Source organism: Carassius gibelio, chromosome B9 (assembly GCF_023724105.1).
Source record: "Carassius gibelio isolate Cgi1373 ecotype wild population from Czech Republic chromosome B9, carGib1.2-hapl.c, whole genome shotgun sequence".
Lineage (NCBI taxonomy): Eukaryota > Metazoa > Chordata > Actinopteri > Cypriniformes > Cyprinidae > Carassius > Carassius gibelio.
This window is the reverse complement of record NC_068404.1, coordinates 5,968,798-6,242,579: the sequence shown is the minus strand read 5'-3', so window position 1 is coordinate 6,242,579 and position 273,782 is coordinate 5,968,798. Positions and strand designations below refer to the sequence as shown.

General features: G+C 38.6%; 9 protein-coding genes and 1 long non-coding RNA gene across 16 annotated transcripts; 4 read left to right on the top strand and 6 right to left on the bottom strand.

Annotated features, from left to right (window-relative positions):
- The first annotated feature begins 30,412 nt into the window (after positions 1 to 30,412).
- On the top strand, positions 30,413 to 31,237 carry LOC127964532 (uncharacterized). The gene is made up of 2 exons (XR_008155062.1): positions 30,413 to 30,606; positions 30,750 to 31,237. It is a non-coding gene; the product is annotated as an uncharacterized LOC127964532 (long non-coding RNA).
- A 5,763-nt stretch (positions 31,238 to 37,000) lies between these two features.
- Positions 37,001 to 40,017, bottom strand: cb9h3orf38 (chromosome B9 C3orf38 homolog). The gene is made up of 3 exons (XM_052564720.1): positions 39,799 to 40,017; positions 39,470 to 39,645; positions 37,001 to 38,303 (listed from the first exon to the last, which is right to left on the bottom strand). Exons 1-3 carry the CDS (start codon positions 39,923 to 39,925, stop codon positions 37,749 to 37,751), a joined length of 858 nt encoding a protein of 285 aa, XP_052420680.1. The 5' UTR covers positions 39,926 to 40,017; the 3' UTR covers positions 37,001 to 37,748.
- Positions 40,018 to 44,489: 4,472 nt separating this feature from the next.
- On the top strand, positions 44,490 to 114,517 carry myo1b (myosin IB). Of its 6 annotated transcripts, XM_052565086.1 has the most exons (32): positions 44,490 to 44,758; positions 57,481 to 57,621; positions 62,153 to 62,268; positions 76,025 to 76,119; positions 77,819 to 77,923; positions 81,186 to 81,232; positions 83,619 to 83,682; positions 89,069 to 89,167; positions 89,814 to 89,917; positions 92,624 to 92,771; positions 93,726 to 93,844; positions 94,289 to 94,375; positions 94,756 to 94,821; positions 96,970 to 97,074; positions 98,916 to 98,978; positions 99,189 to 99,389; positions 99,896 to 100,122; positions 100,595 to 100,795; positions 101,790 to 101,883; positions 103,589 to 103,738; positions 103,841 to 103,909; positions 103,988 to 104,074; positions 104,308 to 104,394; positions 105,356 to 105,442; positions 109,330 to 109,416; positions 110,483 to 110,557; positions 111,036 to 111,170; positions 111,286 to 111,392; positions 111,486 to 111,618; positions 112,038 to 112,190; positions 112,267 to 112,397; positions 112,468 to 114,517. In XM_052565086.1, the coding sequence occupies exons 2-32, from the start codon at positions 57,496 to 57,498 to the stop codon at positions 112,595 to 112,597; spliced, it is 3,498 nt and encodes a 1,165-aa protein (XP_052421046.1). In that variant the 5' UTR covers positions 44,490 to 44,758; positions 57,481 to 57,495; the 3' UTR covers positions 112,598 to 114,517. The 6 variants fall into 6 exon arrangements, with proteins under 6 accessions (XP_052421046.1, XP_052421048.1, XP_052421047.1 ...); XM_052565088.1 differs by lacking the exon at positions 104,308 to 104,394; XM_052565087.1 differs by lacking the exon at positions 105,356 to 105,442.
- Positions 114,518 to 119,107: 4,590 nt separating this feature from the next.
- Positions 119,108 to 153,447, bottom strand: LOC127964547 (NXPE family member 3-like). 2 transcript variants are annotated; one of them, XM_052564766.1, is made up of 8 exons: positions 153,304 to 153,445; positions 129,675 to 129,745; positions 122,237 to 122,641; positions 121,712 to 122,127; positions 121,541 to 121,617; positions 121,170 to 121,373; positions 120,392 to 120,729; positions 119,108 to 120,298 (listed from the first exon to the last, which is right to left on the bottom strand). In XM_052564766.1, the coding sequence occupies exons 1-8, from the start codon at positions 153,347 to 153,349 to the stop codon at positions 120,098 to 120,100; spliced, it is 1,758 nt and encodes a 585-aa protein (XP_052420726.1). In that variant the 5' UTR covers positions 153,350 to 153,445; the 3' UTR covers positions 119,108 to 120,097. The 2 variants fall into 2 exon arrangements, with proteins under 2 accessions (XP_052420726.1, XP_052420727.1); XM_052564767.1 differs by lacking the exon at positions 129,675 to 129,745 and having other exon boundaries at positions 153,304 to 153,447.
- Positions 153,448 to 180,375: 26,928 nt separating this feature from the next.
- LOC127964313 (uncharacterized) lies at positions 180,376 to 183,789 on the top strand. Its single transcript, XM_052564447.1, has 2 exons — positions 180,376 to 182,061; positions 183,596 to 183,789. The coding sequence occupies exons 1-2, from the start codon at positions 180,378 to 180,380 to the stop codon at positions 183,787 to 183,789; spliced, it is 1,878 nt and encodes a 625-aa protein (XP_052420407.1). The 5' UTR covers positions 180,376 to 180,377.
- Positions 183,790 to 230,379: 46,590 nt separating this feature from the next.
- LOC127964308 (serine/arginine repetitive matrix protein 5-like) lies at positions 230,380 to 232,743 on the bottom strand. Its single transcript, XM_052564440.1, has 4 exons — positions 232,376 to 232,743; positions 232,164 to 232,280; positions 232,018 to 232,053; positions 230,380 to 231,038 (listed from the first exon to the last, which is right to left on the bottom strand). Exons 1-4 carry the CDS (start codon positions 232,563 to 232,565, stop codon positions 230,380 to 230,382), a joined length of 1,002 nt encoding a protein of 333 aa, XP_052420400.1. The 5' UTR covers positions 232,566 to 232,743.
- A 13,915-nt stretch (positions 232,744 to 246,658) lies between these two features.
- Positions 246,659 to 249,983, top strand: LOC127964341 (eIF5-mimic protein 2-B). Its single transcript, XM_052564515.1, has 11 exons — positions 246,659 to 246,819; positions 247,295 to 247,368; positions 247,676 to 247,852; positions 247,936 to 248,030; positions 248,152 to 248,353; positions 248,431 to 248,540; positions 248,646 to 248,816; positions 248,913 to 249,059; positions 249,244 to 249,382; positions 249,474 to 249,596; positions 249,669 to 249,983. The coding sequence occupies exons 2-11, from the start codon at positions 247,305 to 247,307 to the stop codon at positions 249,695 to 249,697; spliced, it is 1,257 nt and encodes a 418-aa protein (XP_052420475.1). The 5' UTR covers positions 246,659 to 246,819; positions 247,295 to 247,304; the 3' UTR covers positions 249,698 to 249,983.
- Positions 249,984 to 254,122: 4,139 nt separating this feature from the next.
- On the bottom strand, positions 254,123 to 266,507 carry LOC127964720 (immunoglobulin superfamily member 2-like). The gene is made up of 9 exons (XM_052565031.1): positions 266,251 to 266,507; positions 262,259 to 262,627; positions 261,622 to 262,038; positions 259,980 to 260,381; positions 259,251 to 259,631; positions 258,739 to 259,113; positions 257,745 to 258,128; positions 255,869 to 256,252; positions 254,123 to 255,508 (listed from the first exon to the last, which is right to left on the bottom strand). The coding sequence occupies exons 1-9, from the start codon at positions 266,354 to 266,356 to the stop codon at positions 255,294 to 255,296; spliced, it is 3,033 nt and encodes a 1,010-aa protein (XP_052420991.1). The 5' UTR covers positions 266,357 to 266,507; the 3' UTR covers positions 254,123 to 255,293.
- A 163-nt stretch (positions 266,508 to 266,670) lies between these two features.
- Positions 266,671 to 271,097, bottom strand: LOC127964724 (uncharacterized protein DDB_G0290685-like). Its single transcript, XM_052565036.1, has 4 exons — positions 270,819 to 271,097; positions 268,900 to 269,601; positions 268,347 to 268,485; positions 266,671 to 268,106 (listed from the first exon to the last, which is right to left on the bottom strand). The coding sequence occupies exons 1-3, from the start codon at positions 271,093 to 271,095 to the stop codon at positions 268,385 to 268,387; spliced, it is 1,080 nt and encodes a 359-aa protein (XP_052420996.1). The 5' UTR covers positions 271,096 to 271,097; the 3' UTR covers positions 266,671 to 268,106; positions 268,347 to 268,384.
- A 103-nt stretch (positions 271,098 to 271,200) lies between these two features.
- LOC127964305 (coxsackievirus and adenovirus receptor homolog) lies at positions 271,201 to 273,592 on the bottom strand. Its single transcript, XM_052564438.1, has 5 exons — positions 273,219 to 273,592; positions 272,174 to 272,464; positions 271,467 to 271,712; positions 271,346 to 271,381; positions 271,201 to 271,208 (listed from the first exon to the last, which is right to left on the bottom strand). Exons 1-5 carry the CDS (start codon positions 273,268 to 273,270, stop codon positions 271,201 to 271,203), a joined length of 633 nt encoding a protein of 210 aa, XP_052420398.1. The 5' UTR covers positions 273,271 to 273,592.
- Positions 273,593 to 273,782: the final 190 nt, after the last annotated feature.

Sequence of the window (273,782 nt, the reverse complement as noted above, 5' to 3'; positions counted from 1 at the left end):
GCTGAAGTCAGTTTCACATCCTGCGGTTCACCACAAATTCAGTTCAGAATCACACTCAGGAATTTGATCGTATCCGAGACTTCAAATCAGGACTTTATGTGCTACTCTGAAACACGCTGTGACCGTCCACTCGAAATAAATGCAATAACAGGATTCTGAAGCATGAGAAGGAGAGAGAGGAAGAGAGACGAGAAAAAAGAAATCCAGAAAGAAAAGTTGCATTTTATCTTAACATTGCAATTAAACTGGCATCTGTGTTTCAAGCCGAGCCAAGCCACGGATGGCTGGGTGCAGGCGGGCGCCCAGTGGCCCTGCAGACAGGGCTAATCTAGTTTCTCTTTCCTCCTCTTCTTTGCTTGGCACTGCCCACATTGTGTGCTGGTGGCAGCCATTCAGAGAGGACTGCAGGAGGGAGAACCGACCGCCCCCAGAGCCACAGTTCTCCGTCCGGCGAGGAGGGTCTGGAATAACAAACAGGAGTGTCTTTCAGCGGCTCTGTCACTCACTCGATACAGGGGTCCTGGCACGGGCTGTCTGCTTCCAGACACTGGAGGAATCATTAGAGGAATGTCTTCACATATCCCTACTTGACATCTCAGGATGAACAAGGATTCAGAGGACATGAACGTCAAACGTAAGCTCAACAAGATAGCTTTTCTCCCGCACTGTTAACCCCATCACCAGCCAAAGAAGAAACTAAACACTCAGGTCTGGAAATATCTTATAGTCTGACCTAACGGAGGACAGAAAGTCTTTGAGCTGAGGAACAAGGACACGACTCCTCAAACAAAAACTGATTTTCTTTTCTTTTCTTTTCTTTTCTTTTCTTTTCTTTTCTTTTCTTTTTTTTAAACATATTATTAGAAATGGAAGTTAAACAATCCATTCATTGTATTTATTAATCTTATTGAAAAAAAGAAGACATATTATTAAAAATATTATTATCTAAAAGGAGTTTTTGGACTCTAATTATATATATATATATGTGTGTGTGTGTGTGTGTGTGTGTGTGTGTGTGTGTGTTTTCTCTGTAAAGTATAAGGCTGTATTTTTCTAAGCACACAAAAGTTTTTCAAGTAACTAATATATAAATATTAAATATTATAAATACACACACACACACACACATATTTATCTCAACACTTATGGACATGACCTTTAGAATTAAATCAACATCAAAAAAAAAGAAGAAGAAGAAGAAGAAGAAAAGTTAGCTAATAATATTTGTTAATATCAAACTTTATTAATGATATCAAATGTATAATTTGATTTATGATCATAATGATGGTGAATAAATGAAAGAACTAAAATAATCTGAATTAGTTATAATTATTTCTAAGTTTAAAATATATAATTTAAACAATCTTGTTGTCAAATGTTTTTCTTATAAATATATATATTTTTATAAATCATGATGATGTTGTTGGACAACTCCATCAACCAATAAATTTGGTTTTGCTTATTATATTTTTCATCAAGGGTTTTTGTTAATTTTGTTTTGACATTTTTTTCAATTATGCAAAAATGTGTGACAATACTTTTTTTATATATTAGATTCGATTTACAAAACTGTACCCATAAAAATAGCCTTAAAAACAAACCAGTTGGCCATTTGAAACAGTTAAAATGTAGTTTCCACCACAATACTTCATGTGCTCAAATGACACTGTGTTTGAAATGTTCACAATTTTAGAAGAAAAAAAAGAAAGAAAAAAGTGAATTCTCCAGTGACGTATGTGTATTCAATGGTGAACACACACAAAAAATGTCCTGTTCTCACTATTAACTAACAATTACTATACTTATTATTAGTGAGTAAGGTGGTTGTTAAGTTTAGGTATTTGGTAGGATGTATAGTATGGTCATGCAGAATAAATGTTTTATAAGTATTAATAAACAGCCAATATGTTAATAATATGCATGCTAAGAAGCAGCCAGTACATAGTGAGAAATGGTCCCTAAACTAAAGTTTTACCACATGTAATTAAAAAATATTAATAGGGCCAGAATAATAATAATAAAAAAAAGGCTTTCGCCTATAATTGTTTATTTTTAATTCTAATTATTATTTTAACAAACAAACACAAAATGCTTGCAGGTTGTCTTTTGCAGAGTTGTGTTCTGGTTTCGGGCCGGTGTCTGCTGCATGAGCGCACTGATCAGGTTTGACTGCTGGGGTCAGAGGTCAACCTGAAGTCCAGTCTTGTTGTGCAATAAAAACAGCATGACCCCTTAGCAGTGCTTTAATTCCCTGAAAACAAGCACTTATGAACGATTACACACAGTGACAACTGAAACTTTCAGTCTGGCGAACAACAATTCTACAAATAATAAGCTCAGTATATGTTTCCTTAAAAAACATATTCATATTGTGTCCCGTATAATGTTTGATGTATGTGTGCACAAGAACACTTTACAATAAGTTCTTGTTAGTTATTACAATAACTAAAACTGCAACAACAATGAGCATTTGTTACAGTATTTATTCATGCAGAATAAGGCTTACCAATAATAACTGCTCATAAACAGTTAATATGCTAGTAATATGCATGCTAATAAGCAACTAGTCAACATTGAATAGTGTCTCCTAATTTAAAGTGTTACCAATGTTATAGGTAATAAAAATACAACTGCTCATTGTTAGTTCGCATTAGCTCAGATCCGTTAAATAATATCAACAGATACATCTTTTAATTATAATAATGTATTAGTACATTTTGTAATTAATGTTAACTTGTTAGATAATGTAGTTCACACATGTTATAAAAAGGAATCTTATTTAAAAGTGATTAATAACTCACTTAGTGTCATCAAATGAGGAGTAAATCAAAAATACACTAGTATTTAGGTACTGTACACATTTTGAAATGGCTTACATGGAAATAAAGAGATTTGAAAATGTGGGAACCCCTGTCAGAATGAATCAGTGTTACCGTAAAGATTTAGACACAATTCAGATCAAATCAGACTTAAACCGTTTATTTGAAGCAGCTGTTGTGGCCTAATGAAAGTCTAATGTTAAGAGCACAGTGTTGTGTATTTACGTGTTCATATGAGGGTGGGACAGAGATTACCGGGGGTCTGATGACTTTTTATGCCCCTCTGAACTCACTCTGACCCTATTAACACAAACCCCAGTGCTTCTGAATGCACTTACAAATCTCCAAGTCTATTTACATAATAATTGTAAATCACAGACTCAACCGTGAATCAGTGTCGAAATGTCAGAGGTGAAATTAAAGAAATTAAAAAACATTATTCACGTGGTAAAATTATACCTGTCTCCCGTAACACTGAAATACTTCAGACATCTTCAACCGAATGCACCAACAATGCACATTTGCTGTTTAGAGATTTATAATGAGCTCTAAATGGGATTTATTGAGAGACCCAGGTGCATTTTCAAGATTATCCTTTCCTCGTGTGTATTCTGTGATTGCGTTTCATGCTTTGCACACTTATACGATTATTCTAGACAATAAAGAGAGCCATAATGACCATGGGCTCTGAGCAGACCGGCCAGTGCTTGTTGTTGTGATGAAGGGCCACTGAGGTGACCCGGACCCCCCCCAGGCTCACAGGCCCGCCGTGATTAAGATGTGATTGGGTGTGATCAGTTAAAAAGCGGCGTGATGAGGTCAGCGGCTCGATCCGATCGACAGCCGCTCAGATGACCGCCTGGAAGAGATGCAGCTTCAGGTCTGCCACATCAGCTCTCATCTCAGCCACTGACATGACACTAATATCCCTCAAGTAGCTGGAGACCCCCTCTCGCTCCCATTTACTGCGGCTGGAAACGGGAATTAGTGTTTCTGAGTCTTTGAGTGAGATTCAAGGGCCAAAAGCAGCAGAAGCAAACCACAGTATGGGTCAACGGAGTGACCTCCAGTTCACTTCACAAACGACTGAATCACAAAGAAATCTGCACTTCAAACTGAAAATACTTATAATACATATATGCAGTATATAGTTGTTGTTTTTTTTTCATTTCTTTTCTTTCTAGTTATGGTACTAAGTAAGTGACACTAGTTAGGAACCAATAAATGTAAATGAGTATTATGATTTTTTTTCTTTTTTTTTCTGTATTACACTACTGGTCAAAAGTTTGAAATAATTAAGATTGTGCTTACATGCAAGGCTGCATTAAATATTTTCTATTTGAATATATTTTAAAATGTAATGTATGCTATTCCTATGACAGCAAAACTGAATTTCAGAAATCTAACTCTAATACGCTAAAATATTTCACATTATTTATTATTTCAAATATTATCATAAGATCTTTCTTTATTCTATCTTTCTTTCTTTATCCAAGAATTAAAGCATTTTAGAGAAATGTATTTGATTTTTTTTTTTCAGTTTAAAATGTTAAAAAGTGTTTCTGTTACAAACACTTTCCCCTAAAAAATATTAGTATCGATTTAATGTCACCAAGTAAAAATGTTATATTTCCTTATATATAAAAACACATTACATCATTAAAATATATCACTTTCAGGGTGATATTCAGTTTTTATTTTACATATTAAATGTAAAATATATACAAAAAGCATTTTACAAATATCATGAAATATTAAATCACAAACATCACAAATTTATACAATTTAAAATTTTAAAACTTTGCCAGTTTATTACTATTATTGTTATTGTTATGATCTATTACATCTTATTGTATTGTATAACACCTGACCTTGACACTGTGATATAATTCAAATTCCAGTTCTATGGTTTTCTTGCCACGTGACAATTTTATATTTCACTTATTATTATAATTTCAGATATTTGTATAAGATTTAATATTTTACTATAAGACTTTTAGCCTGTTAGAATTGTATTTATTTTATACATATTAATTATTTATTTTTAACAAAAAGTATTTATTCCAAAATCACAGTTAATTCATAAATTGAAAGCATTAGAAAGCATTAGACATCATGTGATGTCTGTATGAATTTAAGTACTGTATATTTTCTAGATATAGACAATTTAAACTCAGATTCATTTTCTTGCTATCCAAAATGTCAAATGTAAAGGCATAAGCAATATATTTTGTAAATTTAAGGGTTTTTCGTTCCTTGAAGTAATTTCTCTCAGAACTCAAAGAGCTTGAAGTAGAGATGAATTTATCAGCAAGGTCCTCTCAAAAAGCCCTCGCTGAAATACATCTCCAGATCTGTCAGTTAGGCAGCAAGATTAGCTCGGAAATATCGGATCTGTTATTAAAATATAAACCCTTCTGTACACTGCAAAAGGTGGAAGTATAAACTGTATGTCAGGTAATAATTTTAGATTCATTTAGACGTTACACTTTTGAAGTTAGCATTCTTTCAGTGTAAGTCTCACTAAACGACCGTTAGCTCAACACAACTAGAGCCAGCACTACTGTATTTCTGGGAAATATCGACCAGCACATTGTTTCCACCGTAGTCTAATAGTTCACCTCACTTAACAGGTCTGATTGGAAAATCCCAGCGTGACACATCTCACTCATTGATCTTAGATGTCACTCGTGTGACTGTAAATCTTATTAATGGGAGCTGCTGAGTCTTGACAGCTCCAGACGCTGAAAAGCTCAAGTCGTCCCTCTGCTTCCTACATTGTCTTCCCCTCAATCTGTCTCAGAAACGGGGACTGCGCATCTACATGTAGTCTGATGGAGCTGTAGTGAAGCCGTACGGCCTGTCTGCTGGAGTGCTTGAGAGAGGAAGCGGGAGCTGCATGTGTGTGAGACAGAGCTCTGGAAACGGCTTGTTTTTATGCTAGCGCTCGATGAAACGGTGTGAAGCGCTAGTTTAACCGCTGTTGCTGTGTGTGTGTGTGTGTGTGTGTGTGTGAGAGTGGGTGAGGGGACTGCAGGCTGACCTAAATTCACATGTTGGAGGGAATTTAGATGACAGCGCTGAGGGTGGAAATCAGCATCGGGTGGCTAGCAAGAGACAAGCTAAACAGCAAGAAGAGAGAGGAGAGACGTCTGGCTAGTCTCTGAGATAAAGCAGCGGATTTCTAAATTACACTGAACACTTAGATTTCTTTAGCGTTAATACGATCAGGTGTGTTGGTCTTCTGGTAAGTAGACTGCTACATTAGAAATATGTGTATTTTCAAAAATCTGTCTGCCTTCACAAGACCTGTCGCACATGTACATCACGTCACAAAGACAGCATCGTTTGGTTTCAGTATTTCCACAGAGGGGAAAAGAGGATGATGTTGTCTTTTCTGTCAATGGAAAGTTAGTATAGAGTTTTAGATTGTTTTAACAGCTTGAAAGGACATCGTCTGTTATTCAATAATAATATCAAAAATAATTAATAATAATAAAGTAATTGAATGAATAATTCTGTTATAATAGTTAACATATCAAATTTAATTAAAAATGCAATTCTTGTGCATATTTAGCTTAGACATTTTATACTTCTATAAAGTTTAATGTTTGTAAACACTTGGCTGAATGTTTTTTTTTTTCTTAATCTAATATTTAAAAACATTTAATCCAAAAGAGTGTTTATATCTTACAATGAATATTTTGCATAGAATTATAGATTTTATAAACTGTAAATTGTAAGTTTGTTTTGGATATTTTAAGAAATGCAAGTAAAATTGGTTCAAATACATATGAACTTCTTAATTTGAAATAATAATAATAATAATAATAATTAATCACATGACTTCACACAGATGACTAAATCAATTGGTCACTATACAATATTTATAGTTTTGATTACTTTTTATTCTAAAATGGGAGTAATAATAATAATAATAATAATAATAATAAGAGGATTAAAAAATGTATGTTGTAAACTTTAAGTAAATTTTATTTTTTTATTATTTATTTTAGATTATTTATTCACATTTGTTGACCACAGACATTTGTTTATATCACAAAATGTGTTTGACCTTCTATAAAGTGTCATTTTAAGAAAGAAAGAAAGAAAGAAAGAAAGAAAGAAAGAAAGAAAGAAAGAAAATAAATGCAGGTTATGCGAAAGCAAACAAACAAAACATAGAAATCCAGAACAAGAAAGAGTAATTATAGCTAGTAATTGTGGTTTATTAAAGGATGATTATTTGTTAATTTAGGATTTGTGTCATTCCGTTTGAGGATTTTAACATTGTTATTAAAATTCTAACATTATTTCTCACAATTCAGTGCACCTTACATTTTCATGGTCCAGTCATAAAACTGCTAAAAATGATATTTCTGTGTAGCACATTCTCCACATAGAAATGACTGTATAAACTATAATTAATCAGAAGTGTTATGCCATCATTTTTTTTAATTTGAATTATTTATATGTAATTTAAAGCTTTATTGCTCATCACTTTGGATGCAGTGAGTTTTCAAAACAAAGAAAGAGATTCTAAACTCTTTTTTTCTCCCTTCTAAAGTAAATCCCAAAAGTTCAATAATGAGAAAGTAAGGGATCTTCATGATCATCAGCATGATTGAAGAATAAAAGTCAGTGTGATTCCCCATTTAGCTAACAGTCGAGCGCTGGTGTGTGTGTGCAGATGTGTGTGTGACAGTAGAGCAGCACCTCGCGTGATCAGAACAAAGCAGGAGAGCATGACAGAAAATCCCTCTATACCCGCCCTTTAAAAAATGCAGGAGCAGCGAGCTACAGAAGCAACTTACGGAGTTAGGTGTATAAATTATACACCAAAAAAACTCTACACCGTAAAGAAACACCCCACATGAGGTAATAAACTTTTTTGCATGCAAAAGAGAAGTAGATCGGATGTTGAAAAGAAATATATTCTACTCCAAGATCAAAATAACAAATTAAGACGTTACATTTTGCTTTAAGAAAACCACGCCTCTTTTAGGATGGTTTATATTGTAAAATTTTCATTTTACTATGACAATTTTCTCCAAAATTTTCATAATAACATGTAGTGTATTAAACTATATGTTAAATAATAACCAATATTAATAAACTATTTAAACCAAGATTAATAAAATAAAACTTATTTATAACTTAATGGCACATCTTTTTGATAGAATTTTAAACAGCAGATATTTTAATTTATTATTATTATTATTATTATTATTATTATTGTTGTTGTTGTTGTTGTTATTGTTATTATTAATTAATTAATTAATTAATCCTCTCCTATCAAGCAGTTACAATGATATAAAACATTGTAACTAACTCTATACAATATCCAGTTTTCTTTTTTCCTTATTAATTCATGATACCTAATGGGATAACTGATATTAATACATAAAACTGTAAAGTTTTCGAAGTAATTATATAGGCTAAAATATGCTCTAGAATAAATCAGAATTGAATAATACCATTATATCAATATAAATAATAATATTTATTTAACAATTAAAACAACACCACAATAAATTTTAATAAAAAGTACAAAATCTGTCATTGAAGTGGTACCCCTCCAAACAGTACTAACCTACAGTATAAAACTTTTTTTATTAATATTTACATGTTATGTGATAATATGTACATTTTAGATACTAGTATGCACCCTTTATGGGTTAAGTAAGGTACTGAAAAGGTACTGACATAGTGACAGCTTTATAACTCTTGTTTTTTTTTTTTCTTTTTCTGAGAGTATTATATTATTTCATCAAATTAAATAAATCTAAATGATCAAAAACAATTAGTTTGAATACATTTAGAAATGAACTTGAGTTCTTTAGAAAGTAAATGGACTTAAGATTTGACACAATCCTCATAAAAGATTTGAGGAGGATCTAAAACAGTGAAACAGCGCCGTGATTCTTGTGCAGTGAGCTGAAGAAAGTGCAACCACTATATCATCTTCCTCAAGAGCTCCTTAAGCCGAGCAGGGAGCCATGACTAACATCACTGTGCAAGTCATGGTCCAGTATGAGGACTGCTTCATCAGCCGTGACTTCACTCCTCATGATCTATAGATATGCTCGCAGTAATGTCATCTTAGTAGGGTGTGCAGTCTAGTGTAAGCTGTATGAGACATGTTCAGCATGACGAAAGTGTCCTTCCGTCTCAGAGGGATACAAAGACTGTACAAACTTGGTCTGCTGTCCCGAGCAGAGGGCTATTAGCCGCCGTCTTCTATCCTGCAGCTCCTCTACAGGTCGGTGTGTACCCCTCCCATTCGATGGTGCATGTTGCAAAATATTTGTTTGATATGAAAGGCTGTAAATAATGCATGGGATCATTCAATAATGCAGTGAAGCTGAGGTAGTTCGGAGTCAAATGCATGCTGTTTTAAAACTGAGGTGCCTGCCTCAGCCAAGCCTGACCTTCAGCATTTCAAAATGGTCATTTCGTGCCGTTTGAAATGAATACCTCGGAGGCTCAAGCGCTGCAGGACTTCAGAGGAAATATAGAGCCCTGTTCCACAGTCCTGTGCAAAACCACATTTCTTTTCTTTTAATTTGAGTTATTTTTATTTTAATAAAAATATTATCTGATTGTTACTTTTGAATGTTCTGTACAATTTTATAAAAATGCTCGACTAACGTTCAGTTACAACATTTAAAAAATAATCATTCTTTAATCGCCATTTTATACTAATATCAATTAAAAAGCACCTATTATCCCAACTAAGAAAATTATATATTTCTAATTTTTACTGAACATTCTAGTCTTTATGCTTGCTTATTTATTTATTTATTTATTTAGGTCATGCAAGCGTAAAGAAAACATTCGTTTTCAATTTTTGCAAACATGGCATTCATTTTGAATGTTCCCCAAATGTTCTGAAACAAGGTGTAACATTTTAAAAACATTAGATGAATGTCCAACTAAAATATTCATTTTTAATACAGTTAAATGTTCTATGAACAATGTATTAATACCATTTGTTTGCTTACATTTTGAGAAAATTACATTGTAAGAAAAAAAAATACAAATAAAAATTATATTAATGAAAGTTGGTTCCCACTTTATATTAGGTGGTCTTAACTACTATTTAACTATTTAAATTAATAATTTTTTACAATGCACTTATTCTGTACATTTTTTTTTTTTTAAATACCTACATGTGATTATATCTGTAATTACATTTATAATTACACTGTTGACCCATCCCTTACACCTTACATCTCAGTTTGCATACTTATGAACTATTCTAAGACAGATGAGTACACAGTGTGTACGATAAGCATAGTGTGTAGTGTGGGATGCAACTTATTAAAGACCAGATAATTCCATACGAAAGTTACCTGAAGAACGTCTGTTCATAACTTTGAGATAACCTTGCCAGAATGTCAATTAGCTGGGTTACCACTGGCTTTTTTGAGACCGAAAAACCCCAAATCAAGTTAACAATGCAAAGAGTGAAGTGTCAAATGTGTTACGCAGTCATAAGAAGCTTAAACCCCCGCCTGAGGTTCTCAAAGAAACTGTATTTCATAACCAGGCACCACCAAGCAACAAAGCCAGTGTATTTATAACAAGCAAGGCGGATCACGTTGATGCATTTGTGACACTCGGAAATATCATCAGGGCACAGCCCGGATTGTCACATGAAGAGAGAGCTATGATGATATAACCCGGCCTGAAGAGTGACTCATCCACTGGTAAAGCAGCTGTAGGTGGATTTGGCTCTCACTCCAAAGCAAAAGCTCCTAAATCTCCGGAACGTATGGCATTGCGGATTCTAAACCGTTGCACTGGAATGATAAAAAATGTCTCACATCCATCATGGAGGAGGATGGGGTCAAAAAGAGGCCAGCGAACTATAGATATCGGGGCTTTCGAGCAGCAACAAATGTTTCGGGTGATAAGATGTCATCGTCCGGTGTCCATTACCCATGATTCTGAGCCAATCAGTCACATGGGTCAATACTAGCAACTTTCTTTCACCCAATCCTGATGCAGGGCATGATAAAACCGTGGTATTTTGAAACCCCGTCTTAATTGGTTGGAGATTTTAATTGGGTTTAAGGAGCACTGACCTTGTGTTTGGCCGGCTGACTGCAGATGCTGACTGCCAGCGCTGCGTTTCCTCCACACTGCAGATTTGATCCATCAGCCTCGGGCTACTCTACTTTGCAGGTAGACATTTCTTCGTGCTTGTATGAATTCAGTTCAGCTATTAATAACAGTCAAGCTATTAAAATCTGCTTTCTTTGAAGCAAAGAAAGGTTCACCCAAAAACATGAGGAATCTGTCATCTTCTCTGCCTTTCTTTCTTCTGTGGGACGCGAAAGGGTTATTTATAACAGGACGTTCACGCTGATCTTTTCCATGATCTGAAGGTGAAAGGTGCGCTGTCAAGCAAGATTTGAAACTTCTGTATGTTCAACATTCAGAGCTATCAAGTGGCTTCAGAAGACTTTGAATCAATTGTCACTGGATTATGTTTTTGATATTTGAATGGTGTTTTTGTCTTTTTTTTAAGCATGACAGCACCAGTTCCCATTCACTTTCATTTTATGAAAACAATAACTCAGACAATCTCCTTTGGCATTTCATGGGAGAACATAAGTCATACATGATAAGAATAGCATCAGGATGAGATGGTAATGATAGACTATTCATTTTTGAGTAATTATGCCTTAAGATAACAGACTGACTATTATGCTGAAACTATTGTTCAGAATAACTAACAGTATAAGTGTACAATGTAGGAACCAGGTGTTGCTCAGAGCTATTTCAGTATAATTGACTTTAGTATCATTGGAGGCAGTCATGGTCTTTTGAGTCTCATGTCCGGCAGGAATTGTCGGTTGGGGGAGTGAATAACCACCTTCAGTACCACGACTGAGATGAGACCCTTGAGCAAGGAAAGAACCGCTGATATATATATATATATATATATATATATATATATATATATATATATATATATATATATATATATATATATATATTGTATTTTTAATTGAATTGCTATTTTTATATGTATTTATAGCTCTGAGTTTATTTGGTTTTATTTATTTAAAAATTGCTTTAGCGACTACCTGAAATATAATTTTTGGTAACACTTTAGAATAGGTGACACTTGTTAACTATTAACTATGACATTTCTCTCAATAAATTATTATTTGGAGGCTTATTAATAGTGAATAAAGTAGTTGCTAGGTTTAGGTATTGGGCAAGATTAGGGATATAGAATAAGGTCAAGTAGAATAAGGCATTAATATTTTCCTAATTCGCACTAATACATGGCTAATAATCTAGTAATATGCATGCTAATAAGCAACTAATAGGTGTTACCTATTATAAAGTGTGTATATATTTTTTAATATATATATTTTGTAATAATTAATAAATAAATTTTTATTAAAATAAGTTTTATCAAATTTTATTTCAGCTAATGTTATTTTTATTTAAAGTTTTTTTTTTGGGGGGGGGTTAAACTTTTACTTACTGATAATAACCCTGCTTTTCACTGTGTGTGTAGCAACTCTGCAGACCATGCACTCTGAAAGATCCCACTGTTAGACACGAGAAGGACTTAATAACTTCACAAAAAAAAAAAAAAAAAAAGATTTACTTATATTTAATTTATGCTTTGCAAATAGCTGTTACTGAACTTTGGAAACTTCAGTAGCAAAGTACATATCAGGGTTTCACAAATTAAATAACAAAATCAATCATGTATGATAGAACATGACACAAAAAGATGAAATATTGCTGCAATAAAATGGGTTGAGAATCCATATAACTGCTAACTGACTAGTATTCTGCCAAATTCTTGTTTTTAGTTTTTTGCAAAAGATTTAAGAACAAAAAAATTGATCCGGTTTCAAATTTTTCTACCTTCATTATTAAAAAAAATAAATAAATAAAAAAAAATCACATGACCAAAAGATACACTGACCCTTAAGCAGCAAATCAACATATTAGAATGATTTCTGCAGGGTCATGTGACACTGAAGACTGAAGTAATGATGCTGAAAAGGAATAAATTACATTTTAAAATATATTACCAGTTGTTTTAAACTGTAATAATATTTCACTATATCACTGTTTTTGTTGTATTTTTGATTAAATATATGCAGCCTTGGTGAGAGTAAGAATATTTTTTGTGATGTCTGGATTGGTTAATGTTGTACCATGTACACAGTATTAGCCAGGCACAGACTCCCTAAGGACCCGATCATAACGTGAAAAGAGGAAGACACAGAACAGACAGCAGTTAAGCTTCAAGACTGAAAACAGCAGCCTCATCACTGGTGCTTTCCCTGACAGCTTCTGATTAAGAAATTAGGTCAAGTCTGTTTGCTTGTATTTGGCAGCACACTGCAAATATCTTCATTCAGAACACCGCAATGCAGTATGCTAAAAGAGCAATCGTACATCGTATTAATGTATGTTTACTGCAGGTGTCGTGTAGCTTGAGTGGCTGTGTGATGCTCAGACAGCAAGTGCCATATGGTCACCTGATCCTGTGCTGCTGCTATCGCACACGTTCCCTCCAGTGCATGCTGGGACATCACAACAGAGTCTGTCTGGCTGCTCCACTTCATGCACCTCTGCCTCACCAGGAGAAAGTCTGGCAGTGGGAGCTTCCATTTCCTCCAGCTAAGAGTGTGTGTGGGGGGGTTAACATGCAGTGCCGCCAAGCATGGCTAATGCAAAAGGACAGTTCCTGCTTATTATAGAACCATTGCGGATAATAAAATCTGAATCAAACTGCCAGCTGAAAGCCACTGGAGAGTTTCCTCCTATTTAATTTTTAAAGTTATGGAAGCACTTGACACTGAGGTGGATCAAATATCACTAGTTTGCGTGCAAATACTTACTTAGCAAGCCAGTGTAGCCAAATTTCCAAAAAATAAAAAAAAAAATAAAAAAACTTAAATCAGGTGAGTGGTCTTGCAGTAACCGAGAACTCAGTTCTTTTCTGGAATGTCACAATTAGCCCTTAGTGGCTGCGGATGACATCTCATCTCATGATAGTTTTCACAGTGGCAAGTGTTAGGGCAAATTTATGTTTTGGCTGCATGAAACTGGTACCATACACAAAACCATTTCAACATTAAAACAGATACCGGAGCTTCTGGGACAGCTGCAGTCTGTCCATCACTTGCCTATATACAGAGCCCTATGGATCTCATGGGAAGGAAGCCATTGTGGGGAATCTACCCATCAGTAAATATTACAATATTTAAACAACATTCAAGCTTCCCATTTAAAAACAGTAGGTAGATACCGCTAACGCTACACTGGTCACACAGTTCGGTTCAATACTATTATCATGTAACCAATCCGGTTAAATTGAATATCATGATGCATTGATGATGCACTGCATGCTCAATTTTCTAAACTTCACATGTATACAATTTTGTCAATAGATACAAGCAGTCAGATATATGAAAGCATAAGAATCCGTCTGCTCTCTTATCACTCTCGTGGTACTTGATATCATACATTGATCATTCTGCATTGCAGCGCTTCAAGCCAAACGCGCCTTATGTGTGCTACTGCGACAAAGCACATATGCAACAAATTACGTCAGAAAAGTGTCCTCCTAGTCTGCACTGTGATGCATCATAGAAACTATTATTTTTGACACCCTATACTTAGTATCTTACTACAATTTAAGAAGACAATATATTTATAAATGTGTAACTATCCAACCAAGCCTCAATGGAAAAATGTGTTTATGGTAATATTAAAGGGGTCATATTATGCTTTTTCATGTGTTAATATTAAGAGCTAAGCAAATGAAACTTGCGGTTATGGTAAGGGGGGTGTCATTTCAGGAACATGCTCTAAGTGGTTCGTCAATCACAACACACTGGGCCAGCTAACCAATCAAAGCACATTTCATCTTTAGGATGGAGGGGTTTCACCCAAACAGGAACTAAACAGGCGTTTGAAACAGACTGGGAAGAAAGGAGCTGTAATAATGTAAAAAAATAAGAATAATAATGCTTCTCTGGAGCAACCAAGCATGAAAACCTATTCTAGTACACTGAAAAACTAAAAATTAAGATTTCCTAAAATGGCATAATAGGACCTCTTTAAACATCCATTGAGTGGGGCTATAAGGTTAATGCTCCATAACATTTAAGATTGAAAATAATGTAGAACCTACACTACTCCTAAGTGATAGTGTTAACAAAAGTAAACATGAAACAAAAATTCTGAAGGCAACTATGCCAATTTTGCTTATTCAAGTCTTTGAGCTCTTTTATCATCACTCGCTTTTAACTGGACATGTACCTTCACATCGCAAGATTAATGCTGCACCAGCATCATTTTTCCTGCCTCTTGTTTTTATTTCAGCTGGAAACTGTAGTGAATTGTATGTATAGGTACATTTTTGGAGTTTTGCAAAAATGTAAGTAGAGGTAAGTTTTCCAGTAAGCATATGTTGGTCACACTACTGAAACAGGTAGTATGTACTAGCGCCAACACTCTTGTAAGCTATTCCTCAACACTAGAAGGAAGAGAGAATATTTTGCTCATGATTGCTTCCTCTGCTCTCTGAATGCACACACATGACTTCCTCACAGCTGTTCTTCTCCTCCTGCTTTGACATCTCTTCTCTCAAACGTGATCAGAAACCCTAATTCCATTGTCTATGCACATTTTCACAAGCATTCACAAAGAATATACCATTCCAATGATTTATTTTTTCAAGCTGCCTATTATGGTACAATCTATTACAGATAACCATGCCTCTAAATAGCATATATATATAGTATTTGTCTTTTATGCGACAATTAGAAAATCTCTTCCTGTTTAAATATATGGCCAAAATAAGTTGCAATGTGTACCTGTCCTTATCCTACAGTATTATCTGCAAACTGCATCCATGCTATTTCTTTTGCCTAGTATAATGTAACAGTCAAATAAAATGAAATTGGATCATGTTGCATTTACAGCATTAGAATCAAACCTCGAACAGCAGATACAGTTCACCTGAAATGTTCTCATGCAACACAGCATTCCTGTGAACTGCTCCAAGACCTCTGAAAGTAACTGAATATCGGCTGTCAGAAACTCTAAGCATGTGGGACATGTCTGTTTTTCACCAATCTTGACAACACAGGCAGAAAGAATGAAGATCGTGGAGCCTCAGCTCTCCAGCTGGCCGTCAGACTGCTGATGCAGCGCGGCATGTCATTTACATGAGATAAACACTGACTCGCTGACTAGTCAACTACTTTTCTAAACAACTTTTCATCTAGAGTAGTCACACAAGCCTTGCCACACACATCGTAACAGTACAAACTGAATGAATATTTAAACTTAAGACAAGTAGTCTCACGATCACTCACTGGCAGGCAGCTAAGGTCTGTTCATAACATAGAGAAATATTATTTGCTGGAGGTCTGCTTTTCTGTGTTGTTAGTTGCAGTGGGTGTTCCTTGGGCTGGATGAGCATTACTTGCGAGGTTCACAATTGGCCTTAGCTTTTGAAAATCTGGAACATCACAGATAGGATGTATTGCTTGTAAAAATAAAAAGGAAAAAAGTGTCATTCGGTCATTCTGAGAAACAGTTATCTAAGGTCATACTCACTAAAAATCTTCATAAGAAAGAAGTTACAAAATGCATCTTTTATTTCTCCTTAAAAAGGAAATGACAGCCTTTGGGACTGTCTGATTGTATGGTCTGCAGATTACCATAATACTCAAAATAAATTAACTATTTGTAGTTATGGATGATAGAAAAGAGTTCTCCATGTTGAAATGCACCATATATATGTATATAAAAGAGGGGCCTGCAAAATGCATTCAGTTGCTGAATGTTGCCAAAATTTGTATTGTCATTTTCACAAAAATCTGAAGAAATGTTTTTGGAACTACAAAATATTCTTAACTTTATTCCGAAACGTTAAGAATCATATTAGTCTGAATGTTTTGTGAATCACACCCATGGAGAGGAATGTGTTTATAACATTTATACAGTTCAGGGAGGGGTAAAAGAGGCAGACTTGAAGCTGGACATTGTCAGATTGAATGCTTCTAATTAACACTGCATATAAAGAATTAAATGCAAAGTATTATGTATATGAATAGTGGAACTGAAGGTGTTGTGAAGCTGTCATCATTAGAGATCATGCAGCCACTGTGCAAAATTGGACAGACAACCAATTAAATGACATATGTCGTAGTGACGTGGTTTTAGCACCGTCAACATTTCTAACTGGCATGCACTACTTCATGCTAGTCAGATGCTAATTGGTCTATTAAGCACAGCATGAAGTCACACCCTAATATCTCACAGATCATCAAATGAGCTCCAGTGTCCATCCTCCTATTGGTGGTCTCCCATTGCATAAAGCTAAATTTTTTTCTCAATTCTGTTGGATCTAGATACATCCACACTGCATTTCCAGCAGTCACACATGACCATGCTACAGCAACAATTAGCTTTAGTCTGGTCTCGGAGCTTTCTGCTCATACGCATCTGACTCATTCTCTCTCATATGCTCATTCCCTCCGCTCTGAGTTATGGGAAAAGTTATAAAGCAAAAATATGATGGTTAAGTGTGAATCATTGAGAGTCTTGCCAATGTGCATGCCATTGAAAGCATATAATAAATATGAACCAAAACTGGGCTTGTACTCAAGTTGAACTCCAGTACAACCCTCCAGAACAACAAACAAGGTTGTCAACCATGTTTTGTGGAAACAGTAAGTCACACAAGTCAAATTTTGAAAATGAAAGGCAACTATTTCATACACAATAGTGTTCTTTAGTAAATGTACCCAGATGTTTTTCTCTCAAATGCCACACCATAACCACATCATGGGGGAAATAAAATAAATAAATGTGCAAAAGTTGAAATGAAATAGGATACAGCAAGTTAAGTAAATGTTTTTTTTTTTTCAATCAACCATATGATGAATGAAAATTATATATATTAGTGCTGTCAAATGATTAATTATGATTAATCACATACAAAAAATAATAATTTTACATAATGTGTGTATACTGTGTATATTTATTATACAATAATATAATGACATGCATATAAATATATATATATATATATATATATATATATATATATATATATATATATATATATATATATATATATATATATATATATACATGAGAAAAATATGTTATGTTATACATTAAATATATTTATATTTAATATAAAAAATAAAGAGATAAATATATAAATGTATATACATGCAAATATATATGTGTGTGTATTTATATATACATAATAAATATACACAGTACACAACCATATATTGTGCAAACAAAAACTTTTATTGGGATGTGATTAATCATTTGACAGCACTAATATACACACACATATTTTCTTTTTTTTAAGAAATACATATATAGATTTCAGTATTCACTGGTGACTCAGTTACTCATTTGACTCAATGTCAAGTATAGATACACATCATATGCTGACTTAGAATTACTCAAATAAATCTTCATTTTAAATTAATGCAAACATGCAAATGATGGTACTGCCAGAATACAGTAAGACACACCTGTCAGCAACAGCAAACAAAGGGTTTTGACAGGGAACAGAGAATCCGGCAGATTCTCACACCCCGCCGTAGCGATAATGAGTTTTGTTGGGTGGTGCGAGGAGCCATTTTCAGCAGACACTTGAAAGCATTTCTCCCATGTGCCTCCGTCACCCCTACACAACAAGCAAGAGTCCGGGGTCACCTGCAGAAGTTCTGCACATGCTCCCAAGGCTGTAATTTAGGAAGGTATGAATGAAGCTCGATTGCGCAGCATGACAGCTTAATTAATGACTTGACATGCATGAGTGGCAGAAGAGTTTGGCTTGGGAATGCAAGCGATGTGTTTGCCATGGCGAGATGAGAAAGGTACTTGTTAATTATAATAATATGGGATTTTGGCTCGCTCGATAAATTGTCCCACAGGTGGGAGAGACAATAGCAGATGATACAGCTGCAGGCCCTGATGGGCAAATGATGGCAGTGCGGGAAAAAGGGAAGACAAGCAACTCATCACACTAAAACACCCAACTGGAAGGTAATTGCACATCAAAGATAAAAACACGGTGCTGCGAGTGAGCTGAGGGATATGCGTTTTCAGACAGCTGCGCGACAGTCAACAGAATATTCAGCTCTGATCGGATGAGACGAGACTCTCTTTTCCAAAGAAACCTCAGTGCTGTCATGTTGAATTATTGTTTATTTTGTTTGAATAGCAAAATACAGTCGAAGTTTCCATCCCTCACAGGGTTGAGAGAAAAATAAGAATTTATTTTTGATTTAGCTTTCTATTAATTCATGAGATAGAATCTGAATACCGTTGCCCTAATTTTCTGAACAGCGATTCAAAGAAACAGTCAGACAACAGAGGAATTTCATTAGTCCAACACAGATTTTGCAGTAAAACATAATTAGATGATTAAATGACTAATTAATTATTAGACATGTTCTTCTAGACCAAGTACAGTACTGTTAATATAATTAACAGATCAAAAAAATTTTTTTGCTATAGATCAACAAAAAACAAAACCACCACAAAGTTTCTGCATAAATGCCAAGTTCTGTCATGAAATCCTAGATGACACAGGCTGGTGGGTCATTAATACGAACAGATGTATTGGCAGTGTTAAACTATTTGGTGCAATCTGATTGGTTTATGTTGCATTTGCAGCCAATTTGCATTGCTTGTTAGCCTCCCACCTCCCCAGCTCCACCTGTATGCATCTGCTATGGGTTATTATACATGCTAAATTATTATTTGTATGCTCTAGAACATCACCAATAATCAAAAGCAGACGAAATTCAGCAGATATCGCCAGTCCAAGTATTCATGTGGGTCTCAAATTAAAAATTATGCGTTATAGATTTTAGACCTCATGAGGAATTGAAAGCTTTATTGATGAATAAATCAGTACTTCTCCACATTGCTCACTAGGCGGCTTGCAACCAGAGTTCACCCGTCATATGGCGAGAGGCGAACAGGGACCTAAAATCCTTTCAACCCCGGTCTGTTTACTGAAATCTACCTCCACGGCTTCAGCCCGAGCGAGATCAGAGCGCTGCTTTGATGTGTGTCATGAGCTGTGTACAGTCCCTCATCACAGGCAATCTGATAAGTGAATTATCTTCCCTCAGATCCAGACTCTGATAACTGTGCAGTTACCGCACTCCAGGATATCATTTAACAGAGCTGAACCACACGGACAGGCAACATTAACAATCTGACCCAGCCATCTCTTCTGCTAACCTCTAATAAGAGTGTTTAAACAGAACAAAACAGACCACTCATTGAGTGATTATATGGCAGATTGGCCGTTAGAAGGAACCCACACTCCAGGAGAGGAAGTCAATGTGGCAAAGCCCTGGAGCAGAGAGAAACACTGGTCTCAAAAGGCCACTGTGTAAAGGGACAGTCACGCAGAGATGAAAGTGAAATGGGTTTCTGTGAAGAAACTCGCAAGGTTTAAAATGACCCTGCTAAAAGCAGCCCTGCCTTCGTGAAGAAACCGGCCTGTAACAGCGGGAAGCCACACGGCTCAACCTCACCTAAAGCTGAAGAAAGGGGTCACCGCTGGCTTTGTACCAAAACCCAGTGAGCAGCCATGCTGTATACTTGTCTAATGGCTACACAGGCAGCTGCCTTCCAAAGGAGCATCGTAACTCAAAATGAAACCTCAAAATTTGAAGCTCTTTCATTTCTATAATTATTCGTTATGTAGTGTGTAGCGTTCACATCACGTGAAGAACAAGAGATATTTGGCTTCTAGTTGATACAGTTTGGCTCAAGTATGTTGCGAATATAAGAATGTGATACATTAATGAACAAAGAAACACAGCACTCACAAATATTCTGTCAAATATTTTTAATGGTTTAAAATTTGGACAAAAAATGCAGTTTACCCCATTACCCCAGAAACACACTTAAGAAGTGCACTTAATTGTTCTGACTATGTGCTTGTACTTGCAGATCAAATAAAATACTTTGCATGACTTTGTTAAAAATTAAATTTAATTGAAAGCGCATTATTTAAAATGTGTAATTACAAATATATTTAAATACATAAACTAGTTTAAATAGAAATTACAGTATATATTTATATATAAGGTGTATCATAAATGCTTGTCAGTAAATTCAGTTCAATTTAAAGCTGCAGTAGGTAACTTTTGTAAAAATATATTTTTTACATATTTGTTAAACCTGTCATTATGTCCTGACAGTAGAATATGAGACAGATAATCTGTGAAAAAATCAAGCTCATCTGGCTCCTCCCAGTGTCCTATTGCCATTTGCAGGAATACATCGCTCCCGTTAAGAAACAACCAATCAGAGCTGCGGTCCGTAACTTTGTTTGTGTTCAAAATGTAGAAAAATGTATATAATAATAAGCGAGTACACCATGAATCCATTTTCCAAACCGTGTTTTTAGCTTGTCCTGAATCACAAGGGTGCACCTATAATAAGTGTTTATATTCGGACTATTTTCGATTGCTTCGGGGATACCGAGGCGGAGTAACCCAGTACCTTTGTGATTCTTCATAGACACAAACAGATAGAAGTAGATCCGGCTACGATGTTCTTCCACAAGACGCAAGCAGTTCTGTTTATTAACCGCTAGAGCGTCAAAAGTTACCGACTGCAGCTTTAACTGTAATTATGAAATTGCCTGTACAGATGTACTACAATAGTTCATTAGGTTTAAAATAAGACCTAAATTTTCACTATAATGCATATTCACTTAATTTAACGTCCAAAAAAAAAACATAAAGGGGATTTTTTTCGCCCTTTCATTTTCATCCAGAATAGTTCCTTGATCTCTGAACATGACATGCAGGCTGGCTGCTATGAGCATGTGTGCAAATAACTGTCGGATATACATGACACATTACTGTTGGGTACAAATAACACAGGGATAAACAGACAGAGCAAGAGAACACAATAACAGGCAATTTCATCATAAATGTACAGAATTACCCACCCAAGCACACCGGGAATGAACAGCAGTTACTGATGATAATAATAAAAGAGAGAAGCCTCAATCCAAAGTTAAAGATGAACAACTAAAGCAAATTCACAGTAGTTTATTAGCACTAAAATCTAAACATGGGGTTTTACAAGAAGAATTACCTTGAGAATGACTGCAGCCAATATCTGCTCTGATAAATGATAGCACTAGTGAACCCACCTGTTACAGATATAACTGTATAACCATCTGTTCGACTGAAGAGAGATAAATCTGAACAAAATCAGCATATGAACAGGCATAACACAAACAAAAATCTTCTCTCTCTCTCTCTCTCTCTCTTTCTCTCCCCAATGCAAACAAATGGAGATGTTTAAAAAAAAAAGTCTAAGCTGATTTCCAAATGAAATAAAATACACAAGTCAGTCAGTCTAAATACATACACTTTGTGAACTTGACGATAGCTTTGTGTGAAAAATACAAAATCAGCTCTTGTTAAGGATTGTTCTTCCTCCAGGGGGCGCTTAATCCAGTTTTGACCCATGACTGGATTGGACCGTCCTGACCAATAGGAAACAATTAGTCATGTTATCTCTGAACTGCTTCAGCAATGCTCTTAACAGTAATTATACTGCAAAACCTTAATAACAAGTGAACTAAAAATTCTTGTAAGCTCAGCCAAAATTTGGTAAAAGAAAAATGCTGTTCTTGGCTCTTGTGCCCAAATGTCTATATGTTTATCCATTCCTGTTTGTAACATTTTTGGACTGGCTTCGCTGTAAATGATACCAAAACGTAGTCGGCTCCTGAGGTAACGGGGAACAATCTCAGAACGTTGGAGAATGTTCTGTCAAGGTTGTATCAACGTTATGAAGAAATGCTAATTGAATATTCACTGGAAGTTAACAGGCGACACATTGGATATATTGAACGTTTATAGACCATTCAGAAATAGCGATTCAATTACTCAATGTGAACATTAGCAAAACATTCTATATTTGTTAAATGAGTCACATTTGTTTTACAACCAAAGGCACCAAATGCATCACAGATTCAAACAAATGTTGCTGAACCCACTAACAGGTTACATCCATCTTGATTGCAATCAGAAAAAACCTCAGCTGAGACCTTGTGGAAAACAACCTTTTTATTTATTCCAGCCGGTTCATTTTCAGAACGAAGGCGGGAAAAGCGAGCGAGAAGAGCGTACACCCGGAGGGTGAACTTGAAAGAGATTAGACTAATTTCAAGCAAACAGAGCGATGAGGGAGCGCGGGTGTTATCTGGCTCTGAAGAGAGAACTTAAAACAGTCTGCGATACGGGGCAGAATTAAAGCATTATTAATTGCATAGGCGTATTAAACAGACCCCAGCAAGTGACCTCTTCTAATATGAGGGAAGCATGAGAACAAAATACGTCTTAATCTGCTCAGCAGTGCTTAGATAAATGTCAAGAGTATCTATCACCTCAATTAACCAAGCAGAGAAAGTTGTCAGAGTCTAATTCTCCTTGTGACAAGAGTGGCGTTAAGAGGCTCCCATGCACTTCACTGAGCTTCACAGTTCCTGCTGTAGATTAATGCCCCTTCAGACAGCACAGCCAATAGCGTTCAGCCTCGCTCACTCCCAAACACATATTCCACCTCCACCGTCCAATACCTGCCTCTCTCCAGGCGTCTCTTTCTCTTCATTTCCCACTGCAGAGGCAATACGCTTGTAATGATCGTTGGTTTTAACCAGTTACAGCATCTGAAGAAAGCTGTGTGTTAGCATCACATCTGGCACATTTAACCCTGGAAGTGTGTCAAATGTCCACTCCCCAAAATGACGCTAAGGGGTGACGCAGGGTAGGCGAACTGAGTAATAATAAAGTCATTATTTTAATAATAAAGTCATTATTTTAGTTTTCTTTGCGCACAAAAGTATTCTCGTATTCTTGTAAACGTATGGTTGAACCCCTGATGTCACATGAACTATTTTAACAATCTCCTTTCTTACTTTCTGAGCCTTGATCGTGTAAGGATCCTTGCTGTCTGTGGAGGGTCTCTTTGCTCATTTATTGATTAAAAAAGGTTATGTTTTTATGCACAGATGCACTAAATTGTATCACAGTTTCCACAAAAACAGAAAATAAGCAACTGTTTTTAATACTACTACTAATAATAATGAATATTATAATGATTTCTGACCCTGAAGCCTGGAGTAATGATGCTTAAGTAGTAGACTAAAGAAAGTAATTAGAATTAGATAGTCATTAGCTTTGCATCACAGGAATAAATGACATTTTAAAATATATTCAAATATAAAACATTTATTGTAATAATATTTCACAATATTACTATTTATGGTGTATTTTTAATTAAATAAATGCAACCTTTTGAGCATAAAAAATGTATTTAAAAAATTATACAAACTTTCAAATTATAGTTCAAATATTATATTTAAATATTTTTGCAACGCAACAAGGATTTTTTTATTTATGCATTTATTTTTCGCGATATATTCCATGCTCTGTAGATGATTATGTTAAGCACAGCCTCTATGCAAGGTCTCAAAGGAATTCCTTCACCCATGGAGGCTTTCTCTCAGCTCTCTGCGGCCAGCATGTGCACCATATGCATTTCTATTCCCCAATTTAAGTACACGCAAACAGATGGCAACCTTCTTTTACTGGAACCAGCGTCGCCATGTGTGGCCAACAGTCTAGAGTTTGATAATGCCAATCGCACGGTTGCCCTCAGCCAGAAAAAATAAATAAAAAAAATGGCATAGTCAGGTGCAGATTTACTGTGAACACAGCTGCCAGTCTCAGGCCAGTGGAGCCGGACACTGTCACCAAGCCATTATTTTCTAGAATAGCACATGCAAAACCCAAAAGAAGGTCAAAGCTGTTAAAAAAAAAAAAAAAAAACACTGTACTCGCCGCCTCACAAGAGCGGTCTCAAGGGTAAAAAAAAAGGAAGTACTAATTCATTTCTCAAAATTGCAATTAAAACTCAATTTGGTCACTTTGTAATGAGCAAAAAGTGGGGGAAGGAAATAGGAAGTGCAGTCAATACAATTTAGCTGCATATAAAGAGGCCATACAAGTGGCCTAGTTTTTAAGAGAGAGGATAGATTAATAAATCATGCTTTGTAATGGATTTGACTCCCACAGCAATGACATGACAACACTGTTTTGCATCCGAGGGTCTGCCTATCAGCGCCCTCGACCGCTGACCCACCTGCGAGCGATTCCTGCCCCGCGGCTGACCGAAAAAACTCAAGCGGCTGCGACATGACACTGCAAACAATGACTGACACCAAGGCCGGCCTGATTTATCAGACTCTTGTAACAATACCAGATACAACCTTCGTTTCTCCGCCCGATGGCATATGAAGATTTATAACCAAGGGAGAGAAACGTGGAAAAGTGGAGCTGAGAAGAAAAAGTCAATATGATTCTTTGGGGGATGAATAACGATTTGTACAACACTGATCTGGCTGCAATGGATCAGCGTCTGGATATCATTCTCCACCTTCAAGGAAGCATCACCTGAGGCGTACTGGAAAATTTCCCCCACCGTTTTGAACGGCTCACTTCATTGGTATTCAGATTACGAGCTCCTGGAGTGGAAACGGAGAGCGAGGCGCTTACAGAAAAACTCTTGTATCACTTGCGTTCTTTAAAAGCACTTAGGAGACGTCAGGCAGCTGTCACATCTTTAGTTTGTTGTCAAATTAAAACGTCTTTTTGCAGTGTCTTCACTAAATGCTATCTCATGCCCTGAAGGCTTGATTCAAGCATAAAGCCGATATTGTATTTACTCTCACTTCGTTAATGTCCTAGATTTATAGTCCTACTAACAGTCGACTTTATATCACCGTGATTTAAAGCAGTTACAAATAACATTGTCAAGCAAGGCAGTAAATTTAAACGCTACATCCGTAATTTTGAAAGGTAGGTTATCTATTTTAGTAGCATCACCTGGATGAGTCCCAGATTCATCCGGTGTCCACCTTGAAGCTCCTTGAAAGACCGGCCCACCGTTTGACAGCTCACTTCCACTTGTTAGTATTTCCAGAAATAAAATCAATGTTATTTTTCCCTAAACGGAGCTGACAGAACTCGGTCTGGAATTGACAGTAATGGTGTTTGAACACCCGGGAACCTCAGAGATGATTGAGCGCGTGATTGATAGACAACAATTCTAGAATCGCGAAGTTAACAAAATACTCCGAGCCATTTGAAATGGAGTTACGGAAAAATGAAGATAAATTACCGTCATCTCAGGAAAGAAGTTCCATAACAAAAAGGATCATTTAAATGACATAATCCACAACCCTCACAGATGAATGCAGTGCTTTCAGTCTGCAGATTCACTCGTACAGTAGCTAACATCCAAAGTCAGCGTTAATCGCGAGCATCTGATTTGCTTAATGTAAACCATTTTGCCTGTGATTTATCATTCAGTTCCAATCATGCAGTCTGCATGACATTAAACCGACCTAAAAGCATTCTGAACTATCTGAAATCACTCTTGAGCCAGTCACTGAGAAAACCTTGAAAAAATTTTCTTAATTATGATAAAGTAATATCTAATTTCCTTAAACGCCTTGCTCTTTAATCATCGTCTCTACAAAGCTTAATTTACTAGTTTCTCCATTAAAAGTGCATTGCCACACATTAAGTCTGGCAACATGTGTTTCTTCATCTGGGTTGCCTCTTAAGCGCACAATGTAATTCAGGAGTTTAGTAGCTAAGCTGCAATTTCCTGTAATTTAAGAGAAATTGACATTTCATTTTATCAGATCTTTATTTCCTGAGCAGGCAGGTCTTTTCTTTAAAACCAAGTAAGACGTTTGGTGGCATGGGTATAAGAAAAAAAAAGAGCTAAACTGAAAACAGCCTGTAGCAGCTCACCTTACTTAGCAATGAAGATGTTTTACTTCTGCAGTCTGTTTAGTATTATCATTGCTACAGAAAAAACCCACCTTTGACATTAAAGAACAAGTCATATGGGTTTTCGTAAAATATCTATTTTGCAGTTAGTGAGGTAGCTATCCTTCAACATAAACAGTCTGCAAAGTTGTTAATTAAAAATAAAGATATTGTCTCTCAAAAGAAAGAGTAGACGAGTCGTTATATTTCCGAATCTTCTGCCTGTTACTGGTACACGTCACTGGGTAACACATTAGCATACTCCCACCTGCCCGCGAAATACAAACACTCTCTGTGTCGAGAAGATGCTGTGGTCCACGATAACACAATTCGAACCATTTATTCAGTTCGTTATTTTACAGAGGACTGCTTCTCTGATCTTGTCTTTTATCTTCGCTGGGTTCTAATCTTCTTTATTTGGACCAACATGCTCCCTGAACCACAACCTGTAAGTACTATTGATACGTTATGTGTGCATTTTCAAATGAGTGCTCTAATTTGTGCTAATAATATCCAACCCATTGTCACTCCCTCTAGCATCACTATCATGATGCCAAATAGGTTGTGTGTGTGTGTGTGTGCTAATATGTGATGTAGCCTATATCTAGTTTTACTGAAATAGTTCTGGGAGTGAATTTCCTAAGATTGTGTTGATTATTGTAGACTGATGTTGTTCTAATTACTTTGTTTAATAATAAAGAATGTAGTGTAGCACAGACTTTATAATCACTCGGATAATATATCCACCATTATTGCTTTGTTAACTGTTCAGTGTAGCAGCTAAACTTTAGCTGTGGGGACAATTCGCTTGAATAAGTGTTAAACAACATGTTTTAATGTCATTATTTTAAGAACTAATTGGAGCACTATATTATTGTTTTATGAAAAGGTGAATGCTAGGGTTGCCAGACTGTCACAACCCAGGGTGGTGCCTCTTTAAAAATCCTATTCTGGGTTGTAAAATACACACTTTCAGTCGGAGTACCCCGGGTAAATTTGCATTCCAGTGCTTAAATATGACGTTACTGGGGTCACTACACCCAGCGACATCAAAAACAACGGTGGACTTGGCAACACAGATGGTAGCGCTTGCTAACTTGCTCAAGCGTTCTTCTTTGTGCCAATCATAACAGGCTTGGCCAGCTGACCAATTATTCAGGGAAAATTACAAAGTCTTCTGACCTTAGATGCATTTAAACCTGTTGTAGGAGACTCCAACAAAATATTAGGACACTTAAATTTTTTTTTAAAAACATGACCTTCTCTTTAAATCTGATTTGTTTTATTTTAATATAATTTATACATTTTTATGGGGTTTTTTTTTTCTTTTTTCTTTCTTTTTTAAATAAGCTAAAATAAGATTACTTTTTTTTTCTTTTTTTTCTAATTTTAGTAGTTGAGTTTCTTTGTGTGTTTGCATGTGTTTATTAATTTTGTGTTTTGGTCATTTTCAAATATCAAATATATGCTTAGTTTTTTATTTATTTAAGTTTTTCCCTCTAATATTTATAGTTTATACTAGTTCAGGTTTATTTCAATTAACAACAACAACAAAAAAAATCTTTAATTATTCAATTAACAATTACTTTTAATAGTTTTACTCAATGCAGAACTGATTCTGATATCAGACTGAGCCGTGTATACCTGGATTTTATTAAATTCTGTACGCTGCATTGTCATTTTATGTTTAAATGAAGCAATATCACATTGAATATCAGATTGAATATCAAATATTCAGACCAAAAGCATGATTGCAATACAGTGTTTATAAAAGAGTTTGAATAGGAGGTTCATTTTGAGTAAATCACTTACAGAAACACTTTTGCTCTAGCGTCACTCATCTACTTTGTTTCATTATTTTTGCTGATTTCTGACCCAAAGTATAATATTTTTTATTATTATTATTTATTTTATTGTTTTGGTGGAGACAAAACAAAAAAAAAAACTTTTTTTTATTATTATTATTTACAAGCATCTAAAAAATGTTGTAACTTTGTCTTGTTTATGGAAACATTTTTATGTTTTTGCTTAATTACGATATTATTTTCTTTTTCTTTCTTTTTTTTAATTAACAGTTTGCATTTTACATTTATAGGTGAATTCTAATCCAATCCACTTGGTGCTTTGTTTTCTTTTTGTTGTTGTTGTTGTTCTACACAAAATAATAATGCTCTAGCAGTTTCATCTAAGTCTTTTCAGGTAGTAAAACTGCTGTGTCAACAAAACTAAACAGGGATAATAACTCAATACCACAAAATAAAAGTTTACCCTTGAGTTATTTCTGTTTGTTCGGCACGTGGCATACCAGTATATGAATGCTTTGGGGTGAAGCGTAGACTGAATCAGGAGGAAAACCCAAACCTGCTGACACTCACTTGCTGATCTGTGCTGTGTGTGCTGCCAACTGACTCTCATGATGATGTATTGACAGATGCAGTTCTCTCCAGTGCTTCTCTGGGCCTGAGAATTTGGTTTACAGCAGCACCATGGGAAATAAAAAAGGGGGATGCCCAGGGGCCTGGCTAGATGAGGATGAATGGAGACATTCCTGAATGTCAGCAACGAAACTATCGGGCCAAGCTGAGACACGCACCTTACAGCTGGAGCTAAACAAACTGAGCTTGGTTTCCAGAACTTTCCTCTGCATTCCTCTCAAATGATCAAAGGCAGCAGAGCTGGTTTTACTAACTAACCTAAGCATCAGGAAATCTGTGTAAACTATACCAATATAGATAATAATATAAAGTAATATAAAAGAAAATGACCTCCATCAGAAACACAAAGCAACCTGCAGCACAAAAAGATAAATGAAGCAATACAAAACAAGTTAATGATAGCATTGCCAGTTTCAGTTTCTGTGAAGCCCTCTTGGGTTTATCAAAGGGGCCAAGATTGGTTTGGTTAGCAATACACATATTTTATCATTTTACAGGAAGGGGTTGGGCTTTTAGATCACTTTATAGTATTATTTATATTAGTATAGTTTACACTTTTTATTTATATTAAGATTTATATTTTTAAGAAATTCATTCATTATATTAATATATTAATAATGGTACTTTTATTCAGCAAGTATGAATTAAATTGATCTAAAGTGAATAATTATTTTTCTAGTTTGTCTTCTGTTCTTTTAAACTTTCTTCACATCAAAAAAATAATAAAAAAATAAGTTATTTTCACAAACATTGTTACAAAAATAAATCTATTTTACATGATGTTGTGCATCATTTGAAGGGTTAATAATTTATTATTATTATTATTATTATTATTATTTAATTAATACTTTTATTCAGTATAGAATACTGAAATAGATCAAAAGGGACAGTACCGATTTTTACATTATTAAAAACATATTTCTATTTGAAGTTCTATTACTGTTGTTTTGAACTTACTACTCGTTAAATAATTCAGCTTTGCATCACAGGAATAAATTACACTTTAAAATATATTAAAATAGAAAACAGTTCTTTTAAATTGTAATAGTACTTCACAATATATTTTTTTTTTTTTTTTTTGATCAAAGAATTGCAGCATAAGATATTCTTTCTTCTATTTTCAATAACCAAATGAACACACAAACAAACAATTAATTTAATAAATCTTACTGACCTAGTTTAGAATGGTATTACATATATGTTTCTGTGTCTGCTGCAGTTTTGGGACTGTGTTGTCATTGCCATCAGCCAATCAGAGTTTTCATGATGTCATTTCCTGCGACCTCAGAGTGATTAGTCACATTGAATTTACGGCTCAGGTGGATGTCTAAAGAAATGTGCTTCTGGCAGCATGTGCTACCTGAGAAACTGCCGTGGAGATGAATGGAAACGCCATCGGATACTTTCTCCAGGAATTACAGACCTCCTCGGGTAAATAAACTACTGCAGGACATCATAGCAAAACTTCCTTCTCTGTGAAAAAAGGGGCACTGCAGTAAAGCGGACCTCAGTTGACAAATTAACTTTTGCCATTTTCATTCCTCCGTGAAAATCCTGTTCTCTAATTGGATTAGGTCTTTGACCGGAAGTGGCGCTTCAGCGGGTGGGAGTGTTTTTCTCTGCCAAGAGCCAGAAAGCACTGACCCCTGAAGTGTCACCCTCATGAGGCCGGTAACAGTACTGCTGTAACATGAATCATTCCTCCACACTCGCTTTCCCAGAATGGCCATGGACTGATGTGACAAACACCGAGCAGGAGACCGGCACAGCTGGGCCGTGTAAAGCCTGCAAGAAAAACAACGAGCGAGAAATAAAACCTGGACTTAAACTATGTTTTATGAGCTTTGACTTAATGATGACCACCTCAGAGTGAGTTATATAAGAAGAGCTCCACAAACACAGACGCAGGATTAAGCCACTGAAATCACCACAGTCAAATGCTGGATGAATGTGAAATATCACAGATTAAATAATAAAATACAAAAATTAACCCTGGAGGTGAATGTGTCGAAACAGTATTAAAAGCGATATTAAATTAGTAACACTTTACAATAATGGTGCATTCAAACCCTCCAGGTCTGTGCTTACTTTGTACATAAATAATTGCCGGATTCAAAATAGCAATTAAAAGGCTTAATGGTTTTTATACTGTACACACTATCGCTATTGTAGTACCAATATCTTTATACACATTTGTGTATTCATAAACCATATATACCAGTACACACACACACACACCACATATTCGCTACTCAAACTCAGACATCGCAGTCTGTTCATTATCAAAATAAAATACAGTCAACCAAAAATATAAAAAGTTACATTGGTCAATTTAAATAGTCTGTGGTATAACTGGTCCATTTTGTATGCCAAGCATATTTTTGCTCGTGTGAAGAGGATATTTCAGCCGATATACAAACCCCCATGAAGTACAAAGCCTCTACATGATATATAATAGCTTAATTTAAATAAATTGTGAAAATGGAAACATCAGGATTTGTGAGGAATGAGAGGTGAGTCCAAATTAACGCCTTGTAAGGTTACCTTCAGTTTCCCTTTGTTTTGGTTTCTCTAGGTTTATATACGTTTATTTCATTCATGTTCTGTTCTGAATACTGTTACATTTATATGATTTGTTTTGGAGTGAGCTATACTAACGTATAACTGCGTTTATAGTCTTTATAATGTTTAAACATTATAATATTTCACTTTATTGGTATTATTTCTGGTATTATTACACTATCTTCAAACATTCTGTTGCTCATAAAACAATGAGCAGTGAGAACCAATCAATGAGAACCTCCACGTGCTTCTTTCTCTTGCCCACTTCACTCTGAAACCTCTGTTCTGTGACTCTGCAAGTTGTGTAAGCGTGTACAAAATTCTGCGAAAAGGACGGATATTTCTTTATAGCAACAACAAATCAGCAATCCACTGTAATTATGACAGTGTGTTCCACTCACTTACCAGTAGGGGGCTCCAAAGTCGCAAAAATAGCTACGCAAAACTACATTCAGTTGCTTTAACTCGAATCAACAACTGGAATGTGGAAGAATGTTCACGTTAACACATTTAAAAACATTAGAGTAAAGTGTTACTACTAAATCCTTTGCCTTTGTATAATGAAAACAGGAATTTTTAGACACATAGTGGACACACAGTGCACTAACTGCGTCCAAATATCTGTGTGCTGACGTCATGGAGAGAGGGAGAGTGTGTGTGTGTGTGTGTGTGTGTGTGTGTGTATGGGGGGGTTCATGGGGAATTGAAATTAATGAGAGTAATCAGACGCACACAGCGAAGGAGGCAAGGGCAATTAATATAAACAGGCTACCAGCAGGCCGGAGATCAGTATTGAGAGTGCGCAGCAGATGTCCTGGAAGAGCCAGAGGACAGCAGCACAGACAGCCAGCTAAAGCCAACCTGACAGTCTGCTGGCACTCCCAGATAACATGATCATTTCCCCATCAGCAGCCACGCTCTCAAGCCTCTTTAACACCCGCTGCCTGCTCCCCGTCCACATCTTCCAGAGCCGCCAGGAGCTTGTCCACAAACTCTCTTCCAGAAGGACGTTCTGACAGAGCACCTTCAGCTGTGAGAGGACCGATTCGCTGTGCTGTAAACGTTTAAGAGTAACGTAAAGCTCATGGATTCTTCTTATTCATGTTCAACTAAACTTGTGCGTCAACATTTTTACTTGAACAGTTCTGTGCACTGCACTGCACACATTCATTGTTGACGTGGAATACACAAAGTGCTTACAGCAGAAAGTTAATGCTGCAGAGCTGCCTCGTCTGTAGAGAGCTCGCTCCGTTAATAGACCACACAGTGTTTAGTGCTTTAAAGAAAAAGTGAGGCGCAAATCCAATGTGCCTGGATTTTTTTTTTTTTTTTTAGTAATGTATACTTGTATTTGTTAGGAAATTATATGTTAGGAAACTATTATGTTACAAAATTTAAAACAACATAAAATGATAATATACTTTATTTAAAGATAATATATATAAAAATATATAATATATAAAAATAGTATAAAATAGTTTTACAAATATTTTTATAACCACCTTCCAACAACTATAAAACAATATCATTATAATGTTGAATTTATATTATGTTAATTGTATTATTAAAGTACAGTAAGATCCATTAGTTAACATTAATTAATGCATAAACTAATATTAACAATGAGCAATACATTTATTACAGTATTTATTCATCTTTCATAACATTAATAACAGTACTGTTTATTTTTAGTTAATGTTAGCACAGGTCCATTAAATAATATTAACAGACACAACTTTGGATTTTAAAGTTGAAATTAAAATTAATAAAATGCTTTACAAGAATCTATCATTGCTATGTATTAATGTTAACAGATTGAATCTTAGTGTAGTGTTACACAAGTCTGAATTATTACTGACGATTTTTCTGTCCAAAATTAAGTTTAGATTTTTAGAATTATGGTTCTACATTTTTTTACACAACCCTGCCATTTCATAATTCTCCTCTACCAGAGAAAATGTTAAATTTAAACATTCACAACCACGACATCTAAGAAATATTAATGGGAACCTGTTATAGCATGACAAGAAAATGTATTCTCATTCTATTTTCTACATTTTCGATGAACACTATAAACTTAACCGTTCTATATTGTTTTCCAAATGTGAAGATTTATGTTTTTTCACATAAAAAAAAAAAAAAAAAAAAACTATTTTGCTCAATTTATGGGGAAATTAAATGCAGTTTAAAATAAATTGTAAATCTAGTTTATCAATAAAACTACTTATTATCTTATTGCTAGAGAATTTAACCCCACAAATTGTAATGTTGTTAATGTTTTATTCTAAACAACTGTTAAAAAACAACATAAGACATTTAATTTAATCTCCTCAAATGAACCACAGACTGAAATGGTTGAGGTCCTATATTTTACCCAGTTTAAAGCATCCTATACACTGAGAAAATGTAATAATTTTGGAAAACAACGAAAATAAATATTTGAAACTGGAAAAGGGATTCTTAACTTGTCGGTGATGGCAGAAGCCAAACAGACTCATTCACATGTAGATCAGTCAGCCTGTGTTGTAGAGGGCTACATCCCACAGACTCATGTACGAGCGCGATCACATGTTACAGGGTAACCGAGGTCAGATCAGAAATGGTGATCACGTCTTTAGGTTCTGTCCTTCCCACATGTATAAACACGGTAGTGATGCACTCCAGCGTACTGTCTGTTTGCTTTACAGCTCTAATTCTTATGGATGAGAGTCTGTCAGACTTCAGACAATAACTCCTTTAATTAAGCAATTGATTGGTCTGGGGGTTGTCAAAGGTTTAACTTATGGATTACTTGGTTCAAGGAGTTTTTTCCCTTTCTTTTTGTTTTACTAAGGACATTGTCACATCACATCAGATCAATAAATAACGTTCACTTTTAATATACATCATCATGGTTTCCAAAAGCAATAATTTAGGTGCAATACACTCAGGGAGAGATTGATTTAAAGCCAAGAAATCAGCAATAAAACTTAAAAATGTACACTTTGGTACAGCTCTATAAAACATTGGGGTTGCATAAAACAAACTGATTTTCTAAAACAATTGCATTACCTTTCGATTTTGACACAAATGATGGGCCAATGGTGCCCCCATGAGGACATTTCATTGATTCGTTTTGTTTTTGGCCAGAAAGTTGTTAGAGATTACGTAAAATGTCACATCAATTTATTTTTTATTTATTTATTTAAGCTAATAGTTCAAGATTAAATTGGTTTCTATGCAGCAAAACTCAGATTAATGTTGAAATAGAATCATATGTAGATGAAAAGCGTTTCAAGTTTGGCCATAAACAAGCGAACACATGAAACACCCATGTGCTATTTTCTAACCGTTAAAGCAATAATTCAAAAGTAACGACCAAAAAAAAATAAAAAAAATAAAAAATAGACTAGCCAATTATAAAAAGTTCATTGTTCACCCCTCCAAAACATATCTGAGAGATTAAGCATCAAAACGTTAGCGTGGTCTTTATGAGAAACACACGTCGCGTTACAGACGCTCTGAAGGCGCAGTGATCCGCAGACGCCAGTCACTGTATTTCTGAACCTGCACGTCATATCCGTCAGCGCGGCCAAACCACTTATTAAACAGAAAGAGGCCACGGCTATAAAGACAGAAGGCGAGGAGCTTGTTATTTTTCTTTCGGGGAGGTGAACAGGGAAAAGATCAATGGTTGTGGTGGCGTCTTTTGCCACAACTATGGCATTAAAAAACTGCTCGAGAAAAGATATTATCGAAGCGTCAGCCTTTGAAGCGAGCGCCAAGAATAATTTCCCACATATAACATTCCCCAGTGAAACCACACACTGCTGTGGTACTAAACACCCCTCCCTGACTCCTGCACACCCCTCCAGAGAGAAGTGCTGCTTCATCTAAAGCCCAATTAGAGACTGATGAGTCAAAGAACTCGCTTCTGGCCTCTCGACAACCACAAAAGGTACTTTATTCCCGTTAGGCGTGAATACTGTAAAACACTCCTTCCGCAATAAAGCTGCAGAGCTGATGATCATGAACCATAATGACGGGAATGAGGGAATGTGACGAGGAAAAAAAGCTTAGAGGTTCTTCCCAAGATCCCTAAAAATGTCGGTGGACTTTACAGTAAAGCTCCATTAGTTAACACTGGTTAATGCACAAACAATGAGAATTACATCTAGTCTTTATTAAGGTTTGTTAATATTAGTTCATAAAAATCATTAGTTCAGGTTAAGTCGGGTTCATTAAATTATATTAAACAAAAACATTTGATTTTAATAAATGTATAGTAAATTACCATTGACTGGGATTAATAAATGCTTTTAGAAGTATTTTTCATCGTTAGATCATGTTAACTTATGTATTTAGGCTACTTCTTGTTACCAACTGGAATCTTATTGTAAAGTGATATCAAGATGTCACTGTATTTGAACAAAATAAGACTACATAAAACAATAAAGTAAAATAAGAATAAAAATAAATAAATGCATAAAGTCATGAGGCACAGATGTTAACAGATATTTTACTGTGAAATGATCCAAGTATTGATAAAAGTGCTTATAAATAACCAGAAGGAATAAACAGATTTGAAGTTTTTTAAGTAAAATTGTAAAATATTATGGAGATAAAGATTACTTTAAATTTTCCAGAGTTTGAATTCTAGCCAACCCAAAGTCACAAGAGTAAAATCATCATCATCATCATCATCATCATCATATTTTATATATGACTATCATGAATTTTTTTTTTGAGAATTTATTATTTTGATGTTATTAAATTCGTAGAGAATATATATATATATATATATATATATATATATATATATATATATATATATATATATATATATATATATATATATATATATATATATATATATTATCATGTTATGGATATTTAGGTTACAACTGCCACCTTAAAGTGGTAATGTGGTTTCACACATTTCACATATGAACTAAATGCCTAAATTTGTATTCATATTTTTTGTTTTTGTTTTGAAGTAACCAGAAGGACGAATTTAAAATCTTTTTAGGCCAATTTTCAGAAAACTAATTAATTAATATAAGTTGTTCAATCCATATAAATAAACATTAATTTAAAGTTTCTATTTAAAACAGGAATAATAATAATAATTATTATTATTATCATTATTATAGTTATAAATAATAAATAAATAAAATACATATTTTGCTTGGTTTCAAACTGATTGGAAGCTCCCAAGTAAAAAAAAAAAAAAAAAAAAAGTAAACAAAAATACAAACTAAGATCCTTTTACAGATGAATATTTATCCCACAATAAAGTTGTTTACACACAATAGTACATGATCATCCGATGCGTGCATCTCTTTAGTGAAACTCCAGGCTTCCCCTCAACTGTCGGTAAAAGCTTCATTACTCGACGCGTTTCGAGACGCTGCACACAAGCGACATCTTCTGGTTAAAAGGTGGAAAAAACTGCCTTTGTTTCCCAGAAGACCCCACTAGTCCAGCCATGTTTGGACTGTTTCAGATAATAAAGTAGTTTGTGCTATGAAAAACCTGTATAAAGCAAAGAAAATATGAAGTCTATATAAACAAGTCTTCATGTCAGGCATTATATTACACAATATTAACACATTAATACAGTCTGTAAAAAAATAGGCAAGACTGCATATATAGGCTATGATCAAAATAACCGAAGATTATCATAGAATGGTCAGTTAAAGCTTTTGTGTACCAGGAATTAATACAAAACGAACATGCACAAAACTACACATGCAAATATGTATTTGTATTATGATTTATTCTTTTCAAAGCAGTGAGTTAAACTTGAAACTGCAAAAGTGGTTCACGTTATTTGAATCAGAATACAAAGAAAACGAAGCTTCGGACATCACAGATCACATGGTTTTGGCAAAACGAGTCGAGCTCTGGTACAGTGCTTCACTGCGAGACTTTAGTTTTTTTGACAAGCTTCAAAGTCTCTGTGTCAAACATCGCATCACTGCATCGCTTCACTGCCGAGTCAAAACATGTCCAAACAGACCTCGTGTGGATCAGTCACAAAGACTCAGCAACTCTTTTGAGTCGTAGGTAATGACTGGTAACTGTCTGTCTGTTATGGCACTTTGTGCTTCCACTTTCATATTCACAAACTTTATTTTCCAGCGATTATTGTCCATTGGTGAGCGAATGAGGCCAAACACCTTCTCAAAAATCCCAAGGCAGGCATTATCACGGTGGACGGTCCCGGCTACGGCCACTAACACCAGTCCATGAGCTGAAGATACACACTTTAACCCTTGACCCTCCAAGTTCGGGCAGAACAACAGACCCTCTTGTCCTGCGAAAGCATGAAGCCGCTGACTGACCAGCTCTGCCCCGTTGAACTCATCTACACACCGCTCTCCAGAAGACGAGAGGAGCCGAAGTCTCACATCCGGCCAGAAGTGCTGAGGACACCAGTCTTGAGCCGGCTGCCCTTGAGTGGGGTTTTGGGAGTTCAGAAGGGTGAAGAACCACTGGCAAAACTGTTTTCCCAAAGCTGGAAGGTCTGCCAGACCATCTCCAACATCTTCTGAAACCACGGTGTTCTTCTCACGCTCTGAGATCTGTCAGAAATATCCACCAGGTCAAAATACAACCATAAAACCTTAACTGTTTTTAAAAGAATTACATTGAAGCACTTTTTTTTTTGTATTATTATTATTATTATGTTTAAACAGTCAGTGCTTCACATAATTGTGAAAGCTTTTTTTTTTATAAAGTGAAATTCACTACAGTTCAGAGGTTTGGAGTTGGTAAGATTTATTTATTTTTTCTTCTTTAATAAATTGTTAATTTTATTCAGCAAGGTAAAAAAGAAATAGAATATCAGATATGGGCATGATCGAATGATTTCTTTAGGATCATGTGACACTGAATAAATGTAATTATTTTCATCTGTAATAATATTTCACATTATTATGGTTTATAAAGGCTTTTAATTTAAGTAAATGCAGCCTTGGTGAGCATAAGACTTATTTTATAAACTTTTTGAAGGCTAGTGTACTTTTAATACCTCTGTACCTCTTTCCAAGCACTTAAAACACACCTTGTACAGCAAACTTTACAAATGGCAAGTTCTGTCAATCATATATATTGTGGTCTCATTTTATTGGCCATTCGTTGAAAAGTGCTGCCTATTTAACAGCTCCTGTGATCCACAAACAGATAAGGTGGGCATCCAGGCGGGGTAAAATACAGTGCATTACATCAATGTTTAATATATTATCAGATCCAAGATCTACGCAAATGTGATACGGTGAATCACAGCTTCTGGACAGAAGCAAAAATGACTTGTTTAAAGATCTTTCACCCATTGAATTATCCCTCAACTCCCACAAACCTCGACTGAAGCCCAGCTATAGTGGTGCTCTATAGGCCATGACATTATTTAACCTTCAATGATAAACACTTTTAATTAAATATTCAAATACAGAAAGAGTGATACATTATTCTTGCAAACTTTATAACATATTAGTAAAAAAAATACATTAAATAATAATATAACGTGTTCAATGTAAAAACAATTAAATAGTGTAATACAATTAAACTTATTTTAATTGCTACTGTGATGTATAAATTCTTTAAACTACATTGCACATGAAGTATATTTATAATTTGTATTAATTTAAAATGTTGTACATTAACAATGTGAAACGGGAGAAATATGCTTAACTGGCACAGACATAATATGACCCAAACATGTTTTTGACACTGACATTTCGACCCCTACCTCCCCAGATGACCAGTACTCCGTGGTCCTCCTGATCAGCTGTTGTTTATCACTGTTAGGGGGCATGGCAACTCCTTCACTGGCGAGATACTTAAAAATGACATCTCTGTGCACCTTCTTTCTCTTGAGGAGCTCTTCGGCGTCTTGTGAGTAAGTTATGATGGCCTCAATGGCCTCTGTTGATCAGGAAACACGACTCTGACAGACTGACAACATGCATAGCTCATAAAAAGATACAAGATAATACAAGAGAGTAACAATTGCTCAGTGTCGTTGTCATCAGACACGGGGACGTCTGGAAAACGGTTAGCTTTACAGTGAAGTCTTACCTTGCGTGCTCTCTACAGCGATCAGGCGATTCGTTACTGTCTCTTTAAGGGCGAACAAGTCGTCCAGGGGTAATAATCTTAACAGTTTTCGACAGCCACTTTGCTCTTTCATTGACAACTTTGCCATACTTACACAAGTTATGTCAAGATACACATCTTCCTTCGCTGTGTGAAAGTAGAGCAAGCAGTTGCTTCCACTGTTGTGACGCACCACAGCGCCCCCAGAGTTCAGAGAGAGGAGGTGCACCAACCGTCCGTCAAAATAAAAGTTCAGGGCGGCGTTATCTATGGTCATTATTCACAAATGCAACCAAAAACGTCGGGACTCAGGACAAGATCACAGTCCAGTTACAGGACCATTGACTCTTATTTGCTGGCATTTTATTTAATAATAATAATAATAATAATAATAATAATACTACTACTACTACTACTACTACTAATAATAATAATAATAATAATAATAATTATTATTATTATTATTATTATTATTATTATTATTATTATTATTATTATTATATTTATATTTATATATAAATATGTATGTATGTATGTATACCCTATCCAAATAAATAACTTACATTTTTACTACACTATACACTATATTTTTTGTTATAAAAATAGTTATCACTGCTTTGTGGCACTGGTGGTAAAATTGTCATCTTTCTTATAGAAACATGGATTTTATTTATTTATTTATTTATTTATTTATTTATTTATTTATTTATTTATGTTGGAGCAAATGGTAACACAAATATGTTTGTAAAGTGTGTGTGTGTGTGTGTGTGTGTGTGTGTGTGTACATTGTGGTGGAGAGGTGTTCAAATAAAAAAAAGGTATCCCTTTAATAATAGTCTGTTCTGATTGGCCAGCTGACCCAGTGCATTGTGATTGGCTGAACACCGCAAGCTCTCGTCCGAAATGTAACAACCCTTTCCATAGAGTGTCAAAGGGTAGGGGAGAAAATATTCCCCTAAGGATTGGGACACCACTACCATGACGTCACACACCATCATTCGTCATCTAGCTCTTACAATGCACACATATACTGGTGTGCTGGTGTGCATTAGAGCCTTTAATTATCGTTCTGTATTAATGAGCTGCTTACTGACACACACACACACACACACACACACACACACACACACACATATCGGAAATCGCGCAGCTCAGTCATCCAGGAGAAAATACAATTTTCAACACTACCCCACGACTTTTATTAAATACAGTCTAAATACTTTAACCACTACATTATATTTTCCAGCGACAAGAGGATACAATCGCTGTTTTTAAGTAAACTCACTCTAAAAAGATAAACGCACAGATGCGAATAGATGCAACCTCCATTTCTCTTTCTCTCTCTCTCTTTATTTCTCGAATGGGCAATATTTGAGAAAATGGTTTAGCGATTTATAATTATTGGGGGGATTAGCCCCAAAATTTCTTTGAGTAACATGACCATTAATATGAACTCAATTGAATGTAACATAAAACAAATTACTACTTTTCGTTAAATTCTTTATTTATGCCCAAAAAGCTTACATTTATGTGTCTTTTTGTTTGCTGTAGCAGCCATGTTGCCCAGATAATTCATACCCCTTCGTTTGAAGTGTGGTCTCGAAAAATCTTCGTTTGAAGGGCTATCTGGCCCTTCCCCTCCAACCAAAAGAGAATCAAGACATCCCGACACCCAGAGGAAGGGCTAATGGGTAGAATTGGGATTGGGCCGCAAAACTCTGCATTTGAACATTCAATAGCAAATACTTTATCTAATAACAAAGCATATTTACAGTAGCTGATTAAGAAGCACCGGATTGTCATAGCAAAGTCAGAATTACCTCCTCTTCTATGTTCACCAAACGGTCATCCATAAAATGTGTTGCTGTTCTGTTGTAAGTAATTTTAAAGGTTCCTAAATGCATCTACTTTCGGAAAGGCCAAATAAGCTGCTTTTGGTTTCTCCTATAAACACATAGCATCTCCCTGACATGGCTACTTCGACACTTACTGCGATTACTGAAACCACACCTTCTTTCTTTGCAAGAACATTTGAGCAGCATTATGCAAATTTTCCACATAGTGAAGTAGACATGTGGGGGCATGTTTGATTGAGCCATTTTAGGGGGCCATGCCAGAGTCTTAACTTTGATAATGAATTTCTCTTTGGATTTGAGACTTTATAGTCTTTGCATCTTTACAAATCTTCTTCATGCACCAAGAGCTTGTAACACTTTAAAGAGAAAGGAAAAATTTAAATCACATCATATGACCCCTTTAAATGCATCTGAATAATTTCCAGCCGAATGCATCTGATGGAGATTTACTGGTACTACTAATCAGAGAATCGGCTTTACTAACAAGATGCGCATGACAATCACATGCGATTTATTGTGCAGCCCTTGTTTGTTTATCACAAAGTACAAAGTAAATGAGGAAAACTAAGATGACTGGTATATACAACGTGCCGCCATAACTGTCTAGAGTGTGTGGAATGATTGCAATGTGATTGGTTGAGCAGATATATTGCATTTGTCAGAAAAGGGTGACTTGCTTTTGCCGCGGTTTGGAAAAATTTGAGACAACATAACCTAATAAATCTGCGCATGTAAAATAATAAATAAAAATCTTTTCAATAACGACCAGCTACAATACAGATTTTGGCATAAACTCATTTTTTTTTTTTTTTTTTTTGCATTTTGGAACCAAACTCTTCGTATGTATATGTATATGTATATGTATATGTTTATTAGGCATTTCATCTATTGCATGCCCTTTAAATTTGTTTATTGAAAGAACAACAACAGCAGCAGTTTGGTGAAACATTTATTTAAATCACATGCATTTGGTACTTGCTACACTATATCTTTTGTCGTTCCTTTCATTCTTTTCATGACTTTGGAAAACTTTTCAACGACACCAAGCTTGATTGCAAATTATGGCTTTTCATACCACTGCTATGCTGATGACACTCAACTCTACCTCTCATTCCACCCTGATGATCCGACGGTAGCTGCTTGCATCTCAGCATGTCTAACATTTCTAGCTGGATGAAGGACCATCACCTTCAACTTAACCCTGCCAAGACAAAACTGTTTGTGCTTTTGACAAACCCATCACTTCATCACAATTTCACCATCCAGTTAGGCACATCAACCATAACACCTTCAAAAACAGCCACAAACCTTAGAGTTATGATTGATGATCAGCTGATTTTCTCAGACCACATTACTAAAATTGTCCAGGCCTGCAGATTTGCTTTTTTCAGCATCAAGAAGATGAGGCCCTTTCTTTCTGAACATGCTTGACAACTCCTTGTTCAAGCTCTTGTTCTGTCCAGGCTGGACTATTGCAATGCTCTCTTGGCAAGTCTTCCAACCAGTTCTATCAAACCTTTACAATTAATACAGACTGCGGCAGCTGCTCGCATAAAATTCAAGGCATTGATGTTTGCTTACAAAACCACCACTGCACCCCTTTACCTAAATTCAATACTTCAGGCTTATATGCCCTCTAGAAACTTGCATTCTGCAAGTGAACGTCACTTTATCGTGCCATCCCAAAGAGGCACAAAATCACTTTCATATACTTTTACATCAACTTTTCCCTTCTGATGGAATGACCTGCACAACTTAATTCGAGCAGCTGAGTTTTAAGCCATGTTTTATAAACAGCTAAACACACATCTCTTCCATCTTTATTTTACCCTTTAACTCTAGCACTCTTTATTCCAATTCAGTTTTATCTTTTTTTTTTTTTTTACTTTAACCTTCAAACTAAACCTTTAGAACTTGTACTCTATTTGTTTTCAAACTGCTTGTTTTCTTAAAATAGCTTTCTCTCTTTTTCTATTCCATCTATTAGTTTTCAATTATTTGTTATAAAAAAAATATATATATAAAAAATAAACTTGCTACACTTAACTGCGTTAGGCTAACTGAGACTTGTCATAGCACTTGCATATTATTGCTCTTTGGTTGATTTTGATTGCTTCCATTGTCCTTATTTGTAAGTCGCTTTGGATAAAAGCTTCTGCTAAATGTAATGTAATTGTAAAACACATTTGAACAGATATGACTTGGCAACTTCCCTTGAAATATTTGTATTTTTAAATCATCCTCTTCTTATTTTATTATTATTATTATTTTTACCTTATTCCAGTTGTGGAAAATGATCTGGTCCTTGGGCACAATTTATTTCCAAATAAAAACTTTTGGGGGCTCGAAGTGGCATTGGGTTCCTGTTATGGACATTGCAGAGCCATTGCCTCATGCATTTGCCCTGCAACTTTAATTAATAAAATAGCTTTGATACTGAATCATTGCATTATATTTCTCAGAAACAAGGAGGTTATTATTACATTTTGATTTATTTAATTAAAACATGAATGTAAACAGCATTTGGTCATTCTCAGACTGACATTATGCAAAAGCATCCTAAGCTACATTCTGCTCATAAGGTTACACATATAGGAACACTAAAGTGCCCTTTCAGTCCAGCCTCTCGTTCTACTGAGGATGTCCCCACAATGACTGAACTTATGGCCACAATGCACTATAATTAGCTTAATTCCATTTGTTTTATTACCGTAAATAAAACTCCTGAATCAATGTTGATGCAATTTGATCAAGACGACGCATGATGGCAGTATATAGCAATTCGTTTCATCCTTCTGTTACTGGGGCAGTTCAGTTCAATGGGTTGGAGAAGATGGGCGTTTTTTGGGATAAGCTGATTATCACAGGGACTCCAGTCACCACTCCCCGTGTTCATTGAGCAGTAGTCTCAGTCAGTCTCTCTGCGTCCCTAACTTACACAGCTCGCGGGACAAACACACACGCGCGCGCGCACAGAGACAAAAGCGCTGGGAAGGGGACACGCCAACCACCTCTTCCAGTTTATCTAGAGCGGGATATTTTCCTTCAAGAGTGGATTAAAAGGGACATTTTACTCAAGAACTGAGGCAAGTTTTGTTTTCATTCATTTAAAAGTTGTTGTTGTTTTCTTTCTGGCTGAAATTATTTTAGGTTGCCAAATAAGCGGTGAACTTCTTTTCGCTGCACATTCATTCATTTTGTGAAATAATCCGAAAGAGACGCCCAGTGTCATTATTTTCATTTGAATCTAAATGGGACCTTCTGAACATGTTTGTTTTGCAGTTAGGCTCTGGTTCCAAAATGATGCGTGGCTCTAAAGTTAAACAAACATGCTGAAACTCACTGACTCTCAGTCGCATTAATGCACAAGAAGACAGGATTGAAGTTTTATTTAGAGTGCAGACCGACTAAATGAGCTAAAGAAGTAGCTAGCTCATCCGAAGAAGTTAATGAAGGAAAAATGGACGTGAGCCTTGATTAATAAAAGTTTCATGTTTGGTTCAGTCGCTAAGAAACGTGCGCGTTAACAGGAGACTTTAATGATAAGAAGTATAAAGAGCACATTTGCATGAATGGTGAAGATGGCAATACACACACACACACACACACACACAAGGGATGAACGTCTTAATGGTTTTAAAGTTAAGTGGCAGAGACAAAGAAGCCTGAAGTCTGCTGAGTTTGAGCTGAATCTAATAAACCCAGTGTCCTTGCGCCTATTTTTCGCTCATTGTCCCACATGTTAGCGGAAAGTGTTGGTAAGTTTCTCGTCTGATGTTGGGCTTAAGCATTGTTCAACTCCTAAACCTGTTAAACTTGGACACGTAACTCGTTCCTCTCAGTTTGGGCTACAGACATGAGTGATACATGATGCCTCAAATCATTGTTGGGGAAGGTGTCCCGTTACCTTTCTAAGTGATCAGATTGTATTGTTAATTTTTCTTAGTGAATGCTAAAGTTGGCAATAAAATCCCATAGATTCGCATTTGTGGGTTTGGCTGATCGATCAGTAGGCAAGCAACCACTTTGAACACTTTAGAATTTAGAACTGCATTGCTTAGTTACTTTTTTCGGAAAGTAATCCATTGCGTTACTTTTTGGTTTTACATTACTGTTACTTTTGCTTCACAACTGTAAAGGCCCTCTAACACCTAAAGTAAAATGAACCTCAGTCTGAAGAAAGTGCCATGCCTCTGCACCTCACTCACTAACATTTCTCTCAACACAAGGACAGAAGAGCTGTCCGTATAAATGGGAAAACTTGTGTTACTTGTTTTATGAAATAGATAGAAGATATTTTACTGCAATTTTAAAAGTGATGTATTATTTTATTAAGTTACTTGTGTTAAGTTTCAAGTATAGCTTGTAAGTCCTTGATTAGCTTGTGCAGGTGTGTTTGATTAGGGTTAAAGCTAAACTCTGCAGTTTGGTAACCCCTGCCCTAGCGACTGCATAGAAACATGAAAAAATGATGCTAAATGTTTTCAGAAACTGCTCTGAACACTCAGAACATCATTGTGGCAGTGTGCAACAGGCAGTTGCATTTTCTTAAGAAAAGATCACTACCCTGCTTTCTTTATTTTCTCCTCTTGCTGAACATTGAAAATATGTTTCTTGAAATGTTAAAAACCCATGGACTTAAAATGTGTAATGGTTGTGATCATGTTTCCTTTCATCTAACAGGATGATACATTTATTGGTTTGATTGATTAATAAGCAGCCTAGTACTGTGGACTCTTCCTTATCGGAGCAATTGTTAGTGCTATTTTAAGGATTGATGGGATAGATAATCAATTGGAGGGAGCCATATATTTTTCTTCATGTAAAGCACACAAAAAGTAAAAAGAAAACATATTTGTTAGTGTAAAATTAAATTGTTTCCTGTCATGTTAGAACCTCATTGCTAGCTGTGGTGTGAACACTCTCAGTGAACTGATGGACACGGACAACAGTCAATGCCAAGAACTGCTAATATTGGGTTTGGTGTAATCAGGGCTGTTGTGGGACAAAAAAATAAAATAAAATCAGTCCTGGCATTTTTTTAGTTCAGGCGAACCACCACTTCACCACCTCTCTATCTCTCTCTCTCTCTCTCTCTCTCTCTCTCTCTCTCTCTCTCTCTCTCGCTCTCATTAGGGGTGTCCCCCGTTAAGGATTTTCATAGTCGAATCGGAATTTTAGAAATCTAGCCGATATTCGACTGATAGTAGAATCATATGTTTGGGGGCGGGGCAAAATACATTAAAAAGAGTCAAGTGAGACATTCAACTAACATAATTACTGATGTTAACACACAGGGAAAATGTGTAACCAACACCTTGAAGATATAAACAGGGGAAATATTATTTTATATTTTGATGAACAGATAGCTAACACTTAATGTCGGGAAACCATAACAATTTTTTTTTTTTACAATAGTACTCTCATTATAACGCTAGCCTGAAACTTTAACAGTTAATGTTATGTATTTCTATTTTGAGCTGCGCACCGAATATGACCAGTAGAGTAACGCATTTGATAGCAAGTTTTTAATCAATGGGATTCAACTAGTGCTGTCAAAATTAGCGCGTTAACGCATTCGATTAATTTGAAATATTTAACGCGTTAAAAAAAAATAATGCAATTAACACTGTTGCAGTTTTTTTTTTATTTCCAGTTGTGGCCTATGTGTGTTCAACGTGCAAAGAAATATGGATAAGACCAAGGAAGGACTTTTAGACGGAAAGTTTCAGTATAAAACTCTGCCGGATTACTCTTCAGTCTGCCGCAAGAAACATTACTCTTCATTTAGTCTGCCACAAGAAACATTACTCTTCATTCAGTCTGCCACAAGAAACAGCAACATTAAAATCATGAACTCAAATGTCATTGTTTAAAAAACAAAAAAAAACAATGACTGTAACAGTGCGTAAATCAGACCTTTCTGTAACGCTAACGTTAATAAGCTTAAAAGAAAATAACGAAATAATTGTGTAGCGGAGTATTTTTTGTACATAGTGCCGCGAACTGTCAGTCACTCCTGTACGCGTGCATCACTGTCCTCCTCGCAGCTGCAGCAACTTGCGCTCTCTCTCTTCATCAAGCTTTAAAACAAAAAGGGGACAAAAAGATCATATTGTCTTTGTGCATAGGCTATAGATTAATTAGATAAATGAATATCTAAATTTGTGCCTTGCCGTCTACGGTATTTGTTTAGAACTTAGAAAAAAGATGCTGCAGCCAATGAACAGCCAGCGGGGGCTGCAGGACGACACAACCTCCGCAGACAGTTTTTAATGTTTATCAGACAATAAATACTCAAGATTTTGCTTTATGGTGCACACACATTAGGATAGGTTAGATGGCTGCCTCCGTTGCAAGCCCCTATCACGCACTTTACCGATTCAGCTACTCTCTTCTTCTCCTCCTTCGCCTGGCTCTTTGGCCTGCATCACTCACCACAGAGCAAGCCTGTTCCTGATAAAGCGTCTGTAAAAATGGGAAAAGCCGATGAGGAAGAAGCTTGGATGAAGTCATCTTTATATAGGTGGAGCAAAATACTTCTTAGTACCGTCTATAGTGCAATGTGATTGGATTTTTACACTGTCAATACAGGAGATAAACCAATGGGCCACTGGCTGCTTACTGTCCCTGTGTGATGGTCCTGCAAAAAAAAAAAACCCACCGGGAAAATGCCTGGTATGGCCCGATTACTAATCCAGCCCTGGGTGTAATGCATTTAATCAGTGTAACGGGAAACCATTGGCTTTATCTGCTGGCTAACTGTAGTCTATAACTTTCTGTATAATTCCCTTAACATTGAGTAGTGAATGTGCAGCAAGTATTTCTCAAAATCCGATTTATCTGTTGTCATAAAACAAGGAGTTCACAAAGTCTCTGTTTTTGTTTTTCCTAGCAGTACACTTTGCAGAAATGACAAGTACTGTATGTAACGCTCTTTCTTTGCACCTTGCTCACCTCACTTGGAGCATATGTATTGGTCCACCCACTGAACGCCTACAAGTACAGCGCTCTTCTCTGGAAAGGTGCTTTGCAAACCACAATCAGCAGATGTGAGAGGCTGAAGAGAATTGTTGACTTTTTGAGGGGGTTGGGTCTCACAGGCTTCATACACTAGAGTCACTTTCTCTAAAGCAATGCCTCGTTTTATCAAGGTCTCTGTGATTAGTTTTACAGAGATGATGAATGTTTGGTTGTTGAGAACTCTTCACAGATAAGGGTAAAGTCCTTATGCCTACTATTACTCGCCTCAGTGTAAATAAAATAACGACAGCACAATTTCCAAATCTAATAACTATTACGCACTCTCCAAATTTTACAGTCTAATATGCTTTTGTGTAATTGTAATGAAGGATTTTTAAATTAATATAGCCTATAGGCTCGTAGGCTACCTTTGTTTTAGATTCAATATCTGCGTTTCTACTGTCGGGCTAAAAGCAGGCGTGCGTTTCCACTGTCACTTCGGGGGTTGATCGTGCTTTGTCGGGGCCAACTGGCAGGGTTTTTTGACCCTGAATATCTGAACCTGTGATTTTACTTAAATTTACTGATTTATCTTAAGGCTTTGAGAGTCCCGTTCTATGGTCCAGATGAATAAAAAAAAAATATATATATATATATTAGGGCCGGGACTTTAACGCGTTAATTGAGATTAATTAATTACACAAAATAGCGCGTTAAGATTAATTAATTACAGAAAAATTTTTTACCGCATCTTTAATAACTTATTTTTGCACCGCGGAACGTTTCTCACAGGATCAGTTTCGGCGGACCGATTATACTGGAGCACCAACTAGCGTTCGCATATCACCGCCAAGGGGCAAGGAACTCGACCGGAAGTTGAAGTCGGGTGGGGGCTGCCATCTTTTAGCAGAACTTCACTTGCGTTAGCATTCCCATTGACTCCCATTTATTTTGGCGTCACTTTGACCGCGAATAACTTTACATCTGAGGCGTTTAAAGGAAAAATTGATTAAAAGGAGCACAGGAAACCAAAACTTCAAAATGATATACGACCCGCAAAATCACAGAGATGCTGAATCGCACTGGACTAATATTATCACAGGACCTCGGTGTTCAGCGAAATATTGTAGGTCTTTTGTGTGGGAATTTTGACTTTACAAATTACAGACAACCTTCGCAATTATTACAAATGACTGGAGGTCACCAGGTAATACTAATCCCAAGCGATTAGGGCTTTAGAGCATTGATTTGTAACTTTTTTTTGGGGGGGGGGTCTACTGCTCTGGACATTTTGTATGTGATTCCTCTTCTAAAGACATTATGATCTGAATCAGGTTTATTCAGTAAGAAGGACAAAGAAAATGTGCAGAACAATGGGACTAGAGTTGAGGAACACTCTTATTGGATGCTGGAAAGCAGTGAACAGTAGAGAAAACTTTGCCTTGCATGCACAAATATCATCTTGTTATTTTAATATGATTATTATTATTTTACCTGGGTTTGTGTCATTGGCACTTGAAAAGTAAAGTTCAACCATAACACCGTAATAGTGTCCCGCAGCTTCTCATGAATAATATAAGTTGGGATAAGAGCAAGCAACAGACTTGAGATGACTTCACTGTCCCAGACATGTCTCATAGGAGAATATTGGAAGGTGTGTGTGTATGTATTTGTGAATTCAAGAGCGTTTAATGTATAGCCATCATACTGAGCTCCACAGTCCGTCTCTTTCTATCCTGACACGTCTTTGAAAGCTCTTTATCTTCAGGCTTATTTTGGACATATATGATCTTTTATGCTGGCTTAGCAGAAATTCATAGTATGTTAGTCGTTGAGGCGAGACACTTGGAGTTGGGAACCAGCAATGATCCTGTCACACACATTTTAGTTTTATTGCTGTTATAATTATTTTAAATGATAAAGATCCCAGCGATGGGATTCAGAGATGCGTTCTAGTCTGCCAAGCCTGGCTCCATTGGGATTGTGGAAAGTCAATCCCAGGGTTTACCCTGGAAACAGTGCAGACTCCCATAGCAGTGCTTCGGGTCAGTGAGCAATGAGCGTGCTTGCATGTACTCACAAATAACCACAATGGCTTTGCCCTATTGCTTCATTTGGAGCTTGTCTGTAGTTGCCATCACCAGCCATGTGTCTGGCTCTTTATTCAGCGGTCTGTACTCGATTAAACCCTATTATGTAGTTAACTTGTTCCACTGGCATCACTAACTGTGAGGTTGACGTTTTAGTTCTGCATTTGCAGAGTTTTTTTTTTTTTTTTTAAGCTTGAGTAAGGGCATGGGGTTTGAAACTGAGCTGAATTGTCCTTAAATATGTGATATAAAATGTAAATAGAGGGTCTGTTTGATCTGAGTTGTTTAAGTGCATGTCTCTCTGGGTGTTTCGGGAGGGACTTTCTGCTCTACCTTGTCTGTGAGTGGAAAATCACACGTGGCTCACATCCAGGATTTTTAAATGATATATTATAGGCATTGCACTTAGAAATGTAGGGCAGATGCAGAGTTTTGGGTGCGGGCCAGTTTTGAAAGGTGACAGCCAGTCAGTCCAGAGAAATATTAATGCTGCTGCTGCACATGGTGGCTTCATTTTTAGGGCAGTGTTGTCACTAAAAATACTACACGGCTTAATCTGATGGATTTGTGGAGAGTTTTGGAGCTCTGTGCGGTGAATCTGAAATCTGGCTTCAACAATGATGCCTTTATTTGCTAATGCACATCAACTGCATTCAATTATGAGCAGGAAAGCATGTCTGACCTGATGCACTGAATATGGAAACATTGCGTGACCCGCTTGTTTAAAGCAGCGATTCCTTTGCAATAGTGAAAAAGGGAAGTATTTTGTAGCAGGGTGGAGCAGTATAGCTAAAAATATTTTTTTCATAGTCTTGATGTTCAATACATAGCAAATACATTAAAAAAAGTTAGTACAATCATTTAAACAAATAGCCATTTGTCTAGATCTAGATCTTTCTTTTATTCTTTCTTTCTTTTCTTTTAATGTAATTTAAAATAATAAAGACTTGACCTGTTTGGATGCTTACAGTACCTACATTTTTATTCATAAGCACTTAATACTTAGACTTTCGACATTTTTGAAATGTAACGTTGAAAAATCATTGAATCAGTTTTGAATTGACTCATTAAAACAGCTAGTTTGAACTGATTCACAGAAATTAATCAAACGTAACATTTACAGTTTTTTGCTAATGAAATTTAAATCAGTCAATCAAGATCACGAGACAAGAAATAGACTAACAATTAGTCATATGATGCTGCTAAAAATAAAATTATTTGGTGAAATGAAATGTTTATGCAGTTTAAGGTTTAAAAAACACATTATTTTCCACACTGTGTACATTAATTGTTTCTCCTCTATGCCCTGCCTTTCTGAAACACGTTGATTTTTACAAAGGTTATCATTCTGAAAAGCGAGGTGTGCTCTGATTGGCCAGCTATCCAGTGCATTGTCATTGGCTGAATACCTCAAGCATGTGACAATGTTACGCCCCTTAACATATTGTGATGCACTGTCCAGCTGGAGCGACCAGACATAAACATAGAACCATTATAAACATGATTTGTAGTCGTGTCCTCTTTTGGAAGGACAATCAAAGTATGTTCGCTTTCACAGTGAAACACACAGTGTCTATACGACATGTCTGTGGCGGCAACAACAATACTACAACCAGAATAAAAGGTACGCCTTATTTCTTTGTGTGAACATTTGGGTGGAGTTATGCAAATCTTCCCACATAGTGATGTAGAGATGTGGGGGCGTGTTAGAACGAGCCGTTTTAGGAGGGCGTGGACGAGTCTTAACTTTTATTAAGAGTATCTCTTTGGGTTTGAGACTTTAGTCTTTGCAACTTTACAGATCTTCTTTATGCACCAGGAGCTTGTAACACTCCAAAGAGAAAGGAAAAATTTAATCATCAAATTACCCCTTTAATAGTGTCGTAATCAGGAGTATATGCTCATAGCACAAATATCCTGGCAAATAAAGTTATATTTAGTAATTTTTCATAGATATTTAGATGCTGAAATCTGAGCACTTTATGTTGTTTGTTTTTTTGGTTCTATCTGGAATCCAGTCTGTGAATTGTCGTTTTATTTTATTTTTTTACCAGTTGGGCATATTCAGAATGATCATAAACATGGTCAAATATCCGTTTGAACCAAAATCCTTGCTTTTTGGATTAAATGCCATTCTTCATCTCAAACTATGAAAATATTGCTTCAATAGTTTTTCAAAATGTTGTGATTTAAAAAAAAAAAAAAAAGAAAGAAAATCCACATGATGTTCTGTCCTTGTCCGGAAAAATAATCCTTCCACTCTTGATCTGTAGATTGATATGGATTTAATATATGGTCCAGTGCTGGTTCAGATGTAGTCATGTCAGTGGGGGAATCTGGGCTACTAGGCTACAGCACACATTCACATGCAGTTATAGTTGATGAGCATCACACGGAGCTTTTGGAAATTCTAATAGAACACCAGTTTCCAAGTTTCCACTTTTGCTGGGATTCACATTCTGGTGTGTTTTTTTTTTCTCTCTCCTGACTGTAGTTTTTCCTGCTAGAAAATGTGTTATTGAAATGTTATGTTCAAAGGTATACAACCCCATCACTTGCTGATTTATTTACCATGTATTTGGTGGTGCCTGTTTATCACCTGGTTTCCTCCTGCATGGCCTGTATTCTGGTCTTCCTGTATTAAGTCCAAAGTATAAATGGTCCATTTGTGCCATGTGGTAAGCGTGCAACATAAAACATCTAGATCTCCCATAACAACAGCAAACATCACATGCAGAACACCATGCAAAACAAACAAAAAAAGGGTCTATGTGAAACCAAATCTAAGTCTGGTAATCATTAATTAAAGAAAACACACACCTGATCAGATTAAAACACTGGAGAATGTTTATTGGCTAATATTTTGTCCTTCCAGAGCAGCTGCTATTCAGTTAGACTAGTAGATTTTGTCAGGAGTTGTTTTGTAGCGGGGAATGTGAGGCCTGGAGTTATTCTCTTTACTTTGGAGCCACTGGATGCATCCAGGCTTTCTTCATGTTTTGTCTGACCTTTAGTGCGTGGTCTTCTCCTCCTGTCCGTTTCACAAGTCACTGATCATATCCCCGGCTGTCAGGTTACAGCTGTTGCCATGACACGTATTGAGCTAGACAGAGAGAGAGAGAGAAGTGGTTTTTCCCCACGATTACTCAAAAGCAAAGATAATGCGAAACAGAAAAAAGGAGGTTTATAAAGAACTTCATTGTTCAGTTCTTAGCAACTGGCTTGGGATAACTGTGATTTATTAGCAGGCAGGATCACAGAGGTAAATGTATCATAGGCAAAATGAAATAATAAGCGAATGTGCCTCTTTAATGTATGTAAGTGTTTAGAGTGCAGAAATGAATCATAAATGTGGTAGCAATGATCTGTAGTATACAAACCTCATTAGTTTTCATTGGTTAAATTTAAAAAGTAAAAAGTTACCCACATGTACTAATAAAAGGAATTGTTCATTTAGCATTTGATCATTTGATTGCATTTATTAAATCAACTGTTAGCATTTAATTCCTTCAGTTGATTACCATCATTTTTGTTAGTAAATTTGTATTACGTCATGAAGAAAAAATAAAGTGGATAGAATACAATAATATAAAAATGATATTTGATGACATTACACAAAGAATAGACTTTTAGAAAAATAATTTAGGTTTATGTAGTTTACAGATATGTCAGATAATTCTGTCTCTGAGATGTTTTTAATTTGTGTGTGTGTGTGTGTATGTATGGGTAATGTAAATGTGTTGGTTTAAAAAAAAAGAAAAACACTTTACCATGAATAAAACACTCCAAGAAAGACATGCATTATTTACAGTTACCTTTTGGATATTTGTAATTAATGCATTTATTGGTTTAGATTCTGAATATTTCATTTATTCATTATTTTTGGACACCGCACCGTTTTATACTTGGGTTTTATACACCGTTACTGACTTTATTATAATACTGCCCCTTAAAGGAAGTATAGGTTCCATGTATCAAAGTGCTTAGCCCTTTTTAAATGGTTAGTAGTTCACCTGTGAGCTATATTTTGATACTTTATATTGGTAGTTGCTGGCAACTTGTAAAAGGGGAGGGACATTCTCAATCTGGAGAGGATATTTAACCCTTTAATGCATTAATGTTTCACCAATCATTCTTACATATTCGGGTCTTTAACGACCCGGACCTAAATATCCAGCACGGATAGATCTCCAATAGCAAAAAAAAAATAAAAAAATCTCTTGATATTTTGAGGTCAATTAGAGAAGAATAAAATAAAGTTTTTTGTTTCCTTTTGAAACTTAAAAGGGTTCAATAAGAGCAGATGATTTTACCATTGCTATCATCGTCAGAGCGCACTTCTACAGGACATTCAGCGTCTGCCTCATATTGACCATCTCAAACATATTCACAAAACTATCGTTTTCTAGGACTTCATATTCAATATTTTGATCACTGGCAATTTATTCACCAAACTCAGCATCAAATGGCAGTGACATTTATATTTCATTGTGTATAGTAATTGCTCTGCGGTAAAGCCATTCAAACCAGTTCAGTTTTTGTTTATGATATTTGTTAGTTTTATGCCTGCTTTTAATAATCAGTGAAACGTCATGTCATCATTGTCTATCAAACTTGAGAAAAAAAAAAAAACTTACACGTTTACAATCTGGTCTCTAGCGACCTTATACACTTTTTATAAAAAATAAATCAGAAAACAGGCATTCTTTTATATTTTGCTATTTTTTTCTTCTTATATTGTTTATAATAGATTGAAGAATACGAAGAAAGTTGATGTTTAACTTTAAAAAATGAAAGAGGGAGAGGGTAGGTTCTGTTGTACATTTTAAATATGTATATCTGCTAAATAAATGTTTTCAGTGTTTAGGAGTACACAAGTGGATAAAAAGCCACACAATTTAAATTTGTGTTCTTTAATTTCTGACATCAAGGCTGCAAAGTCTTCAAGTTGATGACAAGCCCTGAAAAGATTAGGATTATCAGACTGCACAGCAGCAATCTGAGGCACTTACAGGAGACTTGAGGCAGACACGCAGCCTGACCACCTTATCAGTCCAATCTGCCATTAGCTTTCACCTCTTAATCCTTCATTTACATTCAACTTTTATTTTTTTATATATATATATTTTTTAAGTTATGCCTTGCATGGTGCACACAAATGACACTTTAGCTGTCAACAAAGCACATTGTGTTATACTGTCTGCCCCTTTTTTACGACTTGTATCTTTGCCCATGTTTGTATTTTGACTACAACTGGCAATGCTGGGTGCTTTGTTTCTTTACTCCGAGTGAGCTGGGAGTGAAAACATGGGCTGGTATTGGAGAAGCTTTTTGCTGAGCACTACACTTTGCCAGTGCCTGTTTGTTTGAACAGTGCATAGGGGGTTTATGGGCTCAGAAGAGCCTCTTATGAAGGCCCTGAATGCAATTGGCACCTGGAGAGAAAAACCGCTGCCCGTAGCAGTTGAACTGTTTAGCTGTTAACTATGAAATCACAATTCAGGTTGTGAAATTGGTTTGCTTGAAGTAAATATTTACATATTATTATTATTATTATTATTATTATTATTATTATTATTATTATTATTATTATTATTTATTTTTTTATTTTTTTCTGTCCACTTTTATTTAAAAAAAAAGTAGCTACATTTTGATGCCTCCACTCCATAAACATCTTGGGAGTATCTATGGGTCATCAGCTGGGACAAGGGTCTTTCGTTACATAATTCCCAGTGGGATATCTTGTGTCCGTAGTGTCCTGGACAGAACTGAACATGTCAGTCCAGTCATGTGCTGCTTTGCAAGTACTTTAGAATGTATTTGCATTGTTTTAGGTTACAAGTAGTAAGAAGCTGATGAAAAGGTTTCAGACATCAGCATTAATGCACTGTAGAAGGACCGTGCACAGAATTCTGGGATAGATGGGTCACTGACCAAGAAGGGAGTACAAAAATAGTGGAGAGAGTCTTTAAAAACTCGTTTGAAAAAGCATGTGCCAAATTCTTAGAAATGTCATGCTTTAATGTTTGTTTTGTGTGTGTGTGTTTTAATGTGGTGCAACCAAGAATAAGCTTGTGACATGAGTAAATGAGGCTCGCAATTGATGACATTTTTTGTAATGTTTTTAAATCATTTTTAAGTTTAAGTTATTTTAGGGTTCATTAAACTTTAAAGCGTTAGTTCACCCAAAAATGAAAATTAGCTCATAAATTACTTATGCTCAAGTCCTCTTAGGTGTATGTGACTTTCTTCTTTCAGATGAATCCAGACGACTCTTTGATCTTTCAAGATGTTTTATGGCACTCAATGGGTGTGCAGTGCATTAGTCCAAAAGAAGTGAAATAAAAAGCGCCCATCCTTAATAAAAAAAAAGTGTCTCATACAGCTAATTTACATTTTTGAGTGACCTAACCCTTTAAAAAAAAAAAAAAAAAAAGAAATATTTCTAAGTTCAAATGTTTATTTATATATTACTTTATTTCATGGCATGATTTTATTAATTGTTTTAGTTAATGTCAATAATCCTGCTCCACAGAAATATCAAAATTAATTGAAACTAAGAAATTGAAAGCATGTTAATCATCGAAGAGTTGTATTCAAACCATTATCAGTATGAATTAACAACATTTCTTATTGATTTTGTATGAATGAATAAACAAACACACACACATTAACTCCACAGACCTAGATACATGTCTTAGTCAAGGCCTACAGAACTCTTGATCTGATGTGTAATTGTCTTGATTTCTCCATAGGGGGTGTTGTCCAAAATGGAGGTGAAGACGTCACTTCTCGACAATATGATAGGGGTGGGCGATATGGTCCTCATTGAGCCCCTGTCAGAAGACACCTTCATTGAGAATCTACGGAAGCGATTCGATCACAATGAGATCTATGTAAGTAAAGCTTAAACTAATGCTGAGAACGTCATGTCACTTTTCTTGGTCGCCTTCTCATTTTAGGCTTTCACTGCTCCAGACAGTCACATCAAGAATGTCTTAGTTTAAGTTTAGTCTGAGTGTGTTCCCACTTCACAGATAAATAAGAGTGTAGAGATGAACACAGTGTAAATCACAGCCCTCTCATTGTTTTGTCCCTGTCCCTAGTGTCTTTCTCTTTCATTTGGGCTCAGTTTAGAAAGCTGTTGCATACCAATCACCAGACCAACATACAAAATGGGTTCATCTGAAGTGTAAATAGTTGTTTAATGAATCATAATATGCAAGAGTGAACAGATATCAAGGAGATTTGAGGATTTTCTACTTCAGGGGGAAAAAAATGCACTGAGGCTCTGTTGTGCTATTCAATTATTGCCTGTATGTTGTTCGACCAATAGCAGACAGGAAGAGTGTTCAGGAAACCTGTGTGAAAACTTATATTTGCAAACAGTTTAGAGACATTACCACTTCAGAAATTACATGACACTTAAGACTTAAGCTCATATACAGCGGTACATTAAAGAAATGCAAGAAAATCCAGTCATTTAGAATTACTAGTGATTAGTGAAAGCTTTCACCACTGTGCTTCCTCCATTGCTACACTATTGAAAATATTACTTTTTTGTTAGTGAAATTTAGCTAATAGATGGACAGCACATTTAGTACTTTAAAATGCTAAATTTTCATCAATCAGTTTTTTTTTTTCTGCTGAAATTGGAAGAAAGCTCTACCATGTTCAGATTTACTTACTGTGTGTGTGCATTAGCTGCAATGCTTAATGAGAATTTGCATTGAGTATCAGGAAACCGTAAGGTTAATGACCCCTTCAAATGGCTGATTTACATTTTGTGTGGCACCATAAAAATGGACCCTTACAGATGTTTATTTATATTCTGCAGAGCTGTAATCTTATCAGTTAAAAGACTAAAATCATGTAGTTGGTCACAAACAGGTTCTGTGTTTACTCTGTAATTTAGAGAGTAACTACCCACTGCCCTCAATGTCCAGTAGCTGCAATTTTGTAATGCAACCTCTAGCCTTGTATTTAATGCAAATCCCCAAATTACACAGGAGAGTGCTGACAAGAGCAAAATTATGTAGACCACAGTATATTTATGTTCTTTGCACTTTGTGCAAACTGGTCACTTAATTTTCTTGTTCGTAGTCACCGCAACCTTAAATTAAAAGTCTGTAATTATTTACACACTCGTACGTTTTCTGGCAGGTAGACCCCTCCTTTTGTGTTCAGTTGAACAAAATACGTTTTTTGAATGATATGAAGGTGGGAAAATACTTCTGAATTGTTCAAACGTACATTTTAAAAAGGCTTAATGGAGAATATTCTAGGAACTTCTCCACCCTCAGTATCATCTATTTAAATGCCAAGAAGCTTACATCACAATCTCACACATTTCACCAACTTTACAATGAATATCACAGAGAATGATCTGCCTTATCTAATCAATGCCCTGTCAAAAGCAGTTATAATGGGTTCTATTTTCATATACAGCAGGCGATAAGAGCTGTAGAATTATGAAACAAATGTCCTTGTAATTATATTTAAACTTTGCTCAGTATTATTGGCTGCAAGAAAGAACAGATGTGTGTGTGTGTGTGTGTGAGCACATTTAGTTAGTAAGGAGCAGATGTGATTGTGTAGATCACTCTTTTAGTGATGCGCTTTATTGATCCACAGTTGCGCGTTCTTCCAAAATGTATGTTCACCAGGTCTCATTTAGATGCATTTAAGGGCCAATTGATTTTTTTTACACAGGCCTAGACCTGCTCTAATGCACCCATAGCTGTCATATCTCTCTAGTGCCCCAGATGTCGTCATTGTGAACCGTATTTAAATCCATCTGGGATTGGGACAACCCTAATATTCTTAATTGAATAAAGAAATGCCAATTCTGTTCTGTTTGTGTGAAATGAGAATTGAGCTACTGGTTCAAAAAGCATAGGATAAAAGATATTAATTAATTTGTTGCAAATGTGTCCAAACTCCACACATTTGACTGGTAGCATATGTCTTGGGTGACATCTGTGCTTTTATTGATATAGGCCTATACTTCCATTATTTCTGTAAATTTTACTTCATCTGTTCATTTACATTTGTTCTCTACATCTAAGGGGATTTATTACGCCTCCTGTGAACACTTGACAATAGATTGTGGGCTGTGCTGCCATGGGAGAGGCCTGATCCTCTGGCTGCAAGCTTTATGCAACCCTCGCTGTAATGAGAGGTAGAAGACGGCTGCAAGAAATAATCATTGTTCTGAGGTCCCAGAGACATTGAAAGAGATTTGCTTTTAATGTCATATGTTGAAAATAGGTGGCAGAAAGTATGAAATAAAGATTTGAAAAGCAAGAGAAGCTGGAATAAATTAGTCAGGATGTTTGTTTGTATCATGAATTAGACTACTTTAGACACCGTTGCCCTTTCTGGCCACGTTTGACCACAATATGGTGTCGATGCTTTCTGAGATTCCAAAGATTTTTGTTTGTGTTCTCTTGTTCGGTTGCTTGCGGGCCCCCCGCCTGTCTGAACAATACCCTGGATGATCCCATCTAGATCATGCAGACGGATGCATATTGTAGCTCTACTCCCCTACACTGCTGCCGCCACTGTTTCTACCAGAACGAGGCAGAGAATGTGCTTGATGTCTGTGCCTCACAGCAGGGGAGTATGAAAACAGTGCAGTGTCCTTTAGGGATGTCACGATACCAGTACAAGTGAAATTTCACATGTACCAAAATTTTCATGATGGGAACACACCATTATTTTTATCATGACTGGCTTGATGATGCATATAAAGTCTGCGGTGACGACAACTGGGTACCAAAATAAGTTTGTATGCTCTGTATCACCAATACTGCAGACTAAATGTTCCCAATCCTGGTCCTGGAGGACCCCCAACACAGCTTGTTTTGAAGTTTCTCTTATCTGACACCCACATCTGAGATCTGGAGGCTTTATTAATAAGCTGATGTTGAATCTGGTGTGTGGGTTTAGGAATGCATCTAAAATGTGCAGGTTTGGTTTCATAAGCACCAGGATTGGGAACCAATGCTGTAGACTGAATATACATTGGAGATCAAAATTAGAGAACTACCTACAATTTCTTAAATTGCAAAGTCTTTGGTTAGTCCTGTTTGAATTTGTCCTAAAGTAGAAGAGCAATTCTACAAACGTAAGACAATTGCATGAGAAGACCGGATAATGAGGAAACTCTTAATGGGGAATTGGTTCAACAGGAAGTACCATGGTTTGGGGGGTGTTTTCCACGGCAGAATTTGGGGCACTTATACAGCTAAATGGCAGATACGTGACTGCAGATGATCATCATATCCCTGTTTAGCAACATGCAGTTCCTTCCCTGCAAACATTTCCAATAAGACGATGCCCTTGTCACACTAAAAAAAACATGTAAAGTAGTTCATTGAGGTTTTAAACAGAATTAAATTGAAATAATTAAATCCGTTAGCTCCTCACTATCTGCGCTGAAGCTGAGAACGTTTGCCAGTTTAAATGAAAGTTAACGTGCCTAGCTTTTTCAACTCGTACATTACACGTTACATCCTGATGTCACGTGTCATTACAGGACCATTACGTGACCTTTACGGGTTGTGTGTGAATGCACGCACAGATTCTGGAAAATCACTGGCAGTGTGAATGAACCAAAATCGAACAATCCGGGAACAATTGCTGGGACACATTACCCGTGTATTATCCAGAATCTCAGTGTGAAAGGGTCTTGAGAAAACGAGTGGAGTGGACCAAGATCAAACCAGACTGAGAGATCAGTGATGATCTGTGGGTGCTGATGTGTGAAGTCATTAAAAGCTAGGGCCTCTACACTTCCTACTAATTTTTAGGCAGCTGTAACCCCTCCAAATTTTTTATTGTAATCTGTTCTGTGGAAAACACAGTGATCAAAATTAGAGAACAGTAATCACTGTAGCACGACAAAGTTTTTTTGTTGAAATGCTTTAATTTGTCGAACATGTTAGTAGAACAGCGGTATACCAACAGCTAATATTCCTTCAAAATTTTGCACGATGAGCATTACCGTATTTTTCGGACTATAAGTTGCACCTGAGTATAAGTCGCATCAGTCCAAAAATACATCATGATGAGGAAAAAAACATACAAGTTGCCCTCTCGCGGCTGTAGACGGTAATGTTTTCTCTTGGTTCATTTATATTGGTTCATGTCAAATTAATTTTGATAAATAAGTCGCACCTGACTATAAGTTGCAGGACCAGCCAAACTATGAAAAAAAAAGTGTGACTTATAGTCCGGAAAATACGGTAATAATATTTCAGAAAAAAACTATTTCTAGATTGTTGTATTTTATTTCCTTCATATGACGGTTATGTTGTCTCTTCTTATGTCATTTTTTCACAAATATTTTCTTATGTTTTATTTTTATGTATTTAGTTGTTTGTTTGATCATTGGTTTATTGCGTCTTTCCCTATCCTCAACAGACATACATTGGCAGTGTGGTGATCTCCATGAACCCCTACAAGTCCCTGCCCATCTACACAGCAGAAAAGGTGGAGGAGTATCGCAACAGGAACTTCTATGAGCTCAGTCCACACATGTGAGTTTAAAAAGTCATGGTCACGGACTCGTTTATTCCTAGGCTCCCTGGTCCGCAGAGCACAGACTTCTAAAGAAATTGTTGCACACATGCATGCAAATGGTTGGAAAAGCCTTGCAGCTTTTTTTAATCAATAATAATGTGAAGGTCACCCATTGGTGTCATATATGCAGAGTAGGTGTGCATAAACCTTGTCCAGCCCTTTCGGGGGGAGGGGCGGCTCACTGTCCTGTCCTGCTCCAGCTAATGACCATCTGTCTCCTTAGAGGGCTGCCAGCCGCCTGACCAGACTGCCAAATCAAAACAAAGCAGTCTGCTTTATTTGATCGGCAGACACACACTTAGCATCTGAAAAAAAAAAAAGGAAAAGAAAAAAATTGAGTTGAGAATGGTATGGCTGTTCCAATAACATTTCCCATTCATTCGACACACACTCCCCTGGAAAAGAAGTTTAAATGACCAACTATGTACAGCTGTGTCCCCCCTCCCCCAAAGGATCCTTGTTATACTTTCGCCTGTGGGTTCATAGTTTGTTCTCATGTTTCTAAATTGATCTCTTCTTTGCTTCTGGTCCTATCCTGTTCATTTGATCTGCTTTAAGTGAACGTTTGCTCTGGTATGCAGATCGCCTTCAGTCTTGAACCCTTCCACATTCATATGATTTAGTCTAGGCACTGTTACGCTGATGTCGGGGTCTGTGCTCCTCTGAACTGAAGCCAGGCTCTGAGCTCATTCCAGGGCAGCTGCTTTTCTTGTCATGCCTGGGAAGCAGACCTCTTAGATGGCTCTGGGTGTACTGGCCTCTGGGGCTTGTACATTTCAGCATCCTGGGCCGTAACTGGTCCTGTTAACAGCACAAACTGTTGAATAGTATTTATGATCATCACCTCATCACCTCAGTAAACATAGCAGTCAGCAGCAAAATGGCCCAGAGCATCTGTGCTCAAACTGCTGTCAAGCTTTTGGGTAAGTTTTAGTCAAGTCTGTGCTTGTTTGATCATTTTCAGAAATATTGTAAGAGCCTAGTCCCATATAACCTCATAGGCTTAAAGGTGTATAAAGGTAATACTTTAAGATACTGTAGCTATGTATTAGCATTCTCATAGATCTCCATTACAGCCACTCACCTGTTGCAGGACATCCAGTGCAATTTGAAATCAGCCATCTTTCATCACGAGTGCTCAATTTTGCATTTAGATGCAAAACTGATTATTACCCTTTTGCAACAATGCTAAGAATGAATTGTTTTCTTGGTTGCATCATAAATTTCATGCAAACGTATTTTGGAACACAACCGTGTTCAAAAATGAATGAATTTCCACATCTAGCTAGTGGTCTTTCGCTGGCACTTCTGGTGGACTGAAGGTGTGAATTTGCTCACTGGTTTTTATTTGGTTCACAATATTAGTAGAGTGATGTTGGGAATAGTACATGATGGTAAAGGGGCCATTTGAGATGCAGCTCTAGAAACTTACAGGCAAGTATGTTGGCGAGTTGGAGCTTAATTGAAAAGGACATTGGCCCTCCTAAAGCAGGACTATACACCCTTGCATATTGTAGGTTTACGTAGGCATAAGACTTTTTTTCTCATCTTTAATGAGAGTCTTGGATTAAGGTCTCTTTTAATTAGGTCCTCCTTAAAGATTGTGAGGTTATTTTTTTAAGTGAGGTCTTTGTAAAAGACTCCGTAATTTTATCTTAATCTCCAAGTCAGGCCATCTGCTTAGGCTTTTGTGTGGTAGATCTTTTGTAAGATGAGACTATGACAGGATTTCCTAATCATCTTTTCTTATCCATGGCGCTCCATCCCTTATCGATTTTAACAGATGCTTGTCAATTTTGGGGTTTATAATGACAGTTTTGAGTGTGCCTGCTCTACATTGAGACCATGTGTGATATGATTACATGACTGATATCACGTCAGTCTGGTTGGCATTTGTATGGTGTGTGGCGTTAAGGATCTTTAAGTAAAGCAGTAGTTAAAGTAGCCAAAGTCTGCTTATTCTGCTAAAAAGTAATCTACGTTTTTGATTAAAGATTATCAAGCTATCCCTAAATTATACTGTACACCACTTCGATGGAGCCATGCAATGAGCCCCTTCATTAAAACTACATTATTATTGCTGTTTTTGACTCCTGTTATAGTACAGTGTGTTTTTGGTTTCCATTAAAGACCAGAAGAGTCTAGAGTGTGTAGATGTGCTTGAGGCATTGAGAGCTGATATGCCCACCTGCTTTTGAGAGGCCTCTTAAATTAAACAATTGTTTAAGTTTTCTTAACATTAAGAGTTCGTTGCAACTGGCAGCTGAGCTTTAGAGGTGGTCAAAGCCATGGAGACAATAAAGTGGCTGAGACCACCCTGATCACTAATCACTGCAAATGGTGGTGTTTTTAAAGACACTCACCGGAGGTCACAAACAACTGCTGGTTGCAACTATATCCTAAAAATAGCTATGTGCCCTCACAAGAGGTCTGTTATCAGGACAGTCTGACATCTCAGAGAGAAAAAGGAGCAGACCTCGGAATGGTAATATATTATTTTAATTCACTTCAGATTTTGGTTGGGTTATGATTTTTCTGTGTTGTGAATTTTTAATTTGAGTATTTTGTTGAATACAAAATTTAAGCAACCATTGTGAATATATCATTAATATAATAATCGCTTCAACTAGTTTTGACTAGACTAGGCCTACTTTGTTCAAAATATGATTCATCTGTCGTCATTCAGAAATGTTCTGAGAAGTGTCATCAAATAAATAAATGGTGCATGTCATCAGAAGGCTGAACTTGTATTAGATAGGATGTTTGGAAATGCTCTGGACTGGATCTTCTCTGACCGCTGGAATGTGAGCTTGAACTTTGTTGTTGAGGTTGTTTTAGTTAATGACCCAGGATGAGTGTGAAATGCCTCATTCTGGCAGCCGCACGTGGTTCAAGAGCCCCGGTGTTACCTCTCCCTTCCAAACAGACGGAGTTTCACACTGCTCTGCTGTCTTTGGCTTGGTGGCCATCTGTGTGTGGTAAGAGTGCTTCACTGGAGTCAGACTGTGAATGCGGTTGTCTGTGTGTGCATGCTTTTTTTTTCTTTTTTGAGGGTGAACAGTCTCTTTAATGGACCTTATGACATCTCTGTCTGATGTTAATGCAAGAACATGATCCCATGTGTTCAACACATTGTGCTTTTAGCTTTTCTGAACACAACTTTTCATAGTTCAGGCCTGAAAGTGTTCTCAGAAACCCATACTTTACTGTATGGTTTACAGCAATGCCAAGAAAAACAAGATCCGTCCGTCCGTCCATCCATCCATCCATCGTAAGCAAATTTGGGGTCTATAAGTTTCCAATTCTGTTAAGAAACTGTGAGCCAACAAGAATCATTAGAAGAACATGAGCCTTCTGTAACCAACAAATTATTTTCACAAATCAGTATAATCTGTTTGTATACATGCTTCATTTCAGTAATGATAATTTTTTTTATAGTCAGAATCTTTAATGGAAAAGTTCACCTGATAATTAAAATGTTTTCTCTGCCCAGTGAGATTCCAAACCAGGTTTTTGATATACTGTCACAAAGCTCTTTTTTATACTTAGTTCATAGTATTTTTATTATTATTATTATTATTTATCTAAAGAGTTTTTTAAAGGCAACAGATCTTCTGAGGCGGAAAGAAAAATCATCAGTGAATGTCAACTAAAAAAAAAAAAAAGCTATTGTATGACTTCAGACTTGGAATATACTGGGTATACGACTACTACTATGAATTGTATTAATTTTTTAAATTTTGAAGATTGACAGTTTTGGTCTTTAATGGTTTTCATATGAAAGAGCTGCATCATAAAGGTTCATTCAATTTCTCCTTTTGATAAGAACAAACAGCATTTGGATTTGGAACAACATGAAGGTCAGTAAACATTTTTGTTTATGGATGAACTACTCCTTTAATAAGCAGATGATTAGACACGAAAAATCCCGCAGCAGGCTTGATGATTCATTACCTGAGCATTAATTAAATGGATGACCTTTGCCAAATGCTTTAGACAACCATTGTCTCACCAGACATCTATAAAACACTCTCATTTCACATATGTAGTGACTAGGCGGCCCCTTTCTTTCCTCTGGGGTCTTCTGTGTGCTGTGGGCCTTCTTGCACCTGCTACCCAACACTGTTCATCCCAAAGAAGCTGTAGTGAGAGTTTGCAGCTGTGTTCCAGGCTATTAGCGTTAATTGTGTTTGATTAGAGAGGAACACAATGAGTAGTAGCCATTATGCAGTGATATTTATGTGCTCTGTTCCAAATCTACAGTAGTATTTAGGGTATTGAGTAACTACTTCAACTAATATCTGTGTATTTTTATGCTGTACCAATGCAGTTAGCTTAGCATATGCTAACAGTAGACTCTATTATGAATAATTGTGATGTGCTTTATATGAGGAGCACTGTTTGTGTAGTCGTCTTTTGTAGTGCGTTCCAGACCGCTTACATACGAGTTGAATCTGCACCGGCAGAACACATTTGAAAATGTTTAAATCCATTCTGTTGAAATCCAGTTACAGTTTTCCCTCAAAATCTTCATGGAAAAATGGGGGTAAGGGGGTTCACTTCAATTAGGCTGGATTTCGGACAGAGCCATAATGTCACCCTGCCTTGGACAGTAGCCAGCATTCATCACATTAAATACTGACATTAAACATCATATAAGCCAATTAATGTCCACGCGTGGCTTTGAAGGTCTTTTTAGTAATCTGCATGACAAAGTTGGTGGCAGGTGCTTATCCTCATGACCGTTCTGGAAGATGGGGGTCTTGGAGGGTGTTGCAGATGGGGACTATGGTCAGTGTGTCATTCCCAGATTGAGCTGCTGAGTCTCAGGGGGTGGATTGTGTTACATTGTGTGTAGTGATGTAATGGGACCTCTCAGCACTCTGCTACTGAGCAGCACCAGGGCATTGTTTGCAGAGAGAATGTACCCGGCACACAAATAGCAGCTCATAGGGAATAATTTTTCTTTTCTTTTTTTCTTTTTCTTTGATTTCTTTCCTTTTTTTTTTTGTACTTTACAATAAGATGCCACGCAGTGGACTATTAATGCATCTAGGGTGTTTCCCTATGTTTATGACCCCAATATGCTGCACTGTCAGAAAAACAAACCAAAAAAGTAACAAAGCTGACGCTGGGGTGGTACCATAAGGTACAAAAGATATAATAGGTACATCTTCGTACTTTATATGCCACTAATTGATACATGTTATTACCTTAAAGGTACTTATTAATATTGTATTACTACTTTAAATGTGCCTATTAGTACCTTTTGGAAAGAGTAGCAGTCACAGTTTTGTACATGTACCTTGTTGTGTGAGTTTTTCTTATCGCTTCAGACATTTGTTCTATTCAAACGATGGAACAGTGGATTATGGATTCACTCACAACACAGGACCTGAGTGAAAGCATTGAGTCCTGCTGAAGGTTGCTGAGCAGACACAAAAGGCCAGGAGGTCAGGCAACAACGTGCTCCCAAAAATATCACTTAAACGTTGTGCCTAAAATGTTGTGCCTGAAGTACAGGGTTGGAACAACATGGGGGTGAATAAATGAAGCACTATTCATCTTTGGGTGAACTGTCCAACCTTCAAATGTTTTGAGGTCCATTTTACTTTTCTGTTTTCTTGAAAATGAGTAATTTCTGGGTTGTACCATGTGTGGCACCTTATGGTTAAGGCGGTTTGGCCTTGGTTAAGATTGAAAACTGGCATTCAAGCTGATATTATCCAGGCTCTTTAGCTCCTACACCGGCCAGTCCGGGTGTATATGTTATTTGTGTGTTTTTATGTTGTGTTGATCATCTGTGCACTATAACATTAGCCTTTACTACTGTAGAGTAGGGTGTGTCTCTTTGCGTGGCTATCTTTATAGGCAGAGAAAGAGATGTAAAGAGCAGATAGGCATCACAACACCCCTTTGCAGAATAGTAAATTTCAGTGTTGTGTGGGAGACTTTTCTTTATTTGACTTGGTCTCTCACTGCCACATCTCACACACATTTGGGAAGCAGGAGACCGGTTTCATCCAGGGTATGGGCCAGATGACTGCTGCTCTCATCACACCTATGCCTAAACTCCAGCCTGGCACAAACTTGCTGAAACTGCCGGTTAAAGGGGTCAAATAAAGAGAAATTGGGTAGATCTAATAAGAGTTGCAAGTTTAGAAAGTTCACGTACTGTAGCCTTGTGCTGATTTTGGCTTTGTGTAGCACCTACAACTCTACAGATTCTTTTGAAGTGTCCCAATGTTCGATGAGCAACTGAAGTTTATTTTCAACAAGATATGATTATTTCAGTCTGATTTTAACAGTTTAAGCCACACATTACATTTTAGATTATTTTTTATTTTTCAAATGCAGCTTTGCAAAGATAATTATTGGGGCGCTTAAAACATGTTAATCAAAAATACTACTTTTTTCTTTTTTTTTTTCTTAAGTTAGGCCTAAGGGTCCACTTAATAAGAAAAATATTAATAAAATAAAATATTAAAGCTAAACCTGACCCAATCCCCCTGTGAAAAGACAAAACCTAAAGTTATTTTTCATTTACAAACCTTATGTGGGAAAACAAGATGTATCAGATAACGTTAATTGCTGGTAAAAGGGATGTGGTATCTTGTTTGTAGGCCATATAATAGACATTAGTTGCATTATGTGCATTATAACTCTCAATGTTTAAATTGCATTAGGTTCAACAGCATAAATAAAAAATCATGATATGTGTTTATATTTATTTATTTATTTATTTGTTTATTTGTTTATTTATTTATATATATATATATAAACCTACAGTACCACATTTTGTCTCTTCAGCTGCTGTAGGATGTAGGCAATACGGAAATGTTGAGCTACCTTTGCTGTTTACAGAGCCACTACATTTGTTTGCTTTCCCAGAATCCCTTTGCGATCCAGGGTTTTACTGAAAAAAAACAAAAAAAAAACATTGTCCCTACACTGTGAAATGAAAAATGGCAGTTGTGCAGTACCATTTCAGTTTGTTGTGTCAGTGAGAATGTCAGAAAATGACATTATTAATCACCCAATCAATCAATCACACAAAAAAGTCTTAAGACATTTATAAAGGACATAAAAGTCTGTTTTTGTATTTATTTTAGATAATTTTCTTTACAATCAATTCAGCACTGTTTTGTAAGCTGCAAGTGACTCAAGTTCATGTTGTTCATCCCACACATGCTTGCAGGTAATATTGTATAACAAGTGTCTGCAAACAGCTTTTAACATTCACATGGACTTTTGAGTGTGTCATCCTGGTTATTTGTTATCAGCAGTGGCTTTTAGCACAAAGAGAGATGAACTCTGGACTTTGCGTTGGTAGGCATGCTCTTTGGTAGAGAGTGAAGCTTCTCTTCTCGTGTAATTATGGCCACCCACCCTCATCCTTTGCCAGGGAAACACAAAGCAAACTGCCTCTGTCCCTACAGTATTTACTGCCTACAATTCATAGCTGTGTAAGTCAAAAAAAAAAAGAAAAGAAAAAGGAAGCCATTAGGATATAGTGGGAGAAAATGCTCACTTCCCAACTGGAAAGTCCCTTCTATGGGATTGCATGAGAGTTGCATGAGGGCTTTAATATGTTCACACTGTTTGTTCTGGCTCAGGTTGTGTAATATCTAAATCACCTCTTCTCCATCATCAATAGCTCTGGCTCTGAATGCTCATAACAATGTTTGCACGTCCTATGTTGCACGTCCTATGTTTGTCACTTAGGTCAGTTAATATAGTTAAACATCAGTCCACATTATATTTGCTATTGCCAATTTTAATGTGGAAAACTGTTAACCTAAATATAATTTGGAAATGCATAAAATTGGAAAATTTTAACTGTGTGTAGTTTCCTTCGCAACAAAGATCTACTCTGTCAATATATAAAAAAAAATAATTAATAAAAATCCCTGCAGAATTCAGTGATTGACTAATCAGACTGAAATATTCCAGAATCCAGAAAGCCGGGTAGTTATTACAGTATGTCTGTTCACCACAACATATCCATGAAATCTGAATATGATTGCTTAACTGCTTTCCAGATATTAAAGTAGCATAGATCTGTGTTGATTTATGATCTGTAATGGTCACATGTTGAAAACTGTGTTATGTCATGAACTTGACCTCAGCCAGGGTTTGCTTTTCTCATTGTTTCCATTCCTCCTTTGACTTTCCTTGTGTTCTCAGAGCTTCAGCAGTGACTACACAACTTAAACACTTGACCTTGATTGTTCACTCACGGAATCAAACTAAAAATGAATCTATCCGGCCATGTGTTTAATTGCTGGCTGTTGTAATTAACCTTTCTCTAAAACATTACTGTTCAGTTTTACATTGTAATAATGTAACCGTTTCTTCAAATAAACCTAGGCTTTCTTCATAAGAATGTCAACTTGGAGAACATTTCATTAAATCACACTGTTTACAGAAATGTCTAATTTATTCCTATGAGATGTTCTATAAAGTTTGCAGAAGCAAGCGACCTTTGAGGTAGTCAGCCATACTATACTGTTGAGTTCTGACCATTATATAACCATATTGCACCCCATAATTGTATTTATTTTGGCTCTCAGAATGTGAAGGTGACCCCTCTCCCAGCATGTTCACAATCCCTCTCCCTCATTTCCTGCCACGAGGTTGGATAAACAAGCTTTGGCTCGTGTAGAACGGCCTCCCCATGGCCACAGCTAAATTGTGCCATGATGGCATGGTTTGTCGTCTCGTGGAGACTGCTTGCCTCCCCGACAGCTCTTCATTCATTGAGGGTCACACTTGGGTCAAGTCCCCCTATTGAGACATGTCAAGCGATGTGTTTTTATGTGGCGTGTTCATCTATTCTTTCTTTGTACCACCAGTCTGTGGTTGTGGTTAACTTTGAGTATTGAAAAGCCATAAGCTCTCCCTGAGGAGTGAGAGTGAATGAATTAAAGAGGATGTGCTCTCTGTGGGGCATCAGGATACCAGAACACATGAAGGTTTGTGCTAGACCTCGAAAACCTCTAAAACTGTTTTGAATGGAATACATTTGAGTTCATCCGTTTTCCTGTGTATCAACAAAAGCTTTCTTATAACAGCCTAGACAGCATATTAAGGTATCATAATAGGCTATTCCAAAATATATCTAAAATAAATTGCATTGGCTAAAATCCAAGGCTGAATCATGTACATTTGAGAACGCAATCCCAGGACACATTGTGAGCTCTAAAGAAAATTCACAGAAGTCTGCAGACAGATAAAAAAAATATATAAATTATACTATTGTTTTTTGGGGAAAAAATAATCTAGTAAATCTAGTAAAATATATTATACTAGAAATGCACAAATAACTAAATATGCATTTGATTTCAAAACCTTTTGCTATTAGCATGTTGCTAAGCTAAATTTCACAGAGTTGGTATAAAATAAAAATCCACCCCTTCCGGGTACTTTTCACCTACTGTTTTATGAATACTTGATAAATATTTCAGACATGCTGCTCTTTTTACATCGTTTTTTTTTCTCTTCCTGCCATACAGTAGGAAAGTCCAATCCAATTTTTATTTTCCTCTCAGCTAGTCACAATTCATTCAGGATTTTCCATCTACCCAAAGGATACATGCAAAACTGGTTGCACTTTCCAAAAAGAAGCTATACATGTTCCCTAAAAATGCTTTCCACAAACAGCTTGCTAGGTTTTGGAGTGGGGCCTGAATGGAAGTCTCCATAGGTCTCCTCAAAGGACAGATGTGGGACACGTGAGAGAACATACAGAGCGCAGACGTCAGGAAAGCTGAGTCAGTGCAGACAGAGGGAAGCAGTAAAGTCATCCGGTTTTGGGTGACTAAAAACAGACCGACTCACTCCCTTGTTCTTCCTTTCTGTGGGTGTGAAGGGGCCAATGGAAGGGGGATCCCAACTATAGGTCTCTAGCGCTCTGTTGTTTAAACATTTGTAAGAAACACCATGTGCAAGTACTTTTGTGTTAAAACACCCACTTCCAAAAAAGCTGTCCATTTCATAGTTAATTGTATAGTAAAAGTAAAGTTTTTTTAATTGATAGTGCATGTCCTCTAATCATACTCCTAATATTTTCGAATTCAGATTTGGTTGGAAAAGGTTTGTGCGCAAACATGCTTGTATTGAACATTTAAGAATCACATTGTCTTATTTCACATCTTCCATATGGAAAAGCATGGCATCCGGTGTCTGTTTACTCCTGCAGTCTGTGCAATAGCTTTGTTCAAGAAGCAGCTGAGGTGTTTGTGGCCACCTGGTTGAATGCACTTGCATTTTTCTGCCTTCCTTCTCCGGAGCTTCCGTGGTCCATTGTTTGTTCCAGCGGAGTCCATGATCACTCCACCACAAGCAGGAAAACATTACTTCCACTGTGGCTCATTCAGAAACACATACGGATATCCTATCCTGGTGTAGCGAGCTGTCCAGCCTGCTGAGGCGTGATTCATTATTTGGCTCCGGAGTAGTTTGTCCTGCCTCCAGCTCTGTACATTAACAGCATTGATGTCGGTTATACTTTGGGTGTTCCTGTCCTTGTGATTAGTTTTGTCTTTTAAGCAGGGCTATCTGTGGTAGCAACATTCTATTTTCTGCCATGCGCCTTATGTTGCGGCTTTGGCCCTTACCGCAGCCTCAGAAAGCTGAAATTATGGTTCAGTCTCATGTAGGCCATGTGCTAAAGGACATCCCTCCTCCATTCATCAAGAAGCTCCTGGTCAGATGTGGCTCTTCGGGCCAACAGCCCATGGACTCCTTACTGTAATGTTCCGAGTGGTCCTTTGTCACTACATCTCACCAAGTCTTAAATCAGCCAGAGTGAAGTTTGCATATTGTAGAAATCACTCCCTGTTGTAGAGAAGACTACTCAAACTGACCCCTCTCTCCTAACCTTGTGACGATTGCACAGAGCAGATGTTCTCACTTTACTCTTGATTTCTTCTTTCTCTGCACATGGTGTGGCTCCAGGCGGGGCATGAGGATGAACATCTAATGATTCCCTGGCCTTTTAGTGCAAAGCAAAGCTCAGTTAAAGCTCAAAGTTGGATCGGGACGGATACCACACACGCGTCTCCTCCCTTTTGTTATTGGGAGAGTTCTTTTGTCTTTTTTTTGTTGCTCTGCTTGAAGACGCCTAAGATTCCATTCATATTCAGATTTTAAACGATTAATTTTCACATGGACCCTTCGCCAGTGTAAAAAAAAAAAAAAAGGTTTTGCAATGCATGCTGTGACTCCCTGAAGAATTACAACAATTGTCTAGATTTGTCACTTTGGCAAATTTCCTACAATGGGACCCCTTTCATGGCCCTCTGTCAGGGTTAGGATGACTGTATTATGCCTCTCTTTTGTTCAAGTTGTGTTGATTTTGCCACCTCACAAAGCTCAAACATCTGCTATCTAGGCCCTGCACGTTTCTGTGTTGATGTAATGCCACATACCCACTCTGGCTCTCCTACTCTCCTCTTTTACTCGCAAGTCTCTTGCAGGCCTCCGCCCAGAGCCCAAACCTCCATCAGATGGACTCTATACTGTTCACGATTTAGTTTGGAGTGTTAATAGTAATACTTGTGTAAGTATAAAAAAATGTTCCCAATCGAGTGAGCTGCTTTGACAGCAATTTGCAAAAATACTGTTGACTGAAGTTATTATTATTATTTTTTTTTTTTTTATGAGAGTATAATATTTATTTGGAGTGAAAGAAGCTATTAAGAGTCCTGTACACATTTTTTGCAAATTCTAAGCGATGTGTGGCAGCTTCATGGCAATAGGAGTTTGTCTGATACAGCTGGCTGTTGCAGTTGAGTAAAAACCTTTTTACTTTATATGTTACTGATTTGAAGCACTCTACAAAGGCAGCTTTATGTGCCATACAAATATCCCTATTTATACAAACCTCAGAGGAAACTCACATGAGTTTAGCATAAACATTTTGCATTTGGCTTTCAATGCAGTTTTCAAAGCATAAAAAACTTGTGTATAATAATTGATAGAACTTTTTAACCTGTACTGTTATTTAACTGTTTTTCCACCTTATTAAATGCATGTTTTTATAAACGTGACGTCACTTTTAAGCTTGTACACCAAATTTCCACAGGTGAAGGCAGTCATCTCAAGATGAACTTTAAAAATCTCAACTTTAAAAATGTGTTGCATTGACCAATGTAAAGCTACTATGTTTGAAAGTGGTATTAAAGTAACCGATACTTCATACATAGCTGTATTGGACAATGGACAATGGACTTTTCTTGCCATTTTTGGCAATGTGACCACACCTTTAGGGTTTAAGCAAAAGGTGGCATTTTAGAATGTAACATAATTATCTACACACTTTTGGAACAGCCTACGATGCCTTAAAATGCTGTTTCTGTGTAGGCAGCTTGCAAGATTTTGGAGCCATAGTGTCGGAATATGGTCTTTCATTTGAGCCATTTACCCAATTCAGTAAATTTCAGTCTTTGACCCATTTTAGAGCTTAAGGATCCAAATGTATGCATGTCACATCAGAGATGGCTTCTGTCATGGTCATTAAGAACATGCATATCAAAGCAAGAAATTCCATTCAACCTTGGATCTGCTTATCATTGTTCCGGAGCTTTTGTTTTGTCGTACACATGTATACCACTAGCTCTCCATGAAGCTGATCAGTCCAGAATTGTATTCGTCTTAGAGGAGGGGAACTACATGCAACATTTCCCTCACAATCAGACCTATTATTAGTGGTGGTTTTGGAAAATTCCTCAGTAATGATTGCAGAAAAGTACAGACTGTGAGGAAACTGGGAGGTGGAATAAAATGGGTTGAAATTAGCACTGTTTTAGGCGGTGTGTAGTCCAGTTTATTTAGAGCTGATCACTCACCCTGGAAGAGTGTCAGTCAGTATAGCAACATTTACTGACCTACAATCTGCCCTACAAACATGAACTGAGACTACTGCTTTTTTCTTCTTCTTCCTCCTCAAATGAATCATTTACAATTACATCATTGTTAAAGTGCCCACTGGGTTATAGAATCATATGACCTACTTTTCTTTTGTTTACTGTCCTGGAATTTCTGGAGAATGATTCTAATTACTGACTCTTTTCATTCAGAAGCTATATCCTGTTCGTTTCCAATCAAAGAATAAAAACATAAATGCAATGGTCCCCAGTATAGACTGTTAACACTGAGGAATTTCTTTTGTCCCCAACTGATGCCTCCATCAATAAAAAATGAATTTGCTGCAAAGAAGAATGATTCAACTGACTATGTGCTGGAGGGTTGTGACCGAAATATGGAATCTAGGTTTCAGCACAGCAGGGGAAAACAATGGTACATCCAAATAATAAAATACAACTAACTATATACTCATGCATAGTTAAACCTAGCCTTTTCAAAAGTCTATTCTAATGTGTATGTGAAATAGTAGTGCTATACACCTCAAAGTTTAAATGAAAGAACAATATTTAGTTATGTTTTAATGATGTATATCTCCTAGTTTTGCCAAGAATTTACTGATACACTGGTGTGACCGTCATTGACGACTCCCAAATCTAAACCATGCATTGCCTATCCTCTTATCAAAGCATATAACAAAGTGCTCTGAATTTACCATCAGTTTTTTTTATATATATATAAAGTTCAGATGGTGAAAGTAAATTGCTTATACAAGGTGCCTAATTGCAAATAAAAGTTTTGCTTTGTCAAACCTTTAAAACCTGCATATTATCTCTCTCTTCTCAGTTATGCTCTGGCAGATGAGGCCTACCGGTCCCTGCGGGATCAAGATAAAGACCAGTGCATTCTCATCACTGGAGAGAGCGGGGCAGGAAAAACGGGTAAGACCACTTAAAAACATTTCAACACGAGTCAAGCTAATCAGTAACTAATTAACATTAGTGATGCTTCCACTTTGATATATTTAAGTTGGATTAATCTACAATCTTAAGTAATGATTTTGATTAAATTAGTTTTTGCGGACTAACATACCTCTTTGAAGTGTGCAGTCCATCTGTGTTGGAGCTTTTTCAAAAATGCATTTAGATTCTTCATGTCAAACCGTTCATCTGCTGTTGGGACTCAGATCAAAATCTACAAATGGGGAGCAGGTGCAGTGTTTCTGATAATTTATGAGCCAGTCATTACTGTATTCAGTGTTTTCATTCGGCTCCCATCCAGAGTTTACATACGGATGCAGTTTCATATTCTCCCTTTTGAGACCTTTTGCTTTGTGTTTTAATAGCAAGTTGCTAATTGTTTAGAGTAATTAAGTTGTGCCTGCCTATCAGTCTTTACAGAAGAAACATTTGCTTTAGACCAAATAGAGATGATCAAACAATGGATGACCTACAGATTGAAAAATGAGGTAATATAAACACAATCTTTTTATTTTCGTTTCGAATTGCAAGCGTTCATCTAACAAGCAAGTATAATATTGTGACTTTCTGACTGAAAACGTGTTCGAGTTTGTTCATGTCAGCTCAGCTCTATAATGTTCTTTTGGAAGAAGCTGTTTTATTACTTTACAAATGCTGATGTTAAACCACAGCCATTTAGCAGTACAAATCTGGAGTCCTCTTGGTTTAAAATGGGCATCTTTCTGTGCCAACCATTGAAAACCAGGACATCCAACAGTCAAGGCAATGAGATGAATGGGGATTGTGGTAATCCACATCGACATACTGCAGACTACAGAGCAAGAGATATGAAAATCATTTACGGTTAGTCAAGGTCACTGTGTTAATTTCAAAATGCTCTTCTGCAATGATGAAAATCAACCCTTGCTCAGAAATAAACAAAATTGTGCTCACTTATTCAGTGTTCATGCTATGTGAAATGAGGGGTTATAGCATTATTTTCTATCTGCTTGATTATCGCTCTGCCATCCCTCCATGTATTCGGCTTGATCAAAATGTTTCATACTTTTAAGTCCTGTGAATTGAGCAGAATCCAAAAATAGCCATAAATCTCAAAAAACATAAGTGGGCGTCTTTCCCTTCAGAAAACATTTCATATCTGCACTTCTGTGCACAAGTCACTGCTCTCAGGTCCAGACATGGGAAAGTCATTAAGCGTCGAACAAGATAAATCTTACACAGCCGTTAGTGCCAAGTAGATTAAAATCATTCCATGTAAAAACTAGAACAGAGTTTGAACGGTAAGAAAAATAATAATGATAATCACTAGTTTAACATAATTATTTACTAAATTAACTAAAAGAAGAAATTTAGAAAATATATTTATTACATTTTTTTTTTTTCACTTCAAGTTATATTTGCCAAACTTGAAATTGACACACAGGCTTTCCGTTATATTAAAGTTGTTCTGTCATCTCTTCATAATTAATAGTATCAGCTCTTTAAACGGCTGATCTCATAGTTGGCTTTGAAAGAATGAGGGAGTCTGGGTTCTCATGTGAGGTGGGAAAGGCGTTTGCTCCCTGGAGGATGGGTAGAGTTGATGTAAAGGGGATTTTTGGGGTGAGGTCTCGTCTAGAAGATGACCCCTGACCTCATTCTTCTGTGGTCTGTTTTTCAGAGGCCAGTAAGTTTGTGATGTCATATGTGGCAGCAGTGTGTGGGAAGGGCCAGGAGGTGAACAAAGTGAAGGAGCAGCTGCTTCAGTCCAATCCTGTGCTTGAGGGTGAGTCTTCCACATCTTCTGTTTTTGCACCAATTACCTTGTCTATATGTCGTTTCACACCTTTAAGAGATCCAGGTTCCTTGTCTTGCCTTAAAACTGAGACATTGGGGTGTGCTTGAAAGTATCAGGTTCACCTTCTTGTAGGCAAGTTTGGGAGCAGATGATTCGAGTCCTACATCATATGAGTGTTCCCATAATCTTGTCCCACTTTCAACTAAAGGGCAAAAACAGCATCTTGGTCCCTGTTGGCAATCAGACAGCTGTGTTTTTATGTGGGGCCATGAACAGGAAATGCCCATAAGCAATGAGATGGAGATGAAGTAGGAATGTCCAGTGCTTCTTGGCAGCAGGACTCAGAGCAGAGTGAAGGCCCACATCTGTGAGAGTTTAGCTGCTGGAAGTAATGAGCCCCACTCTGGGGGTCCTGCACATTTCCTGCTGCATGTTTCTCTACCATAGACTCTCTGTATATATGTAGTTTATATATAGGGAGATCATGTTTTAAGAAGGAAAATTTAAAAAAAATGTGTTACATTTAATGTCGTAATAATGAATAATAAAGATCTTTTGTCATTTTTGGTTCCATTAAGTACCTTTAAAAAACGTTAAATTGCACCAAAGGTTATTTTATAATAGAAAAAAAGGTTCTTTAGACTTAAAAAAAATAAATAAATAAAAATAATCTTCACTCTAAGATCATAAAACCTTTATTTGTAAGTATGATTAATGGTAATTTCACTGGAGGAAGAAATGGAATCTGAAAAAAAAATAGCTGTGAAACTAAATTAAATATGGATTTTTTATTTATTTTTATTTTTTTGTGCGCAGGTTTCCAATACATGATCTTTGAAATCTTCCCTGAAGAAAATCATGAAAATTCCCTGAAAAATATTGTGACGATTAACAAATCCTAAAAAGACTATAGACTGTACTGTAGAGTTTCTATAACAAGGATAATATATAGTGCATCTCAGAAAAATAGAATAATAGAATTCAAAAAGTAAAACATTTTCTTAACTTTCATATATTCTAGATTCATTACATGCAAAACAAGCAAAGCAGATTCAAACACATAAGCCCCTTTCACACTGCCATTCCGGCAAATACAGGGGTAAAGTGTTCCTGTAATTGTTTCCTGGTTGCTAGATTTGGCACTTTCACACTGCCAGTGATGACCCGGTATATGTGCGTGCTTTCACACACAACCCTTGAAGATCCCGTAACGACACGTGACATCAGCGCGTGACGTATAATGTACGAGTCGACAAAGCTTGGCACGTTATACTTTAACTGAAGCAAGCAAACGATCTCTGCGTCAGCGCGGAAAGTGAGGAACTAACTGATCTCTGCTTCATTACAGTTTGCACATATGTTTTCGTCGCGAATGTTGATCTTCCTTCAAAACAGCCGGTAAAAAAGTCGCGCGATAACGCGCGTCATCACTTCGATACCGAATTAGATCTGGCTTTTGTTCACACAGCGCTCGTTCCGGATCGATTACCGCAATGTTACTAGGTCCCCGACCCGGGTTCGATTCGGTAATCAATTCCGGGACGTGGTTGCTTTCACACAGAAGGCGACCAGGCAATGTTACGGGAATATTGCGGGTCCGACGTGCAGTGTGAAAGGGGCTTTGGTAGAGCTTCACAAGAAGTGGACTGAAGCTGGAGTCAGTGCATCAAGAGTCACCACACTCAGACGTCTTCAGGAACAGGGCTACTAAGCCACTTCTGAAACAGAAACAACGTCAGAAGCTGTTACTCCGTTACCCAAAGTCCTTTTTTCAGATGAAAGTAAATTAAGCATTTCATTTGGAAATCAAGGTCTGGAGTCTGGAGGAAGACTGGAGAGGAACAGCATCCAAACAGTTTGAAGTCCAGTGTGAAGCTTCTGAAGTCAGTGATGATTTGGGTGCTGTGACGTCTGCTGGTTTTGGTCCATTGTGTTTTATCAAGTCCAAAGTCAATGCAGCCGTCTACCAGGAGATTTTGGAACACTTAATGCTTCCATCTGCTGACAAGCTTAATGGAGATGCAAATTTCCTTTTCCAGCAGGACTTTAACAGTTGCCAACAGTGCCAAAACCACTTCCAAGTAGTTTGCAGACCATGATATGGGGAGTTTGTGCTAACGTAGCCCCAACCAAGTAATGAGTGCATAAATTAACATACTTTAAATAAATTGAACATTTATGTTTTGCAAATCCTTGCATGGTTATTCTAATATTTTGAGATACTGGATTTTTGACTTTCATGTAAACTCTAATCATCAAATTTTAAAACAAGCCAAAAAAAACGTTAAAATGTTTTACATTACATGCAATGAATCTAGAATACATGACAGTTTCCGTTTTTGAAATAATTTACAAAACAAATGAACTTTTTCAACGCTATTCTAATTTTGAGATGCACCCGTGTGTGTGTGTGTGTGTATATATATATATATATATATATATATATATATATATATATATATATATATACATATACATATATATACATACATACATACATACATACATACATACATACATACATACATACTTACATACACACATACACATAAAGGAATCTAAGATATGATCATGCAGAATAAGGCACTGATATGTGCTTCACTAATAAATAGACATATGCTGGTGGTTATAAGCAGCTACTTCCTAAAGTGGAAGGTTGCATTATGGGATACATTATTCTGTGCATTGTGCTGTTTTGTATACTGCAAATGTATTAGGTCATCTGGATATTTCATGCATGCAGAACATTATTACTGAACATGTATCATGTACTAGAGTATTTTTTTTTTTTTTTTTTTTTTTTGGAACTTAGCCTTTGTTTGAAAACAAACAAATGTTCTGAAAGCACATTCAAATATGAATTTGTTTAGATGTGTATCAAACTGTAAAGCATGACTCTGGCGATGCCAAGGTCATGGGTTCAGCTGATAAAATGTAAAGCTTGAACGCAAATTCTGAACACAATAAACTACTTAGAATAAATGTATCTGCCAAATCTGGACACGTACATTCCATTCAGTGTCCATTAGAGTTAACGAAGATAGTCATTCATGTTTAAAATGGACACTTTATTGAAGGACATGTGGAATTGTTTTTATTCATAATTTTAGGCCATCTTATGCTCCGAGAATATGATGAAATGCACCTGAGAGGACTCAGGATAATTTTTCCACAAGATTGCATCCGTCAAAGTAGAAATGTAGTACTAAATGAATCTGGCTTGACTAACTTTCATGTTATTCCATTGCAGCCTTTGGGAACGCCAAAACTGTGAGGAATGACAACTCATCTCGATTTGTGAGTGTCTCTCTTTTTTTTTTGACAGAATACTTTACGAGTGTTTTGATGCTGCTCCTCCCTCTAGAGTGTGTTTGTTTTAGATCAGATCAACATGGACTTTTGATCCGTAATGTGAACACAGGCAAATGATTCTATTACTTTGTCAACCCACCCCTAAAGTGATGCAATGCTTTTCTTGGGAGTTTGATTTTGCAAAAATTATACTGCAACCTTTCTGGTTTGCTTTGTGTTCTGCTGCACATCTGGCCCTATTCTGACACAGCAACACTAGAGTGATTGCTCTTCGTGCGTATAGCAAGATTCAAACAGAACTCTGTGTAACCTTTCTGGCAACCACCTCCAGATGCCTTTGAGTCGGTTCTTTTTTTCCCTGTTGTCCATGAGGACAGACTCCCACAATGCCATTTGCACAGAGATTAGCACAGTTAAATATATGTGTTTATGTGTTTAATGCCGCCGCTCTTTGACAGTCTGGCCCTTTTCCAGATGTCCATCCCAGCCTGACCACACAAAGTAAAGATACTGAGCTATAGAGTGTGTACTTACAGAGGTCAGACCACACAGCATTGTCCAGCGTGTGCTTTCAGAGGTTCAACAGAGGTGCTGTTCAGTTTACATAACAGGGAACATTGAACAGTGCTGAGTCAATGTTGTTGTTGTTGACGTTTATCCTCAGGAAAACTTACCAGAGCTAAATTTTACTAACTCGTGGGTCAAAATTGAGTTTGTTGAGCACTCTTACTAGCTCTTGCAATCACCAACATGAGACAATCAGTGTGTTACATAACAAGCTTTAGCCAGGAACCATTTATTTCTGTGACTGTTTTAAAACCTAGCCTATATCTATATCGATAGATAGATAGATTTTTCCAAAATAGGTCAAGCGGTAAAAAAAAATAGCAAAGACAACATAATTTCATGGAAATAACAGCTGCAACATACTTTGCATGTGTGCATAAGAATGCATGCTTCTAGGTGTAATAATGAAGACAATGAGCCATTATTTGCAACCTCAGTGAAACAGATTTAAAAATATGTATGTAACTGCAAGCACTTTACAAGTGAGAGAAAACATGCATTATGGATAAAGACAAACTCATGAAGACAGGCATTGAAAAATACTGTGCTATCATCCTTTATTACTAAGAGCAACAGACAAAATCTAAATCCAGAAAAAAGGAGTAGCCTATATTTTATATATATGTGTGTGTGTGTGTGTGTGTGTGTGTGTGTGTGTGTGTGTGTGTGTGTGAAATACTCATTTTGTGAATGAAACACTTCTTCAGATTATATGTTAAATGATCAATATAAGCCTGTTGCCGTTTTACCCACTTCAGACATTAGGCCTAATGTGCAGGGTTTTTTTTCTTCAAATTATAGCTAAAGGGTTTGCAATGATTAATTTTAAATCTAGATTAAATGAAGGTTTATCTAATAATTCTGTTGCACCAAACTTGAAACATGCAAAAATTAAGTAGGTTTACATTTTTTACCCATGGATTTAAATTATATTTAAGATTAACCTTAATCCTGTTGCACCATAACTTTAAACTCCGATTTAAATCTCGATTATGAATTCACTTTAAACTTAAAGGAGGTTTAAATAAAATGCACATGCAATTAAAATGTAACCGATCCAACAAAAAAAGTAGATATCTGACAAAAACAGGTCTCAGAGAAGTGTTTATTACAAATTAAAATGTCAATGAAAGCACACTTCAACTGCTATACTGTTACAACTTTTCAGAGTTACAAGTAATTTTCAGCTGTTACTTCCTGTGCTGTAGGAGTTCTAGGAGTTTATTCAGCAGCCTCTGAGGCGGTTTCCTTTTTGAAGAGCTGTTGGATATAAATAAAGAGGGAAAAATGTAACTGGCTCCAGAGACACTGGGCATACTGTTCCTTTCCCAAATAGTGTGCAGGGACAGAAAGACCCAAAAAGTTTATCTTACAATTACAGCAGTAAAAAAAAAAAAGCCTATGCTCCCACAGAAGTCCATTACTCCATTGCAAATCTATGTATGATTGGCAGCGTGTGTTGGAGAATTGAGGGATTTTATTTTTTTTCTTCTCCTATTTGCCTCACAGAAGGCTCAGATTTCATCCCTATTTGCAGTGATGGCTGCCCTCGTTGTCATGCGTCTTTTCCTACCACCAAGAACCACAAAAGAGCCACGTGGTTCTCCGCAGCAAGCCTGCCATTAGTACCAAAGGCCTTGATGCAATGTCACCATTGCTTCTTAGACCTTAGCTTCTTAGTAATATCTTATTTTGACTTCACAGGAAGGCCATTTTTAAACGATAATAAAAAGATACATGTCATCAACTAACCTACCCATGCACTTTTTATGGGATGTGCTAACAATTTCTTCTCTTTCTACAGGGGAAGTACATGGATATCGAGTTTGACTTCAAAGGAGACCCCCTTGGTGGAGTCATCAGTAATTGTGAGTATAATTACAAGGTGGAAAGCAAGGAGTATCCCTGTAATACTTCCCAAGTAGAAATAAAGAAATAGTCCACCCCAAATCTGTCATTATTTATTCACTCTCATGTCGTTCCAAGCCCATATGCGGTTTAATTATGTCTAAAATGCAAAAGTCGGAAAAATGTTCATGCAGCTTTTGTTCCATACAGTAACATTGTGATTTTGACTGTCAACCTCCCAAATGTACAAAACAACCGTTATAAAATAGTCAAAAATGACTTTCTTTAGAAATTCTCCTTTTGGGTTTTCTGAAGAAAAGTCATGTGAGTGCACAGGCAACATGCAAGGGAGAATAAAAGATGATAGAACAATTTAATTTTAACTTCTTTTTCCTCTCTAAGAATTTAATTCAAGTGGCTGTGTCTTTACTTTAGCTCCCAGCCGTGTGCTCTCAGAGAGGTTTTTGGGAAACTGCTGCATTTATACACACACAAACCATCCAGAATGTGTCCTTATTTTGTAGCACCATAGCAATGGTTCCTGTAATATCCCTGAGCCTATCTCAATAAATTCAAAGCCAGACCAGCAGTGTAGTTGGCTTGGCACACATGCTCTTGACTGTTGAAGCCAGTGGACCATTTAGCTAAATGTTTCGCATGCATTTGGTTCATGTACAGTGGGTAGTTAAAATTATTAGGAATCTCTAGGAGTCTCTAATACATTACTACATATTTTAACATTGAATAATGATAATGTTGACAACATTGAGAGTGCATTTTATTTACGTGTCAGCTAACCTGTTAAATAGTTACTAAAATAGCAGGCAATTTCTAAACTGTAGAGACATTTATCTGGTCAAAAATGTGATTTATGCCACTATGACAGGTGACCTTAAAATCTTTAAATGGAAACGAAAGTGCTACCATTTGGCATGGAGAGATAATTGAGAGATCATTAATCCCACAGCAACTTCCTCTAGCAGTTGACACAGTTTGTCCATTTGCTCATTGATTTGATGAGAGTTTGTAACCTATATAGTACAGCAGTTTGAGTAACCAGTCGATCAGATAGTGTGCCACAATCCACATGAGAACAGATTGGTCTCCCACTCTTAATGATGCTGATGTGATTTATCTACAGCACTCCATCACATGCAGGGAAGTCACTACATCTAATTGACAACATAATTACTTTTTTTTTTTTGTGCTGATATTTTGATCAGCATAGAATTACTTCACTTGACAGTTACCCCTTCAGCTCCGATATAGAAACGCCTCTGCTCGGGTTTATGAACACAGTGACTTTACTTGAGAACAGCAAGACCTTCACCTGTTTTTCAGTTATCTCTTATTTTGACTCCACAAACATATACAGCGAAAGACACAGGAAGTGGGAGCAAAATGTTACTATGATTAGAAAAGCTTTTAGAAGTCTGGGTAGAGTTGCACCAGCCGTTCATAAGTTCAGGAACACAAAGTAGTTGTAACTCTCTGCACTTAATTTGTTCTTAAAACAGAACGTAGCTATGTGTAGTTCAGTATTACGGCATTTACCCTTAATGATCCAATAGCATACTAACTTATTTTGCCTCAAATAACTAATGGCACAAATATTCATTTGAATTAATAAACTACATAATAACCAAATATTTACAGAAACCTCAGATCGGGATAACAGTTTGAATAAAACAGCAGATTGACTGAATTGCAACAATAAGCGATTGTTTTAGATGACAGACTTCAATCCTTTAGACGCTAATAAAGAGTAAAATAATAAATATATTTATAAGTAATGGACCGATCAGTAATTAATGACAGCAAAAAATTATGTTTGACATGCACAAGTCTGAACGATGTACATAGAGGTAAATTAAGTAAAATTTGTGTTAAAAAAAAGCTGCTAACAATGTCATTTATTCACATAATGTCCTCAGCAATTTCATGTGTGTCTAAAGTACTGAAGTCTGTCAGGTGAAAAAGGAGCTATTTGGGGTGCAATTCAGTTGTTACTTAATGTAAATAGAATCTATAGCTATTTGCACGTAGTGTAAATACCATTGTGATGAGTGGAGCTGGACCGAGAGCCGTGGGAACGGTGGAGTAATTGGAAATGAGCGACACCTGTGCCACTCACCGGTCTCGAGTCCCACGGAGGAGCTCCAGAAGGATAAAAAGTAGAGCTACGACAGCGAAGGATGAGAGAGGACCTGGCCTGGGTTTTATTTTTGTTTTGATTTTTGTTTTTTGCGAAGCAGTTGTCCACGAGGGGCTGACGTGCTGTTTTGGGTTTATTTAATTATGAAAGTTTTATTTAAAATGTCCGCCGGTTCCTGCCGCCTCCTTCCCGTACTACAAACATTTTTATTGTTACAACCATATCACTAAAAAATGCTTCTATTTGCACTTGTAAATCTTTGTATTTTCTATATGGCCCCCTTATTATAGAATCGTACTATAATAACCCCTATAGATACAACAAATGATATACACCATTAACACTTTAAAAGATACAGAAATGTAGATGTTTGTGAAAGATGTTTTCTCTGTTTTTAGGGCTGTTAATTTTTAAATTATACCCTATTATTTATACATACTTTACTATATTTATGGGGTGGATAATTTTATCAGTTGTTTATTATTCATGCAACCATACATATTGCTGTTGTAGTTTTTATTTATAACCATTATTTAGCTGATAACATTGTCTAGTGCTCTTGTGAATGTTTATAGCTTGATTTTGTGAAAGTTTAATTACTATACTGAATGACTTGGCATAGATTTCTTAATGTCCACTGTTTGCGTATTTCATTTTATTCTGTACCCTACTTGCTCTACAGATCTCTGCACTAGTGTTAAATGCGACCGGTTTTGACAGCATTTATAATGTTTCTGACAGGTTATATATTTATATACATTATTGCTATTAAAATACCTATAAATAAATAAAATAAACAGAAATGTTCAAATAAATATATCGCTGACCCTAAACTGCAACTTCCTAATTTATTAACTTTCTAAAGTGTCAAATTAAGTGGAAAAGACAAGCCAAAAAAAAACGCTTATAATAGCTGGATCTGTCCGTGCTCTCTCTCACAACACTCCAAAGACTCATTCACTTCGGCAGCATCTCGTAGCGATCATTTTCATACCACGGACCCTAAACATTCTGAATTATAAATGCAGACATTCAATATGAGGAGTTTAACAGCAAATTCGTCATTCAGAGAACACATTTTATTTTTGAACATGACACCTCTGTCACCTCATAGCTGGCTATGGGCCTGCTCATGCACAGCTGGTGCAGTTGGTCTCTGCGGTCTAAAATCAGTCTAGTTTAAACCGTTAGTTTCATGTAGTCTGCACAATAGAATCTATTGTGATTTGCTTCAAAACAACTAAGTTTCATGTCCACATACAGGCTATAACAGGATGCTACAGACTGCTGTGAAGCCTGGGGGCTTTCCTCCAAAATAAGAAGCAGTCTTAGAGTCATCTGATACAGCATCATTTTCTTTACTTGAAACTGTTAAGATGATTTGAGCAAACAGACTCTGTTCTTAAACCTACTGAGCAGCCTAAACTGAAACTATCAATAAGATGACAAAATACTAGTGGATTATGAACAGCAGGTTTTTAGCAAATTTGGAAATCCGATATGATCAAATATAATAGGGTCCAAAACAGTTTTGCCACAAAGTGAGGTTGGATTGAAAGCAGTGGACTAAACAATAGACCAAATGGAGAATACTTGTTTTAATATCATTATACCCCTATAATGGCACATTCTGTTCAGCTATCTTGCTCTAAGTTTATATGCAAGAATTTGTCCTGTGTGAATGGCCATTTAATTAGCAGCTCACAGTAAGGCAGCTTGCTAGGTCTTTGAGTAAGTCAATTCAAATCAATGCAGAGAAGAAGAACTTCTACTTTTTGATTGGAGGACAGGAGTTACTGGCTATTACTGGAGTTGTGTTAAAGCAATAACAAAGGTCTGCGAGTGTACAGAAGGTGGAAGGTCAGAGTGGAGTCCCCTCAGGGATGAAGTTTTCCTGCATTCCTCAGACTCATCCTGCCTCAGACGCTACTCTTACACCAGACAGCATGAGTTATCTCTGGAAGTTAAAGAAGAGGATTGGGGAGAAGAGAGACCAGGGATATTTGATTATTGTTGAGGTAGATTCCACAACAGGGGATCTTTTAATAGGGCTATAAACTATTACTGAGATTGTGGACCACAGCCAATAAGCCACTGCTGTGACAGCCATCAGATAAAACAGGAAGTGACAGCTGCTAATTGCCATCTTGCTTTTAATTTTAGTTTAGTGTGTGTATATGTGACCCTGGACCACAAAACAAAGTCTTATGTGTCAGTTTTTCGAAATTAAGATGTATGCACCAGGTATAAATAGCAGAATAAATAAGCTTTCCATTGATGTATGGTTTGTTAGGATCTGACAATATTTGGCCGAGATGCAACTATTTGAAAGTCTGGAATCTGAGGGTGCAAAAAAACAAATAACAAAAAGAAAACCGAGAAAATAACCTTTACAGTTTTCCAAATAAAATTCTTATCAATGCATATTACTAATCAAAAAGAAAAATAATCAGTTTTGATATATTTACAGTAGGACATTTACGAAATATCTTCATGCAACATGATCTTGTTGGCATAAAAGAAAAATTAATAATTTTGACCCATACAATGTTTTTCTTTTGGCTATTGCTACAAATAAACCCCAGCGATTAAAGACTGGTTTTGTGGCCCAGTTTAAACTGTCAAAAAAGGTTTTATTGGTGCTTTAATTCATAGATGATACTGCTGCACGAGTTGCTTTATAAACAATGCTTCATATCTTATCTCATATCAAGCTAATAAATGTTATTGATGATAAGCTAATCAAGACTTTGTGCTGATGTTGCTGTTTTCTAATGAGCACACATCTGGATGGAGCGTGGGTGGTGTGACATGTTTCTCTCCCCATAGATGAATATCTCCTGTGAGACTTCCTGTCTCAATCTGAATACAATGAACAATGCAAACTTGACCATGGATACCTAAATATTCAATCTGATATAAACAGGAAAACACCATTGTTTTTCTCTGAAATGGCTGTTCAGAGTAGGAGAGCATTGTCTACAGCCAGTTTCATCTGTGTGGATTTCTTCACTGGGAATTCCGTCATTAACATTTATTTATTTATGAAGTTGAAAACAAATGATGTGCATGACAGTCTTGTAGCTTATGTTAGGCCTGTCTTTTAAGTTGAAACATTATCTTAACGTTATCTCTGTGGATAAAATGAGTGGAATTTTAACCTCAGAAACCCTTCTGTTGCTCCCCGTTTAAGCGGAGTATGCTCATGAAATGTTTTGTGCTTTTCACATTTTCATATTTCCCTTTCGCAGATCTTTTGGAGAAATCCCGTGTGGTAAAGCAGCCCAGGGGCGAGAGGAATTTCCACATCTTCTACCAGCTGCTTTCTGGAGCATCAGATGACACTCTCCGTAAGAGACCACTTGCAGAGTTGATATGATTACATGTGCATTTCCAAAGCACAATTCATTCAGTGGCTTTCAGAAAATAGTGTGGAAAAGATTGCTGGATTGCACTGTAACATACCTGAGCTAAAGACTCTGGGAACAGAATTTATGGTTCATTTGTTATTTGCATAGTGTTAGTTAGAGCATCATCATTATTTGACATTTTTAATAAAAGAGAACACCAAAAAAAGGCTTGGATTTCAGGCATCAAAGGGGTAAGTGGAGCAGAATACCACATAGATGTAACATAATCTGATAGCGACTGGGTCATAATGAATGGCTGATACATCGAAACTAAGAAGAATATAACTCAGGTTTGTCCCATCCTGCTCCTGGACGGCCATTGTCCTGCAAAGTTCAGTTCCAACCCTTTTTAAACACCTGAACCAGTTAATCAAGGTCTTCAGACTCAGTAGAAACTTCTAGAGCCCCTTTCACACTGCACATCATACCCGGCAAATTGCCGGAACATTGCCGGTTCGCCTTCTGTGTGAAAGCAAACACATCCCGGGTTTGGTTCTGGCATGGAACCGAGTGAATTGCCAAGTGAATTGCCAAGTGAATTGACAAGTGAATTGCCTTTAATGCTCAAATTGTTTTTTTCTTTCAGAAAAACTGAAGCTGGACCGAGACTTCAGCAAATACAACTACCTTAGCCTGGATTCGGCGACAGTCAATGGACTGGACGATGCTGCCAGCTTCAGAACAGTTAGAGTAAGTTTTCTTTCAGGCCTGCCACACACTACATACAGTAGCTTGTTCTAGACACATTATAAGCAGGTGTCATTGGTTCAAACTGTCTTGGGATTAGCTCAGATCCCTGTATGATGAGAAGTTAGCAAGGCACCTTATCTCCCTGGCTTAACTGGATAAGATCACCCTTTACCCACTGAGGAGGAGTTTGATCGGAACAAAGCGATTTGCCTTGTGTCATTATGTAATTTCAGCTTCATTCAAGCCTCTACTTGAAGACAGGGAAGTTGATTAAAGGGGGAATTCCACCTGCTCACAGCTGACTGTGTAAATAGAATCAGTGCTTCTGTTTTTCTCATGCACACTTATTGTCACTGTGAAAACTTGTTGTGCGGAGACCTTGTTGAGCCAGTAGTTTTGCTTCCTTTGGACTCTTGCCTCACTGGCCTGGAGACAAAAAATATTATTATTATTTTAAACATATTTAGCTTCTGACTTATGCAAAAATGTTTTACTATCTATTTTTATTTATTTGTTTTTAACCAGTCAAATTGAAAAAAATGACACACAGTTTTGAAAGTTAGCTTTCATAAGTGTTTATAGTTTCCAATAATAGCTGTAAATTATGTAAAATAAACAAGGCGACTGCCATTCAGAAGCATCTGCAATGTATTGAAGGCCAAACTACTTAAAATTAAATGATGATAATGATAAAAAAAGCATATAGCTATAAAGAGTAAAAAGTCATTAAGGGTTGGCAAGATTCTTAAATATTTTTGAAAGATGTCTTGTATACTCAACTAAAGCTGCATTTATTTGATCAAACATACATTAAAACAGAAAACCGTGATATTGTGAAAAATTATTAAAATGTAAAATGTCATTTATTCATGTGATGTAGAGCTGAATTTTTAACATCATTATTCCACAATCCACATACTACAGAAATAATTCTAATATGCTGATTTCAGCTCAAAAACATTTATTACTATTATTACCAATTTTGACAACAGTTGTGCTTTCGTAAAATAAAAAATTTAACATCACTTTTGATCAATTTAATGCATCTTCACCGACCCCAAACTTGAAAAGTAGTGAATTTACACTGATAAAACACAGGAACCAATGCATAATGTGCTTAAATATTAAATTTTATTTTCTGGCCCGTTAAGACAAGTGACTTTTCCATCAACTAGCCCAAACCTTTTTTTGTTTTGACCCAGACCTTTGGCTCATCTTTATTGTGGAGCCCTGTTCTTTACTTGTCTTCTGGAAATGAGTGCAGAATGTCTGTGTCCAAGCAAACAATGCAGCCCACATTAAACTGACCAGAATTCAGCAGCGTATCGTACAATACAATACAGTGCAGTTCTGATGAACAATAGGCCTAAGCCAAGCTCTGTGCTGACATCAGAACACCCTTACTCAGCATGTGCTGGGCCTCTGGCTCCTTCTTTTAACCCCTTGCCTGGGGAGTCAAATCTAATTAAATAGAAACATGCCAGAAATAAGGCTCTGTGTGTAGGAGACAGTAAACACTTCCATGAGGGAGGATGGTTGCTATTTATGCTAGGCTGTTAATTTATATACAAAACTCAGCAAAACGTTCATTCTTAGACACAACATGCTTGTCTTGTCAACATGAAAAAAATATATAGAAGTGTGTGTGTGTGTGTTTTTTTATATATATATATATATATATATATATATATATATATATATATATATATATATAGTGGAATAATTCAATTGTTACCATTTATTCTGATAAAGAAAGTTATTGGTTTGTCATTCACTTTTAGCTGTCACATTTCAGCCCTGTACAGCTCACTCACTGTTATCTCTGGCCTTTAGACCATTGACTTTGCCAGTGAACTGCTTGCACGTTTATTATCAGCGATTCCATGACATTTCAAACATAATTTATGGCTTCACGAGAACAAATATTAACACAAGCTATTGTGGAAGCACATGGAACATGATACATCATTTGCTGCTGATGATACTATTGGCTAAATCTAATTGAAAAATGTTACTTATTTCACAGTACACCTATAAATTAACAATATTATATAGTTCACACAAAAATGGAAATTGTCATCATTTGCTTACCCTAAAGCTGTTCCAAACTTGTACAGCTGTTGAGCACAAAATAAGTTATTTTGAAAAAGGAGGTTGGTAACCAAGCAGTCGCTGGTAGCCACTAACTAATAGTACAGGGTAAAAAAAGTACTATGTTACTCAGTGGATTCCAGCAACTGATTGGTTACAAACATTCTTCAAAATATTTTTGTGTTCAACAGAACAAAGAAATTCATGTGGGTTTTCAAACAACAACATTACTCCAAAATATGTAAATAAAGAAATAAAAGTTGTGTTTTGAGTTAAGAACATTTCCCGTATATATGGTTGAATTGAGATCATGAGACAATATCCACAAAAGTTGTATAAAATAAAAAATATTTTATTCCAGATTTATTTCCTAGATTTTTAAAAGTTGTCAAATACAAGTTATTCTTAAGAGCAGCTGTAATTCTTGATGTTGTCTCTTTGACAGACTGTGTGTGGTGTGACGGAAAGTTGTGTTCAACACCCTCAGGCTGTCCATTAGTGGAGTGGTTACGGGCCAGTCGATCTCTTTACAGACGTCACCATGTGTACTGCCACGTTAAATGTCCATCGGCAGACCACTATTGACTAAATTTATTTTCTCTTCTGTTTTCCCAGAATGCCATGCAAATTGTGGGCTTCATGGAGGATGAGGTTCAGTCAGTACTGGAGCTGGTGGCTGCTGTTCTCAAACTGGGGAACCTCGAGTTCAAACCAGAGTCTCGTTGCAACGGCTTCGATGAGAGTCGAATCAAGGACAAGAACGGTGAGTGCTAGGCTCCTCCAAAAGCATTGCCCATGCAAACCTTAAAATAATTTGTTTTTTAAACGTTTGGTTTGTAAAGGAAAGTACACTGCCCAAGAAACTTTCAAGTGTGAATAATCAGAAATCATAATCCGTATTAATGATACAATGACATAAACATTTGCAAGCACTGAAAAACAAATTAATATGAATGGAGAAATAGTAGGTACTGTGGTGTTGTATGTAGGTTGGTCACTACTGCCATCTATTGATATGTCAAGAGTCATTTACAGGATTAGCTTGCAGTCAATCAACACCACACTGTTACTTACCAAGATAACCCTTGCATCATGTACCATGCATGCATAAGATAACTATATTTTTTTATGTATTTGCAAAATGTCAACTACCCAGATATATGTGCTGCAAATGAGTGTTACTCATCACTGCTTGTTCTTGTAGTTTCCCATTGCCAGGCCAGACCCAGACTAAACACCACAAGTCAACACCTCCATTTATATATACTACAGCGTCTGGTTTGTCTGCTGTGCTTTAACCCATTAGCAGTAATGTGATTTCCTCTGCCCTTTCGACCTGATTGCTATGGGCTGAAACGAGACGGATTGAGCTGCTGTGGGATGAGGGGGATGTATACCTGATGTCCAGATCCTCTTAAAACCACTGGAGAGAAGCACTTTTAAAATAGTCTTCAGCTTAAACTCCTTGAAAGGGGCTTAACATGTATCAGTCTTATCCTTGACCTGTAGATTCTGAGAGACGGGCCTTTGATCAGAATGATTGGTGGTTTTAATTTTAAAGACACTAATAGAGGTTTTTTTTTTTTTCTTCCGGATGAGTTTGTTTATCTTTGGCAATTGTCAAATTTGTTTAAATTACATAACGCACTGTCTAGTCTATCCATAAATAATTCTTTAATCTGATCTGCCTGGGTTTGTTTTGCATTTCCTGTCCCAGACCTGAAGGAGATGTGTGAGCTGCTGGGCATCGAGCAGTCCGTGCTGGAGAGAGCATTCAGCTACCGGACCGTGGAGGCCAAGATGGAGAAGGTGTCTACCACACTCAACGTTGCTCAGGTCAGCACACACACCCTCCTTGTTCACAGGATAAACTCCATTTAACCATTTATTGCTACTTTGTACAATACAAGTATGTTTTAAAGCTAACAAAATAATTAGTAATAGAAATATACTGCAGGCCAAATCTCACTAAAGGCAACTGGAAAGGATATGAACCTGAGGGCTTGATCACTGCAATACTATCATCTGGGGTCCAGTTAGCGAATAGTAAAATGTGTCCTTGCCATCACATCATGTTGTTAAGAGTTTAACTACTAACTTTTGATAGATTAACTTTTGCATCCAGGCCACATGATGAGTTTGAAAAACTATTTTGTTACAGCCATGGGTCATGGAGGAAACTGGAATTAGAAATTAATCTATATATTTTTTCTTGTATAGATAATGTGTAATTCAGATGTTCAGGACATTGATTGTAATTTGAGACTTCTTCTATTTTAGGCCTATTACGCTCGTGATGCTCTTGCCAAAAACCTCTACAGCCGACTGTTCAGCTGGCTGGTGAACCGAATCAATGAAAGCATCAAGGTATGTCTCTCTGGATTTTCACTGAATCTTTGTTGATTGCTGTAAAGTCACAGTAACACAAATTTAGCACTTTTATGAGGACAAAAAAATGACTATTGCCAATAGTGTTGCAAAGTATGAAATACAACTCACACAAGTCATTTTGAAACTCATTAAATTGTGATGTGTAATATCTATGGTGAAATCTTTCACAGTCACTAAATTCCAGATTGCATGAATTTGATGCTGGACTTTAAATGAAGTAAATAAAGCTTGAATCATACGCTGTGAAAGTACTCAAGACATGCTTATAACCATGCTAGCACCATTTTACATATTTGTTTAGAGTGAGTTGGTTTCTGCCTTGTAACTCACATTCTTTTTTTTTTTTTTTCGATCAGGCTCAAACCAAATCACGCAAGAAAGTAATGGGAGTGCTGGATATTTATGGTTTCGAAATCTTTGAGGTGAGTGATTTGGCCTGGAATTTTGAAAACGATTTCTCATAAAATCCACGTCATCTCCACCTGTTGATCTACATCAGATGCGTGCAAAGGCAGGTTTCCAGGCTTAACACACCCATTCTGTTTACACAATTTTTGGATGTTGGTGAAAAGTATCCTGCATTTCTGGATTGACACATTTACATTGCACCTCCAGACGCTTAATACCTATGCACAACTTTTGGAGAAGTCTGTACATTTAAATTCAGAATTGCACTTGCATGCATTTTTGTTCTTAAACGTTATTTATATTGCTGACTTTATCGTTGTTGTCATACTAAATCTCAAAAGTGTTTAACGTAATGCAGAGAACTACTGCTCAGGCCTACTAATTCACCTTTCATCCATTTTGGTTTACATTTGTTCATTGCATGTGTTCTGCTGTCTGACTTGTATCACTCTCTCCTGAATGTTGTTTATGTTGTTGTGGCCATGACGACAGAATGGAGTAAGTAGACCTGGGGAGGAAATCCCAAGGCAGTGTGCATGTTGCAATTTTAGCACTTAATCCTAGTCTTAATTCTGCTCGTTTTATCTCTGCAGCATAAGCCACTGCTAGAGCGAAACCCTGCAGTGTTTCCTAGTAGTATTAGCATGACCTGTAAGCTTGATGTTACAGCATTAGCTCCATTCATCCTAAACTTGGAAGACCTTAAAGGAACAGTTCACCCAGAAAAGGCAACTCTGTCATTATGCATCACCCTCAAGTTGTTCCAAACTCATATCATATGGCTTCAAAATAAGACTATTTGTATGGTTCTTTTTTTTTTTTTTTTTTAATCTTGAGGGTGATTTAGCATGGCTAAATTTTCATTTTTGGGTGAAGTATTTCTTTAAGCTTCACTGAAACCAGCCAGAGATCTGCAGTGAATTTTGATCTTTTGGGGCTTCAAAAAAAGTAAGAGATGTTGAGGTTATTCTTTGAACAGGGTTAGCTCTCATTACTTCTAGAACACTGCAGTTTTAGGCTAACATGCCAATGTGGCCTCTCAGCAAAGGGTGCCAGAATAAAACTGTCAGCGCCAAGTAAAACAGTGATCTGGTGCTTTTCAGCATGCCATATGCTGGCTTTTGGAAGTGATTTTGGGCTTTTCCTCAAGCCAGGCCAATTGGAACTGAAGATTGCGGTGGCTTTAGTTGCAGAGACTATCATGCAATAGGATTGCTATAAAGATAAAAAAAAAAAAAAAAAAGAAAAGAAAAGGATTGAATAATTCCTGAACCCCAGTGTCATGGCTCAATAGTACAATCCTAACTGTTATCATAAGCCAATGAGCATAACATTTTTACTCTTGCTTTAATTCAACAATAGAATTGGTTCACTGATTGGGGTTTAGCATGAGAAAGGGGAAATGGTTAGTTTTTCTAACCCTGCATTTGTAAACCTGAAAACATTTACTGTGGGTGAAGAGGTTAAAGACTTTACCTCCATTATGAGATTCAGATAAGATTATGCAGCCTTGATGTATATTGTACCATGTTACGCCTTCATTTAATCTTCGCTATAAAGACCTGTTTTGTAAGAGCAGACTTTGTTCAGGGCTATTTTACATGTGTAGTACATGTGTGGTACAAAGTGATTTGTTCTGAATTCTTTAAGGCGGTGCCCCATAAGACTATTTTAAACAATTCTGTTTTGGTTGTGGGTGTCACACCAACCGTTTTCACCAGAAACATACATTCATCTGTCAGAGTTCCATCAAAAGCAGCTAAAAATGAAGGATTGATGGCATGTGAATTTTCTCCAATTTCCCTATTACAAATTGCAGAGTGCCATTTTGGCAGCAAACTAATGTGAAGCTTGCTGAAGTAAGAGCAAACATTGTTGCAGAGCTTAGTTTAGACTACTTAGTTTAGAGATGGTAGTATTTTATGGAATACATCAAATATTTACAGATTTTTTTTGACATTGCTCCCCAAAGTCACCAGAATTTCCAATATATCCAGCTTGTAGAGTTACCTAGAGAGAAAGGTGTTTAGTGAATAACGTTGAGTGATGGTTGCCATATTAGTGCGCCTGTTTGCAGTGCTGTTTTAGTTTGCAGTGTGCGTTTTAATTATCTCGGTTATCATTTGGTCTATGGAGTCTCATTTATCTTTTTGTTCCTGCAGGACAACAGTTTTGAACAGTTTATCATCAACTACTGCAATGAGAAGCTCCAGCAAATCTTCATCGAGCTTACTCTCCGCGAAGAGCAGGAGGAGTATATCCGTGAGGTAAGCAAAAGTCAGGACATGAAGACGGAAGCCCCTTTCACACAGCGATTCCGGCAAATACACGGGTAAAGTGTTCTGGCAATTGTTCCCGGGTCGCTAGATTTTGCACTTTCACACTGCCAGTGATGACCCGGGATATGTGTGTGCTTTCACACACAACCCGTAAAGGTCCCGTAACGGCACGTGACATCAGGGCGTGATGTGTAATGTACGAGTCGAAAACATTAGGCACGTTATACTTTCACTGAAGCTGGTGAACGATCTTTGATACTGATCTCTGCTTCATTACAGTTTGCACATATTTTTTGTTGCGAACGTTGATCTTCCTTCAAAACGGCTGGTAAAAGAGTCGCACGATAATGTGCATCATCACTACGACACGCCATTAGATCTGGCTTTTGTTCACACAGTGCTCTACCCGGGACTGAACCGGGCAAGATTACTAGGTTGCCGACCTGGGTTCAATGCCGGAATCAATCCCGGGACGTGTTTGCTTTCACACAGAAGGCGACCCGGCAATGTTCCGGCAATTTGTTTTTATTAAGTTACCTTGGAAGGAAAGTGCTTTCGGACAGGTACCATAACAACATGTACAACATACTGCTGTAGAAAGTTTTTATACATAATAAAGGGATGTCTATCTAAAAATGGAACTTAAAAAATAATGGTCATTTATGAATTATTTGACTTCTGTCAACCACAATCCTGCACATATAGGATTGTGGGATATATCGTGAACAATCACCATTGCAAAGGCAACGCACTAGTAAGCTAATATTTTCCTCCAAACTGCCTTTGTGTACTATTTGCTTCCTTCTATCAATCCCTTTCCCTCTTGCGCTGTGATTGTGAGGACGGAAACGATCCCTCACTCCAGTCAGTGTAAACACAATTGTCCCTGAAGAGCTCGGAGCTCTGTTTGCTTTCAGAGCTCTGAGTATGTGCCCTGACGCTGCCGTGACCCCTGCACTGTGATATTCCACTCTCTGGCTTCACTCCAGTAGAGTGCATGGGAAAATACCACTGCTCTGAAGACCGAAGAGGGACGCGGGGGTCTAGGGACCAGTCTGCCCCAAACAACATTCCACATTTCCCATTTTTTACCCTCCTCCCGCATACATCCACCTCGTAGTTTGAGGAGCTTTCACACAGTCCAATTAGCCCACAGCTATTTTACAGCTTGTTACATTCATTGACTTGATTGGCTCTGATTTGAATCCAGTGGGTTTCATCTTTCTCTAATGGGCCATAAATGGGTCTGCACTCCAGACCCTAAATATCACAGAAATGGTCATGACATGGAGCAACATGGACATCCAGCCATCTGCCGTGTGTTCACTGTATAAGTTTATAGAAATGATTGTTGTGTGTGGCAGTTTGGTTGGTAATTGTCATAAAATTAACTGAATTTTAAATGTTCCCCTTTTTCTTTGTTGCAAGTCATTCATTCGCATTAACCTAGCTAAAATGTATAATGATAATAATAATAATCTTATTGTTTTTGTCAGTTGATGTTGTTATTGGAATGTATCACTTTAATAACTTTGGGTTCACTTGCATTTTGGGATCTTTAGTGATTGCAATTAGATCAAATCATTCGACTGAGCCAGTTATGTAATAATTGTGACAGGACGACTACTATTCGTTATTGGATATCTGTTGTGTACCTGTTCAAGTATAGTAAAGCTTGTCTGCGTCTTTCCTAAACCACTCAGGTTTGTCTGTTGAATCTACAAGATTAGTCTTAAGACAGTGTTCTAGGAATGTCCTTCTTTAGAAAGAGAAAACCGATGGAAAGTAAACAAAACAAATCTGTGATGTGCCTCTGATTTTGTCTCCAGGGTATTGAGTGGACCAACATTGAGTATTTCAACAACGCCATCATATGTGACCTCATTGAAAATGTGAGTGTGTTTCTGACAATTGTTTCAAACGTATTGCCATTAATATTTCTATAATAATTAAATTGGGATATCTGCCAGAAGTTCAGCTTAAAGGAGGATATAAGCATATAGCGATCACCTAAAAGCTCACAGATATGGTTTAATACCCACAAATCTACAATTTCAGGTTTTTAATGTTGTTGATCTGATTACCGTGATTCTTGTTTTCAGAACAAGAATGGGATTTTGGCCATGTTGGATGAGGAGTGTTTGAGGCCAGGCACAGTGACCGATGAGACTTTCCTGGACAAGTTGAACACAGTTTGTGCTGAACATCAGCATTTTGAGAGCAGACAGAGCAAAAACTCCAAGTTTCTCACAGACCACAGCCTACCACACAACTGCTTCCGCATCCAGCACTACGCTGGCAAGGTGAGAACATAAAGCGTTTCAACATCCCATCATCATTTTTAGTTTTACATACACTGCCATGTAAACTGTGCATCACATGGTCACAATACATATAGATACAATGTTGTATATGAATTACATTGTGTTTTTCTACTTAATTGTGGAGATGATCTTTAAAGTTCTTTTAAAGAATAACCCACATGCAACTTTTTTTTGACATTTACATTTCATTGAGATCTCATTTGCTGCAAAAATTGCAACAAGATAATTGGCTGCATGCCCTTTTATAAATGAAAAACTTGCTCAGTTTTCTTAGTCTGTAAATGGAGTTACAGCTGTTCAAATTTACAAAAAAAATTCTAATAATGATGATGGGAGAAGCCAGAGGGATCCAGCTTACTCTTATTGGAGAGATCTACTTGTATAAAAGCTTTCCAACCCAATTGTGTGTTTTGATATACAAGCACATTATGAAGATCTGAGTAGTGTAAAGAAGAGTTATTGAACGTAATATTCTGTATACACAGGTGCTGTATCGGGTGGAGGGATTTGTGGACAAAAACAATGACCTCCTCTACAGAGATTTATCCCAGGCCATGTACAAAGCCAATCAAAGCCTGATAAAGATTCTCTTTCCTGAGGGAAACCCAGCCAAAGTGAACCTCAAGCGGCCCCCCACAGCTGGATTCCAGTTCAGAGCCTCCGTTGGAACGCTCATGAAGAACCTGCTGACCAAGAACCCCAACTACATCAGGTCACAATCACAAACCTTCTGACACTGACCTCATTATGACATAACCACATATCAGGGGTGGCACAAATACTGATTTCAGCTAGTCGTCGTCTTATTTAAAAAAAAAATAATAATACTTTGTTACCCGACTACTCATGGTTCATGCTACTGTAAATTAAAAGACATGAAATGGTTCTTATCAATAAACGCTTATTAATGTATAGCTCAATGCAACAATTACATATGTAATTTATTATAGGTGATATTACTCTTTCCAAGCTCTGATTTCTGAGAGATGCACGGAGAGGCATGTGGTGTTTGATTTGCACTTTTCATTCATAAAGTTTACATTCATTCACTTCACACCCTATTGCGACTTTAGAGATCTGTGTATAATATTGCAGTGATCCCCTGACTCAACCGTTATCTCTATATATATATATATATATATAAATTTTTCAATATTTTCACTTTACCAAACTTGTTTTTTTAGGTGCATCAAACCCAATGACAAGAAAGCAGCCCACATTTTCACAGACTCACTAGTGTGTCACCAGGTGCGCTATTTGGGTCTGATGGAGAATGTACGCGTAAGAAGGGCTGGTTATGCTTTCCGGCAGGCCTACGAGCCTTGTCTGGAGCGCTATAAGATGCTCTGCAAGCAGACCTGGCCCCACTGGAAGGGCCCAGCCAGGTTAGACCAAAACTGATCTTGTGTTTTCGTGTTGTTTTAAAAAACTCATCTTCAGGCTTCACTGTTTTTCTGAACATGTTGTTCAGCTGATGTCATTATACTTTCAGCACTTTGGAGATTAAGCAATTCTTTAAGTGACTGTTCCTCCACCTGCATGACCTTTTTTATACTCATTCATAGATATTTAAACATGCTGTTTCTTGTCTTAAAACCCCTTTTGTTCCTTTCAGGTTTAACCGTTTCTTGAACACTGTTTGGCTACTGAAAACAGGCCTTTTTTTTAATTCTATCTATCTGATGGCAAACATGCCAAGACAGAATTGTGGCTAATAACTGTCACTTCTGGACACTGAGACATTTCACTAAATAGTTTGACAGGAGAATCTTTAGTGTCCATGGAGATTTGGAGTTGCACACCTTATCATGTAATCTTGCATTGGAATGTTGTTATCGTCTCTGTGCCGACAGTGGTTAGACTATGTTTTACTTTTCAGATCACTCAGACACTGTTTATCACTCACATGGTGCATGTTTTTGTGCTAAATCATACAGTGCAATCTCTGACTTTTGTTGCTGTCTGTTCAGTGATGTGGGTGTATTCAGTCCACAGTCTGAAATGGCACTGAAAATAACAGATTTTTTTTTTAACCTTGTAATATAAATAAATATTGAGCATTATTTGCAATCTTGATCGTGTGTAGATCTGTCAGAGTGTGGCTCTAACAATGCCAAGGTTGTGGGTTCAATTCCCAGAGAATGAGAATATTAGAAAAATATATAACTGGAAGTTGTTTTGCATAAAACCATCTTCCAAACAAATAATAAAAAAAAAAAGATAATCAGATGATTATTGTATATAATTTTTTATTATTATTATGAATTTGTTTTTTTTTAGAAGTGGTCTCAGACTTTTGGACCTACCAAAAAAAAAAAAAAAAACATTTGTGAATGGCATGGTTCACTGACAACTCATGGCCTGTTTTCTTCCTATTAGGGAGGGTGTTGAGGTTCTCCTGAAAAATCTGCAGGTTCCTGCTGAGGAGTTTGCCTACGGACGTTCAAAGATCTTCATCAGGAACCCAAGAACGGTGAGTTACTGCCCTAAAGATCACTGACTGCGATCTACACATGGTTATACAGAAGACTGCTCTCTCCTTGTGAGAAACATGGCCAATATATCATTTGACTCCTTTCCAGTTCCATCATGGCGGATGGCTTGGATTTGTAAGTTTGATATGCGGAATCAAAAGGCCAATGCAAGTATTACATTTGGTCACTGAACGGTTTAGTAAGGCTTTTTAAACAGGAAGTCATGTTCCTTCAGGCTTCTCTTTTATAATTAGTAGCAATCGCCCTCATGAAAGAAAGAAATCCAAACAGGCAATCACACACATGGTTTCACTTATCCCCCCCCTCCACTGTTTGTCAGTTTGCATGGGAAACGAGACTCCAGCTGAGAAATTCCAGAGGAGCCCATGAAACCCCTGTATTGAAGCCTGGGCGTCAGTCACCAATCCAGCACTTTGGAGCATTTATCTCATCCTTGTCCATTCTTCCTGGATAATCTACCATCTCCAGATGTTTGTTCAAAGCCAGTGGACGACTTCTGCCCAGCATTAATGTAGTCTTAGTCATTTCACCTCTTTTCCACCAAAAATGTTGTTGGTGCGAGAGCCCGTGCTTGGACAAGGGATCTACAAACTCAATCATGGCCACAGACAAACAGCGCATCTCAATCTTTGGATACGAGTCTAAAGGTCCGGTCAAATTTATCGTTGCTCAGGGAAATTCTGCAGGCATAATCCAGTTCATTTCAACAGTAATCTGTACAATCCTGACAATGAAAAGCTCCTCACACAGATTTTTCTTGGGTTCAAGCTGTTCACACACATTCACCATGTTGACCAATAAAAAGCTGCTTGATTTGAAAGTGGCTTTTGTGTCAGTTGTGCTTCATACGTCACTACACTATTGCCAATGGACCTTTTTTGCCACAAAATTTGGCAATTTACAATATGACCACACCTTTTACTGCAGCATTTAACTTATTTTGCTGTTAGCCTCTGACATTAGCAATTCCTGGTTCAAGAAACCCAGCTGCTTTAAAAGGTTAAGAGCCAAGCACCTTTCTGTGCTGAAAACTCCAGATAAGGGTTATGTGTGGAAGGTGTGAAGGGAGTAAACTATAGCTCTATAACTATATAAATTTGGTTCAGACCAATTTGGCAGACACTGTCAACAGCTACTTAATACCAGAGGATGCTGGTCCCACTATGTCTGGAATTTATTTTGCTGATCTTGGAGATCATCAGAATCCTGTGGCATATAAAAAGGACATCGTGTGGTCTCACAAAAGATCTCTATATCAAATGTGTGGCTCTCACGGTCTTATCCTTGGGAATTTGGTCATGTATCTTGCTTGCTCACACTGCACACACATCTGATTTGTTTTTCAAATCGGATCTTGTTCAAATCTGCGACTGACTGTCTGCACTATCATTTTGCAAGTGATGAAATCTGATCCGTCCATTCATACAGTGTTTATCTACATCAGTTGCTAAAGTAATGACGTAGCCATCCGCACAATGCCAACAGCTGAAAGTATGGAAAGAGAAGACTTTTTTTAATGTCTTGGCTCTTTTTCATCAGTGTGGTGCTGAGCTGCATCAGCAATAAAGGAAGGTTTATACATTAATGCATAAGTTGTGTTTGTATATATGGGTGTGGTTTATATCAGGTATGTAAAAGGCTGATTTACAGTTTTATACTGATTTTATTTATTTTTTTCTTCAGCTCTTTTTCTTGGAAGAGAAGAGGAGGCAGTGTCTAGAGGATCTGGCAACACTGATCCAGAAGATCTACCGTGGCTGGAAGAGCCGCACTCACTTTCTCCTGTTGAAGAAGAGCCAGGTGGTGGTGGCCGCCTGGTACCGAAGATTTGCGGTGAGCACCATTCACTACGCCTGCCACAGAAAACGTACTGTTTCTGGGATCAGGGGCGGAACTTGTTTAAAACTCAAAATTGCTGGTTGTTTTTGACTGTAGCAACAAAAGAAGTACCAGAACATCAGGTCCTCTGCCTTAGTGGTTCAGTCATTCATCCGAGGATGGAAGGTAGGGTTCAGGTGCACTGCATGTCATTTCCTTCAGCAAACAAAGGGCTCTCCTCACTGTGTAACCCCCTTTTCACAGGCCCGGAAGCTTCTGCGTGAGCTGAAACACAAGAAGAGATGCGAAGAGGCCGTCACAACTATTTCTGCCTACTGGCATGGAACTCAGGTACTGGACACGGCTTCTTCTTGAAAAAGGAAATGGTGAATTATGTGGTTAGATTTTCAATGCTGGAGCTTCTCCACTGCTTTTGCTTTGTTTTTCTCCTTAAATCCTAATTTCACTTCTGCTTTTGATTTGACTTACTCTTGTCAATCACTCTCTTCTTGTCATATTTCTGACTTTAACCTTTGCCATCCTGTCTCTGCTTCCACGTGGCCTTCCTCGGCTAACATCCGCAGGCGCGCTGGGAACTGCGGCGTCTTAAGGAGGAGGCACGGAATAAACACGCCGTGTCTGTCATTTGGGCAGCTTGGCTTGGAACTAAGGTATTTAACGAGTCTGCCAAACCTAGTCATCTCCATCCCGCCTCACCCAAGCTTTGGATGTCATCCCTTTTGTTTGCTTTTGACTAACAGTTTTATCATCTTGTAGGTAGCATCTTATGAGAAATAATCGGGAAATACTAACGTATTGTTCGTTTGCTGACATGGTGGTGGCAGATGTATACCCAAATAACAAAAAGTGTATGAATTTGAGTGCATGTGTGATTCATATGTCCTTAAAACTAACCCATTTCGATTTCTACTTCATAACCCTTAACAACTTTTTTGTGTGCATTTTAGATCTGTGATATGTTTCTGCTTTCATGTTTTAAAGTTTCAAAGACTATATTAACTTTTTACAACCCCAGGTTCAGACAGAGCTGATTAGTTTTGAATTTGAATGGTATTGGCCACACACTAATTGTGATTTATAACAAAAAAAAAATTGGAATTTGAGGAAGGAGTCACTTAACAGAAATGTAATAAGTCCAATAAAATGACACAAGTGCTGAAACAAAACATGGAAAATTGTCATTGCTTTGGGCTAATTCTTTTTTTTTTTTTTTTACATAACAATTATTGGACATATTTCTAAAACAGTAGGAGAATAAACAGCCATAACAACAGATTTACATTATGAGAGAGAGTACCACAAATTGTCCACCTGTTACAGCATAATAAAAATCTAATTTGAAATTAAAATGGTAATAGATGTAATATTTTGAGCTGTTTTCTAACAAAAAACATAAATCCGACCCCCCCCCCCCCCCCCCCACCATTAATTGAACTGCATTCTCAGCTGATGACAAGTTCTTTTATGAAAAAATAGTACTTTTACCAAATTATTGTCTCTCTGAAAATGTCCTGATTTACAACACTCTTGTCTTTAACACATGTTCTTAATACCTTTCCACCATCCTCTTCTTCATCTTCTTAAAAAAAAAAAAAATGCCACACTGAACAGGCTCGGAGGGAGCTGCGGCGCTTAAAGCATGAGGCTCGCAGTAAACAGGCCGTGTCTGTCATTTGGGCCTGCTGGCAAGGAACCAAGGTATTCCCCACTACGTCTGTGTGGCATCCCATCCTCCATTTAACCCATCTCACGCCTCCATATGTACCTGAGGGGGATCATGACCCATGTTCCTTAAGCTCATCCCATCCGCTGTTCATGTTGAAACATTCTGGATACCACAGCATGAATCATACTTGCATTGTAGGCGATTGTAAAAATAAGATGAATGGTATGTCAGAGGATGTGAACCGGGAGAGCAGGGTTAGCATGTGTTGCTTTGGGGGCAGAACTGAATGTGATCTTTTAAGCCTCTTCCTCTGATTGCCAATGGATTAAAGCTCATCCAGACGGGCACCCTGCTGGCCGATTCCCACACAGCAGGCTGGCATCACAGCCGGCATGATCTCTGTCCATACAGAGTGCCCCATTTTATTAAACACTTTCTAGGAGTCTGGACCCCATATGTTTGGTCATCTTACAATATTCAGTAATGGCATAAATCAGGGATATGCACATTTTTGTAGCAAGGTTTTTTGTAAGTTTTACACAAAACTGTAAGATTTGGCTATAAAGTTATTGTGTGTGTTTTTTTTTATACTTTTAATACTTTAGGCTGTCAAAGTTACTCTGTAAAAAATATATTTAACGTTTTTTTAAAAACTAGTTTTACATTTATTTTGGTTTTAATTGTCTTTTTTTGGGTGGGGGGTGGCTTTTTTTGTAGAAAAGCAAGATAATTAAGAATCAGTAAATAATAAATAAAAGTCTGATTAAATTTGAATTTGGTTTTAAAATGTGTAACCATAAACCACAGATAAGTCTTTGACAAACTTTGCCAGTTAGTGATGTAAATTATCCTGATTCGTAAATAAGGATATATGGTTTGATGAATTGCAAAACCTGAATTGATCTGATTATTAATCAGATATACAGCTGCATTTCAATAAATTAGAATGTTGTGGAAAAGTTCATTTCAGTAATTCAACTCAAATTGTGAAACTTGTGTATTAAACCAATGCAAACAGACTGAAGTAGTTGACGTCTTTGGTTCTTTTAATTGTGATTATTTTACATTTAGCAAAAACCCACCAATTCACTATCTCAACAAATTAGAACATGGTGACATGCCAATCAGCTAATCAATTCAAAACACCTACAAATGTTACCTGAGCCTTCAAAATGGTCTCTCAGTTTGGTTCACTAGGCTACACAATCATGGGGAAGACTGCTGATCTGACAGTTGTCCAGAAGACAATCAATGACACTCTTCACAAGGAGCCACAAACATTCATTGCCAGAGAAGCTGGCAGTTCACAGAGTGCTGTATCCAAGCATGTTAACAGAAAGTTCAGTGGAAGGAAAAAGTGTGGAAGAAAAAAAAAAGATGCACAACCAACTGAGAGAACCGCAGCCTTATGAAGATTGTCAAGCGAAATCAATTCAAGAATTTGAGTGAACTTCATAAGGAATGGACTGAAGGTTTGGTCAAGGCATAAAGAGCCACCACACACAGACGTGTCAAGGAATTTGCTGAACCACAGACAATGCCAGAGATGTCTTACCTGGGCTAAGGAGAAGAAGAACTGGACTGTTGTCCAGTGGTCCAAATTCGTCTTTTCAGATGATAGCAAGTTTTGTATTTAATTTGGAAACAAAGGTCCTAGAGTCTGGAGGAAGGGTGGAGAAGCTCATAGCCCAAGTTGCTTGAAGTCCAGTGTTAAGTTTGCACAGTCTGTGATGATTTGGCATGCAAAGTCCTCATCCTCATCCTTTCTAATCACCCTATTACTTGCCCGCTTGATCCTATTCCATCTCATCTCCGTCAAGCCATTTCTCTTGCAGTTGTACCTGCACTCACTCACATTATCAGCACATCCCTCTACATTGGTGTTTTTTCCTCATCATTTAGACAGGCTCGTGTAACTCCACTACTTAAAAAACCCACCCTCAATCCATCTCTTTTAGAGAACCACAGACCAGTTTCCCTTCTTCCATTGCAAAAACACTTGAACGAGCTGTGTTCAACCAAGTCTCTACATTTCTCACACACAACAATCTCCTTGAAAGCAACAAATCTGGCTTCAGAAGTGGACATTCAGAATCCAATCTTCAGTAATTATGTTGCTTGATCGGTCTTCTGCTTTTGACATGGTTAACCACCAGATCCTCCTATCAACCCTACTGGCAAAAGGCATCTTAGGAACCACACTTCAATGGTTTGAGTCTTACCTATCAGATAGGTCCTTCAAAGTATCTTGAAGAGGTTAAGTGTCCAAGTCACAACATCTAACTACCGGGGTGCCTCAGGGCTCAGTTATTGGACCACTTCTCTTCTCTGTCTACATGACATCATTAGGTTCTGTCATTCAGAAACATGGCTTTTCATACCACTGCTATGCTGATGACACTCAACTCTACCTCTCATTCTATCCTGATGATCTGACGGTAGCTATTCGCATCTCAGCTTGTCTAACAGACATTTCTTCCTGGATGATGGACCATCACCTTCAACTCAACCTTGCCAAGACAGAACTGCTTGTGATTCCAGCAAACCCATCCTTTCATCACAATTTCACCATCAAGTTAGGCACATCAACCATAACTCCAGAACTTCCTTTTTTGAAAACCAAAGTCACTGCACCCGTTTACCAATAAATTTTGGAGCACTTCATTCTACCTTCTGCTGACCAGCTTTGTAAAAATGCTGATTTCATTTTACAGCAGGATTTGGCACCTGCCCACACTGTCAAAAGCACCAAAGGTTGGTTAAATGACCATGGTGTTGGTGTGCTTGACTGGCCAGCAAACTCACCAGACCTGAACCCCGTAGAGAATCTATGAGATATTGTCAAGAAGATGATGAGAAACAATGCTGATGAGCTGAAGGACACTGTCAAATAAACCTGGGCTTCCATACCACTTCAGCAGAGCCACGAACTGATCTCATCCATGCCATGCCGAATTGAGGCAGGAATTAAAGCAAAAAGAGCCCCTACCAAGTATTGAGTACAAGTACAGTAAATGAACATACTTTCCAGAAGGCCAACAATTCACAAAAAAACTTTTTTATTGGTCTTATGAAGTATTCTAAATTGTTGAGATAGTGAATTGGTGGGTTTTTTAATTTGTGAGCCAAAAACAACACAATTAAAAGAACCAAAAACTTAAAATACTTTAGTCTGTGTGCACTGAATTGATTTAATACACTAGTTTCACAATTTGAGTTGAATTATTGAAATCAACGTTTACATGACATTCTAATTTGAGATGCACCCGTAAATATATTACGTACGTTTTAGACTCTGTCTGAAACAAATGCTGTGACATTAAAACACTACAGTGCTTTATAATCAATGCACTTGCCTGTTGCCATCTTGTTTTATTATAACGTGACCGTTTTGATTGCCTGAGTAACCTCGTGGCTGGCTGGTTTTGGTCTATGGGCTGGACATTGAGTATCCCTGGTGTAGATTTTATCCTTTAGATGAGAAAGTCATCTCGTTCCATCCACAAGCCCATGTGAACTTCTCTTTGCATGTTGGGATTGCACTGCACTGCTGTTTTCTCCCACCCCATCTGAGTGGCCTTTGCCTTGTTGAGGTTGATGTGGCTTATTTTATTGTGTGTTTGTGTGGTGTGCACATTTAAGAGAGCAGTTGTACTCTTACTTTCTTTTTATTGCTCATTTTCCCTTCATCTCGCTCATGTTTTGTTAACCCCATGAAAAGAAATGTGCTCTCCACAGGAAAACCTCAACAATGTCCATCTGTCTTAACCAACAGCAAACAAAGTTTCTTTACCACGGAAATGGTGTGTGATGTGTGCCTATCTGTGGCTCTGGAGTTATGCTGCTCCTTCTCGCTCTGCTTTTTACAAATATTTATCATCTTTTTGCATTTATCCCCTTCTTCCTCCCTTTTTCACAGGCACGTAGAGAGCTGAAACGCTTGAAGGAGGAAGCCAGGCGTAAGCACGCTGTTGCTGTAATTTGGGCCTACTGGTTGGGACTAAAGGTATCTTCCAACCATTTTCCAGGCATCTGAGTCTTTTGGAAGCATCCATATAACCAGTCTGTCACACAACTAGCTTCTCTGTTATGAACTAACAATATAATCTTACCCTAGAGTTCAGTTCCACAGGTCCATTAGTATCCAAGGCAGTGATGCATATAAGCATTGTCTTAGCATTGTCATAAGCAAGGGCAAAATAAGGCTTTAGATTATAGATGTGTCTCTATAATGCACAATTAAATCTGTTCTCATAATCCAGGGCTTTAGAAAAGCTTCCTCTGGAGAGATTGGATGCAGATGCTTTTTCTTCTGTATTCCTGAAAACTGGCACTGTGCAAAATAGCTGTTAGCATGACACTGTGCAGCCTGCCTGATGAAACGTCTGTGTTTGTCAGGGGTTGATAAGGGTGTTTTGCACACATGTATGGGGCCATTCTTTAAATTTATGAAACTGATTGATCATTGATGCCGATTGGTCAATGCAATTACACTGTGTATATATAGACCATTATGATGTGAATTAAGTGAACTGGAACTTGCAAAATGAGCTACAGGATAAGCCAGGCTTTATGAAAAAAGTATGCCTTGAGGACATCTGAATTGCAGAGAAGAATTGCATGAATTATTAATGATTTGAATGACTTTGCCCTAGTAGCCCCTCCCTAGTACAGCCATGTTTTCTGTCTGTTTCTGTGCCTGTCCTGTCTGCATGCTGCTCCTAACATTCTGTTGGCTTTCACAGACATTATAGGTCTTTGGTGCGTTGTCCCCACTATTGTTTTTGTTGTTGTTATTGTTTTATAAGTGTTTTTTCCTATCATTTGCTGTCATTACTTTTTTTCATGTTGGGGTGACTTTTGTCTTTACAGGTTCTGTAAAGATAACGGTGTACTGTATGACTGTGGACCTCTCATTGTTTTGATCACAGCATCAGTTCTCTTTTGTCTTTGCTTTCAGTGCACTGCTCTTGTGTTAAGACCCTCACTTATCTGTCCTGACAGTGTCCTGTCCCATTCCTGCTGTCATCACAAAACTTTCAATACAAAAAGTGACAAACCTACTTTTTCAGGTCCGTCGGGATTATAGGAAGTTCTTCAGAGCTAATGCTGGCAAGAAGATCTATGACTTCACCATTCAGAGAATTGTAAGTCACTTAAGTAGCTGAATTGTCTACTAATTTTTACTAGTCACCTAGTAATCCAAAAAGCAGTCTTACTTGTTGGTTGGACACTGTTTACCATGTAAATCACCACAAGCTGTGCAGCATCTGGTCTTTGCAGTTTCTGGCGAGTCCATTTGATGAAGAGCATGGCTTGTTTATTATATACATTGTAAAGCCAACAATCCTGCTTCAATTTTTCACTTAAATTTCAAATATGCTTGGCCACAACCAATTATGCCAAGTTAGCAACACACTGCTAAGTCAGTGTATACAAATGCAAATTAAAGTCATGTCTTTTACATCTAGCTCACTTCATGTATCCCAATACACTGGAATAAGAAACCAAGCAGTTGGTGCTACCACTAGGACTTGATTTCTGACATGTTCTCTGCCTTTCATAATTCTCCAGAGAAGAAAGAAAATACTCCCATGAGGGACTAATGTGAGTTTTTGTGTACAGATGCAGAAGTATTTCATCGGCTTGAAGAAGACGATGCCTTCCATGTCACCAGTTGACAAGAGCTGGCCAGCTCGCCCCTACGGTTTCCTGGATGGGACGCATCAAGAGCTCAGGAGGGTTTTCCATCTGTGGAGGGTTTGTGTCTTTAGACACATCTGTATATTAAAATATATATCTCTAAAATTAACTATTAAGACTTTTAATCTGGCTGGTTTTAAATGAATGTACTCTTATGGAATCCTTCAATTAGTGCAAGAAATACCGCGGCCAGTTCACAGAAGAGAAGAAGGCCACCTACGAGGAGAAGCTTGCGGCTAGTGAACTCTTCAAAGATAAGAAGGCCTTGTATCCTAGCAGGTAAGGAATAAAAAGTCAAGTCAAGTTCCTTTTTGTACGTGGACTTATATAATTTTTTTTTTATTGCCATAACACACATCCTCTGCTTTACAGTGTGGGGCAGCCATTCAAAGGAGACTATGTGGAGATAACCAAAAACCCAAAGTACCAGAAGCTCAACAGCTTGGTAGAGGATAAAGTTCTGCTTGCAGATGTGGTCAGTAAAATCAACCGTGCCAATGGCAAGGTGAGGACAATTAGCTGTGTTCCTGTAGAATTTACCGTATGAGCGATTGATGATGGACATTCAGTCATTTTGACCATCAGTCATACTGAACTCTCTGTAACATACAAACCCCTTTAATCCAAAATTACTTACAAATGAGGACAATAGAAGCAATCAAAACCAACAAAAGAGCAAAAAAATACAAGTGCTATAACAAGTTAACTCGACGCCGTACATGTAGCAAGTTTTTTTTTAATGGTACATGCGATTTGGATCGGAGTAACCATGACAAATACAACTGCTGGATCAGATTCTGCAGTAGATGGCATGAACTTGAAAATTTTGAATGTTTTTTTTTTTCAAAGCAATCTATTTGTATTGTAAGGTCAATCCTTTCATCCTAAAGTGTTGGCCTTTAAAGACGACAACTTAATTTTTAGGGAGCTCCAAGAATTTTCCTCCTGACCAAGAAGAGCTTGGTTCTGGCTGATCAGAAGACGGGCCAGGTGAAGGCCAGCGTTCCCCTGTTGGACCTCAGCAGTGTTTCTGTGAGCACACAGAGCGATGGCTTTTTCGCCCTCAAGCTCAAAGAGGTATGACATTCAGTAACTCATCTCAAGTAGGACTCCATGTGAGTCAGGCCCACTACTGACCGTGTTCTCTCTTTAGGGTTCTACATCTGCAGCCAAAGGCGACTTCCTGCTGAGCAGTGATCGACTGATTGAGATCATCACCAAACTTCATCGCATTGGTGCTACTTCAGCTGACAGAAACCAGATCAATATCGATATTTCAGATGAGTAAGTGTCTAACATTTATCTTGTTTCCTCAGTGTCACTCTTGTGGCTTAACTTGCTCTCTCCTTTTCAGGTTCTTAGTGCAGTTCAAGCAGGACAAAGTGTGTGTGAAATTCATCCAGGGTACACCAAAGAACGGCAACGGTGTCGCCTGCAAACGTAAAAACAACCGTCTTCTGGAAGTGTCTGTTCCATCACCATAAGGAGCGATCAGCTCGGCCCACTGAGGGGTGTCATCTCTGAGATTCTTCACTCTCCCCCAATCCCGTGACGATCATGCAATTATGTTGATCCTGTCATTTCTGATTCTAAATAGTCAGTTTTTTGGCTCCTATAGATTTTACTGCTTCCCTGCTTTTAACAGTAGGGTGGAAGTCCATCATTCTCTCACTTCCCAATATGTGGGGCTGATCAGAGCTGGTCTTTAATTGAAATAATATTAACCGTTATGATTACAGTGAAATGCTTTGAGACTGGCATTGGCTGAAGATTCACTTGGTGACTCTCTCCTCACGCTCTGCTAAGATATAGCCATGTCTCTGAACCAGTGTTTGCTTGCTGGGAGAAACTTTGTAAATAGAGATGCTGAAGGGTGTTGAAGGGCTCCTAGAAGGATGCTGAAAAGCTACAAAATGTAAGATTGCACTTTTTCACTAGGGGTGATGGTCAGGAAAGACCGGTTGGCTGGTTTGTGTTTATTTTTCTGTTCTATTGTCATCTTGTGTTTCTAGTGCAGAACAGTCATTTATTTACGGAAAAAAAAAAAAAAATACTAATCTGACTTTTGCCAAATTATAAAGCATTTTGCAATCCAAAACCTTGTGCCATTTAGCCGTTCCTCTCCGGGAGAAAGACATTATCTTGTATACGTTATAGTGCAGACACTTTCTTATTTATAAGCCAAATAATTATGATTCTTTTCAGTTTCATGATAAATGCCAAACGATAACATTTACAATCCTGCTTTTTCACATGTATTATGTTTATAAATGCTTGCTTTATTCAGTACATACATTAAATCAGGGTATTATCGTTTAAAACCACTTCCCCAGTTTTAGCATGTCACTGAAATTCGATTTACTATACCTGCATCATTCATATATATATATATATATATATATATATATATATATATATATTCATGCAGGGCATCGTTTGAACTCATGGGGCCCAAATACCAATCATGTCCCTGCATTTATGATAATATAAAGATCTTCTCACATCCGGATTGAGACTAGTAGTCAAGACACCTGTTGAGCACTTGTTTCAGAAGGCCTCACAGAAGAAAAACTGACGCTAACAACCTGAACGCTGGTACGATGTTTGCCAATCCGCTTCAGTCAGTCCTTTTACTTAAAGCTGCATGTATATGAGCTGTAGAATTTGTGTGGACCTTGTATGGAAGGAGGCTAATAATCGTAGCTTTGATATTTGTTGTCCTTTAGCTGTATCTTGGCAAAATGTATATGCCTCTTTGCCACTGGAATGTGGGCTGCATTTATTTTTGGCTCGCTCACATCTGCTAATAATAAATGTAGTGTTTTTCTTAAGGTCTTTTTTTTTTTATTTTTATAAAAGTTCAAACAGCCATGCATTCATTGGATGCAAGGCAAACAATACACAACGCTTAAGTATATGTTGTTTACCAAGATCGTGGATGATACTTTTTTCAGTCATATTTAATGTGCTATTTTCTCACGTTGTTTAAGTGGACATGAACTTCTGAAGACAAGGCCCGCCGAAATAACTTATCTGCTTCAGTTCCATGATGCTTTTTGATGTGATTTTGTAATTTTACAGTGAAAGCATAACTCAAGTTTAGGGGAGTGGATTATCATCATCTTCAGTACCAGACATTTGTGGAAGCTGAATTACTTTCTTATCTAGAATACTGCATAGTGTCCGTCTTTCATGCTTTGAGCTCTTGGTTCTTTTCCTCTTCCATGTCAGGAGTTTGCATTGAAAGAGAGGTAAATAATTGTATGCATTGTTTTGTGCCTAAGTGTAACCTGTTTTGAAAGACATGAAAACATGGAAATGTTTCATCAAGTACTAAGTGTAATAAATGACAAGTAATCATTTTTATTAAATTAAAGCAATAAATAAATGACTTTGGATAATCAGTGTGGTTTGTTGATTTGGTTGTTTCTCTCATCTTCACCAGAACACTATGTAGAATGTTTAAATTGTCTTGATTGTAAATAAGTATTAAACATTTCACATTTCTCTGTGTGAACAGCTTTTTATAAAATTATGTATTGTATAAATTATAAATGGTTGATTGTAAATTCCTAATATATAATCTGTATTCGTCAGTAAATAAGACACATGAATGCACCGGAGTAGTCATGCGGTATGCCTGGATTGGGCAAAGCTTATGTTTTTCTTTCTCTCTCTTTTCCTTTTAATTAAGTTTCAATTTAAATGGAAAGTTAATTAGTTTAGTTCAGTTTAATCTACTGTATATATTCAGTGGGTACATGACCCTGTTGAACTCACATATTTGCCAAATGTACTGGTTTACTGGATCCTTTCTATCTGGGACTGAACTTTAAACTTGAGTGAAGAACAGTTAAAATTTTCAACCATTTAATCAGTTCACAACCTCGTTACACCAATATAATATGGAAATGTAGTTTCTGTATAAAAGTTATAGCATAAAAGTACAAATGACTGCAAAAGAGAGAGATCCCCCTTGCCTCTGTGCAGCTCAGACCAGATGTTTTCCATCACATCTGGAGAGATGTCCCGGGTTGAATTCTGTGGTTTGAGGAGACTGCTGGTGGCAGGTCTCTGTGGAGTAGGCCTTGACAGATTGTGGATGTAGTGTTTAAAAATAGCACCCAACTGCAGAGCTGCCCTCCCAAAGTTCCCACCATTGTGCAGTCTGGGAACACAGTGGAGGACAAACCCCCTGCAACAGGCCGTCCCATAGACACACCCAGAAGAGCTCGTCATCTCGGCCCCTAAAAATCCTGTTTTAGAGTTGTGCTCTCCACAATTGCAATATGCAATAAACCTTCAGTAGTAATTTTTCATTTTAGTATTCACCGAATGTTTTTTTTTTTTTTGGCCCTCTTCATTACCGACTCCCAAAGTCCACCCATAGTAGCTTATTTTTCACAGTCTCTGTTAATTTTGTTGATGGCTTGTTGTGACTGCACCTAAAATAACTGGTGATATAAAGTCATTGCAATATTTTCAAGACTTACCTCAGCTCTGTTCTGTGGGTTTTATTCAGCATTGAACAAATAAATTAGAGAAGCTTCAACTGTAATGTTTGTGAATGAAAAATCATCAGCGTGAACTGCACTGATCTTTGGCGCACTCTGGTGTATAAATTGCAGAGGCACAATATCTGGCTTCAGTCATGGGGGCGAGTGGAGCTCCACTCCAAAGCGGAAATACGTCACCTCCACTAGCGACGCGGCCGCCATGTTGGTCCGGGCTAACTTTTAAAACGGTCCGTCTTTTTAATTTATTTTGTTAAAACTTTAGTTTTGTATTATTAATAGTTATATACATGTATAAAGGGTGCTTTGCAAGTTATGTCACCTGTTTGTACGCAATGTTGATATTTTCTGTACTTTTATCTTTACTACATTTACCTAGTAGAAATAATACGAAAAATAATAATAAACTAATATTTCACGGTTTATGACAAGAGGGCGCTAAAGTCTTCTTTTTTATTCTTCTTATTTATGCCTGGGCACACCACATCTGCTGGGCTGGGGACACAAAGAAGACATGAGCACAGCAAAACTGGAACAAAACTATATTTGTGTGCGGACGTTATGTAAATTCAACACAGAAAAGTACTGCATCATTCACCTTTGATAGTCCCAAAGCAGACAAGGTGATTGTGCTCAGAAGTTCCAGTCGCCTCTACAGAAGTGCTCTCTTTGGAGGTGTTATGAGGATAGCTAACACTTGATATATTTGATCTGAAACTAAAAAGTTAAACAACAGAATAATAGAACAACAAAATAGAAAAAATGGATACATGTCAATGTCACATTTAAAAAGACATTTACTTTTAGGGAGGCAACATACATTTAAAATATAAAGAGTGCTGCATCTTCCATGCTAATCTCTGGAAATGAATGAAAAATTAAATATGAAAGAATATGACTTTTTAACATACAAAACGATTGTGTCCTTTCATTATTCACTACGTTATTTTAACACAAGCCACCAAAACTGAAGTTACACCTATGCTAGCCATCATGAAAGATCGGCGAGACAATCACTGTATTGATGGTAAAAATGTTAAAACGTGTACCTTGTTGGAGAAAATATCTCAGTGCAATCAAGAAATATAACCATTTTAGTAAAAGGCAACTGATACTTCAAACGTGTTTCCATACTGTAGTGAACATGAATCACAAACCGCAATTATTTTGGTAATTTTTTGAGTGTTTTTAGGTGATGCATGCCAAGTTTTGAAGAAATTGCAGGGGTTAGTTGTAACACACGAGATGGAAGGATATAAAACTGGAGCGACAACAGTGAAGGATGAGAGAGGACCAGGCCTGGGCTTTTATTTTATGTTTGCTTTTTATTTGTGCGCATCAGTCGTCCATGAGGGACGTTTATTTTTTAATTATTAAAGTTTCATTTGATTGTCCGCCGGTTCCCGCCCCACTCATCACATTCAGCTTGGTTTTATTTTATTCATTTAAAATGAGATAAATCTGCTTAATCTCCAATCTGTTATTTATCAGTTCAGATCATTTTTGATAACTAGCAGAAGACACAGTTTCAAATTCCAGTAGCACAGATTTGAGGCTCGTTGTAACACTGCGTTACAGAGTGCTATTCTATGACATTACCGATGTTGTTTACACTATTTAGGGTACTTTAATTAATTTTTAATGAGCAACAATGAGAAACAGTTGAATAATGACTAACGGTCAATGTTTAATCAGTTTAATGTTTAGAAATTTAGGCCTATGTGGGTCCTCCCAAGTATTGATTGCAATATGTCCATTGTCAAACTCTAAAATCTGATTATTGTTAATTCTTAAAAAATGCTATCATTTTATTTTAATAACAAAATATTTTAGTTTATTATGTATATTTTTTTTCATTCGATCACATGCCCCTCAGATGTTTTACACCTATGGGGCATGTTGTCTGATTTCACTTCCATTTTTTGAGGGTAGATAAAGAAAAATGTATACACTGTAATTATGAAACAAAGCAACATATTTATACTAAGTGTAAAATTACTCTGGATAAAAAAAAAAAAATATATATATATATATATATATATATATATATATATATATATATATATATATATATATATATATATATATATATATATATATATATTCTGAACCCTGAGTGGATGTACACTTTCTTGTCCACTGAAAGGACATTGACATATGATTTAGACTAAATTAATGTTAAGGATATAAATCTGTTATGAATAAAACAATGTTCTAAATTATAAAATTATATATGTGATGAATTTATACATCAAATTATTCAAAATGTGCATTAAGAAGGTTAAATACCATTGTAATGTTGTCAATTTCGGGGCTTATAATGCAGCAATATTATATGTTTTAAGGGATCTCATCATGAGTCAATGATGAGATAACTAAATTTTTTTATTAAATTATTTTGCTTTCTTCATTAAGTTCAATTGAAAAATTTTGACTTCATTAAATGGTTATTATTACTGTTGTAAATAATAAAGTAATAAATTATTTTAAATAAAATATGATTTATGTCATAAAATGTGTATTTAACATTCCATAAAAGAACATAAAGGTTACACATTCTTTTAGACTTATGAAGACAACAAACACACTGTAGGGCTACTAAATTAATTCAGCAAACTGGGTATGCACATTTAACCAGGGATTAAATCTGACGTTTACTTGGTAAAAAGAATTGACTATTATAAGTCAAACAGTGTCCCATATTAGAGCATGAGCTGTCCCACATTAGAAAATCTACAAATTCTTAAACGATTTGGCACAAGGAGCACTAATAAATGTGCCATTTGCCCTTTAATTACAAAAAAAAAAAAAAAAAAAATTAGAATAATAATAAAAAAATTATAAAAAGTAATTATATATATAAGATATAAGATGTTTGCTAAAAACAGTATTGTACCTCAAGGATAATCATTATGTTATTACATTAATCTGTAATGAAGCACATTATAAGAAAGAAAGAAAGAAAGAAAGTTTATCTTTAAGTTATTGTGGTTCCCCTTCCAGGGAACTCTACGCTGCACATTGGGGAATGCAGCATGGATGAAAAATTAGATTTGATGGATGATACCATCAGGAAAACCAGAGAATGAAGCTATGAAAAGAGTCCTGAGTAAAACCATCAGTGCAGTTTATAACGGGGTCTATAGCTTATACTAAACTTCTGTTTCGTTCAGTTAAATGTACAATACTTGCATTTCCTTGGCCTGGAATGAGCGTCTGGATGCAAAGTCTTGATGCTTTGGAGGTTCAGTGGTGTAGGAGTCACGAACAGAGGCCTGTTCTGCCTTTTTTCGAGGTGATTTTGAGGTTGCATTTTGGGGTAAGGGTCCATAGACCCTTTGGTTAGATGAGGGGGCATTAGATATTATTTGTTAAATGTAATAAATAGTTGTGTGTCTGATTGGTCCAAAAGCTAAACAGCAGCGATTTAGTCTTCCAAAGAAAAAAAAAGAAAAAGAAAAAAAGAATTAATCTTCCAGGTTCTGACATCATACCTGCATCACTCTTTTATTTATTTTTCCTTTGCTTATAATCAAAAACTAAATAAGCCCCACAGTGTGATGAATTTAAGACACATACAGTATAGTGATCTGAAGATTTATATCTACATTATTCATTTGGTCAGTTACAGTTAATCATTGAGCAGATGCTTTTTTCAAACCGCCTACACATCAGGACAATAAGAAGCAATTTAAAGAATGTTACAAACATTATGAAAGGTTCTAAAATTTGTAAAATTGAACACACACACAAAAAAAAAAACTAAACACTCTCATAGATTATACCAATATCTATAATTCTGTAAAAATTAGTTGATGTATGTTCATGGTGTATGTTTCCTTTGTAGTGTGATAACAGATCTAACTTTTATAAGTGTCAGTGTATTCTGTTAACCACAGTAGAATGAACTCAATGAGCTTATACTGTACATCAGATTCATATATAATATACCATAAAATGACAAGCAGAGTAGCAGACAGATGTAAACTGGTGAAAAAAACAGTAAACAGTAAATACTATTTAAAAAGATCAAGAGAAAGTTGGAGTTAAAGTGAGAAATAAAGGAACATTACTTGTAAAAAGTGGTGTGTCTATTAGTTTGCATTCACACTCCAAGACTCAATCCACAGATATATTTTAACATACAGTATTAGATTAATATTATTTTGTCTCATCCATTGCTAGTTTTGACCCGCATTCAGCTGATTTTGACTGAATAATCCACCTCTTGATGGCCATAGCATTACTTTTATTTTGTTTTATGTGATTTAAATTAGAATTTTTAATTCAATTTAAATACTTACTTATTAAGAGAAAGCTGATCAAATTATGGTCCACATTATTCATGTGTTTTTGATAACCTAAATTGGTAAATCAACTATGAACATAATTAGAATATTATTATCATTATAATTATGATATTATAAATCCATAATTATAGTAACCTGAATGTTCACTTGTCAAGATAAATTAAATTAATTTAGGGCAAGTAAAAGAGAGTAAAATATCAATCTCATTTTTGATGATGACTGGGGCTGGATGGATGTTCTCTTTTTTGTAGTGACAGGCCGTCATTTGCCACACATCCAGAATATACACACCAACATCCTGAAAAACCCATCGCAGAATTCTGTCCAACTGTAGAGAATACCAGTCACTGCCGAAAATGTCCTATTATATAAACAGAAAAACAATATAAATCCTAATCTCATAAGAACAGACTGGTCTTCTCATACTTGAACACGTGATACTGTATTAGCTTACCTTATAACCAGTGTTGACAGTCTTGATTATAACGGTAGTGTCAGGCGCCCGCTGTAACAATGCTAAAACAGCTTTGCGGATCCTCAAAACTCTATGAGTGTAGAAATCCAAAGGGTACGTGGTGAAATGAGGCCCCAGATTGAATATAATGACTGTGTGGGGTCCTCCAGCCAGGTCATCAATCTCATTACTGATGTAGTGCAGATTAGCAACTGCTGTTTTTAGAGTGCGCAGAGGAACGTTGTGAGCCCTCCAGTGTAAGTCAATGTTGTTCTTCACATCCACTGCTATGAGCGGCCCTGACTGATACTGAACATGGAGGTTCATCTGATTCAGGGCTAAAAAACAGTGAACATCAGTTACCTGACAATGCAAGTAAGTTTTATACAACTTGATGTCAAAATAGAATCATTTGTGTGTCTGACTCTGAGTATTTTATGTTTTGTCAGTTGAGAAGTTAAAGCTTCCTGCGAAAACTTATGTTATCCTCTCATGCAGCTACAAATGCAGAGTTTTTACTGAACCACTTCTACATCTAATGCACAAGATGAGAACACATTTGTATCATTTTTTGAATCATGAAAGCGTCTGTGCTTGTGATATATTTCCTTTCTTTAACACAAAATATTTGTTCTGTCTAGATGCACTTAAATCTGCACTTAAGATACATGCCTGTCATCACGCATGCGCACTTCAATAAGCAGATAATAATAATATGATCCCACAATTACACAGATATATAATATATAATTAACCAGTAATCAGCTTCCCATCTCACTTGGTATTGCTTTCACAAAGAACTCGAACCACTGTCTCATAGTAGAGTCTCCCATCATGTAGATGTGTTTGTTTTTCAGGCACTCTGTTGTCTTTTGGGTTGTAAAATGACGGGTGCTACACACAAATGACGTCCACACATCATTCAGGTAAAAACCGGCTGGAACTGGAGTGTGTAAACCCGGACGACATTTCTCTGTTACATCTGAAAGACAAGAACATGGAGACTGTAAGGTCTTTAAGAAAGGTTTCCAAAATGTGCCTAAACTATAGTTATTTTTATTTTGAAATGAATTCCTCTTTTTTTCCAGCACATTTCCTGGTATTTCTGTACTGTACTATTCCTCTGGGTTCAACTACTGACTGACATACCAATAGTTTCATTTCCATGGAAATAAACAATTTTGATGATGCTCTTATCTCCATTGATTCCTTTGTTAGTTTGTGTCCTGCCAAAGAGAACATGTTTGTCAGTTATACTGCCTTCCATGAATGCATTAAATAAATCAAGTATAAAGTCAATCAAGAATCCATTAATCTCACATCAAGATCTTCTCTTTATTAGTCAGACGGTTTCTATAACCGCCCATAGAGTGGTACACAAAGGCACTGCATGGCAGTGATTTGGGTCTCTGGCAGCGCCATGTTTCTCTGGTACGTGGATCGTTGTATTCACAGCAACAGCCTCTGGTTCCAATACGCTCTAGTCCATTCTTGTCCCACTTCACATTACACTTCACTATTTCACTCAACCGGGTCTTATTTGGTCCTGGTCCCTCATAATATCCATTAAAGTACACTCTGTCAGAGTCAGTATCTCTGTGATGCTTCAGGACCTGCACAGCTTCACTGGAGTGAATTAGACGCACAGCCACCTGAGCCTCACCAACCCACGGCAGGAGGAAACGCACAGAGTAGGAGCCATTGAGCAGGTCCACTACCTCACCAAACACACTGGCCTGTAACAGAGGAACATTTTCAGTACAGCTCTCTCTATCAGACCCAGGTGCAGACTTCTCAATACAACAGCTAAGTAGTTCTATTAAAATAATGTGTACAGTCACTGACCTTAGTTTTAGACCAGAACAGCTTGGCTTGGAAAAAGTCGCCCCCGTAATGTTTGGATTTATTATCAAAATCCTTTGCATGTACCACAACAAAAAGCTCCTCACCAATTTGGTAGCTCTCTTTCAGGTTCTCTATGATGAATGTGGTGTGAGCTGGACTAGTACTCATTGACAAATTTGTGATTGATCTGTCAGGCTCTGCCCAGTAAACAGTCTGCTGTAAGCTGGAGTAGTCATCTAAACTGATTCCAAATTCAGAGTAAAATGAGCTTATAATTGACTCATCTGAACTGAGTGCTGAAGGAGTAGTGGAGTTCGGAGAGTTAGAGAGTCCTGCAAAGTGCTGAGACAAAAAGTTTGGTTGAGGGTGTTTCTTCCTTCCATTACCCATGTAAGACCATACAACCTACAAATACATAAATGATTATCAATAAAAAGTTCAGTCTTTGTGGGAATCATGCATGTAGAAAATCTATTGTACAATCTATGTTGTAAAAATATATTAAATCTTAAACTAAAAATCATGATGAAAATCAGTTCATTTCACAAGGGACAAAATAGCAGAATGTATCATTTGTAAGGTGTAATATATCAAGAGGTTGTTAAAAAGTCAAATTTAAATTTGATTGGCTGACAACGATTGTAAGGTGTGCAATTATTTTCCAGTAAAAGCACAACTATGAAGTAGTTCCAGATCTGTGAATAATAGTTCTGTATCACTTTGCCAAAAATATTTCAGCTATTTCAAATGTCCTTACAGCTTACAACAGCAAATTAACCAAAACCCACAGAAACCAAGAAAACAAATATAAATTACTTAATATTTAAGCTTAGAATTCAGAACCTTGAGAAAGGATTGTGATGACGGTTAATCAGGGACCAGTGAGTAACCAGGTATTACTCGGATTATAATTAAAAACCTAAAGTTGTATTGGTTTAAGCCAGAAACCATGTAATGTACATTTTAATGAATGTATGTCTGGAGGAGAGTGGACGTTCTGTTCTAAAGTCAGGTTTATCAAATAAAGAATTGTATGGTTTTTAACATTTTTATTAGAATAATATGAATTTCTACTGACTTTTATAATATAGTGGAACATACTGATGTTGACCAATGAAAATATAAAATAAATAAAACAAGACAATAATTGAAATAACAGAGTACGTACTCGCATTACAAAGTTGTTTCTTGCCAATGAAGTGATGTTAGCTATATGATTTAATAGTCGTATAATTTTGCCAGCTTTCATTTTAGGGTATTCAAAATAACAAAGTGTATAATAACTTGAGGTACACACAGGGCTGGACTGGGACAATATATATTTTCATACATAAATACTACAGCAAGATTATTAATGTTTATATATATATATATATATATATATATATATATATATATATATATATATATATATATATATATATATATATATATATATATATTTATATACACATTTCTTCTGCTTACCAAGCCTGAATTTATTTGATCCAAAATACAGGAAAGCATTAATATTGTGAAATATTTTTTCTATTTAAAATAACTATTTGAATATATTTTAAAATTTAGTTGTGTCACTATCGTCAGCTGGAGTCCCCATGAACTCCAGAAGAGGACACTCCACTCAGGACTCTTGAATTTGGTGTGCATTTCCAATTCCAACTCCATTTCCCATAATCCCATGCTTAGGGTTAATCACCACCAGGTGTTCCTCTTTACCACTCCCCTTTATATATACACTGTAAAAAATTATTTCGCAGTTTAATATTGTTAACTTTCTTAAGGGAAACAGGTTTGTTTAATAGATTATGAGGATAAACAGGGATATGGGAAATTGTGTTGGGTAATGAATGATTGTGTGTAGGTGTTTTTTTTGTTTGTTTTTTTTATGTGGAAACTAGATTGTAACCCTATTGTCTGATTCACACTCCGAAGCAGAAGGTGGCGGTAATGCACCAAAAGCTGGTTGCCAACCGCCGTTAAAAACAAAGAAGAAGAAGATTTAGCAGTTTAGTTGTTTCAATGAATTTTTTTATGTTGACACAACTTGCAGTTACTGAATTTGTTCATTCAACTAAAAATTTTAAGTTTTCAGTGTCTCAACTAGTTTGAAAGCTGACTGAACTAGGTTATTTGTCCTCATAACTTAAAAAAAATTGTTGACTCAATTTAGTAGCAATATCACGTTCACAACATCACTTATGGCGAGATCTCGTCATTCTCGTGAAGGCTGTTGAAGACATACTAGCCATACTAGTACTATAACAGTTTCTCCTCAAAGTTTGGACATTTTACTAGAATACAACTTTGGTAAGTAAAATGTTCGTATTTATTGGCTTAATGCGTACAATTACATTTGTTGTCTCAGAAGAGTAAGTATGGTTTAAAGAGTCGTATATTCTGTATGTAAGTTACTGTATGTAAATGTTCGTTTCGCGGCACTCTGAAGCCTCAAAATAGAGGCGGTTCCACAGTATTGTCCTTATTAATATTAAAACAGATATTCTCCCATGCGGGACAGCGGAGCTGAACTTATGTGGAGAACGATAAAAATACATTTTGTATGTATTATTTGAGCCCAGGGCTGCGTTAGAGACCGTTCAAACAGAGCGCGAGAGCTCAACAGCGATCACTGTATGGAACGGCGGGAATTTAAAAAAAAAAGGAACTGCTCTAAACCTGACAGCGTAAGACATCCGTCAGAATATACATCGATGAAAAATTGGGGGGAAAAAAGGAAGATTACTACTCGAACTGTGTCTTTTCTGCATGTTATAAGGGAAACGAATGAGCACCATAAATGAGCACCTCCCTCAAGAGTTCTTCTGGAGCGTGTAACTTAACGTTACATTTGATATCGCTGACATAAGCTTAGTTATGATGATTTTTTTACAGTCTACGGTTCAGATGAAGTTCTGAAGGTAGCGTTACAAACTCTTCTTTCAGTTTTCTGAAGTAACGTTAGTCATTCAAGTGCCTCACTAGAACCTAGAACCCAGTGTAATGCTGCGTGAATATCTGTTTTTATACAGTCTATGGTGAATATACGGTCATAAGTAAATTGCGTACGTTCAAATCTATATATTTTAGAATAAAAGTAATAATAGCATATATCTTGTATAAATAGAGATACAATAATGATCGACACAAATGTGTTAAATTTCCTTTTATTGTGTTATAATTCTGTTTTGTCATTTAAAAGCATCATCTGGATGGTATAGTTTGTCTTTGTCATTTAAAACAAACTTGTCAATACATTTGACTTTCTCTGTAAAGATTTATTTATATATGTATGTTTATTATTTTACAGTGTTTTAACATGTTTTTGTATTTTTCATGTTTATGATATTTTGGAAGTACTGAAGATTCAGCGCAGAATTCAATAATCCTGTGGATGGACCGCAGCGAGTCCTTTTGCAGTTATCCATCAAAATGCTTTGCAGACATAATGGAAATGGCATTTACATGGTAGAGCTTGGACAAAGTTGTAAGTAAATTTATTTATTTATAAATGCACATCTATTGGAGTCTATATGCTTTACGATTGTAAGGCCCTGTTTAATGCATCCCTTTGTTTTAATTAAAGCACATGGGCTCTGCGCAGGAATTCATCAAGGACATGACTGCTGGGATTACGCTTGTGAATGACCAATCTGAGCACCATCAGTCTGCAGTGCTGTGGTTCAGGTAATAGAAGAAGAAGAAATCTGGGTGATCTGGGGTTGTAACACATCGTGGGGTTGTGTACTGTGTTAGACTATTTGGGACTGATGACTTACAGAAATAAACTAATTCAGGTTTAAAACAACTTGAGGTTTAGTAAATGACAATTTTCTTTCTTTTTTCTTTTTTGGTTGAACCCTTTACGAAAATGTAGATATTTGCATTGGAAAACAGCTTCAAAATTTAGAGAACATAATTTGACATTATTTTCCCTTCAGTTTCAGTTCAATTTTCTATAATTGGTATTTAAAATGTCTTTATAAAGTGTTGAATTTATCTTCATAAAACCACCAGAAACCCTGTTTATGGACATAGCCATTCTTTATTATTTTGCTGAATACTGTTTTGAATCTATTGTGCTAGCATATTGGCCAATAGCAACTTTGCTTTTTTGAAAGGATTATTTCACCAAAAAATTTAAATTAGGCCATGTTTTACTCATTCTCAAGGCACCCTATGTGTATATGATTTTCTTCTTTCAGACGAATCTGATCTGAGTTGAATTAAAAATTGTCCTGGCTCTTCCAAGTTATTTAATGGCAGAAGACAGGTGTTTTTCCTCAGCAGTCCAAAAATAGTTAAATAAAATGCACCCATCCATCAATAAAACGTGTCTCACATGGCTCTGGGGGGTGAATAAAGGCTTCCTTTAGCAAATCGATGCGCTTTTTTGTAAGAAAAATATCCATATTATTATTTAATATTTTTATATATTTAAAAGGAATGCCTATTTACATTGTATAAATGGTGTGACAGATTAGACACTTAGAATTGGATTAAGAAAAAAACCTGAATATGTTGTATTGGTTTGTCACATTTCATGTCATTCAGAAATCATGTAGAATACCAGAAGAAAATAATTTCCCCCCATTTTTAGCATATTTGGTTCTGGGGGTGTATTTTACACTTATCTTTCCATTTTAAACTCTTGGTGTTCAGCAGAACAAAGAAATTTGTACAGGCTTTTAACAGTTTAATACAGGAAGTTATTTTGAATGTTTCTAAACAAAACCGTTGAGGAGCACCATTTACAGTTGACTTTCATTTTTGGTTAAATGTTTCAAAATATCTTCCACTTGAAGGTGAATTACAATTGGCATTTATTGGTAGCTGTGCTTTTAACAAAACACACAACTTCAGTAGTGTATGTACATATGTGTGTTAATTTGTTATAAATTTATTAAGTAATGTAATATTTTTTTTTCTTTTCCCAGCCATCCAGTGACATTAAGGATGTTGAGAAAGAAATTGAAGAGGGCATTCTGATTGTAACTGAAGAACAGCAATGTGATGTGCTTCCCAAGGAATAACCAACATTGGTCTCATTTGGACATCCTGTCATGACTGACATCTCCCATGTCCCCAAGGCATTTGGACTCCTAATGGGTCTGTATGCAGTGAACATCACTACCTCCACTGCATTAAATACACCATTGAGGCTCTGCAAAAACTTGTGAAGATCAGCTGCTCCCACCATGTGCTCGCTACTGCAACAGTACCTGTAGGTGTGGGGGAGTGAATGTCCAGCGCTCTCTCCTCCCTCATCACCACAAATAAGGTGTTCTTGAGCAAGGCACAACTTCTCCCCGGGTACTGCAGCATAAATGGCTGCCCACTGCTCTTGGTGTGTGTTCACTGCTGTGTGTGTGCACTTTGGATGGGTTAAATGAAGAGCACAAATGAATGTCATGTCACTTTCACTTTTCAGTGTTCACGATGTGTCCATCGGCTCCACAGCACTCTTTCTTAAAAAGTAGTGGGTTTTTTTTTTTATGAGGAAATTTAGGTTCTTTTGTGCCTTTCACTACATTTTAGAATGTACATTCAAGTCTATTATGTCATGACTTGGAATATGCGTGTTCTCATGTAAACAAATGTTGTTTCACCTCTCATTTTCTTAAACGGTATGTACACATTTTCAGTATGTAGCATTATGATGGGGGACGAGTTAGGAAACTTTCAAGATCCTTCTGATCTAAACACCTCTGTCTGGTCATGTTGTGCTATGAAATTTAGAATCTGACTTTAGATCTTTGTGCTCCCATGTGCATTCATTCCATTTATATCTTATTATACAGAAGTACAGTACACTCATTTTTTGTAACTAATTGTGATATTATATACATACATCTTGGTTTCTCATTTTGACCATGACTTGCATTATTGTGGGGGGAGTGCATGTGAACTTGTGCAGGGTTAATATGCAGAGTTCCACCTTCTGATTTTCATATTGAGTTATGAAATTAAAAACAATCCCTGTGGTTTTGATCTGATGAATTGAAATGCAACTATTTGTTTCTCAATGCCAATGTTATTTATTATACATCACACTTTCAAGTGTCGGTTCAGATCTTTAGACGTGTTGGTATTTTGCATTTTTTGTTTTGTTTATCAATTATCAGATGATGTGTTGACAGCAAATTTCTTGTTCAATTTAAATGTGAATGAAAGTGTTGTCTCTATCATTAAATAAATTACATAAAAGTGTTTTGTCATCTTTATTTAAACATTTAAGGCAGTGGGGTAACATTTGTTTATGATTATTGATCGAAGTAAAAAAAAAAAAAAATCATGATTTAGTTGACTGGATTAGAAAGTAATAGTCAAGTCAACTTAAAGAAATTTGTTACCTGGACTAATTCCACTCTAATTTGAAGTTGTTTCAACAATAATTTTTTTGTCAAGATAACAAAAAATTTTTAGGCAGCGGGGTAACAAAATATCTTTAGTTGACTCAAGTTATTTTTTACAGTGTACTGTGTTTGAACTCTCAATGATTGCAAAGTCTTGTTTAGCCCTGTCTAGCATTTCCAAACAGTTTCCTAGAGTTTGTTCTTTCTGTGTCTGATTTTGGATTGTGTATACAGCCTTTGATTCCCTGCCGCCTGCCCCGACCTCTGCATGGTACTGTTACTGATTGTGGATATCCCTAATTACACTCGATGCTGTTATTGGATTACTGCCTGTTTGACCATTCTACATTAAACTACTGCAAATTAATCCGAATGTCTCTGACTCCTTGTCACAGAAAACTTTGCCATACCAGGATCGAGCAGCCCAGTATCCTTTAACCCTTCTGAAGTCGATTAACGCGTATACATGTTATGAGGCCTTTTCTCCTGATAACCCAGAAAAGAACTTAAATTACACTTTCAGTTTTGATCGTACAGATAAGAGAAATACATCAATCGAATCTGTAAAGGGTCTACTTTTTTCAAAAGTGGGAAAAGTGTTTTAGTGGGAAATGTCATGTGTGGCCAAGTTGCTACACGTTATAGGCTAACAGTGAGGCTAACTGATAAAATTGTCAGGACAGCACTGACAACACCTTTTGTACAATCTGCGTCACCATTATTACAGTTTTACTATGTGAAATGATATGGAACTGTAATGCAGCCAAGACAGCTGCCTGGAACTACGTTCGCCGTGTGTTTCCCAGAAAATAATTGCACACCTCAGAACGTTTGTCAGCCAATCAGATTCAAGAATTCAACGGCCCCGTTTTATAAGTTATATTGTATTTTGTTTATATCGTGCCACGCCGCTCGCGTCCAAATTGTGAAGGATCTGAGACAAACAAGTTCAGAATGAGTTACAGTACAATAACTTACACTCTAGTGCATATAGCATATGCCTGTGAAGAGTTAATGAGATTTATAGAAAAAAAAGCCATATTAAAAGATACAGCTGTGACGAAAACACATTTTAATGGACTTACCAGAAAACACACGATTACCAGTAGACACAGGCCAGTAAAAAACCTCCGTAAACATGATCTTTCCCTGTGAACTGAAAAAGCAGTGTGTTGTCACTTTTAAATTTAATTACACAATTTAATTTACTATGGTTGTGAGCAAATTAGCAACTTTGGTATTTCAGAAAAAAATCAGTGCTGAATGGGAAAAGAAAGTTGCCAAATGAATATATATATATATTTTTTTCTTGTTCTGTTTCTTGATTTTACATTTTGTATTGATTAATTTATTTATTGGTGTGACTATTAAAGGTTAAAGCAGCTCATGTGTTTTAATCAGATTGTATGCTTTCTCTGATTGTCTCCATATGTCGTATTAGGCTAATATTTTGTGGGACCTAGAATACTTAAATATTTGTCTTCTGAAATGAGCTATGTTAATTTTATAAATATTTTATAAATATTTTGGCTGGCCAGCTGTATTAAATCATAGTTATTCCATTTTCCAGAATATTTTTTTATTAATTAATTTTATTAATTTTATGGTTTTTGTTTGGGAGCCAGAGCTGCCAGTCATTTACCTTTTTTTTTTTTTTTACAGGATTTTTTTTTTTTACAGTGTAAAACCCTTATTTTGCATTTTTTCCATAGATTATTACAATGAATTCACTAAATTTTCTACAAAGAAACACTGTAAACCTTCAATAAAGCTTCAAAGCATGATCAATATGGAAGACAATATACAAAGTCTGTACAAATGCCATATAAAATTACATTTTATGTTTATTTTTATTTTTTTTTAGTTCAGCACAATTACATTTCAAATATTGTACTGACGAAGAACATAGAACAGTTTCATCAAAATGTTGAATTAAAACTATTAAACTTAAAAGACAAGTTCACGTCCAGAATTAATATTTCCTGATAATGTACTCACGCCATGTAATCAAAGATGTTCATGTTTTTTCTTTTCTCAGTCAAAATTAGTAAAGTCACTCCAATTCTTAGATCCCCTCACTGGTTGCCAATTGTCAGAGAATAGACTTTAAAATTCTCCTCTTCGTTTATAAATCCCTTCATAACAAAGCTCCTATTTATTTATAATTATTTATATTTATAACAAAGTCTATTTATCTGAACTTCTTCATCCGTATACTCCATCTAGAAGCCTACGATCCTGTGACCAGGTTTGTTGGTGGTCCCTCGTGTTAGACTAAAGCGTAGAGGGGAGCATGCATTTGCGGTGGCAGGGCCATGACTCTGGAATATCCTGCCTTTAGAGATTAGACTGGCCCCTTCCTTGTCTATTTTTAAGTCCTTGCTAAAAACCGTTTTATTTTCTTTACCGTATTGACTACTGTGATATGTTACAATTTTAAATGGATGGTTTTAAATTTGTGTCAGGTATATTTCCATGTATGTGTAATACTTTTGCTCTTCTGTAAAGCCTGGGGGCTGTTGTAAATGGGTTATACAAATAAAAAAAAAAAGAAAATTAAAGTTTTTGAGGAAAACATAAAAGTGTATTATCAGTTAGGTTTACTCTCATGATAAGGTCAATTTTACCTTTGAGAGAAAGAAACGATTTGTGCTGTTTGCTGATAGCTTTGTATCTTTAATTTACAGATATTATTCATAATTTTACATGATTTTGTATTTAATTTATATATACAGGAAAATACTGTATAAATAATACAGTAATTTACAGTATAAAAATGATAATTACTGTAATTTGTCATTAATAATATAATGCGTAAAATTACATTCAAGTTGTTAATTTATAGATATTGTTAGTAATTGTAGTAGTTGTACATAGTTTTAAACATAATTTAAAATGACAGAAAAAATACTGTAAATAAATGTAGTTATTTTCCTTAAAATTAGTTTTTTATTTTTTATTTGTTTTTACAGTGTATGTATTTTTATTATGTCCATAGCTAAATGGCTTAAAGTATTCAGAAATAACTTACAGTGATTTTGCAGAGTTGCAAGCTCCATTTTATTTTTGAAGGCATACTTTTAGACACCTAACTGTAAGAATAATATTCCAAGGGCGTTTTAATTTAATGTTTGTAATGTGAAGTCTTTGTCTCAGCCTGTCATTGTTTATATTTTTTCAAGTTGCAAGTTTAATTATATAGCACATTTCGTACACAATGCTAATTCAAAGTGCTTTACATAAAACAAAGAAAAATAATTATGAAGAAAACACAATAAGAATAACACAAATAAAATTAGCAATTTTTTTTTTTACTTTTACAATTATTTTAAAATGTACTTATTTAAAATGCATTTAAAAACAGAAAAACAGAAAATGATTTTACATTAGAAACAAAAAAGTGAAAATACAGTGCGTCAGTCCAAACAGTTCGGACGTTGCACAGTGCTCATTCAATAAATGCACAGCTAAACAAATCAGTTTTTAGTCTAGATTTAAATGTGACGTGTTTAAGCACATCTGATCTCTTCTGGAAGCTGATTCCAACTGCGGGCGCACTGTAACAAAAAGCGGACTACCCTTGTTTTGTGTGAACCCTTGGTATTTCTAACTGACTCGATCCTAGTGATCTGAGTGCTCTGTTAGGTTTATATTCAGTTAGCATTTCTGCAATATATTTCAGTCCTAGGTCATTTAGTGACTTATATACGAGTAAAAGTACTTTAAAATCAATCCTAAATGTAACTGGAAGCCAGGGTAAGGACCTGAGGACTGGTGTGATATGCTCAGATCTTCTGGTTCTGGATGAGCTGCAGCTGTCTAATGGTCTTTTTGGGAAGGTCGGTGAGGAAGCCATTACAATAGTCCACCTTGGTCATGATAAAGGCATGAACAAGTTTCTCCAAGTCTTGGCTTCAAACAAAACATCTTGCAATGTTTTTTAAATGATAGTATGCTGATTTAGTTACTGCTTTGACATAACTACTGAAACTAAGGTCTGTCTGCAGAATCACACCAAGACTCCTGACTTGATTTTTAGTTGTTTGACCCCTAGAGTCAAGGTATGCATTCACCTTGAAAACTTCATCTTTGAGTAGTCCTATCATACACTTTATCTCCAATCCTGATGATTTATGACCCTGATTTATGGCCGTACAGTCATTGTAGATTGACAGGTAGTCAGAAGTGTGCATGGTCAGTTTGGATTGATTTATGACTATAAGGCCTGTCAGTCAAAGCGGTTAGTGCCTACATCCTGAAACTACGTTTTAAATAGGGGATAAGTAAATAGTAATTTAAACAGAGAAGACATTCTGGACAATCATGTTACAATGGCTGCCGCTGCTCCAAAAACTCCTAAAACCACTAGAAGAGTGATGTGTATTTCACCAACAAGAGGGCCTGTTGAAATGAGAAAGGAACTGACTTTTGCACCAAGGAAAAAACAAAGCGTTAGTTTGACAAAGTTTCTTCGTGAAGAGATTAATATAACCCCTATTTAAAACGTAGTTTCAGGATGTAGGCACTGTCTTTAGGTGTGAACGACAGGACTTCACAGAAACCCCCCACAGCTCTGGTTACAGATACAACCATCATAAGAAACCCCCCACTGCTCTGGTAACAGATACAACCATCATATATCCAGTAATAAACACAACACAAGTCAAATCTGAGATCTCTTTGATCTTTTGATTTACACACCTCTGCCATGTCAGTCAAGGGTCACAGGACCCAGTGGCATGGCAACCGCTTTGACTGACAGGCCTTATAGTCATAAATCAATCCAAACTGACCATGCACACTTCTGACTACCTGTCAATCTACACTGACTGTACGGCCATAAATCAGGCCATAAATCAGGGTCATAAATCATCAGGATTGGAGATAAAGTGTATGATAGGACTACTTCTTTGTTTCCAAATGCAATGACTTCAGTTTTTTTCCTTGTTTAACTGCAGAAACTGCAGTTCTGGCACATCCAACTATTAATTTCATCAATGCATTGGCAGAGGGAGTCAGTGGGGCTGTAGTAATTTGGAGATAAGGCTAGGTATTTCTGGGTATCATCAGCATACTGTAGCTATGATAGGCAATTTGGTTCTTTCTCATTATTTGACTTAGTGGAAGCATATACAAGCTAAACAAGACCGGTGCAAGAATTGAGCCTTGTGGGACTTTGCATGTCATGGACGTCCACTTAGACTTATGCTCTCCTAGACTAGAAAAAAGATGTTGGAAGTGTGTCAAGATAGCAGGTTGACGATTTTAGGTGCTGCACTATGTCTTCAAGAATTTTCAATTGCTTCAAAAATATACATAATATCTTTTTGATATTGTGGCCAAATCTGTTGGACCTCTGCATTACTTGAGGATGTGCTAATCGCCTTCCTGATAATAATGATTTTCTCAGAAAAGAAGGAAGCAAAATCATTGCATATGCTGTCTGAGAGCATTTCACTGGGAATCTGACTTGGGGGGGTTTGGCAGTCTCTCAACAGTGGCAAAAAAAGTATGAGTGTTAAGTTACTGTTTATAAGGTTTGAGAAGAAATTCTGTCTAGCTGTGGCTAATTTCACATAAAAAATATGAAGGCTGTCTTTATAGATGCTATAGTGAATTTCAAGTTTTATCTTCTGCCACATCCGTTCAGCTTTTCTGCATTGTCTTTTCGTTGTCTGAACTGTTGTTGATCTTCTCCAAACTGATTTCTGTCTGTTTTCTTACTATCATTGGAGCAATATCGCAATAACATTCTTAACTTTTGAGAATATCAACAGAGTCTGCATAAATGCTTGGTGTTAAAAACTATTGTTCTCGTTAATGCATCTCCTTCTGACAGAGACAGAAAATACAGAAGTGATCAGATAGTTCTATGTCCTTAATAACAATTGTATGAGCCATATTCATTTGGTGTTGTATGTAGTTTTATTCCTGTGCCACTAGTGGGCTGGATGTGTTTTGTGGCCCAGCTGATCTCAGGTCAGCCAGGTATGTAATTTAACCCAGAGGAAACACAGACACAGGTGTTGCTGATTTGGGAAGCAAACAGTTTTCGACTGTGCTTTTGTGTCTTGCCTTGATAGGAAAGAATACGGTTTGTTGTTTTGGTTATGTATTATGAGTCAAGATATTGCCGCTGTATGATATATGGAGGAAAATAAATCTGCTAGATAATAGTAACATTACTGAACTCTCCGTTTGTATTATGTGAGGACGCAAGGGCACACGTCTAAACTTAATCCGTTTTATTAGCAACCAGTAACGTTACTAGACTTCGTTTAGGACTTAGTCAGTACAACAATGGATGAAATGTTTAGACCCCTACTGATGATTAAGTCTAGAGTGTGTCCACCTTTGTGTGTGGGTCCATGCACATGCTGAATCAGGTCAAAAGTGTTTAAAATCATTATCATTTTTTTTTTTATTGTTTTCTGCATTATCTATGTGAATATTAAAATCCCCTGATATAGCAAAACAGTCAAACTCTGAGGAAATCATTGATAACATTTCTGCTACCTCTTCAACAGGCTGGAGAGTATTTGGAGGCCTGTAAATAATAATAGACAGAATGCGTGGAGCACCTTTCAGCACAATCCCTAGATATTTAAAAGACAAGTACTGACCAAATGACGCTTGCATTGATAGATATATTTAAATAGAGCAGCTACACCTCGACCTCTCCTAACAGTCCTGCAGACATTCATGTAAGTAAAGTTAGGAGGGGCTGCTTCATTTAGGACTGTTGCACTGCAGCTGTCTTCTAGCCATGTTTCATTTAGAAACATAAAATCCAGATTGTTTGTGGTTATAAAGTCATTGATTAGAAATTATTTATTTTTTAGTGAGCGAATGTTTAAAGATGCTAACTTGATGGCAGTGCTTTGTGTCTTTACAGCAATTTTAGTTTGATGCATAATAGGCCGCAGATTATGGAATGCCAAGTCTGCCGAAATAAAAAAATAAATAAATACATAAATAAATATACAAATAAATATAAAAAATAAAAAATAAATAAATATATATATATAAATAAATATACATAGAAAAGCAAAAAACGAAAATAAATAATTATTTATACATTTATTTCCTTATTTATGTATATATTTATTTTTTCCCATATTTATTTATTTATTCTTTTATTTATTTATACATTTATTTATTTATACATTTATTTATTTTTACATTTACTTATTTCTACAGTTATGTATTTCTACATTTATTTATTTCTTCATTTATTTCTTCCTACATTTCTTCCTGTAGGGTAATGAGGAGGGCGTGGTTTACCTCAGACATAGCAATCGAGCTCAGAGTAAGCGAAGGCGAAGGGTTGAGGCCACAGTGACACCCTGTGGCGAAATATAATAAGTATCACTGACGTTGATATGGTCTGTGACTGCGAGGTATATGGTTAAAATCTTACTGTGTAACATGGATAGGCTTGTCTTTTTTTCCGGACATGGCCGTAAAACATCGTTTGGTCTGGATTTGTAAAATGTCCTGGGCTGACAAACATGAAACAGGGACTCTGAAACGGAAGCGCTTGATATTTTCCATTTTTCGGTCAAAACTCACGGAAAGGAAGCAGGGCACATAGGCAACAGTGAAGTCGACGCAAGCATATTGACCAATGCTTTTGAAACGAGACCATTGCATTTGAGTGTAGCCTAATTTCCAAAAACAATACTGACAGCAACAGCCTTATTAAATGTATGAACGTCATGTTAATCCACATCGATAAATTCAGTTAGAGGATAAGACTGTAGCCTATAGGGCAGTTAGCCTACCACTAAAATCCAACCAGATCTTCATCAGAGCCATCAATACAGAAGAGATCTTAATGCATTTACACAGCAATTAGCCTACAAGTGCATACAAATATTATGAAGTGTCTTAGGCCTACATTTTGAAGACATAAATATGACATGATGGAATCAATGAAGTGTAGCCTACGTTTAATATGAAACTAAAACAGACACCAGGTGGCAGAAAGTCACTGTCTTAATGAGTGAGTTCAATCCACTCGTTTGATACACTGAATCAAAAACGACTCGACTTGTTGAAGCGATTTGTTTCTGATCATTTATATTTAGGCCTATGCGTTATCTAAATAATTATAATAGCCTAATAATAATAATAGCCTAATAAATAAATGACCAAATGTTCAAAAAGTTGGCAGAGAGGGGTCATGTTCGGGGAAACAACATAATTGTTGATAGGCTATATTTTTCGGGGCCATGGGTTTAATGCGCAAACCTGCGTGACCATATAGCAACTATTCAGTAATGGAAATTACGAATGCATTAATATTTTGTTTTGAATTTAAGAAAAGTCGATTGAATATTTACAGGTTTGTATCTCGTTATTATTTTCAGAATAGTAACGTCTTTGTAACCAACCACAGTGATCAAATGTCGAAGCTATCTCTATCTAATAGGCTACTTCAAAGATCAAATCAAATTATCTATTGTAAAAGTTTGTAAAAATTTCTTTAGCCCAAAAACTGCCAAAAACATAACAAAAAATAGCTAGTAGCCTATAACTTTTTAATTTGTATTATTATTATCATTCTTTCTTTCTTTTTATTATTATTATTATTAGGCTATTGTTATCATCATCAGCAGCAGCTGGCAAACCATTATGGAATCTATTTAAAGGGAATGATTGTGGTGGGGAGTTTGGTCAAACTATTGCAGTGATAGCCTACAGCGAATATAACGGGTTGAAATAAAAGACGGCGCCGTCCACAGAGACATTTCTATGTGCACAATTTCATCCGTGAAAACCTTAGTCCCCTGGCTATCATGTCAGAATCTGCAATTCAAAATAAATTTTGCCTGCCACGGCAGCAAATTCAGCAGCTTTTAGATATTGTTGTTGGTTAATAATAATAATAATAATAATAATAAATTAATTAATTAAATTAATAATAAAATAAAAAATTATATTATATTTTTCCGACAACTTTATTCATAAAACACCATTTGAATTTTGCTTTAGCCTGTGATCTACAACGACATGGAATAAAATATAGGCCTACTACTAATTTTTTGCCTACTTATTTTATTCTAGGCCATTCATAAAAAAAATAAAATGGGAAAAATCCAACCCCATAATAAAATTTATATTAAAATAAGTTAAGTTTTCCCCATAATTAGTCTACTTTAAATGTTTTAATTATAGGCTATAGGCTACTTAGAATTATGAACTGAATTAACGAATTCTGTAGATGACCGTATGAATATAGTGATGGTGTGACATCATTACAGATAATGAGTTCAGACAGGAAACACTGCACCTCTGGTTGGTTTCATTTGAATTTCATAGGCCTAAATATAAAATTATTATTATTCTATTTAAATTGCTTATTTTAAAAGTAGACATGATGTCCAGCTAGACATGGTTCGTCTGTCGCATGAGCCTGGTTCATTTCTGACGTTTCAGAAAGAAGTTAATGTAGACCGAGATGACAGAGCACATCCTGTTGAGTTTTGTAAGGTTTTCATGTTATTCAGGGTGTCTTACGACCCAAACTGACGGAGCTGAAGCTCTTTCCTCTTGTTATTGGGATGGAAGGTGTGGATCTGGATCCGCCGATCGGAGAAGTGCAGCAGACAACAATCTACAAGATAAAGCTTCAGTTGCTGTTGTTTGTATAGCAAATGAAAACATGTTAGGCTGTGAGGTTTTTCTTAAATAGGCATAAAATAAAATTAGTAGGCTAAAAATCTGCACATTTCATGTCATTGCAGCAGGGACGTGGGAATTATTGTGAGGGGGGGGGGGGCGGCGTTTCCATGGTGACGCGTCACTGCTTGTCACGTGACACATCGCAGCAGCAACAGCGCTGAATGAATGATGATCTGCTTTTTTGTCATTTTTCCTTTTTCATTCAGAATATTCACAAATCTGTTAGTTATGGCATGAAATATATGATATTCCTATTGTCAAATACATGCAAGTGGAAGTATATTGTTGTTTAAACACCTTTATAATCGCGTTAGTTGAGCTGTATGCACGATGGGCGCCGCCGTGTTTGTGCCGCAGACGCAGTTCAGAGAATTGGACCTGTTGGATTTACAACCTCTATGTTTACACGTGAATTCATCCACTTCTCCTGAAATACTTAAAAGTAAGTGGCTGGTGAACTGGGAATAGAATAGAGTAGCTAAACATTGAAGTTAAATACACATTGTGTATCTGATATGAATAAAACGTGTCGAATTATAATGGAAAGGATTATTATTACCTCTTCCATAGACATCAGTGTGTATTTTACGAACTCTAAATGTATTGTTTTTTAGTGCTTATGTGAATTTATATGTTTGAAACCTAGAATAAACAGTATGTGGTTGAAAACACTGAAAAGCGGTGATCTGAGCGCGCCTGTCTCTGGCTAAATTCAACATTTGAATTTAGCAGTTGATCATGTGATGCACTTGATCGTACGCTCCAGGGACCAGCCTAGACTGATTACACCTGTGTGATCGTACGTGCGAAAGGCTTAAAAACAAAACATTTTCTGACACAAAATTTTGAAATGTAGGCTTAAATCAAACACATTTTAATTCAGATTCTGTATATAAGGGGGAAAGGAAAGGGAGGGGGGCGGTCGCCCCCCCAGCCCCCCCTGTTCCAACGTCTATGCATTGTAGATCCTACAGTAAAATTCAAATGTCATTGAATAAATTAATTTCTGTTTGGTCAAAAAAAAAAAAAAAAAGTGTAGGCTATATATATATAAAAAGCTTGCAAGCACCACTAGCAAAGATTCCGCAGGATTAGTATACTCTACTGTCTGCCGCTTCTCTTCTGGTGAAAATGAACTGAGCTTGCGGTTGCCGCTTGTCGGTGCAGTACAGAAGGGATGAAAGGGGCATGTCAGCGCCGCCCACACATTCAAACAAATATTAAAGCATAATCTCATTTTTACCCACAAACAAAAATACGAAAAATCCAGCTATTCGTTTTCCGTTTCTTAAACAAAACGAAAAAAAAACGAAAATCAAACCGTTTCTCATTTATCTTTATTTTTAAATAGAAAATCGAATGACCAAAATATACACGGACCCAACAGCTAAGAAAAGAAAGAGAAGAGCGACAGCAGTTGAATTTCGGGGCTGAGCTCCGTCGGGTTTGTCTTGACAAAGTCGGACCAACAACATCTAAAAGCTGCTGAAAATTATTTTGAATTGCAGATTCTGACATAATAGCCAGGGGACTAAGGTTTTCACGGATGAAATAGTGCTTTAGGGATGGGCAACAGTGATCCAGTAATCGAGTAGGCTACTCGACCGCGACAGCGATGATCGATCACGGAAACGATGATCGAAATTATTATTATTATTTTTTTTTTTTTGATTGGTTATGGCAGCACGTTGGGCGGCGCCCTGATCTCTGATTGGTTAGCTTCCCACTTGATGCTTCAAAAGACATAAGAAGACAGATAATCATGGCCTCAAAGTCACAGTGATGGCTGGTTTCCCTTTGAGAAGAACGATGAAAATACAGTTCAGGGTAAGCTGTGCAGCGCATCTTTGTGTGTTAATTTTTAAATCACAGACAAATAATGAAATTGCCTTTATAAAATAAAAATGCACTGGATATATTTGTAGCCTAATTATATTCTTAGAGATGAGGAAATCAAAATTATTTGTTTGTCATAGTTTTTATCTATATTTTAAATCTTATTCAATAATTTAGCAATAATCAGTGATTTCCATGCTATTAAATAATATTTTGGTTGATCAGAATGTGCAAACTGAATACAAAATATTAATTAAATATTAGAATACATAAAAAAATAACGATAGTGACACTAATGTGAACTTATCGTACTTTCGTGTTTTTAAAGCGAGTTACACTTTCGGTCAAGTTCACATCTGCATCGGCGAATTTTTTTCAGATAAAAGTTACAAGAGCTAGTCTACGTCTGATTAATTAACATGAACAGTTATGCTGAAATCGCTGCCTATCAGCGATTCGTTTCATGCTCATATAAGCAATGTCCGATGTTTTATTTTTCTATTATTATTGTTATTATTTTATTATTGATGATATAATAATGCAGCCAAGGTTTTTTTTCCGTCATATTTGTGGGCATAATGCAATTCATATGGCTTCGAAAACACGCAGGTGGTTAATGGAAAATAAAACTTAACTTAAAAATAAAACTTAATTACACCTATTACACTTAATAACGAAGATAATATAGCACAAATCTGCCATACATTTATAATGAGAACTTTATACGAATCTATAGTAAAATCTGTCCTTGCCCATCTTTCATCGCGCTGTCATGAAGACGCATCAAAGGGAGCTCGCTCTCTCTCTCTCTCTCTCTCGGTCTAACGCATAGCATCCTATTGTGCTGATACAAGTTGTAATGTTACGTCTGATATGTATCTCAGTTATCTGATTTATCATAGGATGTGTCATAGAATTAGCTTCCGTTTATTGGTATAGGCTACTCTTCCTCTCAGGCAGATATTTCTTGCTCCTTTATTAATAACATTGCTTCATCATAATCATTATCTAACCTGTCCTAATCATGTGTTCATGTTTTCATAGACAGATTTTCATGTCAGATTATTATTTTTTCATTTTCATAATAATCTTTAGATTTTTTCATTATATACATTATGGCCATGAACCCCCCGCATTAAGCCCCACCCCCGATTAATCGATTAATCGTTTTTGAAACCATATCGATGATCGAAATGAGAAATTTCCCAAAATGCCCATCCCTACGTCTCTGTGGACGGCGCCGTCTTTTATTTCAACCCGTTATATTCGCTGTAGGCTATCACTGCAATAGTTTGACCAAACTCCCCACCACAATCATTCCCTTTAAATAGATTCCATAATGGTTTGCCAGCTGCTGCTGATGATGATAACAATAGCCTAATAATAATAATAATAAAAAGAAAGAAAGAATGATAATAATAATACAAATTAAAAAGTTATAGGCTACTAGCTATTTTTTGTTATGTTTTTGGCAGTTTTTGGGCTAAAGAAATTTTTACAAACTTTTACAATAGATAATTTGATTTGATCTTTGAAGTAGCCTATTAGATAGAGATAGCTTCGACATTTGATCACTGTGGTTGGTTACAAAGACGTTACTATTCTGAAAATAATAACGAGATACAAACCTGTAAATATTCAATCGACTTTTCTTAAATTCAAAACAAAATATTAATGCATTCGTAATTTCCATTACTGAATAGTTGCTATATGGTCACGCAGGTTTGCGCATTAAACCAATGGCCCCGAAAAATATAGCCTATCAACAATTATGTTGTTTCCCCGAACATGACCCCTCTCTGCCAACTTTTTGAACATTTGGTCATTTATTTATTAGGCTATTATTATTATTAGGCTATTATAATTATTTAGATAACGCATAGGCCTAAATATAAATGATCAGAAACAAATCGCTTCAACAAGTCGAGTCGTTTTTGATTCAGTGTATCAAACGAGTGGATTGAACTCACTCATTAAGACAGTGACTTTCTGCCACCTGGTGTCTGTTTTAGTTTCATATTAAACGTAGGCTACACTTCATTGATTCCATCATGTCATATTTATGTCTTCAAAATGTAGGCCTAAGACACTTCATAATATTTGTATGCACTTGTAGGCTAATTGCTGTGTAAATGCATTAAGATCTCTTCTGTATTGATGGCTCTGATGAAGATCTGGTTGGATTTTAGTGGTAGGCTAACTGCCCTATAGGCTACAGTCTTATCCTCTAACTGAATTTATCGATGTGGATTAACATGACGTTCATACATTTAATAAGGCTGTTGCTGTCAGTATTGTTTTTGGAAATTAGGCTACACTCAAATGCAATGGTCTCGTTTCAAAAGCATTGGTCAATATGCTTGCGTCGACTTCACTGTTGCCTATGTGCCCTGCTTCCTTTCCGTGAGTTTTGACCGAAAAATGGAAAATATCAAGCGCTTCCGTTTCAGAGTCCCTGTTTCATGTTTGTCAGCCCAGGACATTTTACAAATCCAGACCAAACGATGTTTTACGGCCATGTCCTGAAAAAAAGACTAGCCTATCCATGTTACACAGTAAGATTTTAACCATATACCTCGCAGTCACAGACCATATCAACGTCAGTGATACTTATTATATTTCGCCACAGGGTGTCACTGTGGCCTCAACCCTTCGCCTTCGCTTACTCTGAGCTCGATTGCTATGTCTGAGGTAAACCACGCCCTCCTCATTACCCTACAGGAAGAAATGTAGGAAGAAATAAATGAATAAATAAATAAATGTAGAAATACATAAATGTAAAAATAAATAAATGTAGAAATAAATAAATGTATAAATGAATAAATGTATGAATAAATAAAAGAAGAAATAAATAAATATGGGAAAAAATAAATATATACATAAATAAGGAAATAAATGTATAAATAATTATTTATTTTCGTTTTTTTGCTTTTCTATGTATATTTATATATATATTTATTTATTTTTTCTTTTTTACATTTATTTGTATATTTATTTATGTATTTATTTATTTTTTATTTCGGCAGACTTGGCATTCCATAGCAGATTAGATGAGTTTGCCCTTCGGCTTGAGAAGGCCTTAGACTTTCTAGCACGTGATAAAACTGAAATAGAGGAAGCTATATGGTTGACCACATTTCTGAGTTAAGATTTTACTATTCCTATGTGAGGCATTGGCCCATAAATATTAATTAGTTTCATGACTTCTCTGATTTGCTGAAAATGGATGGAATTAGGAGAGGTTACACAACAAAACTACAGTTTAGCTTTCTGTAACTCATGAAAAATTATCTTAACAGACATTCATTCATACCAAAAAAAAAAAAAAAAAAACTAATTCAGGGATTAACATTTCGACTTCAGCATCGCAGTAAATACAGTCTAAATAATGTACTTATAAAGGGTGCTGAAGTGTTTTTCTGTGTTTTTAAGATTAAAAAACAAACTGGACCAACAGTTTGTGTTATAGAAAATAATAATTATAATGCAAATAATAATGCATAGCTCTGCAAAATGCAATAGTTGCTAAATATTAAAAGGGGCGTGTCTCTAACATCTTAAATAGAATTCTATGTCCGTGATCTTCATTGTGTAGGCTATTTAAATGCACTGTCCCATAGTAGAGTCTCCTTTCGTGCAGATATGTTTGTTTTTCAGGCACTATATTGTCGTTTTGGTTGTAAAATTGTGGATGCTACAGACAAAAGACATCCACATATCATTCAGGAAAACGCCAACTGGAACTGGAGTGTGTACATTATGCGACAAAACTATGAGTTTGCTAATCTGTGGAGATTTTATTTGACTTGCATTGTCTTAATGTCATAAAATAATTCCTCTGTTTTTGTGCATCACATTTTCAAGCATATTTGCATCCTTATACTCTACTATTCCTCTGGGTTAAACTATTAACCATGAATGGGAATTAAATATTTCCCTGCCAAAAAGAACATGTTTTTCTGTCATACTGCCTTGCATCAATGCATTAAATAAAGCAAGTATTCAAGAATCCATTGTTCTCACATCAACATCTCTATAAGTCAGATGGTTTTTAATGGTTCTCTATGGTTTCCCATAGAGAGGTACACAGGGCCGGCGCATGCATATAGGCGAACCAGGCATCCGACTAGGGTGGCAAAAAGGACAGAGTTTATCTTTTGGGCATTCTTTTAGAATTATTGCACTCATATCATCAAGTTATCACCACGTAGTTAGGCCTATTCAAACTCTAAATTAACTTAGCTTCATAATAATGCCACTCCCAGGCTGTGCCCCACCTGAGTGGTGTCAATATCACGCACAAACCAACCTCATGTAGGCTACTTCCATAAATGTCTTCAAAATTTGTAAAACTATCTGGACATGAATGACTTTTGCTAGAAAATGTAGGGGAGACACAGGTGGATATATCCACGTACGTATATATATATTAGAGGTGGGCATAGATTTTTTTTTAATCTAGATTAATGTCACTGTGATCTTGAATTTAATCTAGTTTAATCTAGATTAATCTAGATTATAATGGCTCATTTGAATTCTGCCGACGGCATTCAGAATATGTGTGTTACCCAAATAAAATTGACAAACAGTAAGTCTTTGAGAAGGGGTTTATCAAGCTAGATGGCGCATTAGAAAAGGGGCTCATCTCCTGTTTCCAAAATGCATTACAAAGTGTCACGCTGTCAGTCTCCGTTTTCCTGGGTGTTCCCTAGTGAGCTCACTTCTCCTTAGGCACTTCACCATAGGCACTTTAATTCCTCTAGTATGGTCCTGTCTTCACAGTAATTGCACTCCAATTAAATCCCACAGGTGCTGACAATCCTTTGTCAGTAGTCTCCTTATATATAGCTGTCCTTCTCTGTTGTTTGTATGGAGTCCTTACCCTATGTGTCATATGTTCTCGTCTCCCGAGACTGACCCTTACCTTCTCGTTCCTCCGAGTTCCATTCAGTTTCATACGGTTCCCTTCTTTTGTTTTGTTTCGTTTGTCTTCCTGGACTGTTTATTTTGTATTTACCCTTCTGTTAATTAAACATACCTTGCAATTGGATCCTACCCTCTCCTTGTGTTTTCCATAAAACCCAACCGTCACAGAAGGACTCCATCAACCAAGGATCCAGCGGTATGTCTGCTGCCATTTTCTCCCCAGCCAGCAAGCGGGAGAAAGGTGGCTTTGAGGGCTCTCGCCTAGTGGTGTTACGGGGGACCAGGGGAGGTCGCTCCGGAGCAAACAGTTGAGAGAAGGTCCGGCAGCGATCTCCACTGTGGGCATCCGTTGACCCAGGGTTCGGTTGGGGGCCGCCATTTCCCCAGTATGTCCCGAGAGGAGAAAAGAGACGCAAAACGGCCGAGCCAGCACCGCTGTACCAGATGGCCGCCAGTCCGGTGCTACTGCACAAAATGGCCGCTAACCCAGTGCCGCTGCCCGGCATGGCCGCCAACCCAGCACACCGAGGAAAAATGGCAGCCAGCACAGCGCCAAAGCACAGAGTGACCACCAGTCCAGCACCACAGTACAGGATGGCAGACAGCCCAGCGCCAACATACAAGATGGACGCCAGCTCAGCGCCACGGGGCAACATGGCCACCAGCCCAGCGCCACAGCACAAGATGGCCGCCAGCCCAGCGCCACAGCACAGAATGGCCGCCAGCCCAGCGTCACAGCACAGAATGGCCATCAGCTCAGAGCCACAGCACAAGATGGCCGCCAGCCCAGCACCACAGCATAAGATGGCCGCCAGCTCAGAGCCACAGCACAAGATGGCCGCCAGCCTAGCGCCACAGCACAAGATGGCCGACTCAACGCCTGAGTCTCCAGATGAGTTGATACCGACTCGCCATCATGGAGGGCGGAGGAGGAGGAGACAGTCGTCTACCGTTCCTCAAATCCCGGAGAACGTTCCCGAGCGGGCCACTGCCGTCCAGGAGGACGTTCCCGAGTGGGCAGCTGCCATCCAGGAGGACCTTCCCGAGGACGTTCCAGTGGCCGAGGTGGTGCCCGAGGCCGTTCCCGATGCGGTGCTCGATGCCGCTCCCGATGCTGTTCCGGAGGCCGAGGCGGTGCCCGATGCTGCTCCGGAGGCCGAGGCGGTGCTCGATGCTGTTCCAGAGGCCGAGGCGGTGCTCGATGCTGTTCCAGAGGCCGAGGGCGGTGCCTGATGCTGTTCCGGAGGCCGAGGCGGTGCCCGATGCTGTTCCGGGGGCCGAGGTGGTGCCCAATGCCGAGGCAGTGTTCGTTACTGTTTGGGGAGCCGAGGCGGTGCCGATGCTGTTCCAGAGGCTGAGGCGGTGCCCGATGCTGTTCCGGAGGCTGTTCCGTCTCTGTTTTCCTGGGTGTTCCCTAGTGAGCTCACTTCTCCTTAGGCACTTCACCATGGGCACTTTAATTCCTCTAGTCTGGTCCTGTCTTCACAGTAATTGCACTCCAATTAAATCGCACAGGTGCTGGCAATCCTTTGTCATTAGTCTCCTTATATATAGCTGTCCTTCACTGTTGTTTGTATGGAGTCCTTACCCTATGTGTCATATGTTCTCGTCTCCCGAGACTGACCCTTATCTTCTCGTTCCTCCGAGTTCCATTCCGTTTCATCCGGTTCCCTTCTTTTGTTTTGTTTCGTTTGTCTTCATGGACTGTTTATTTTGTATTTACCCTTCTGTTAATTAAACATACCTTGCAATTGGATCCTACCCTCTCCTTGTGTTTTCCCTAAAACCCAACCGTCACACAAAGTGCTTGAAAAAGCTGTAAACTAATTCCACATTGCACAAGGTGCAAACAACCTCACGCCTGTTTCACAAATGGTCCTTCTGCAGTGCGTATGTATTGCATATTTTTTTTACTCACCCATGTTAACGGATTCCAGTTGTGTTCCAGGAGCGTTGCGTCTGCAGCAATGCAGCAATCGTTTACGTACCGAGTAGCGGAATGCATACGCGTCCTGTGTGAAAGCACATCGAGTCTGTGCTTTACCACATACGTAACGCACACGGACTGCATATGCACTGTATGTGTGAAACAGGTGTTAGCAGGGCCGTAGCTGGGGTCAGCGGGGACCCGGTGAAGGTTGTACCAGTGGGCCCTGTTTGAAATTGTTTAATTTGTATGCTCGTTTATTTTTATTTATATGTGCATTCCAGCCATTTCTCTTCCTTCTCCTGTCACGGTCTGGGGTCTTTCTGGTCAGCCGGTAGCCACCATCACCCACACCACTCCACGTGTAAGTCTTGTTGTTTCGGGCAATCACCATGAGTCAGTTGTGCTGTACCTTCTGAAGTCCCCGCATGCCAGACTTGTTCTGGGGCATCCTTGGTTGGCTCAGCACAGCCCTCATGTGGATTGGTCCCGCAGTCAGATTGTTTCATGGAGTCAGTCGTGTCATGCATGTTGCCTTGGTCCTGCCTCTTCTCCTGTGTCTGTGCCTCCTGTGTTGCAGGTGGAGGCTGCTGACCTCACTGGGGTACCGGCGGAGTACTTCGATCTGCGATTGATTTTCTGCAAGTCCCGAGCCACCTTGCTGCCTCCTCCCTGGCCGTTTGATTGTGCATCGATCTCCTCCCAGGCACTTCTCCGCCCCGGGGTTGCCTTTTTTCCCTGTCAGGTCCTGAACGAGAGGCCATGGACGCATACATTCAGGAATCCTTAAAGGCCGGACTCATCCGCCACTCATCTTCCCCTGCTGGTGCTGGGTTCTTCTTCGTTAAGAAGAAGGATGGCTCTCTGCATCCTTGCATTGATTATCAAGGGTTAAATGACATAACTATAAAGAACAGGTACCCCTTGCCATTAATGTCATCTGCCTTTGAACTTTTGCAGGGAGCCAATGTCTTCATTAAATTAGACCTCCGCAACGCCTATCACCTCATCCGTATTTGTGAGGGCGATGAGTGGAAGACAGCCTTCAATACCCCCACGGGACACTATGAATACCTGGTCCTTCCGTTTGGGCTTACTAATGCTCCGGCTGTCTTCCAGGGCATGGTCAATAGCGTGTTGGGAGACATGATTAGTAGGTTTGTCTTTGTGTACCTTGAAGATATTCTCATCTTTTCTCCATCCCCTCAGGTACACACTCAGCATGTGCGCCAGGTCCTCCAACGGCTTCTAGAGAACCAGCTTTATGTCAAAGCGGAGAAGTGAGAGTTCCAGCCAAGTCTGTTTCGTTCCTGTGGTTTATAGTCTCAGCAGGGGAGATCAAGCCTGATCAGGCCAAGGTGAAGGCTGTCACCAAGTGGCCAGTCCCCAACTCCAGAAGGGCTCTGCATCGTTTCTTGAGCTTTGCCAATTTTTACCATCGATTCATCAGGAATTTTGGCCAGGTAGCTGCACCCCTAACAGCGCTCACCTCCATTAAGGTACCGTTCACCTGGAGTACTCAGGCTCAGGAGGCCTTTGATAATTTAAAGTCCTGGTTAATTTCTGCTCCTGCTCTCTCTGTTCCAGATCCTGAACAGCAATTCATTGTTGAGGTGGACACGTCGGAAGTTGGGGTAGGCGCGGTATTGTCCCAGCGCTCCAGTAAGGATGGGAAGGTGCACCCTTGTGCATATTTTTCCCATCGTCTTAACCCGACTGAACGAAACTACGACATAGGTAATCGTGAGCTGCTGGCGGTAAGGTTGGCCTTGGGTGAGTGGCGTCACTGGTTGGAGGGGTCGTCGCTGCCCTTCTTGGTCTGGACGGATCATAAGAACTTAGAATATATCCATTCGGCAAAGAGGCTGAGTCCGCGCCAGGCCCGCTGGGCACTCTTCTTTGACCGTTTTAACTTCACCCTTTTTGTACCGGCCTGGGGCTAAGAACGTCAAACCTGATTCTCTATCCCGTCAGTTCGAGCGGCCAGGAGAGGAGGTGCCTACCGAGACTATACTACCGGATGGAGTAGTGGTGGGGGTTCTCTCCTGGGACGTCGAGCGGCGGGTGGAGGAGGCCGGACGAGGGGTGGAAGTACCAGTTGAGTGTCCGGCGGGTCGGTTGTTCGTGCCGGCAGTGTTACGCCCTGAGGTCCTTCCGTGGGGTCATGAATCTAAGGTCACCTGCCATCCAGGAATCAGTAGATCTCTGGCTGCCATCTGTCACTGATTTTGGTGGCCCTCAATGGGCCAGGATGTCAGGCAGTTTCTATTGGCTTGTTCAGTTTGTGCCCAGAACAAGGTCTCTAACCGTTGCTACATTGGCCAACTTCAACCCCTGCCCATTCCTTCTCGTCCCTGGTCACACATTGCCTTAGATTTTGTCTCTGGCTTGCCTGTCTCGAATGGTTACACTGTTATTCTCACAGTGGTGGATCGCTTTTCTAAGGCAGTTCATTTTGTGCCCCTACCCAAACTCCCCTTTGCCAAGGAGACAGCCCAACTGGTAATTGACCACATCTTCCGTATCCATGGCCTTCCGGTGGACGTAGTCTCTGACAGGGGTCCCCAGTTTGTCTCCCGTTTGTCGACAGATTGGGGCCTCTACAGGTCTATCATGACGATTTCATCCCCAGACCAACGGTCAGTGTGAACGAGCCAATCAGGATCTCGAGCGAGTTCTCCGCTGCCTGGCATTCCGTAACCCTGCCTCCTGGAGCCAACAGCTCACTTGGATTGAGTATTCCCATAATACTCTTCCAGTAGCATCCACAGGTATGTCACCCTTTGAATGTTCTGTTGGTTACTCTCCTCCCTTATTTCCCTCTCAGGAACCAGATGCTGCAGTTCCATCTGCCCTAGCCTTTGTTCGAAGATGTTGTCGCATTTGGAGGAAGGCTAGGAAGGCCCTGGTCCAGGCCCCTAGACGGACCAAGGCAGCGGCTGATCGCCACCGGATTCCAGCGCCCTGTTATGTCTGTGGTCAGAAGGGATGGCTGTCTACCAAGGACCTGCCTCTCAGGGCTGTCTCTCGCAAATTAGCACCCAGGTTCATTGGCCCATACCACATCACCAAGGTCCTTGATCCGGCTGCGATACGGCTCAAGTTGCCCTCCTCTCTTGGTTGGGTTCACCCTGTTTTCCATGTATCCAGGGTTAAACCAGTTTTAAGGTCCCCCCTTAATACCAACAGTTCTTCCCCTGCCCCCCCCCTCCCCCTCGTTTAGTGGATGGTTCTCCTGTCTATTCGGTTAGGAGATTACTAGATGTTTGTCGTTGTGGCGGGGTTTTCAATACCTGGTGGACTGGGAGGGTTATGGTCCGGAGGAGAGGAGTTGGGTCCCAGCTCGGGATATTCTGGATCGGTCGCTGATCGATGACTTCCGCCGTAAACATGGTAAGCCCCTCCCTTAAGTCGCCTGGTGGCGTCCTTGGGGGAGGGGGGTACTGTCATGATCTCAGTGGGGGCTGAGGCTTTTTCTGTCCTGGAGCACATGATTTTGAATTTTATTGCCAGGTCATACAGAAGTTATTTATGGAAAACTCTTTTTAAAAGATATTCGTTTTTTTATACATTGTATCTTAATTTTGATCAAAGTTTTATCTATCAATTGCACATATTTTAATAATTAAGAAGCAAATATATAGCAGACAATGAAATAATCTTAGTGTAATTGACAGAATTACTAAAAAATATTTTGCTACCTAAAATTTAAATATTTTTTGTATCACGCATGCATGCATGTCTTTTTCCCTCATATTAAATATAAAACGCATGTGGACTGATATTTTCCAGTGTCTGGACTCCTTTATTAATGGAGTAGGCTATATAAACAGATGTTTCAATATACTGGTATTAAATGCATTTTCTGAGAATTTATATTTCACGTTTTTACTGCAAATGTCGAAATACGTGCTCTTTGGTCCATCAATCACTGATCACATAAGAATAAAATATCTCATAATAAAATACAAAATTGACTGATTTATGAATGCATAGTTCTCATCAGTCGGAAATACAGATAAACGCTTTCATTTGTTGTATTTTTAAACCTGAAAGAAAACAGAACAACAAAAGAGCGAATCATACTACCGTCTGAGGTTGTGCTTCAAGTCGAACGCACCCATTTTTAAATCGTTCACAGCTGAGCATCGCGAGAGGCGGATCTGCGCCAGAGCACGCATGTAAATGAGCTGCACAAAGTAAAAAAAACAACAACCGTGGATAGCCTAGATTAGGCCCATATTCACAAATGTGTAAGCTATGGAATGAAATATCTGATATTCCGATTGTCAAATACATGCAAGTGGAAGTGTATTGTTGTTTAAACACCTTTATAACGATCGCGTTATGCGCAATATAATTTTATGACACAAATTTTTTAATAGGCTTAAATCAAACACATTTTAATTCAGATTATGTATATATATATATATATATATATATATATATATATATATATATATATATATATATAATGTATATATGTATATATACACACATATATATATATATATATATATATATATATATATATATATATATATATATATATATATATATATATATATATATGAATGGAAAACAAAAAAAAATGGAAAAAAAAAACAGCTGGCTGATCTTAACTGATCTCTGTCTGTTAACTAATGACTCATGTTGTTCGCACAGTTCGGCTGTTCGCACAGTGGTGATTTTTTTTTTTAAAGTGGAACGTAGACCTATTTTTACGTTTGCACGTGACTGTTTTGAACCCATGTTTCCCTGTGTCCGACCCGACCCGCACCCGTATCCGACACAGTTGGATATTTTCACCCGTTTCAGCCAAATTTGTGGGTCACCCGAACCCGTGCAGGACTCTACCGTACACACAGTTTCAATGAAGGGACTGAAAGCTCTCGGACTAAATCTAAAATATCTTAAACTGTGTCCTGAAGATGAACGGAGGTCTTACTGGTTTGGAACGACATGAGGGTGAGTTATTAATTACATAATTTAGATTTTTGGGTGAACTAACCCTTTAAAGAATCCTGCTTTATGCTGTACTTCCACTCTCTAAGATGATGACTTCATAGTGTGTGTGTAACGAACCACACTGATAAAATTCTAGCTAGGGCTAGGCAGCCTTGAAGTTTTGATAATTTTTTTTCGCATGTGTCTTAGTATCAGTCTGTACAGGGAGAAGCTCAGACAGTCCCAGGACAAACGTTCAACTACCATTGTCCGGCTTATCAGATATACGTCTTTGGAGAGTTAATCTAAGTTTTGTAACCAGTCAGAATTTTGTTGACTTATGCATTGATGCAATTATTATCCTCTGTCAGGGTATAATTGTTGTTGATTTTGAATTGTATGCAGAGCAGTCTACGAACTCCGTTGAGAGTATTGAAGCTGACTTCTGCTGATGAAACTGCAAACCATGTTCTTTAGTAAATTTTCCTTTAATTGAACTCATCTCTGACTCCTGGTCTTCATTCATCATATTTGGTCCTTGGGTTTTAACTGTCAATTCCCCTACAATGTTTTTAGAGAATGTTTAGAGAATGTAATAAAACTTCTCACTGAAAACATTCCCAGAACATATAATATTCTCTGAACATTCTTAGAACAATAACCTTCCTAGCTGGGTTGGATCTCTGGCAGCGCCATATTTATCCAGTACAGAGATTATTGTATTCACTGCAACAGTCTCTGGTTCCAAAAATCTGTAGTCTATTCTTGTACCACTTCACATTACACTTCACTAACTCACTCAACCTGATATTATTTGGTCCTGGTCCCTCATAATATACATAAATGTACACTCTGTCAGTCTCAGTATCTTTGTGATGCTTCAAGACCTGAACAGCTTAGAACACAATGGCCTGTGACAGAGGAACATTCTCAGTAAAGCTCTCTCTATTTGACCCAGGTACAGAGTTTAAATGCAACAACTAAGTAGTTCTAGTAAAATAATCTGTACAATCACTGACCTTAGTTTTAGAGCAGTACAACTTGGCATGAAAAACTAAAAACTAATATTTTAGACGACACTCGGCAGTTCAGAATGAGTTACAATACAATAATAATCTATATGCCTGTCAGTGTTTAAGAGGGGGAATGTTAACAACAGAATGAAAATATTTATTTTTATATTTTTTTTCTTCCTTTTATTTTGTGAGATTATTAAAGGTTAAAGCAGCTCTAAAGGCATGTCATTCTGTAGTTTGAAAATGACAGGTGGACAATATAAATTTTATCAGTGATTTATATATATATTGGCTGACCAAATTACTTAAAATATATTTTAATATTTTGATTCTATTACCTTAATAAATTAATGGCAAGAAGTAGAAATAACTTACAGTGTTGTTTTCGAGTTTCAATCTCCATTAAATTGTTTGAAGGCATACGTTTGAAGACGTGTAACTGTGAAAGTAATAGTCCAAGGAAAGTTTACCATTTCGTTTAATGGTAAAGGTGTCCAACCTGAAGTCTGTGTTCAACATTTTGTTCCACCTCCTAAATTCAGATTTTATTATTCCTATACTACAGTCTAAAGTCTAAAGCCAACACACTCGTAAATCATTTACTCATTAACTCATTAACTTAACTTATCATTTAATTATTATTAATTTTAGTTTTTTTTATATAATTGTGTCCAATAAAAAATAATTACAAATTAAAAGTTTGCCATGCACATGCAGTTTAACAACGTTAAGTTGTTAAGAGGGTAAACTTAATCATTTAACTGAACTGTGTGTGTAGACCTATCTTCTAAATATAATAAATTAATTTCGGATAAAAAAAAAAGAAAAAAAAAAGAAAAAGAAAGAAGTTAATCTCACTTTAGATGATGACAGGACCTGGATGTATGGCTGTAGTGACAGAACACCATTCACTCCCAAAATATCCTATTGTAAACATAAAAAACAATATTAACCCTAAAAGGGTTGTATTTAAACTTGGCATATTATTTTAGGCTTGCAGGTACATCTATAAATTCTGTATGATCCCACAACAACTGTGTACATTGTATATATAATTCATAATTAGCCAATAAGTAGCATTCTTTCTCACTTGGTACTGCTTTCACAAATAATTCAAACCACTGTCTTATATTAGAGTCTTCCGTCATGTAGATGTGTTTGTCTTTCAAGCTGTTGTCATTTGGGTTGTAAAATGGTGATTGCTAAAGACAAAAGACGTAAAAACATCATTCAGGTAAAAACTGGTTGGAACTGGAGTGTGTAAACCAGAACGACATTTCTCTGTTACATCTGGAAGACGAGTAAAATAGAGACAATCAGTGATGCAACAAAGCTATGAGTTTGTTAAAAATATTTGCCTAATCCACATTGCCTAATTTTTTTTTTTTTAAACAAGTTTCCCAGAATCTCTGCATCTCTGTACTGTAGTATTCATCTTTGTCAAACTATTGACCAACATGCAAATAGTTTAATTTCCATGGGAATTAAACATTACACCTTTGTCCTTTGTGCAGAGATGTATAAAGTACTAGAGACCCATACTTGAGTAAAAGTACAAGTGCTCTATCAAAAAAGCGACTTGAGTAGAAGTTGAAGTGCTCTTTAAGCACCACACTTAAGTAGAAGTACTAAAGTATTCAACATTTTTTGTACTTAAGTATTGCAAGTAGTCTATTTTAAAATTTACTACTCAAGTACTGAAAGTAAAAGTAGAAGTATTGTGTTATGTAGCTATTAAAGAAAGTAGTCAAAAGTTTGAACATATTGTTTTTACTATTTCAAATGATTAACCTAAAGGACAAACACAATTCCTTTGACTGTAACTTCTTGTAAACAAAAACGGTTACTAGGGTCAGCCCAATTTGCAAAATTATGTCATTAATAACTTACCCTCATGTTGTTTCATTTAGAATTTTTTGAAGCATTGAAAATACATTTTGGTCCAAAAATAGCAAAAACTACGACTTTATTCAGCATTGTCTTCTCTTCCGTGTCTGTTGTAAGAAACGTAAAAACAAAGCAGTTTGTGATATCCGGTTCGCGAACGAATGTAACCGGATCTTTTTGAAGTTCACCAAATCGAACTGAATCGTTTTAAATGGTTTGCGTCTCCAATAAGCATTAATCCACAGATGAATTAAGCTGTTAACTTGTTTAATGTGTCTGACACTCCCTCTGAGTTAAAACAAACCAATATCCCGGAGTAATTCATTGACTCAAACAGTACACTGACTGAACTGCTGTGAAGAGAGAACTGAAGATGAACACTGAGCCGAGCCAGATAATGACTCGTTCACGAGTCAAGAACCGTTTCTGTCAGACGCGTCCGATTCGTGAACCGATGAGCTGATGATACTGCGCATGTGTGATTTAGCGTGAAGCAAACCGACACACAGAGCGTCTGAACCGAACTGATTCTTTTGGTGATTGAGTCTGTGTTAATGTTATGAGCCCAGGTGCAGTCAACGCCAATGACGCCATTGCGTCGAGCGCAAAAGAATCGGTGAACTGTTTTCTTCAACTGGTTTATTGAATCGAACTGTCAGAAAGAACTAACGTTACTGGTCATCCGAGAACCGATGCAACCGGTTCTTGACTCATGAACGAGTCGTTATCTGGCTCGGCTCGGTGTTCATCTCTCTCTTCACAGCAGTTAGTCAGCACGCGCAGCCTTCTTAATCGCTTGATTCGCTCAATGATGTGCCAGCTTCATCAAACCTGCCATCTACAGTTCTGGCAGTGGTTTGTAATGGAATGATTCGTAATATTTTTATAATTGTAACGAGTAACGATGCAGCACATAAAAAAAAATATCGGAGTAAAAGTATTAAACTCAGCGAAAACATGTACTGAAGTAAAAGTGGAAGTAGGAGAAAAAATAATACTCTAGTAAAGTACAGATACCGCCTTTTAGTACTTAAGTACAGTAGTGAAGTAGTTCTACTTCGTTACTATACATCTCTGCCTTTGTGTAGTATATTTTTATATATTTTTGCATGTCTTCATATTAATCCAGTAACTGACATTTCAATTACACACATACAGATTGCTGGGTGTACTAAAAAGCTCTCGAAAGGCCACATAAAGACATTTACTTTTATTAATTTAGCTGACGCTTTTATCCAAAGCAACTTACAATTACATATATCAGAGGTCACACACCTCTGGAGCAACTAAGGGCCAAGTGTCTTGCTCAGGGACACATTGGTGTCTCAAAATGGATTAGAACCCATGTCTCTCACAGCAAAGGCATGTGTCTTATCCACTGCGCCTACACCACCCCAGAAACAACACTCACTGCCCTGGATTAGAACCTATGACCTCAGAAGCTTAGCACCAGAGGCTTAACAGACTGCACCACTGAGTCACTAAAAATACATTTTATGGTTGTCAAAGTCCAAAACCTTTATTTGATTGTTCATACCTCCTTGCACATGGCCTTACTGCATAAAAAGTGTCTTATGAAATGTAAATCAATAAATTGTTTTATGTGAATGAATAGGTAGGATTATTTACATTTTTGCAAACATAATTTTGAAGCAAAAATTATACGATACAACATACAGTGCGAAAAAAACATGTTTAGTTCCCATTCAGTGGGTTCACTCTGTACAAAACATGACTATGGGATATCGTGCTCTTGCGTTATCTGCTGAAAACAACTATATTCATACAATGAGACATGATGACATGGTTGGGCCTACCTGCCTACGCATGAGTCATTCCCTTTGTTCTTCAGCTCCACCACGCTGTTAGAACACCGTCACACCACATTCACAAGAAAACCCATGGTGGTGACTCTTGTTGAAGAAAAAAAAGGCATAAAATAGAAGTTTTTAGCTCAAGTTAGGCACAGTTATCAAATGGCTAATAAACGTTCTCATGAAAAGTGTAGCATTACTCACTCTTGTCCTATGGCATGTGGGTGTTTATGGTCACACGCACTGTCCGTAGTGTTGTGGTTGGGCCCCGTTAGGTTGCCCTCTCCAAATCCAGTGTGTGTTTATATGTGCTGCCAGCAGTTCTATCGTTCCACACTTAAGCGGTGTGTAGTATGTGCTTGGTGCCTCAGTGGCCAAGCATGGTACGCTCCAGTTTTCTGGGGCTTATCCTGATGCGGTTCTCGCTGTAGTTTGGATGGCCTTGGAGTAGCAGGACGATTGTGGGGAAGACGGTGTAGTGTTCAAGACCCACCAGAGTTTAAGCAGAACTTTCATGGTCTCGCTAGATGCAGATGAGGAATGCTCTGATTATGTTTTTCAAGCAGGGCAGATTGCAGCTCTCCTCCCTGCTCGCCGAGGTGGTGGATGGAAGGGAAGTGATGAAGGGCCCATGCACGGTTCTGTAATGGAGAGTGGCAGCAAAGTTTGTCTGTGGAGTGGCTTGACCCTCCGTTGATACAGAGAGAGATCGCAGTTATGTTGTCCATAATATTACAGACTCAACCTTCAATGCGCAGTGTCACATGTAGCCAGGCCTCCAGGTCTTGTAGCTGTCACTAGCATGAGACTGCCTCCGTAAGCGGCGGAGGCCATGTTGCAAATTAAGTTTTTAGGTAAAGATGCTAAATGTAGGTTGTTTGTTGCTTCGTTTTTAAATGACATGATAACATTATGGATGGTGAATGAAACATGTAGTGAAAGTACTCACATTTTCTGTATTTTTTTATTTTTACTGGTATTTTAAATCACACATTGCACTCAGATAGAAAAAAAATGATGAGAAAGATTGATTTAAGATATTAAGTTACAACAGTTATATAAAATAAATTATAACAGTGTAACTAAATAATTAACAATTATAGGTGCAAACTTCAACTAAGGCGTATCATAAAGAAACTATTCAAATATATTATTATCGAACAAGGGAAACTAGCAGCCTAATTTGTATGCATTGTGCATACTGCTAGGCAACCCTTTCCCAGTCTCTTCCGGCTGATGTGCATCTTGGCTGGATAGCTGTTTCAATACAAGTTTTTGTGTGGATAAGAGGAAAAGCATCTCTTTTTGTCATTTTTTCACTTTTTAAATGTTGTCAAAGTCATCATATTTCTCCTGCTAATTCTAACCTCTCTTTCTTTTCATTGGTCTCCAGCTCCCCTAACACACGCTAGCATGAGGCTGCTTCTGTTAGCTCAGCAGACTGCACAGGCTCTTCAGCATTTCCCACCAAATATCTCAACCCCCTGTGGACTACAGCTACAGCAGCTGAAACAAGCACAAAGCTGATTATGCTTACAATAAATACCCTCACATCTCAGTCTTTTCCTCCTGTTACTTCTAATCTTTTTCCTTTTCAGCGGCCTCCAGCTCCCATAGCAGACGCTAGTATAAGGCTGCCTCTGCTAGTTGTGCAGGCTGCACAGGCTCTTCAGGATGTCACAAACCCCACTCCCTCCCTGTGGCCTACAGCAGCTAAAGGAAGCGTGAGGCTGTCTCTGCGTGCCACTCAGGCTCACACATCTTGGGCTTTTCCTCCCGTTTTCTAATGACCAATTTTTCTCTTTTCAGTGGCCTCCGATCCAATAGCATACACTAGCCCAGAGGCCGATTTAAATTTCAGGCTACCTCTGCTGACAATTGCAGCCCATGCTCCTCTTCCTCATAGCTCCCGCTCCATTTAAAATTATGTTGCCTTCCAGATCAAGTTCTGGCTCCCGTTGAGCTTCAAGAAGCAGCAGGCCATCAGTAAGTTTGGGCCTCACACCAGAGTCAGCTGCTCCTCACACTGCATTGCCTCACTCTTCTTCTCAACCAATCACTGTAGCATTTTCAGCTACAGTGCTGTGCGAAATGTTGCCCGCTGGCGTGGCTCCCTAAACTCTTATCCTTCCCACTCCCTTTATTCTGCCTCCGGCAGTGGACATTAGCTTGAGGCTGCCTCGCTAGCCACTCAAGTTTGGGACCTTACTTTTACCCTTCCTCTGCTCCTTTTCCCTATCAATGGCCAGCAACCCCTGCTGCAGACATCTAAGCAGGGCATCATCAGCCAGCAATGCAAGCTTACTGGCCTCCTCCCTCATTTCCTTCTATCTCTTCCATTTGCAAAATACTTAATCATCTCTGCTGTTCAAACATTTTGTCACGGCTGTTAATAATAAATAAAAATAAAAAACAAGCGGTTAATGGAGGCATTTTGTAAATTCCCTGTCATGCTCATGTATGTTCTACATGTGGTTGGCAACTGATTTCCATTTGGCAACAATTTCACTGCCTGTAAATGAACTTACGCCACACCAGTAAAAGTGGTTTACAATGCTCTTTTTCCAAGAACCGACTTCTCTGCAACTCTTCAGTTTTGCATTTTTATTTTTTTAGCAACAAGACTTGCATGGAATACACTACGTACTTTAATGTTCCTTATTTAAGTTTGTTTTAAATGTAGCATAGCTGCATAAAGATGTCTTTGTATTGATACAATATGTCTTATGAACTATTTTTAAGCTTTATATTTTTTGTAAAGTATTACCATTCATACATTTAATAAATGACAATGGAAGTCCTCAGGCCAGTAAGTGGACAAATTATGTTTGTAAAATATAAATTCATTTTCTAAACATGATACAAGAAAGACAACACAATTACAGTCCAAACAGGCACACAGTTTTAAAAACAATCAAAATGTTGTATATTATTCGATGGGAGGGAGTAAGAAACCAGTATAGTTTTCAATTTGGTCTGGGAACTGCTGTCTGATGCGTGCAACAGCACATGAGAGTATCACCACTCGGATGTGTCTGCCTAGGTACCTCCAGCACCATCTGACAAAATTTCTGTATGCCAAGTGTTTGTAAGAACTGTGAAAGACATTTAAGTGAGTTTGTATACATATACTCATTAGTAGTGTGAATATTGAATATTGCATTGCTTATAGCCAATACAATGTAGAAACAAAGCCTGTTAAAAGATAATCACAGACATGTAACGATTCAATTATTTAAATAATGTTTAAAAAAACTGACCTGTTGTGGACAGGCTTTCTGATCTCCCCAAACAACTGGCGATACATGCCATACACTGCCGCAGGACATATAGGTCTAGAGTGACAGGCTCAAAACCTGTGTCTATTGTACAGGAAATGCCATCCACCTGTCCACATCTTTGTATCTCCTGTTTGCAAAAAAAAGGACAGATTAGTACTTGATGAGTACATGACAAAGATGAGTATGTGCATTTTCTTCAGAAACTATGGTGAAGTAAGTGTTTTCTTTTGGTAAGTCTTTACAACACACATCCTCCTAGGGACTGAGTCTGGAGCAGTTACCAAATGAACACCTTTTATAAAATGACAACATGATAAGCATTTTAAAAATACTTTGCAATGGAAGATTTTGTGTTTACATGCAAAATAAACTTTCAATTTGTTAAATACATATTGAACTTAAAAATATTGCAAATACAAAAACATATCAGTGCAAGACAACTTTGATATGTGATTCATCAGTTTCATCTTCACTTTCTCCTTTATGTACTGTATGTGAGGATCTAAACGTTTAAACTCAAAGCGCTGGACCACTGTAACTGCTGCACTCTGTATCACTATCCATTTCACCTGTGTGTGTGTGTATGCACTGCCATATGCAAATAAGGCAGTCTCTATGCACTCCCTTTTTTATACAAAACCTTTCCCTCTTTCCAGACTCTACCCTCTCGGTTTTTCACAGTTCACCTTGCCCCTTTTTGGGACACTTATGGAAGTGAAAAAACCATGCTACAGCAGTGGGCCACAAATTTGCAGTGTTAGAATTAATAACTCTGAGACCAATATGAATGCTGAGTGAAAGTAGGTGCTGGAAAATAGCATTCAGCTAACCTCTATAACTTCCATGTTTGAGATCAATTGAGATCAACAGGCCACGGGACAAAACTAAGTCAAGTGTATGACCCAAATTATGAGTTGGGCCACATACATAATGTTCAATATTCAGTGACTCTAAAAGAGTTACAAATTAATTGACCAATGGTTTAGAAGGTCAACAAAATTACAAAAATTAATATTAAAAACCACAATGATTGGTTATTAAGCCTCTTATTAAGGAACTACAACTAGATCCTAGTAAACTGGCAAATTATAGGCCCATTTCAAGTCTTCCATTTATGTCTAAAATTGTAGAAAAGTGGTATGCTCAATTGTGCTCCTTCCTGCAAAAAAATAATCTGTATGAAGAATTTCACTCAGTTTTCAGGCTCCACCATAGCACAGAAACTGCACTTGTTGAAATTACAAATTACTTGTTTCTTGCATCAGATCAAGGCTGCATCTCATTGCTAGTTTTACTTGATCTTTGTGCACACCACAGATCATGACATACTCATAGTGTCACGGTTCATGAATTCACTGGTTTCTTCGTGTCCCGTGTATTTGTTGTTCTATGTGTGAGTGGGCGTGACCGCTCGTTACTACTGATCAGCATGCCAGCAGATCTCATTCACCGCACCAGCTGCTGCCAATTCACTCAACTACAAAAACTCATCGCTGACCATCTAATCAACCAGCCCACCCGAGCTCCAGTACTCTCCAGTACTCTCTGTGACTTATTCTGCTCAAAATAAAGAGTTCACTTGCATTTTTGCTTGCGCCTCTTGTATCATGACACACAGATCATTTACAAAACTATTAGTGCTGTCAATCGATTAAAAAAAAATTAACTAATTAATCGCACAATTTTTTAAAATTAATCGCGATTAATCGCGATTAATCGCAATTAAAAGACTGAAACTTTTTGGATATGTAAATGTAAAATGTTAATAATTAATGTAAACTCAAGACAAAGAAACTATTTAAATTCAGAATATGATTGTTTATTGGAATTTTTGTTTAACTTGTAACAGATTTTCTCATGTAAACAACATACCTGCAATAAACCATCAATATCCTCCAAATTAACTGTTGGCTTGAAAGCCATATTTATTACAGAAATAAAAACACAGGCATGTAAGTACCATTTGAATTTCAAAACAATCAATGCCAATAATAGACAAAAATGATTTCCATGTTGAATTCTAAGTGGACTGCAAAAAAATTCCAAAGTATAGTCATTGCCAGTGCTTTAAGTGGGCCGGTATGCACCCGTACTCAGTACCGCCACTTCCAAATATAGCTCTTGAGCGTACCGCCACCTCTCCTTGCGCCCAGAACGTGCTTGTAGCGTACCGGTACGCTCATTTGGACATCTGTTTTAATAGAGGTTTTAATCTTTCACCTGCACTGCCGATTTTCAGAGCGCCCTTCACAATGCAAGCTTCCTAATTCATCCCACCCAGAGCAGAAACTACATTACCCATTCACCCTTAAGTTATACAAGTGAATAGCGCATGTGTTGCTTTTCCCACTGTTAAGTGTCAACAACTCAACGTGGCCGGAGAAGGTGTGTGAAACTCGTTGTGAGTTATACTAAAGCAAAATCTTGAGTATTTATTGTCTGATAAACATTAAAAACTGTCTGCGGAGGTTGAGTCGTCCTGCAGCCCCCGCTGGCTGCTCATTGACTGCAGCATCTTTTTTCTAAGTTCTAAAAAAATACCGTAGACGGCAAGGCACAAATTTAGATATTCATTTATCTAATTAATCTATAGCCTATGCACAAAGACAATATGATCTTTTTGTCCCCTTTTTGTTTTAAAGCTTGATGAAGAGAGAGAGCGCAAGTTGCTGCAGCTGTGAGGAGGACAGTGATGCACGCGCACAGGAGTGATTGACAGTTCGCGGCACTGTGTACAAAAAATACTCCGCTACACAATTATTTCGTTTATTTTCGTTTAAGCTTATTAACGTTAAACAATGACATTTGAGTTCATGATTTTAATGTTGCTGTTTCTTGTGGCAGACTGAATGAAGAGTAATGTTTCTTGTGGCAGACTGAAGAGTAATCCGTTTTATACTGAAACTTTCCGTCTAAAAGTCCTTCCTTGGTCTTATCCATATTTCTTTGCACGTTGAACACACATAGGCCACAACTGGAAATAAAAAAAACTGCAACCGCGTTAATTGCGTTATTTTTTTTTAACGCGTTAAATATTTCAAATTAATCGAATGCGTTAACGCGCTAATTTTGACAGCACTAAAAACTATACATGTATTCAAGGACAAACTTTGTTTATTTTAATGGGGAGTCATCTAATTTATCACCAGTAAAATATGGCGTGCCACAATGATCTGTCCTAGGTCCTCTGCTATTTTCAATATACATTGTATACATTCAATATACAAGGTTAATTTCCACTGTTATGCTGATGATACTCAATATAACTTTATGGACCAAAAACAGTACACACAACCTCATAGATTACAATTTGGACCTAGATGCAGAGATGCTCACAAGTCTCTGAGCTAGAGTCCAAGTCAAGTCTCAAGTCTCTGAGCTAGAGTCCAAGTCAAGTCTCAAGTCTCTGAGCTAGAGTCCAAGTCAAGTCTCAAGTCTCTGAGCTGGAGTCCAAGTCAAGTCTCAAGTCTCTGAGCTAGAGTCCAAGTCAAGTCTCAAGTCTCTGAGCTAGAGTCCAAGTCAAGTCTCAAGTCTCTGAGCTAGAGTCCAAGTCAAGTCTCAAGTCTCTGAGCTAGAGTCCAAGTCAAGTCTCAAGTCTCTGAGCTAGAGTCCAAGTCAAGTCTCAAGTCTCTGAGCTAGAGTCCAAGTCAAGTCTCAAGTCTCTTTATTATATTAAGTCTCTGGTTATAATAAATGTTGCATCACGTACAGCGACCCATCCAAGCTGCTTAGAACACTGCATAGCTATATATAAGGAATTCAAAGCATGTAATATGTTATTATGACAACTCTATTTATTAGCATACAATATCAACTTTGATTTTGGTATATAATCAGTGTAAACAGGCTATTGCAACATGACAAAAACACCAAGAATGCTTTACTTTTAAGTTAATATCTTTTAATAGTTAATATTTTGCATTTATGGATTCAGTAATGGCCTTCTGTCTGTCCTGGCTGTATAGCTGCACACCTCCTGTCTGGCTTAAGAATGAACAAAGCTACGCTGACTTATGTTATTCATACAATACCTACTCACAAATAAACATCAAAAACAAAGCCGGCTGCAATGAATTTCTGTGCAAAACAGCTTTTACTACAAACACTTCAACACAAGAACATTGTTATCACACAAGAACATTTTGATAGAGAACCAAAAATATTTAAAGTAGATAAAATTAGAATAAATAAAATGGAAATGTCTACATACTATTACTACTGTAAACTTTGCAAATAGGACATCAGCCCCTTCAAGTCAATGAACAATAACAAAGTGGGCTGCAATGAATATCTGTGCAAAACGTCATGGCTCCGCTCCTACCCAATGACAGAGGCACGCAGGTTTTTTTCCACTGGAGTACTCACGTGAAGGATGCGTGCACAACTAATAACTAATATCATCACGCTATAAAGGGTTGGCCTGCGCTGGGTGCGCCCCTCCCCCTATAACTGTTCTGTCTCGCGGAGGAGCTCATTTGTGTGCATCTGTGTGAAACACGCGCTCTGAAACACGCATAGGAAAAAAGAGCGACAGAAAGAACGGCTCCCCTCCAGTCGCGACTCGGCTCCCATCGTTCATGTTTATGAGCCGTTCAAAAGAATCGGTTCGTTCGCGAACGTCACAACTCTAACAGCGAGCTCATCTGACGTTTACTAAAAATTAACATTGTTCACGAGTCCCGGAGCTCGAGTCCGAGTCGAGTCTGAAGTCTTTCGAGGACGAGTCTCAAGTCGAGTCTGAAGTCACTGTTTGTGCGACTTAAGTCGCACTCGAGTCCGAGTCTCAAACTCGAGTCCCCATCTCTGCCTAGATGGATTTAATGTTACTTCATCTACAGTCAAAAATCTGAGTGTTATATTAGACAGCATCTTGTCTTTTGAAAACCATATTTGCCATATTACAAAAACAAATTCTTTCCATCTTAGAAACATTGCCAGGCTATGAAGCATGTTACCTGTTTCTGATGCAGAAAAGCTGGTTCATGGATTCTTGATCTCTAGAATGGACAATTGTAATGCACTGCTAGGTTTTTGTCCTGCATCTTCAACAAACAAGTTAAAGGTAGTCCAAAATGCAGTTGCTACATTCCTTACCAGGTCAAGAAAATATGTTCATATTACCCCAATTTTACATTCTCTGCACTGGCTACCTATTAAGTTCCATATCAGTTACAAAATATTATTACTTACCTATAAGACCCTTAATGGTTTAGCTCCTGTGTACCTAACTAGTCTTCTACCAAGCTACAATCCATCATGCTCCCTCACAAAATGCTGGACTTTTTGTAGTAACTTGGATAGGAAAGTCCATTAAAGGAGTCTTTTATGCATTTGGCTCCCAAACTCTGAAATAGCCTTCCTGATAATGTCCGGGGTTCAGAACACTCTCTCTGTTTAAATCTAAATTAAAAACACATTTCTTTCACCAAGCATTCAAATAATGCATCTCATAATTTTGAAATGCAGTTATATCTGATCAAATGTGCATTATTATTCTTTAGCTTGGGTTAATCTAATTCATTTTACTTGGTTGAAACAGTAGCTACACTAATTATGTCTCTATTTTTTTCTCTGTGTTGCCCAGGATTTACATCCCGTGGTAACTAGGATTTACACAAGCTTCAGTCTTGAACACCTGAGAAGAGATGATGCCAACCCCTAAGAGGACCTCAGATGATGCTAACCCTGTAACAACATACAGAACTACCAAACTGTGCTATAAGTTGTATTACATCAGATCATAATTGTTGTTAATAGTGTTCATCGTCTGTTTGATTACGTCTTTAATTGATTTTTCTGTACATTTCAACCATGTGCACATTTAATTAAAATTAAATTAATGCATTTAGCAGACATTTTTATCCAAAGCGACTTAGTGCATTCAAGCTATCAATTTTAACCTATCATGTGTTCCCAGGGAATTGAACCCCGGGAACACATGTGTCCAAAACACATGAGCACATGACAAACTGACAGTCACCACTGATACTACTAAATATCGTTAGCAATGCAATGTTAGCAATGTTAGCAAAATGGCAGAAACATACACACTCTCTTTGCCGGCCGAGGACCATGAGAGGTATTTTATTAAGCTACTGGATACGGTGTTTACAGAGGTTTCCCTTTGAAATGGTCGAAAACTGGATTAATAACCCCATGCAGTGGCCAAATATGGACATCTAACGTTACCATTATCTCGTGGAATCACCCTAGTAGCCTACTTTTGTCATTAACATACTCACAGTATGATAAACTAGACGATGAGGCCATGTCAAGAGGAGTCGGTGGTTTACTTGGATCATATTTCACTTGATTTAAGCTATTTACAATTTTGTTGTAGTTAGAAATACGAAGCTGCTAGTAGCTACGTGATTAACGTTAGCTCTCATTAGGCATGCTACCTTGGCTGTTAACTGATTTTAAGTTTCAAATATTCGCAGGCTAGGACTAAACAATATAACTATTATACAATATCTGTTTGTAATTGTGTCTGACAGGCCTGTACACATCAGAAACAATGAAAAACAAAAGGTCCCTGGAGCGAGTTCTGTATCAGGAATCCGTTTGTTTTCCCCCAAAAAGAGGCTTTAACCTTCGATAATTTTCTGTAAAGTTGCTTTGTAACGATTCGTATTGTAAAAAGCACTATACAAATAAACTTGAATTGAATTGAATTGAATAAAACATTGAGTTCTTATTGTTAACAAGACAAAAAATAAAAAAACCCTTTTTCCAATGGTGTTTGTCTTTCCAGACGTAGGATGATTGGTTGATTAACTGATTTCTTCCCTAAAAAATAAAACAATTTGTTGTCCTTATAACATATCAAACAAATACTGTAATACTTAGGGTTAAAGTTATGATAAAAATATGAACAATAGCCTATTATTATGTTATGTTATGTTATGTTGTTAAGTTCCTAGGATAGCAAAGTCCAATAAAGGAGGTAGAGCTTTCTCACATCTGGCTCCCAAACTCTGGAATAGCCTTCCTGATAATGTTCGGGGTTCAGAAACACTCTCTCTGTTTAAATCTAGATTAAAAACGCATCTCTTTCGCCAAGCATTCGAATAATGTATCTCTTAAATTGTGAGTGTAGTTGTATCTGATCAAATGCACATTCTTATTCTTTAGCTTGGGTTAAACTAATTAATTTTTCTTTGTTGGATCAGCAGCTCTGCTAATTATGTCTCTATGTGTTTCTCTGTTTCTGCTGGGATCTTCATCCCGTGGTAACTAGTATTTACACAAGCTCCAGTCTGGATCCAGAACACCTGAGAAGAGATGATGCTGACCCTCAGAGGACCCCAGATGATGCTAACCCTGAATCAACAACAGATCTAACAAATATTGCTACAAGTGTGACTGCATCATATAATAATTGCTGTTAATAGTGTTCTTTGTCTGGCTGACTACGTCTTATATTATTGTTTTCTGAAAAATCCTGTCATATGCAAACAAACTGACAGTCACCACTAATAAGCTAATACTAAATATTGTAGAAACGTAATATTCGGTAAAGTTGCTTTGTAACGATTTGTATTGTAAAAAGCGCTATACTAAAAATAATAATAATGTGGTGGAATGGGACCTTCATGAACTGGATGTGCATCCCACAAATCTCCATCAACTGCAAGATGCTATTCTATCAATATGGGCCAACATTTCTAAAGAATGCTTTCAGCACCTTGTTGAATCAATGCCACGTAGAATCAAGGCAGTTCTGAACGCGAAAGTGGGTCAAACACAATATTAGTATGGTGTTCCTAATAATCCTTTAGGTGAGTGTATATATATATATATATATATATATATATATATATATATATATATATATATATATATATATATAATAGACAAAATATATACAGCTTTTATTTAAAAAAAAAAAAGAAAGAAATTATTTCACAACTTGGTCAACTTCAGACAATACAAAAAGTTGATGGTTTGTAATGTTTGTAATAAAATTTGTAGTGGAACCCATTAGAATTTTCTGTGATGGTTCTATTGTTTTTTGTTTATTATTTTTGTTTTGTTTGTTTGTTTTTAGCAGGGAATATTACAGTCTAAAATTGTAGACTTAACACAATCCCTATCCCTAAACCTAAGCCTACCCTTACTTTATTCCTAAAATCAGTGGGAAATGAAATGATAGGTGATAAACAGGGGTGCAGATTCACCTAACCCTGATTATAAGCCTAAAAAAGATATTTCCGGAAAAGTTATCCCTCAATTCTGATTGTTTGCTTGGAACGTTGTTCCAGGATCAACAAGGATGTTGATCCAGGAACATGTTGCACTTGGTGATATAATGTTCACCGGTAACTGCTCTAAATTTAGTTAAACATAAGCAGATGGAAGACGCAATAATTATTTTATGGCCTGTTTTATCATCCATTCAACTTCTTCCATACCATGAACTGGAAATTCATGGGAGTACAGATGATGATTCCAACTGAATTCAGTAAATACAATTATGATCATAAAATGTCCCAGTGCTGAAGTAGTAGTTTGCTCACAAGGAATTTCTTATGATATTCTAAAGAGTAATCATTGATCTTAAGAGCAATCATTCGTAACTGCAAAGGGTTTACTTTTATTTGTGTGCACTCGCAATATCAACACAACGTTGTGCTTTCTGTCGTGTCGTCTTTAACAGGAGAACAAAAATGAACCAACACTAAGTGAACACAGGATTCACAGACATGATAAATATATGTATAGATATTTTTTTGTTTTGTTTTTACAGAAAAAAAAACTTGGTTATTGTCACGAAGTTCTTGTTTGGCCAAATTAAAATAAGATATTCTTTGTCTTAAGACAAGTTAAGGTAGAACAAGTTCAATAAAACATCTTTTTTGTACTTTATTTTACTGTGTGTGTGGATTAGGCAAGGATCAAAGGGCGGAACGAAAGTCTCAAATGAATCAAATAGAGTCGACTCGGAAGAGACGTGAATGAAACTTGGTTATTGTCACGAAGTTCTTGTTTGGCCAAATTAAAATAAGCTATTCTTTGTCTTAAGACAAGTTAAGGTAGAACAAGTTCAATAAAACATCTTTTTTGTACTTTATTTTACTGTGTGTGTGGATTAGGCAAGGATCAAAGGGCGGAACGAAAGTCTCAAATGAATCAAATAGAATCGACTCGGAAGAGACGTGAATGAAACTTGGTTATTGTCACGAAGTTCTTGTTTGGCCAAATTAAAATAAGCTATTCTTTGTCTTAAGACAAGTTAAGGTAGAACAAGTTCAATAAAACATCTTTTTTGTACTTTATTTTACTGTGTGTGTGGATTAGGCAAGGATCAAAGGGCGGAACGAAAGTCTCAAATGAATCAAATAGAATCGACTCGGAAGAGACGTGAATGAATGCACGCACATTGCCTGATCCACAAATGCACATTTTAATCCGTACATGCACAAATTATGATCATTTTAATACAAACTATAACGTTTGTATTCACAAATATGTCTCTATTTGAACAAAATGCTGCACATTAATGTAAATCTTAACTCTGCAGACACCGATTGAAAAGCATTTGTTTTCAGTGTAGTGACGCACATTAGCAAATTTTTCAAATCGTGTACACGTTCATGAATTACACTGGGCCTTGTTCGTCAGTAGTTGTGTGTGTGTGGGACATGAAATGCCTCAAGTCTCAAAATCCAAATGAACAGAGCAAAATCGACTCGAGCTAGATTTCAATTAATGCACGTGTGTCACCCGATCCACATATGCATGGAGTCCTTTTTGCATGAGCAATTTATGATATATTAATGCAGAACAGAACATTTTTTATTCGCAAACATGTCTGTATATGTAAAAATCGCTACACAATCATTTAATCCCTAATAAAATTGAAAGGTATTTGTTTGTGGTTTGTAAAATACAGTACATGTATAAAATTGATGTAGTACATTGATATTTTTGTGTACATCTATTAATAATTTTGAATCCAATTTCATCCCATATTAGCCCATCCTCACATATACATGCAAATATATAGCCAATGGTCTTTCTTCTAGATCTTCCTGAGTGTTTGGCTTTACAAAGAGATTTCAGCCTTTTATGCGCAGGATTGGCTTGGGGTTTATAACTGATGCCCATCAGCTGTACCCCATATTTATGTCACAGCTATCAGCAAGCATCTTTGAATGGGAAGTGGCTGATGTCTCTATGCCTCACAAAGCAAAGAAAGAACTTTTGATGGCCCAGGTTTGACCTGCGCTGACAGATGATGTCAACAAGCTGGCTCTTCATTGCTGGAGGAGGACCAGTGGAGAGGAGACTACCATCCTTCTCCTTGAACGACTGCTTACAGAGCTCCTGAGCAGCAAGAGAAATCACTCATGTTCCTCTCCTGGACCGAGAAAGGATGGAGCACATCTGGAGTGTCCAGAAGAAGCAAGTTAAGTGTATCCAAGACCACCCTGGTGCTGCACTCTATACAGAGACAGGGAACTTTTTAACCAAGGGAGATGTGCTTCTGATGACATACAGATGTGCCAGAGGCTCCACTTCTCTCGAATCCTTTTTCATTTAAACCTTAATCATTTCATCCCAGGTACGTATTTGTCACACACTGCACATATGTAAATAACAATAAGTATCAGTGTGTTTAACACTCCCTAAAAACTGTGGTCTGTTTACAGGGACCAGTGCAAACAGTCTGAACTTTCAGATTTATTTGCTGTAGGGTCTACACAGGTGGAACCAGGATCAGGAGGCTGCTTCCCTGTCATCGGAGCCATCAGATTTATTCTTGTTTATAAATTGTTCACTGTGTAAACGGCTGGGAGTTGTAAAAAGTTTTTGGCAGGAAAATAGTCCCCACGTTTTGTCCTCCAGCACGTTACACCGGTAAGATAATTTATTACTGTTAATTAACTTGCAATTTCTGTGTAATCTCAGTCTATATTTTAAGCCTATAAAGTCTACTGTATCTGTATTTAAGACCTCTAAATGATCAACATGATGAAATGTTTTCTTGAAACATGCCCCCTTGTCATGATTTATATTTTCTATCAAGTAAAAGGCCTTTCAGTATAATTGTACAAACGTCTACCTTCAACTCAAACTTCATGTAATTTTCATGTGAAATCTTTATTATTAGAAAGTATTCGTTTTTTTGAAAGAACAACTTGGATATTATTAGTAATACTTGGTGACCATTTACTATACCAAAGCTACTTAGGTTTACTTGATTAGAAAAGTCAAATTACATGTAAGTATCATATATGCTTAATAAAAATAATACATTATTAAATAATAAAAAATAATAAAAAATTATCCTCTACTATGAGCTCCATGTCCTCACACTATTACAGTATATGAGATACTATAAAAACGTTATGTATCAAATATGCTACACAACAATTTTATTTGATTCCTTTTTATTGTTTTTATTCCAGGTGAGCTCATTGGAGTAAAGTATATGTTCCAGCAGACTGGTCAGGCACTGCAGGACATGAATCCAGACTCTGAAGAGACAGCAGAACCTTAATGTGGAGGAGAGAGATGAATATGAAGGCTTCTGTGACATCAGCGAGAATCACACCATTGCAGATCAAGAGGTTGTTCTGTCACCACCCTCCTCCACACTGACAGTGGGTTCTTCCACCCTGGTCAGCAGCAGTGACACTGCTGTACTGGGTTCCACAAACCCTTCACTGGTCACTGACCCCACAAGGGTCTCCTTTATCTTCTGGACCCTCAAGGATTGCTGTCCCACCTGTTCCCTCTGAAACATTTGTTTCACCACTCCCCTCAGAGCCAGAGAATGCTGGTCAGGTTGATGATGAAGAGATGGTAAGTGCCACTCCTCTGTATTACATTCACATAAACTAGTTTTTTTTTTTTTTTTTTTAATAGGCTATTGACTACCAAAATGTTTCAGGATATCAACATGTGGACAGGCTGGCAGAATATCTGGTGGAGCTCTGGGGTCACACAGCCCTCAGCCTTACCAGTCACGAAGCCAACACAATAATTGCACTTTGGCAGAACCTGGATGGCAACGGGTGGTGTATGCAGCTCAACACCAGAAGAGACTGCTGAGTGGACACTTCAGAGTAACAAAGAGGCCCACTCAAACCCCTGGAGTACAGAGCACCACCAGAAGTGTGCGGGGTGCAAGCAGCGCAACTGTTCAGTGGCCTGACTGTTGCTGTCTGGTGGAGATCTTCTTCATGCTTTGCACTACAAGCTGTCCCAAAAAAGGCAACAGAATGCTGTCGGTCTCTGATCCTCCAAGACTACAGTAGGATAAGGAAGCTTGTACTGGGCAACAGCTTGGTGATGGGAAGAACCTCAATGCAACTGGTGGAGGTTAACCAGAACACCATACCTGTAGCTCATTAATTTTTTACAGGCTGCCAAATGCCTTTGGACTGAGCCAGAACAACAAGGGGAGCAGCACCAGAACAAGCTACCAGAGAGCACAGCAGGTTAGGCAAAGCAGAGGCAGACCTCTACTGGACGACCCCCTTCTTAGACCCAAGGCACCAGCACAGAGTCCTATATTGGTTAGGCCATCAGCACCTGGAGCATCAGTGCATATGGTACCCAACATACCAGGTTTCCAGGGTGTGCCGATGTTCAGGGTGTGCCATTGTTCCAGGGTCTGCAAATGGTTCAAAGACTGTTTATGGTCCAGGGAATGCTGCATGTTCCAGCATATAGTTGTGAAGGGCAGCAGTTCACAATCAGCTGCCAATCCGCAAACCATGCCCAAGAGACCCTACAAGAGAACTGTAGAGGCAGACACTTGCAAGAAGTGCAGACAATTCAAAACCAGTGCAACGGGACATAGCCAGTACAGGGGCAAGGTGTACTGCCCATGGACTGAGACCGTTACAAAAGAAATGGTTAGAGAAAATGCAGAGAACTGTTCCCAAATAATGTGTGTGTGTGTATATTATTGTAGTGTGTATATAGTAGTTTAAATATAAGTCCCTATTATATTTTTTTTTTTATTTTATTTAAACATTATTTCATATTTGATTTAACTTTATTTACATGTTTTAATCCCAAATTAAATTAAACTAAATTTTAAAATGTATCTCCTCCTGGGTCATTATACGAAAACGTGCCATTTTGTGTCCCTCAGGGAAAAAAAGCTCTGTAAATCTTAATAAAACATAAAAGAAATAGAATATTTTATATTTTAGTTTCCATAATGTCTCATAATATAAGAATAAATTATTTTCTGTTTCTTTGGTTTTTAAAGGATTTTAATCACATTTTTGTACAAAGCATCTTGAAGAAATGTTGAAAATGGCCTGTCCCTCAGTAAGATTTTTCTACTTCTACTTGCTATCGAGGCCAAAAAAGTCAAACTATCATAAAAAAACATATACTTGTATAAAGCCTTAAGTGTCAGTTCATTAGTCATAAATGGGTTTTATTCTTAACGTGTCAAATAAAATAAAAAAACACACAATTTAGTCGGGTCCCTAGGTTCTCGTCAACCCTGTTACTTTTTATAAAAACACCTCTTTAAAGATAATGGACTGTTCCAAAAGTTGCATCAGTTCCAGGAAGTGACATTATCTGACTTTCATGAAGTTGATGGTAGAAGACAAGTAAGTGTTCTCTTCTTTTTAATGAATTTTCTTTGAGGTTATGTAATGTCTGAAAGACAGGGACACGCTCATTGTGTCAGCCCTGTTACCAGAAAAGCATATGTTAAAAAGTTTTTTGTACATATTTAAAAATTTACATATATGATAATATTTAAGCCTCTCATTAAGGCACGTAATGTAGTGTCATTACCTATACCTCATGGCTAGTAATGGCCGGCAATAACCTTTTTCGTCAACCCTGTTACCGTCAACCCTGTAACCATTCCAGGGTAAGAGGGTTGACCCAAGTACGCTTTTGTGTGTCTTACCCATGTTGTATACACAAGAAGGGTTAAATCAAGGGCAACTGGACTAGGTACGTCCATATTTGAAGCTATTGCCTCTCATCCAAGGGGTTTCTTCATTTCTAAATGACTGATGGGGAGTGCCAGGCATTTAACCTCTGTGGGGTTGTCACCCCTGAGCCAACCCTTCTTGGATAACTGACCTGGATGACTGAGAATTTTAACAGACATACTTTTCTTACAAATAGTATACATAATATACATGTTTTTACAGTTTTTATCCCTAAAAATCATGTTTTTTTATTTATTCTACTGATAGATAGGCTAAAATATGTTGAGGTTACTGATCTATACTGATACACACAAGTGCATTGGGTTTTATAAATGTGCTTTATAAATCAAAAGTCATTATTTTTTTTATTATGAGAAGTCAATAAATTAACAAGCTTTTCAGTTTGCATTTGGGATACTCTCCATACATGCACTCCATCCAAATAGTTTGAAAAAGTTTTCTTGTCAAAAAATAAATCAAGCTTGTGTGACTTGTATGATTATTTGATGGCATGTGAACTACTTACATTTACAGTATGCTACACAATCATAAATAATCAGGGCTGGGGTGTAACGAAATACATGTAACAGCGTTACGTATGTAAAATACAAAATATGAGTAACTGTATTTCGTTAAAATTACATTTTAAATAAGGGGTAATCAGATTACAGTAACATCTGAAAACTATTTTAGATTACCAGTGATTACTTTTATTTTGATGTAATTTATTAATTTAATATTTAAGTTTGGGGATTTCAAACAATACCGCGACTGATTTTTTCCCGTTACAAGCACATAACGACACAAACATTCTCCTAGAAATCACACTATGCATTCAGTCAACAGATCCATACGAAGCATGCATAAAATAAAGGTTTATGAAGTCAAACAATAGCTTTATGTGGTTTACAGATGAACTTCTTTATTCATTCGAAATGTTCAGTATCATCTTTGGCTCGGTAATGCAAGTTCACGATCCAATTCGTGAACAGATGATTCTTATTCGTGAATCTTTTAAAATAATAATTTCCTTTATTTATTTATTTAATGAAACCAGTGTGGAAACCAATGCTTCACTAACGGGATAGATCTGGGTCAGGGTATATTCTGGCAAACCGTTTACCAATCAAGTTTCTCAATTGGCAAAGCAAACTGTGGTACACGCCACTACCAACACAGAATGGGTAAATCTGTGTTTTCTCAGCACAATATCATAGAAATATGAGGTTTGAGAAGTAGAAGGCTGGGCAACAGTTAAAACATTTTAAAGTTAAAGTTCATGCAAACAGATAAGTTTCGGTTTTTCATCATTTTTATGCTAAAATATCTCAATAGAGCCGTCTACATAATATGCTGATTAGTCATGTTGAATTAAAGGTTTATGAATGTCCAATTAAGACTCCATTACAACCATAATTGTAACTCAAACAAGCAGTATAATCAATACGGTAACTGTTGTCAACCCTGTAACTGATGTGTCAACCCTGTTACTTGTATAATATTCTAATATAACTTAAAAAATGTAAATAAAAATGTAATCAATTAATTGTAAATGTTTAGTAAGAGAGGCTAATAATCCACTCAAAATTGAATTGAGGTGTTTAATTTTTGTTTCCATACATTTTTCTTAAAACAGAAGATGCTGGGAGAGTGTAATTTGGAAATGAACGTATTCATCCCCTTAAAAAAATAAAACTTTCAATATTCTCAATTCACAAACACTCTTAATGTAACAAGGGGGAGTATATCTTCCACAGTATATCAGATTTGTTCTATACATGTATTTAAAACCTTTTCAAAAAGTAATTAATATGTTGGTAACAGGGTTGACCAAAAACACACATTTAAATTAGTTAAATGAAAAAAAATGAAAAAAATAAGATAGCCTGAGATGGCACGGCACATTTTCCTGAGAGGTAAGGATCTACTTAATCCAAAAAGGGGCTTAAAGATTTTCAAAACAGAAATTTGAAAATCAAACATTAAAAGTGGGAAATGGCACGTTTTCGTATAATGACCCTCCTAGAACTTTTAAGCTAGAACCACCAAACTTGGGTCAGACCTTCAGACTGGTCTGACTCGGGTTGCTATATCTTTTATAACTGATCCAGCTTGCAGTTTTCGACATTCATTGAGGGGGTTAAGATTTTATACAATAAAACGAATGATGTATTTAAACTGTCTACTGCCGTAGCAAAGCTTAAAAACTCTACTGAGAATACAGCTAAAACCAGCCTGTTGAAGCCATTTCTATGGAAGTAATAATATTTTGAGTTTATTTTGTAAAATCTGAGAAAAACCTGTGTTGCAAATGAAAGGTAGAAATTGGAATGTAAACAGTTAGCCAGTGATGTAGTATAACGTAATTTGATTGGCTGTTAGATTTATTATGAAAGAAATAGAACCCTATGAAACAGTCAGAAGCCACTGGACTTTTGGAGCAACACAGTCTTTTGACCTATGCAAAACTGCACAGTTAATTTGTAAGAAAAGTACATATCCTACGTTTTTTATGTTTTAAGATTTGTAATTAAACAGTCAAACGAAGAACTTTGGATTCAAGACTTTTATTCACTGACGTTTTGTGTTGAGTACAACTCTGAAGTCCTAAGCTAGTGAGTCGGCTTTGCGCTCACATTCAAAGTCAAAAGACTGCTCGACATAGTCAAAATATCGAGTAAATTCAGAAGATTGCTTGAGGAAGCCGAAAGACGAGCCGTGTGAGAAGATCGCTAAAGAAAAAAGACACCCGTGATGACGGCGAACTAATCGATCGAGCGGCTCTGAGGAAAACCTGTTAACGGCTGCTATCAAATACGATAGACCATTTCGGACCAAAACTACGTTGCAGAAAAAAGAATACAGAAAGGAAGCCAGAGATAGCCGAAAGTAAGTCGTCGGCTGAATGAGACATTCCGTGGAACAGGTCTGATATTTTCTTCATGACTCTATTCATCGTCTAAAAGTGACAGCCAAGTGTGTTCACTGGATTTCATACTGAAAGTCATAGAGCTTGACATAAATCCTGCACATCAGTGACTCTTCTAAATGAGTGTTTTTAAGAAGATTAGAAGCTGTGGAGAATATTAAGAATTGTGACAATTTTGTGAAGATTTAAAAGTGACATGACATGGCAGATGAAAGCGCAGCTGCGTGTGATGACCAAAAGAGGGCGCCAAAGCCCACAGAAAAGGCTGTAGAGGAGAAAATACACAGGCTGAAAGGAGAACGCAAGGGAAAGTTGGCACAAATAACCAAACAGAAGAATCATTTAGCCAAATTGAAGGAAAATGAACAAAATGTTAATTTCATTAAAGATGAAGAATTGTTGCGGTTCGAAAGATGCTTAAAACAGTATGCACGGATTAATGAAGAGTTGTGTGAGTTAATAGATGAAGATGAAAAGAAAGCAGATCAAGATGCTTATGAGAACAGATTTTCGGAATTTCAGCAGTTTATAGAAGACACAAATAAATGGATTGCAGATGTTCTAAAAGATGAGGAAGATGATATTAGGCCACATGATAGTGTATCCAAAGCTAACTCCGTGGTAAGCCAGACTTCCAGTACTACTTCTGCAAGGCTGAGAATTAAAGCTGAACGTGAAGCACTGTTGGCAAGAGCTGCAGCAATGAAAAAGAGAGAAGCAATAGAACAGGAAGAAACTCGCTTGAGAATTAGAAAAGAGCAATTGGAGCTTGAAACTGAGCTTGCTGCTTCAGATGCCAAACTGAAGGTATACGAAGAATTTGAAGATGTTCATGAATCTAAACATGATTTATCAGTGCTACCTTCAGGACCCAGATCTGAACCTCTGATGTGTAAACCAGAAAAACACAATGTAGACGATTACATGCAATGTGGAGCTGGTAAAACACCCCTTACATTCAATCCAAAGCCAGCCACTCAAGTTGGTGCTTCAGTAAGAAGAAAGTCATCGTCAAGGTATGATGCAGTCAGCAGCACGCCACATCTTAATCATCATGATCACACTGATTTCTCTACAGATAGCCTGCACAAAGTGTTACAGCGTCAAAACGAAGTCACTGAGATGCTCATTAAACAACAGAATTTGTCTCAACTCCCTCAAAGAGACATATCAACGTTTACAGGAGATCCTCTGACTTACAGATCTTTCATAAGGGCATTCGAGCATGCTATCGACAGTAAAACCGACAGTAATCAGGACCGGCTGTACTACCTTGAACAGTTCACGAGTGGAGAGCCACTTGATCTCATTCGGAGCTGTGAGCACATGAAACCCGACAGAGCTTATAAAGAAGCCAGAGAACTGCTTGATCGTCACTATGGAGATGAAATAACCATCGCTACAGCTTATATCAAGAAGGCTATGGAATGGCCTCAGATAAGGCCGGAAGACAGAAAAGGATTGAATGCTTTTGCTTTGTTCTTGGTTGGATGTTGTAACACAATAAATGATGTGGACTACATGGACGAAATGAACAATCCTACCAACATGAAGTCCATTTTATCCAAACTTCCATTCAAACTGAAAGAAAAATGGAGAAGTTATGCTTATGACATTCAAGAAAGAACAAGAAGAAGAGCCAGATTTCCTGATTTAGTGGAATATGTGTACCGGCAAGCAAAGGTTGCAAATGACCCACTGTTTGGAGATATTCTGGACTCCACTTCAAGTAATCCGAAAAGCTCAAAAAAGCAACCAAGCCTTAGAAAAAGTGAGTCTAAAAGAAGTAGCTTTGCTGTTAATGTGTCTGCTACCGAAAATAATGTCAGTAAAAGCCAACCTGAGAAGAAAGCTTTTGCATCCAAGTCAACAAATGTTTTTCAAAGTCCCTGTCTTTACTGCCAGAAGAACCATGCACTGAATGCGTGCAACAAGATTCGAGAACAGCCTCTGAAAGAAAGAATTCAGTTTTTGAAAACGAACGGCCTTTGTTTTGGGTGTCTGACGGCAGGTCATATGTCCAAGGACTGTAAAAAAAAGGGCCTCTTGTCCAGATTGTTCATTCAAGCACCCAGCTATCTTGCATGTTGTTAAGGAAGATCCTTCATCAAAGAACAACATTGCAGACGACAGGTCACAAAGCATGAGTGAAGTCACAAGTGCTCTCGTGTCTGCAGGGTGCAGAAAAGGTGACCATACTGGGGCCGGGAACAGTGAGTGTATTCTTCCCATCGTACCTGTGCAGATAAAACACAAGAAAGACACAAAGATAATCAAGACCTATGCTTTCCTGGATCAAGGAAGTACAGCGACTTTCTGCGCTGAAGAATTGGCGAAGAATTTGAATATGCGGGGCAAAAAGACAGAGTTCCTGCTTCGTACTATAGCGCAACAACAGAAAGTGTATAGTTATGAACTTACCGATCTGGAGGTGTGTGGCTTAAAGGAGCAAAACTACATTCAGCTTCCCAATGTGTATACTCAGCCAGATATACCTGCAAAAAAGGCCAACATCCCACAGAAGAAAGATTTGGAGAAGTGGTCATACCTGAGTCGAGTCCATCTCCCAAAACTTGAAGCCGAAGTTGGTCTGCTCATCGGTGTCAATGCATACAAAGCAATGGAGCCATGGGAGATTATTAATAGCCAGAACAACGGACCATATGCTGTAAAGACAGCTCTTGGCTGGGTCTTCAATGGGCCAATCAGCAGATGCCAAGAACAGGAATCAGATGATGACAAAAAACAAAGTTTCCTTGTCAATCGTATTTCTTTGATAAGCGTCGAAGACATGTTGATGAAGCACTATAATGCAGATTTTCCAGAAAGAAAATGTGACGACAGACAGGAACAGTCGCAACATGACAAACAGTTCATGTATACAGTGACAACATCAGCTCAGCTCGTGGATGGTCACTTCTGCATTAAGTTGCCTTTGAAGGATGACAAGGTGAAGATGCCAAGCAACCGTGGTATTGCTGAACAGAGGCTTAACTCTTTGAAGAGGAAGTTCAGTAGGAATTCACATTTCTTTCAAGAGTACAAGGCTTTTATGGAAAACATACTGGAAAAAGGCTATGCAGTAAGGATTCCAGAAGAACAGTTGATTCGCAGTGATGGAAGAGTATGGTTTATTCCACACCATGGAGTTTACCATCCAAAAAAGAGGAAACTCAGAGTCGTCTTTGACTGTGCAGCAACTTACCAAGGTGTGTCGCTAAATGACCAGTTGTTGCAAGGGCCTGACTTAACTAACACCCTCATCGGAGTATTGTTGAGATTCAGACAGGAGCCTGTAGCCATGATGGCAGATATAGAGTCCATGTTTTACCAGGTGCGGATTCCAGACACGGACGCGGATATGCTGCGCTTTCTGTGGTGGCCAGGTGGCAATCTGAATGTGGAAGCAGAAGAGTACAGAATGTGTGTGCATTTGTTCGGTGCTACATCATCTCCTAGTTGTGCATCATATGCATTAAGAAGAACAGCGGAAGATGCTGCATCAAAGAGTACCCCAGAAGCCACACAGACAGTCCTCAAGAACTTCTATGTGGACGACTGTTTGAAGTCTGTAGCCACAGAAGATAAAGCCATTGCTCTTGTGAAGGAGCTAATGATGTTGTGCGCCATTGGTGGTTTCCATTTGACCAAGTGGTTCAGCAACAGCAAAGCCCTGCTGGGTTCCATTCCTGACCAAGAACGAGCAGCTGAAGTCAAAGATCTCGTTTTGGAGCATGATGAGTTACCAGTAGAACGGGCATTAGGCATGCAGTGGTGCACGAGTTCTGACAGCTTCAGGTTCAAAATACATCTGCCCGACAAGCCATGTACAAGACGGGGCATTTTATCTGTAGTCAGTTCGGTGTATGACCCAATGGGTTTTTTGGCACCACTTCTACTACCTATCAAGCTCATTTTAAGAAATCTCTGCCAAGAGAAGAAAGGTTGGGATGTAGAACTCCATGAAAAGGAATGTCGGGCATGGATGAAGTGGCTGACAGACTTAGACAAGATTTCAGAGCTACGTCTGAACAGATGTTTCAAACCTGCCGCATTTGGGCCCACAAACACTGCTCAAATCCATAATTTCTCAGATGCTAGTCAAGATGGATATGGCGTTGTGTCGTATCTCTTGCTGTCAAATGAGCGGGGTGAGAAACATGTATCATTCTTGATGGGAAAGTCCAGAGTCACTCCACTCAAACAGATCACGATCCCGAGAATGGAGTTGACAGCAGCAATGGTTGCAGTCAAGATCGATCGGATGTTGAAAGAAGAACTTGAAGTTCCCCTGATGGAGTCAGTCTTCTGGACGGATAGTACAACAGTACTAAAGTACATTGAGAATGATGCCCTTCGTTTCAAAGCGTTTGTAGCCAACCGTGTCTCTTTCATTAGAGAAGCGACTACATCTTCTCAGTGGAAGTATGTCAACACCTCACAAAACCCAGCAGATCAGGCTTCCAGAGGTTTAAAGATCCAGAGCTTCATGGAAAGTAAGAGCTGGTTTCAGGGGCCTAGTTTCCTGCGAGAAGAAGTTGAATGGCCGAAACAACCTGAACAATGGCCTTACCTGACTGAAGATGATGTTGAGGTGAAGACATCCGCTGCAGTGTCATGCACAAACTCAAATGAGTGCACAGATCCACTGAATCAGCTCTTTGAGTATTACTCCAGTTGGCATAAGCTAAAAAAGGCAGCAGCCTGGATTTTGCAATTGAGAAGGACGTTGCGGCACCTGAGCGAGAAAAGAAAAGAGTTTGAGCAGAACATACAGCAGAATGAGAATGATCCAGAGAAAAGCAGATCTATAGTTGAACAGCAAATGGTGATGTACAAGAAAAACCTGGAAAAAACAATACTTACCGTGGAAGATCTATCCAGAGCTGAAATTGAACTTGTTAAATACAGCCAGAAACAAACTTACATGGAGGAGATACACGCTTTGCAGCTGGCAGGCTCCCGTGTGAAAAAGAACAGTTCTATTTTCAAGCTGGATCCATACTTGCAAGGAGATGTGTTGAGAGTAGGAGGACGTTTGAATAGATCGGCGATGCCTGAAGAGGCCAAGCATCCTGCCATTCTGCATAAACAGCACAGAATAGCTCACCTCATTCTCCACCATATTCATCAAGAGTGTGGACATGGAGGTAGGAACCATGTCTTAGCCATATTACGACAACGGAATTGGATACCAAGAGCCAATGCAGCAGCAAGAAAAGTAATTTCAGAGTGCAACCTCTGCAGAAGACTGCATGCCAAGGCAGGAGAGCAGAAAATGGCGGATTTGCCTCAAGACCGTCTGCTTCCTTTGCTGTGAGTGTATGCACTTGAAAATTTCAGTGTGATGCTGTGTTTGTGTCATCCACAACCACCTTTCAGGCCCGACGAAATCCTGCGAAGGAAGTGAGTACTGAGGCGGGCGAAGAAAACATCTCAAATTATATGCCGTCGATGACATCCTGACCCTTCTTCCCCACGTGACGGTGGCGGGAAACAATTTCAAGTAAGAACAGTGTGCATATAGTGGGAAGTATTAACGGTGAGGAGTTGGCTGCTGTAGGAGGAAATCAGCTGTGCGTGTATTATTACCTGCTGTGGAGTTCTTCAAAGGTTCGCCCCTGTCTAGATCTCTTGCCCTGCCGTTTGGAAGAAAGAAGTTTAGCACACCCCGGGTGAAACAACTTACCTGTGTGTGACACCAGCGGAGGCCGTGTTCGGCCCAACGCAGCAGCAGCTTTCGATCCGCATCTCTATCAGCAGTTGGTTGAAGCCTCAGAAAAGGAACGCCTGACGTCTATTTCCTCAAAGGTCTGTGAGTTACATCACTTCCTGTTTCCCTGTATGCCCAAGTGAAGCCCCAGTTACCTTTGATGTACTTACCTTATGCCCAAAGCTAAAGCCACCATATTGTGTTGTACACTCGCCTGTATGCCCAAGTGAAGCCCCAGTTACCTTTGGTGTACTTACCTTATGCCCAAAGCTAAATCCAGCATATTGTGTTGTACACTCGCCTGTATGCCCAAGTGAAGTCCCAGTTACCTTTGGGGTACTTACCTTATGCCCAAAGCTAAATCCAGCATATTGTGTTGTACACTCGCCTGTATGCCCAAGTGAAGTCCCAGTTACCTTTGATGTACTTACCTTATGCCCAAAGCTAAAGCCAGCATATTGTGTTGTACACTCGCCTGTATGCCCAAGTGAAGCCCCAGTTACCTTTGATGTACTTACCTTATGCCCAAAGCTAAAGCCAGCATATTGTGTTGTACACTCGCCTATATGCCCAAGTGAAGCCCCAGTTATCTTTGGTGTACCTACCTTATGCCCAAAGCTAAAGCCAGCATATTGTGTTGTACACTCGCCTGTATGCCCAAGTGAAGTCCCAGTTACCTTTGATGTACTTACCTTATGCCCAAAGCTAAAGCCAGCATATTGTGTTGTACACTCGCCTGTATGCCCAAGTGAAGTCCCAGTTACCTTTGATGTACTTACCTTATGCCCAAAGCTAAAGCCAGCATATTGTGTTGTACACTCACCTGTATGCCCAAGTGAAGTCCCAGTTACCTTTGATGTACTTACCTTATGCCCAAAGCTAAAGCCAGCATATTGTGTTGTACACTCGCCTGTATGCCCAAGTGAAGTCCCAGTTACCTTTGATGTACTTACCTTATGCCCAAAGCTAAAGCCAGCATATTGTGTTGTACACTCGCCTGTATGCCCAAGTGAAGTCCCAGTTACCTTTGATGTACTTACCCTATGCCCAAAGCTAAAGCCAGCATATTGTTGTACACTCGCCTGTATGTCCAAGTGAAGCCCCAGTTGTCTTTTCTACAGACTTACCTGTGGTCCCTTTGAAGCGTCTACCTGCACGTCGACCCGTCACTCAGGATACAGAAACCGCGGAAACCCCCCCGTACACTTACCAGTACGGTTTCAGCCGGATCCCAGCAGCCATTGTGCAGCTCCACCAGCATCTGGACGACTGGGAGTCCAACCCGCTGGGCCGCCTCGGAGCTCGCCACGAGTAGCAGCAGGTATCCATCGTGCATTCAAACTCTCAATACTCACCACTTGTATCTGTTACGTCCAGGAAAGGAGAGGGCCCTGGACAGTCGTTCTGCAAGCCAGAACAAAGGGGCACTTGTGAATAAGCTGATTGTCGCCACATAGCCAGAAGGAAAGAGGAGTGAAGGACTCACCTGAGATCTCCCGCGACGGAGTCTAAGAGACTCGAGACTGTTACTCTCCAATTGGAGAGTTGGATTTTAGCCTCCCTTCCCCCTTCCACATACCCTTTTTTTTAGTAATTTAATAAAAAAAATTTAATATTTACTTACCGTCTCTCATGTGTCTGGTCATTGGGGTGTTCTTGGGACCTCCTTGAGGTGGTAAATAGGAAGGGGCGTGACTCACGACATCTGTGGTCCGCTCCGACCTGTGACAATATAATCATGGAGCTCGCAACATAGCCTGTGTAAGGTCCAGGCACTCGGCCCAAGGAAGGTATCCGGTGTTGGATGAAGGTTGCCTATGTGTTCGGTCTTTCAGTACCTAGAGTTATTTAATATAGGTTAAACTCAAATCTAACTCCATTTTATTATTTAATCTGACTCCATTTTAGTATGGCCTTGAATTTAGATTGAAATGCAAATTGGTTGTATGCCTTTTTAATTAGTATTCTTCTGACATTTGATTATTCTAGTTAATTATTTACTTTTATATTAACTCGTTCATTCGGGTGCTCATGTTGCTAACAAGGATACAACGTAATCTATTAGTAAATAATTACAGAGTAAAACAGAATAAAATAAAATGTAACAATTTATTATCAGTCAGGTAAATATATGTTCCACCAATTACATATCAATTACAATTGAAACATATCAAATCATATCATTATAAGACATCAAATTCTCAAAAATTAATCTAAAAGTAAAATATGCATACCTGACCTTAGAAAATACATAGTATGAAGTGAAGAGACACACCACACTCTGGGCTTTCTGGCTACAGAATCATTTTCCTTTTGCTGCAATTGTTTACCTCAGACCAAGACAAACATCCCCCGAGATGGAGACAGGTCCCAAGCCTGGGTGAATTTACAACTCAATGGAAACAGGAGGTAATTTACATGGAGGACCCTGGGAAGGGGCACTCCTATTACAGTAGGCAAAATATCTCTTAACTCTTAGGATCTGTATTATCTTTTAATCTACTTTTGTAAGATTGAGACCATTGTACCAGTTGCACTGAGACATTTCAAATGATACCAGACATGACTGTTAGTTCACTTGCATTGACATTTTCATGTAATCATTTTGGGATGATTTAGTTGAGGGAAGCATGGGTGAAGGGATTTATAATGAAACAAATGGCCAGAAGGGAAGGAGGTCTCCTGCACCTCCACTCTGTGGGATGTCTTAAAGATGTCTGGGTAAGTTTGTATTGTCTGTTTCTCAGGAGATCAAAGTATCTCAGGTTCTTTCATCCTTACACCTGTCTCGAATCCTCCTGCCAACCAAAGAAACTATTAAAGGGCTGGTTAACAATAAAAATCCAATGCTCAAAATGGCATGTGCAAATGTTTGAGCTGTAACATCCAGTTTATAGAACCTCGCTGTAGAACAGTTCGATAGATAATGGACAAGGAGGTCAGGGGTAATAGCACAGAGTGAAGATGGCCCACCGAATGGCCAAACATTTTTTTTCAATGGTGCTGTATCTAGTCTCTCTTTTTGAGAGCTTTCGACTTAGATACAGCACTGGCCGCTCCTCTCCTGCGACCACCAGAGACAGGACTGCACCCAGCACCCTGTCCGACATGTCCGTCTGCAACAAAAACGGGAGATTAAAGTTAGGAGAGTGCAAGAGCGGCCCGCCGCACAGGGCAGCCTTTACCTTGGTTAGGGCCTGTTGGCATGGCTCCATCCACTGAACTGGATCTGGTGCTTCCTTTTTGGTGAGATCAGTCAGCGGGCTGGTGAGCTCCGAATATTTAGGAATAAACCTTCTATAATATCCCGTCAGCCCCAGGAACTGTCTTACCTCCTTTTTGGTCTTAGGGCTTGGGCAAGCCGCAATCGCTGCTGTCTAGTCAATATGGGGACGCACCTACCCATGACCCAAGTGGAAGCCCAGATACCATACCTCCACCTGCCCAATTGCACACTTTCGTGGATTCGTCGTGAGTCCTGCCACCCTTAAGGATCTCAGGACCGCACGCAGATGTTCCATATGCCGCTGCCAATCATTACTGTGTATAATGATCTCGTCAAGATAGGCATACACGCAATGGGGCCAGAGAATCTTATCCATGACATGCTGAAAGGTGGCGGGAGCCCCGAATAACCCAAAGGGAAGGGTGACAAATTGGTGTAACCCAAATGGCGAGGTGAAGGCCATTTTTTACTTTGGATAATGGCGACAAGGGGATCTGCCAATACACTTTTGTTAAATCCAGTGTCGAATAAAAGTGAGCTGAACCTAACTGATCAAGCAACTCTGCAACTCGGGACATTGGATAAGCATAGAATTTTGACACTGCGTTCACCTTTCGGTAATCAACACAGAAACAGAAGCTGTCTGTTTTAGGGACTAAACCTATCGGGTTCGCCCAGTCGTTATGCGATTCTTCTATTACTCCCAACTCTAGCATGACCGTTAATTCATCCTGAACCACTTTTTTTGTGTGTTTCAGTAAATGATAGGGCCGTTTTCGATGTGGTGCTGTATGAGATTCGTGCAACCCAGCAGGGGTCAAAATACATCTGCAAAAATCTGCTTGCAACTTGGCTACCTCTGAAAGCTGCCGTGGCGAGAGGTGATCTCCCCCAGGGACCAGAGTGAGCGGGTTGGTTTTGACAGCTGCTTCTGGTCCGGGATCATCCTTTGCTGAAATTGTCACTGCTAACTCAACCGAGGTCACCTCATTCCACCGCTTGCCACTTCGCGAGTAATTTAGAACTGGATGTTGGAGGTAACACAAGCACTTTCTCTCCCGGTGTAAATTGACATGCTCGCGTACCCCTGTAGTACAGCCGACTCAGCCGACAATACGGGCTCGAGCTAGAGTCCTGCACGGGTTAGCAAATTAACATCTGAAGTAAAGATGAATTTACATACACATAACATAAAAACGAATCCCATTCGACTGATTTGCTTCAAAATCAGTTAGTTTAGGACAGTGGTTTGAATGTAACTCAATGGTGCTCTCTGCTGGTAGGGATTAGTAAAATGGCGGATCGAACACTTCCGGTGGCTTCACTGTCTGTTGGCAGTTTAGAACGCAATGAGCGATCCAGTTAAAAACGGGTTCAAAACAGTCACGTGCAAACTAAAAATAGGCCTACGTTCCACTTTAAAAAAAAATCACAAAAGTGCGTACTGCTGCATGAGTCATTAGTTAACAGACGTTAACTAATTTTTTTCAACAAAAATGCATGGGCGGGTGCGGATTTACAAAATCGGACCCGTGCAGCTCTCTGGCTCGAGCCATTTATCCCAATTTTTGGTGTCCTCCTTCACAAACTTACGAACCATGGATTTTAATGTTCGATTAAATCGTTCCACAAAGCTGTCTGTTTGTGGGTGATAGACGCTGATGCGAATCGATTTAATGCCCAGTAGTTCTGTAGTGACATAAACGCAGTGCCCTGGTCTGTGAGGATCTCTTTGGGGATCCCCACTCGGGAGATTGTGCAAAGTGGCACTGCTTCAGGGTATTGTGTTGCATAGTCCACCAGAACTAATGCAAACCGATGCCCACGTGCTGAGCATTCTAATGGCCCAATGAGGTCCATACCAATTCTCTCGAAGGGGACCTCCATCAGTGGTAAAGGACGCAATGGAGCTTTAGAAGTGGCCAGCAGATTTGCCAGCTGACACTCCCAACACCCCGCACACCACTGTCGGATGTGCTCATTAATGCCTGGCCAAAAAAATCAAGCCATTAGCCACTCACATGCCTTTGCGTCCCCCAAATGGCCTGCCTTGGGACTACAGTGAGCCGCCTGGAAAAGCATTTCCAGATGGCTTTTTGGGACTAATAATTGGGTTATATTCCTTTTTGACTGGGTATCTTGGGTCACCCGATACAACATATCTTTTATCATGGAAAAATAACGATAAGAAAGCAGTTGGTCTGGCTGGAGAAGCCATCCGTCGATGGTGTGGACCTGGTCGTACGCGTTTTTAAGCATCTCATCACGAGACTGCTCCAGCAGAAAGTCATCTAGCTCAGGGGACATGAAGTCCGCCCTTGCTCTTGTTTCCTCTGAATCAGCCTGTGAAGGTCCCGCAACTGCATCCCCAGCCTGCATCACTGCTTCTCCGTTTCCTTGATGCCTAAGGTGGGAATTAACCGCCACCTTCACTCTATGCGTTTCCACCCCTCGAAACTGAATACTAACAGGCAATAAAGGGTAGTCCACCACATCCCCATGTACACACCTCACTTTAACCTTGCGGCTTGTATCCAATGCCCTCTGTTGCATCAGGCTAGTGTAACAGATATGCAGGTCATTGATTCATGGGTTAAATTCAGGCATACACATGAAACCCTTTTTGCACTAAATGCCTGGCCTGGCCTGGCGCCAGCCTGGCTGGACTTAAATTATTTTACGATACCCATGCGAGCCTCAAAGGAGACCTGAAAACCCCCCAAATCCCTCAACACACTGGAGACAAAGGAAACCTTTCGTAGAAGTTCCTTACTTTCATAATTTTATTAATAATATGTATTTTGAATATGTTTTGTGTGTACCATGGTTAATCCTTGTTATGCAAGGATTATAATTTTTCTAGCGTATAAATTGGAATTGTTTCTCCTCAATTTAACTTTCTCAAAGAGAGCCATGTTTATGTAACCCCCACTCCTTGGCAGCTCCATAAAACTTTATGACCCTTGGGCAACAGGACAGGAGAGAAGCCAAATCACTGGTTTCTTTTCCCAATGCATTCTAAACTATTTCTTTTGTTTTTGTTTTCTAAATGTATTACGAATTTCTTTTTGGTACATTAGAGGTTTCCCATATAAATTGGGACTACCTGCAGTGTTATCATGTGTTAATCAAATCTTTAAATGTGTGTAATTCTGCATTCGAATGTAACTTCATGTTTTGATCATTTATATATATACTGTTTGGTGTTTATGTAATCGTCATGCTTTGACAGACCCATTTATCTAGAGCAAAGTAATGAAAAATTTATTTAATCTGGAATTACGAACTTGCTAGAATATCCCTGATGAAATCGGACAAACCCTAAATCATTAGTGGGTGTTTCCTACAGAGACAAAGGAACTTTTCCCTCCGCTTCAGATCGCGGACGTTCATTGGTTGTTCACGCGAAAAGATGCGGGAACCATCCCAATCCATAAGTACCGACCGAACAAGGTCCGCCCTCTCTTCTTCTCGTTCTTCATTCTCGGACACGCTGCTCTCCTGTGAGGCCCTCGTCGATCCCACAAGTCCCTCGGCTCACATCTTCTGTTCTCTTCTTACGCTGACTCGCTTCAAACTCACACACGCTGCGACCAACGTCGCTCCCGCGAGGCCTTGGGCCGCGTTCAGATCGCCGTCCCCCCCTCAGCACAGGGACTGAGGAGAGGAAAGCCATTTTCATGGCTCCTTTGCAAGTTTTCGTTTTTTGTTTTTTTTTCTTTACTAAGTTTATTCGACTATTTGCCTCTCCACACAAGGAAGACGAATTCTGGAACATTGTTTGTTGAACCTTTCAAATACCGCGCGAAGATGAACGAACACCCCTTTGCCACAAAGGACCACGTGACCCCACGCTCACGCCAAGATCCAGAGCAGCTCACACGCGCATCACACGCGCGTCGCCGGTACCACGCTCACCCACTGGGCCATGCAAGTATCTTTTTCTATGGAGACTTAAATGCTGCTTTAAAGTGTTGCTGTGATTTGATTGGTGTTGGCTGCTAAGGTCTGATTTCCATATCTGAGCTCATTCTGTGACCTCATTCATTTCTCTCTCTCTCTCTCTTTCTCTCTCTCTCTCTCTCTTTTATTTGGATTCCGTTATGTCTTGTAAAGTTTACTGTCTGTATTGTCGTACGCATATTTACTCTGTGTGATTTGTAGTTTTGATGTATTACTAGTTGAATTATTAAAAATCCATATATAACATGATTGGCTTGGACTCCACCCCACTCACATTACGAGTCACTGAGAGGTCTGATCTTTAGCTACAAGCTTTAAATTTAGAAACTAAATTTATCATAATGATAGGATAATGTTTTCATGGCCAGAGAATATTTTTCCTTGAAATATAAGAAGTGATAACTTTATTGAAAATTGATAGGTCAATCTGGTTTGCTGGAAAAACCACTGTTTGATTTGCAGTAATTTACAGTAAGAGATATCACAACAATTGATATGAAGAATGGAATATTGACATATTAATAAGTAAATTGCAGTGCCCTTTGATTAGCTATTGGTATAGGCAATTGAGCTATTTTTCATAATCAATAAAATTTAATGTAACTGTCATCTGAGATATATATTAATCATTTTCCTGATTAATTATTCAAATTCCCTATATATCATTTGAGTTAATTATTCTGTAAAACTCATTGTTGTTACACTAGTGTTGCACGGTGCACCGATACTTCAAAAGTATCGCGATTCTCGGAAATTAAAAACGTCACGATTCCTAAATTTATTAGTATCGATACTTCAAAGAATGACCGCGTTCCAGATTTGTAAGAGACGTATTTCATGTTGGTGTGTGCAACGCACGCTTCCAGTGCCTCCCTATGGATGTCTGTGTTTTTTCTCCTTATACACGCAGCAAAAAAGCACTACAGCGAGATGGCTGCATTAGTGGCTTTGCTAAACTGATTTGGCTTTACTTAAATGTGTGCATAATCGCATTAAATAGTTTAAATAAATTGTTCAGATGAACAAAGCACGAATTTCTAGCATAATTAACATTTTAATTGTTTGGTCAGACAGTTCATATATAATATTCACATTAATCGGGAATTAAAAGTGGAGTTATGTTCTGTATGCTAAATATGAAAACGAGCGTATCTGCACAGCACCTATAACTGCGCTTTGTATCTGCTGATTGCTGATCGAGATTTACATGCTTGGCTCACTGACCCTGTATACCATTCATTTCGTTCATAAACTTCACGAATGAGAAGATCTCTCTATCTTGTTCAGTGAAGGGCGGATTCATTCACTACTTTCAACAAATCACATTCTCTGTTACATCTTGAGTAAAGCCTTTTTCACATATAATCCATCTGCAGTCCGTGTGCATTACGTATGATGTGCTGAAGCAGCATGGACTCATTGTGCTTTCACACAGGACGCGTTTGCAGTCCGATACTGATCCGCGGCTGTTTAAGCCACAAAACACAAGTTTTGTCCACTATTTTGATATCAAATCATGTGTATATATATATATATATATATATATATATATATATATATATATATATATAAAATCAAAAAGCTTTTTCAGCATTGTGATACTCTTTCATCACAGTAACAATCTTTCATAGACACTTTTAAATTCAAATATAAACAACGTATTACTCATGCATTTGACTGCTAGGTTTTTATAAGTTGCTGAAACAAGCTGCAACACATTTAAACACAACATTAGCCTACTTTTCTTGTTAGGATATCACAAACATTCACAATTAAAACTCACCACTGACAGAAACAGTCGACTCTCGTGCCTTTTGCATTTAAATCTTTATTACACGCAATCCAACGGGTCTTAAATAACTTTGTTTTTCTGCCTCTATAAAAGTGCATATATAATGTTGCCTTGTTTCTCTAAAGTTGCTCCTTTTCTTGTTTTAAATCTAGCCAAAACCCATGTGTTGCATGAGAAACACAGTAGGCTTTGATTAGTATACATTTATTGTGAAATGACTGCATTTCCGTGTCAATCCATGTTCATTTTTACCGCGAACAATGTGCTGTCACTTTAATTCAGCGCATGCAGCACAGCAAAAATAGACTCGGTACGTAAACGATCATTGCACTGCTGCAGACGCACTGCTCCTGGAACGCACTGACGGACCGCAACTGCGTGCAGTGTGAATGCTGGAATCCGTTAACATGGTTGCGTAAAAAAATATGCAACGCATACTCACCGCAGACGGAGTATGTGTGAAAGGGCGGTCAATCTTTGACAGGATGAAACAGTTCACAGAGCCGTTCACGAGCTGCGCACGCGCTGCTAATAGCGCCGTGCTCATGCGCTGCTGTGGACTGGAGGGAGGAACTTCTGTGAAAAAGAAATATGAGTCTAGTAGCAACGTATCTTCCGTGATGTCCCCGATGCGCAGGTCGGGGTCGGTAAAGAAATTTTACTTTAGTTGTGGGCTGGGGCGGGCCAAATAATTTAATAAAAGCGGGACCTGCAGGTTGAAAAAAAAAACCCTGACCGGTGCATCACTAGGCTTCATGTGCGAACACAAGTGATACTGTGGCCGCCGGTCCAAGACTGGTAGAAAAGATGACGCTCATTAAATCTCACTGACTGAGTTTTCTCCTCTGAAAGAAAAGGTTGCACAACTGACAGAATAAGTTACAATATCTGAGATAGTGCTGCTAAATTTTATTTTCATTTTTTTTTTTAGTTGAATGCCATTGCTTAAATTGATATTATTTATCTTTTGACATTTAATCTTCTGAGTTCAGAAACATTGTTTAATATAATCGCTGTTCATATTTTTCTTCAAAGTTCAGAATCAATTCAGTTCAGTATTACTCTCATTTCTTATGATAACTGATGATGAGATAATGCTGCTAAATTTATTCTTTACCTTGAATGTCATTGATCTATTTAATTTTTTTTATTTTGATATTTAATATTTTGTTCAAATGTTTAATATATCTGCTGTTCATATGTTCATTTATTAGTGTGTTATATGATTAGAATGTTGTCCCGGTTTTAAAATTAAGCACATCAATGACATTTGAGTGTAGTTTCCCTTTTCAGGTAAAGTATCGAAAAAGTATTGAAATCGCAATTGACTAGGTATCAGTGTCGAAACAATAATTTTGGTATCGTGACAACACTACATCAGGCTTTGATGAATGGAGGTTTGGTTACAGCCCGAATCCACCAAAGCCTGATATGTACCCCTCTTGATACTCACAGGTATTTGGTACAGCCCAGCTTGATTGGGGGCAGCCGCCAGGACCTGGATCAGTGCTCCCACTTCCATCATTGGACACCGGTCCAGAAAATGACCTGGGTCCCCGCATTTCCAGCAGGCCGGCCCAGGCCTTCCCTCTGCCCCAGCGACAGAAAGATGGCCATAAGATTGGTGGAGAGAGGAGAAAGGGGCCGATGGACCAGTAGCCACTGCGCCCTCCCGTGTCCCTGGTATGTTCCCCTGGAAGGCCCCACTATGCTGTGGGACTCGTGGGGGCACTTTACTCTGAGACCTGGGAAGAGGAATAGGGTGAGAGGGAGAGGGAAGGGAAGGTAAGGAGAGGAGAGGAGAGAGAGAGAGATAGAGAGAGAGAGAGAGAGAGAGAGAGAGAGAGAGAGAGAGAGAGGCTAGAAAGGGGCTCGCCATCCCCGGGCACACCACCAGATGGTCTTCAGCCAGCTGGATCGCCTGCTTCAGCAATGTCGGGCGGTGGCACCGGACCCACTCTCTGAAGGATGGCCCACTTCAGGTTGTCATAGGCCAGGAGTTTCGCTACAGGCAGCTGTTGGGCCGCCACCTTTGCCTCCCCAGTCAGCAACGGGATGAAGCCTGGCGAGTGACAAGCTCCGCAAGTGGCATTGCTGTAGCTGGCTGCATGGTAGCGCGCCGGCTTCCTTGTCCCGGGTTGCGGCACCAGTGTAGAACAGTTCAATTGATAATGGACATGAAGTCAGGGGTGGTGAACAAGGCTCTTTATTAACTAAAAATTAACCAAGATAAACAAAAGTAAAGGCTATAGTTAAAGGCTCTTAAGTTTAGAGGAATAATAGTGACCACCTTGGGCATAAAAGCAGAATTAGGTTTTAAAAGCACCCCTGAATCCCCTGACATAACTTGCATACATGCTGAATTCACAAGAAGTGCGTGAACTTCACTTACGCGCTTCGCTGAAGCAAAAGCTAACAGCAGCGCTGCCTTAACAATAATTTCAGGTCAGCTTTGTCCAGTGGCTCAAATTAAGTCTTATAAATCACATCAAGCACGCGAGCGGACTCAAACAGAAACAGAGGACACACTGTGTGTGTTTATCGATAGATTGATAGAGTATCTGTATCTATGCAGTTCTTTGCCATAAATAAAGTCTACAAAAGGTTACGAGGGCGCAATCGGTTTCCCATCTACTGTAAATTTTTCACTCCGTTCACCACTCATCACACTACAGCTGTTTCCTCCAGTGAATATCTAGCCATTAACACGTATGAACGCATACTTTAATTACACTTATTTAAATATACTTAATTTAATTAATCATACTTTATATGATACACTACTGTGCAAATGTCTGAGTCATAGTCAGTCTGTAGCTAGACTTCTTGTGTATTCAACAATCTCACTAGGTTATTATTCAAATTAATGGAAAAATTAAAGTTTACAAATGTAAACTGATATTTCCTACTGACATACTACAGCAAAAGAGAAATAACTGGCTTAAAACCCTTTTTTGGGGTGAAAATACTAATGTGCCTAAGACTGTACTTTACAAACAACATTGTTGCTACTTTATAAAGAATGACCATACAGACATTCACAGAACTGATTAAAGACAGTGACAGACAGCACTCATTTTAAGTAAGTATCAGAGTGATTGACAGAGATACAGTAGAAACCAGTGTTGCCAAAATGTAAATGCCCAAGTATCGTACCAGAAGTTCAAAATTATCGTATTTGGGAAAAAATTATCGTACACAAGTGAAAACAGTTATTTATCTATTTGTGACGGCTGGTGAAAGGACAGTCTGGAAATAATAGCGAGTTAACGTATTTAATGAGATGATGAGATATAGTTACAAAGACACACAAAGACGATGATACGGGAACACTCCAGAGGGATGATTAAGGCGGTGAGAAGTCCAGACCATAATGGAGTGCAGGTGAGGAGTCCGGGTGTTGACGGCATGAGGCAGCAGGAGAGAATGGCACAGGAACTGCGGGGAACATTATATAGGAGATGGGTAATGAGTGGCAGCTGTTGCTGATACAATTAACGGAGATGCCCACAACTAATCAGTGCAGACGCAGAACACACAGAATTCACCACAAAGTGTAAACAACCCGAGATCACGGTTTACCAACCGTGACAGTGCCCCCCCCCCCCTCTAAGAACTCCTCCTGGAGTTCCCAGAAGGGCCTACCTGCTGATTGAATTCATCAATAAGGGAGTGATCCAATATGTCCCTAGCAAGTACCCAACTCCTCTCCTCCGGACCGTAACCTTCCCAGTCCACCAGATACTGGAATCCTCGTCCCCTCCATCTCGAGTCCAGAATGCGATTAACCGAATAAGTCGGTTCCCCATCTACGAGACGCGGCGGCGGGGGAACCGGAGTAGGCGGATTAATACGTGCATAAAACACGGGTTTAATTTTGGACACATGAAAAGCGGGGTGTATCCTCTTGTACGCAGGAGGTAGTTTGAGGTGGACTGTCACCGGACTAATGATTTTGGTGATAGTGAACGGGCCGATAAATTTGGGAGCTAGTTTATTAGAAACGGATCGCAATGGAATGTTACAGGTAGAAAGCCACACTTTTTGACCCACGACGTAGACGGGAGGCTTTGACCGGTGGCGATCGGCTTTGGCCTTAGTGCGCTCCCTCACCCGGAGCAGAGTCTCACGGGCTCTGGTCCAGGTGCGGTGGCACCTCTGGACAAACGCGTGAGCGGAGGGGACCGCGACTTCAGATTCCAGACTGGGAAACGCTGGTGGCTGGTATCCTACACTACACTGAAACGGAGAGAGGCCCGTAGCTGACACTGGCAACGAATTGTGGGCGTACTCCACCATAGAGAGTTGTTGACTCCAGGAAGAAGGATTCTAGGAGACCAAACATCTCAACGTCCTCTCTAAATCTCGGTTGGCTCGCTCAGATTGTCCATTGCTTTGGGGATGATAACCCGACGACAAGCTAACTGACACTCCTAATAACTTGCAAAACTCTTTCCAAAATTTGGATATGAACTGGGATCCCCTGTCTGAAACCACGTCTACCGGGAGGCCATGAAGCCGAAAGACGTGATTTAAAACAGTAACCGCTGTCTCCTTGGCTGTCGGTACTTTGGGCAAGGGAATGAAATGTGCCGCCTTCAAGAACCGGTCCACTACAGTCAAAACGACTGTCATGCCATTAGAGGGCGGGAGGGCGGTGACAAAATCTAGAGCGATATGTGACCAGGGTCTCAAAGGGACAGACAGCGGTTGAAGGAGCCCATCAGGAGGTTGGTTAGATGACTTACCACTGGCGCAAACTGAACAAGCCAAAACAAAATCGCGGACGTCGCGAGCCATACGTGGCCACCAGAATCGTTGTCTAACCAACCCATTAGTTCTACTTATCCCTGGATGACAAGCCATGTTGGAACAATGACCCCACTGGACAACTTCGGACCTTAACTCCTCCGGCACAAATAATCGATTCGGTGGGCAACCGGACGGAGACATTACCCCTTCTAAGGCCGTCTTGACCTTCAACTCGACCTCCCATACGAGTGCTGAGACTACTAATTTCTCAGGCAAAATACACTCAGGACTAACGGGACGGGCGGAGGGATCAAAAAGACGTGACAAAGAATCGGGTTTAACATTTTTGGAACCCGGGCGGTACGATAGGGTAAATTCATAACAGCCGAAAAAAAGTGCCCACCGAGCCTGCCTGGAATTGAGTCTTTTGGCAGTTCTAATGTACTCTAAATTCTTATGATTGGTCCAAACAATAAAGGGAACCCCTGAACCCTCTAACCAGTGGAGCCACTCCTCCAACGCTAATTTGACCGCCAACAACTCTCTATTGCCAATGTCATAATTACGTTCGGCAGGAGATAATCGATGAGAGAAAAACGCGCAAGGGTGGACCTTATCGTCTGAAGCAGCACGTTGGGACAACACTGCTCCTACCCCCACCTCTGATGCGTTGACCTCCTCCACGAACTGCCGTGTGGGATCAGGGGCGACAAGGATTGGAGCCGAAACAAAGCGGTTCTTCAGGTTAGAGAACGCAGCCTCAGCTGCGTCAGACCACCTGAACGGAGTACTGGGGGAGGTCAAGGCTGTCAGAGGTGAGGCTAGTTGGCTGTAATTACGAATAAAACGCAGATAGAAGTTGGCGAACCCCAGAAACCGCTGTAGGGCCTTACGGGAATCTGGAGATGGCCAATCTATCACAGCCTTTACCTTGTCAGGGTCCATTCGTATTCCCTCAGACGACACGATATACCCTAGGAAGGGGACCGACTGTGCATGGAATACGCACTTCTCCGCCTTGACAAAAAGCCCATTCTCTAATAGCCTATGGAGCACTCGTCTGACGTGTTGAACATGTTCCTGGAGAGGTGAAGAAAAAGTCAGTATGTCATCCAGGTAAACATATATAAACTGATCTACCATACTTCTCAACACGTCATTCACGAGTGCTTGAAAAACCCCGGGCGAGTTGGAGAACCCGAACGGCATAGCCAAATATTCAAAGTGCCCTCTAGGGGTATTAAAGGCAGTTTTCCATTCATCCCCCTTCCTGATGCGGACCAAATGATAAGCGTTACGTAAATCCAATTTTGTGAATACAGATGCTCCCTGCAACCTTTCGAAAGCTGAAGACATGAGTGGTAATGGATAAGTATTCTTAATAGTAATGTTATTCAGCTCTCGGTAATCAATGCAAGGTCGCAGAGAACCATCCTTCTTACCCACAAAAAAGAACCCTGCCCCCGCTGGAGAAGAGGAAGGACGGATGAACCCAGAGGCTAAGGAATCAGAAATATATTTCTCCATGGCCTCCCTCTCAGGAATAGAAAGAGAGTATAACTTGCCTTTAGGCAGAGATTTAGACACTAAGTCTAGGGCACAGTCGTAGGGACGATGCGGAGGAAGAGAAGCAGCCCGGGACTTACTGAACACTTCCTTCAGGTCCAGATACTCAACGGGCATGTTTGGCAAAGCCATGGTCTCCTTCTGAAAAACAGAAACAGGAACAACAGGACAGGCAGAAACCAGACAAGACTCATGACAACTTTCACTCCACAATGTGATAGTGTTAGAACCCCATTCCACTCGTGGATTATGTTTGAACAACCAGGGGTGACCTAAAACAATGGGAGCAACAGGGGAGTCCATGAGAAAAAAGGATATGGTTTCTTGATGGTTGCCAGATGTGATGAGTGTGATGGGTTCAGTATGGTGGGTGACATGAGGCAGTTCCTGGCCGTTGAGTGCGGTGACATGGATGGGGAGAGACACAGGAAGGACAGGAATGTTCAGGTGATGTGCAAGTGAAGAATCAATGAAATTACCTTCGGCTCCGGAGTCCAGAAGAGCTTGGCATTCATGATGGTGATTCTTCCACCGCAGTTTCACCGGAAGGAGGGTCGATGATGTGAGTGAGGACTTCTCGGCGGAGATCCCACCCGATAGTAGCCTCAGGTTTACTATCGGGCTGACTCTTTTACCGGGCAAGAGTAGTTGTTATGATCAGAGCCTCCACAGTATAAACATAGTCCTTGGGACCTCCGCCATTCCCTCTCCCTCCGGGACAGCCGAGCTCGACCCACCTGCATGGGCTCGTGATTGTCGACAGAACCGACCGTGTTCTCTCGACTCAAGCACCCCCTACTGGGAGAGAATGGAGGTCTGGAAGGACTGTGTTAAACCCGGCGATTAAACCTGGCCTCCACCCGCAACACCAGGTCTATGAGTTCGTTGAGAGTAGGTGGCAGCTCGAGGAGGTAGATCTCCTGCTGAACATGGTCGGATAACCCATGTAGGATTCTATCCCACTGCGCCGCCTCGTTCCACTGGCACACGGCCGCCAGGGTACGGAACTCGATGGAATACTCGGTGACAGATGAATGTCCTTGTCGGAGTTCCGATAGGCGATGGGCGGCCTCCCTGCCAGTCGCGGCCCGGTCGAAAACTCTCTTCATCTCGTCAGATAGGAGGTGGAACGAGGCACAGCACGGATGTTGATTTTCCCTCACCGCCGTTCCCCATAAGGCAGCCTAGCCAGATAGAAGTGTGAGCGTGAACGCTACCTTGGATTCTTCTGTGGTGAAAGTGTGGGGCTGCAGAGCAAAATGCATCGAGCACTTGTTAATGTTCTGCAAAAAGTTGGCTCACCAGCGTAGTTTTCCGGCGCCGGAAGTCGCGGCTCTGGCTGGAAGTGGTCCTGGGGAATCCCCGGGGGAACGGTCGGCGCAGGCAGCAGGATGGGGGCAGTGGGAGACGTGAGCTGATGGATCTGCTGGGTGAGCTCGGACACCTGTGCCACCAGCACTTGGACAGCGCGTCCGATGTTCGAGATGCTCTCCTGCTGCTGATCCATTCTCTTGATGCTGTGGTGCATGAAATCGGTGAAGGTGTTGGTGCTCGCTGCTTCCATGTTTTGGTGAGATCGTTCTGTGACGGCTGGTGAAAGGAGAGTCTGGAAACAATAGCGAGTTAACGTATTTAATGAGATGATGAGGAATAGTTACAAAGACACACAAAGACGATGATACGGGAACAATCCAGAGGTATGATTAAGGCGGTGAGAAGTCCAGACGGTAATGAAGTGCAGGTGAGGAGTCCGGGTGTTGACGGCTTGAGGCAGCAGGAGAGAGTGGCACAGGAACTGCGGGGAACAGAGCCGAAGGTAAGTGTCCGTGGCTGAGTGATCGTGCGGAGAGTGGATGAGGTTCTGGGGAAACACAGATATCCAACGCAAACTACACAGAAGCCAGACAGGGGTAAACACAACGACATGAAACAACGATCTCACAAACACCAGACGTGAGACAAGCCATTATATAGGAGATGGGTAATGAGTGGCAGCTGTTGCTGATACAATTAACGGAGACGCCCACAACTAATCAGTGCAGACGTAGAACACACAGAATTCACCACAAAGTGTAAACAACCCGAGATCATGGTTTACCAACCGTGACACTATTCTAAACCAACAACATTTTGACACAACGTGAATATTTCCACAGTAAAATAACTAGCCGTATGGTTGGACGGAAGCAGTGCGACAAAACACTATCCCATTATTTTTAGTGACTGTCTGAGTCACGGCGCATATTAAAACATATTAAAATGATTTTTAACACTTGCTTTGTTGCGTCCAGTGAAGAAGGAATTTTGCTGTTCCCGCGTGCAGTTAACTCCACATCTGAGCTGCTGTCATTGGAAGACTGCGTGTTGCCAGATGTTGAAGGGGTTCTTGCTGTCATTGACCGCAACAAAGTGCTCATTGGCTTTAAAGCAGGGCACCCTCCTGCATTCTTAATACACCCTGAAGTGCACACGAACCCATTTAGAGTGTCTGTAATGAGCCGATTTCGTGTATGAGTATAGAAGCCCTATGACTGAAACTACCATCATTTGAATTTTCATAAAATTCTGAAATTATCATACATTACAGGATTTTTTTCATTAATGATCGTACATCATACAGAGGTTCAAATTATCGATAATACAAATACGATAATTATCATACGTCTGACAACACTGGTAGAAACAGCCTTAGAGTAAGGGAAGCTTGGGAAATGAGAGCATCCAAGGAGCATGTGAATGCTATGAATTTATTTTAAGTCTTTTTAATTGTCTTTAATGTTATGCTTTTTAGGCTTCATTTATTTATTTTTATAGAAGTATCAGTTCAGGCACCATTTAGGCACCAGTACCATTTTAAAAGTACCGAAATGGCACCGGTATTGTATAAAACCCAATCGATACTCAACCCTAGTGTCTGGCAGACCGGCTGCATTCATATTTAGCCACTCACTGACCAGGCCCACAGTGTCAGGCGTTCTGGATGAGGATTAAATACCCCCCCCCCCCCCCCCTGCCTGTGATAGCAGATCCATTGAGCAGTGGCAGGGACCATGGCTCTGCATACAGCATGTGTATGATCTCCACCAGCCAAAATTTCTGCGGAGCCTAACAGTATCATTCTCAGTCCCTCCTCCCTCACTCTGTGAAGGGCTTTAGATATCAACACAATCGGTGGGAATGCGTAGAGGAGAAAACAAGGCCACGCATGTGCCAGTGCGTCTATTCCCAGAGGCACGCTTTGATCCTTCAGAGAGAAGAACATACGGCATTAGGCATTGTCCTGCGATGCAAACAGATCCACTGTCGCTCTGCAGAATATGCTGCAAATTTGACCAACCACTTCCTTGTTCAGCTTCCACTCTCCTTTAAGGGGATTTCCACTGAACAGCAGATCTGCACCCCGGATTCATGATGCATTGTACTGTACGTGTTTCGCTCTCAGGGATAAAAGACTGGCATTGCTCCACAAAATCAGTTTGCGTGCCAACATGTGTATAGGCAGTGATCTGAAATCTCCCTGTCTGTTTATGCATGCCACAACTGTCTGGTACACAACTTGTACCAGAAAGCACGGGTGCCACCAGTGAAGCAGTGCCAAGACTGCTGCAGACGTCAATCTCCTCCAGGAGTGCCGTAACGTGTCTAGTCTCAGAGAAGCTACCCAGCATTGAAACTTTCTCATAAATAGTCCGCTTAAGGCAATGACTATTAGAGCTGAGGCCATTAGAACTAAAAGTCTGAGGCATGTGTGAAAAGAAACATTGTTCCCTTTCCGAAATTCGGCCAGGTATTTTGTACATTTTATTACTCTCTCCTCTGACAGTCGTGCTCTGAATGTCACTGAGTCCAGTAACGAGCTGTCACCAGCCAGTTGTCTATGTAGGTTGCAAGACAAATGCCTTTCTCACCACAAGGTGGTGTGAAGAACATGTACTAATGCTCCCCACACCTGAGAATAAATTATTCCTTTGAACTGCGGGGGAGAGGTGGCAAACTGCAGTCTGTAAAGAAACTGTACTGTTCTCAGCACCCACCAGGACTGCGTGCATTCAGACTGTGAATACAGGTTTGTGGTCTGTACTGCACATGAGCAAATACTTAAAGTTTTGATACAGTTTACATGGCTCACCACCTTCAGCTGAGCAATGACTCCATGAGGTTGTGCTAAGTTGTGTTCTGATAAAGTGTTTTGCAAAAATTCTTAGGGCATTATGTTTTGCAGCATTTGTAGGGGAAATAGTGAAAATTTTATTGAACTTTGAACATATAAAGTGCTTGTAACTAGTGGGTGGATGTACACCACTGCATCTCATGTTCTCTTCACTGCTCTGCATCCCCTGGACCAACTTGGCTCTGGTTTCCCCACAGATCATCTGTAAACATCTGAACTTGTTTTCTGCTGAAATGTTGAACAACTGTGGGTCAGGGACTAATGAATAGGGGTCTATGAGCTTGGGTAGTGTGAGGGGCCAGCTAGTCCGTCTGAGCTGTTGCGGGCAGATAATTTTTCCTGGGCCAGGTTTCTGCTCTGGTGCGTCGCTATGAAATGTTGATGCATTCACACGTGGTCTAAGTCGCCTAGGAATGTAAAAGCTGGGGGGTGGACGAGCTGTAGCCTGCGCAAAAGTCTGCCGAGGAGGTGGCAGGGGCGCAGTCTGCATCTTTCTTAGCATGCAGAGCTGCAAGGCCTCATCATCCCTTTTCTTCTCCTCGCATCTCTTCTGCATCTGTGTCAGCGTTGAACTGAAAATGCCTTCTGCAATGACTGGTGCATCTAAGATGGCTTCCTTTTCTCTGTCGGAAAGATTCACCAAATTAAGCCAGCTTCCTTTCTCCTGAATGATCATTGTGGCCATGGTCTTGCTCCCAGCCTGAACGACACATCTCTGAAGACGGAGCGGATCTGTGACAACACAGATTTCTTCCCATTGTGTCTGACTTGGCGTGACAGACACCTCGTCTTGTAGATCTGCCTGGTATGCGGTGAGAAGAGAGATGGCGTTCATGGCCCAGACTGAGAGAGCAACTGCTTTGTAATCGCGCTCCGTCATGCTTGACTGGAAGTGGTCCACTTTTTATGAAAATATTGAGTTTAAAGCCGCTGTATGCCTTGGATGCAGATGTGCTGCGACTAAAGGCTCCATGAGGGGCATGTGAAGAAGGTCCTCCTTTTCCATATCCTCCACGTCAAGCACAGACCCCCCCTTGCAGGGGCATTTTACTAGTAAAAGGGTTGTCCTTCCGGGTGACAGAAACTGGAAGGATTGGAAGGAGTTGTCTCACTGCCCGTTTAGCGCTCAGCAGCCTATTCCCTTCATAGCGCGACTTAGCTACGGTCAGCCACAGAATATTGAGTTTCTCTGAGGCGCGTTTGCACACGTCTTGCAGATTGACACTAAAAAGCAGAGAGGATGGTGTCCAGCCCACTTCCTCTGTGGATCCAGCCATAACGAGTGGTTGTGCTGGTTGCACGGGAGGAGAAAAGGGGAATCCTCAAAATCTTCCTCCTCTTCAGAGAGAAGGAATTCCAATTCGCTCCTCTTCCTCAAATTTAAACCCGCCCTCCTCCTCCTCATCCATGCTGAGGACACCAGCCAGAGGGGCGCATACATCCAGTTTTTCCCCCCATGATAGAGTTGCCGTGCAGGGCAGCTCTACAGGAATGGGTACCTGAGGGGCGGAAACCGGAGTGGAACTAGCTCCCCTGAGGGGATCATGGCCAGACAAGCTAGCTTGGCATGCTAACCTGTGACAGCAGTTCTTCACGGTGAAATGCGCACAGTGATCACAGGATCCGGGACTATCGACCGCTATTTGAGCATGTTTCAGCCCAAGAGATGCAGAGCAGACCTGGTGTGTGTCTTTGCATGATATCTTGTTCCTGTATGAGCAAAGCCACGAATCTCCCTCGCTAGCTATGGTAGTGTGCATTGCTGCAGCCATAGTTGTGGTACTGAATGACCCTAACAATGAGCTGGAATGCCGATTGAGGGGTAGGTGAAAGCGGCGTGGTGGCCAACAGATCGACTATAAGCACAGTACCATAATGATAAGCCAGCAACCAATGTGGGGACTAGTTGATGGCTATCAGAGTTGGGCAGGCTTCTGGTGTGAAACCAGAAGAGGTTTTTGAATGACAAAATGACCTTGCATTGCTCGCTTTATACCACAAGGAGGGAGCCACTCTAAGATGCAACGTCATGTCTGCCAGCCATTTGGGGCTGGCATAATGGAATTGGGCTTCTAAAGAATACGTGGAAGGGGCTTATCCCATAGTAAGACACTGAAACGTATGCTTGAAAGATTATGTATAATGAATCAGACTTCAGAATGTAAAAACAAGCAATCTTTTAACAGCATTAAACCGGTACCTATAAAAAGGAGACCTATTCAGATGTGACATTTAATTGGACTCCCAGTGGGACATGCCCGGAACACCACCCCAGGAAGGCGTCCAGGAGGCATCCAGAACAGATGCCCGAGCCACCTCAGCTGGCTCCTCTCGATGTGGAGGAGCAGCAGCTCTACTACTCCTCACCCTATCTCCAAGGGAGTGCCCAGCCACCCTACGGAGAAAGCTCATTTTGGCTGCCTGTATTCAGGATCTTGTCCTTTTGATCATGACCCACAGCTAATGACTACAGGTGAGAGTAGGAACTTAGATCCACCGGTAATTCGAGAGCTTTGCCTTACAGCTCATCTCCTTCTTTACCATGACAGACAGGTACATCGACCGCATCACTGCAGAAGATGCACCGATCACCTGTCAATCTCCCGCTCCATTCTTCCCTCACTCGTGGACAAGCTCCAAAGATACTTTAACTCATCCACTTGAGGCAGGAACTCTCCACCAACCTGAACACTTTATTTTGTTGTCATTAATTCTGAAAACTGGTGTCTTGACATTCTGTTGTCATTAATTCCCCACCTTAATCATGAATTGGATGTCACGATACGGGATGCTTGAAACACGGCGAGAGAACCAATTGCAGGTAAGTATGATTTATTTAGGGATAATCCAGAGGGGTAAACAGTCCAGGCAGGGGTCGAAACCAAAACATCAATCCACATCAACAAGACACGAACACAAGGCAAGACAAGGCAAGAATTGACGGACATGAATAATACTCTGACATTAAACAAGGACTCCGTAACACAGACTAAGACAGACTGGGTTTAAATAGACAGAAGGATAATGAGGGAACAAGAGAACGGTGGGGGACAATCAATTACACAACGAGGAGGAAGGTGACCAAATAAGGGAGGAGGAAGTGATCTGGTGACAGACACCGTGAGCAAGGAGGACATCTAGTGGAACCCCAGGGAACAACAACCCAGACACTGTGACAGTACCCCCCCACTACGGAGCGGCTCCCAGACGCTCCATGACAAGACACAACACAGAGACCAGGAGGGAGGCGGACAGGTGGAGGCTCAGGGGGAGGGACGGAGGGCCGGAAAAGAAAAACATGGGGAACAAACACCAGAAATGTAAATATAAAACAGGGAGACCAGGAGGGAGGAGGACCGGAGGAGGTTCAGGGGGAGGGATGGAGGGCAAGACTAACTGAGGGAAAACAGACAGAAACAAAACAGAAACCAAGAACACCAAACAAAGTCCAAGGAGGGCATGTTGAGGCGTCCACCAGGGCGGAGCAGAAGACCACCACGTCCTCGTGGTTGCCGCCAGAGTCCACCAGGGCGGAGCGGATGACCACCACATCTTTGTGGTCAAGGCCGGAGTCCACCAGGGCGGAGCGGAAGACCACCACATCTTTGTGGTCAGGGTGGAAGCCCCCCAGGGCGGAGCGGATGACCACCATGTCTTTGTGGTCAAGGCCGGAGTCCACCAGGGCGGAGCGGAAGACCACCACAGCCATGTGGTCAGTACGAGAGCCCCCCAAGGCGGAGCTGACCTCTGTGCGGCCGTAACAACGGGACTATGAAACTCCGGTAACCCCCTGGTGTCTTTACTGGACTCCAGAAGATCGGTGACTTGACCTGACTCTGGAGAGTCAGCGGTGACTAGACCTGACTTTGGAGGGTCATCGGCGACTGGCCCTGGCTCCGGAGGATCATCGGCGACTGGCCCTGGCTCCGGAGGATCATCGTACCCCTGACTCGGCTCCGGAGGATCATCGTACTCCTGACTCGGCTCCGGAGGGTCCACCGGCACCTGACTTGACTCCGGAGGGTCCACCGGCACCTGACTCAACTCCGGAGGGTCCACCGGCACCTGACTCGACTCCGGAGGGTCCACCGGCACCTGACTCGACTCCGGAGGGTCCACGGGAACAAGACTCGACTCCGGAGAGTCCACCGGTACCTGACTCGACTCCGGAGAGTCCACCGGAACCTGACCTGACTCCGGAGAGTCCACCGGAACCTGACCTGACTCCGGAGAGTCCACCGGAACCTGACCTGACTCCGGAGAGTCTGCCGGAACCTGACCTGACTCCGGAGAGTCCACTGGAATCTGACTAGACTCTAGACTGTCTGTGAAGACCCGAGGTGCCTTGGCTTCGGGCACTGTCTCTGGAACGGTCTCGGGCACCGCCTCGGTCGAGGCATCGGGAGCGACCTCGGACGCTGCATCGGGAATGGCCTCAGGCACCGCCTCGGTATCGAGCAACACTTCGGCCTTCGGAACAGCATCGGTCACCTTCTCGGCCTCCGGAACAGCATCGGTCACCTTCTCGGCCTCCAGAACAGCATTGGTCACCGTCTCGTCCTCCAGAACAGCATCAGGCACCGCATCGGGCACCACCTCGACCTCTGGAACAGCATTGGGTACCGCCTCGGCATCAGGCACCACCTCGGCCTCCGGAACAGCATCGGGCACCGCCTCGGCATCGGGCACCACCTCGGTCTCTGGAACAGCATCGAGCACCGCCTCGGCATCGGGCACCACCTCGGCCTCAGGAACAGCCTCGGGCACCGCCTCGGCATCGGACACCACCTCGGTCACTGGAACAGCATCGGGCACCACCTCGGGCACCGCCTCGGGGGCGGCAGCGGTCCGCTCGTGAATGTCCTCCTGGACGGCAGCGGCCCGCTCGGGAACGTCCTCCTGGCCTTGAGGAACGGTAGGCGCCCGTCTCCTCGTCCTCCGTCCTCTATGACGGCGAGTCGGTGGCACCTGGACTGGCGACTCAGGCGTTGAGTCGGCCATCTTGTGCTGTGGCACTGGGCTGGCGGCCATCTTGTGCTGTGGCTCTAAGCTGGCAGCCATCTTGTGCTGTGGCGCTGGGCTGGCGGCCATCTTGTGCTGTGGCGCTGGGTTGGCGGCCATCTTGTGCTGAGGCGCTGGCTCAGCGGCCATCTTGTGCTGTGGCGCTGGGCTGGCGGCCAACTTGTGCTGTGGCGCTGGGCTGGCGGCCATCTTGTGCTGAGGCGCTGGCTCAGCAGCCATCTTGTGCTGTGGCGCTGGGTTGGTGGCCATCTTGAGCTGTGGCACTGGGTTGACGGCCATCTTGTGCTGAGGCGCTGGCTCAGCAGCCATGACGTGAACCGTCTTGGGAACTTCTAGGATCCTTGATAGCATAGCGAAATAATCCAAGAATGAGTCAGCAGCCATCTTGGGCGTCGGCGCTGAGCTGGTGGCCATCGGGTACTGTGGTGTGAGGCTGGCTTCCATCTTGCCTCGTGATGTGAGTTTGGTGGCCATGCACCGCAGCGGCGCAGGGTTGGCGGCTATCTTGTACTGTGATAGCAGGGCTGGCGGCCATCCTGGGTTGTGGCGCTACCATGGCGGGCGTGCGCTTCCTCTCACCTCTCCGTCCGCCATGGTGAGAGGGTGGCTCTGATCCATCCCACATGAGCCCCGGGTCGAAGGGAGACCATGGTTGAGAGTGGTACTGAATCTCCTCTCGACCACTCCCTCCTCGGCGACCTCCCCTGGTCCCCCGGAAAACCACCAGGCGAGTTCCCTCAAAACCCCCTCTGTCCCGCTCTGTGGCTGGGGATGAGGCATGAGCAGACATACCGCTGGTTCTCTGTTTGACGGAGTCCTTCTGTCACGTACGGTGTACAGGAACGAGAGAAGGAACCAATTGCAGGTAAGTATGATTTATTAAGGGATAATCCAGAGGGGTAAACAGTCCAGGCAGGGGTCGAAACCAAAACATCAATCCACATCAACAAGACACGAACACAAGGCAAGACAAGGCAAGAATTGACGGACATGAATAATACTCTGACATTAAACAAGGACTCCGTAACACAGACTAAGACAGACTGGGTTTAAATAGACAGAAGGATAATGAGGGAACAAGAGAACGGTGGGGGACAATCAATTACACAATGAGGAGGATGGTGACCAAATAAGGGAGGAGGAAGTGATCTGGTGACAGACACCGTGAGCAAGGAGGACATCTAGTGGAACCCCAGGGAACAACAACCCAGACACTGTGACATTGGACCGCATTGTTTAAGGTGGTAGTGCATCCTGATGGCTGTATTGACCTTGTCAAGATACGCCACCCCTCTATTAGAGCAGCTTTATTAAGGCACAGAGTAAAAACGCAGCTGTTGCATGCAGTAGGATGTCTGGGTCCTCACTAAGGCTAAGCAGGCTTGAAAATGTAGCTTTCAGCGGTAATAAGTTTTAGTTCAACCAGCAGGGGGTGCTCATTCCCTGGCTTGAATGCAAAAGTCCTAATATAATGACGCAGACTTTAGACTGTGAAAAGGAGCATTATAAACAACAACCTACGGAGGATCCAACATAATTTGAAATGAGACACAGATGATAAAAAAAACAAATCCTTGAAATTTAAATAAATAACAGTAAGACAAAACCAGAGTACTGTGGACATGCCTCACTTCAAACTCTAACAGTCTGTAAAGGTTATCATCTGCCAAGCTGGATGGACACTGAAGGTGAATTATTTTTATTCATCAATTTGCCGATCTAGCATTAAATGTAACTATAGACTTACAATGTTTTGCATTGTAAAGTTATCAATCAATTATCAATTAAGTTCCCAATTTTGAATTTTATAATTTCCTGTATTAGCACATGAAGGTAAAATTACACTGAACAAAATTATAAACGCAACACTTTTAATTTTGCCCATATTTTTTATGAGCTGTAATCAAAGATCTAAGACTTTTTCTATGTACACAAAAGACCTATTTCTCTCAAATTGTTCACAAATCTGTCTAAATCTGTGTTATTGTGGCCTTAGACTGGCCACAATAAAAGCCCACTCTAAAATGTGCAGTTTTATCACACAGCACAATGCCACAGATGTCGCCACAGCGTGGAGGAGGTTGGGTGTTTTTTTTGTTGTTGTTTTGTTTTGTTTTTTTTTGTTTGTTTGTTTTTTTGTTTTTTGAAGGTGGTAACACATTCTGATGGCTGGTAGGCCATTGTGAAAACCTAGCTTGCTGCTGGAGCTATTTTTATTCAAGCCAGCAGGTGTTCTATTCAGTAGGCAGAGTCTGGTTCCTCACTAACACTAAGCAGGCCAATGCCAGGTCAGTACACTGGTGGGAGACCATTTGTGGAAAAGGTTGCTTCTTTTTACAGACTGAAGTATGCATCTAAAATTCTGGACCCATACAATTCAGTGAGTGAACACCCCCATCAAAATGTGCTACCAGTCTAAACAATGAGGTCAAATTCAATTGTTGGTAATTATTATATAATTACAGTTGTGGAAAGTATTTTATTATCACTATGAGGTGTGCAGTTTAAGTAGGCAGTAGGTTTTGTGTAAACAAAATTGTCAGGTGACTTCCTGTTTGTGGTGTTCAACTCCTGTTCCAACTCCTCTGGCAAACTTTTTGGGATTGGCAGACCTGCTTATCATCCTCCAAAAAGGAACTTTCTCAACAGATTTTGTGATTGACGTGTAGTCATTTTGAAGGTTTGAAGCAGTGGATTGTGAAACTGAAGGGTGATATTTGGTGGATTGAGATTGGGCCTACAGGAGGTAGTGGAGCCATCTTCCTCTCGGCTCAAGGCTTTTTCAGCCACTACCACCAGGCCAACTTCAGGCTTTCAGCCACTACCAACAGGCCGGCTTTCAGGCCTCCAGCCACCACCATCTGGCCGGTTCCTGGCTTTCAGCTCTCAGGGTTAGCAGAACATGGCTCCTCCCAAGTTAAGGAACACAGAAGAGGAATATGCAACCATTATTCAGGTAAATGAACTGTTACAACAGCAAAAAGATATGTTCATGGCTCTGTTACAGCAACAGCAGGAAATGTTCAAGGACTTTGTTAAAATTATTATGGACTCAGTGAACACCAGAATGGATAACGTTTCCAAAGAATTACAAGAGCTAAAAGCAAGTTTACAATATACACAGAAGGACGTAGATGAACTTAAAGTCACTCAAGCTAAACAGTCTGAGCATGGAAAAATCACAGAAACTGATATAATGAAAATCTGTGAGAGTCTGCAAGTTATGTGTGACAAACAAGAATATCTTGAAAGTCAATCAAGGAGAAATAATATTGTGATTGATGGAGTTCCTAAATCCACTGGGCGAATTTCTGAAGAAAAAGTGAAAGACATTTTTAAGCAAAAACTACAACTACAAAGAGATTTGGAGATGGAGCGTGCACACCGAATAGGAAAACCTGAAGCTGCTAGAAATAGACCAAGATCTATTGTTGTTAAATTTCTGAACTTCAAGGACAAAGCTGCTGTTATGCAAAGAGCAAAGAACCTCAAGGGCACAAAAACTTTAATTAATTACGATTACACTGATGCTGTGTGGTTAAAAAGAAAGGAATTGATGCCAAAGTTGAAAGAAGCACGTGACAAAGGAGACATTGCCTACCTCAGATACGATAAACTCAACATCCATTCTCGCACTAGCACCCCTGAGTAATCTCTGTGCAACTCTGAAGGTATGACAGCACATAAAATTAATGTACTCATTACGAAGAAAAGGTTTAAGACTAGTGTAACAGGTCAAAGAATGACATATATTTTTGCAACCTTTTATCTTTTATTTTCTATTGTTTGTGAGTTTATTTCACCAAAATACTATATTGTTCAGTTATGTCATTGTAGCTTTATAGGTATTGGGAGAGTTATTTTTTTTGTGTATGTGCGCCCTCTATTGGATGTGAGGTCATATACTGGATTTTAGCTTTCTTTTCTCAGTCTGCATTCTACGTGATTGAGAGAGGTATGTGTTCACGTTAGTGCAATGTAAAGATTGAGATATACCTGTTAAAACTTTAGTTTCAGAGCACATGGTAACTTGTATGTGTAATTTATGATGAGTGCACTTACATTTAATTGAGATGTGTCGAGAATTTTGCTGTTTTGAGAGTTTGAGAAACTGCTAACATAGCTAACCTCGTGTTTTGTTTAGCTGTATGTTAGCGATCGTCATTCTATCCTCTTGTGTCACAGCCCACGTTTCAGTTGTCCTTTTTCTTATGTTAGGCTGATTCTAATTCGAGGATTGAATCCTGAATTATTGCTCTCTTTGAAATTTAACAGGTATGTACTCCCAATACCAGGTTATGAATATAATGTGTTCATTTAAAACGTTTTCTTGTATTGATTAATGTTCAATGGCACTACAAAGCCCAGATGTAAAGCATGGACGTGTTGCTTTGTGCATATTACTGTATATGTATTAATTATTGAAAAGATAGTTTATTTCATGTTGCATAATGTTAATGTAAGAGCTAAAAGCCCAGAGTGGTGAACAGAGATAACATGCAATATGACACATACACATTATATATATCTATGCCTAATGTGATATGTTTAATTATTCTTTTGTATTTTATTTTCTGATTTTTGTATGTGATTAAATGTTGAGTCTGCATTCTACGTGATTGAGAGAGGCTGATTCTAATTCGAGGATTGAATCCTGAATTATTGCTCTCTTTGTAATTTAACAGTGAGCTGAATAAAGTGCCTTGAGGAAAGTCAGTGTCCTGTCATCAGTGCACCAGAACACAGCGCAGTAGTCGGCGAAGTGCAGACTACGCCGGCTACATTGGTGCCGTGACCCGGATATCTCCGCTTCAGATCATCGCCAGGGTGATCGCCGGTGGTTGCTGTGACGAGTAGGAATCTCTTTTGGGACATTGACAAGTACAAGGGCTGATATTATTGTGTAAATTGTAACGTTTAATTGCCTCTATCTCAGCTAGTATCATTTTACATTGTTTTTTTTGCATCCCATATTCGCATGTACTAGTAATTCACATATTATTACCATAGTCTATCACATTACAACTTTTTTTTTTCAAAATGACTGATGGCAAGCATGTGCAGACACCACTTAGTGTTGGGGATGCAGTGGGAGTAAACCTAGGGAGGGGTAGGTTTATGAGTAGGGTGGAAAGCACACCGGTTAAAGGTGCTGGTGTACTAGGTCGACCTGTATTCTCGTCCACACGCTTACGCACTGATGAACATTCTCCCGCACCACACATGAGTAGGTAAGGAGATGCACCAGACATTGGGAGTGGCGTTAATTCAGTGGGCCGTCCTGTATTTTCATATACTCATGCACATTCAGATGAATATTCTCCACGTCAGCCAGTGTCTAGTCCAGATGTGAGTTCCGCAGACCTAGGAAGTCTCATCACACAGTTAGCTCACGAAATAGGAGAGAACATTGCTAGCCAACTACAGAGATCTGTTGGTAGTGCAGATAGCCAAACCACTCCTACACTTAGCATGAACTTAGGATATGGACAGTCTGACTTGAACATGACTGGAGTTAAGTTAGTTATGAAGACAGATGTCAAAGAGCCGCCGTACTTCAGGGGTGATGGAACGGACAAACACACAGTGCATGAGTGGGAAGAAATTATGAGCGTTTACCTGAATAAGAGGGGCATACAACCGCAAGAGTACTCCCAGGAGATAATGTCAAGACTAATGGGAAAGGCTAGAGACATTGTAAAAGTTACCCTGCGCAGCATGCCATCGCTGCAGCCAGCTGAAAACTCCAAGCTCGTCTTTGATATTCTGAAACAAAATTTCAGCGAGGTAACCTACTCTTCAATGCCTTTAGCAGATTTTTACAACACGCTTCCTTTGGCTGGAGAAAGTCCCATGGACTATTGGATACGCTTGAATAAAGCTGTGGATGTTGCGGATGAGTGTCTGAGAAGGCAGGGGCGAAACATTGAGGACCCCTCTCACGAAGTCACAATGATGCTGGTGAAACACTGTCCCGACCCCGCTCTTGCAAGTGTCCTGAAGTGTAAAACAGCTGAAAAGTGGACGGCAAATGAGATTCAGGAACATCTCGTTGAACATCAAAGAGAGGCCAGAACAATGTCTCAAGCCAAATCTTGTCGGCCAAAGAACATTGGTATACATGCTCAGATATTAGCAACAGAGACAGCCACTGTTAATAACTCCACAGACCTTACAAGCCACCCGAAGGCAATGGGGCTCCCATCTTCTCCTCAGACCGAGAGTGTCTGCATCCAGTCTCTCATTGGCTTGCTGAACCGTGTGCTGGAGCAGACGGCACAGACAGCAGCAGTTGTGCCACCGAGCAGGGGCCCCGCGGCCATTGTTCAGAATAGATGTAAAGTCTGTCAGTCTGCTGAACATTCAACTACTGCGCACTGTAGACAGGCAAACCTCTGTATGGGCTGTTACAAGCCCGGCCACTGGAAGAGGGAGTGCCAACAGCGCCGGCCAAGAATTAACACCAGGCCACAGTCAGCGCAAGCACCGCCTAATCCAGAGCAAGGTGGAGCCAGTTTAAACTAGATAGCTCACATACGGGAAGGGGATGTGTGAGCACCAAAACGTCAACCCTTGATGAGAGTGAAGAATTGAAGGAGATGTATGTCAATGTTTGTAAAGCAATGTCTGATAATTGCACAGTAATTGTTCAGAATATTCACACAGTCGAGACATTCAGTGAGTTATTTTACGCACCAGTGACAGTTAATGGCTGTGCTCAGTTGCAAGGGCTCATCGATACAGGCTCAATGGCCTGCACGTTAAGTGAAGAGGCAGAACAGAGACTACTATCAGACAGCGTCTTGACCCAACAGCAAGAACTCCCGCAGCGCATCATCCTTGTTGGCTGTGGAGGAGTACAGGTGAGCCCCAAGTGTATGTATGATATGGAACTAAGTTTGTATGGGGTGAAGTGCATGGTCCCAGTTCTGGTGGTCACTGGTCAGAAAGATGACATCATAGTAGGAACCAACATGTTGAAATGTGTGCTGCATCAGCTGAAAAACGAGAACAGTTATTGGACACTTATCTCGAGCAATACAAGAGGGTCTTCAGACGGCGAACAGTTCTTGGAAATGATGACAAGTCTCACGAGATGGAGAGGTGAAGATGTGCCGGAAAAAGTAGGGACAGTGAAGCTAACTCAGGCGGTGACTCTCCTTCCCAAACAAGAGTACTTGCTGTGGGGGAGACTGCCAAGTAATGTGCCCAAGTCACCTGGGAGCACAGTTATGGTGGAGCCTACAACCTCCAGGTGTGTGCCTCGCGGCATCATGGTGGGGAGAGTGCTAACACCACTTTGGGGAGATGGCTGGACCCCCATGAAAATCACCAACATCTCTGACAAACCACTCACTCTGAGAAAGAACAGCAAGCTTGCAGACGTCTCTACTTGTGTTGCAGCCGAAGACCTCACACTGTTCCAGGGTTCCTGTCAGAGTGACGCTGGCTCTGTTAAAGTGACTCATGTTGAACAGGATGACAACACTGCCCTGAAAGACAGGCTGCAAAAGTCTGGTCTAGGAAATGTCGATATTGACCATTGTGAAGTGAGCCCCTCCACCAAGCTCCAACTTGTGACATTGCTTGAGAAATATCAGGATGTATTTTCAAAGCATCATCTTGATTGTGGAGAAGCCAAGGGCTTTGCGCATAGAATCCGCCTCACTGATGACCGTCCCTTCCGTCTTCCGTATCGCAGAGTGCCGCCAGCCCACTATCAAAAGCTGCGTCAAGTTCTCACCGAGATGGAAGAGCAGGGAATCATACGGAAATCAATGAGTGAATATGCTTCCCCACTTGTGATGGTCTGGAAGAAAAATGGCGATCTCCGTATATGCACAGACTTTCGATGGCTGAATGCGAGAACCATCAAGGATGCTCATCCTTTGCCCCATCAATCGGACTGCTTGGCTGCCCTTGGCGGTAATGCTGTCTTCAGCACCATGGACCTTACGTCTGGTTTTTATAACCTTCCCATGCATGAGGAGGACAAAAAGTATACCGCCTTCACAACACCACTAGGCCTGCACGAGTATAACAGAATGCCGCAGGGGCTTTGCAACAGTCCCGCGTCGTTCATGAGGATGATGCTGAGTATCTTTGGTGATCTTAACTTCAGCAGTCTCTTGTGCTATCTAGATGACCTCTTGATCTTTGCCCCCAATGAACAGCAGGCTCTCAGTAGATTGGAGGTTGTTTTTCAGAGGCTGCGGGAGCATAACCTGAAGTTGAGTCCAAAAAAGTGCCATCTGTTACGGAGGTCTGTGAAGTTCCTCGGACACATCGTTGACGGTGACGGTGTTGCTGTTGACCCGGAGAAGGTCGAGGTCATTGCCAAAATGTCAAAGAGGGACTTGATGGAAGACGATGGCTGCACTCCTTCAGTCCACAGGGTGAAGTCGTTCCTGGGGATGGTATTTTACTACCAACACTTCATCCTAAATTGCTCCTCCATCGCAAAGCCCCTGTTTGCCCTCACAGCTGGCCAGAAACGGAGAGGGAAGGCCGGGAAGTACAGTCAGAATCCAGGAGTGTACAGAAAGCTCAAACCTGCGGATTGGACCCTTGACTGTGACTCCGCTTTCACCAGTCTTAAAGAGAAGCTCCTGAATTGTGTGGTCCTTACCCATCCAGACTTCTCCAAACCCTTGGTTTTGTCCATTGATGCATCTCTTGACGGCCTTGGGGCAGTTCTGTCCCAGATACCAGAAGGGGAAATGGAGGCACGCCCAATCGCCTTTGCCAGCAAGACCCTCACTGGCTCACAAAAGAGGTATCCTGCCCACCGCCTGGAGTTCTTGGCGCTCAAATGGAGTGTTTGTGAAAAATTTAGCCACTGGTTGAAGGGCCACACTTTTACAGTGTGGACCGACAATAATCCTTTGACCTATATAATGACCAAACCAAAACTTGACGCTTGCGAACAGAGGTGGGTGGCAAAGCTTTCCCCATACACCTTCAGCATCAAACACATCCCTGGGGTAAAGAATGTTGTGGCGGATGCCCTAAGTAGAGATCATTTTGCTAAATCAGTGAGTCAAAGGTTGATCAGTGAGCCATATGAAAGTCTTTTGGCTGAAGCGGAGGGAACCAAGGAGGAGAAAGTCCAGGATCTTTTCCGGTGTAAGACCCAGTGTCTCCAGGCACACGATGCAAGCTGCTGCGTAACCATGGGCACCACTCGAGATAGGTTGGCCTGCAGTCAAGAACCCTTGCATGTAAGATCTGCTTGTGAAGCTCACGTAGAGTGGGAAAGGGGAGCAGAGATAAGAGCAACACAGTTTCTCAGTGCTCTACCCCAGGCGGTGCTTTCAGGACAAGACACACTTCCAGCCCTCTCCATCGGAGAACTAAGGCACAGCCAGGAGACGGATCCTGTTATCAGGGAGGTCCTGCCACTCGTTCAGAGGGGTGAGCCACCACCTAGGCGAAAGAGACGTGGGTTGGCTCTTACGGCCCAGACTCTGTGCAAGCAGTGGCATCATCTAAAAGTTCAGGATGGAGTCCTATATAGGGTAACCAAAGAGCCATTAAGTAGAGAGAAGAGGTATCAGTTTGTGCTGCCTGTTAGCTTGAAGGCCAAGGCTCTCGCTGGTGTGCATGACCTCGCTGGACATCAAGGGCAGGCTAGAACAGCACATCTTGCCCGACAGCGTTTCTTTTGGCCACAAATGGGAAGAGACATCAAGGAATATGTGAAATGCTGCCGACGCTGTATCCTTGCAAAGACCCCTGAACCGGCTGCCCGTGCTCCCTTGGAGAGCATTCATACATCGGCACCCATGGAACTAGTGTGCATTGATTTTTGGAGTGCTGAGGACTGTAAGCAAAGATCTGTGGATGTGTTAGTCATAACAGACCACTTCACAAAATTGGCCCATGCATTCCCCTGCGTCAACCAAACTGCAAAGCAAATAGCAAAGAAGTTATGGGATAATGTATTCTGCATCTACGGTTTTCCAGAGCGGATACATTCTGATCAGGGAGCCAATTTTGAAAGCAAACTCATCGCCGAACTCCTCAGCCTCACAGGGATCGTGAAAACACACACAACAGCATACCATCCCATGGGAAATGGGCAAACTGAAAGGTTCAATAGGACGCTTGGCAGTATGTTGCGTTCCCTACCCCTGTCAGCTAAACAACACTGGGTCCAACAAATACAGACTTTGACTTTTGCGTATAATGCCACCACTCATGAAACAACTGGATATCCTCCATTCTATTTGATGTATGGTCGAGTCCCCAGACTCCCGGTAGATATGGTCTTCAAACAAGTTTTGAAGGATCCAGTCGTGGTGAATTATAAGACCTATGCAGAGAAGCTGATGGCGGACCTCCATGTGGCTTCCAGCATAGCTCAACAGCATGCGAGGAAAGGACAGCAACATCAAGCTGATGGCTACAACAAGAGAGTGCGTGGAACCCACTTGAACATTGGCGACCGAGTTTTGCTTGCTAATAAAGCGGAGAGAGGGAAGAGGAAGTTAATGGACAAGTGGGAGCCCACTATGTATACCATCATAGACCGGAACCCTCAGACACACGTTTACAAAGTCAGGGATGAGAGTGGGAAAACCAAGGTCGTCCATCGGAATCTGATGTTGGATGTGAGCTTCTTACCTGTGCCCGAACAAAGCGGGGAGGAGATGGATGAAGCTGCCTCAGATGTGGCCAGTGAGTTCCAGCCTCCTTCTGTTGATGCCTTGAGTGGCCTGGCAGTAGACGCTTCCGAGGACCGTACCTGCTCCTGGTTAAATGCGTCATCTGATGCTGAGTCTGAGTCTATGAGAGAAGCTGTTGAGTCTGAGATGGAGAATGAGATACCCCACTCTCTGTCCAGAGAGTCTGTTCAACTGCCACCCACAAGAGCCCAGTTTAGTGAGGTCAGAAGCCAAGGAGGAAACGAATACTCACCTGTGAGAGACTTGTTGGGTTCCAGTGTGTCCCCTGATTTGCACATAACTGACATTGACTCTGCCGCCCCAATTAATGTCCCTGACTTAGATGAGACCGAGTCCCATGACGGCACCTCACCTGTTACAATGACTGATAGTCACACACCCACCCAGGCACAAGGGCCCGAGAGACCGGTTGTCAGGACACATACTGGCAGGGTTGTTAAGGCAGTCAATCGCTTGATAGAGAACATGGTGCAAAAACCACTCACCAAGAATTTTGTAAAAGGGGTCAATAGGAGGTCACTGTCTTTACTTTCTTTATTTTAGACAAAAAATAGAGATTCAGATATTTTTCTTTGTCACCTTTAGTATGACTTGAGTCATGAGATGTTCATATTGGAGGGAAAGTGTTCCGAGATCTAATATGGTGTAAAAGGCATCATATTCACTAGAAGGGGCAGTAGCCTGATCAACTGCTGTTTTCTTTCAACTTACTTTGTAAGTAGCTTTATATGCTGTGGATGGGGAATGGAGTCCCAGTGTTATCTTGGACCAAGTGAACAAGCGTTTTGTTTTGTATGTTTTGTTTTGTATGTTTTGTTTCTTTTCTACCCTCTACGTGCTCAGGATTTTGGTGAAATTAAAGAGGGGTGAATGTAACAGGTCAAAGAATGACATATATTTTTGTAACCTTTTATCTTTTATTTTCTATTGTTTGTGAGTTTATTTCACCAAAATACTATATTGTTCAGTTATGTCATTGTAGCTTTATAGGTATTGGGAGAGTTATTTTTTTTTGTGTATGTGCGCCCTCTATTGGATGTGAGGTCATATACCGGATTTTAGCGTTCTTTTCTCAGTCTGCATTCTACGTGATTGAGAGAGGTATGTGTTCACATTAGTGCAATGTAAAGATTGAGATATACCTGTTAAAACTTTAGTTTCAGAGCATATGGTAACTTGTATGTGTAATTTATGATGAGTGCACTTACATTTAATTGAGATGTGTCGAGAATTTTGCTGTTTTGAGAGTTTGAGAAACTGCTAACATAGCTAACCTCGTGTTTTGTTTAGCTGTATGTTAGCGATCGTCATTCTATCCTCTTGTGTCACAGCCCACGTTTCAGTTGTCCTTTTTCTTATGTTAGGCTGATTCTACTTCAAGGATTGAATCCTGAATTATTGCTCTCTTTGAAATTTAACAGGTATGTACTCCCAATACCAGGTGATGAATATAATGTGTTCATTTAAAACGTTTTCTTGTATTGATTAATGTTCAATGGCACTACAAAGCCCAGATGTAAAGCATGGACGTGTTGCTTTGTGCATATTACTGTATATGTATTAATTATTGAAAAGATAGTTTATTTCATGTTGCATAATGTTAATGTAAGAGCTAAAAGCCCAGAGTGGTGAACAGAGATAACATGCAATATGACACATACACATTATATATATCTATGCCTAATGTGATATGTTTAATTATTCTTTTGTATTTTATTTTCTGATTTTTGTATGTGATTAAATGTTGAGTCTGCATTCTACGTGATTGAGAGAGGCTGATTCTAATTCGAGGATTGAATCCTGAATTATTGCTCTCTTTGAAATTTAACAGTGAGCTGAATAAAGTGCCTTGAGGAAAGTCAGTGTTCTGTCATCAGTGCACCAGAACACAACGCAGTAGTCGGCGAAGTGCAGACCACGCCGGCTACACTAGCACATATTAATATAAACAGTCTCAGGAATAAAATCAATGAAGTTGCTGAACTGTTAAATGAGTATAAAATACACATTCTTTGCTATCTCAGAGACTCACTTGGACTCTTCCTTTGATGACACAGAACTGTTTATTGAAGGTTACAACATATACAGAAATGACAGAAATGGTTTTGGTGGTGGAGTAGCTTTTTATATTCAGAATCATTTGGCAGTAAAAATAAGAACTGATTTAATGAGTTTTAACATCGAAATATTATAGTTGCAAATGCATCTACCTCACCAAAAGTCGATACTTCTGTGTTGCTGTTACCGGTCACCAAGTGCCAATTGTGAATATCTTGATACTATCTGTAAAGGGTTGGATATAAATACTAATGTAAGTCAGGACATATATTTCATGGGTGACTTAAACATTGACTGGTTTTCTAAAGATTGCTACTTGAAAGGAAAAAAAAACTGTTAACTACTGCAAATGCTTGTGGACTTACTCAACTTATAAATAAGCCTACAAGAACATGTTTTAGGAGTGACAGCTCCAGAACTTCTACCTGTATAGATCATATTTTCACAAACCGACCTGAACTGTGTAAAAAGGTATTGTCTATTCCCATTGGTAGCAGTGATCATAATCTGATCATTTCTGTGTTAACATCTAAGCTGAGTGGATCTGGAACTGCAGTCTTATTTAAAAGATCTTATAAATTGTTTAAAAATGACAAGTTTATTGAAGATGTTCAAGCTATATGCTGGTCTGATGTGTTGGCAGCTAGTAATCCAGAAATTGCTCTCTTTAAATTTAACAATCTATTCTTGTCATTGATTGAGAAACATGTGCCTTTAAAGAAGTTTACTGTCAGGAATAATGTCACACCTTGGTTGGATGATGAACTGAAAAATTATATGAAAATAAGAGGCCAAATGAAAAGAACAGTTACTACAGGAAATAAATGTGATTGGGACCTATATCGTAAAATGAGAAATTCTGTTACTAAACCTAATAAAAAGAAGAAGAAAATCTATTTTGATAATCAGGTTAATGATAGTAGGAAGTTATGGAATGTTTTAAATCAATTGACTGGAAAGAAAAATAAAATAATTCCATCTTTTTTGGAAACAGGTGATAAATTTATAACTAAGCCAATAGATATTGCAAATTATCTTAATGATTATTTTATAAGAAAATTAGATAAACTAAGAGAAAATATGCCTAATCTAAGTAATGATATATCTCATCTATTAATAAGAAATAAACTGATGAAAACTTAAGGTTTAAATTAAATTAAAACTTAAGGTTTAAATTAGAAAGTGTAAATATAGATCAAGTAAAGAATCTTTTAAAAGCCTGTAAAAACAAACCACCAGGTGTCGACAGTCTTGACAGCAGGCTTCTTAAACTAGCTGCTGACTTTATTGCCCTTGTTCTAACCCACATCATTAACCACAGTTTTATCTGCTGTACTTGCCCACATGCATGGGAGCAGGCTAAAATAGTTCCTCTGCCCAAAGATAAGAAATTGCCTTTCTCTTGTCCCAACAGTCGCCCGATAAGTATATTACATGTATTATCTAAAATAATGGAATCTATAGTATATGATCAAATTAACAACAATTTTTATACAAATGATTTATTAACAGATTTTCAGCATGCATACAGAAAAAGTCACTCCACTGCCACTGCACTGACTCACATGTCTGATGATTGGCTTAGAGAGACTGAAAAGAGAAATATTATTGGTGCTGTATTTTTAGATTTTTCTGCTGCCTTTGACATCAAAGATCACGAGCTGTTATTAACAAAATTATCTTGTTATGGTTTTGAGCAGTCACGTGGATGTACAGTTATTTGTCAAACAGAACACAGACAGTGTTTTTTAATGGCAGTCTCTCAGGTATCAGAAATATCACATGTGGTGTACCCCAAGGCAGTTGTCTGGGTCCATTATTATTTAATATTTTTACTAATGATTTACCGTACACTTTACATAAGGCTAACATTGTCATTTACATTGATGATTCAATTATATATTCATCAGCAAGTACACAAATGGAACTAGAAACTGTTTTAAATATAGAATTACAATATGTAGTAGATTGGATCAAATTAAATAAACTTGCATTAAACACAGTAAAAACTAACTGCATGATTTTAGGTTCAAATTATAACATTAATCAAAATCCTGTAATTAATATTAAAATGAATAACGCAATTATTAAACAGGTGCATGAGACCAAACTGCTGAGTGTAAAGGTCATGGTGTTACGTCCTCTATTATCAGGACGGGCTTGGCAAGCGTTTTATTAATACTAACAGGAAACCAACCCCAGCCGACAGATCACCAACAACACATAACTAAGTTCCACAAAAGTATTTATTTAAAGTGGAAAGAATAATTAAATTAAGGAGCAACGACTTCAGGGTGCCCCATGGCCAAAAGAATAAACAAAATAAACTTATAACCAAACATATATAAATTACCTAATCAGAGAATAAACAAAATTACAAAGTAACTTCCCTAACTCCCTATAAATAAACAAATCCCAAACCAGACCAAAGTAAATGGCAGGACACCCCTACGCTCCTAAAACAGAACCAAATTAAATCATCATAAACAAACAAACACTATAAACAGAAGATTATGGGATCTGCCGACGGGAGGAGGAATCCGGAGCTCTTCACGCCAACAAGCCAACGCCAGAATGAGCTTCATCTCTTCGGCAGGTGCCACGTTTTAAAATTGTTTTTTTTTTCTTTTTTTTTTTTTAAACAAAACTAAAAGAACGGGACAAGGCATCGGCTAGTACATTGTCCTTGCCCTTTTTATAATGAATCTCAAGATTAAAATCTTGAATAATCAAGGACCAGCGCATAATTCGTTGGTTTGCATTGCACAGTCGAGACAAAAATACGAGAGGATTGTGATCCGTAAAAACAAGCACAGGAATAGAACTTGATCCCACATACACTTCGAAATGTTGTAATGCCAGTAATAAAGCAAGTGCTTCTTTTTTGATAGTGCTATAATGTAACTGATATGGCAAAAACTTCTTCGAAAAATAGGCTACAGGATGCTCAACGCCATGAACATCATCCTGCAAGAGGACTGCTCTGGCTCCGGCAGCACTAGCATCAACATCAAGTTTAAAAGAACGTGAATAATCCGGCGCTGATAACACAGGATCACTACACAACAGACACTTTACAGCTTCAAAAGCATGTTGACATTCATTAGACCACAGGAATTTATGCAAGGCCCGGAGCAGATTAGTTAATGGTAAAGCCACATCTGAGAAATTTCGGCAAAATGCTCTATAATAACCTGCCATTCCTAAAAAAACGGCGAAGATCACGCTTGGTTTGAGGCACAGGAAAACCCACAATTGCCTGCACTTTCTGAACTGCAGGACGCACTTGTCCTTGTCCAACCCGCTTACCCAGATACAAGACAGTTGTCTTGGCAAATTCACACTTCGCCAGATTCAGCGTGAGGGAAGCTTTAAGCAAGCGTGTGAAAACAACAAAAAGGGTGTCCATATGTTCTTTCCAGTTAGACGAATACACGACAATGTCATCCAAATAGGCTTTACAGTTCTTAACATCAGCCAAAATGGTTTTCATTAAACGCTGGAAAGTTGCCGGTGCGTTCCGGAGCCCGAAAGCCATCACAGTATAATTCAGGAAATTGTCTGGAGTAACAAAAGCAGAAATTTCGGCTGCACGTTCAGTTAAGGGGACCTGCCAGTACCCCTTCAAAAGATCGAGCTTTGTCACAAACTGAGCAGATCCAACATTATACACACAATCTTCCATTAATGGTAGTGGAAATGAATCAGGTTTTGTGATCGCATTTACCTTACGGTAATCCGTGCAAAACCGATGAGTACCATCAGGTTTCGGAACAAGTAGACAGGGCGAACTCCAAGCACTTCGACTCGGAACTGCAGAACCATTGTCTAATAGATATTTCACTTCAGACTTAGTGATTTTTCGTTTCCCTGGATTGACTCAATAGGCATGTTGCTTAATGGGTGGATGTTCGTTTACATCAATATCATGCTGAATGGCATTTGTCTGAGTGGGCACATCCGAAAACAGTCCTAAAAAAGACTGGATCAAACTCACAATGTCATCTCGTTGAGTCGCTGATAAATGACATAAGTGAGAATTAAGATCTGACAAAGTTTCAGAGTTATTCAATCTGACATCAGACACTGGCATGCTGCGTAAATTTAACCCATCTTCATCCCCACAAGATACCACAGAAAGAGAAGCAACCGGAGCAATAGAGCTAGTCAACTCCATTTTTTCATCACGAACAACATAACGCTTCAACATATTAATGTGGCACACGCGGGTTTTCCTCTGTCGATCGTGGGTACAGATAATATAGTCAGTATCACTGAGCTTTCGCTCCACAACATAAGGTCCAGAAAACTTTGCTTGCAATGAAGAGCCAGACAGGGGTAACAAAACAAGAACTTTGTCTCCATTCACAAAAGAACGGCTGACTGCTTTTTTATCAAAACACTATTTCATCTTTATTTGAGCATTTGATAAAGCTGACCTAGCCAGATCTCGAGATTTATGCAGACGTTCTCGAAACAAGCTAACATAATCTAACAGATTACACGATAGCTTTGTTTCAGACAACCAATTCTCTTTAAGCAGCTTAAGTGGCCCCTGAACCGTATGACCAAAAACTAACTCTGCGGGACTAAACCCCAGAGACTCCTGTACAGTCTCACGTACAGAAAACAACAACAGCGGTAATCCTTCATCCCATTCCTTTTCTGAATCAACACAATAGGTGCGTAACATGGTTTTCAAGGTTTGATTGAATCGTTCCAATGCCCCTTGAGACTCAGGGTGATAGGCACTGGAAACTATATGTTTAATGTGCAGCTGAGACAAAATTTGGTTAAACAAACGGGACATGAAATTTGTTCCCTGGTCAGTCTGAACAATTCTCGGAAGCCAAAAAGTAGAAAAGAACACCGTTAGAGCTTTCACAATGGCTTTAGCTCTCAAAGAACGAAGTGGTATCGCTTCAGGATAACAAGTTGCTGTACACATGAGTGAAAGCAAGTACGTATGACCTGCTTTGGTTTTCGGTAAAGGCCCGACACAATCTAATATTATACGCTCAAATGGTTCTCCGATAGCAGGAATTGGCTTTAGATGTGCTGGGGGAATAACCTGGTTAGGCTTTCCAACCGTTTGACAAACATGACATGACCTGCAATATTTTATGACATCGGACTTAATTTTAGGCCAAAACAAATGACGCAAAACTCGATAACATGTTTTAGCCACACCTAAATGGCCAGCTACATTATCATGCGCCACGCTTAACACCTGTTCTCGAAAACATTTGGGACAGACGATCTGGTACAATGAGTCCCAACCTGAATTATCCGACACTGAAGGTGTCCATTTCCGCATTAATACTTCATCCTTAAAGTAATAACCAGTTGACTTATTCACAATTTCATTTGCATTTACAGCAGAATCTCTGCAAAACTCGAGTGACTGATCTTGTTTTTGCTCGGCAGCCAACTGCCTCCGATCTACAGAAAGTAACAAATTAGCGGAACCAAATTCAGCACCACTGCTAGCGGACAGCGGCTTAGACGCGGACATCTCAGACAGTTACATACCAGAATCGGTCACGTTTTCATCAACAAGAAAAGTGTCAGATAGGTCAATTACGGTGGGAAATTTTTGTTTCTTGTTTATGAAAACGGAGGGTGAGGAGATGTGTGGGTGTTTTTGTAATTGAGCTCTAGTAATCACACAGGTATGGAGCTTTTATTATGACAAAATGATTTGAATTTGAATTGTGTAAATTTGAAGTGTAATCTAATAAAATTGAATTTTAGGTGGTAGTATAAATAGTTCTGAATTTGATTTTTTTAAACGAATATTGAACATTTGAAATTTAACAAACTGAAATGTTTTTATGGCTGAATTTTATAGACATGTATTTTCAAACAGTTAGTTTTTTTGTTCTGAATTCTTATACTGCAAATATTCAGTTTAAAAAAAATTCAGATTCAAGTTTTCAAGATGAAGAAATTCGGAACTTCAAATTCAGTTTTCTAAAATTCAGTGTCAAAAATTCAAACTCAAAAATTCAGATCTTACAGAAAGTAGGTCACAGGTCATCCACAGGGAAGAGTAGATGATCTCAGAAAAGTTTTCCAGCGCGAACGTGGTGGTGGTTCAAGAGGTTGCCACTCTCTGACTCTGATCATGAATCGCCCGGGGGTAAGTGTTAGATTAGCTTTCTCAGCACGAGAAACATTTTGTCTAAGCGATCTCTGGTGTTTGTTAGTAATATTTTGTATAAAATTGATTAGAACGCGACCGTGTCTACTAGGCCTAAGTTACACAGACAGGACGCAAGCGGCGCGACGCAACTATGTGCTTGAAGCGACTGTTGCAAAGAGCTGGGACTAGGTCAGAAATAGGAGGGGAATCCGTGTGCAGTTGGGGATTTCACGGGTCGCGTCGCACCGTTCGCGTCCGGTGTTGTGTAATATTCGGTTCCCGTGAAAAACTGTTCCCGTGGGTGGAGTTTACATGAACATACATTAGTTCCCTGATTAGTGCACGCTTCTCAAAACGCTACTTGGATTATTTTGAAAAGGTAACGAAGTGTCTATCTTAAGCACTGAAGCATTGTAACAGTGTCAAAACAATGCAGTTTGTGTAATATTAATCGTCTGTAAGCTGATTTGCTTGCTTGATTGAAGGCACACAGAAAAACAATAAGCGAATAACCTATGCTAACCTTGGGATATGTAGTTTCTTAATCATTTTTTTATTTTTTATTTTTTTAGCTTTTTATACATTTCATTTGTGGGGCATTAATTGCTGTTGGAATAGTATGATTAGCTACCCAGCGGGCAATTGATGTCAAATAGACATCAAATTGACGTCAAACATAGTCATCAAAGAATTGGTCAAAAATGCAAATCAAATTGATGTCAAAACTTGACATTAAATTGACGTCAAGTTTTGACATTCTTTTGATTTGCTTATTTTTTTAACATTTTTTTAACACAATGATGTCCTATTCTAGACCACAAGAATAATGACAAAACAGTATTAAATGCAAGACGTGTTTTATTAAATCCACTGGTTTATATCAGAATTTTATATATAAATTTTAATCTGATATAAATCTTAATTGATGAACAATTGCATTTTGTGTCATCACGACAGACATATTACAGGTTTTTACATCAAAGCTCTCAAGACCTTCTCTCAAAAACAAAGAGCAAGTTAAATTAAAATAAAACCAATTTTGTAATTTGTTTCGTAGATAAACAATTTAATGAACAGAAACATTGTAGATAAACAATTGGTGCATTCTACTTATTCAGAGTCTGAACAGACCTCAATGGCCGATTTCCCCTTTTGCCGTCCCATACCCCCATATCTATCAGGAGCAGACCGGAGATAGCTGCCCATGTATTTCTTTATTTCGGCCTCTGACGCAGAAGGTTTCGACTGCTGTACAGCACCTTAATGAATATAAAGCCACAATTAGCACTCATTTTAAAACATTAAAATACAGCATACATTTTTCAGCAAGCATCACTTGTACATGTACTGTAAATCCACAAAGTAATTAACTTTTTGAATAAGCATGGATAACCATCTAGTGGCTCAGTGATCCTCCTCACTATTCTTTTCAAGTGAGCTGCAACAGCAGGAAAACAGAAAAACTGAATCCAATTTTTCAAGTGTCCAACTTTTCGTTTTTCGGATGAAAAATTAAACTGATGATAAGTGCTACCCATCTTAACTAAAGGTGGCATAGGTATAACATAATTCACACATTTAAAACCTGTGCTTTTAATATTTTCTGAAAATTTGTAGATAAAAAACTGAGAGCGCCCTCTGGCTTTTGGATGTGGCAGCATTTGACCATAATTTACTGAGAAACTGAGCATAATAATTGCACAATTAATTGTTACACCCCTACAGTATTGCCACTGTGCATCTGTGATGGCTAAAAGTTTGCCGCACAATGGGTAACACTGGATAGATACAACAGTACATCATCTAATCATAAAAAAAAGTAATGTATTACCTATCATAACACGGCATAGCCGTGTTTTTCCAAAGGCCTTCTTCACCCCTGAGCCATCCATGTTCATTGTTGCCATCAATCTGTTGGTAAGAACTCTAACAAAAGAAAAAAGACAACAAGTTATATCAGTAATCATTAATTGTTAAGATTATTGAACAATACAACTAAATGACCAGAACAGCTGAGCCTTCAAGCAGAAAAGGAATGTCTTACAGTTTTTCACCATCACTTGGTGCATTTCCTGAATCATCATCATCAACATTTCTACAACAATATTGCACTGTTCAGATTAGTATTATCTATGGATTTCGTCTGATTTACAAATTATACCCCCACATCTGATTTTCTTTGTGTGGTGCATTCGCACAAAATTTAGAATTATAATGGGTTCTAATGAGTTTACATTTATATTTACATTTAGTCATTTAGCAAATGCTTTTATCCAAAACACAGAGTTCAGGAAGCAATAAGCGATATGTCATACAGGAGAAATAATACAGTAGGTGCTAATACAAAGTTACTGGTTTTAACAAAAGCTAGACCACTACATGTTGAGAGAAAGAGAAAGGGTTAGTGTGTTTTGCTGTCAAGTATTCATTTGGAATGTTGTGAGAGATGTGGTTGACCGGACAGAAGAATGTTCCACCATGGAAGGAGTTATCGCTTTGTATTTTATTGCAATAGATTTGTGAACTATCAATATGTATCTTGCATTAAACACTTCGATGGAATATAATTGTAAATAGTTTGCAGAAAATAACTGGTGTTACGCCGCCTTCACACTGGCAGTTGAAATCAGCTCCATAAAACGCAATACACCCCCGGCGGATGTCGTACTACACCACTGAAAAGCGTCGGAAGCGAGTAGAACAAAAATGGCGGAGAGATTAGAACAATTTCAACTGCCAGTGTGAAGGCGGCGTTAGGGATTTAAATACATTTGTTAAGAATGCTTACATAATTATAAATAAATGTTGATAATCCCATGTCTAAAGACGTTTCCATTTTAAATGCCAAATATAGGCAAATCCACGGACAACTAACAGGCATTAGGACGAACGTAAAGAGGGCGCTTGAAGACGTGCACAAGTCAGCAAAATTTCTGATGATTTATTGGCATGAAGTTTCATGCACAATGACAAACAGGAGTGCAACATTCTCCAAATGGCAATGTTCACTGCATATTCCACAAATGAACATAATGGACATGCAATACTTACATTACATTATCACACCAAGTACTCTGTCACTAATGGCCCTTTCAGATAGGACGCGGACCGCGCTGCGCTATGAAATGAAACCGATATATTTCAATGGCTTGCGCCGCGCGACTCAAACCAAAGCGGAGCTAAGCAATCAAAGTTTAAAATGGTTCAACTATTGCCACTGTGTGGCAAATAAAACGGTGCATCCAAACAACCACGGAAATGAAAATGAAAACTCCGCCTACTTTTGCTCTGGGCTACATGTTTTTTCTCCATTTAATAAAGAACTATTTCGTCAGAAAGATATTTCTTGTGAAATTCAAGCATTTTATCCAAAATTCAAGCACTTTTCAAACCTTGAAAACACAACATCAAAATTCAAGCACTTTCAAGGATTTCAAGCACCCGTACGAACCCTGTGGTATGAGCCACCACAGGCATTTAACAATATAAAAACACAAAATGAAAATAAAGTATCATTTTGGGGTTAATATGGAAACGACAGTTACCATGGTGAATACACCAAGAACTGTTAATGAAACATGGAAAATGCCACTGGTGAATAGAACAAAAATCTGACTGTGAATGAAACACTCTCACAATTAAATAAATAATATTCAGCATTAATCAGCAAACCTTCTAGTAGCCTACTTTCTTCAATCGGTCTCTCTTCTCCAGTGGGTTGGGCTAATCCAAAACGAACGTGGCAAAACTGATAAAACGAATGCGGAACTTTTGAAATGAACAAGACAAAACTGATGAAATGAATGCAGCAAAAAATTGACCAATCAGAATTTTGGTCGAGCCTGAACGTATCGACCAAATAATCGACTAATCGACTGGGAGATTACAGGCCTAATTTAAAGCGAGCCAAAGCAAGCCGTACCGTACCGTGCAACGCTTTGGCACACTGCTATTTTACTTAGTTTTAGTCTATTTTGCGATTGAAACTTGTTGTCCGGCTGCATTGAGTCCATATAAGCAGATCCGGGCTTGTGGACACCGAATCCTGTTATTTAAACATGCCATCTGGCTCTTCTGCGTGTCTGAGTGAATGAACTCATGAGTCATCTGAGAAATGCACCAAAGCATGGTATAATTTACCTTTTCATCATATTTTTTACACAGTCCTCAAGGTCTGCACCCCCAATCCTGACTAACCGAGACACCTGAAAAGATTTAGAAATTTTTATTTTTTTCACCATCAGAAACACAGAAAAAAACAGTATTAGTATTGGCCTGGCATAGTTATACTCACCATCACATTCCTCTTTTCTTCAACGGCCAGTTGCCCTTCCAGATTTTTTAGCTCACGCCTGCTGTTCATTTTCTCAAGGTGGAACTGAGACTCTGGGGGCTCACGGTTTTGGCCCACCTCTGACAGCTTTGCTCGAATATCAGAAAGAAGATAAAGGACCCGCCTTTGGAATTCTGAAAGTCAAATTGGAATTAAAAATATTTGTCCCATTTGCAAAAAATACCACTTTCAGTAAGAATATGAGGTGGTATACTTACTTCCATTATCTAATGGGAATAGCTCTCCACCCTCTCTGTGCTGGTTTTCCCTAGCTGGTCTTTGGGAGCACTCATAAGAAGAGCTGGAGCGCTGGTGTGGAGAGCTGTCCCGTGGGCGTGAATAGCTGTGGCGTGGAGTGCGGGACCACTGGCGTGGGGTGCTGCGAGTCGGAGATTTGGACCGGTGGCGTGGAGTGCGGGACCGCTGGCGTGGGGTGCTGTGGGTTGGAGACTGGTACTGGTGGCATGAAGTGGTGTGGTGTGGCGTGCGGGACCGCTGGCGTGGGGTGCTGTGGGTTGGAGACTGGTACTGGTGGCATGAAGTGGTGTGGTGTGGCGTGCGGGACCGCTGGCGTGGGGTGCTGTGGGTTGGAGATTGGGACCGGTGGCGTGAAGTGGTGTGGCGCAGAGTGTGGGACCTCTCGTGTGAAGTGCTGTGGTGCGGAGTGTGGGACTGTTGGCGTACAGTGCTGTGGCTGGGAGTGTGGGACCACTGGGTTAGAGAGCGAGAACTTTGGAGCAGAGAGTCATGGAATGGACTCCTGGACCTGGATTTATAATCATTTTCTTCTGATCCTAATGCCTGGCTAGACATTTCTTGAATCCTTGGTGGTTTTGGAAAGGACAGACCTGAGGGATGAAAGACAACCAAAATGTAACAATAAGATGAAGGATTGGCAGCAAATATGTACACTGTTTTGTATATATATATATATATATATATATATATATATATATATATACACACATACATACATACATGTATGTATGTATGTATTTATGTATGTGTATATATATATATATATATATATATATATATATATATATAAATATATATATATACAGTATAGGTATTAGGGCTGGGCGATGTGACAATGTTATCGTATATCACAGATGTCTTGCAAATATACCGATGCTGATTAAAACAAACAGATACCAGACAATAATTAATAATAATGGAAAATATGCCTTATTAATGTTTATCATGTGATGTAGGCTTTAGTGTGAACGTTATGTTGTTCATATGCCCAGGCAGTCAGTAACAGTGGCAGAATTCAGGAAACGCTGTTTTGTTGAATATGTGCTGCTGTTTTCTGCCGGTTGCCACAGAGATAGACCAAGAGAAAGACGAGCTGAATCGGCAAAGCAAAATCTTACGCTCGCGGAGGCTGTACCGGTGTTCAAATTGTCCTACCCTGTCAGATTTTCCTACCGCAGGGCAACATTTATTATAATCTGAAATTAAACACTTGAACAATGTTTTGTGGTGTGGCAACCATGGTATAAGAGGAATAATTGACTCCTGTCCATTCAATTATACTTAAAATGCACACTCGATGTGCGTCGTGGCAGCATTACCTCGAGTGTGCATTATATAAGTATAATTGAACGGCTCATCATCAATTATTCCTCACTTATACCATGGTCTCTCTGAATACTCTATTCTAATTGGCTGGAAGAAGTGCACCAGCTTCCAGTGAGTCTACATTGAGTTGCATTGTAGTTTCCTTTTCTACAATGGAGGTCAATGTAGACTCGCTGTCACCGGAAGCTGCTGATTTGTGTTTGTAACTTTTGAAATATGAATATTTTTGTTCCAAAAACCCACCGATCCGCTTCGTCCTGCTTTCATGCTCATCCTCATCTGTGTAAGAGGAGAAACAACAGTATTATTACCATACATAGTATCACAACATATATTATGCTCCAGCACCAGAAACTAGGGCCCTGTCAAAATGAGCAAGTATTCTGTACCTAAAATAAACCCTGGGTATATTTTTTTCTTTGATACCCTCTTGACAGGACCACATTCTTCCTCACTGATCTCTGCAGTACTTGTTTGGTCGAAGGCTTCACACTCTTCCTGATTATCTGAAGTAAATAGAAAACAAACAAGCTTTTAATACCTTAATTGATTTGATTAGTAGAAAAAACAATTTCGCTTTTAAAAATGGATGTTAACTCACTTGACTTGAATTTGATTTTCAGCAGTGGAAACATTTTCCAGCTACTTGTTGGCGTTCGCATCTCTTTAGCTGCTTTAGTTACATTAGCCCCTGGTGGCCAGTGTACCATGTTGTCCTTCACCCAAACCTCGGGGATGACTCCCTCCTCCTCTCCATTTGGCTCTTTCCAAACCGCCCTGACCCACATCATGTACCTATACAAAAATCAAAACAAATCAGTAGTAAACAGTAGTATATTACATTGCATTATCCTATACATTTATACATAAGTATGTGCAATCACCTGAGATCGAACCCACAACCTTTCGTTGTTAATGCAATGCTCTTACCACTAAGCTTAACCATTCTCTGAAGATGCTGCATGCAATCTATATAAGGGCAGCATTTTCCCCTCCACTCTCAGAACAAGCATCATATACAACCTCCACAACCTCACAAAGATAATGGAAGAGCAGTTAAAAACATTAGTTGATACCAGTGATATACTTACAATTCAGTTACGTTCTATTTCATGCAACATGGGGAACAAAATGAATCCTGTGTCAGCTTCACCAGGGTTGGCTGGCAGACAGACAACTTTACGAATCAACTGCTGTTTGCTGATCAGTCGACGTCTAGTTCTGCTGATATCTCTAACACGGACGATGTGGAGCAGTTTAGAATCACAAGGATCAGTGAAGAAACTCTCTGTGTTGCATTGGTGTAGCACATCGCAAACCAAGGAGCCATCTTCATGCATTTCCTTCACAAAGACATAGTCCTTGTTCTGAAGGATGAAACAACAATCTCTTGGCCTTGTGGATATGCGAGTAAAGCTCTCTTTGGTAAAAGGCCTAGATTTTGTAGAATTTTCAATTTCTGCTAGACGCTTGGCAACTTGGGCTATAGGATTGCGAGATTGTCTGACCATTTTCTTTAGAGTCTGCAGGTAGTTCTCAAATGGAAAGCATGAAATCCCATTCAGTGAACAGTTGAAGTGTTCCACATCATCTGGTAAGTGAATTAGTGAATGAACATTGTATACAGCGAAGGTGTTTCCATATATAGCCTCACACTTCTTCACATAGTACATGAGTAGCTCTCGAGCATAGTCTAAGTGTTCCTTACGGTCTGCATCATCCGAATTCAAAAGGACGGACACCGCAACCATCAAGGAAAGAAAGTGTTTGTATACAGCATGTGAAACCACTTTTCTTAGAACCACTGGTCCAGTATAAAGGAGAAACTGTCTAAGTTCTGTAGCCTTCCATCTGTCCAATTCCAGTAAAGTCCTAGGTTGCCGTGCAAACTCACTAGGTAGTTCTCCATTCAATGCCTTTAGTTTATCTGAAATGTCACTCCTTTGCTGAAATGACAGTCTGCATGTGTGGGGTCCTCTCTGCATGTAGTGAAGCATTCTCCTAACTACACCCAAACACACCAAGTGCATGTAGTCCAATGCAAATGGCCGAACACATGGAATTCCAGCTAGTGTCAGTGGGGATTTCTCAATTTGATGGTCTTTGTAGGCAAGTCTACTGAAATCTGCTTCAGACCTTGCAACAACACCAGGCGATGTAGCACCAAGAACAACTCGTCCCACATAGGTGCCTTTAACTGTGCAGCGCTCACATGCGAAGTAGCTATTGTGATTCTTTATGCATTTCAGGAATGATCGAGCTGGTGCATCACAAACAAAGGATTTTACAGTCACTTGCAGTGCTTTCTCTCCATGGACTATGCCATCTTGCATAAGTTGCTGCAACTCCTGTAGAAAATCAGAGAGGTAATCTTTAACTGGGCTCGGTTTTGCTTTTCCACAATAGAGTGCCACAATGAAGGGTGCAAAATCATGGAAACTGCACAGGATTGGCCACATTTGCAGACTTGATGATTTAAATAATGGAATGCCATCAATGTTAAAGCACATATCTATTCGGTCTTCATGGAAAACAGGATTCTGGGATAAAACCTTCAGTACTCCTGATGCAATACCAAAGTAGGCATATTGTCCACCACACAGATCAACTACTTCCACTCTTTTAGGGGTTTTCAGCAGGGTTCTGGCATCCTTGGGGAGGCGATGTCCTTGGCGCCTTAGAATATCTAGTAGTTCATTTAGTCCAGATCGCTTGCATTTGTTGGTAGCTGCCCATGCTGCAATTTCCTCTCCCAGATCAGGAGCAGTTTCCTCTGCAGAATCATCACACAAATAGTCAGCAACCTCAGAGTCAGTGTCAGAAGACAGCACTAACGCATCAGAGTCATAATCTGAAATGTTGCCATCGGCTGAAGGTGGCAAAGAATCAGTTTCATCCTCACTGAACCGAGCCCTCAGTAACCCATCTGTATCACTGCTATTTGAATCATCATCTGCAAGAGACAGCACTTCAGCATGACGTTTCCTCCAGTTTCTGTGGTATGCCATTATTTAGCGTCACAAGTAGCTGCAAAATAAGAGGAGTCCATATGGATCTCTAAAACATTTACATATATTTACAAAGATGTTGTGGAATAATGCCAATGCATGGGCCTTTGTTATATTTTTAAACATTAAAACAAATTATCATGCATTTCAGCAGTAAGGAATACCATCATTAATTAACAGACAAACAAATAAAAAATAAACTCTATACTGAACTTTTTGCATCAACCTCAGTCAAAACCAGATACTTCCTTGTTAGTATTTTAATACGTTAGTTGTATTATCCATCTATAGACACTTAAACGATAAATTAAATTTAGCATATAGAGGTGCTAAAATAAATATTTTTACGATGCTTCGCAATGCAGACATTGACACTTCAGCAGTACTAGACCATAATCGATTATAACCTACTGCTGGTTTTCTGATGCCATTCATCGATATATTGCTGTTGTTTTTTGGTGTTTACAAAAAAATAATTTACATAAAAAAAAATAAAAAAATAAAAACGCACTGCCTATGTAGCTCTGCCCTAAGTAAAGAGCGGGACTCATGCATTACTTTGGTACATGTATTATCAAATATCAATATATAATTAGTCACATAAAATAATATTAGATCTGTGGCAGCCGCATTGTGAAATCGAATCGAATACATGAGAATCGTAATCGTATTTATGTGTTTGGTGAGGGGAAAGATGTGGAACTCGGTCCATTGTTACACCAAACAGCCCATAGGCTATAGGCTGATCACATAGGATCTTTGTTTTATGTGTTTTTATTTTGGCGATAACGGTCTGTGCTGTTTAGCTTGTTGCGTTTTATGGGAAATAACAGTAGACATTATGAGGCGGAGGTGGTGTCATCCTGATCTTGACTTGTACCGTACCTTTAAGTGGCTTAACCAAAGTGACTTCAACTTATTATTATTATTATTATTATTATTATTATTATTATATCTAATAAAATTTGATGAAAAATACAATTATTAAGTTATATAAAACATTACTTATTCAACCAAACAGGAATTATTTTTATTTTTTTAATCAAATAAAGCTTTTATCATCTTCAACTAACTTTTCAGCCCACAATGGCCAACTGAATTAATACGTCTTACTATTGATCAAAGCTCATTCACATCTTGCATTCCCTGTGGTTCATTTTAAATGATTCAATGATCTCTTATATTCCCTATAGTGACTGAAAAGTTCAATAGCTTAAATGAAGTGGTTCAAATGAGTCATTCGTGTGCAAGTCGTCGTTCTGAACGCGTTCTGAATGTGTTACTGGCGAACTCGTTGTGTACAGTATACGACGATTCGACGATTCAACTGCACTGATAAAGACATAATGATGTACGTCATGTTAATTTCACATATAGTGGACACAATTTTGAATTACAATTGGTTATGTTGCGTTTTGTCGAATCGTATCGGGAAAGAGATTCAAACGTTAGGGCATTTTTATTAGTACGAACAAAAATTGTAAAACTAACAGTACTCGTGACATTTCAAAATAGACATTTTAGAAAAACAATAACTCTGTTAAATTACGTTAACTGTTACCTCAGAATCCTTCACAAATGGCGGGAAATTTCAATTCACCAAAAAGAACAAAATACTCATTGCAACGTCAAATATTTAACCAAAACACAATCTTCTAAGTTTTCAAAGTTACCCAATTATGTTTTATTTAATGAGATGTTTATTACTCACCTGATAAAAGCGCCAACCTTGTCGAGCTGCTTCGACTTGACGACTTGCCCGCGCGCGCACTGCCACTAGCCTCTATGTTGTACGCAAGACGTGATGACGTGCATTTCAACGGTCATCAACGTCGTAAATCCTCCAAATATTTTTTCTTGTCTTTTTTTCCGTGTATACATGTATAACATTATGTCATACTAGGTTTGCATCAAATTGCACACAAAAATAAATAAATTAATTGTAGTCCATTCTTCAGCTGCAGAACAACCCGAGAATGTGAAAAAGGCGCCATCTACAGGTGGTATTAGGAATAGAGAATATGAATGGGCATTGTAGGCCCTACATTTTTCACAATATAAAAGAAAATAGAATTTCTGAAAAATAAGTATGATTTTTTTTTAAGAACCCTAGCATTGCATCTATTAGTTGAAGACAAGAAAATCTAAATAATTTTAAAATATGTAGCCTGTTCACTATGAAAAATTTAATGAAAAATGTAAATTTTCCATAAATGAACATGTAGTTGTAATACTGTATATGCTTGGTATTACACTTTCATTATCAATTATGGCAAATGTTTTTTTAATTTTAAAGTATATACAAAAATAAGGGTACACATACTTAATATGGGGTTACAGCAAAAATGCTGCATATTTTTTTATTTTTTTCGTAATTAAGAAAAACAGTATATTTTTGGTAAAATATAATATATTCACTTCTTTCATTATCAGTAATTTATGCCTACATGTTTATTTTATAAATAGTTTTTTGTTGTTGTTTATATGTTTTTAACCACAGAAGTTACAGAAGTCCACTTTCATGCAGAAATCAAACAACATAGGATTCAAAACATATGCCGAATGGCTGCATTTTGAAGAAAAAATTGCTATTTACATTGATATCAATGTGATGTCAATATGACATCAACTGAACGCCTATAACACGACGTTGATTTGACGTCAACTCAATGTCAAACATGTTGGCCCATATACTTACATAATCAATTTCAGTATGGGATGAACCTAATATTTTCACCAATTAACCACTGGAAGGACTTGATGTATAATCTGACTTTGAAATTATGTTTTGCAGCATCTTGATCAAATCTTGTCTAATATTTGACGTCAAATTGACATCAAGGTGCCCGCTGGGTAAGTTAGGCTACTGGTGACTATTACTGCAATGTATTCATGACGATGCTTGAAACAAATATATATGCCATCTACTAAATATATTTATAGGCTAGCTATCCTGTGTCATTTATAAAAACTTTAGTTTGTATGTAGCCAGTGTTTCTGTTACCTAAATAAATCACATACATAGGCTACTGAAAACACTTTTCTTGCAGTGAAAATGTCAATATTGTAATCAAACTAACTTCTAATTGGTTATATAAAACGGTGCATATACCTTAAAGTAAGTGTTCTGATGCAGTCTTCTTGGACATAGGTCAGCGGCTACTCCAATAATATTATTTTTACATTTGGATAAGAAATCATGCGTCTCATTATCACCAATGTTATAATATGGCTTTGATTTGCTTTTGTGATGTTTCCACATATATTGATCATCATGTAAAGTTCCTGTCTGTTTCAGACTTGATGAGAGAGCTGAAGTCACTGGTACAGTAGCTGATCATTGTATGAACTGGATATACATGGAGGCTGTTCTCATCCAGAGACAATAAATATCTCAGACACTCACCTAATTTTGCATTGCTTCATTCCATGCTTACTTTGACACAACTTTCCTTGTCTTTTCTATTTGTGTTAAATTCATAAAGCAATTACTTCTGTACTTGTCATAGTAACATTTAATGAATGTAATATTTGTTTTCTACAATATTGTTTTTTGAGTATAATTTCAAGCAGTAAACATACTTAAAGATAACATGTTATTTGTTAACCTGCATGCCATGTTACTATTAATACACATCAGAGAACTGTCAACATTAAAGAGTGTTGTTAAATTATTGAAATATTAACTTTAATGAATCTCAGAGAATATTAATTTCGGTAAGTGACAGGAGAACAGAGTTTGGCTGACAAAGAAACTGTCACATACCTGGTCTCATTTAGTGTGTCTTTGCCCCTGTGACCCAGTTTCTGTCTTCCGTGTTTGGTTTGATTAGTTCCCAGGTGTGTCTATTCTATTCCTCATGTGTTCCATGTCCCTGTTAATTTAGTGATTCCATCCACCTGTGTTTCCCCATTATCTTTTGTACATAAGCCCTGTCCTTTCAGTTCTGTGGTCGGGTCTACTAACTCACTCACTTACGTGTGTCTATCGCTGTGCTCCATGAGTTGAATATATTAAAAGCCTTATTTCGTTTATCCTCGGCTCCGTGTTTCTTCCGGCAGCGTAAACCGTGACAGAAGACCCGACCTGAAAAAGAAAGTAGAAAACTGCGTGTTTTTCCCTCCGTTTTGTTTTTGTTTTTTCACAGTCCTTTTGTTTCGTAGTGTTGATGGATCCCCTCTCTAGCCCCGGATTCCTCCTCCTCATGCTGGAGCAGGAAGGACGTTCTCTCGAGGACCACACCAGACGGTTTCTTCTGTTAGCTAATGCCACCAGCTACCCGGACGACGCGCTCTGCGCCTTCTACAACGCCAGCCTGAACTCCAAGTGCAGAGCGTTGTCGCCCGAAGATGGTCCTCGGGAGGATTTCGCTGCATTCGTGGAGTGGACTCTGGCGAGAAATGGTTCACCTCTCACCGTCTGCCCCATAGAGGACCTCGCCAGCCCCACTCCCGACCCAGAGACCAGCCATCCACCATCACGCCGCACGGAGCCAGAGCCCACCGCAGCCGCAGAGCCCAAGCCATCCACTGACAGGGAACAGGATCTCGAGAGCGCGACTGACCAGGTGTATGAGCCGGCAACACCGTGCATCGTGGGAGTCCTAGTGGAGATCGAGGGCGTGGAGGAAAGCCCTGCCCACTCTCCTGCGACTGAGGGTGAGCTGTATGCAGTCTCTGAAAGTCATATGGAGCAAGTTCTGGATCTGATGGACTGGTCTATGGAGGTGATCCCTAGTGTTCCTGTTTCTCCGCTGGTTCCGTCCAGCCCTGACTCCCCTGTATACCCTCTCAGTCTCCCACTCCTACCTCCTCCAGTCATTTCCTCTGCTCCATTTCCGCTGGTTCCATCCAGACATGAATTCTGTTTCTCCGCTGGTTCCGCCCAGCCCTGAGTTTCCTGTGTCTCCGCTGGTTCCGCCCAGCCCTGAATCTTCTGTGTCTCCGCTGGTTCCGCCCAGCCCTGAATCTTCTGTGTCTCCGCTGGTTCCGCCCAGCCCTGAACCTTCTGTGTCTCCGCTGGTTCCGCCCAGCCCTGAACCTTATGTGTCTCCTGTATTCCCTCCCAGCCTCCCTCTCCCACCTCCTCCCAAACCTGCTGGTCCCTTTACTCCACTTTCGCTGGCTCCGTCCAGCCCTGATCCTCCTGTCCTTCCTCTCATCCTTCCTCTCTGTCCTCCTCCTAGACCAGCCAGTTCCTCGCCGTCCCTGCTGGTGCCGGTCAGTCCCGCAGCTCGCCCTCAGTCCGCGCCATCGGGGCGCGATGGTTCGCCGCTGGACTGCCAGTCTCCAGCTCCACCTTGGCGCGTTAAGGCCCTGTCTCCGCCTCCAGCCTCCGAGCCCTGGACTCCTCCTCGGTCCTTCGACCCAGCGGCTCCGCCTTGGCTCTTAGCTCCCTCGTCTCCACCGTGGCCTGTCATCCCACCTGCTCCACCGGGCTCCCTCGTCCCTCCGGTTCCACCTTGGTCAGTCGTCGACCATCCGCCGCCTCGGGACTCCTCTCCTCTGGCTCCACCTCGTCACTCCATCCCTCCGGCTTTGTCAGGCTCCTCCTTCCCTCCGGTTCCACCTCCATCCTCGGTCGCTCCGGCTCCACAGCGGTCTGCCAGGACCCTGCCTCTGCCTTGGTCGCCTGAGCCTTCTGCTCCACCTATGCCCTCCGGATCCTCGACGTCCCCCTGGCTCTGCGGCTGTGCTGCTCCATCTTGGGCTCCTCACCCACCGGTGCAGTCTCCGCCTGTCGGCCCCCTGGTGTCGTCGACCCCTCCTTCACCATGGCTCCTCCCGCCGTTGACTCCACCTTGGATCTCCGTCCTGGCTGGTCTCTGGTGGACCATCTGGCTCCTCCTGTCTCCTCCCTGGCTCCTCCTTCCGTGGTCCCCTTCTGCTGGCCCCCTCCTGGGAGTCTGTCCTCCACTGGTACCTCCTCCCAAGTTCCCACCCACGCCTCCCTCGGTTGTTTCTACGGTGCGAGGACGCACCTACCGGGAGGGGGGAGTACTGTCACATACCTGGTCTCATTTAGTGTGTCTTTGCCCCTGTGACCCAGTTTCTGTCTTCCGTGTTTGGTTTGATTAGTTCCCAGGTGTGTCTATTCTATTCCTCATGTGTTCCATGTTCCTGTTAATTTAGTGATTCCATCCACCTGTGTTTCCCCATTATCTTTTGTACATAAGCCCTGTCCTTTCAGTTCTGTGGTCGGGTCTACTAACTCACTCACTTACTCCACTTACGTGTGTCTATCGCTGTGCTCCATGAGTTGAATATATTAAAAGCCTTATTTCGTTTATCCTCGGCTCCGTGTTTCTTCCGGCAGCGTAAACCGTGACAGAAACATTTGGGTTTCATTGTATGTAATAGTTGTAAAATGTGAAAAAAAATTTTGAATACGATTTTCAAATGTTAAACATTATTTACACAATGGATCACTATTCATTATTCTTAGACATGACATGATGAGGTTGTTGTTCAGTGCCTATGGTCAAAGAACAGAGACAATGTATGCTTATGATATTCATAAGCTCAGATTGTCCACATGATAATTCTTTCTCAGATTGTCTAAACCGTTTAGCTCTGTATTTGACTTAACTCAATGCAATAAAGAAAAGTGTCCATTTTAAAAACTGTTAATTTAAATATAAAAATTAACTCACGTTTCAATGTTGCATGACTTTAAAATCTTAGTAATAGGATAAAATATGTGACAGAATAAATTTGCATTTATAATAATAAATACACTCATGGGGCTGTGAAGGCTGGTAAAAACTGGTTATAAAAGAAAGCATGACACAGGATGCTCACACCGATTTTATTAAGACACAGATACATTTGTAGTGGTTTGTTTTCAGGTTTTGTATACAAATTGTACTAGTCTCTCTCCAATGACAACTAGGTAGTCTAATCAAAGCAAAGTATTATAAAAAAAGCCCCACAAATGAAATATATAAAAAGCGAAATACACCAACAAGTAAAAATTAGGTAAGATAGGTTAAATTATCTTATTGGTTGTTTTTCTGTGTGCCCGTAATCAATCAAGCAAAAATGAAAGACAGTTTATCATATTACACAAACTATCCTTTGTTTTGGTACTGTTGCAGTTAATGCTAATTAACACTTAACATTGACACTTCGTTACCTGTTCAAAACAATCCATTAAATCAAATAGAGATTTGACGAGCGTGCACTGAGCGTGCACATTTTCAGTTCCATTCGTTTGCACGTTGTTTCAAGGATACGCCCACAATAAGGGAACTAATGAATATTCATGTTACCCACGGGAACAGTTTTTCACGGAACCGAAATGTAACACAACACCGGGCGATTCGTGATCAGAGTCAGAGAGCGGCAACCTCTTGAACCACCACCACGTTCGCGCTGGAAAACTTCCGCAGTCCCCAATTGGCCAAAATGCTCTGTTCGACTTTAGTAGATCCACCAATCAGACTCCACCGGCGACAGCCAATCCCTGCACATATATACAAAAACACCCACACAATACATACCTAGGATCATAACACATGGAAAAAACATATTAATAATATTATTGAAAATCGGAAGAGGTATATCAATTATGAGAAGACATACAAATTTTTTAACTTCAAATATTATGAATTATGCGATGAAAGCACTAATATTGACGTACCTCGACTATTGCCCAGCATTTGGTCAAATGCCACTGGTGAGTATATGAATAAATTACAACTTATACAGAATAGAGCTGCTCATGTAGCACTTAGGTGCAGCTATAGGAGAAATATTATATTAATCCACAAAGATCTTAACTGGTTGTTGGTCAAAGATAGACTGTTGTATTCACTGTTAATTTTCATAAGAAACATTTCCATTTCAAAATCGCCTTTTGTTTTAAGTATCTTTCTTTTAGTGTAGACAATCATCAGTATAGTACCAGACATGCAACTAAAGGCAACTTCACCTTACCCATAGCAAGAACAAATGCCATAAAAAAACACTGTTATGTTCAGAGGTATGAAGGAATTGAATAAACTACCAAAGCTTATTATACTTACTAACAATGTCAATAAATTTAAATTATATGTAAAGCAGCATCTATCAAAATAATACATCTGACTGTTTAGATTTATTTATTTTTGTGTGTGAACGTGTAGGTATATATATAGGCGTATGTGTATGAATGTGTTTTTATATGTGTGTGTATATTTCATGCCCGTATGAGGATACATATGTACTTTGATATGTGTATCTATATGTATGTATATATGTGTATGTGTTTTTATCTTTTCCATTTATTTGTTGTATTTTTAATGCTTTATTTTTCCTTTTGTTTATGTATATATTTTTCAGGACCCCAGGAATAATAGCTGCAGCATGGCTGTAGCTAATGGGGACCCTTTCAACAAAAACTCCAAACTCAAACATAATTAAACCAGCCAGAAGGTAAATTACAATATAAACCAGCAACCAAATTAATAATTCTAATAACAGCCGTTTTGATGGATTATGCACTATTTCTTATGTAAAAATAAGACTTCCTATGCAAAACAGGCAGTGAAATGTAGGATTTACAGTATAAAGAGTTGAAGCTAAATGAAAGCTAGTTTCATGTTGAACCAGGTAAAACATGTTTTTTCTCTTTGTGAGAAAGTGTGATGAAGGCACATTCTCCTTTATCATCTTGTAAAGATGACGCAGAATTTACCCCTGCACCCTTCAACTGTACGCATACATTAGCATACGTGTACAAAAACAAAGTATACTTTTGGCTTTAGTTGTCAAAGTAATTAACTGACCACACCCTTCTTTGTTTGCTGCTAATCATTGGTCCCTTTTGTTCTCCTCTGTATATATAGCCCTTGTTGAACCCCAGCTGTTGAATGTATTGGTGCTGTTCTGCTTCTGTTTTTGTTCACTCTCCCCCAGTTTTCACATTGTTTCTTTGTCATTTAATTAAAAACCCTGCATATATCCACACCTCTCTCTGCTTACTTCTGTTTCTGGCATGTTACAGTATGTATGTACTGTATGTATGTTTATATATTAATAATAATGATACCAACATAATTTATACATTCTGTAAAGCTTCTTGTACAGAAATAGTGGGGCAATATGGCCTCTTTGAATAATTCAACATTTTGTACTATGTTGTAAATTTCAACAATATATAGGTGAGTAAATTACCTCAGCTGATATGACCCCAGCACTCTGAGACTTCCACCTCTGATATCATTTTATTTTATTTTGGAGTTTGTCAGCAACGTGGTTACATTGTTGTTGTATCATTAATGCTTGAAGTCCTGTCTAACATCAAGAATGTTAAGGATATCTGAGGTCACAGTTTAACATTTTGTTTAAGCTTGTTCTTATGTGTCTACAGATTATTGTAGGGTGAATTCAGGTGAAGTGGAACACTTTCGACAAATAATCAATACGTTTATTTAAAATTAATAATCATAATCCAAATAAATTAATAAATGTATCAAACAAACATTAAACAACACAGTTAAAAACCCCAAAACATATGTGAGTAAAATTCATAAGTTGAAAGTGACGTGAGGCCAAGTATGGTGACTCATACTCAGAATTAGTGCTCTGCATTTATCCCATCAAAATGACAGAAGATACAACAGAGGACACAATTTATTGGTTTGTAGACTATTCTTGTTGGCAGCAACCCCCTTTGGTAAATACTTGGCCTAATTGCTTACATATTCTAGTAAGTGTACTAACTATTTATCAGTGTGGTCACATCAGCATCGACTCTCACCTTGTCTCAGTTATTTTATTTCTTTAGCATTTTTGGTCAGTGTCTTAAAATCTATCCAACCTGTTTGTGACTTGTTAAAAAAAAAAGTATAATCCACTAACTTAACCACAAAGTGAACAATATTTTTGCATTAATTTTCAACAGAACAGTTTCAATATTTAAGACCTATCAAATCTGTTTGTGACGTGTGCTTATGACATTTATATATTTTAAAGTGTTCATATACTTTGTGGATACAGCACTAATATTTTGTAAATAAATTAAATGGACGTTATAGACATAAAAAATAGGGTAGCAACCTTTTAGGTTTTACGTTTTTTAACTTACATTTTTGCAGTAAAATATCGTAATTGTATTAACTGATATAATGTTAATATAACAACCTACTGTAGTACACATGAATCTGAAATAATCTGATAAACATTCATTTAACAACATTAGGTCTAACATACAATGCTAATATACAAATCTGATTGGAAAAAATTAAGAAGAAACATAGAAAAAAAACAGGGAATTCTGGGAATGTCAATTTACAGTTATTAACTTTAAATTATACTATATTTTTTCACTTCCTAATACGGTTTACTATCATAAAATTACATGTAATGTCCAATACAGTTTTTCACTGTAAATAGTAGGGGAATTTACCATTAACCATTTAACAGATTTGTTTTCATTTTTAGCATTTTTACAGTCTTTTACCGTTAAATTCAGGGCCATTTTTTTACAGTGGGCAATAGTGCCCATGATACTATAGAATGAGAAAGTCTGAACATGTGTTATGTTTAAAGTCTGTGGTCATGTGTGTCAGATGAATGACAGCATTTTGATTTTATTGCCTTTGGGGATAAGGATGGCAAAGAACACATGAAGCACTGGGTGTGTTTTTTAAATTGTCAGAATTTTCTGTCAAACTAAACCAAACTGCTGAGTAAGCTATTTTCTTTTCTTTTGGGGTTGATACCGACTTAGTCTTATAATAACAACAAATGCTAAAGAAGACAGGGCAAGTCTGTTCAGGAACATTTACACAACACATGCAAAATGTCATGAAATGTCTTAAACTAGCTGTGATTTGTATGAAAAAGTCATACGTAGGCATGAGAGTAATTTTTATATATAAGTTGATACTTCAGTCACAATTACTGGAATCAAGTTTGATATGTCTCTGTCATGTGACGCAGCAAAGTGTTGTGAAAGACATTTGTTCCAGGGAAGGTTGCGTAAAAACACAAGATCTTTTGCCATGTGTTGACTCATAATGTGACGTTTTATGTTATGTTACCCTGAATCTATTATAATATTTGGGTACTTTCTGGGACCAATTTATGATAACTGTATGTACAACAGAATGTATGCTCAAAAATAAAGATTTTATGGATCACCAGTTTAATAAAGTTTTTTTATTTTTATTATTATTATTATTACTGCAAACTGTTGCTTTAAAGAACATTATTTTATTAACACTTTTGTTTGTTTGTTTAAATAGTCATGCATATAGATTGATTAAGACAAAATTTAAACAACACCATAAAAATGAAAGAGACCATTTTGGGGTTCTTGATCCTCGCAGACAGAATCATCTTATCTGGCAAACCTCTGGTAATCATTTCGTTCTCTGTTTAACTTTCAACCCACAAGTTCCTATATGAGACTTTTAAACTTATGTCTGATACATTTCTAAGAATTCTAAATTATCAACATGATCTTTGTTAAAATAATAATAATAATAATAATACAAATAAGAATAATTAATTACACAATCTACAACCAAAGGCCTGGTAGTTAGTAAGCAAAGGTTCAGCCATCCACCAACGTTTTGTTCAGTTAAAAATAGCTGGACGGAGTGGACGCAGATGTGACCGGAAGCCAGACTCATTCAAATTACAAAGGGCCGCGCCCATTTTTACGACAAGGAAAAGGTGGATATGATTCATTCAAATCCGGAAACCGGGTGATTTTTCTATTTGGCCACTATACAGAGGGGGTGGGGTATAACTTTACATGTAAAGTTATATTTTTATAAATATTAAAAGTACGTATTTTTTTAAACTGCATGGTTATATTTAAATACTTAAAAAATCTAATAAAACAGAGCCACTTAGTTGCTTTTATACCTTTTTTCCCCGCATTCGTCGTCACTGGTCCCCCCTCTGTAATTGAACTAGTACAGCCCTTCTGAAGGTTTATCAACTTCGTGCTGAGTTTATGTGAGGTGAAAGTGTGCTGTCTGTGCTCGTGATCACAGCTTGGTTGATTTACTCCTCGGAACCAGTTGTCTTTATTCATATTTCGGTAAGCGTTGCTTTTGTCTTGTATTTTTTTTAACGTGAGCTTATTTTATATCTTCTTTAATGTAACTTAATTGACCCAGGAATTCATGTTTAAAACTCCTTATATATATATATCTTGTTTTATATTTAGTAATGAGTGGTAACGAATAACGTTAACCGACTTTCTGATCCATGTTACTAAACCACGTCAAACGCTGAGAGGGTTTATGAATTACTTTTTTAAAACGTAAAAGAACATCAGAGAATCAGTGGTAACGTATTCGATCACTTCTTTTAATGTTTTTTTTTTTTCGTGTGCTCACTCATTTTGTTTTACTGTCGATAGTTTTCAGTTGTTACAACTATCACAATGGACTGGTTTTTTTCCCCTGTTGAGAGTAACGTTAACTTTCCGAGATGTCCTTTCCCGTCTTTCTCAACTGTACTTCGAGTTTGTACCCAAGTGAATTGTGCTAAACTTTTGTTTCCTTTTCCAGGGTGTCTTTTATGAGTAATCAAAAGCAGCAGAAGCCAACGCTTACAGGCCAGCGGTTTAAGACTCGAAAGAGAGGTTTGTTTTTACTTTTATACCAGCTTGCCCTGGACCATTACTTACGACATGCCTTTAAAATGTTCCCTTCGTAGTTACTACTTGGCTGAATTTTGTGTGTGATTATGTCAGTATAAAATAATTACAGAATTAGCTGAGTATAATTCAGCTTTTACTAATAACAATTTAAATGTTTGAAATGTGAGTAAGCTAGTGAATGTTCTTTTGGTCTTTTACTCTAAAACATATAATTACTGAGGCCTTGTGTGTCACTCTACTGGCCACTAACTTGCATCTAATTGTCTTCTGCATTCTTCATTTTCAACAGATGAAAAGGAGAGATTTGACCCTACACAGTTTCAGGAGAGCATTGTACAAGGATTAAATCAAACTGGTGCTGATTTAGAGGCTGTTGCCAAGTTCCTAGATTCCTCTGGAGCCAAGCTCGATTATCGTCGCTATGCAGAAACCCTGTTTGATATCCTGGTGGCTGGTGGGATGCTGGGTAAGAGGGTGTTGGATTCTTGGATCTCATCTGTTTCGGCTGAATCATTGTTTTACTAGAGCTTTTGTCTTCGTTCCCATTAGCTCCGGGAGGTGCCTTATCCGACGACATGACTCGGACTAACTTCTGTCTCTTCACCGCATCAGAAGATGTTAAGACCATGAAAGCCTATGCTCAGGTATTTCAAGTTTCTTAGTAGGTCTGTTGACAATGTGCTTCCAGAACAGGCTCTCAAGATAAAAATGGGGTCTAATGGTGTTAATATTATCAAATTAACTCTTAATCTTGCCTGATTTTAGGTTTTTAACAAATTAATCCGGCGTTACAAGTACCTGGAGAAAGGTTTTGAAGAGGAGATTAAAAAGCTGCTCCTGTTTTTAAAAGGGTTCAGTGAGTCTGAACGTAACAAGCTTGCCATGCTCACTGGCATTTTACTGGCTAATGGCAGCCCATCGGCTTCGATCCTTGGCAGCCTCTTTAATGACAACTTGGTCAAAGAAGGTATGTATGACACTTGGTCATGCTAGGCTTTTTTTATGGTTTGGTTTTGGTACTAAATGTGGTGTTTTTTTAAACAGGTGTGTCTCCGGCCTTTGCTGTGAAGCTGTTTAAAGCGTGGATCAATGAGAAGGACATTAACTCTGTGGCTGCCAGTCTGCGTAAGGTTGGCATGGACAACAGGTTGATGGTGAGTCTTAATGCATTGAGAGCATAAGTGAACCTTTGCATTTTTACTCTGGCAGGTCTTTTGATTTAACCTCTACTCATAGCCTGTGATTGTCTCTTGTTGCAGGAGCTGTTTCCAGTGAACAAGCGAAGCTATGACCACTTCTCGAAATACTTCACTGATGCTGGGCTTAAAGAGCTCTCTGATTTTGCTCGCAACCAGCGGTCATTAGGAGCTCGCAAGGAGCTGCAGAAAGAGCTCCAAGAGCAGATGTCTCACGGGGTTTCTTTTAAAGAGGTATGTGAAGACCCTTCGACTTGTGTCAATTCTGAATCAAGTTATTTTGTGATTCAAGACTAATGAGCAATTGTCGATCTCTGCTTTGTCATGAAGATCATTGTGTATGTCAAGGAGGAAATGAAGAAGAGTGGCATCTCTGAGCAGATGGTGATTGGTATCATGTGGACCAGTGTCATGAGCTCAGTGGAATGGAATAAGAAAGAGGAACTGGTCACTGAACAAGCCATTAAACACTTGAAGGTAAGCGTTGAGCATAGAAGTAACCATGGCTTTAGACTCCAGTGGGGTTAACATGGCTAAACATTTGTTCTATTCACGGAGAACCAATTTGCTTTTTCATTGGTTTTATCGGTCAATACCAAAGGGCTTGTTGGTATTATGACCAACTTAATTCCTAACTTTTGGTTCTGTTTCTCTTTCCCAGCAACACAGCCCCCTTCTGAAGGCCTTCGCCACACAGGGCCAGTCTGAGCTCACTCTGCTGCTGAGAGTTCAAGAGTACTGTTACGACAACATCCACTTCATGAAAGCCTTCCAGAAGATTGTTTTGCTGCTTTACAAAGGTAGCATTTCTGAAATGATGAATCTGTGATTCTAGAGGTTTAATTGGGGTTGTCACTAAATCTTTTCTTGTGCTTTAATCTCTTCCTTTAGTTGATGTTTTGAGTGAAGAGGCTGTTCTTAAGTGGTATTCTGAAGCTCACATAGCCAAAGGAAAGAGCGTCTTCCTGGAGCAGATGAAGAAATTTGTGGAGTGGCTGAAAAATGCTGAAGAGGGTGAGTATCAGTTATGGTTAAACATGAGTGTTTCTTTTGTCCTTCATGTATTAATTGACAATCTTGTTTCAGAATCGGAGTCTGAAGAGGAAACGGACTGAGACTGAAGCCAGGTTGCTTCATTCTGGAATGAGAAACAATAGTTCTGACTAAAGATGGTTCTCTTGTAATTAATTTGACTGGTCTAGATGCCTAAGTGCTTAACATGACTTTTTAAACTCATTTTAGCAAGAATTGATACCCTTTTTTTAAGGTTGAAATTGCAGTAAATATCAAGGAAGAATGACTTCTCACATCTATGAAACACTTGTCGGTGAAATTGTTCTGGATGTTCATGTACAGTACCACCAGTGTAACTTTTGACTTAAAATAAAGAATATTTTGCAAGTCTGTCTTTTCAGGAGTTTTTAAAGATTGTGTTCTAGTACTTGTACTCATTTAGAGTTATATGTCTGTCATAATTGGTATATTTATATTATAACAGCATATTATACAATCTATTCTATGCTGTCTTGAAATGAATTTATTACTTAATAATCTTAATTTATGCAGTAATTAATCTTACTGCACATACTAATACCACATCTAAATGAAAATACACCATTACAAATGTAACTTCTGTATTCAAAATCTTCAAAGTTTGTGTAAGCATAAACTGTAATGTTACCAACGTTTTTAAAAGTAAAAGCACAACATATTTCTTAATATTAGCTACTGCATGTGATATTTTACAGCTAAAATGTTGAAGTTTAGCGGTTTAAACTACTGTTATCATTAAAATGTAGCAAGCTGAATATCACTTCCTAACATCCCTAGCAAGTAACACTCTTTCTCCTCTCATGTTCCATACTTGGATCTGGATCTGCCTGTGGAACCCGCTCATCTTTCTGTCCCTCATCATCATCATCTTCACAGGTGGCATGTTGCTGCATAGCTTTCTGGCTCACTTCACTGCTTCACTTTAACTGTGAGGTGTTGCTGCTGGAAAATATTGCTATATATTTGAGTTAGTTTGGGAAATTTAGCGGGTTCAGTATCTAAATTCCTCTTTTTTTCTCTCTCTCGCCTTCTCAGCCCCTTTCTTTCCGGTTTTTAACCCGCGGCCGCGTTATGCATATTGTTTGTTTGTTTCTATGCTTCTATCTAACGTTAAACGTCTTTGCTGTTCATTTCTTCCTACTCTTCCACTAAAGAAGTTCCACTTCTTACTTGGCGGCCACAGTCAGTGCAGCTGGCATCCAATTTAAGGTGCATTGCTGCCACCTACAGTACTGGAGTGTGAAACAAATCCGGGACGGTGATGACTGCATGCTTGGCGGGCGTCCTGGATACCGGCCATTCTGTGATTCTCCAGATCACACAGATGGCCAGTCCGCCCCTGCTGCCCACTGCTCCGGGTTTGTGTTCACAGTGTATGTGTGTGTGTGTGCACTTCGGATGGGTTAAATGCAGAACACAAATTCTGAGTATGGGTCACCATACTTGGCTGAATGTCACGTCACTTTCAAATAATGAAGGAATAGCCCATATCTGTCCATGGCACTTTAAAAAAGCAGGATGTAAATTTTGAAGCGTTGTAATTCCTTAATCCAGTTGTGATGATAATACCATCAAATTAAAGCTCAGAGTGTGCACTTTAAGCCCATATTCATTATATAACTGTAACCTGAATATGTTTGGGTCAACCGCTAAAATAATAAAAACTGTGCCTGTGTCCAAATATATATGAATCTACAGTAACTGTATCACATGGGCTTTGTTTATTTGACACTTTTGCACTTTTTTTTTTCTTCAAAATGGTTACTACGCACTGCCATTGAATAAACAAGCTGCATGTCAACCAGAGCTTCACAGGTCTCAACACCCAGATTCAAAACTCAGAAGTAGTGAAAAGTTGTGATTTTAAACTTACTTTGTTCTTCTGTCCCTGAGAATGCACCCATTTTTGTCAAATTTGGTTTTGTTCTATATTTAGCTAAATGACACAGAAGATAATTCATGAATAGAATTTGTAGAGCATCAAAGAGCACAAACTAAATCCTAATGTTTTACTCCAGGGACTGGTTGCATAAACTCTTTAGACTAGTCTTAAAAAGTTAGTCACCTACTCTTTTCTCTTCAAGACTGTTCGTGACTTTTTTTAATTCAGTTATAAAGGTCGATTGTTTATACAAACAATAATACTTCTTTGTGTTGTAGGAAAAGTAAGATCAGTTCTAACATGGCTAAGTTTATGCACCTGGCCCCAGATCTTCTTGAACTATGCCATTATTGTTGCACATCTGGGAAAACTGAAAGCCAAATCATACACATTTTGAGGTTATGAACACCTATATGTCTTACCCTTATTTCGGCTTTGGTAAATGAAGGAAAAGACAACACCCATTGTGATCACCATGATAATAGCACAGATGATGGCTAAAATAACTGGTAGAATGCAATTCTCATCTGTTTGTGGAAATCATAATTGCAAGAACATAATAAATGATCGTAATTCAGATTCATCATCAGAACTGGTGCTCTTTTGGCTAACTTCATTTTTCACAGTGCAGGTAAAGACTGAATCAAGCTTCTCCTCCTTTCTGAAGTGAAGTTCTTGCCCAGAGTCTTGTGTCAAATTAGATCCAGTCCATTCAAAGGTTGTGTGGAACGGAGATGAAACTGAGCAGAATAATGTATTTGATTCTGTAATATTGTTCAGTATACAGGTCACATTAGGTTCCTGCACAGCATCTGATGGAAACATGGAGAATATGGGAAAAATACTTCTTTATAAAAACACGCTCAGGCTAAATAGCATGGCTACTTGAAGCTGAAATGTTTTAAACAAATACCAACAAGTAGACCTGCTGGGCTTAAGATGGTTAATGACATTTATTTAGTGTAAAATTCTCAACAACGCCCATTATGTTTTGTTGCATTCTATTGTCATACATAGTCCAGCTTGATATTATTATTAATAGTAGTAGTAATACTATTATTAGTATTATTGAAGTTGCTTATTTTGCATTGTTTAAAAAATTGACTTCTTGGAAAGACTAGAAATACTTTTATTGTTTAAACCATGCTTATACCATCACAATGTGATTCTTTACATTCATCCACAGAACATGGCAGCATCTCAGGCTCTTGAAAAACCAGCATAGTTGGTACAGTATTTGTATGCTAGTTTCCTTAAATAGCTTAACCAGCAAGATTTTCTTGATTATCCAACTTCGCTAGCTGTGGTTTAATGACAAAAAGCATGATAATGCGGATATGCCAGCCATATTGATGTCTTGTTTTCATTCTCCATTACAAAAAGCCACTTACCAATCACTCGAACTTCATTTTCAGAATTTTGCAGCTTTCCATCGATCTGTATTGGAGACCTATAAATGCCACTGTCCTGTCTGGTCATGCGGAAAAGCTGGAGCTGCCCAGTAGTGATTTTGGAGCTCTGATCTTCCCCTGAATTGACCATAATCTTGAAATTCAATCAAATCATGTTCAGCCACCTTGTTTCCATTGAATGTCCACAAAATGTCTTCAGGAATCCCTTGTATATTTGGATTTAGAGTCAAACTCTTCCCATTCTCAACAAACATGACAGAACTTACAGCATCTGAATAACATTTATAAAGTGGTGCAAGGTTAAGCATCTAAAACATACTCATCTAAAACATCTAAAAGTTAACAGCAACAATTTTTTTTTGGTTTACGGTGAAAACGATAACCTCAATGCAACAGTGTATTAGCTGGTTTCCTAACAGGTCTAACACTTTGGCTGCTACTTCAGCATTGTCTTTAACATTAGGAGACTTCTGCGAAGAGATTGATTTGTGGAGACAGTCTAATTCATTGTTTGCTTAACCTGGACATCTTCTGATGCACTTGAGGAAGCATTTGTTATGCAACCCATAATGATAAGAACAGATTATTGAAAATAAATAAACAGCACTACTTACTGAATCTTGATAATATGACACAGATGAAAAGATTAAATACTTCCCCAAGGGTTTTCATTATCTTTTACTTTCGTACCGTCTCAGTTGTTTCAGGTAAAACCGGTCCACCCACCCACCCACCCTCAGGGGATCTGTAGTGAGGCTTTTGTGTAGTTGTATCAGTCTGAATGAATGGGTGAACTGTATGTAGACGGGCCTGACTGACAGTTTTACCTCTGACTGCATTATTGTAAGTTGCCACACCAGAACTTCCTCAATGGAAAAGGTGACATTCATCGGTTTATATAAGCTGCTGCATTATTGTAAGTTGCCACACCAGAACTTTCTCAATGGAAAAGGTGACATTGATCTGCTTATATAAGCTCCATATTGGCTGTTAAAGGGATATTGAGTTACTACTAAACCTTAAATTGTTTATTTCTTCTGTTGCACCCAGTAGAAGATATTTAGGAGAATATTCCTAGCCCAACAGTTGATGGTCCCCACTGACAAAACATTACATTATACATTATGAACAAACAGTCATAAACACGAAGACAACAGAGCCAGTATCAAAGTTGGAAGGAAAATGCATTTACATTGTGTACAAATAAGTAAATTTATTTACATGGTACCAGTAAAAGTCAAGACCCTATATTAGTCAGAGACTCAAATCTGGTTACATTATGGGAAAATGATGACCATTCAGCTACAGCTTTACAAACATAATTAATTTGACAAGTTATATTTCTTAAGCAAAGGCTCAACATTTATAACAAACATAAAAGCACCTTCATGTACAAAGCAAAACCTAAACTTTTTTTTTTTTTTTTTTGATATGTATTTTTGTCAATGTTAAAAAGTAATCATTCAAGTTATCAGCATTACCAGTCACAGACTGGCTTAACTGATTTGCACACTGACATATTAATAAAGCACAATTTAAAATATTTGTCAGACAATTTAAACGTGTTTTAAACATTCAACCAAAACATTTAATCAATCCTGAAAGTAGTCTATTTTCCGGCTTAAGCTAGACTTTGAATAACCGATTTCTAATTTTATCTCTTGATGTTGTACAGTAGTTCACCCATCAGTGTAATTGTCATCTCGTGGGAATTTAAAGAAACTGAGCTGAAAAACATCAACATTGATAGCATAATTTCTCAAAGCTAAGAGTAACAAATACAACAAAACTGTAAGCTGCCATCCACTAAGTTTGGCAGCACAACTGAAGAAAAAAAAAGGCACAGAGCTAGCTGCTACTTTAACCTGCAGTGCAGTTACAGTGGATTTTTCTGCCAGTAACTGGCCAAAACTGGCTGTTTGGCTATAAAAAAAGGAGAAGAAAATGAGATAAACTGAAAGTATAGATTGTCAGGCAGCTGTGAGTAACTTTAAAAGATATACATTCATCTGTCTTGCTCATGTGTGTATGTCTTGCTCACATGTGTATTTCCTCCTGTGCCAATGTTAGCAGTCATGGCACTGGTTGCCATCCGCTATGGTAAAACATCAAATAACTCACTGAGTTATGTCAAATAATAATTAAAATGTTTGTCAGGAGTTGATTAGATGTGAAATGTTGATAAAACAAGCAACCAAAATACTTTCTTTTCTTCTTTTTATCTTGTAACTTTGCAGTCAACAGAAAATTAGGAAACGTTTAGGCCTACTGTACAGCAATATTAACTTTCTTAGAAGTGAAATGATTACAGTGTGAATGTATGTAATCATAACTGATAATAAAGAAACATTTTAAAACAACAATCTAATTGGTAGAAGGCCCATTAAGGACATTTGTTTCAGCCCACAGACAGTCTTTCTTCTTCTTCTTCTTCATCTTCTTCAGTTCATATTTCATACTTATTTCATATTTTTTCTTGTGGCTCTTTCTCAACAAGAATATTATGATCAATACAAGAAAACAAATCAGTGGAATAGCAATGGCCAATGTTATTAACAGTGGGTCTATCTGTTTTTCACCTGAGGAAACAAATCAAATGTTAGATTGTGGCTTTCTGTAAAGGAAAATATATATGTATTTATTATTTCTTATGCATTTGAGTTAATGGATGAATGCGCTATAAGTTTTTTACTTGTTTTATGTTATGCCCTTACATAATAGATATCACTCAAATAAAATAATTCAGGGAGACCTTTAGACAAACCACCTATTCAGAAAATGATTATCTGTACTTTTTACATATTTGCCCATTGAGTCGAGGCTTGATTGGATTGATACTGCACCATTGTGCATATACTGCATGCATATTAATTTGCCAAACAATATGTATGTATATATTTTCTTGCAAGCTAAATAAAAAAATACTTAGAACATCTTACCTTCAGTGTGAACGTAGATGGAGAGCTCTCCAGATTTATCTGAAGCAAATTTCTTCCAGGTGTTAGCAGTTAGAAGCCACTCCTCAACCTGACAGTAGTATTGCCCAATATCAGTGGGGTTGATCTGTAGCACAGTCAGTTTATAGTGTGTGGCAAGTGGTCGTCCAAACACCAGATTTCTATCAGCAATTGCACTGTGTAAGATACCGTCACGCCTGGCAGTGAATATAGCGACTTGTTCTTCTTTCTGAACCTTGAACCAGGTGACCTCAAAGACGGATTTATCACTGGATTGTGAGTCAATGACACAGTCAATGGTGAACCCAGCCTGATGGTTTGTAACGTTGAGCATCCGATTGTCCTTCTGAACATGCAGTTTACTTTCTGTTTAAATTAAACAACACATCAAAGGTCAAACAACAGATTCACTTTTTCATCAAAGGGCAATTTTTGCCCCTTACATTGATTTTCAAGGGCATTTTTGTGTGCATAGCCTTTTCATGTAAATTCTTGCATTTTTTCTATAAACAATTAGATTAATAAAACACAGGACTGTTACCAATCATATCAGTGATCATGATATCAGTATCATCAAAAACAAATTCGCACTGTAGATGTGGCACAATAGTGGCATCTGAATTGGTTTTTAAATGTACTGTAGAGATGCCAAATGGAGCTCAGAGATGCCATTAATTTAATGTTTTAAAAATCAACGGAACATAGAAACAGTAAATGGGGGGGGGGGGGGGGATAATTTTATATTTATTAAACTAAAACCACCAGTTAGTAGTAGCAAGCCAGTGATTCATGGCTGATTCACTCTGAAACTAAGCACATACCTGTCTTCATGAATGGCTCATTGAATTGTTGACTCACTTAATACATTAAAAAAAGTTGAATACTTCAGGAAAGAAAAAGCCGTGTTTAAGGGAGAAGCAATGGTTCTCTTATGACTCTGAAACTATTTTACTTGGATAGAGCAAAAACAGTCGATACTTAATATTAATCATCCTTATTTGTAATGAATGAATGATTTTTTTAAATATATATACCATTAGATAAAGTAGAAAATATAAGTGATCTTATGAGGAGGATAAATAAAGTGGTAGCACTTTATTTTACAGTCCGGTTCCTCATGTACATACTATGTACTTATTATAGTAATTTCAATAACTATGTAATAACTAGGTACTAACCCTGAACCTACCCCTAAACCTAACCCTACCCCATGTAGTTACCTTGTATTACCAGAACTTTCTTAGATAAATACACTGTAAGTTCACTATAAGTACACGTTAGTACACGTACTGTAAAATAAAGTGCAACCAATAAAGTTGTGGTAGGCCAATATAATATTTCAAAACTGGACTCTCCAACCTACAACCAGACAGATGGTCACACTTGGTTTCCATTGGCCCTCACAATCAAGTTGGTATTGCTTAACTCTGCACTGGTAGCTTCCACTATCACCTATATCAGAGTTTACAACAACCAGATGGAAAGTATCAGGTGTAGGTCTACAGAAGTCTAACCTGTGCTTGTTGCTGGTTTTCTGTGTATAGACAACTGTTATAAGAGTATGACAATAAAGATATCCCATTAACAGATTCTGGGCTATTCTGAAACTGTAGTGATGGATAGGATCCTCTTTTCCAACATCCAAAATAAATGCAAGACCATTTCTAATAATTTGGCACATGCATTTTCAGTCATTTTGGAAGATTGTTCCTTTTCTTTCTCTTGGACACTCCTATATTTGTCATTGACCACTGATTAAATTAAAGCAAAAAATAATCTAATCAATGTAAAACATTTTTATGTTTAGAATATTGTGGTTAAATTAAAAGACCATTTCAGTGAAGTAAAATATTCTTACCTTTCTCTTTGACAACCAGCTCTGTGGAAACAGACATTTTCTTGAGGGAATACCAGTCACCAAGAGGATCCTGGAGCCACTCTTCCACCTCACAGTGATATTGTCCACTGTCAGATGTTCTGACCTGCTGGATAGTCATCTGGAAGTTCTGTTTCTGTCTTATTTCCAAACGGATCCTCTGGTCCATCTCCAGGCCGGCTGCAGGGCCAAACTTGACTACAGCATCTAAGTCCATAGTTAAGAGCACCTGGGACCCAAACATCCATGTTACTGTGAAACGAGACGTATTTGTGGTTGTCTTCATGACTGAGCATTCAAGCTTAGCATCAGTGTCGACAGTGGTTTCCAGACGAGAAGTGGGTGACAGCAGGCTCATCTTGCTGTCTGAGAAAGAGACAGAGTGATGTTCAATAAACTACAGTTAAAAAAAAACAATGGTGGGTTCCAATATTTTGCACAGTATGTGCAGAGACCATATGGACATTTTACAGTAGTCTCTTTTAAAGTAGTCTATAGGTATGTATATTAGTATTGTGTGTGTCACATTAACGCTCATTTGTGTTTCTGTTTGTGGTGCCATGGTTTAGTTTCCAATTATGTTGTAATTTTGAAAGACCTGGTATAATTTTCCAAATCACAATTTTCTCTCATGTGTACCAAATGTCAAAATTTCGCGTACACACCTGCTCATTCTTTATCACTATTTTTATAGTCTTTTATAACAATAGTAACGTCTCTAGAACTATTTGTATTTACTAAAAACAGCAATAACAGTGAATTATGCATTATTACAAGTGATTATAACACTAAATCAGACTTATCTGTGCAATTTTATGTAACAAGGACACAAATAAAATGTGACCAAGATGGGTTTGAGGTAACTTTAACAGTTTGGGGATAGGGTACTGGGTATAAAGATTAGAGTATGTCAAAATATTTGAAGGTCAATGTATCGTTTCGACATAATACACTTTGAATAAGTAGCTGTATTTACCAGGTTTGTGTACAATCACAGCTAACAGGTTGGAGTTCTTAAAGGCTTTCTGTACATCCTTTTGATAGGCATCAACTTGACACTGGTACTGTCCTTTTTGTTGTTTGCTGGCTCTCGGCACCATGAGAGTGAAACGAGTGTCTTCCGGCCGTGCTTGAATGTTCAGCTGATAGTTTCTCTGATCTGCTCTCCATTCCATTTCTCCAGTGTGACTTATGGATAAAATATTTGTTTGAACAGTGGAATTGTGGGGCTGAAACATCCAGCGTAGAGCCAAAGACACTCTAGGCCCTCTGACTCGACATAGCAGTTGTACTGGAGAATCTATAGGTACATTTGATGTACGACTTGTCAAGCTCACCACCATTAGAGATTCTGAAAAGAAACGTCTGCAGTGATTATTACAATTCTAACGTCAGTAACAGAACAAATTTGAGCAAAGTAATGACAAAGAAATTATTACAGAATTACTGAGTTACTGAGAATAATGTGTGATTATATAGTAATCTTACCAACAGATTTAACTGTAATGGCTTTTTGCTGAGATTGGGTGATGGCTTTCATCTCTCCATTGCTCTGTACTGTCAATTCAGACACAATGCACTTATATTCTCCGCTGTCAGATACTGCAGATGCACCAAGCTGTAGAGTAAAGTTTCCAGCTGGAGAATGAAATGTTTGGACATTTCTGCTCTGATACCTTGCCCCAACATCTTTCATCACTCCCTCATGGGTCAGACTAACGACATCACTGAAGGAAGCCCCCGGGTCTTTCTTGTGTTGCCATGACACTGATAAAGGACCCTTGAATCCTGACACTGAGCAGGAGACGTGTAGTGCATCTCCCTCAGTGACCGCATCCTTCATCAGCATGACCACCGCCAGATTACTCTCTGACCAGACAGACAAAAAACAGGCAAAGTTAATGTCTTGTAATGCAGGCATTCCTTGGGAAAACTGTGACTAGATTATGTACCACAAAAATATATTTTATATAATTGCTAGCCATAGTATAACTAGTTTTGCACCCTTCTAACATATTCACCAGCCCCACCAAATCATTGCATTTATTTTGTTTTAGCTGCATATTTTAATATTTCTCATTCCATTGTTAATTTTGTATTTTACTTTCTTTTTTCCCCTGGACAGTTTTGCAATTCCCTAGCAATGCATTGATTCAGAACACTTTAGCAAACTCTACAATGACTCTACACAGGAGAAACAGTTGTCTCATTAATTACCTTTAGCCGTGATGCTCACAGTCTCTGGACTGGACATTTGTTTTTGTATTTTTTTGAAGGTGCCATCTTCATTCATGTTTTCCTGCCACACTTCACACTGGTATTGGCCGTGGTCCTCAGTCCGAGCCGAACGGATGGTCAGAAGGTAGTCCATGTGACTGGTTTTCACTGCTCTCATCTCTGCTGCATTCTCTCTGTCTTTGTAACTGTCGAAAATGGTGAGCACCCCAGAGGATCCGATCTGGGCCACTCTCTGCTGGTCCTTCAGCCAAGTCACTGAGAAGAAATGACCAGGAAGGTTCTGTGCATTCACACTGCAGCGGATGTCCAGTGCGTCTCCCTCCTGTAGTGGCCCCTTTGAAGCCTTCAGATTAACACTGAAGGAGTCAGCATCAGGGACCACTTTTGAGACACAGGAAACAACATGAGATTAAACATGTTCTCTTACACAACTTCCTGTGTATGACTGTACTCATACTCACTCAGACATTACAACAGGTTCTGACTAATATAGTTTGTGTCAGTGTTTCTTAATGGGTGATGGACACACAGACAGCAGGGGAAAATAATAGTAAATGGCAACAGAATTCAACTAACAATACAATCATGTATAGTGAAGACAGAAATATTAATATTTAACAACTTTTAAATAAGAGGGAAAACACTTCCCATAACTTGTTCTTGTAAAAGCTATGCATCCAAAACCAACTCCGCTGTATAACAAGTCTGACAAAAATGTATTTTACATTTGGAAAGAGTTAGAAATGCTAACATGGTTATGCTGTGGCCTTCATCCTCAAAAAATATGAAAAAAAAAAACATAAAAATACTACTCCAGAAAATACAATGCAGAAAACATTAAATACAGGTTCAAGGTTGATAGAAACCACGAAACCTTCAAAATTTAAGAGACCTTTAGAAAAATCGGCATAAATTATAATACACATGATAATAAATATCAATGTTTACATTTGTACACTGAACTGTGTTGAGTCACTAAGTGTAAAATCAGACACACTCTCTATCTGTTTAAATCTAGATTAAAAACGCATCTCTTTCAGCCAAGCATTTGAATAATGTTTCTTAAATTGTGAGTGTAGTTGCATCTGATTAAATGCGCATTTTTATTCTTTAGCTTGGGTTAAACTAATTAATTTTACTTTGTTGGATCAGCCGCTATGCTAATGATGTCTCTATTTTGTTTCTATGTTTTGCCACGGGATTTACATCCCGTGGTAACTAGGATTTACACAAGCTCCAGTTTGGATCCTGAACACCTGAGAAGAGATGATGCTGACCCTCAGAGGACCACAGATGATGCTAACCCTGAATCAACAACAGAACCAACAAATATTGCTACAAGTGTGACTGCATCATATAATAATTATTAATTATTAATAATATTAATAATGTTCATCGCCTGGCGGACTACGTCTTGTATTAATATTTCAAAAAATCCTGTCATACGTGCACAAACTGACAGTCACCACTTATAAGCTATAACTAAATATTTTAGAAACATAATGCTCTGTAAAGTTGCTTTGTAACGATTTGTATTGTAAAAAGCGCTATACAAATAAACTTGAATTGAATTGAAAATCTAAAAGAGCCTCTGATTTAATTGACAGAATATAAATCTCACCGATTCGTTTAATCTCTACATCGCATGCCGTGGTGGTTTTGTGGGCAATCTGTGTCCAGGAACGGTCTGGGTCTTGGATCCACTCAATGGCTTTGCAGAAGAACTTCCCCTGGTCGGACTGCTGCACTTGAGGCATCTTCAGTCTGTAGGTTGTGTCCTCCACCTTATCCATGCTGATAAGACCAGCACGATAGCGATCCTCAAATCCAGCTCCTGGCTTTACAGTCAGATCTTTGTCCAGAGTAATGATTGGCCGGGGGTTTTCATCCTCTTCACCATTAAGAAACCAGGTGACCGACAGATGAGTGTGTTGAAAAGTCTGGCTGGAGACCTGGCACTCAAGCTGAAGAGGATCCCCTTCAGACAAGCTCTGTGAGGGAGAGCCCGAGTACGATGCCTCCAGGGTGTCTGCTATCACTGTGGAGAAAACAGACTTTTTATTTATTTTTTGCCATTGAAAATGTATTAACAAAGTGACAAAAAGTGATTGACCAATATGCATTTTTCAAGCCAGTACCAGCATCTAGAGAACTGATATCAGCTGATACTACATCAGTGACTGAAGGATGATGCAGTAAATGGTAAATGGAATGGTAAATGGACTGCATTTATATAGATACATAAATAGATATCTTACCATTAAGCTTTGCTTCATCATCATAATCTCCGAAATATGCACCACCTGTGTGTTTGGTCGCACAGAGCAGATCACCTGCATCACTCTCCTGAAAATCTTTGATCCACAAGACAACTGAAGACCCTGACAGCCTTTCAACATAAATCTCTTTTTTTCTTATTCTACCGGAGAACATTCCGTAGGCAAAGTTTGGGTCTTTGGTACTGATTATATTTAACTCCATATTTTGTTTCTTGAGAATGAACTCAAAATCCCTCTCAGATGGTCCTGTAAACCCTGTTGTGTTACAGGATATGGAGATGGGGTATCCTTTCACTCTATACAGGGGACCTTCCTGGATCTGGACCTGAATCTGACCACTGCACAGATCTGTGTGGAGAGAGGCATTAGATTGTTAGAGGCAAACCTTTAAGATACGTTTCACTTTGATTTGACTTTTTTTTTTCTCACTCACATGCACATAGTGTTAAATATAACGTTGCCTATTGTTTTGTCAATTTTTAGATGTTGCTGTTTGTGGCGAGTGGGGCGGGGCCGAGAGGCGTGGGAACGAGGAGTGAGGCCAGGTGTAGTGATTGGAGATGAGCTACACCTGAGCCCCACCGCTAGTATCGAGTCCCACGTAGGAGATGGAAGGATATAAAACTGAAGCGACGACCGTGAAGGACGAGAGAGGACCAGGCCTGGGACATTATTTTATGTTTTGGTTTTTATTTGTGCGCGTCAGTCGCCGTGAGGGGCTGACGCGCCATTTTGTGTTTATTTCTGATTATTAAAATTATGTTTTGATTGTGCGCCGGTTCCCGCCTCCTTCTTCCCGATGAATATGGAGATTTGTATATCGGTACAGTGGTGCCGAAACCCGGGAGAAGGAGGGACGCGCTGCTGAAGATCCCTCGCCGCTGTGGTGAATCCGCGGTGCCCTCGAGCTGGCGAGGTATGTGCCGCCATGGACGCTCGAGGCGGTGGGCTGGAGCGAGTTGCCGGGGACGGGCGAGCTCGCTGCCGACCGCCCACGACAAGGAGGGGCGGCTGCCGTCCGTGAGGGAGCGGAGGAGTCGGCGCCGTTCGCCAGGGGGCCGGAGCCTGCCGCCTCCGTGACGGAATCCGGAGGGGCAGGGAACGGGGGACTCCTGCCGCTGCCCAAAATCGGAGGAGCCGTCGCCGTCCACCGGGCGGCGGAGGAGTGTCGTGCCGTCCGCCGAGGGCCGTCCAGTGCCACCGCCAGGCACCGCGGAGGAGATCACCCAGCCGGTGGAGGGCCGAGCAGCAGTGCGTCTGGGAACCGGATTTTTTTTTTTTTTTTTTTTTTTTCCTCTCTCCCCTCTCTCGTCCCTGTCGCTCCTCCTTCCATCTCCTTTTCTCTCGCCTCGTATGTCCTACCCCCAGGTTCCCGCAGGTCCCCGTGAGCGGTCTCCCCCGGAGGGAAGGGGGGGGGGGAGTAGAGCGCAGTCTCGGGAGTACCCCCCGGCCTGCGAGGGGCGATGGGGGTATGTGGCGAGTGGGGCGGGGCCGAGAGGCGTGGGAACGAGGAGTGAGGCCAGGTGTAGTGATTGGAGATGAGCTACACCTGAGCCCCACCGCTAGTATCGAGTCCCATGTAGGAGATGGAAGGATATAAAACTGAAGCGACGACCGTGAAGGACGAGAGAGGACCAGGCCTGGGATATTATTTTATGTTTGCTTTTTATTTATGCGCACCAGTCGTCCGTGAGGGGCTGGTGCGCCATTTTGTATTTACTTTTGAATATTAAAATGAGTTTTGATTGTGCGCCGGTTCCCGCCTCCTTCTTCCCGATGAATATGGAGATTTGCATATTGTTACACTGTTTATCAATACATTTCAGCTTTTGATTATTATGGTTGCTTGTGTTGTTACTTTAGTCATTCTGCATGTATTTAAATGATTCTTTTAATTTACAAACCATTTTGGGTTCATTTTAACATTTCAACCCAGCAGTAGTTTTAAATGTATTTGGTGTAATGAAATATGTTTGTTCACAAATCCTAGTGTGTTAAAATTAATATTACAAACGTTCACAAATGTTCGAATATTCCTGGGGGAAATTTAAAATGCATACCCATGCATACTCTAACAAAGGGCTATTCAAATCTTGCCCTGGAGGGCCAGTGCACTGCAGAGTTTAGCTCCAACCCTGATCAAACCTACCTAACTTTGATTTTCTAATGATTCCAAAGACATTGATTAACATGCTCAGGTGATGAGTGCACTCTGCAGTGCACTGGCCCTCCAGAGCAAGATTTGAATAACCCTGCTCTAACAGATAAAATGACCCACAAGAACTGTAGATCAGATCTACAAACATGGAGAGGAAAAAATGCATTTATAGACCAACAGAGAGGTTTAGTGGATAATTAATGAGTAATTAATAATTCATATCAAGCTTGCTGATATTTGGCCATTAGCTTTTTAATACATCACTACACCCCCCCCCCCCCCCCCCCTTAAAAAAAGTAAATAGAGCATTGTATAAGTAGTATAAATAGGGTTCTCAGAAACAGAAGTGCCGTAGTTGGGGAAATGTCTATAGTGGCGAATGGGATCGACAATTGTGTATGTGTGTGAAAATGGAATTTCCGTTTGCACTAGAAGCAAAAATGTCTATGACTTTCCGAGAGAGAGAGAGAAAAGCAATATATTTATAACTGTTGTCAGAAGAGAGAATTTGCCATTTTTATAAACACCCAGAAAACATTTTTAACTAGTTTTCTGAAATGTAATGCCAAGGTGAAACTATATCACAAAGTACAGTATTATAAATTAATTATTTAAAAAAATTGGTTAACGGTTTATTTTACAGTGTCCTTTTTACACATTACATGTAGCCTACTCACTATAGTAACAACACTAAATTCAATAATTGCATTTAATAAACCTAAACCAAACCCTAATCTTAAGTATACCCTATAGTGAATATTGTTAATTAATATTACTAATCACTGCAATGTACAATTACATGGTAACAACACGGACAATATACAATAAACTGCAACCAAGCCTTAGATTTACGATGTAGAAACAATTCTGGGAAAAGGGAAGCTGCACATTTTGTAGTAGGTACACTGCCATATTTGAAGTTCGTTTTATTGTGTAGTGTTGCCAGAAGTGTTTTGTTTACAGATTACACAGATTAAAAAAAAAAAAAAAAAAAAAGATGTAGGCCTATCCTTTCATAAGCTATGCTTTAGCTATTAATATACCGTGTGTGTACTAATATGAACACTTTTGTTACTAGGCCCATGTATCTTTAAGGAAACCCTTCAGGGGTTAATAAAATACAAAGGTGTACGTTACCTGGTGAAAGGGTACCGCCCCAGTGACAGCTTTTGTACCCTTTTTGAAAGTTAGTCTGTAATAAACTGGCAAGAGTTTATGATTTTTTTCCCACACTCAAGTATATTTCACGCCCAAGTAATCATTTATTTGGTGAAATCCGTGTATTTTAGAATATCGTCGTCGTCGTTTCACTTGTTCGTTTGTATGACCTCACCGATTTTAACCTCTTCACGGAAGCTTCGCGTCGAGATCTGATCTGACCCTCTCCGGGTTTATTTTGCCATAACAACCTTTTTATGTTGTTACAACATTAAGCTTAACGTAAACAACACTTAAATGGCACAAAGGTATTGTTTCGCTTCAGAATATATTTTACAAAGCGCATAAAACAATGAACTTTCATGGTATCGTTTTGTAAGTTTTGGAGCCTCGTGAAAGTCGTTCACTGAAAATCGTTCAGCAGCTTGTTTTTTATGTTTATTAACATTTTGCATTCCACATTCTGTTTGATTTGGGTCAACACGAGGACACAGTTTTCATTTTGGTGTGAGGATTTAAAGTATTCTACAATTTTACGTCGTCAATGACAGAAAGAGAACATAAGCCTATACCCATGCATGCACTTAAATTAAGAGAAAAATGTCAACTCGGACTATGTATTTGTAATTTATAGTAAAATTGTGTCCAGTCTTACCAAATTGCAGGAGCCCTGAGATATACAGCATTAGTGGCAGGTGCCACAGCCGGCACCAAAGGTCCATCATCCTTAAACTGATCGATCCTTCCGCTTTCTCCCTCATCTCTGCAGTTATACAGGTTTCAACAAGAGCGCCTAAACCTGACAGATCCTCTTTGACGCAAGCGATTGTGAAACACACATCGAAACTCTTTCACGTCTGGGAAAAAGGAATTGTAAGATGAAGAGATAGTCCAATTTCTCAGTAACATAAATTAAACTATATATTATTTTGAATATTATCCTGAAACCATCAAAACACTCTAAAAGTGATATTTCATAATTTACTCGTGTGTCCTTCCCAATCTGTATGGCTTCCTTTCCTGTGTAGCTGCCCTACAAGTCCTGTTTCAAGACAAGAAACCAGCCAAGCAAATGTTTAATGTTTAGATTATTTTAATCAATTGAAAAAAGAAAAAATCAATTTGGTCAAAACATTTATTTTGTTAATTTGTTGTATAAACAAAATAGTTAAAAGAAGTTCACACACACACACACACACACACACACACACAATTGTTGATTATGGGTTCCCCGCTATATGCTTTTTGAGGACAACATGCTCTAAATTACAGTACTTTTATCACACCACAGATTTGATTTTGACAAAAAAAAAAAAAAGTTAAATCATGACTAATATTCACCCATTCAAAATTAACATGATTATATAAAATCTACTAGTATATACAACAGTTTTAGCACCAAAATATATTAACTATATATATATATATATATATATATATATATATATATATAATTTTTCACAATACGTGTCTTCATAACTTCTTCAGCATCCTTTCCTTGTGTTATTTTTGTTGGCCTTCATGTTTTCATTTCAGTGTGACTCTGGCTTTGTTCCTAAACCTAGTGAGCTGCCTAGCTGTCTGCTGCCTCCGTATCACATTTTTGTGCAGATGAGTGATACACTGAGCAGACATGAAATGACTGTCAATATAATGTTTATGTCCGCTGAATTCCTTTACTGGCCAACAGTCCACACCAATCCATTGTCCAATAGAGTTTTTCCATCAGTCTGAAATAGACTTATAGTGGCCATTCACAAAGGATGTGTTTAGTGCTCAATCTACCCTATTTCTGATAGCTGGTTTGTATACAGATGCAGACAGACAGCTTTAAAGAAATTTCATGGAAATATACAAGGGTATAATAATATTCTACTTGCGCATATTTACATAAACATTTTTTTTCTTAATGTAGTACAATCATTTATGTAAAATTAACTGTACTAAATTAATTGTTCTACATTAATAAACTGACAAACTTTATGCTAAAGTATTTGAATATTACTTCTCCACACCTTGTTCAAGCTCATACTTCATCTTTTTCACTCTCGAGTGTCTTATCTGACTTTACTACCTTCACATGGCTCTAGCTGACAGATTTTCTCTTCCTCTTTCACAGCTGTTAAAACTGAGCCCATTTTGCTTTCCTTACTATAAACTTTATCATCACAATCTGTACAAAACTATTTGTTTAAAAACTGTTCTCTAATTTCTGAACTATGATCTTCCTTCATTGCATGTTTTGGGAAGCTGTTGGTCTCGGTTTCTGCTTTCTTGTACTCTGGCCACATATATGTAATTGTTTGTGTTGTCTAGAAAGTTTTTTTTTTTTGCCTCTTTAATTTCTGGTACATAATTTTTTTTCCTTCCTGCCTTGTTCTGACTCGCTGCTCTTATCTTTCTGTTCACCATCATCATCTTCCTCTTGAGGTAAGGATGCGGCTTGATTATTTTCTAATTCCATATTCATGGTTGAAGATGGGTCACTGGTGTCCAGGTTAGATGGTGAATCTATAACAAAAAATAAACAAGATGAAAAATCTCATCCAACAATTCAAAATACTAATGACTAAATCATTATCAAACTTCTGAATATAAAGAAAATGGATCATTGGGAGCTTCGCTATGCAAAGGTGGATTACAAGGTTCAGCTAAAAAATGGTGAGCAAAACATCAAATCAGATATTTACTACTGTAGTGATTTCTCTTAAAGGTTTTGTTTCCCTGTATAAACATAGTCTGTATTTTTACCTGTGTGTAGTATGCCAGTCACCTCGTGGTTTTCCTTTTCAGTTTTCTCTTCCTCCTCCCTTTCCGGCCTCTGACCTCTGGTCATTTCCTATGTCCACTGTAATTCTTCCTGTCACCGCAGACTGTGGACTCAAAATCTCTATGTTTGAAAATAAAAATGACAGTGTGCGTTTCTGTTACCAAGCTCCAAAAAGGCACAAAAAAGCACCATGAAATCACAATGAAAGTATGATAAGTTGTCTGTAGTTGTCTATACATCTCATGTGTTTAATTCAGTCTCATGATTGCTTGGTGTGATAAACAAGACTGAAATTTAAAAAGTTTTTCACTGAAAATTCTTCAAAATGCTACAATCTCAATCAAATATGGCTCTTCTTGACGAATGACATCAGGCTGGACACACAGGACATCATTAAACATCACTTACATCAAAACTGATGTCTGGTAGCAAATTTAACTTGAGATTGTCAGTGTACAATATTTAGGTCTATTAGTTGATTGAAATACAAAGCAAGCAAAGTTTTGTTTTTCTAGAAAAGTTTGTAATCTGTACCTTTGTTCGTGTTGGCTATTTCATTGTTTTCCTCTTCCATCTCTTTTTTCACTTTAAGTGCCCGGTCTTCCTCATATTTATGTGTATCTTCAGTGGCCTGCTCTCCTAGTTTCTGAGTCGGATCCTCATGTCCCTTCTCTTCATCTTCACTTTTACTTTTATCTGCATTTTTATTTTCCTGATCCCCTAGATTCTGAGACGGATCCACATGTTCCTTCTCTTCATCTTCACTATTATTTTTATTTTCCTGATCCCCTAGATTCTGAGGCGGATCCACATGTTCCTTCTCTTCATCTTCACTATTATTTTTATCTGCATTTTTATATTCCTGGTCTCCTAGATCCTCAGTCGGCTTCTCAGGTTTCTTCTCTTCATCTTCACTATTATTTTTATCTGCATTTTTATATTCCTGGTCTCCTAGATCCTCAGTCGGCTTCTCAGGTTTCTTCTCTTCATCTTCACTATTATTTTTATCTGCATTTTTATATTCCTGGTCTCCTAGATCCTCAGTCGGCTTCTCAGGTTTCTTCTCTTCATCTTCACTATTATTTTTCAGTATCTGACATTTTTTCTCCATTTCTTCTCGGGTTTGTAAGCATTTCTGGATCTCTATTTCTGTGTCTGTTTTATCAGCTTTGCTGTTAGTATTTTCTTCATCTGCATTTTTACTGTTTTTTCGATGTTTTTCTAGTTCTCCTTCAGCTGTGATTATAAATGAAAAGCACAGTCAGGAATTGGTCACTTGTTGCAAAGTCCTGCCTATTTAAATAACTCATCCAATTCTCAAATAATAAAACAACCTTCCATGCAAATTATACAGTATGAACATATTGTTTGGTGTATTCCAGCTTCCAGGTGAAACCAAAAATTAAATGCTCAGAGCCCTAGATGTTTGCGCTTTGAAATCAATGTCTTATGGTGCGTTCAAGTCCTCCTGGGAAGTTCGTACGCACGAGGTGGGAAGTCGTGCTTATAACGGCATGTGCGTTCAAGTCACTTTCGTCGGAGCAAGATGGCGTGTACTTTCTCTTAATTAAAAACACAAAAATCCAGCAATGTTCTTTAACTCTTGTTCTAGAAAATTAAGAACAAAGAAATGTGCATTAGGTATACTTCGTTTTTTTTATGTTTTAAATTATTTTATGAAGCCTCTGCCAACTTTATTGTTACAATTTGCATTGTTATTTTATAATGCCATCATATTATTAGTCGTCGACTGACTTACTGCTCTGTAAATAGAAAAGCCTGACAATATCACAGCTAAATACCTAAGTATTTAATAAGTATTTTATATTCCGCAATGTTAATCACTGACACGCCCCCAACTCGTACAGATCGGGGCTTAAAGAAAATCCCGAGCTCCCCACTGGTATTTACGATGTTGTGGTGGCGTTCATGCGCATTCAACTCGGAAAAACGATCTAAATGAGATGACTTGAACGCACCAATAGCTATCTCTTAATCTTCAACTGAAGCAGATCATGAACAAAACGTAATGTGGTATAACTTACTTTAACAAAAATAATAAAATTAATAAGATATTAAAAGATATAAAAGACGAAACATTAATTTTAAAAGAATTCCAAAGTGAATACAAACTCTTCCCTTATGAAAGGAAAATATATTTACCAATATATTTCTTAAAATATATATTGTGATATATTGTAATATATTATTTTCCCTTTTTATTTTCTAATATATTAATATATTTAAATACATTAAATAATATATTGATGATACATATATTATATAATATATGGCAAAATATACAAATGATTGCCGCTTTCAATATATTGCAATATATTGGAAAAAATAAATATATATAAGAATATATGCCTAATATATTACATGATATTTTCCAATATACTGCAATATATTTTTGTTTCATAAGGGTTAATCCACCATTTTCCAGATTTTACCTGATTTCAGATTGTCTGTCTCTTTGTTTTCCTCTTTCTTCTCTTTTTTCTCTTCGGGTATCTGGTTTTCCTCATTTTTATCTGCATCTTCATTGTCCTGCTCTCCTAGTGTCTCAGGTGTCTTCTTTTCATCTTCACTCTTATTTTCCAGTACCTGACTTTTCTCCTTTTCTTCTTGGGTTTCTAAGAATTTCTGGCTCTCTACTTCTGAGTCTGTTTTTTCAGCTTCACTGTTAGCGCTTTCTTCTGCTTCATCTGCATTTCCGCTGTTTTCCATATTTTTGTATTACCTGTGTTGTCTTTGTTTTTTCCTGTTATAGCAGATTGTGGACTTTTCTTCAAAAGTTTTTGTCCTTCATGAGTTTCATCTTCATTCTCCAATTCACTTTCCTGATCAAATTTTTTATCAGCAATAGATTCTTTTGGAGCAGTAAGTAAAATACAAAAAAAAATATATATATTTCATTATATAAATGCTCATGCTCTATTAATTCCCTTATATAAATTTTCAAACATTCTTATCCTACCTTTTCCACGTTCAAGCACAGCAGGGTTTGCACTGCCTGCAAACAAAACCATTAAAGAAACAGTTTATAGCATCTAGCATCAAACTCTCAAGGTATTTTGTTGAATGATTTACTAGCTCACCTGTGGCGCAGTCTTGCAGATTAAAGTCTGTGGTCCTGCTTCCAGCTTTATTCTTCACAGTGCAGGTAAAGACTGAGTTAAGGTTTTCCTCCTGTTCATTTACAACAAGTGTTGGCCCTGGCTGTTTTACATCAGATCCACTCCATTCATAGCTCGGCTCAGTCTGGGATTCCACTGAACAGAACAGTTTTTTCACATTTGAAGTCTCGTTCACTTCACAGGTTACCAGAGGCTCTGGCAGAGCATCTAAGACACAGAAGCAGGCAGATATTTAGTGATAACCAGCTGATATTTTGTCATTTTGAGATTATCAGTCAACAATTAAAATTTACAAAACAAAAATGACCTTTTCAGTGACTAATGTACTTTCTGTGTTGTAAATTTTTTTACTGTGAACTGAAATTAAAATGAAATAAATTAATCTAATTTACACTACTCTCATTCCATTCCTCTTTCATACTAGAAACTAAAAAAAACCATCAGTTGACAATTAGATACAAGATACAACACCTAAACTTTATGGATGCCACCGTAAAGTAGGTCTAAGTGCATGCTGTTCATGTTTTCTCCAATTTGTACTGAAAATCATTGTTAAAGGAAGTCAAACAGTTAGACCTGATATATACTGTCAATTCACAATAATCCACTGTAGGAGACTACTAGGTACAAATCTGCACATAATCATCTGATATATATAGATAGCTTACCCAAAACTGTCAAAGTATGACTGGAGGTATGAACCTTCTTACTGATCACAATTTCAGACTGATATGTGCCACTGTCTTGGTCTTTAAGTTTTCTTATTGTGAGCTGTCCTGTTTCAAAATCAAGATCTACACGGTCTGTAAATGAGCCAAAAGTCTCCATCTCACTCCCGTCATACTCCAGAACCTTGTTTCCATTATGTGTCCACAGTATTTCTTCAGGTTTTCCATGGATGACTGGATTTAGTTTGATATCGTTTCCACTTTCGCCATATTCATCACAGAAAACTAAATCTAAAGCAGATGAAAAAAAAATCCCATTAGTGAAACAACATCTTACACCCTGTGGGGGAATCTCAGAAAAAAATATCCGGGCCATCAATAAAGATAAATACAAAACGTTATATTATGATGAAAGATTATCAAGCGTGTTTAATAATATATAGCGAAATACACTTGGACACAGTAATGTATTACTACTGAGTGACACTGATTGTCATTAATGCAATAAAGCAATCTCTACTACATAACAGATATTGTAATACAATGTTTGTAATTGGTCAAATTAAATTGAATAATAACAAGGAACACACACACAACCGTTTTTGGCTCACAACAAATATTTTCAACAAACAACAAATCAGTATTTAAGAAATCATTATAATATTATCAGTGGTTTTATGCTTTATTTATCTGTACAAAAGATCAAAGAACAAATTCAGTATCAAGTTCAGTGTAAGTCCCTGATTTAAAGAGAGCAGAGTTTACAGGCTATTACTCGTTCATCTTTTAATCTTGTTATTCTGGCTTCAACTATGCCTTAATGTTACTCTATTGTCTAAAATAATTCGAAACCAACTCCAGAAATCTTTAACTAGGCCTGCGACTCAGTAAATAAATATTTCCGTGAATACCTGTCGTCGTTTCGACAAACCGGACACTTGCACCTGGCGGGTCTAAAATAGTATTTCCTTGTATTATAAGTTACTTCGTTTAAAAAGATACTACATGCTACGAGTTACTACATGTTAATAGATTTCGGACTTACCTTGATACAAACAGAAACATGTAACATAAACCAAAAACATAACATCTGCCATCTTCACTCGATAGTGTTTCTTCTGTGTGGGAAGAGCTTCTTAATGGCTATTTGAAAGGTAAAACACATTTGCTACATGAATCGTCGAGGCAAAGCAGGACGATAAAAAATAAAAAAATAAATAAAAGCAGGCCAATTAAACATTTAAAAGTTGCCACAGTGTTCTGAGGCAGTGAGAAAAGAAAGTAAAAGTCCCCGACGAAAGGTCTCGAGCGACCTTTGAAGTGGGCGGAGCCAGAAGGTGAACGCACCTTTATGATTGCATCGATCAGTAACCAAACAGGCTCCTGTTCCTGCTGTGTTTTCATACTTCTTCCATGGCAATTGTCACACTAAAATTCAGCTGGTCATTGATACATGAGCCATGTTCATTTGATCTGTTAAGTGACATCTGTACATGAATGATATTGCACCCTATCTGGAGTTATATACTGTACATTCAACCTTGGGATTGCATAATATAGTTGCATTATATTTGTCCCTATCTTCACATTTCCTCCAGATGGCAGCATT

Bases quoted from the DNA above. Each gene is read 5' to 3' on its own strand.
- LOC127964724 (XM_052565036.1), bottom strand. From the start codon at position 271,095: ATGGAAAACAGCGGAAATGCAGATGAAGCAGAAGAAAGCGCTAACAGT. The intron at 269,602-270,818 runs GTAAAATCTGGA...TTATAATCACAG, and splicing joins GACAGACAATCTGAAATCAG to CTGAAGGAGAACTAGAAAAA. The intron at 268,486-268,899 runs GTACAGATTACA...TTTCAAACATAG, and splicing joins AATAGCCAACACGAACAAAG to AGATTTTGAGTCCACAGTCT.
- LOC127964341 (XM_052564515.1), top strand. From the start codon at position 247,305: ATGAGTAATCAAAAGCAGCAGAAGCCAACGCTTACAGGCCAGCGGTTT. The intron at 249,060-249,243 runs GTAAGCGTTGAG...TCTCTTTCCCAG, and splicing joins AAGCCATTAAACACTTGAAG to CAACACAGCCCCCTTCTGAA. The intron at 249,597-249,668 runs GTGAGTATCAGT...ATCTTGTTTCAG, and splicing joins GCTGAAAAATGCTGAAGAGG to AATCGGAGTCTGAAGAGGAA.
- LOC127964313 (XM_052564447.1), top strand. From the start codon at position 180,378: ATGTTGTGCGCCATTGGTGGTTTCCATTTGACCAAGTGGTTCAGCAAC. The intron at 182,062-183,595 runs GTCTGCTTCCTT...TCTTTTCTACAG, and splicing joins GGCGGATTTGCCTCAAGACC to ACTTACCTGTGGTCCCTTTG.
- LOC127964720 (XM_052565031.1), bottom strand. From the start codon at position 266,356: ATGAGGGAGAAAGCGGAAGGATCGATCAGTTTAAGGATGATGGACCTT. The intron at 258,129-258,738 runs GTAAATACAGCT...TCTCTTTCTCAG, and splicing joins TGTGATTGTACACAAACCTG to ACAGCAAGATGAGCCTGCTG. The intron at 255,509-255,868 runs GTAAGATGTTCT...TTGTTTCCTCAG, and splicing joins CATCTACGTTCACACTGAAG to GTGAAAAACAGATAGACCCA.
- LOC127964305 (XM_052564438.1), bottom strand. From the start codon at position 273,270: ATGGCAGATGTTATGTTTTTGGTTTATGTTACATGTTTCTGTTTGTAT. The intron at 272,465-273,218 runs GTAAGTCCGAAA...CATCTGCTTTAG, and splicing joins ATGTTTCTGTTTGTATCAAG to ATTTAGTTTTCTGTGATGAA. The intron at 271,382-271,466 runs GTGAGCTAGTAA...TTTTGTTTGCAG, and splicing joins TCTGCAAGACTGCGCCACAG to GCAGTGCAAACCCTGCTGTG.
- LOC127964308 (XM_052564440.1), bottom strand. From the start codon at position 232,565: ATGATGTGGGTCAGGGCGGTTTGGAAAGAGCCAAATGGAGAGGAGGAG. The intron at 232,281-232,375 runs GTGAGTTAACAT...TATTTACTTCAG, and splicing joins GAAAATCAAATTCAAGTCAA to ATAATCAGGAAGAGTGTGAA. The intron at 231,039-232,017 runs GTGGGTTTTTGG...TTCATCCCTCAG, and splicing joins AAGCAGGACGAAGCGGATCG to GTCTGTCCTTTCCAAAACCA.
- cb9h3orf38 (XM_052564720.1), bottom strand. From the start codon at position 39,925: ATGGCAAAGTTGTCAATGAAAGAGCAAAGTGGCTGTCGAAAACTGTTA. The intron at 39,646-39,798 runs GTAAGACTTCAC...CCTGATCAACAG, and splicing joins CGCTGTAGAGAGCACGCAAG to AGGCCATTGAGGCCATCATA. The intron at 38,304-39,469 runs GTAGGGGTCGAA...TATTTCTGACAG, and splicing joins AGTACTGGTCATCTGGGGAG to ATCTCAGAGCGTGAGAAGAA.
- myo1b (XM_052565086.1), top strand. From the start codon at position 57,496: ATGGAGGTGAAGACGTCACTTCTCGACAATATGATAGGGGTGGGCGAT. The intron at 62,269-76,024 runs GTGAGTTTAAAA...CTCTCTTCTCAG, and splicing joins TATGAGCTCAGTCCACACAT to TTATGCTCTGGCAGATGAGG. The intron at 112,191-112,266 runs GTATGACATTCA...TTCTCTCTTTAG, and splicing joins TCGCCCTCAAGCTCAAAGAG to GGTTCTACATCTGCAGCCAA.
- LOC127964547 (XM_052564766.1), bottom strand. From the start codon at position 153,349: ATGCCTTCAAACAATTTAATGGAGATTGAAACTCGAAAACAACACT. The intron at 129,746-153,303 runs GTAAGTTATTTC...CTGCTTTTTCAG, and splicing joins TGAAACTCGAAAACAACACT to TTCACAGGGAAAGATCATGT. The intron at 120,299-120,391 runs GTAAGCTAATAC...TTTATATAATAG, and splicing joins CTGTCAACACTGGTTATAAG to GACATTTTCGGCAGTGACTG.